Source organism: Plecotus auritus (genome assembly GCF_963455305.1).
Source record: "Plecotus auritus genome assembly, chromosome: 7".
NCBI classification, from domain to species: Eukaryota; Metazoa; Chordata; class Mammalia; order Chiroptera; family Vespertilionidae; genus Plecotus; species Plecotus auritus.
In genome coordinates, this window is record NC_137774.1 from 172,050,377 (window position 1) to 172,338,734 (window position 288,358).

Here is a 288,358-nt window from a genome sequence, read left to right on the forward strand (position 1 = left end):
GAGGTAGGGCGGAGAAACCAGCAGAGGACTGACAGTCCTAGGCAGTCTCTGCCTCTCGCTTGAATATGCTCTCAGTCTTCAAAACGGCAGCGTGATTGTTTCGCATAGTGTGTCTAACATAGCAGAAACACCAAGTGAGTGTGCTTCCGACCCTTCTACTTATAGGGGTCTAGATTTCATGTCCTCCATACATGGATGAAAATCAGTTTCTGTATATAAATTTTAAGCACTGACCATGCTCAGGAATATCTCCAATTATTAGAAGGATTTCCCAAATGCAAATCTCTATTCCACTCCTACCCATCTTAATTTTTTAATGGCTCTTCGCTGCCCACAGGACATTCTTAATGTGGCCTACAAAAGTGTGATTTGGCCCATTTGTTTCATCAGCTTCCTCATTTTACTCTTTGTTTTCTGCCACTCATAGGATGTGAAGCACTTAAAGGTGAGATGCTCTTTACCTCAAGGCCTCTGCATATGCTGTGTCATCATTTCCCCATTCTTCTTGCATCCTGCATCTATTTTTTCCTCAGACTTCAGAACTCAACCATCATATCCCTACGGAATAAACTGCTGAGAGCAATTGACAAGTTATTTCTCATTTCTCAATAACTCAACCTACATTCTTTGGTAGCTATCACATCTGCTACATGGCGGGCTTTATCTGAGGATTTCACTGGGAGGAGGCAGACCTCCTGCCTTGCCCCAGCCCTCCACACTACTTCTAGTGCTGCACTCTCATGATGCTACTTTCACTTTTGAGCACTCATTTCAACTGTAATTAAATATCGTCTGATCATTGTGTACTTTGTGATTGATTTCCCAACTCTCCCTCTAGAACACACAGCTTTATGGCCAAGGGAGGGCCCAGCACAGTTCACTGCTCACAGTAGGCACCTAGCCATTACTTGTCAAATGGTTAAATTTGCAAAAACTAAAAAAACAATGGAAACACTATCAATACCAACTGCTCTACAAGACACCCTGTTAGTATGAAAGAATCCACTGTTTTAAGTCCAGGAAAGGAATGCAGATGGTAGCCTGTGATTCTGCTCTCTCTCCAATGGCCAACTCAACCTCTTCACTTCACTGATTCCTTCCTCTGGTCATGCTGGGCACTTGGTGTCCAGAAAGTCAGTCACCCCACACATTCCTCTCTGACTTCATCATTCCACTGCCCCACTCCTGCTACTCGCATTATACTTGGCTTCTACTTCATGGAGACTCAGAACCTTGATCCTTCCAGTTTTTCTTAATCCAGCTTTTCAATGATACCCTCAGCAAACTCCCAATGCTGGCTCAATGACACATTACTGTTTTGGTTATGCAGCTGAGCCCTATGGAGAAAAATAATACAATCATGCAGTTTGGCATCATCACAATTCTCTACATTGTAGATAGTGAATGACCTTTCTGAACCATAGCCCCGAGCCTATTCTATCCTATTCAAAGCCCTTCCAGACTCTTGAATGTGGCTTTGTAGGCCCTTTACCATTTGCCTTTCTCTCCAGCTTCAATATCCAGCATTTCAATCTCGGTTGTCTCTCTTCCTGCCCAACCATGGCCCCCAATTCTCATTCATTCTCAATCACAATCTGGCTTTCCTCTCATTCTCACTGTAACTCCTTTACCTACAGGTTCCCATTTGCATCCTAAATGGCAGGATCAAGCATTTTTCAGTCTTCATCTCACTGTTGCATTTCACATGTTGCTCTCTATCTCCCTCTTGAAACTAATTCCGTAGATTCTTCCCATACTCCTGTCATCATTTATCCTGTCTTCCCCACAAACTCGTTTTCCTCCCACTACGCCTTAAACGTTGGTAGTCTGCAAGTCCCCCCTTTGGCTCTGTGCTTACTCTACAGCTTACATGCTGATGAGCCAAATGCAGCCTCGGCACCCTGAAAGTGTCATGCTTGTGCACATGCCCACTGTCTGGACATCACCAGAACAGCCTGCCGGCATTCATTATCAACATCTTTAAAATAGAATCTAGTTACCAACGTAGAGAAACCTGAGAGCTATCCCGATGCTTGTTTTCCTTTACATACTTCAAGTCCTGCTATTTTTATTTCCTAAATACATCTGCAGTCTCTTCATCTCTGCTACCATCATCATGCTAGTTCTGACTCTCACCATTTCTGAGACTACTGCATTTGTGTCTTCTCGATACTCTCAAATCCTTTATGTAGCAGCCAGAGTGAGCTTTCATTAATCCCTTGCATAAAGTCCTTCTGTCTACACATTAACATTTAAGTTCTCAAAATTGTATGCTTCTCTCCTTACTTTCTACAGCTTCACTTTTTGATATTGCACCACCCACACCCTGGTTCCTCTATATGGCCTGCACATTCGGAATTCCATTCCCCAACTCCCCACGTAACCAAACAATCGCATGATCCAAATATGCACAAAAGATAATTACAGAGTTTTAAAAATAAGCTCCCGCAGAACATGCTAAGTGATTTTATTTACCAAACTTTATATTACACTTATTTAAAAAACACATGGCTTCAGACTATGTCTTCTGACTTCAAAGTTAATATCCTTTTCACCAATCCCCATTTTAGTCTTTCTACATCAAGCCAAATATTTAAAAAATAGGACACATAAAATATTGCATTTTACCTCTCCATTTATCAAACAGGATAGTAGGCATCTCAAAACCTGAGAATATAAAAGTGGATCTTTTGAAAAGGTATAAAAGAACTACAACATTTAGTCGTTACATTCAGATCTTTCATAGATGACCGAGTAAGGACTTTCCAAATGAAAGCTTCCTAACAAGAGCAACTGATCTGGGAGATAAGATCCTGAGGATGCTCCTGGCTCTGGTACTAAGTAGATGTGTAGTTTGTAGATATCAATTCACCTCTTGGAGCCTCAACTTCACCTTCTTAAAAAGAAGGGTTTGGTACTATGCTGTATGCCTGAAACTAATAAAATATATATATATATATATATATATATATATATATATATATATATATATATATATATAATTTTAAAGGGTTTGGATTAGAAGTGTCACTTAACCTGTAGTCCATGGATTTCCAAGTCAAGTTATACATGGAACTAGGGTGTCAGTGATCATGAATCCTTTGTAATTGTATGTAGTTCTGTGTATGGATTTGTTCAGCTTTTTTTCTTTGAGAGAGAAAGGGGAGAAAGAGAGAGAAACATCAATAGAATCATCCATAGGCTGCCTCCTGCACGCCACCCAATGGGGATCGAGCCCACAACCCAGGCATGTACCCTTGACCAGAATCAAACCTGGGACCCTTCAGTCCATAGGCCGATGGTCTATCCACTGAGCCAAACCAGCGAGGGCCAGATTTTTAAGGAGAGATTTCATTAGATTCTCAAAGAGGTTTGTGAAATTTGGTGGTTAAGACCTTCTGGTTAAGTGGCTTCTCGGCTTCCTCATATGATTCTATAATATACAGGGTGGGAAAAAGTAGGTTTATAGTTGTGAGTATGCAGAACACAGTTTATTCTTGTATTGGTTTCCATACAAAAAAACTGTAAACCTACTTTTGCCCCAACTTGTATTTTTTGATACTACGAAATATGGAGATCCCCTATTGGTTTAGCTTTTATGACAAACATATTATAATTACTTTGTCTGTTCTTTGTTTCAGGATCTAAATCTAATACGGGTAAGCCCTTAATCATAAGCAAGTTACTATCAAGACAAGCTTATACTGCCATGTCTTAGCAGAAGAAAGGCTATTGTCGAGGGTGAATACACTAAAGACTATATGACAAAGTAATAATTAAACAATGAAATAAAGTCACAAATACAAACATAAATGCAAAATTCCACTTTATAAAAAACCTGTAATGCCTATAAACTATAAAATAATTACAGCCTGTAATCCACTTATTTCAAGCAGTTAACAAATTTCTGACCAGATCTTGAATCACAGGGTAACATGTTATTTAAACTTATTTCCTTACTTTAGTTGATCTTCGTCTGCATAGCATTTGCCAACTAAAATTCAAAGGATTAAATGTTTATCACTATCTTTCTGAAAACTGAACCTACCTCACTTCATTAAGTCCGTAATGGTACCTCTGTCCTAGTTACGCAGGCTCAAGCACAATGCATGAGTTTGGAAGAGAGACAACGTCTCTCAAACCTACAATAAATTAATGTAAGAAAAAGGATTACAAACCAGAAAACATCTGTTGTTCCTCTATTTAAAATCAACCATTTTCTTAAGAATCCAGGGACAAAACAATTTAGTTTCTTCATAAAAATTTGCAAAGAATAAAAGGTAATGAAGAAACATATGGATTAAGACCAAAAAAAAAAAAAACATATTGAGAAAATTGAACATTTGAACACTTACTGTTTTTTTGATGTCAAGTATTAATATTTAAAGATGTATTTATAAGTGAAATAATATGGGATTTGTTTCAGAAAAACATGAGGGAGGAGTGTATGGGGCATAGCTCAAATAAGTTTGGTCAGAAGTTCAGAATGATTGAAACTCAGTGACGGATATGTGGTGATTCCATAACAAAAAGCCAAAATAGTTTACAAAATTCTAAACAGGAAAAACATTGTGTGTATACTGTAATTTGAGCAATAAAATAATATTCAATAGAGTCTTACAAAGGAAGGGTGGGTGGTATGCAAAACACATGGGATTTTATGACCCCTTGGTCAATAAACTATGCAAACTTGAATTTGGTTAGTGACCTTTCTATCATACCAAATTTACATTTAACTGTTTCTCAGATAGGACCAATAGGACAAGAAGTGCATTTAGAAAAACCTTCAAATAAATAAATATATAAATGTGTGTAATAATATGCTTTCCATGACAAAAATTAGCTAAGGGATTAAATAAACTTTAGTTTTAAAATGAGCAAGGCAAACAGTGAAAGGTTCAAATAAGTAGGATTTTTGTAGAGTGAAAATTACTGTTAAGCGTTTCAAATTACATTATTTCAAATGGATGACCTGATGGGTTTTATACTTGCAAAAGTAATGTTCCTTCCAGTTTATATCAATATTTCTGAAGATGCAGGCCACTTGGACATCGGAATTGTAACCAGAATGAGTTCCTTGTGCAACTAACAATGGTGTGTATGGAACTAGCTAAGTTTACTTCCTAAATGAGCATAGGATAAATACGCTTGCTCTTTATAAGATCTACATTGCACAAAACATTTTGACTTACCTGTGTTCATGATAGACTATAGTCATCAAAAATTGCCTGTGTGCTTCCGTTACCTGCTAACAATGCAAATACTCAACATTTGAACAGAGTAAGCTATATATTGTCTCTAAAACGTCTTTCTTCCCCTAGAGTTAACTAAACTCTGTTCCTACATTTGTATTTTGGTATGGATTTTCTTAACTACCCATTACTTGTCAAAATAATAAATAAACACTAAACTTTCATATTAATAAAAAGGTACTTGAAAATTTTTATGTAAAATATAACATTTTCTTTTCAATATCAGTCAATAAAGATATGGCTTACTACATCAACAAACTATAGAGTAAGATTGAACTTTGTAAATCTCAAATATACTTGGAAAGTTCAATTTTGTATATCTGACAACAAAAGCCCTAACTTAATTTTGTGTTAAGATCCCAAAACTCTTATTTGAGAAATTTGCTTTCCGAAAACTTTGGTTTGTATATTTAAATGTTAAGTCTTGTGAGTTATATCAACATTTGGCTTATTTATTAACAGCTAAAATATTGTAACTTAGAATATATGGAAAATTCTTAAGCACAGCAATTCATCTGTGAGCATCATCTAGGATACAGCCTAACTACTACTGTGTGCCTCGTTCCTAATGCTCACTCAGAATATATCCCCAAGTAGATATATTTCGAAGATCCTGGTTTCCTTTCAGTAAGGATCATCTCCTTTGCACTTGATATTCGATTAGCTTAGAGTAGTGAGATGTGATTACTCCACCCCCACATTTAAATCACATACAAATTATTGAATCCTTCTGAGCCTCAGTTTTCCTTATCTACAAAATAGGGATAAAATACTTAACCAGCAGAATTTTTGTAAGTAAATGACAGCAGGCATGATTACGTTAGGCTCGTGGCATTCAAAATTGGCTTTTTTACCCACATCTTTATTCTTCAGTATTCTATATGCTGGACTTTATATTCTTATATACTTTTTAACTGGTATTTTACTCTCTCATAAATAAATCTTATTGTCTTCATAAGCCACTTCAAATCTTTTGCTGATAAAACAAATTCCACAGGGGAAAAAACCCAATCTAGTTTTGTCCCACAGAACTCAGTTTAAAAAAATAAATTTTACCACCATGAAATCACTAGAAAGAAATTGAAGCATACAAAGAATAAACTATAGTTTCTTTTTATATCAAAATGTACTCTTGAAAATGTGTTTGGCACAGTGCTAAATCATATATAGTTAATACTAAATATTGCAGGATACAATAAAACCCTGGAGTTAATTGTTTACACCCTCTTATGGGAATGAAAATAATAGATACCAATTATTCAGAAGTCAGCCTATACAAACTATATAAACAATATTTTATGTTTCGCTTTGAAAACCAGTGATATAATAAATTTTACATAAAAGACTGCAAAATAATATAAATGGATTTAAACAGATCTTTACAATAAGAAATTCAAATGGAAACAGACAAGTAACAAAGAGAAGTAAAAAAATTTATTGCAGTATTCGCTCCACCAGATTGCCTGGGGATCCCTTTTCTTGTATTGTTTTCAGGGTGACCTAATACATCAAAATCTACATTTACAAAAACTCCTTCTGCAGATAGGTCATAGATACTGCATGCTTTTTTTTCAACAGAATAAATTATATATCCAGGAGATTCTGCCATTTTACAGCCTGGAAAAAACAATGCTTCCCTGGAAACTGGGCTAAGCTAAAGAAAGCCATCCGCTGCTAGGTTAAACTCCAAGAACACTTTATTAAGAACATTAACAGACTAATTTCCAACATTCACTTGTTTATTTTTTAAACAGAAAGTTTTTCCAAGATATAAACAATTTCTGTTAAACTATAATACAGTGGGAGTAAAAATGAACTGAGAATCTGTTTCTGCTGCACAACAGCGAAGGGAGCTCCCACAAAAATGTTTGCCCAACATTTCCTTCTTTTGTTCCTGCATCCCAGGTTCCATTCTTACTCTTCATAAAACTGATTTTTTTTTTTTTGCCAGAATGTTGATATTTCAAGTTTTTCTGCCTTTTAAAAAAATTCCTGTAAATTTGGCTGCATGTACAAATTCATTAGCTGGAAGTCCCATCCTTGGCGGCATACAGGGATCGTAAAGTCTGAACAACTTTATTAGTCAGCTTATTAGCACTCGTTAGAGCAATTTTTTTGTAAATAATGTCTGACTCTTTAATAGTGTCTACCCAAGGCACCAGTTTGCGGCCATCGCGGCGCTTAGCCTCAGTCCAGGAGCCGCTGTAGGAGCCTGCCATCCACTGAACACTGAAGCCACTGCTGGTTTTCTGTACTACTCTTGCAATTTGTGGTCGATCTTTGTACTTTGGACAGCAAATAGCGATGACATCCATGACGTCAACACTTTCATTCATCTGTGCTGCCAACTCCGTAGAGTCTGAATTTCGTTTTGACCTTCTCAATGACTAAAACATTGGGAGGGGGGAAAAAAGACCAAGTGTTATACAAAATAATTTTAGTGAAATTATTGTTTTTATTGCTTTTAATCCCTTGACGCCGGGAGTTGGGATTTCCCAGCACACTTCCATTGCCGGCAATGAGACGCACCGTGACCGCCAGCGCCAAGGGGTTAACATATACTTGTAAAACCATAAAACTCTTAATTTGTACCCGTGTCTTTACTCTTATTGATATATAAAATTATATATACATATGAACCATAAAGCTACATAAAACTTAGCAACAATAAAAAAGGATAACACACATTAATACAATCCAAATAAAAATTAATAATCCTTTATGCTGAATAAATCTCATTTCTGTTTTTTTTTATTGTCTTTATGTTAAACTTTCTACAAAAGGATGTATAAATGGTTAAGTAGAGAATCTATCTACAAAATGTTTTCTCTTATAAGTATTACATTACTTGGTGTACATTTAAAAGACTGACATATATAAGCACATAAAAATCATTTTACGTAATACGCTGCGAAATACGTTGACTCCTCCTCCGCCTCACCCCTGAAGTGCCTCCTCCTCTATCCTCCCCATCACTTTCATCATCTTCTGTCTCTGCTGCTGCATTATTTTTAGGGCTGCCTCCTCCAAGCAGCGAGGTAATTGCTTTGTTCCGAGCATTTGTGCTAGCTGACACCTCCCCTTCTTCTTCCTCTTCGTCAGGGTCCAGATGTTCCATGAGAAGTTTGAACTATAAAAATAAGGTATTAATTTTGAATTTTAAGTAAATATTTCAAACAAGACAGTCAAATCACGAAATGTTCTTTTCTTTAACATTTTTATTCCCTAAATGGGCCCTATACCCGGAGTTTGGTGTGGGTAAAATATATTTTAACTATTGCCCAAGTCTGGGGCTGGCAAGCATTCTCTGTAAAGAGTCAGAGAGTAGCCCTAACCGGTTTGGCTCAGTGGATAGAGCGTCGGCCTGCGGACTGAAGGGTCCCAGGTTCGATTCCGGTCAAGGGCATGTACCTTGGTTGTGGGCACATCCCCAGTGGGGGGTGTGCGGGAGGCAGCTGGTCGATGTCTCTCTCTCATCCAATGTTTCTAGCTCTCTATCCCTCCCCTTTCCTCTCTGTAAAAAATCAATAAAATATTTTAAAAAAAAGAGAGAGTCAGAGAGTAAATATATCCATCTTTGCAGGCTATATAGTCTCTTTCACAACTATACATACCATCGTAAAAAATTTACTGCAATAAAATTTTCACAGCCATCGTAGTGTGAAAGTAGCTATAGACAATACATAAATGAATGGACATGGCTGTTTCAATAAAACTTTATTTACAAAAACAGGCAGCGGGCCAGATTTGGACCTTAAGTCAGAGGTGGCTGATGCTGGTCCAAGTCATCAAGCAATCAGCTGATTTATTAATAATGATAGACATTTTAAAATTTTCTGCCCCCTTTGTGCTCTGCCAAGTCAAGAGGATACTAGAGGAAGCAAAGGATATTAAATGAGAACTAAAATAATTTTTTACTTTAGAGTATATGAATTACAGTCTATGAATAATATGAAAACTGTTGTGTAGGTTTCATTCTTGGTCAAAAAAATTCATTATTAGTTATGTTTAGCTACCTGCTTTAAGTAGAATAAAGCAAAACCTTTATTTTAAAAAATAGTCTCCAAAAACATTAAACATTTTTATTGTAGTGAAATATACAGAACATAAAATTTACAATTTTAATCATTTTAAAGTGTTCAATTAATGCACTGGCATTAAGTATATTACAATGTTGTGCAACTATTACCACCATTATTTCCAAAACTTTTTCAGCAATAGAAACTCATACTGTATCCATTCAATAACTCCCTACTCTCAGCCCTGGTAAACTCTATTCTATATTTTCAGTCTCTATAAATTTTCCTACTGATGATTTAAAAGCACATTTAATACACACATACTCACATACTTGTTAAGTGGTATAAATAAGAGATACACAGACGTACATATATATACTTCTGTAAGAACACATGCAAAAATAGTGATATTGGCTGCCAGAATAAAGAGGAATAGAATGGCTAAAGAGGGTAGGAGGATGACTTTTCATAATTTTTCTTTTTATAAAATTTACACCATATAATAATCCATTGAATTAAAAAAAAAATACATAAGTAGGCATGGCTTTTTCCTAAAAACTTTCATTTTCACCAAAATAAAATTAGTGGCGAGCTGGTACTTTCTAAGAACAAATAATTAGGATACAGTGTGTGAAATGGGAAAGCAAGCTTATAGAAACTCCTTAAAACCAGACAGAAAAATAATCTTGACAGTTCATGAAGCTTACTTTCAATGTAAAGCATAGCTAACTCACTCCCAAAATGTACTGAAAATAAAAGCCATTATTGCCCTGGTCAGATAGCTATGTTAGCTGGAGTGTTGTCCCGATATACCAAGGTTGTGGGCTCAATCCCCAGTCAGGGCACATACAAGAATCAACAAATGAATGCATAAATAAGTGAAACAACAAATCCATGTTTCTCTTTCTCTTTTTCTCTCTCCCTTCCTCTTTCTAAAAAATAAAAAATAAAAAAAAATGCCTTATCCAGTTTGGTTCAGTGGATAGGGCATTGGCTCTCAGACTGAAGGGTCCCAGGTTCAATTCCAGTCAAGGGTATGTACCTTAGTTGCAGGCTCAATCCCCAGCCCTGGTCAGGGCACATGTGGGAGGCAACTAATCAATGTTTCTCTCTCTGTCTCTCCCTCTCCCTTCCACTCTCTCTGAAAGTCAATGGAAAAAATATCCTTGTGTGAGAATTAACAACAACAACAAAAAATAAATAAAAGCCATTATTGGAAGAAAACACATTTTGGTTTTACTACTCACATCTAGATACTGTTTTACTATACTCCTCTTCACATCTTCAGTGATTTTGGAATTAGCCATATCACTGCGCAGGAAGTCCAGTGTTTGCTTGGGATGAAAATGAACTCCTGTTTTTCGGTTTATCGCTTTATCATATACTTTTGCAGATTCAGATGGAGAATATTTCTGAATTTTACTGTTTGGGAAAATCAAACCATTAACTAAAACATTTTCAGGCATTTACATTTAAATTGCTTCTAGTTAAAGTTTATTTACTAATAAACTTTTTCTCATACAGATTTTAACTGGTGAACTTGTATACAAAGTAAGTATAATTTAAAAAAGGGAAGTAAATATATAAGGGCAAAGATTAAAAAGAATAATATTCTCTTGTTTCTCTCAGTATGTGTCTTGAATAGAGGCATCATTTAAATGACAGCAGTATCGCATGTCTACTTAACACCATGATTGTGATTATATAAGAGTTTTAATATAATTACTCAATACCACCCAACTGGTTTATCTCCTACCTTTTAACCCCCTACCCCCAACTATTTATTCCCTACACAGCAGCAAGAATGATTGTTTACAAACCTGTTTCATATTAACAACCCTGATTAAAAAATCTTTCAACTCCTTAGCACTGCCCGAATACCTTATAAGATTTTAAATTACTTTGCCAATATTTAACATCAAAATACTTGTCATAAAAATCTGGATTATATAGCTTCTTTTGAAAGAGTGGAAGCTGTGGCCACACTGTGCCCACTCTTTTCCGTGGCAACAAGCTGATGAATATCTGAATAATATCTGAGTCCTTTAGATGAAACATGCTCTTTCCAGTTTGCCTCTGACATTATACCAGGTCCACTGAACTCATTTTAGTATCTGTCCTCTATGAACATATGACTTTGTGATTCCTAATGTAAGCTTGCAATGAATGTGGGATATGACCACAATTCCATGGGTACAGGCGGAAAAGAGATACCTACAATGACTAATAGTGAATAAAATTACGGGGCATTCACAATAAATAGTACTTTTCTCTCTCTTACTTTATAGAGTGCATTAAAGACTGTTTGGTTCTGAGGGAAGGTAGGGGAGGGTGGGGGTAAGGGGGAGAAATCAACCAAAGGACTTGTATGCATGCCTATTAGCCTAACCAATGGACACAGACACCGGGGGGTGGGGAGGTGAGGGCATGAGTGGGGGCAATGGTGGGGGGGAATAAAGACATATATGCAATACCTTAATCAATAAAGAAAAAAAAATAAAGACTGTTTGGTTCTGTTAGAACTTAGTCTAGTTGGTCCACATCTATTCTTCATTCATAGGTCTTTAAAAACTTAAATTTGCAATCTATTTTAAGATTAGCGTAATTCTCTAATAAGATCTTTTTAAGGAGCCCTAGCTGGTTTGGCTCAGAGGATGGAGCGTCGGTCTGCGGACTGAAGGGTCCCGGGTTCGATTCCAGCCAAGGGTACATGCCTGGGTTGCGGCTCGATCCCCAGTAGGGGGCATGAAGGAGGCAGTGGATCAATGATTCTCTCTCATCATTGATGTTTCTCTCTCCCTCTCCCTTCCTCTCTGAAATCAATCAAAACATATACATTTTTTTAAAAAAGATCTTTTTAAGGAAATCAACAAAATAAGTCCTTTAATTTATAATGCATTATTACCAAGTAAAGAAATGCATTTTCCTGTTTGATAATAGACTGAACAAATTATGGTTTATTATACAACAAAATACTAGTCATAAAAAGGAGCATTTTTAATATTAAAATAAACATGCAAGCAAAACTGGATTTCATAATTTATGATTTGAACAAAGTTTTTTCTCTCCCTGCTTACGTAACCTTACCTATCAGAAAATCCACAGAGATTCTTCAAATGTTGTTTTAACATCAGAAGCAATAAAATACCCTGGGAAACATTTGCAAACTCAATTAAGGGAGCTGAATTTTCTGGCAAACATTTCATCACCGAATTTATATCATCTTCTGCATCTGAGTCTGAATCTGAATCTACACGTTTCCGTGACTTCCGAGGCCTGGAGACTTCTTCTTCACTCTCGCTTGACTCATTTTCTTTACTAGGTGAAGGTTTTCTCTCTTTCCTTTTGTCTTTTACCATAGACTGAAAAAAAGAAGAAAATTATTCTGTTTTTTAAAAAAACAAAACAAAATACCACTAACAAATACACATATCTGCATTTAACAGCTTCAAAAGGCATCCTCACATTAATATTGTATACACTGAAACCTTCTGCCTTTCAATAATGACTGGAAGTGTAACACTTGGGAGAATTACTAGGTTCCAAGACTAAATACAATCATATATAATCCATTCCTCCAACACCTTCCCCCCAAAAAAAGGACTTCTTCTAAAATATCATTCAGAGGGAGAAACCAAGATGGCGGCATAGGTAAACACCTAAACTGCTGCCTTGCACAACAATTTCAAAACTACAACTAAAAGACAAAATGGACATCATCCAGAACCACAGGAAGGCTGGCTGAGTGGAAATTGTACAAATAGAAGGAAAGAAAAAAGCATACTGAGACTCAGAGGAGCTGCAGGAGGCAGAGGTACTGAGATGAGTGCGCGCGGAGAGGACTGGCAACTGAGTGCGTGGCTGGCTTTCTCAATCAGGAGGGAGACAAAAGCTCCCGACTGTGCTGAACCCCAGTTCCGGGCGAGACTCTGGGGACCCAGACTCATATGGTGTGAAACTGGACTGTCTGGCAGCAGGCAGAACTTGAGGGCGGCTTTCTCTCAGAGGTGCTTGCAGCAATTACCATGGGACACTGAGACACAGGGGCCTATTAGGGCAGGGCTGATGGGAAACCAATGCTGTCTGCTCCGCCCTGAGACTCCGCCCCATCCAAGCTGAGCACAGAGGCTTTTGCAAGTCTTATCTCATAAGGCTGTCTCCAGCACAGAAGTTCTCCCACCATAGACAGAGCTGATCCTCACAGCCAATTGGCCTGGAGGTCAATTCCTCCCAGAGATAACAACAACAATCAAGGCTTAACTACAACAAGACTGTGCACACAGCCCACAAAGGGTGCACCAAGCGTGTCCACCTCAGGTAACTGGGGAGGCTGAGCCACTGGGCCCTATAGGACACCTAGCACACAAAGCCACTCTATCAACTCAGGGAAGCAGCCAAAATGCAGAGACAAAGAAACAGATCACAAATGAAAGAAATGGAGGAAAGCTTTCGACTGGTTATAGAGTTCAAAACTACGGTTATAAGGTTTTTCAAGAATTTTCTAGAAAAGGCCGATAAATTTAGCGAGACCCTTGAGGATATGAAAAAGGACCAACTAGAAATTAAGCATACATTGACTGAAATAAAAAATATTATACAGAAATCTAACAGCAGACTAGAGCAGTGGTCGGCAAACTGTGGCTCATGAGCCACATGTGGTTCGTGAGCTGCGGTTTGCCGCTCTGTTGACTAATGAGTTTGCCGACCACTGGACTAGAGGATCGCAAGAATCAAGTCAAAGATTTGAAATACAAAGAAGCAAAAAACACTCAACCGGAAAAGCAAAAAGAATCCAAAAATGTGAAGATAGTGTAAGGAGCCTCTGGGACAACTTCAAGTGTACCAACATCAGAATTATGGGGGTGCCAGAAGAAGAGAGAGAGCAAGATACTGAAAACCTATTTGAAGAAATAATGACAGAAAACTTCCCCCACCTGGTGAAAGAAATAGACTTACAGTCCAGGAAGTGCACAGAACCCCAAACAAAAGGAATCCAAAGAGGACCACACCAAGACATATCATAATTAAAATGCCAAGAGCAAAAGACAAAGAGAGAATATTAAAAGCAAGAGAAAAACAGTTAGTTACCTACAAGGGAGCACCCATACGACTGTCAGCTGATTTCTCAACAGAAACTATGCAGGCCAGACGGGAATGGCAAGAAATTTTCAAAGTGATGAATAGCAAGAACCTACAACCAAGATTACTCTACCCAGCAAAGCTATCATTCAGAATTGAAGGTCAGATAAAGAGCTTCACAGATAAGAAAAAGCTAAAGGAGTTCATCACCACCAAATCAGTAGTATATGAAAAGCTGAAAGGTATTCTTTAAGAAGAGGAAGAAGAAAAAGGTAAAGATAAAAATTATGAACAACAAATACATATCGATCAACAAGTGAATCTAAAAGTCAAGTGAATAAAAAAATCTGATGAACAGAAAAAAAAAAATAAAAAAAATATCATTCAAAGGTTAATAATTTTCTTATAGGAAAGTAATGAAATAAATTAGTTATAGAAGTATGAATTTGGTATATAAGAGAACCAACATAGATAAAAAGCAGTAATTATAATTTAACTGGGTGAATACAGTAGGCTTGAATGCTCCCAGCTTTTATTAAAGTCTTCCTTTCAAGAATTTTTCCATGCCCTGGCTAGTGTCTCGGTTGGTTGAGCATCGTCCCATGCACCAAGAAGTCGCCAGTTCAATCCTGGTCAGGGTACATTCCCAGGGCTCGATTCCCAGTAGGGAGCATGCAGGAGGCAGCCCATCAATGTTTTTTTTTTTTCTCTCTCCCCATTCCTCTCTCTAAAATCAATAAAAACATATTAAAAAAAAACTTTTCAGCAATAGGCAATTTTTCTTCAATACTTAAATTGTTTCTTTGTACTTTATGGAACTTATCTATTTAAAAAAAGAAAAGTCAGTTGGGTTTAAGAGAGGTGAAATATTAGATTACAAAGCAATTATTCAAAATGCAACTGTTAAATAAAACAGGAGAAACATTTCTAAGTATATGCACAATAGTAAGTGAAGTAAAATACGAACACAATAAAGTTCCTGGGAAATTAACTTTTCCAACTTCAATGTGCATATTAAACACCTAGGGATTTTGTTCAATGTGACTTTGTAAAATGAGATCTACTTGTATCATCAGGTACATAAAAATATTCCAATTAATTTATAAAAAATTTACTAGGTGCTAACTATGTGCCCAGTGCTACAACAAGTGCTTTTATAATTGAACTAATTACACTTCCTCCTAAAAAACCAAGAAAGAGAAGATATAAGGTTTATAACAAACTTAGTAAAGTTTTAGGTACACAATATACCAACTTAATTATGATGCTGGTTTTCAAGAATAAGGAAATCAATAGTATTATACATTTCCCGTGTTTCTTTGTAAGCTATCTATATCTCTTCCAGGGTACTTTTGTGATCTACAGCATTACCAGATTTATAGACTAGCAAGGTACTTTACAATGGGGTTTAAGTGAATATATGAAAGGACACCAAACAATTAAAGTGACAGAAATAAAGGACTGGGATGGATGGCATCAATAGAACAATCCATATATACAGGTAAGTATATGTATTCTACCCAAATGATATGAAATGGAATGGTTTTAGGTGTTTCTTAATAGAAATGAAATGGCAACCCACTTCCTCTCCCCAATTCAAGCACTGCCCAGATTTCAATAAGTTCATTTAGAAAGACTTTATATACCTGTGAAAAGAATAAAAAGAATGAGAAACAAAACAGTGAAAATAGCATGCTGGCACTTCGACACATACACGAAGAATAGCGATGTATGTAACTTACCTCCTTGAATGACTGCAGTAGGTTACTACCAGAAACTGAGAGTGTAATGTCTATGTGATGCATTATAAACAATGGCTCTTCCTGTGTCTGGTATGGAAAACAGGCTAGATTGTCTGCTATATACAAGAGCATATTCACTTCTGTTTTCTGTAAATTAAAAAAAAAAAAAAAGGTACATGTTTAGCGGATAATCTAGAAATCCATCCAAATATTTTCAGAAAAAATATTACATAATACTTTGATCTCAGTTAATGTTTCAGAGAAAGGGGGTGACGGGGGAGGAAGGTAAGAAAAGGAAGAGGGAACAGAAATGGACTTTATAAAATAATCTTATTACCATTTTAAGAGATTTCACGACTTACACCATAGTACTTCAAGAAGGGAAGAGGTGAAATTTTTTAGGGCATCCAAGTGGAATTCCCTTTATATTCTTACTAATGCCCTGGTGCACGGATTCGTGCACATTGAAAGGAAATTAATTAGAAGGTGGCTGGCGGGGGTGGGACTGGGCAAGACAGGCCAGACATGCCCTGGAGGCAACCTCCTGCAGTCCCTCCCCGGCCAGCTGCACCTGGGGCGGTGCCAGGGCTCAAAAGGCATCTGCGGAGTGAGCCGAGTCCCCACTGGCAGGTGGGGTCCCTTGGCCTGGCCTGCAGGGACTGGGCTGATACAAGCTCTCCAACATCCCCCAAGGGGATGCGAGAGGGTGGTTCTCGGGTGATGCACCCCGGAATCGGGCTCCCTCCTCTCTGGTTCCAGGGTGTGCCATCTGAGAAACGCCACTGCCAAGTCACCACAGCTCGGCAGCTCCTGCATTGAGCATCTGCCTCCTGGTGGTCAGTGTGCGTCATACCTACTGACTGGTCAGATGGCTGGATGGTTGCTTAGCCTTTTATATATATAAATAGAGTATATGGGATCTTCATGATAAACCCATACCGCATTATCAAAAATTATATATATATAAATTCATAATTATTTATCATTGTGATTCTAAGTGCTTAACCTATATGGAGAGCAGTTACACACAGTGTCTGCCCTCAATAAGTGGTAATTATAGTACTAATATGTGGGTTAAAAACTCTACACAGTTCATGTACTCATAAAACACCTAGTTTCCTTCATAAATGTAATTTAGAATATCAGAGTCCTTCTGACGGTGCTACCAGTTTCACACAAGAGAAACTGAAGTAGGCACAACTTAAAGAAAAAAATTATGGTTACAACTAGTTGTTTGCTTTAAAAAGAAGTAATAGAGACTTTTAGCATTCATGATCATACAGAATATAAAATGAAAGACATGTTAACATTTAAATTCCTTTAACACATTTACAGCTTTAAAAAAAAAAGATAAAAAACATTCTCTCCTATCCTGTCATCCAAACAACAGAAAACTCAACAGCACAACAAAAATCCCACAGGACAGATGGGATATACTTGCTATTGGTGTTCATGAGACTCTTACTCTATTTTTGGTTTTTAAATATGTATCAACACTTACATGTTAAAATTAGGGAGATGCAGTCATAGAACCCCACCTCACCTATTGGTTTTAATGTTGACATATATATATGTATACACACACACACACACACACACACACACATTTATCCTCCTAAAACGGAAAATGTTCAGGACTACTCTGAATAAACATTTAAAAAGAATTTTGAAATTCTTCAACTTGGGCCATAAAATAAGTCCCATACTGCTCCTTCCTTTCAAAAACCAAATTTCTTAAAAGAATAGTCTTGAGCTGCTCTTTCCAGATCTGCCCTACTGTTTTTAATTAAAAACATGCTTTTGTGCCTCACTGCTTGAGTGTTTCTGTCCACCAAATAGCCCACCCTATCTTTTTACTTCACATTCTCCTGGCCTTCTTAGCAGCATGAACATTCCTATCCACCCTTTCCTTCCTGAAACCTTCCCTTCCGTAGTTTTTCCTCCATGCTCTTTGGCTATTCCTCTTCTATGTTCTTCTCAAACCAACTCCTTCTCAAATTGCTTTTAGCAACAATCCTATTATTTTTTCCAATGCTCAGCACAAAAATATTCCAGTTACCTTTGACTATTCTTTTCATAGTCTTATTTTATTCCTCCCTCACAATGTTTCTTTCCTTTCAGAACATCAGAACAGTTTAACTCATTACCTTGAAAGTGAAGACAATGCTAAAACATGTGTTCCTAAAAAACAAGCAAACGTGTTCCTCACATTACATTTTTTCTTTCCTAATGTCCATTCTTTTCTTTCCTATTGTCGCCATAATAGATTATTACCTCCAATGTGAACACAATGCTAAAATGCTGTTGGACACTTTCACTGTCTATAAGATCTTCCATAAACATGTCTCACGATGAACTTCCTGCTCCAAATAACAACCTACTAATTGTTTCCCACATATTCTTATCTTTGTATCTTTGTGTTTTTACCCTTCCCTTAAATAGTAAATCCATCTAATCTAATCTCCCTAAGTCTTCAGTAATTTGTTCCTCCTCGGACATCCTTTGTTGGAGTTAGTAATAAGAAAGTACTGCAGGGTAAGAGCTGGATTTAGCACTTTACATGCTAAGGTGACAGAACACAAGCCAATGGCACACAGAAGGCAATGAAACCACACAGGAATGGAGTTCAGGTGATAAAGGAATAGAGCAGTATCACTGACACCAACCACCTGCTACTCAGGGTATGCTAACCTTAACTATTATCTATTTTCTTTATTTTGTGTGCTATCTCTCTAACTGGAAGTAAGATCCCTTATTGGCAAGAGCACTGTATCATATCATTTTGGACTCTTAGCACAATATTCCTATTTACTACTTTATGTTCATGTCCTAGTACAATGGCTACCAGACAGCAGGTGTGAATAGATATTTGTGTATAGTGAATGAATAAATAACGAGATAAGTTTAAAGGATAAAATGTTCTCTTTTCTTGGCTTACAGTTCTGGATAATGATACTTGTGCAATAGCCTAAAGGGTCAAGTTATTTTTACAAAAATGTGAGCTCTTCAAGAAGGGAATCTCAACAGCCAAAACCCTAGAATGGTTATTCTAACAATATTGGAATCTGACAGAAACAAGTAAAATTTCACTTATTTATTCATTCATCTATTTATCTATCTAATATAATCTATCTAATCTATCCCCCTAAATGATAGTTTAGTGACACAGTTTATTAAAGCTATGCTTTGCCCTGGCTGATGTAGTTCAGTGGTAGAGTGTCAACCTATGAACCATGAGGTCACGGTTCAGTTCCCACTCAGTGCACATGCCTGGGTTGTGGGCTCGATCCCCAGTAGGGGACATGCAGGAGGCAGCCAATTAATGATTCTCTCATCACTGATGCTTCTATCTCCTCTCCCTCTTCCCTTTCTTTCTGAAATCAATAAAATATATTTAAAGTTATATTTAAAGGAACTGCTATCAAAGTTTATAAGACACTCATTATGAAGACACAATTATACTTTATCCCTCATTGTATTTATTCCCATGCAAAATTTCCTGTTCAATTTTGACTACATACCTTGAATTTAACACAGAAGACTAAAACACACACACATTTAACATGGTCACTATTATTTACTGAAACTGTAATATTTTAAAACTGGTGACTACTTTAGGAATAAAATTTATAAAACACTTATTTTCTTAAAATAATAAGTTTTTGTGCTTACTGCTGTGTCATCAAAGAGGTTGAGTAAAGAAATTAGAAAGGCTCGTCTGTGTTGGCGGTTTCCACGGATCATGGAGTAAAGGTGTGAACACAAAGCACTAGAGGACTCATCTTGTCTGAAACCCCTTACAGGATCTTTCAGGCATGTGTTTATTGCCTGTTGTACCTGGTAAGACATCTTCATACCAGCCACTGCTTTCATCTGAAATCAATAAAAGCCTCATGTTTGTCATGGAAATAAAAAGTAAGATTAAAAATATACTTTAAGCATTGTAGTGTGAGGCTAACTTCATCATTTGGTTTTGTTATATAAATAACAAGATCATAGAATGCAACACTGGAAGAACATTAAATACCATTTATTGAAATCCCCTCATTTTACAGAAGAAAAAGTTAAGACCCAGAAAAGCCATTACTCTCAAGGTCAAACAGTAAGAACCAGAACCCATGCGTGCCAGTGTGCCTGCTGCACTATCACCTCTACCTCTACCTTAAGAGTTCATTTTAAATTAGAATAAACACCTCGGGGTGACAAACTTGGTTGCATGTTTAAGTAAGTACTAAGCAAAATATTTTATTCTAGTAGGAATATGGGCAGGACAGTCACCAAATAAATGATTTACTAAAGAAAGATGTTTAAATTTAGGTTATACAATTTAAAAATACATACATGAATGAATCCAGCATATTTTTTGTCTATTTCCACAAGCTGCTGATCAGCCTTGTTCCGCATAGCAGGTTCTGGGTCTGTACCCATAGCAATTAAATATGGTACACACTGGAAATAAAAATACAGGATTTATAAGATATCACAGTAGCAAAAGCTCTATATGTATCTTTACATATGTTAAAACTCGATGTATATCTGGAATATATGAATTTAGTTTTATAGGCCCTTAAATGGCATGTTTTAGTGTTCTTTTAAAAATGATTATTCTTCCTTAAATTTAGCTTAAAGCAAAAAAGCACTGGAGCATAAGCAAAAATACTGATGTGGTGAAATTTAAACAATTTCAGTGTGAATTTAAGGTGCTTTAAACATAAAACCCCCTGCTCCCACACTAAGAATATCCAATGAAGACTATGATATTCTATATAATAGAAGGCTAATATGCAAATCGACCAAATGGCGGAATGACCGGTCACTATGATGTGCACTGACCACCAGGGGGCATACGCTCAATGCAGGAGCTGCCCCCTGGTGGTCAGTGCGCTCCCACAGGGGAAGCGCCGCTCAGCCAGAAGCTGGGCTCACGGTTGGCGAGCTTAGTGGTGGTGGTGGGAGCCTCTGCCGCCTCCGTGGCAGTCGGACATCCCCGAAGGCTCCTGGACTGCAGTTTTCGTGCATGGGGCCTCTAGTATACTATAAATATGTAATCCAATAATTTGTCAAGCTTGACTGCATTTACTATGTAAAGATAAAATAGGGCAAAAAGTATTGTCTTTTAGTTAAAACTAGGAAAATATAAATGTTTTTCTACAAAGTTGATTTTTAGATATGGCTTCAATGATTGGATAGGTAGTATTTTGCTAATATGCAAATTTATTATACTTCTAAAGTCAAGAAACACCACTTTTGCCCAGCTGATGTGGCTCAGTGGATGAGCGTTAACCTATGAACCAGGAGGTCACAGTTTGATTCCCGGTCAGGGCACATGCTGGGGTTGTGGGCTTGATGCCCAGTGTGGGACATGCAGGAGGTAGCTGATCAATAATTCTCTTTCTCATCACTGATGTTTCTATCTCTCTTTCCCTCTCCCTTCCTCTCTGAAATCAATTAAAAAAAAAAAAAGAAACACCATTAGTAATTAGGTGAATATGAATCAGATAGTGAGGACAGAAAAAAAACAATAAACAGACAAAAAAACAACTTTAAGAAAGGAGAAATGACACTAACTGAAATGAGTGATCTGAATTAAATCCCAAACCAATGAGAAATAAAGTCCATTATAGAATATTATTGGGTAAACTGGCAAAATTTGAAAATAGACTATAAATTAGATAATAATGTATTAATGTTAAATTTCCTGAATTTGATTACTGCATTATGGTTTTCTAAGAGAATATCCTTATTCTTAGAAAATATATACTAAAATGTTTAAAGGTAATAATGAATCATAACATCTGAAACTTACTATCAAATGATTCAGAAAAAATTGTATGTATGAAGAGCAAGAGATAAAGCATATCCTATCTAATAAAAGAGTAATATGCAAATTGACCATCACTCCAACACACAAGATGGCTGCCCCCATGTGGACACAAGATGGCCGCCACAAAATGGCCAGCAGGAGAGGGCAGTTAGGGGTGACCAGGCTGGCAGAGGAGGGAAGTTGGGGTGACCGGGCCTGCAGGGAAGGGCAGTTGGGGGGGACCCAGGCCTGCAGGGGAAAGCAGTTGGGGGGGACCAGGCCTGCAGGGGAGGGCAGTTAGGGGTGACCAGGCCTGCAGGGGAGGGCAATTAGGGGCAAACAGGCTGGCAGGGGAGTGGTTAGGGGGTGATCAGGCTAGCAGGCAGAAGCGGTTAGGGGCAATCAGGAAGGTAAGCAGGGAAGCAGTTGGGAGCCAGCAGTCCTGGATTGTGAGAGGGATGTCCAACTGCCCGTTTAGGCCTGATCCTTTAGGATCGGGCCTAAATGGGCAGTTGGACATCCCTTGAGGGGTCCCAGATTGGAGAGGGTGCAGGCTGGGCTGAGGGACACCCCCCCACCCGTGCATGAATTTCATGCACCGGGCCTCTAGTGTGGCAATAAAAAGCATAACCACCTGAGGCCATTTAAGCATAACCACTTGAGAGCTATAAGTATCTCAAAAATTCTAGTTTCAATATACCACTGTACATTAGGTGATTGTGATGATGATAACCCCGAGTCATGAAACACAGGCTAAGTAATGTTTACCATGTTTCATTAGTGTGCTTTGCCTCAGGACACAGGGAAGAACACAGCATATTTTCATTTAGTATATTTTAGGAAAAGTTCCATGAAAAATAGCCAAAATGAAAATGGTGAAGGATAATGGGCTTTGTTTACCTAATAAATGCACTTCTGTAGCCTATGGCACTACTGAACATGTCAGATGTACACTACTACATCAGCATTAGCTGCCAATCCTCAGTAACACTAATATGTCTTCATTACATCATTTAATCCTCACATCAATGCTTTGAGGTGTGGGGAGATGATGTTACCTCTAATTTACAGATGAAGGAACTGAGCTCAGATTACACGATATACTTCTCTGTGGACAAAAATCCACCCTGTTTAACAGATTACGTTCTTATCCCAGTTAACTCTCTTGACATTTCATGCTGTTGATTCTTTGGGATGAGTCAACTTGGATTAAAACAAATCAATCATCTCTACTTAGAAAATCATTCTGAGTACATGTTCTGCCAATATAAATTGGAAGTTTGTTAATAAACATTATAAATATATGAGTATTTGCAGTAAGGACAACCTAAGAGATGGACTAAAACTTGGAATCAAGAGTATAGGACCAAAAAAAAAAAAAAAAAAAAAAAATCCAACTCCAAATTAACAACTAAGAGGAATAAAGACCTACTTATTATCTCATCACAATGTCATCAAATGACAACAAATCTGGCTCTTTTAATAAGTTCTTCTTTCTAAAACACACTTACCTGAACTGGATGAATAAGACCTTGGTTTAGAGTCAATGCAATGACATTTAGGGCAAAGTGGCGTACACTTGATTGGGTGTGAAAAAACGCCTCAAGCACCTGTTTGAGGTAAAGCTGCATGATGGAACTACTCATCCCTGAGGAAACATCACCCATTTCTTTTAAATCTTCCTGTTTTGCAACTTTCTTCCCTACAAAAGGAAGTAAAAATATTAAGAACATGTACACTAACCTTTACTTAAATATACCAAAGCAGACCACAACCAAAAGCACAAAACGTTAGAGCTAGTGCTCTGGCTCAATGGCTCGTAATTTTTTTTTTTTTTTGGTCTTCGTTAGAGGTCCGTTTGAGAACCTGATAACTACAATCCCTCTCCTCCCTCAAAATGTTAATGTCTACACCTATATTAAATTGTATAATTTTAGGGAGTTTATGAAAACCCTTAAGCCTAGATATGGACTTAAGGACTCCTTCTGAACTGAATTCCTTCATCTAATAGATAAGGAAATTTTGATACCTGGATTAAAAATGAGTCAGAGTATTCTAATTGTAGCCACACTGCAACATTAAAAAATATATTTTCACTTACAGTCTCTATCTGCCTGCTGCATTCGTGTATCCTCTTCTTGTAGGTAGGTCTGGAGGTTTTTTAACACTTGTATTTTTAAATTTACTGAGGAGTTCTTATCAGATAAGATATTATTATATAGATTTTTCACCTCTTGCTCAAACATTAGACTTGGATGCTGAATGAAGGCAAATCCTAAAGAAATGAGAAAAAAATCTTTTGATATAGTCATAGTAAAATTAAATATAACATTTAGTGACAATGTTGATAAATTACATAAAAAACTCCTTATTTCAAAACTTAAAATGACTGGAAGAATATGCTGGTGGCCTTACCTAGAGAAGTATTAGAGCAGGCACTTCTTTCCCCATGAATTAAAAACAAGAAATTGCATTTCAAAGGAGTATTTCACACAAGAGGAAACCTTGAGGAGGGAGCAGGGTCTACTGGCTAGGGGAATAGATTAGGAGTCAGGAGTCTTGGGTTCTATTTCTGGCTCCACCACTGACTTGTAGTGTGACCTTGGGTGTGTCACATAATCTCTCTGTGCCTCAATTCTCCATCTGTAAAATTGGGGACAATAATATTTACCACCCACCTACCTCAAAGGGATGTTTTCAGGATTTAAGAGGTAATGTCTATAAACATATTTTAGATCCCCAGCAGAAAGTACTATTTTGGCATTATTTAAAAAATATATTTAAATATATCCATTTGATGAAACAGAATAATTCAAAATAAAGCTAAAAATATTTTCCATTTACTTCTCATATGGCATTATAATGAAGCCACAAAGCTGAATTCTATAACAAGTTAATATAGTAAATTACTATTATCTATGTTTATTTGTATAAAATAGTAATTTATGTGAGATAAAATGAAGGTCCTTGATGATGGCAAGTATTATTGATACCAAATAACAAACTAAATTCAAAGCAAAGAGTGATCAGATAACTAGCCCAAGGTCACACAGGATAACTATGGCCCAGGCAAGATTTTTTTCATTAACTGGTCTAGAGGTACTATTTTTAAAATGGTACTGCTTATTTAAGTTAGTATTTACAGCCTGGCCAGTGTTGCTCAGTGGGTTGAGCATCCTCCTGGGCAGGGTACATCTCCATTCCCAGTAGGGGGCATGCAGGAGGCAGCTGATTGATGTTTCTATCTCTCCCTTCCTCTCTCTCTCTAAATCCCTGGGTTTCACATCGTGAATTCAACCAACCACAGGTCGAAAACAGTATTTTTGACCTGAGGCTGGGAATCTGTGGATGCGGAGGGCTGACTGTATATAATGCTCTCTGCCAATTCATAAAAGCAACTTGGGCCTCTTTGGATTTTAGTATATGGTGGAGTCCTGGAACCAGTCCCTCAGATACTAAAGGATAACTTAAGTTTTTGGGGAGTCAAAAGATTTTCAAATGTGTGAGAGTGGATGCTCCTAACCCCCATGCTGTTCAAGGGTTAACTGTACTTGTTCTCTGAATCAACTGTAGTACTATTAGTTTTGCCACTTATGTCCAGACTAAATATTCAAAGGTACACATTTGGCTTGAATATAATTTATTGAATATAATAGTATCAATATAATTTCCTAGTAAGTGATATCTGAATTTTTACTATATTTGCTAAATGTAATTTCTGAAAGGGAAGGAGAAATATGATAACAAAATTTAAACTTATTTAAAGAAATCAGTAACTGTTTAATGAGATCTGAGTAACTTAGAATCTTTTATTACATTATTTTAGTTCAAAAGACTAATATAAATGATTGTCCATACATATTAAATTATAAACCTTGTTAATGTTACCAAAATAAAGTTTCAAAGTAAGTTATTAACTTTATTGAGTAATTTTACATGTATTTGCACAAAAAACAAACAATAAAAAACAAAAACCTGGACAGAGTATTTTTCTTGTATTGTTTTAAAGTGCATTCAATCCAGGTACTTTAGTGCTGTCTCTTTCTATTTCTCCTGTATCCCATGACCCATCCAGATAAGCCACAAACCCTAACCTTCTGCAAAGGCATGCATTTGCTATATCAATGTTCCTAAAAAATAATAATATGGGATATACATACAAATTGTTTCAAGTATTTCTGTATGAATAAAAGCCAGTGTAGACTGCCCACTATCTTTACTAGAAATGCCAGGCAAATATAATGATAAAGCTTTGAAAAAAAAAAAAAAAGAAAAAAGAACAATTTTAAAAATATGCAATAGCACAAAATTCTTCGAAATCATCGTTCTGTATCAAAGTGCTTGAATGAATGTTCTTTTTACAAAAATACATTTTTATTGATTTCAGAGAAGGGAGAGGTAGAGAGAGAGAAACATCAATGATGAGAGAGAGTCATTGATCGGCTGCCTCATTGACCTCCCACGCTGGGGATCGAGCCCACAACCTGGGCATGTGCCCTGACCGGGGATTGAATCGTGACCTCCTGGTTCATAGGTCAACGCTCAACCATTGAGCCACACCAGCTGGGCTTGAATGAATGTTCTTATGAAACCCTATAAAGTAGGGGAAGGAGACAGTACTATCATGTCTATTTTATTAATTAGGAAACTGATTAACAGAGATGTTATGTGACTTGCTCAAGGTCACCAGGAAGTCATTGGCTGGCTAGGAATGGAATCCAGGTGTTTTAACTCCCACTTCTATATTCTACACAGCAGATCCTACTATGAATAGAAACATACATAAATAAATGAACAGTTTAGATTCACAATATTTTAAAACTTGCTCAACCTCTCAAACAACTAAAACTATAATGAAATTTAGACTTAACTTACCTAGACCAATGATGGCTTTTGTTTGTACTTCCTCATCTGAATGTTTTGTAAAATACATCAATAGTTCAAGTACTTTATCCTTTATGTTAACCTAAGGGGAAAAATCAGTATTATAAAGAAGGGTAATTTAGATCAGTTTTCAACTATAAAGGAAAAAAAACACCTAATAGCAAACAATGAGAATTTCCACATGCAAACTTGACTAAAGAATAAGTCACCAATAAGTTTATAAATCAGTAAATTTTAGAATAGTGGCATTCAAAATAAAGATCTGTGACAAAGAAACTTGTGCCAGAATGTAAATAATGTACTACTCCCGCACTGAGAATGGGGAAACACTGAAGTCACTGCTGACCTAAACAGTGCACCTACTCTGATAAAGCTGATATAAGCTGTGCTTACTTACCTTATCACAGACCAGTAATAAACAGTTCATGGATCAGCAGTCTGAGGACCATATTTTGAGTAGCACTGTCCAGAGTGCTTATTAAATCAGACTAATGCTGCCTTCATACTGGATCATTTTAGTCATTTTCCGTGGACAGGGTCACATAGTTCTATTTTATTACAATATACTAAGTAATTAATATTAAGATCTTTACCTTACTGTTGCCCTTAAAATCTTCCAGATCAAAATCAAAATGCCGACATAGTGCTCCAACAGTGAAAAGGGATCTAAGAAGTGCTGGTTTGTTTGATAGAAGTGAAGTGTTATTTGGATCTTCTTGGTGCTGAATTTTTAATTTTGAAATGGCACCTAATAAAAGTTAAGTAATATTTATTTATAACAAACCCTTAATTCTTAAATTATTATGTTCAAATAATTATTGCTAATGAACTGTGACTGAATTTTACTAATAGTTCTAAGTATTAAATATGTCTAGGATTATGAGGACACTCCTCAGAGTCTAATAGAATTAATGTAAGAAAAAGATATTTAAATTTTATTTTACACACTGGGCAGAAAACTTACCAACATTTACTTAGAGGAGATACATTTCTTAAGTAATCATATTGGGTTATTAAGAGAATACAAAAGATACTAGAAAATACCATTTCTAATATCACACCTGTTACAATTCCCCAAATACTACCCTTAATCAGATGCATTCAAAGGAGGACATTGCAGAATCTAGCAGAATAATTTTAAAGTCCCGACATTGAACTTACCATAGTATCTATTGAAACAGGCCCATACAAATTTAAAATTTTGTGTCACTTTATTTACAACGGCCCCAAGACAGCTCACACAATGTTGTACTACCTAAAAGATATAGAAAAGATTGCTATTTAGACAAAAGTTAAAGACGAAGGTAAAAACAAAAGATCAAGTTCTCATTTGTGAACTGCGTGCTAACTGATAGAATGCTTACAGTCATGCCATATTTGATGATCAGCTTCATTAGATCTTCTTCAATAGTGGCAAGGAAAGTTTCACTGGGATGCTCCATCAGTGGTACCACCAGTTCTAGGATTTTTGCAACATTGCAGATAACCATGAAATCATTCTGTGTCTAAAAGGATAAAATTAGTACTTTATGAGTATAAAAAATCTAAAAAGAAACTATGTACAGTTCTATCTATTTGGAGGTTGAAGTATTAAATATGTAAAATTTGTTAAAAAAACACACACACAACACAACCCATTTAGAAAAGAGCTTTTTTAAAGTATGAAGGGAAGAGTCTCAGTTTTAGGATCCTGGATTCTAGCTACGCCACTAACTTACCATGTGATCTTTGGGTCACTTAATCACAATGTCACAGTTATTGTTTTTTCCCCTAAAATTTAATACAAGACAATTCTGAACAAAAGTATTTAAATATTAACAGAATTTTACCTAGATTGATACAGGTTTTAACAGTAGTATTTTTCAAAATGGGGCATGTTAACCGAGTAGTTTCTCAATTAGGGGTGAGTTTGTCCCCCAAGGAATATTTGACAATATCTGGAGACATTTTTGGTTATCACAAAAAGGGTACAGGGGGGTACTACTGGCATCCAGTGGATAGGAGATGCTGTCAAACATCCTACAATGCTCAGAACAGTTCTTGACAACAAAAAAATAATCCAGCCCTAAATGTCAATAGAGCTGAGGTTGAGAAGCCCTGTGTTATCCTTTTTATGATTGGATCCTTAATTTATCAACAAAAGCACAGGAACAATAAAATCTTAGATTTAAATGTAAAAAAAAGACCACAGAAAAAAGCGAAAAAAGCATTTATCATATGTAAGGTAGGCTTACAGTAGTTCCCCTTATCTGTGGTTCCCTTTCCATGGTTTCATTTACCTGGGGTCAACTACAACTCAAAAATATTAAATGGAAAATTCCAGAAATAAACAATACGTAAGTTTTAAATAGTGTGCCTTTCTAAGTAGCGTGATGAAATCTTGTGCTGTTCTACTCCATCCTGTCCAAGACATGAATCATTCCTTTGTCCAGCATATTCACGATATTTACATTCCCTGCCTGTTAGTCACTTAGTAGCCATCTTGACTTATCAGATTGACTCTCCCAGGATCAAAGTGCTTGTGTTCAAGTAACGGTTATTTTACTTCATAATGGCCTTAAAGTACAGGAGTAGTGATGCTGGTAACTGTGATATGCCAAAGAGAAGCCATAAAGTGCTTCCTTTAAGTGAGAGGGTATGTATGTATAGGATAAAGCACAGTACACATAAGGTTTGGTACTATCTGCAGTTTCAGACATCCACTGGGGGTCTTAGAACGTATTTTCTGCAAATGTGGGGAACACTGTATGCAAAACTTTGTATTTGCATAAATATAAAAAGTTGTGTAAAATGTTTTCAAAGTAACCCTACTTTCCAAAAAATGCTGTTGCAAATGAGGACTATTTATGCAAATTACATTACAGTCCAGATTCTAGAGGCAACAGACTAGGACTGGTTGGCTGTGCAATATTGGGCAAGTTACTTATATTCTCTAAGCTTTCGTTTCCTTATCTGTAAAACGGACAAGAATGGTATCGACTTCACGAAGTAAATGAAAGAATGTATGTAAAATTCTTCACAGTGCTTGGCATTATGCTCAGTAAATATTAGCTATTATTATCAGCCATAAGATTACATATTAATCCATTTATTTCTGGATGTAATACAAGCCCTAAAAATAGAAGTAGGGTCTCACAAGTATAATATGTTGATTTTATATACTTATCTTCTGCTACTTTCCTCAATTCTTAACATTTCTCAGGACATCCTAAGATTTTCATTTAGAACTTACTAATTTACAGAACAAAAAAATCTGACTATACAGCAAAACAAATTTAGTAGAGAAAACTGTTAAAATTAGCTCCTTAGGAAAACTGAGAAAACAGCAAGTGAAAAACTACATTATAAAGTTTTCAAAGTATTTTAAAATTTAGTGTTTGTAATAAGCCACTTAACTCACCACGTTACCATATAAATTGCTGCATTATTTTACTTAAATTTTCACATTTGATTCTAGGAAAACTTAGTATGTGTAATATTAACTTAAAATAACAGCCTAACATCTGTGACATACTAAATTTCTATATTCAACATATTGGTGTATGGTAAAAATAAATGTTTAAAATAAAATATACTAAAAATGACAAATTAAAAGCAAATTCAGAATCCAAAAGACATTAAATTTCTCAATGATAGAACTCTACCTCATTTAACTTTGCGATCTTAATAATAGTTACAACATTTACTAAGCATATATGGAGTGTTTGGCTTAATGAGAAATGGTGCCTGAACTTAATACATCAGAAAAATGTTTGCAGATAGCTTGCTATAAATATTAGAACAAAAATTTGAGTACATAACACAGATCTGTCAGTTAAAATAACTGTCATCTGTCAGTGAAAATGTGAATGACACTGAATGCTAAAGTTAAAATATTTAGTACACGGTTTCTATAAAGAGAAAAATAGGAAGCTCTATACTTACACTACATTTAGTCGTAAGGTATGGCTGCATAGTCATGGCATGTTTAACCATGAGCTGGGGTCTAATTTTGCTGAATAAGAACAAAGTGGTTATGCAAGCCACCAATCTTCCAGAGTTCACACCTTTATTGTCAGAGTCTGAAAAAACAAACAAGAAATAAGACACTAAAATACGACAAGGCAGTGAAAATTACACAGACTATTATTTAAATTACTCAATATTATCCTCTTAACAGATTCAACACATTCATCAATATAATCATTAACGTTTCTTATGATACTAGACTTCCTGCACTTCATTTTTATCTTTAATATATAGATTACATATATTAAGAATAAAGGACAAAGAGGCTGCACTATAGAAGGCTAATTTTTTCCCTGAGGGGAGGAGGATTTAAGTTAAAAAACAGAATGGAAGTTGGGAAGTTTAGAGATGGGCTTTTGGGAAGAGACAAGATGTTGGTTATATCTAAAAATGGATACAAGTCAATATGGGAAAGAAAGTTAGCAAAGGGAGACAAAACCAATTTAGCTGAGGTGATACTGTGTTTAAAGATACTGGGGGAACAATGAAGCTGTAGTAGAAGAATGTTAAAAGATGGGAGTGAGAAATTAAGAAGTTGGACCAGTGCTACATTAAAAAGGAAAACAAAACACTATTCAGGTGAGAGGAAAATGTTGCTAGTTAGAATGGTTCTTGGATGGCAAATTAGTTTTTAGAGGAGATTAGCAACTTTTTAATATCAAGAGACAACAGTATCACCCTTAAAATCTAGGATAGAGAAAACAGAACAAAAAGAAAAAAAAGGTACACATGGAAAATGAAAAAAAAAAAAAAACATTAAAGAAAAAATACTGCATAAAAATATAAAGGGTTATCAAGTTTCCGTAGGTGCCATAAATGTACCTCTGTAAGAGGCAACTGGCCCCCATATTGGAGAATGACCCCAATATTATTCCTCATTAATGTACATCAGGTGATGCAAGTCATGTTAGTCTTGTGTGCTTTAAGCAATAGATATCAAATCTGACTTTTATAGTTTTCATATAATTATTTATATTTTGATTAACAATTTTAGACATGTCACTGATTAATTTGCTAAATAACACTAATATTTAAGAAAAAATTTAAATTAAAGATATTAATAGCTTACTAGCTCAAGCAAGATTAAGCACGTTTTTATATAACAATTAAAAATAATATTAGGAATATATTACAAATCATTTAAAAACATTTTTATAATAGTTAAACCAATTTCATTTTGAGAGAAAATTTTATAGGATTTAAAATATATCAAACAGTTTTTGAATGAGTGCAATTAGCTAAGTATGTATTAGCCCCCGGACTTCCTTTTATTCCTGCTCAGTATGACATCTAAAATGATATGCTACCGAAAGGTATGTGAAAGAGATGAGGCCCATGCTTTATTGCTCGATAGTCTTAGTCAACCTTAACAATATAATCAAGGCTGCAACATCAAACAAAAAACAGATTTCATTCAAGAGTGAAGTAGTTCAGTATTAGGCTAAGCAGAGCCAGAGGCAAAAATGAGAAATATGCCCAAAGTATTTTAAAATATCTTATAAAATCAACTTAATGACCAATATATAAAATGTCTTACCAGCTAGAGATTCCTCATATTTAAGAATGTGCTCAACTAGGTTATCAACAAGTTGAGTACAAGCTTTCTTCACAGGTTTATATGAGGAATCCTCTTCGGACTTCAACAACTATATATGTATATATATAAAAAAAAAGATCCCAGTATAATTATTCATTAGGCAATAATAATAAAAACGCATTTAATGTGTCCATAATAAGCTTTTCAATTTATTAACAATTTAATACTGAAAATGCAAATAAACAAAAATATAAAACAAATGTTTAAAAAATAACTTATAAACCAGTAATTTATAAATACTTTCAAACAATTTTAGTATGAAGTATTTAAATTGCTGTATGTGGGACCTGAGGTAGGATATGGGAGAAATTAGAAAGGTGACCTTCTTTTAAGAGTACCACTCAATGCTAGTTGAATTATTTTAAAGAATTAGAGTTCCATTCCTCATTATTCCAAGTCCTTTAATGTCTCAAAAATTATATGTGTTAATTACATCATTTATAAATTATAACTATATCTGAATTGCACCTTAAATTTTGGACTTATAAAACATAAGTCTATATTTCTTCTGTGTTATCCTTTGCCAAATTATTAATGAACAATGTTAGAAAAGTGTTATAAGGAAGAGATCAGTCTAACTATAGCCAACCCCACTAAAAACACCCCCCAAAAACCCCATCCCATTCAATCTTTCATAATCATAGCTCAATGCAATGGTAAAGTCATCAGAGGCATATCTATTTTGTTTAATGATTAGCTAATACAATTCTGGGGCTATTAAATCAGTTGAAATGTGTATTTGATCTCTATGAGGAGTTCCAATGCTGTCCAATATAGGTTTCTGCAATGATGGAAATGTTTTATATCTGCGCTGTCCAATATGGATGCCCTGAGCCACATGCAAATACTTAACACTTGAAATGTGGCTAGTATAACTAAGGAATTAAAATTAAATAAAATTGCACATTAATTTAAACGTAAAAAACGTGGCTGATACTGGAAATGCACACATTTACACTTTCACTGCAAGATGCATGGATGATTAAACCAACTAATAGCAATCAGAATAACATAACGCATACACTGCCCCCACCTTAAACTTAAAGAAATAAATCAAAGCAGAAGACTTCAATTTACCCAGTTTCAATTCTGAACAGCAAATTCTCTTTGTCCTACTCCGTAACTTAATTCCTTAAGCAGAGATTAAAATTGCATGCTGGCCTGGTCTTTTTCAGGCAGGAGTAGAAAACAATTCCCTCACCCCTGTTTTTGCTTTTTCTTCTCCAAGACATCAAGTATACACAAAAGTACTAATCATAAATGTTGGTTCATGACACACCATCAATAATGTAGTTGCTGTTTTAATTTACTTATAACAATTCACTGTGAACCCAACTCAGGAATAAGAATAATTCCAATAATTTATATTTCCCAATGTGGTCCTTCCATTATGATATCTTCCTTTTTCACTTTCAAGGTAACCACTATGAGGAATTTGATCATTTCTTTGCTTTAAAAAATGATCTAAGCTGTATACTGTTTATAATCTTGCCTGATTTTTCAACTTTGAAAAAGGCATACGGGATGTAGTTGTCTATATCTTTTTGCCTTTTTCATTCAACATTATGCCACTAACTGCAATCCAGGCTGTCGCATGTAACTGTTATTTGTTTTTACCACTACATAACAAGCCATTGTGTGTCTATACTGCAATTCATTTATCCATTCTTCTGAAGTTAGGATAACTACAATTTTAGTGGTATAATGAACACTCTTTGTCTTTAGGTGCACATATGCAAGATTCTATTGGTTATATGTACCTCACAGCGAAATTGCTGGATCATAGGACACATGAATGCTCAACTTTATGAAATAATGCCGTTTTTAAAAATTGGTTGTAATATGTTCTCAATTAGTAGCAGTGTTTAAGAGATATTTAATTAATTTCTTCTCCAAAATTTACCATCTGACTTCTCAATTTTTGCCAATCATGTGGGTATAAAATGTGGTCCAGATTTGTTATTCCCTGAATTACTAATGAGGTTGAACACCATAAAGGCCGTATGTGCGATTTCCTCTATAAAATGCCTATTCATGACTTTTACTAATTTTTCTGCCAGGACTCTTGCCTTATATTGGTTTGTAGGTGCGGAGTTCATTATATCTTCTTAATAACAACAGTTTCTCAGTTACATATATGTCAAGTATCTTTTCTCAGTTGGTGACTTGTGGTTTTCACTTTTTTTTAAAAAACATATTTTATTAATTTTTTACAGAGAGGAAGGGGAGGGATAGAAAGTTAGAAACATCGATGAGAGAGAAACATCGATCAGCTGCCTCCTGCACACCTCCTACTGGGGATGTGCCCGCAACCAAGGTACATGCCCTTGACCGGAATCGAACCTGGGACCTTTCAGTCCACAGGCCGACGCTCTATCCACTGAGCCAAACTGGTTAGGGCTTCACTTTCTTTAAGAGGTCTTTTGATTCCTAAATGTTCTTCATATTAAGGTAGTAAAATTTATCAACCTCTTTTTAAGGTTAATGGCTTTTGTGACTTAAGAAATCTTTTTCCCCCCAAAATTGAAAAATGTATTCACATACTATTTTCTTAGAAGCTTTAAAAGATTTCCTTTAATCTACATTGCATTGATTGTTGAGGTGAAGTAGGAATCAATTAAAAAAAAAATTCCTTTTAGAAAGCCAGTGGTCCCAGCCCATTTACTGAAAATCCTTTCCACATTAACTGCAGTGCCACTTCTATTTCATAGTAATCACTAGAGGCTCAGTGCACAAAATTCATGCACTTGGGGAGGGGTGTCCCTCAGCCCAGCCTGCACCCTCTCCAATCTGGGACATCCCTCTCACAGTCCGGGACTGTTGGCTCCTAACTGCTCACCTGCCTGCCTGCCTGATTGCCCTTTACCGCTTCTGCCTGCCAGCCTGATCACTCCCTAACCACTCCCCTGCCGGCCTGGTCACTCCCAATTGCCCTCCCCTGCTAGCCTGATCTCGCCCCCAACTGCCCTCCCCTGCCGGCCTGATGGCCCCCAACTGCCCTCCCCTGCTGGCCTGATCTCGCCCCCAACTGCCTTCCCTGCAGGCCTGATCTTGCCCCCAACTGCCCTCATCTGCTGGCCAATTTGGTTCTGATTAGTCGGTTTCTATGCCTGTCAGGGTCAAAATCTCTGCCTCCTAGACAGCCACTGGCTCCTCACAGTTGACCCAGATTTGGTTCAGATTGGTCGGTTTCTATGCCAGTCGGCGTCAAAAGCTTCGCCTCCTAGGCAGCCATTGGCTCCTTACAGTTGACCCAGATTTGGTTCTGATTGGTCCGTTAAGCCAGTCAGTATCTCTGGGCCTATAAACGGAGCCTGATCAGAAAGGCGGGGCTGATCAGCAGCCCTGGTGGAGGCCTGGAGAGAAATGGAGGCACGGCTGCTGACCAGGCCTGGAGCTAACGATAGAGGCAAGTGCTGATCAACAGCTGCCACAGAGGCTACGGATCAGACCCCCCTCAGCAGTCAGTGTTGGGTCACTGTGCCTGCAGCCATAGCAGTCAGCGCTAGGTCGCCACGGCAACCCAGCGCTGACTGCAGGACTGACTTCTGGTTGGTCGAGCCTCCCGGTCATTGTGGATGTGACAGACCCAGGGTTTTTACATATTAGGATAACCTATATATGTGGGGGGTTATTACTGGGCTCTATCTTGTTCCACTGGTTTATTTAGAACCATACAATCTTAAAATAACCTTGGGAGTCTTTCCTACTCTAGAACTTTTGGGAATAGTTTGAGAAGGGTAGGTGTTAGTTCTTCTTTAGTATCATACAATCGTAAGTACTATATCTTTAAAAATTAGTCCTGATGTATGGTAAGGCAAATCAGTATTTGTTCATTTTTCAGAGGCAACAATTATTTACTAGTAGTTCTTTACTTTTCCAAACACATTTTATAATCACCTTGACATGTTTGATGAATATTTTTTGTTCTTGATTTTGATGAGCTCTTTTAACATTCTCCCATTTAGCATAACTTTCATTTTAGGTTTTGCAGTTTATTCTGTCAGATTTTATTCCTAGTTTTTTAGAAGTTATCATTCAAGGGTATTAAATTTTATTTAAAAATGTCCTGGGTCCTCTGAAATGATTACTGAAATATTTATTCTTTAATGTTAAATCACACATACACACTGATGCTAAACCATGAGTATGTAAATATGTATGCTTATGAATATGTATATACACACATCTTACTTTGGATGTATTTACAAGTAAATCGTAGATATCAGTATACCCCCCTTTTCTTTTGAGATAAAATTTACATGAAATGTATAAATCTTGAGTGTACATTTGCTGAGTTTTATTAAATGAATTCACCATTATAATTCAAACTCCAACAAAGATATAGAATAGTAGTTCTCCATCTTTAGCTTATCAGAACCATCTGGAGAAGCTGTTTAAATATGCAATGATGGGCCCCACCTTCCAAGTTACTCATTAACAAAGCCTGGGGTAAAGCCTTAGCACTTGCATTTCTGACAAACCACAGGTAATCTTGATAACTGTTAGAACCACTGACAGACCACTACTATTAACCCAAAAGTTCTCTCATATTTTCTTCCAAGCCAATCCCTGGCCCCTGCAACCATTCTTCTGATTTTTCACAATATAAATTAGTTAGCCTCTGCTAGAACTTCATATAAATAGAATTGGAATATGTCCTCTTCTGTGTAAAGCAAGCATGTCAAACTGGCAGCCCACGGGCCGCATGTGACCCACAATGAATATTTTTGGGGCCCAGCCAACATACCGGTATGTAAGAAACGCCTTAATAAAAATTTCGTAACTTAATTTTTACAATATCCTGTTATACATAATTATTAATAATGAACTACAATGTCACTAATGACTGATTACTAAAATTGTGTTGCATTTATTTCCCTTACGCGCAGGCGCACCATTTCTCTCCACTAATACTAGCAGCGAATATTTTAGCAGCCGATTGCCATGTCATTAGTCTTGGACTGACTTGTTTGGTGTGAGCAACAGGAAATATTTCGCTTTCAGAGAACAAGAAAAATAGGTTTATTTGCATTACGCTTATTAATTTGTGGAGTTATTCAGTGTCTGGTAAGTTAATGTTCAAGAAAAAATATTGATTTTTATTAAAATGTTCTATTATTTTATGTTAACGATTACACATTTATTTCAGCCCTTTGTATTCAGCATGTCTCTATTGAAATAAACCTGTGTTTCTAGTAAAATTGAAGCTTTTGTTTTTTTGCAGCCCACATAAAATTAAACCTTGTTTATTTGGCCCATGTTAGCCTTTAGTTTGACATGCTTGATGTAAAGCTTCCTTTACTCTGCATAAATATTCTTATTGTTCATTTATGTTGCTGTATAAAAAAGGATAAAATAGTGCCATTTGCAACAACATGGATGGACTCTGAGAACGTTATGCTAAGTGAAATAAGTCAGTCAGAAAAAGCTAAGAACCATATTATTTCACTCATATCTATAATAATAAAAGGGTAATGTGCTAATTAGACCAGACGTCCTTCTGGACGACCTTCCAGAAGAAGCTGTGGTGGCAGGGGCCGAGCCCCTTGCCCGTGCATTGGGCCTCTAGTGTGGGATATAAACTGAAACTCATTAACACAAACAGCAGTGTGGTGGTTGCTAGAGGGAAGGGGGTTGAGGGACAAAGGGTCCTAATATAAGGTGACAGGAGAAGATTTGACTTTGGGTGGTGGGCACATGGTGCAATATACAAATCTTGTAACATAGAAACCCACACCTGAAACCTATATGTTCATGTTGACCAATGTCACCCCAATCAATTTAATAAATAAAATTGAAAAAATAATACTATTGATACCACTTAGCAATAAAAAGGAATAAAATATTACTATACTGCCAATATTCTCCTAATTAAGAGAAGAAAAACACAACTTAAGCCAAGTGGACTTCTAATCATACAAGCTGCATGATTCCAATGAAATAAAATTCTACTAAAGGTACAATTATAGTGGCAAAAAGTAGACCAGTAGTTTCCTAGGATCAGAGGGAGGGGATCCATTACAAAGAGGCACAAGGAAGCTTTTAAGGGTGATATTCTATATCTTAATTGTGCTGGAGGGTTACATCAGTGTATATAATTATTAAAATTAAAACTGTATACCTAAAATTAGTGAATATTTTTGCATGTAAATTATGCCTCAATAAAACATTTTGGTTGTTAAAATATCATTAAATACTATTTTATTACTAAAAATATTGCTTAAAATTTAAAAGCTAAAAATTTAAAAGTAAACAGAAGAAATCAACTTCACTAGACAGTAAATTGTTGATATAATCAAACAGAAAAAAGTTATTTCAAGATAGATTTCTAATGATATGCTAAAGATAAAAAGAAATGAAAAAATATCAAGCTATATTCAATAATCTTACGGTTAATATAGTGGGGCAAAGCAAATAAAAATTGTGTTTATTTCCTTGGGAACCAATTTTCACACTTGGAGGAAAGAATAAAATAAAATAAAAAGAATCTCATGATATAAAATTTGAGTTAAAAATATCAATATAGTGGTTGAATATCAACCCATGAACCAGGAGAGCACTGTTCAACTTGTAGTCAGGGCTTGATCCCCAGTGGGGGTTGGGGGTGGGGGAGGCATGAAGGAGGCAGCTGATCTATGATTCTCATCATTGATGTTTCTATCGCTCTCCCTCTCCCTTCCTCTCTCTGAAATCAATAAAATTCATTAAAAAAATCAATATAAATTCTTGATTTCTTTGTTCTTTTTCTAAGAAAACACATATTTTAATAAGGTCCAAAGCTATGATAACCCTTAGCAACAAACAGCCACAGCACCCAGATTATTCCCACTGAAGAGAATTAGAACTCTTTGGAAAAATGACTGATTTCAGATTTGGGGCAGGAAATGTACAAGGTAAGTCTAGGGCATCTTGTAGAGGCAGAAGTTATTCAGGTTACAAAAGAATAGTAAGGTTACATCAAAAGTATATAAGACCAACTTGAAGGGACTAACAATGGGCAAAGATGGGACAATCAGAGCTTCAAAAAGAATTATGACTACAACAAATTAAAATACATCAAAATCATAAAAATCAATTCATACTGATATTAAAAAATGAAAAAACTAACTAGTCATATTTGGAGGATGATATAAAAACTCATTATTGGGAAAACTAAGTAATATAAACTAATCAATCATTTCCCCTGTCTTTCCTGTACAAACTATGTTTACAGTAATAAATAATCAGTACAAAATTCCTCTTTAATATGAAATAAATTAGGAAAAAATCAGTATTTTGTACCTTCTAATGAAAATAATGAATCTAGGTAGCCATCATTTAAAACTAATCCTGAAAAACTTTATAACAGACGCATCAGTAAACTCAGAGATTACTGAAAATGGGACAAATATTATGTGCCTCCTGATGTGATGCAATAATATTCAGCATCACCTATGAAGTATTCTTGTCCCTTACTCTCAAAACTGAACTTTAATATTAAGCCCCTAGATCTAAGAGGTTACAGAAAAAAAAATGGTGAGTAGAGGAATAACTTAAATGACACCAGAAGGAAGAGATCTATGAAATCCAGAAATGTGGGAGTCTACAGAAAAACATATAAGTGGCATGAAAAAAGGTGTGAGGGATCGAATATTATAGATTATGAGATTTAAGAGCCTTATCAATCAAAACAATTGCAAACCAACTGTAAAAATATACTTTTGATACAATTAAGGAAATGTGAACATTGACTAAGTATTAGGTGTTAGGGAATAACTTATTAATATTTATTTTGATATAGATGACAATGAAATTGTGTTTTGAAGTAATTTCTGTTAGAGACAGATACTAAAGCATTTATGAATGAAATGATACAGAGTATGGGAACTGCTTTAAAAGTATTACAGCAAAAAAAAAAAAAGATGGGGAGGGACAGAGATAAAACAAGATTGGGAAAATGCTGGTAATTTTTGAAGCTGGGTGATGGGTACTTCTATGTACTCAAAAATTTCTGAATAAAAAAATTTGTAGGGAGCTAAACATTCCTATTTATGAAGTTTTAAAAGAATATGAATTGTGGCTTAATTCTGCACTACTATAGGAAATCCTACATGTTTTATATCAAATTATGTAAACATATACTTAATGTAATCTGTATATCTACTTATAGCTCTCATGTCTATTATCTAGATTAAAGGGATAAGGAAAAAATAATTATCTGGAAGGGAAGACAGAACTTCAATTACTGATTTAAAACACTTAGTTATAATAAATAATTGGATAATGGATTAAATAGTGGTATTAACCATAACATCCAGTCTAATATACTGAAATAAACTGTCCCTACCAAAAAGGCAAAAACTTAAAAAATAACTGAAAATGTTCTATTACATCATAAAGTCTACAAAGAACTATTAAATTTCATGTTATCTGTTATAAGGAGTCAAAACAACACTCACGTTTTGAAGGAGCTGCTCAAACCAGTCATATCCAGTATCTCTGCATGCTGCAACCTATGGAGGAAAATTAGTGGAAATATCAAAATTATAAATTTACTTACTCTGAATAAAATATTCTTTTATGCTTTAGCCTTAAGTATATAAATGCCTCATCAATGCCCTCAAGTAAAAATTTTATTTTTAAAGTAAACTATTATTTTCAGTAAGTTGATAACTTACCAATGTTAAAGAATTTTATTCTAAAAACTAGAGGCCTGATTCATGAAATTCGTGCAAGAGTAGGCCTTTCTTCTCCCGACTGCCAGCACCAGCTTCCCTCTGGCACCAAGGACCTGGGCTTCCCTCGCAGCCCCGGCTTCATCCAGAAGGTTGTCCGGAAGGACATTTGGTCTAATTAGCATATTACGCTTTTATTATTATAGATATTTTAGAATATATTAAAAATAGTGTAATGTATTGAAATTAAATGTGGTATTACATTTTGAACAATAACTTGAATCACATGTCAGAAAAATGTGTAAGATCTAAAGCAATAAAAGTAGAAATGTTTGCTTCATCTTTTCTTGCTAAATAGCAGATTTAAAGCCATCAGTGAAACAGATAATCATGTAATTGATAATATAAAATTTCTTATGTTCAAAATATGACAAGTATTGTGGGTCAAAAAATATATAGTTTCACAATTAAACATAATGAAACTAATCTTAATTCATGAAAAAGATAGAAATTATTATCTCATTCAGGTTGTATCCTTGGGCTATTGTTGTTATCTATTCATCATTCACTTCTTTCCCGCTTAGGTTTCAATGATTGGAGGAGTTTGAAGGATTTTAGTATTCACGCTTTAAGTCAATGAATGTCAAAATATGGGGCTATGTAGGACCAACAACCTCATCTTAATTGCATCCCTTGAGTATCTCCAGAAATCCTATGTAATAAAAAGCTAATATGCCAATTAGACCAAACAGCAGAACCACTGTCTGGACGACCTTCCAGATGAAGCCGGGGCTGTGAGGGCTGGCTGGGGCTGTAAGGACCAGCCAGGGCTGGGCTTCAAGGGCCAAGCCCCTTGCACAGATTTCGTGCACCAGGCCTCTAGTATAAAATAAGGGAAGTAGTACTGTGTTGAGGTTAACCAAATATCTCAATATTGTCCCTCCTTTTGTAAAATGGGGCAGACCTCAACTAGTTTTGCACCTACAGGGACCATTGCCTTGTTGCTGTCCTTCTTACCACATCAGTGATGTTTAAAATTTTTCTTGTCATTGCTTCCTTGTCATTGTGTGGAGTTGGAGTAAACCAGAGTTTTTGGAATGTTTCATTTACTAATTTCTAGAAGAAAGAAAATTTTCAAACTAAGTAATTATAACAAACATGGCAAAATTCTCAATCACAAATTCTTACTAAAGCCTAACAAAAAGCTATAAATAACTAATCAAAATACAAGTTATTGGGAATTCTTGGTATGAATTTCTCAGTTTTAAAAAAAATCACCAATTTCTCAAAATTATAATTTTTTTAAATTTGGTAAATATTTTTAATGGGTGACAATATGCCCTGCCTAGAATTTTTGCATAGTATACACTTGAATGTTTTAAACAACAACAAAAAATATTTTTACTACCTTTGGGGGAGAAGTTAGTTAAAAAAACAAACAAAAACCAAATATTGGGATAATCACATATATGTAAATTCACTAATAAACTCAGGATAAAATTTTCAACAAACTATTTACTAATTTAGAAAACCAAGCATATGCCATGCAAAAAAATCAAAGTTACTTCAATCTGATAATAAATTTCCTACATATAATGCAATCCCTATAATAACATTAAATATAATTGCTGAATTTGAGAAAGATTACCTTTATTAACACAAGATCTAGAAAAAAGTATGTATTAAAGTAAGTCTTTTCTTGAATTTATAACCTAAAAATACTGACTTGTAAAGTTTTATATACATGGGTGGACAAAAGTAGGTTTACAGTTGTGAGTATGCAAAAGTTTATTCTTGTATTATTATTTATTAATTATTGAATTATTTTCCATACAAACTGCAAACCTGCTTTTGACCACCCCTTATATTTATATCAACAAAAATCTAGATATAATAAGCATTTAAATTATTTAAAAACATTAATGAAAAATATTTAAGTAGTCAATGTTTTATCTTACCTTAATGCCCTCTTCATCATTAACTCTGCGAATCATTTTTACACACATTTCTGTAATTTTTGGAAATGTTGGTTGTTCAATACAGATGTCTCTTAGGATCTTTATTACTCTTTTCCTGACACTGATACCAGTATCCTAAGAACAGAAAGGTATTTTTAAATGTCAAAAAAAATCAGTATTCCTAGATGTATGAAATCTGATAAAATAAAATCCTATATAATAAAATCCTAACATGCAAACTGACTGAACGGTGGAACAATGAGTTGCTATTACGCGCACTACCACCAGGGAGCAGACGCCCAATGCAGAAGCTGCCCCCTGGTGGTCAGTGTGCTCCCATAGGGGGAGCGCTGCTCAGTCAGAAGCTGGGCTCATAGCTGGTGAGCACAGTGGAGGTGGTGGGAGCATCTCCTGCCTCTGCTGCAGGCGGGCGGTAAGGAGCCAGGGGTCCTGAACTGCGAGGGAGTGTCTGCCGGCTTAGGCCCAATCCCTCAGGCAGTCGGACATTACCCCCAGACTGCGAGAGGTCACAGGCCAGGCTGAGGGACCCCTCCAGTGCACAAAATTTCGTGCACCAGGCCTCTAGTTAGAAAATAAATTTTAATAAGCAGAATAGTTACTATATAGTAACATGATAAATATGGTCTACATATTTCTTCTTTATGTGCCTTTTTACTGATGTTACTATAAATATGGGTTATTTTATATTGTCATTATTTTAAAATATGATAACTAATCCATGGAAAAATATTAAATAGTTAGCACTGAACACAATACTAGAGTATAAGCTTGCCAAAATTAAATGAGATAGTTAACATGAAGCTTTCAGAATAGTGCCTGGCACTTCAACAGCATATGAAACACTTTTAGCAAAACTGTCTAATGTAAGTCTAATCAAACCATTGCCGCTATCTTACGGTTTATAGGAAATACAAAAAAAAAAAATAATAAAATAAATTAAATAAAACAATGAGGAATAAGAAGACTGACCTGGTCTGACAAGGTCAGAGGGGAAGTGTGTAAAAGAGTTAGAAAGTAACCTAAAACATGACCACCCAATGCAAGGTATGATCTTTCATTAGATTGTTTATAAAAAATTTTTTTTCATCCAGTATTTGGGACAATTGAAGAATTTGAATATGAACTGGTTATCAGATGATATTTTGTTTGGGTACGATAATGGTTTTTATTAACAAGGGCAGTATCCTTATTTTTTTGAGAGTTAAGCTCAAATATCTATGGCAGAAATAGTAATATGTTTTAATTTAAACTAATTTAGCAAAGAATATAGATGACATATGGTGGTGGATACATCGGTGTTCAATATACTATTTTTCTTTAATGTTACACATTTTCATAATTAAAGAGTTTTAAAAATAAATAGAAAGCATGGAACACTTATTGTGTAAAATTATTTCCATTATGCAGTTTGGCAATTGTGAAAATATTTAGAATAAATTCCTAGGGCAGATACTGTCAGAGTTCATTAGCTTGGAAATCCTACAGGCTTTGCCCTTCACTCTTGAAAACACTAAGGCACTAAAATTCTTCCATTCTTAAATACTTTGTTTCAATCAAAATTGTATGAAAGTTGAAATTATAACTCTCAATCAAACAATATTCTGATATTAGACTAAAGGTGATAAACTGTCATTGTATGTGCCTAATGCATCTCTGTTGAGTTATAAAAGTCAATATGCCTGCAGTGCTTGGTATGTAGATTCCGCAGGTATCTAGTAATTCCAATGGTTCCTCTTATATTCCAGGAAAATTCTTGAAGGCCAGAGAAATCCATGACATACAAGAAAATTCTGTATCTTAGAATAGTATTTAAGTTTGCTCTTAAGACACAAATGACTTTCTGGTCTAACTTGCTTGTCATAATTCAGCTTTAAGAAAACATCATGCAGACACACATAAATAATTAAAAAATATTGTCAGATATCAAAGTTCTGTACTTAGCTCTCATTGAAATAATTCTTCCTGTTTATATGTACACTTATATATACACGTATAATTACACCAGATTCCTAACCAAAATATTTAACTATGCCATGTAATTTCTATCATTTACTCATAATAAACTGACATAATCAAAGGGCAGTAGTAACTAAAAAAAGGAATCCAATTTTGACCAATGATTTCCTTTAGAGTATTGAGCAGACCTCCTCCTGGAATACATCCTTCTTTAGAAAGCTGCTAGAGTTCATAGATTGTGCAACGTAAATATGTAATTGGTATTTACTTTTCTAACTTAACATTAAAAATAATGTGACAATACTAGGAAAACCAAATTATATTCATAAATCATAATAAAAATGACAAAACAACAAACCAATATTCTTTCAATCAGCATATCATAATACTGCTCAGCAAGCTGAGGTCGACAAAGGACAAATCGACCTAGTAATTCTACTGCTGCTTCCCGGACACTAGTGGAGTTATCCATCAATCGCCCGTGAACCCCACGCTGCATATCAAGCTAAAGAAAAACAAAGAAAATATACTTTACATGTAAAGCTAGTATTTTAATTTGAATAGAAAGTTCAAATAAGAATCATGTGTGCTCCTCTTTACCCTTGCTAGGATACTGGGGTCTACAGCAACAACCTCAGATAAACACTTCATGGCTTTTGTTCGAACAGCAATTGCATTTTCCCCAAGAACTCGAAGGATCTGCCAAACAAACATTGACGTTTTCATAAATTTTAGAACATTTAACATTTCAACAAAATATAGCATGCAAACAAACAAAAGATTAAAAATATCATATTTACCTCTAATCTATATAATAAAAGCCTAAGCGACCATTGGAGTGGAACGACCAGAACAACCAGTCGCTATGATGTGCACTGACCACCAAGGGCAGACGCTCAACGCTGGAGCTGCCCCCTGGTAGTCAGTGTGCTCCCACAGGGGGAGCGGCCACTCAGCCAGAAGCCGAGCTCATGGCTGGCAAGTGCAGCGGCAGTGGCGGGAGCCTCTCCCGCCTCTGTGGCAGCGCTAAGGAGCAGCGAGCTGGGTGGTAAGGAGCGAGGGATCCCAGATTGTGAGAGGGATGTCCACCTGCTGGCTTAGACCCGATCCCTGGGGGCTGAAGCTGGCAGGTGGACATTCCCTGGGGGATCCCAGACTGCGAGAGGGGGAAGGCCGGGCTGAGGGACACCCATCCCCCGTGCATGAATTTTGTGCACCAGGCCTCTAGTTTTTATATAAGTGAGTAAAAATCTTTTGTCAACATAGAAACAAATGCTACTTTCATGATCTTTATCTGTTCCCAATAATAAAGAGACATCATATACTACCCCATAAATATCCAGAATTCGATAAATCTATATCATTGTATAAGGAATTCTGGTCCAGTTTACCTGTGTCAAATAAATATCAAAGCTCTGGGCAAACGGCCTCATAGAGGCCAAGTATCGAACAATCAAACAAGCATCATCATAGTCCACAGTATCAGAGTTCATCCTGCAACAAAAAGTTATTAAATTTTAATTTTATTTAATTTCTTGTAAAGTAAGTAAATTAATTTCACAGAGATAAATAAGAAAGTAAAGATGTTTTCACTCTAGATCTTACTTTAATGTGCTGAACTGAGAAGGTGTGGTTTTGATAATGCTTCTAAGAAACTTTTTCCGGTTTTCAGCTCGATGCATAATTTGACCAGTTGTCTCAACTTCCTTTGCGTGATGTGTACCTTCAGATGATTCCTCATCTTTTTGTGATTTCATTGCTTTTTCTGTTTCCAAAGTTGTGTCACGGAACCACTGGGCTATATAGAATTTACGAGAAAACTGAAAAGAAATGAGATAGGAGTTTGATGAAACTGGTACACAATAAGGAATACAAATATTAAGATTTATTTTAAAACAATTTCTATCAAATAAAACCGTATTTTAAGAAAAAAGTTGTAAATGTTTAGAATATCTAAATGATAGAAAAATTATTTCACTTAGTCCCATTATAATGATGTCAAAAAATAATTTGATAAACACAACTGTATTAAATACCACTATCGACTACTTTACCTAAGGACAGTATTACATGAGTCAGTAAAATTAGAAGGATAATGGGTCAACTAAAAAAAGTTTAGAGCAAACAGATAAAATGCTGAAGGCAGAAGACGTTATTTTCAAAATCTCAACTTTAAGAAATAAAGAGCCAGGAAACCAAGATGGCAGCATAGGTAAACACCTGAACTTGCTGCCTTGCATAACCACTTCAAAACTACAACTAAAAGATAAAACGGACATCATCCAGAACCATGGGAAGGCTGGCTGAGTGGAAATTATACAACTAGAAGGAAAGAGAAAAGCACACTGAGGCTCAGAGGAGGTGTGGAAGTGAAGTGTGGAGGTACGGAGGCGCACGTGGGAAGGGGCTGGCAACTGAGTATGCTGTTGTCTTTTTCAAACGGGAGGGAGACACAAGCTCCCCACGGCTCTGAATTCCAGTTTCCAGCGAGACTCTGGGGACCCAGACTCATACGGGGAGAAACTGGACTGTCTGGCATCGGGCTGGAACACAAGGGCGGCTTTCTCTCAGAGGTGCTTGCAGCGATCATTGTTCCTGCATGGTGCCGTGAGGGACACAGAGACCCAGGGGCCTCTTCAGGGCAGGGCTGACGGGCAGCCATTGCTGTTTGCTCCGCCCCGGTGATTCCCTGAGAACCCGCCCCACCCTATTTACAACCCCTTCCAAGCTGTGCGCAGAGGCTTTTGGATATGAATGGCCTGGCCCTTTGCAATCTAAAACCTAACATATTGCAGCTGGGTCAGAGAGCCCCAGAGCTTCCAAAAGAAGGCCCAAGGCTCCACAGCAGCTTGCATTGCTTCACAGCAGGGCCTCATCTGGGCACCTCCAAATCCCAAACAAAGAGGAGGAATCTGCAGATCTCTCTGTAGCTCCTGCTGGGTGGCTTCAGGCAGTGACTGACTTTGCACCTCCTTGGAGATCCAAGGGCCAGTATACCCAGTGGTCAGAGTGAGGCCATCCAGATTACAACTCCTCAGATTCATAAGGGACACACTCAGGGGGCAGACTCAGTGAGCACCAAAGCCCCACTGAAGCAAGTCTTGCCCCATAAGGGTGTTTCCAGCACAGAAGCTCTGGTCCCCACAGCCAATTGGCCTGGAGGTCAATTCCTCCCAGTGATAACAACAACAATCAAGGCTTAACTACAACAAGACTGTGCACACAGCCCACAAAGGGGTGCACCAAGAGTGTCCACCTCAGGTAACTGGGGAGGCTGAGCCACTGGGCCCTATAGGATACTTAGCACACAGAGCCACTCTATCAACACAGGGAAGCAGCCAAAATGTGGAGACAAAGAAAGAGGTCACAAATGAAAGAAATGGAGGAAAGCAAATGACTGGATATAGAGTTCAAAACCACGGTTATAAGGTTTTTCAAGAATCTTCTAGAAACCTCCGAGAAATTTAGTGAGACCCTCAAGGATATGAAAAAGGACCAACTAGAAATTAAGCATACACTGACTGAAAGACAGAGTACTATACAGAGATCCAACAGCAGACTAGAGGATCGCAAGAATCAAGTCAAATATTTGAAATACGAAGAAGCACAAAACACCCAACCGAAAAAGCAAAAAGAAAAAAGAATAAAAAAATATGAAGATAGTGTAAGGAGCCTCTGGGACAACTTCAAGCATACCAACATCCGAATTATGGGGGTGCCAGAAGAAGGGAGAGAGCAAGATATTGAAAACCTATTTGAAGAAATAATGACAGAAAACTTTCCCTACCTGGTGAAAGAAATAGACTTACAAGTCCAGGAAGCGCAGAGAACCCCAAACAAAAGGAATCCAAAGAGGACCACACCAAGACACATCATAATTAAAATGCCAAGAGCAGAAGACAAAGAGAGAATATTAAAAGCAGCAAGAGAAACAGTTACCTATAAGGGAGTAGCCATATGATTGTCAACTGATTTCTCAACAGAAACTATGCAGGCCAGACAAGAGTGGCAAGAAATATTCCAAGTGATGAATAGCAAGACCCTACAACCAAGGTTACTCTACCCAGCAAAGCTATCATTTAGAATTGAAGGTCAGATGAAGAGCTTCACAGATAAGAAAAAGCTAAAAGAGTTCATCACCACCACACCAGTATTCTATGAAATGCTGAAGGGTATTCTTTAAGAAGAGGAAGAAGAAAAAGGTAAAGATAGAAATTATGAACAACAAAGTGACGACAAATACATATCTATCAACAAGTGAATCTAAAAATCAAGTGAATAAAAAATCTCTAGAACAGAATAAACTGGTGAATATAATAGAATCAGGGACATACAAAGGGAATGGACTGACAATTCTCGGGGGGAAGGGGGTGCAGGGGGTGTGGGAAGAGACTGCACAAAAATCGTACACCTATGGATGAGGACAGTGCAGGGGGTAAGGGCAGAGGGTGGGGTGGGAACCGGGTGGAGGGGAGCTATGGGGGGAAAAAAGAGGAACAACTGTAATAATCTGAACAATAAAGATTTATTAAAAAAAAGAGAAATAAACAGCCAATTAATATTTAAATATTTTCATGCTGAGTTATACCTCTAATCTGTTTATTTCAATAATGATTGAAAACCTTCAGTAGTTGGCTAAATAGCTTAGTTATCTCCAATCTCTTTAGATTGCATTTCCCGTCAGTTACAAAAAAAAAAAAATTAAAAGTACCCCAAATTATTCATACTGTACCCTAATAAATTTCACAATAGGAACTATTATATTAATATTTTTGATACTTAATATAACATACACAAAAATAGAATTAAGGATATTAAAAGTAAATCTACACTAACAAAAAAGATGCAAATTGACTACCTTCGCAACGCCCACCAGTCAATTAATTCCATATAATTTGTGTATGCAAATTAACCCAACAAAGATGGAAGGTTAATTTGCATACACAGGCACCAAGTGGCTGGGGTGGGATGCAGGTGTTCGGCACTGCCCCAGTCGCTCTGGGCCAGCATGGGAAGGCAGAAAGGCGGCCCCGGGCCAGAGTGAAAAGGAGGCTCCGGGCCGGAGTGAAGGTGGTGCCAGCTGCCAGGGGAAGGAAGGCCCATTCTTTCACGAATCTTCGTGCATCGGGCCTCTAGTATACATATAAAATTGTAATAGTTTCTTTTTACATGCTAACGGTTTCTTTTTATATGCCATGCCCTTTGTGAGGACCAATGATCTAGCTTAGTCTTAAAGATTTCCAAATACCTCCCATGTCACACAATTTTAGTACAGTAAAAGCTCGACATAATGGACTAATTCGGGTGAAGGCATGTCTATTAAAGCCAAAAGTCCATTATATAATAAAGTAGGTTTTCTGAATGCGTATGTTAAAAATTGACAAATTAGTTTACCTGTTTTTCTTGTGTTGACACTTTTTATGTAATTAAAATTAAGTATGAAAAGTTTAATTTCAGAGAAAAGTTTTCTATATGTAATTTTATTTTTTTAAATGTAGTTTGAATTATTTTAGTGGGCTTTTTTTTTTGTAAGTGTATTTTTATTGATTTCAGAGAGGAAGGGAGAGGGAGAGAGAGATAGAAATATCAATGATGAGAATCAGTGATTGGTTGCCTCCTCCATGCCCCCTACTGGGCATTGAGCCCACAAAACTAGGCATGTGCCCTTGACCGGAATCGAACCCGGGACTCTTTAGTCCACAGGCCCGACACTCTATCCACTGAGCCAAATCAGCTAGGACGGTATTACTGTAATTTTAAATTTATACGGAATAGGTCTAGTAAATGCATACATTCACCAGTCACTCTGAGTAAACAATTGCACACAGCTGAGGTGTGGTTTAGTGCACGTGGTAATATTGGACAGCACGCATTAAAACTGCTGCAGAAAGTCATGCCACAAGGCAACAATGGAACCAATCACCATGCACAATACGGATGATCATGTGCTAATGATTCGCCAAACATTGTTTATGAGCAGTGACTCTTGGATTTAAACATGTAGACGGTAGTTGTAGATATATATTTATTTATGTAGGTGAAATTACTACAGTGTTTCTTTTCAACATATGGCCTATTCCAGCCGCGGGCAAACTACGGCCCGCGGGCCGGATCCGGCTGTTCTATCCGGTTCTCTTGCTCTCCCCTCCGCTCCTTTACTTTGAATTTATATTAGTTCACACAAACACTCCATCCATGCTTTTGTTCCGGCCCTCCGGTCCAGTTTAAGAACCCATTTGGGCCCTCGAGTCAAAAAGTTTGCCCACCTCTGGCCTATCGCTAAAAGTTGTTAAAAATAACAGTGAATTAATAACCTGTTAATCATAAGCAAATATTGGTTAAAAGCATTTTAAAATTAACAGGGTGTTAATTTTCACATATGACATATGGACAGGAAATTTTGTCCATTAAATCTGAAGTTCATTAAATCGAGGTCCACAAAATCAAGGGCTTACTGTACAGTATAATATCTGCACCAGAATTCCATATAAGACAAGTCAATCCATAACCATTCTTTTCTGTTTAGATTATCAACTACCCTTTTGTTTAAAAAATCGACATTCCAGACAATTTCCCCCTTCATATTTCCCAATTTTCTTTCAGACCCAATTTGAATAAGCATGTTGTATTTAAAAAAAAAAAAAAAGCTGAAAGAATCCTACCACTAGTGAAGGATCAGTCTCAGTGTTTTCCTCCAAGTAATCAAGCAATGCTTTTTGCAATTGCTGGATTTCATCTTCTCCTCCTGAAACCTATAAAATAAGCCAAATAAGACAAAAATATTACTAATGTACTTTAATAAATTCCAAAGTTGCCAACACAAATCAGAGGAAAAAATAACAAATAATAAAAAGGAAAATATAAGTATAGCAACTAAATGGAAGAAACAGAATAATACAATTTTTGGAAAATATATTGATAGCTGAAGTTGGCCTTTATTTCTACGAACTTCATCTCATCTTTCTTTGAGAAGCAGCAACGTAGCTGACATAACAATGGTCAGAACAATGTGTTAAATCCTCAGAGGCAGAAAGGTCCTAGCACCGGTTTTCTGTTTGTAAAAATCAACAACTCCAAATTTTTAATCTAATATAGGAAACTGTTATTATCTGTATTATTATGTGTTATATGTTTCTTTGGAGTATTATTTTAAAAAGAACATTCTGGAAGGGAAATATTTTTATTTATAATTAATATAAAATAGTACTTTACTTCATGTAGGATATCTATAATAATAAAAGTGTAATATGCTAATTAGACCAGACAACCAAACGACCTTCTGGACATCATTCTGGATATCCTTCCAGACAAAGCCATGGCAGCGGGGACCAAGATGGTTAGGGGCGATCAGGCAGGCAAGCAGAGGGGTTAGGGGCGATCAGGCAGGCAGGCAGGCAAGTGGTTAGGAGCCAGAGATCCTGGATTGTGAAAGGGTGCATGCCGGGCAGAGGGATACCCCCTTCCCCCGTGCACGAATTTCGTGCACTGGGCCTCTAGCTAAATATAGAGTAGGTGAAGTGTTCATTTGATACGGGAGCAAAAAGGTACTGAATCTTTAGGTCCTATCAAAAATAATAAAGAGAAGAACGTAACTGTGAGTTGACATTCATGTCTATAGTTTATACTGTAGCTTTGTTACATGAAATGCCAAATGTATGGTTCATAATATATCTAAGTAGAAAACAAGGATTAGAATAAGCCATGTTCTAGGAGAGTGGTGAAATGAATAAATTCAGAAACTTGTCATAACACTGTAAACTAGTATACTGCAAACTTCCAAAAAATAATTTGGAAGTATGTCAAGAGCCATACGAATATTTACGAATGACTCCTGTTACCATTGTAACTAGCTAGTTTATTAACAATAGGAAGAGAGCAAAAGGGAGGCCAGGCTATACAGACTATAGAGCATATAGTCATCAGGTCAGCTTCAGCAGGAAGCTGCAACTTTATTTTCCCCAGGGAACCACTGGTCCGTTCCCAGCAAATCACTAAGGAAGGGTCCAGCAAAGGGGAAGATGGACGCATGCTCAGAAGTCTGGCTGATGTAGAGGTGCTTGCCTGTCAGTTTAACCTGGGGAACAAAGATAATTGGCTAGGAGGACAAAGCCATGGAAAGTACACAAAATCCTGAATACTTATTGGTTAAGCTCCTACTTATAACCCTGAGACAAAGAGTTCTCAATTTCTTTTTCCTCTTGCTTTGTTCCTGCTTCTGTCCTCGCTTGCTCTGTGACCTGTGCTAGACTGCCATGCAGCCATAGAAGCTGAATGGCCAACCCACATGCAATGGATTACAGCTGGGAATACAAGCTAAGTGAGCCAGATGCTGGACTGGACTGTGCTTAAATATGGAGCAAAGACTCTGGGCAGTGGCTGTAATTCTAGCCCCAGTGAAGATAAGGCTGGACTTTTTCCATGGTGGAAGGAGATGGGACCTTGGAGGGGAACTCCCTTAATGTTACATCATCAATAAAACTTTCCAGGATACCTCACCCTCCCATGGGGGCCTCAGGAAATTTTTATTCCCGTGGCACTCCAAGAGCTCCACTTCCACCAGCAACAGGTGGGGACAAAGAGAGCAACCCACCGATAACACTACCCTCTAGTGTTACAGTGTACTGTCTACATGGTCATATGAGACAAATAAAAGGTCTAGGTCCACTCTAAGAAATAATGAAAGTCACCTAGTACCTAGATTTTGGTTTCTAAATTACCATTTCCCAATAAAAGGAGCCAGCAGTACTTGGAGAAATGGCTGATTCTAGGGCTGGGAAAGGAAAGTTAAAGATGAGCCTGAAACATCTTGTGCCACAAAGTATGAAAGTCCTCAAAGATAGGAGTATGTCAAAAAAGACAAAAGAGTGAGCTTACAGGGGTTCTTACTGGTCAAATCTTGGACAACTTGAGCATTAAAATAATGATAGCAACAAATTATAACCCAGTAAAAAAAACAGGAATGGTCGTTATGATATTAATGGTAATGTCTTGCTTTTGATAATTGTACTGTGGATAGTTAAGTGAGAGTTTTTGTTTGTAGAAAATATATATCAAGTAGTGATTCTCAAACTTCAGCATTGATTAGTATCAAAAGGAGAATATGTTAAACCACAGATGGCTTGGCCCTACCCCCAGAGTTTCTGATTCAGTAGGTCCAGGGAGAGTTCTGAGAATTTGCATTTTAACAGGTTCCTAGGTGATGTTAATGTTGGTGCTACTTGTTTAAGGATCACACTTTGAAATCCAGTGGTAATGGGGGTGAAATGGTTTAGGGGGAAAAAAATAGTATATACAGATACACATGAAAGTTATTTTGAAAAAGACTGATAAAGCAAATGTTATCAGTTGTCAACAATTAAGGAAGTTGGGTAAAAAGTTTATGGAAGTTCTTTGTAATAATCTTATAATTCTTCTGTGAGTTTAAAATTCTTTCAAAGTACAAAGTATATTAAAAAATTTAGAGGTATTTTTAATGACCAACATGGATAAGGTTATGGACATAAAAAAAAAGAGTAGAAAAAAATGAAAACAGCTGTATGTGGTAGAATTAGAGATCATTTAGCTACCAATTTTTTCAAGTAACTTATACTATTACTATCATCTCATCCATACTTAAAAAAAAGTAAATGTAGTAATAAAATACATTTCCCCCCCCTAAAACAAGAAAGCTCTCTCATATAATAAAATCAAAAGAAGTCTTCTTCACCTTTCCCCACTACATAAAGATACACAACATTCAAAGGTACAAAGCAATTTTTTTTTCTTTTTTTTTCCTCAAACTTTTTATTTTTATTTTTTTTATTAAGGTATTATATGTGTACATATCTTACCATTGCCCCCCCACCCCACTCCCATACATGTCCTCACCCCCCAATGTTTTGCATCTGTTGGTTACTCTTATATGCATGCATATAAGTCCTTCAGTTGATCTCTTATTTCCCCCACCTCTCCCTAACCTTACCGCTGTAATTTGACAGTCTGTTTGATGCTTTACTGCCTCTGTATCTATCTTTTTGTTCATCAGTTTATAATGTTTTTCATTATACCCAAATGAGTGAGATCATGTGGTATTTTTCTTTCATTGACTGGCTTATTTCACTTAGCATAATGTTCTCTAATTCCATCCAGGTGCCTACAAATGGTAGCAATTTGATTGGATGTAAAAAACCATCATCTCAGTAAACTAAAGATTTAAATAAAACTTATGTTAAACCAAACAGAAAATAACATCATACATTCATAACAATAATTTGTAAAAGGAAAGCAAAGTAAGGATTTATGTAAATCATTTCAATGTTCCCGACGTTGTTAACTTTCTCTGGCAGGGCTTTTTGAAAAGCCCACTTTTAGAAGTATTAATCTTATTTTGAACCTACAAAATGAAATGCAACACTGACATAAGAATATGTAAAGAAAGTAGTTAACTATTATTTACTCCCATAATTTTAATCCTTTATCTGAATACCTGTTTTAAAATTCTCTCTATAGATCCTTGATCCATTTTGCTTGTGACGGCATCTTTCCTCAATCGGGCAGCAACAGTTCCAAGGTAATCAAGAGACGCCACTCTTAAAGCCATCTCTGTTGACTTGTTGCTGAATTGATGAACCTATATATATATAAAAAAAGCAATTTTGATATAATTTAACCAGTTTATGGACAGTATATTTTTAATAGCAATTTATCATATAAATTTCAAATCCATGTTGTATTATCTGAAATATAAATTTTTTTTCTTGTGATAGTTTTCCAAAGAGCGATTGCCTTTTGAGTTTCTGGAGTCTGAACGTTAAAAAAAAAAAAAGCCCTGCCAGCATGGCTCAGTGCTTGAGCCTCAATATACCAAGCAGGAGATCACTGTTCGATTCCTAGTCAGGGTACATGCCCTGGTTGTGGCCTTGATCCCCAGTAGGGGGCATGCAGGAGACAGTTGATCAATGATTCTTTCTCATCATTATGTTTCTATCGCTCTCCCTCTCCCTTCCTCTCTGAAATGATTAAAAATATATTTTTAAAAAATTATACTTTAAACTTCCTTAAGAACACCGTCACTTTCTTTAAATGTAGACTCAACTGCTTATTTGTTAAAAATAAAATATTACTAAAATTTCTTAGACTGGAATTCTGATGTCTATGAAACATTATCTTGGTTCCAGAATAGTATTAATGTATTTTCCAGTTCACAGAAAGTAAAGTACCAACAGCTTTGTAACAATTTGTATTGCACAAGTCCAAATGTAGTTTAAAAATAAAAGCAAAAATCACAATATTTCTTTGCATTTCCCTATTGAGTTACATGAAGACTAAAAAGTGTCTTTTTAGAAATATTCTTAAAAATGACAGTTTCATGTTAATCAGTTTCATGCTTTGAATTAACTACAATAACATATGAGTCAGTGTTGAGATGCTTTTAACTAACAATATAAGAGTTCCAAACCAAAAAAAAAAAGTTTCTAAAGTACTATTATCTTAGGTAATGAAATGAAAACACCGAAAGTCACATTTCAGTTTTCTACAAGTACCGACAATATTGTGTACAATTATATGAACATGCAAAAATAGAGATGCAATGGTCATATTTCCTTACACATTTTTAAAGAATTCATCATCTGTGAATCAGAGTATATCCTCATTATGTTGTCTTCTAGTAATCTAATAATCTTTAAATTCTATACTCTTACCAACAGTCTCCCTAACAAACTAAGGAGTAGTTCAGCAGCTGGCCATTCAGGCTTATTGACTGTTGAAAGAAGATCTTGAACAAAATTTTCAAATAGTGGTCTGTAATCTTCTTCACCTTGCTTACTACCACATCTGTTCAGAGATAATGAAAAGACTGTGAATTTAGGAGGCATGTCCACCAATACGAATGAAATTTTGTTAATTTTCTCTTCTTTATATCTAAAGCAAGGTATTAGGACAGTACATGAAAACATGGTTTAAAATAAATCTATTTCTCAAACTTCATTTCCCCCCTACTATAGGGAATTCATTTACTGACTATATTAACATTACTTTCTGGCAAGTATAACACATTTAAAACATGACCACTGTTTTCCTCTCTATGAGTTTACCATAAATTTTTATGAAGGCAAAGTAACCCCTTTCTACAACTTTCCTATTTGATAGAATGCCCCAAAGTGTACTGAAAAAAAATTACAGAATTTCAATCTAGTACTTTCACTTTTGGAACCCAACATATAAGCAAGTTCACAAAATTTTAGATTTTAATATTCCAAGTACTTCATTTTAAAGATCAGGAAATCAAGAGCCAGAGAGATATACAAAAGTTTATGGCAGAAAATTGGATTAATCTTTTACTTAAAATAAACAAACTATTCTCTATACTGGAAAAATAAAAATCAGATTATGTTACCATACTCACTTTTTAAGGAAGATGGAAAGGAAGTTTTGAGCTGTTCGCATGGCTGTTTCATAAGAGTTGGTAATGACAACATCTTGGTCGACCTAGATTGAGAAAAATAAATTTATACGAATATAACCAGCAAATAGCAATTAAGTTGCTAATGCCATGTTATTACTGAATATGTGTAATACATTAAAATACTAAAACACTTAAGTATTTTTTTATATAAAGAGAAACGCTACAATTAGCATTTCAGACATATTTCAATACTTCATAAAAACTAAATGAAAATATTGAGAGTTCATGTTAATTTATTAAAATATGTACGAGTGACAAATGTGGTTAACAAATACAATACTAATTAATTGCATATCATGATCTAGGTCAGAATACAAAAGTGATTGAAAATACAAAAACATTACAAGCTCAAAGTTTATAAAACATGAATAATAATACAAAAGAAAATTTAATTCCTTCATTAGAAGTTTAAAAGCTAGAATATAAATAGTCAATTCACAGTTTTGGAAACCAAAAGGTGAATATTTGAAAAATTCACTATTAGCCAGGAAAATGCAAAATAAAACATGGTATAATTTCACACTGACCCGACTAAGTAAAATCAAAAAGTAAGAATGTAAACTAGAACACTTACTTTGTTGAGCAAGCTGACAAGTTCCAGTAAAGCTATATGTACACTAAGATTTAATATTCTACTTCTAGTATATCTAGAGAAACTCTTGCTCTAAGTTTTGCTATAGTTATGCAATATGTTTAATCAAGTAAAAAAGAATCCAGTATTATTCAGTTATATCTACTAAAACAATGTTGAGTGAAAAAATTAGTTGTAAATATGTCAGTATATTATTATTATTATTATTATTACTATTTGTTGATGTTGTTAATCTTCATCTGAGGATATTTTTCCATTGATTTTTAGGGACAGTGGAAGAGAGAGGGAAAGCCAGAAACATTGATGTGAGAGAAACACATCGACTGGATGCCTTCTGCACGTGCCCTGACCAGGGTCCAGGCCGGGGAGAAGCCTGCAACCAAGATACATGCCCTTGACTGGAACTGAACCCAGGACCTTTTGGTCCACAAGTCAATGCTCTATCCACTGAGTAAAATCAGTTAGGGCCATCAGTATATTATTTATTTAAATAAGAAAAAATTCTGTATCAAATTTATGCAGATCTATATATATAAAAGCCAAGCAACCGGGACAACCGGTTGCTATAACGCGCACTGTGGCCGGCCAACAGACCCGATCGTGGGCGGGGCTGGGCGGCCAACTTCCCGCGGCTCCTCTTGCCAGCCGGCCTGGCCCCAATCAGCCTGGATCGGGGCGGGCTGGTTGGACCCCACCCGTGCATGAATTCATGCACCAGGCCTCTAGTAAATACAAAAATGGACGGAGTAAACACTGTTATGATACAGGTCACAGATGGTAAGAAAGGGAAGACTGAAGAGAGAATAATGGGATTAGGAAAGGACAAAGAAACAAGAGGGACCTAACTTTGTTGATATGCATTTTTCACTTAATTAAAATTTTACACACACACATATATCTGGATATAATGGAATAAAGATATAAAATTATCCCTGTTTTTTTTTAATTTTTCTGAAGCAGTATTATAAAAACTTGGAAAAATTATAAGCATTAGTATGTAAAAGCTACAAACCAAAAGCTTAACTAGTTATGATTTACTTAATAGTGAGGGCATGAATTCATTTTATTTGTGATTTAAATTATGTTTTGTACTAATATAGATATTACATATTATAACATTCAGTTTCACATTCAATATCTCACTTGAGTTTTACAACTTGGTATGATAGGCTTGTTAGGTACTACCATTTCCATTTTATAGCTGAAGAAACAAAACTCAGATTCAAATGATTTGTGTGTTTCATTACTGGTAGATATATCAGTCTACCAGAACTCAAGTCTCCTTAAACCTGGATTAGTGCTCTATTAAGGATCCTAAAAAGCCTAGCCATGAAGCCCTAAATAAGAACTTCAGTTATATAAGATTGGCAGAGAATATATGTGCTTTTTTTAAAAAAATACAAAGTTATAAACCTTATAAAAGATTTCTTACTTTTTTATTTGAGTCCTCTTCTGAATTAGAATCCTTCTCTGATGATGGTAAGTGTACTACACACTGAATTAATTGTAAAACCAGTGCTGTAACCATCTGAATATACATAGGCTCTCCATCCATATCACTACTGTTTAACCTTCAATGGAGAAGAAAATATTTAAATCATTCATACAGAGTATAAAGGGAATTTCATTTTTAATGTAATCTACCATCTGAAAGTTTCAGGATGCTTTTTTTTACCAATACTTCTAAGACATTATCTTTAGTGCTTATAATAGCATCATGTCTAATTATTTTTAATAAATTAGAAAAAATGCTAACTAAATCCCTATACATACTTAATTAAAATAGTCAAAGGAAAATGCAACATTTAATACAAATTTTCATACTCTGTGCTGCACATAAAAAGTTTATAGGGAAAAATATAAAATACTAGAGGCCCAGTGCACAAAATTCATGCACTGGAGGGGAGGGGGTCCCTCAGCCTGGCCTGTGCCCTCTCACAGTCTGGGAGCCTCGCAATTGATCACCCCAAAGTGGTAGGCCCCGCCCACCTGGCTGGGGCTCCGCAATGGATTGTCCCGCAGAGGGAAGCCCCGCCCACCCGCTGCATCCAGCCAGTCGGTGGCCTGGGCCTCCCTCTTTGGGTCAATTGTGGAGTCCCCCAATTGATCGCCCCGCCGGCGGGTGGCCTGAGCCTCCCTCTGCAGGGCGATCACTGGACAATGGCCGGGCCCCCGACCAATTGCACGGCACCCGCCTTGGCTGGCCTGGCGCCAGTCGGTGTCATAGCATGGTTGTCTGGATGGTTGTCCTGCAGTTCAGCTGTTCGGTCGATTTGCATATTATGCTTTTATTATTATGGATTTCTCAAAATGATTTTTCAAATGAGAAAAGTCTTCAAGATTTCAAAATGCCCATGCATTCTGGTATTCATTATTATTAAAATCTGCTCCACAGTCAGCTCTTGATCATCTTATCTTATAGAATATAAAAAATATTCTAAATCTTTTGATCTAAAGATATTATCAAAACATAGGAATTATTTTATATGCTGATAGCTTTTCTAGAGGTTTAATAGACAACAGATGCTTATCAATATACAATTAGTATAAAAAATTAAGGTAAAAATTATTTTACAGAAGACAGCCTTGAAAGCAATCTAATTCTATATACCAGATCAACACATTCAGTTACTCAGGAATATTATAATGATAGTTATGATAATGATTAACTATGACAACAAAGATAAAATGCTGACTATAGCAATTGATAGCATTCCTTAGTTACCCTGTGCTTAGTGATTTAAGAGCATTTAATCTTTATGTCTACTCTCTATATTGCTGTTAGAGCAATCTTTCTGCTCTCTTTTAAAAACAGTATTTAGAGAAACCAAGATGGAGGCATAGGTAAACACCTAAACTGCTGCCTCACACTCAATTTCAAAACTACAACTAAAAGACAAAACGGACATCATCCAGAACCACAGGAAAGCTGGCTGAGTGGAAATTCTACAACTAGAAGGAAAGAGAAAAGCACACTGAGACTCACAGGAGCTGTGGAAGGCAGGGGTACAGAGGCGCACGCGCGGAGGGGGCAGGCAACTGAGTACGCGGTTGGCTTTCTCAATTGGGAGGGAGACAAAAAACCCCGAATGCTCTGAATTCCAATTTCGGGTGAGACTCTGGAGACCCAGACTCATTCAGGGAGAAACTGAACTGTCTGGCAGCGGGCGAAACTCGAGGGCAGCTTTCTCTCAGAGGTGCTTGCAGCGATTACTGAGGGACACTGGGACCCGGGGGCATCTTAGGCAGGGCTGAGAATCAGCCATAGCTGTTTGCTCCGTCCTGTTGATACCCTGAGACCCCCCCCCCAAGCTGTGCACAGAGGCTTTTGCAAGTCTTGTCTCATAAGGGTGTCTCCAGCACAGAAGTTCTCCCACCATAGACAGAGCTGATCCTCACAGCCAATTGGCCTGGAGGTCAATTCCTCCCAGTGATAACCACAATCAAGGCTTAACTACAATAAGACTGTGCACAGAGCCCACAAAGGGGTGCACCAAGCGTGTCCACCTCAGGTAACTGGGGAGGCTGAGCCACTGGGCCCTATAGGATACCTAGCACACAAAGCCACTCTATCAACACAGGGAAGCAGCCAAAATGCGGAGACAAAGAAACAGATCACAAATGAAAGAAATGGAGGAAAGCAAATGACTTGATATAGAGTTCAGAACCACGGTTATAAGGTTACTCAAGAATTTTCTAGAAAAGGCCGATAAATTTAGCGAGACCCTCGAGGATATGAAAAAGGACCAACTAGAAATTAAGCATACACTGACTGAAATAAAAAGTAATATACAAAGATCCAACAGCAGACTAGAGGATCGCAAGAATCAAGTCAAATGAAATATGAAGAAGCAAAAAACACCCAACCGGGAAAGAAAAAGAAAAAAGAATAAAAAAATATGAAGATAGTGTAAGGAGCCTCTGGGACAACTTCAAGCGTACCAACATCCAAATTATGGGGGTGCCAGAAGAAGAGAGAGAGCAAGATATTGAAAACCTATTTGAAGAAATAATGACAGAAAACTTCCCCCACCTGGTGAAAGAAATAGACTTACAAGTCCAGGAAGCCCACAGAACCCCAAACAAAAGGAATCCAAAGAGGACCACACCAAGACACATCATAAAAACAGTATTTAGTAGTTCCTACTATATAAAGGATCAAGTCCAAGTTCCTTATTATGGCTAATAAAATTCTTGAACTGCCTGTGACTCTTTAGAGCCAATTTCCATTTTTTTTCTCACAGACCAATGATTCTCCCGAATCTCCGTACCCCTCCCACCCCCTGACCAGTGATTCTTAACTACGGATGACTTTGCTTCTCAGGGGACATTTGTCATTGTCTGGAGAAAATTTTGGTTCTCAATCATTGGAAGGAGGGGTTTTGCTCTTGCATCTAGTAAGTAGAGGTCAGGGATGCTGCTAAGCATGTTACAAAGACAGCCCCACACAACTAAGTATTATCTGGCTCAGAATGTCACTAGCACCGAGACTGAAAAATCCTGCCACAGATCTTTACACTTGATAATCACTGAACTTCTTTAAATTCTGCAAATGTGCACTGTTATTTCACATATCTAAGCTATTCTTCATGCTATTTTGACAGAACTGCCTTTATTATTTGATCATTAAAATAAAAAAAAATAAGAAAAAAATGATGAAGAATATGTAATGGCTACAATATAATGCAGTTCTTTATTACACTTGGCCTTTGCTATAATTACCTGAAGTTCCTTAAACTCCTCTTGCTGGTTGGTAATCTTGCAAGTGAAGTAAAAATTTCTTCCAAAATTAACTGCCTATGTTTTTCATATCTTGAGAATACCTGTTTAGTAATTATAAGATTCCAAATTAAGTTTGTTATAATTATTTAAAGACAAAACAAAAATGCTACTATAATGTGATAAAAATATAATCTGCCAAAAAAAAATAAAAAAAAATCCCCCCCCCCAAAAAAAATCTGTCATTTAAATTGAAAATGTTGTCAATATCTTTAATAGCAATGACTAGGGTAATCTGCTTAACTTTGCTATCATTAATAATATTCTTACAGAAGTCAGAGTATGGAAAGTAAGATAAGATTCAAATAATTTTAAGCAATTCTGATTTTGTAATAAATATTACAGAATTACTAACGTAAAGATTTTTAAGTATTTAGAAGTGCTTAAAATCTAAGGCACACTAAAAAGACCTTATGTTGAAATGAATCTATGGAAAACCTGAATCTGCATTAATTTTTGCAAGTTTGGATTAAATTATATCAATATTTTCCTGGGGGGATAAACTAAAATACCAATTGATTATACTTACTGCAGTGACTAACTTAATGGCACACAATTGTAGTTCACTGACATTTTCCACAAAAAATGGTGTTATTCCCATTGATGATACCTGCACGCACACATAAAAAAAAGAGTAATCAGTACACATCTCTAGTTGATTTCAGTAACATTCTACCTTACTAAATTCTAAAAACATTCACAAACTTACTGGAAAACACTGAGAGCACATTTATTTTCCCCTCATCAATCAGCATCTAGTTCTTTCTCTGATCCCATTCATCCTCAAACACATTAGCACATTCCTTCCCTCACAGCTACCATTCCTCTCATCTCCACCTTTAGAATTGATGTCACAGAATATGGAAAAACAAAAAGACATTGCTGCCATTCTGGATGAAAATATCCTCACATATTTTAAAGAAAATAATAACTTATCTTTCCAAGAACTTAAGAGTTTAGAATTTATACTACATTTAATCACCTGTCTGCTGCACCAAATATTTCTTTTTAAAATTTCCCTGGAATTTATTTCAATTTAAGATATACTCTGCATGAAAAACTAAAACAATGCTGGTATTATCATCAAGTGAGCAAGGTTATACTGAATTAAAGTAAACCCTCTAGTCTTAAATAATTTGTTCTATAAATATAAAAATGCTTCAAAAAAACTTACCTGAAGAATTGTTGTGTCTGTAAGGAGTTGTATCTCCAGCAATTCTGATAAGCTGCTAACAATGTCACAAACTTTATTATAAAGCATTACTATTACTCTCTGCTTATGGGTAGAACACTTTGCCCGTTTTGCCTTTGAACTTAATAAGCCTCCTAAAAAAAGTCAAAACAAGGAATATATAAACTTTCAATAATTTTTAATAAACAGCAATAAAACTGTTTTCTGAATTAAAAGGACACACTTTTCCCCCTATATAAAAATATAACCTGGTTATTTATTAAGAGAGAAAATTACTCTCTAGCTATTTATTTAGAAAATAAACATTCTTTTAACAATACTGTATGGCACATTTCAGTGGCTGTTAAATTCTTGTTATCTAAAATATTACTTCATTTTTATTTCTATTTTTGTATTGTAAGATAGTAAGATTATATTTCCCTTTAAGTTATCTTGCAATTATTCAATAGGTAACCAAATGTAGGTTATTCATGACCAAGTTTATCCTTTTCTCTTCAACCATATACATGTTAACTAGTTCATTGCTCATTTATAAAGGTTAGAAATAATAGAAAGAATATATATCCTAAATCAATCCATTTTGTAGATAACTAATATTTTGAGAAAAATTAAGAGGAAGTGATAAATGGAACCAGAAGCTAATACTATCTGGGATTTTCCCGACCAGTAGAAATTACTTTATTATACATAAATAGGTGCTAAAGAAATAACGGAACAAGTACTACATTAACTAAAAGCTTTACATTCTAGTCAAATCAAAGGCAGTGTTTATTATAATCTATGTAATCTAATAATTTTATGCCATTTTAAGTCATCGCATTCTGACCCATCCAACATGGTAAAATTATATAACAGGTAATTTTGATATTATACTAAAAACTATCAATATAAAAGGGCAAACCAACCTCCATGAGGATCTAATCTGTAAACAGGATCATACTGAGGATAAAGTGTATTCTGCAAATGAAATTTAGTGTACTGTATAACTCTTTCAATTACATCCTCAATATATACAGCTTTTGGCATATTAGGGGATGTCATAATGTTGATAGTTGTAAGACAGGCATCTGCTGATTTTGTAACTCTCTCCATAATCAGGTCTCTCCATAACCTTTCTTCTTCTTCAGTATCATTATTCTATAAAACAGCAGATTGTTATTAAAGTAGAAATAAACACATTTATACCTTAAAATGTAAGAAAATAAATTATGATATATTTTATTTTAATGGGTGGAAAACATGGTAAGAGTTTTGATCTGTGTATATTCTTTAAAGGACATTTGGAATGAAGTAAAAATCTTGATATTACTTTGTTTCAACATAATATATACTGTTTCCTAATTTCACCACTAGATGATACTCCTATGACAAAGTTATAGTTATCTTCACCTGTGCACTTTATCTAAATATAAGATTTTAGCTAAAGACTATAATTTTATACATATAAAAAAGTTTGTGTTTGGGGTGTAAACATTATGATAGTAAAAAAAAACTTTATAAATTCTGCTGTTGTGAGAACAAAGCAAAAATTAACAATAACAAAAGGTAGAGCCTTATTTAAAAGTTATAAAATGTTACTGACTCAGTCATTTCTAATACCTGTTTTTCAACAACACTGTAATTTTGAAATTGAGATTAAAAGCAATGAGTATGCATTTAACTGAATACAACTTATTTTCTAAAATGGTTAATGCAACAACTGCCTGAAGACCAGATTTTAATTTACATATCAGCAGCCTCCATTACAATTGTGAAGGGGTGGCTTTTAATCTTATAAAATAAAAACCCTCTACCATATCCTTAGTTATGAAATACCAACTTTATATTCAAGAAATACTTTTATATGCATGCTATTCAAAGTTTATACATTGGAAAAGGAATAAGTAAAAGCATATTATATGTAAAGCAGAGAGGGGCTAATTACTAATGCCTAAAAACTTGATTACTTTTTTCTAACTCTTCAGCCTTCTTTCATTTTACTGCTTACATACCTACTTAAAAATAAGATAAAGTAACTTTTCTTTGACATTAAAATTGCTGTTTGAATCAGTTAAGCAGGTTCATCATTCACACCAAACATTAAGACTAAGGTTTTCAGGAATGAAAATAATTTCATTAAGACTAAATCAGCTAGCTCTCTAGAACTCTAGATTCTTGATGATATTTATCATAACTTCTTGCTAAAGTATTTTAAATAAAACTTACAGACCAAAGTTGAAGTATACTGCCATTATAGGTTTCTCTAAACCTTTTGTTTCTATGATTCAAAAACTAATTTAGAGAGGGCATTGGAAAAATATGGATATATTTAATAAGCCATTAATACCACCTGAGATTATAATCCTACATTTTTAATTCTATATACATCAGATCCTGTGGCTTCTGAAAACATCAAGAACATTTCCTTCATGAGATAAAATCCAGTGTATGCATGAAATATACATAGTATGTATTTACATATAAAAATGAAAGTATGTATATCAAAAGTGTTAAGAGTAGCTATTGATGGATGGGAATATGGATCTTTTGTGCTTTTTATGTTTTGGAAAAATTTTAAAATAAATATACTATTTTTAAAATCAGACTTTTAAAAATAAAGAATATTCATTAATTCAAAACCTTCCCCAATTCTTATTTATATCAAACACCTGTAAACATCACTATCTATTCATTAATGAAAGAGACATCAAGACCAATTTGAGTGCACGTATGATTTTGAATATCTGCTACAATGCCAGGAAAGCAAATCTCAGGCAATGGACTTGCACTCATAAATCATTATACCATGTTGCTATTGCTTTTGAGATAAACATCCTAAAAGGTAATAACAGTTCCAGTTAACATTTATTGAGAATTTACAATGTACCAGACACTGTTAAGCACTTTACATGAATTGACTTATTTAATCCTTTCAACAACCATTTGAGCTAGGTATAAATACGGCATATAAGAATTAATGTTTTAGGATACATTAGAAAATCAGCATAAGATTTCTAACTATTTTTTCCAAAGAAGGTCAAGAAAAAGAAGTACTACCTACTACCATTTCATAAATGAAAGGACATTTTAAACACACTCATACACTTACACAAGAAAGAGCATAATGGAAGATTAAAGAACAGTCCTTTAAATTAAATGAATTTACACCTGTCATTTTTATTCTTTTTTATGTCAAAGCTGTGAGTTGACAATATGTAAAATGAATTTCGAATTGCTAAAAGTGCAACTCTAACATCCATGCTAATGAATGTAACTAGTAAATAGTGGTAACAAGCTCAAATTAAATCAATGTTCCTATGAAAAAAATTAATCTTAACAATAGTAAGGGTAAAATTAACAATATAGATCTTAAACTTACATGATTTAACAAAGTGGAAAGCTTTGATCCATCTTGAATATTCTTCTCCAAGATATTTAGGACTTTCACAGTTTTTTCAGTGGAAAGCTAAAATTGCAACATAAACTCTTTTATCCATCACTGGTAAAGTTATAAATTAAAAAATATTCTATACAACTATCCCCTTTAGACTATGTAGTATATAACATTACCACCCTCTTGAAGAACAGAAAACTTTCCAACTTAGATCCTCTACTCAAGTCTGAATTATGTAGAGAATTAATCACTTGTTTTTGAAAGACAGAAGAGCAAATACAGAATGGGCACATGCATGCTTCTAACTCAACTCTTACTATATAGTTAGTAAAGACTAGGTTTGCTGTGATGGTGGGCCCCCTGCTTTTGTGCCAGTGACACTGAACATGCATGTGAAAAACACACAAGATTTCATTTTGTTAATCTGATTATAACATGGCTTCCATACTTTAATGTTATTCCGATTTCTTAAAATCCAAGAAATATTTTCAATAACAGAAGCATAAAATTGTAAATGAGTTACAAATGTAAAATAACACTGCTTTATTTAGTAAAAATCTTTACTCTATTTCCAAAGATTCTCTCTCTATTAAAAAAAAAAAATTAGTAGTCAATTTAGAGATTCTGCCAGGAGGCAACTGTTATATTCTTTCGATTGACTGTCTCTTAGCCTCCTAGCATGCAGCTAGAACTCTCAACCAAATCATTCAGAAGAGTCGAATGGGAGGATCAATCGAGTAACTGACTCAGGTATATTTTCATTATTCATTCTGGAGTATTGCTTTAGATATTTTCATAACAGATTAAATTACTGAGACTTTTGGTAAACCTTTGATGTTTTGAAAATACTCGGCAAATTCACCTTTGAGATTATTAGTTACATGTACTAGTAATTGTGGAATTTATGAATTAAAACCCAAGATTGGCATTGACACCTTAGAAAACTGATGCCATAATGCTATATACAAAATAAATCAATATATCCTCACTGCACACAGCAATATCAATCTAAATAGCACATTAATTCCTAGTTAGCTATGTGATCTCTCTTTATTTTGTTAATCCTCACCCGAGGATATTTTTCCACTGATTCTTAGAGAAAGTGGAAGGGAGGGGGGAGAGACAAACATCAATGTAAGAGAGACCCAACAGTTGGTTGCCTTTTGTACACGCCCTGACTGGGGCTGGGATCGAGCCTGCAACCCAGGTATGTGCCTCTGACCAGAATGGAACACAGGGCCCTTCCGCAGTCTGTGGGCAGATACTCTATCTACTGAGCCAAACCAGCTAGAGCTTGTCTCTCTCTTTAAAAAATCAAACTCATGGGAACTCTTCTGCACTAATGGCGGGAATGTAAATTGGTATAGCCACTATGGAAAACAATAGTGTTCCTCAATATATTAAAAATAGAACATGAACATATGATCTACCAATTATACATCTAAAGAAAGACACTAATTCAGAGATATCTGCACCTCCATGTTCATGGCAGCATTATTTATAGTAGCCAAGGCATGGAAGCAACTGAAGTGTCCAATAATGAATGAAGAAAATGTAGCATGTATGTACAATGGAATATTATTCAGCCACAAAAAAGAAGAAAATCTTGCCATTTGTGACAATTTGGATGGATCTTGAGGGCATTATGCTAAGAGAAGTCAGACAGAGAAAGTCAAAAATTGTATGATCTCATTTATACATGGAACCTAAAAAGCAACAACAAACAACTGAAGTCACAGATACAGAGAACAGACTGATGGTTGTCAGAGATGGGGGGGTGAACAAAGTGGGTGAAGGTGGTCAAGAGGTACTAATTTTCAGTTACAAGATAAAGAATAAGTTCTGGGAATGTAATGTATAGTATGGTTAACACTGTATTGTAAAGCTGACCCCTGAATATCGTAAGTATTAGGGGAACCTATCTGCAGCACAGTCCAAATTTGCGTATAACTTTTGACTGCCCCAAAACTTAACTAGTCAGCCCTTCACATCTGTGAATTCAACAAAGTGGTTGAAAACAGTATTTTCGATCCAAGAGTGGGAATGTACAAATACCATTTTTGATCGAAGGATATGAAACCAGAAGATACCAAGGGCTGACTGTATTTACTGAAAAAAATCTGTTCAAAAGTGGACCTGTGCAGTTCAAACCAGTGTTGTTCAAGATCAACTGTATATATGAAAGTTGCTAAGGAGAACTTCAAAGTTCTCATCACAAGGAAAAAAACAACTGTAACTATGTATGATGATGGATGTTTACTGGATTTATGTTGTGATCATTTTGCAATATATACAAAAATCATGTACACCTGAAACTAATAGAATGTTAAATATCAATTATAACTCAATAAAAACATCAAATTTATTATTTAGAATATAGGCAAGAAATGAATAAAAAATGGTATTTTTTTTTTATTCCATAAAAAATGGAGAGCCTGATTAGGAGGAGAGAGTATTTATTTAGAAATTGTGTTTGCATAGCAATCATGCATAGTTTAGGGGGTGAATGGTGGCTCATGAAGATTACAGGAAGCAATTCCTTGATGCTGTCATTGTTATTTGAAGTTATTATCAATGAAAAAAATATCCTGCTATTCCATGAGACTACTGAGCAACAAAGAGCTCCTAGGAAAGACAAATCACAGAAATTATTTTAAGGCCTAAAGCAGTGGTCGGCAAACTTATTAGTCAACAGAGCCAAATATCAACAGGACAACGATTGAAATTTCTTTTGAGAGCCAAATTTTTTAAACTTAAACTTCTTCTAACGCCACTTCTTCAAAATAGACTCGCCCAGGCCGTGGCATTTTGTGGAAGAGCCACACTTAAGGGGCCAAAGAGCCGCATGTGGCTCACGAGCCGCAGTTTGCCGACCACGGGCCTAAAGCAATGACCCTATGGACCATAGCTTTACTCTTTCACCACTGTTTATGATTAAAGCAAATATCAAAGGAAAACTTAGTGTATTTCTTTATTTAAATAATCCAAATTTTTGAGACAATGAAAAAATAAAAAAGTGAAGAAGTCCAGGCCAATGCCTCTTTCAATGCAGTGATTTTCTTTAGAATATCTGTAGAATAGGTCTTGGATTCAAGTTGTTTTTTAAAGAAAAATTTCAGTTAGATTCTCAGAAAAGCAACCATGAATTTTCTTTGCATTATTATTTACTTTATGTAAACTATGCAATTTACACTGAACACTTTAATTTCAAATATCAGATATTAACTAAATTCATAAATTTTACTTTAGTGAGATACCTTATCCATTATACCCATTGCTTTAATTTTAGCAGATTCACTGCCGAGTTCATTAAGCTGATGTTTTCCTAAGAGCAGTTCCTGAGGAATTTCATCATCATCACCTGAAAAACCAAACCGAACAAATACAGTTTAGGTAACAGAAATAGCTCAAAATAGTAAGCCTAATTTTTAAATAAAATTTTTGAACACCAAACACTCATAAACCAACAACCTAAGAGATCTCTGTAAACCTCGAGCAAACCCTGAATGAAAGAGGATAGTGATTAAAATTAGAGTTCTAAGATGGGAAGAGGAGATAAGTTATCTTTACTACTTTGGATATATCCTCAACCAAGCTTTCTGCCCTAGTAGGCTAACCTGCACAGATTACATCAACAGTCTCCCATGCCTTCTGGCTTCTGTTTAGGTTCGGCCAGTGGGGTGCGCAGTCAGAAGATCAAAGAGAAGGAGAGTGAGTGAGGTCAGGGTATTTGTATCCGCAACTCCTTCCTTGCCAGGTCTCAAGCTGCCCATGTCCTCTGACCAAAAGATTTGAAGGCAGCTCACTGTACAACTTGTTTTCCCCTAGTGAGTAAGTTCTGGTAAATTCTCTTTACCATATTTCTCTGGGTGTAGAGACAGTAACAGTTCCATGACTGTAAATCCTGGATTCTGGAAATATTCTGCCTCCACTTTTGTAATTAGTCTGTTTGTAAATAATTCCTTCTCAAATTTATCCTCATTTGAGAGTGCCCTATCTGTTGGGATCTTAAATATGAAAGAAAAAAGGTTTCTCAACACAAAACTGGAAAGTTTTAGAAATGAAGAACTGATACTCTCAACAACAGGGAGACACATTAATAAAACTCAGGCAAGTAATTCTCACAAAACAAATACGTTCGAAGTAGAGGATAATATACCTTTCATGGCATTTTCAAATAGATAAACACACTGTAAGCAGTATTTTTATAGAAATTTAACAGTTTTAAATAGTTACTAGAGGCCCGTTACATGAAATTAACGGGGGGGGGGGGGGGGGGGCGGGAGGGGGGAGTGTCCCTCAGCCCAGCCTGCACCCTCTCCAATCCAGGACTGCTGGCTCCCAATTGCTCGCCTGCCTGCCTTCCTGATTGTCCCTAACCACTTCTGCCTGCCAGCCAGCCTGATCACCCCCTAACCCAGGGGTGGGCAAACTTTTTGACTCGAGGGTCACAATGGGTTCTTAAACTGGACCGGAGGGCCGGAACAAAAGCATGGATGGAGTGTTTGTGTGAACTAATATAAATTCAAAGTAAAGGAGCGGAGGGGAGAGCAAGAGAACCCTCCGCTCTTTCGGCTCCGCAGGCCGGATAGAACAGCTGAACGGGCCGGATCTGGCCCGCGGGCCGTAGTTTGCCCACGGCTGCCCTAACCACTCCCCTGCCAGCCTGATTAATGCCTAACTGCTCCCCTGCCAGCTTGTTTGCCCCTAACTGCCTTCCCCTGCCGGCCTGGTCACCCCTAACTGCCCTCCCCTGCAGGCTTGATTGCCCCCAACTGCCCTCCCTTGCAGGCCTGGTCCCTCCCAACTGCCGTCCCCTGCTGGCCATCTTGTGTCCACATGGGGGCAGCCATCTTGTGTGTTGGAGTGATGGTCAATTTGCATATTACTCTTTTATTAGATAGGATTATCTTTACATATTATTTTAAAACTAGAGGCCTGGTGCACGAATTCGTGCACTGGTGGGGTCCAGCTGGCCTGCCCCGATGGGGGCTATCGGGGGCAGGCTCGCTGGGGCAAGGGGCCGTTTGCCAGCTGGCCCTGCCCCCGCTTGGGGGCGGGGCAAGGGGCCACAGGTGTTCCGGTTGTTCTGCAGTTTAGTCAATTTGCATATTACCCTTTTATTATATAGGATATATATGACGATACATTATTCTATTGTATTCTAACTGGTTTATTATTCTACTTTCTATATTAGACTATTATTACAGCAGGTCATTGAATAACATCATTTTGTTAATGTTCTTTTTTTATAACATTAATAAGAAAAAAAAATTGATTGCTGGCTGTGTCCACTGTCTGTGTGGAGTTTGCATGTTCTCCCCATACTTATATGGGTTTTCTCTGGGTATAATGGTTTCCTCCCACCTCCCAAGGATGTGCATGTTAGGTTAATTGGCGTGTCTAAATTGTTCCAGTCTGAGTAGCATCCTGTCCAGGTGTGGTCCCGCCTTATGCCCTGAGCTGCTGGGATAGGCTCCAGCCACCCACAACCCCAAATTGGGATAAATAAGTTAGAAAACAATCATCTTGCTTTTTATTAATCTTTCTTAAATGTATGTATAGCTCACATTTATTTCAATGTTTAATATTAAAAGTGTTTTGGGTCTTTATTTTAGAAACTTTGTGATGTTTTTGTGACCAGAAATGTGCCAAAGGATTTTAACTCTTTTACTATTAAATTAGCCTGTGATAAAATTGGTTTCATTATACATTGTTTCACTTGAAGTCACAGTTTCCAAGAACCTCGTAGTTAAAGCCAAGGGCTGGGGCATTTATCTTTATGTCTCTAAAACTAAACATACTATTAACAAACAGTAAGTATTCAATAAATATTAGCTTTTAGGATAAATGATTAGAGGGATTGGTTCCTATTTCTGCATCTTTGCTCATATTAGCTTCCCTCCTTCTATAGGGCCTATTCAAGTCTCATCTGCATAGACTTCCTTAATTACTCTAACTTGTGGTAGCTGCACTCACAGGATACTTAAACACTATTAGTACTTAATTAATTTAATACTTGATTTTTATACTAAAGTTTTCAGTTTCTTGAAAGCACAGACCTTGCCTTTATATCCATTAATGTAACTGGCAGAAAGCTAGACACATAGGTAAATACATATATTTTAAATTGATTTTATATTTAGAGATAAATATATATACTTTAAAATTATTTTACCAAATGCAGTAAAATCCATATCTTCTAAATTATCCAAAATATTTTCTATTGAGGCTGTGAATCTCTTAAAAGTTGAAGAATCCATCATTTCTGCAACACAGGAATAGAAAAAGCTTATTATGTCCACATTCCAATTAGAAAATGGAAGTTGAAGAATATGAATAAAAACAAATGAACTAAAATGTTACCTTCAGGTGTTAGTTTTGGTTCATAAGCTTTCCTCTTCTTCTGTTTTTCTTTTTTCTTCATTTTTCTAGCAACTAAAATGAACAAAAAGTAATACTGAAATGCAGAAATGACAACTAAAAATATTTCTATTTGTGTTTCTATTTTCTTCCATTAATTAAATACTTAAAATCACTGTCAATCCAAACTAAATTATATACTTTTGTCTTGATTAAAAATTAGTTGTTAATTAAGTCTTAGAAATATCAAATATTCTTCAAAGATAAAGCCCTAAATTTAAATTGGCTTATGTAAGAAATCCGTTGACACTGATGAATTACCCTCACTAAGGCTGGGAGGAGGAGAATAATCTTCCATGTCAGTATCAGATGGACTTCGGTTTCGATAACGACCACCACCTGAACTCCTTCTTCCTTCATGAGAGTGGCCACTTCTCCTATGATCCCCAGAGCTTCTTCTGTCACGCTCTTCATATTCCCAAGCTTTATCATCATCTTTTTTATGTCGTTTCCTAGAGGCTAGAAGCAAATCCCCATGACAAATAATTTACCTCATTTAAAAAGACTATTTACATTTGTACTTTACAAATGAACCACATTGGGGATAAGGGGAAATCTACATTGTATGGGACTATGAAATTCTGAGTCATTCTGTTTAACTAGAAATATAAATAAGGGTATAGAAATGATTATCACTTATTTTAGCATTAACTAATTAGAGAAAGGTTTTTACATAAACTCAGTTTGCTAATAAATATAGATATGAACGTTGTGAGAAACCACACTGCTCATTTCAAAGAAGTATTCAGTGTCAGTAAAGACAATATCTAAACTTTAGGATTGATTAAAGCATGTAAAACAATCTTTATCTAGGATTTGGATGAAAAACAGAAACACCTTAAAGCATTTAAATTTTTTATGGGGAGCAAGGTTTGGAGGAAAAGCAAACTTTTGAGGAAGTGTTACAGAATATGGGTAACCGTGTATACAATCAGTTAACAGCCAAGTTAGGCCCACAACTTAGCTATAAAAATTCAATAGACTTTGGTAACCTAACATCACAAGCCTACAGAGATAGAATAAACGTGTATAGTTGTACATACTCATATACATTGAATTCAGTTCTCCAGCAGTACACTTGCTTAAGCCTAAGAAGAAAGCTTTTAAGGTTATGCATGCTACCTAAGCATATTTATCTATGCTAGCTTGAATCCTTTTCCCACCCTTCCAGAAGTTTGAGCATTCTGCTAAAATCACCAGTACTGATAGAAGCTGTTAGGCAGAACTGGCAAACAGATTTTATCAGACACATCATCTCTGATCAACTGGGAATAGCTGGCTAGAGCATTATGTTGAGAATCATTCTGAGCTCTGAGACAGCATCATATTTCAGTAAGAAAGACTGATTAAGAGGCAAGGTGGGGTGGGAAGAGATTAACCAAAGAACTTACATGCATATATGCATAACCTATGGACACAGATAATAGTGTGGTGAAGGCCTGGGGGAGGGGGTGGGGTGGGATGGAAGGGGTCAATGGGGGAAAACAGGGTACATCTGTATTACTTTCAACAATTAAGATAAATTTTAAAAAGAGAGAGAGAAAAAAGACTGATTAGAAGTATCTGTTCACTGACTGCTGAAGGGCAGTGTAAGTGACAAATATTTATCATAACTGCTCTAGGGTATAGCACCACCAAGATATAGAACTAATGTGTCCTACTTGGGATCATACACTGGCTGTTGTAGTAACCATATGTTGACAGTATCTTCTAGTCTGTTGATCTAAATTTGACTCCCCTGCTTTCTTGTAACTGGCTTCTATTCTGACTCCCTATCTATGATCAATACCCAAACAGTACTTAAGACAAAACTCTTGCTTGAGTTCTCTACCTGTACTCGTGTCCTTGTGTGAATAATCAATGTCTATATCCTGGATAATTGTACCATTACATGCCCCCCCCCCCCAGCTATTTCTAATCAAGAATCTAATTTGGTTTCTGGTTCTGGACCCTTCTGTCCAATCTACTGACAGTATGACAGAAAAAGATAATTTTGTTTCCTCTTCTTTGTGGTCATAGGCTTGACAGAGCAAGACGGTTCATTAAAAACGACAAATGTAAATGGATATTCTTAAACTTTCAATGATTTTCTTCATGATTAGGCATAAATTTGACTATAAATTATATAAAAAAGAGGTAGGATTTCCTCCCCTTTTATGACTAAGGTACACCCCCAGTACATTCTTTTAGTGAGGGGCTGCCTTATATATAAATATAGTTAGGTGTGTGTGTAGGTCAGGCAAATAGGTCTTTTATGGCTACCATTCATTAAATGTTTTTTCAACAAGTTCTTGAAATATCTACCAAATCTAAGGAATGACAACTAACTAGTAATATGTTTATATATGACCTCAAATATGACCTACTCAATCTTTTTAAATTTTAATTTCATAAGAAATCTATTTCAAGCTCAATTCTATGAGAAAATGCTTGAAAAATCTTACAGTTGTTAGCAAGTACATACACTATGCTGTATTGGTAGTAATTTTCAGGCACTGGAAAACTTCAGTTAAAATTCACTCCACTTTAGGCCGTTTGGATGAAAACGGGATGGAAATTAGGAAAAAACAACTTCTATGATATAATATGTGTTGCAATAGGCTATCAGGATCCCAATTCATTATGACTAGCCTGTTCTTTCACTGTTTCTCTCATTACCCTGGAAGCAGCGGAGGCTTAGTAGAGGGTGGGGCAAAAGTAGATCTATAATTATGAGTATGCAAAACAGAGTTTATTCTTATATTATTGTTTATTAATTACTATATTATTTTCTATATAAACAACTGCAAACCTACTTTTGCCCCACCCTGTAGAGAGGTACATAAAATGACTTGGGAGTTTTCTATCCTCCCTTTTACATTTTACCTATTTCTCTCTTCAGCTTCTTAAATCTTCCCTCTTCCTTCCCCAGACCTTATATTTGTACTATGACTTCCAAATCTGTGTGGCCTTTCAAAATTCTTCCCCCTCTCCTTTATTTTTTTTTTTTTTTATTAAGGTATTATATGTGTACATATCTTACCATTGCCCCCCCCACCCCACTCCCATACATGCCTCACCCCCCAATGTTTTGCATCCGTTGGTTACTCTTATATACATGCATATAAGTCCTTCAGTTGATCTCTTATTTCCCCCACCTCTCCCTAACCTTACTGCTGTAATTTGATAGTCTGTTTGATGCTTTACTGCCTCTGTATCTATCTTTTTGTTCATCAGTTTATAAATGTTTTTCATTATCACCAAATGAGTGAGATCATGTGGTATTTTTCTTTCATTGACTGGCTTATTTCACTTAGCATAATGTTCTCTAATTCCATCCAGGTGCCTACAAATGGTAGTAATTCCTTCTTTTTTATGGCAGCATAGTATTCCATTGTGTAGATGTACTTCCCCCTCTCCTTTAACTAAACTATTTCCTTAGTTTTAGATTTTTAGGAAACCAATTTGATTGAATTGCAATAAAACTTTATTTCTAAAATTCTCTAAGTAGCATAAGCTTGCTACTTATGTTGATACTACTTCTATATTTTGTATTGCACTATATTTTCATTACTATGTTTTTCTTGTGGTATAATGACAATTTGGTTGTTTGTCAATTATCAGTTAAAATCCTTTTATCACTCAAATCACTGGCCCCAGAGTTGACTTTTATATATTACTTGTACAGAAATAAACCAAGAAAAACAGGAATCTGCTTTAAGATCTCTTGAAAAGCCCAGTGAAATTAAAGATCAGGTTCTCTAACTAATATTAGCTTTCAATATACTTGGGCATAAATATAATGGGATCCAGGGCTTTAAGATGAAGCTATGTGCTCCCCTAAATTGAGACAATAGCTCTCATAATAGAAACAAGGAAAAGAATAATGGAGGCATTGATGACAAACATGAGGCATGTGTGGCTCACTCCCCTATTTTAATTTTATACTTCATGGGCATTTCTGATTATGCTGTCCTTTCTACTTAACTGTGAGGTAGCTTTAGAATTCTCATCAGCTTAATAATGCAGGAAGCCACTCTCAATTAACGGGAACTGAAGTGCTATTTGGAATCAATCTGCAGTTAAGGAACTTTTTTTTAGCTATTCTCTTTAGGAATGAGTGATGTATTGGGGGAGAGAGGAAGAATGAGGAGAGGCATGTATATAAAGGGGAGTGAGTTTCTGAGTCACTAGGTCTCCTTTCTCTTCTCTTTCCAGAGCATATGTTCCCAAATGATAAAAATGTGTGATTATAATAAAAAATATTAACTTTAGCCACTGAAATATAAGGCATGTAAATACATCTCATGATAATACAAATGATAACAATTATACATAATTAAATGTCAGATTAACTTTGCTATAGATTTTATTTCAATTTTAAAACTTTGTTCAGATTTGTTCAGTATTCATAATCTACTACTCATAGCTCAAGAGCTCACAATTTTAAGACGATCAGAGTAAATGAACATTGATTAAAAACTTTGGAGGAGGTGAAGGACTTCCATCAGCAATACACATTTAAAAATGGCAGCATGCATCTGTCCTTCCTGCCCTTGCTTGTCACACCTCAATCTATGGACACTAGGTGAAAAAGGCAGAACACACTGGTGGTCTTCCCACTTCTTTTGGTCATAATGACTAAGTCAGTTGGCACACAAGTGAAGATCTCCCAGTCTCTTTCCACTGAATGCCGTTTAAGTCAAACAAGGTTGCTGACCCCTCTTGGCTAGGCTCAATTCTCTTGCTCCAGAAGAAGGAAGATAGGGATAAAAGAGAAGAACTTTTTCAGTGGACCAGTAGGAAGACAGGCGAGGTATAGCAAGTCTAGTGCAAAGACAGGTGATCACAGTGTTGTAGAGAGGTAGCTGTGTAGTGAAGCAGCCAGCTCTGGAAAACAGTGAAACAAGGGAGGAATTCCAGGACACAGCTGGGCAAAAAGGAGAAGCCAGGTCCAAACCACACACATAATCGGTAATGTGGCTAATCAATTCATAATTTAGTGATAGTATGGTTTAAAATATTTTTTCACCAGGCTATCTCCTACGTGTCCTTTAAGACTCAACTCAAGTGTCACCTCTTCCAGTAAGTGTTTCCTGAACCCCCAGTATGATTTCTGATGCCAATCCAATGTGTTCCCACAGCACCCTGGAGTTACTATTATCACTGTACTACAACTGTTTACATCCCCCCGCCCCCAAAAGAATGAAAGTTCTTCAAAGATGGGCTACATCTTATTTGTATTTTTATTCTTAGTGCTTAGCATATACCATAGTAGGAGCTCAATAAATGTTTGCTAAGTGCATATAGACACATATGTGTTATCTGACTACCAATTATAGACCACTAAAATTTTTTCTTGGTGCCAACTGATCTCATCTTTCACATATATTTTAAGTAAAAAGAAAAAAATCCTGCTATATTAAGAATTAAAATCACTATGCTCTTGCTAACCCAAAAAATTATAAATGAGACAAACACATCAATCTGCTTAATTCTAAAGTAATAATAGTTATGTGATACTTACATTCAAAAGTTCCATCACTATCATTATCTTCATCTGAACTGATTTCAGCATATTTTGGTTTTTCATTAACTGTGCTACGCTTGCGTTTATTCATTTTCACACGTTCACAAAGTGGCATGGTGGATTCAATTTCTGCCAGGAGTTCAGGGGGTAATTCTTTTAACACTGATTGATCTATACTACCTATTAATGAAAGTTAAGAAAAAGAGGTCAATCTGAAGATAAAAGATAAATTTTAACTAAATTACCACAATGAAAATAAAAGCATTCACAAAAATTTTCCAAGTCACTTTTGTATTTTAATAAAACCCACTTATATTTAAAACTAAAATAGTCTTAATCCTAAACTGATAATGCAGTTTTTATACATTATTTCATTATATAACAACTTTAAAAACATGATAATAATAGGTAGCTACATCACTAATTTTTGATATAATGCCCTCTGAAAAATCTTTCTGAAACTAAGAGATCCACTGGCATTATCAAGTATATTTGTAGTAGAGGGTACATGTCACCTTGGTAGTAGCCAGATTTGATTTATACAGATCTGAAGCAGTTATTTTGAAAGTAACGCTACCCCTCAGTATATATAAGAAGAATTGGAGGACACTTATAATGTCATTCTCTTCCTCAATGATCTTGGTGGCTATATATGGTGGGTGGGACAAGCGTTTTATATGCTTTTATCTATCAATGTCTATTTGAGAGGCATGATAATACCTTTAGTATTATGGAGAATTTCCTCAAACAGAAAATACAACATATGCATTTAATTTAAAATAATAGAAACATGAAAAGTAGAATAGAACAAAATATTTTAAAATATAAATGTGTATAACTGAAAATAATTCAAGTCTATTATAAAATAAATTCATATTTTCCCATGAAAGAATAAAGGCAGGATAAATATCAACATAATCCAATAAAAGCTATTAATATAACACTACCTAATTATACACACACATACACAAACACACAAACAGTTGTTAGGAAAAAATTAATTATCATCCTGTTGAAAGCTAAAAAAATAAAAGTAAAAGCAAATCTATTTTTGAGGACATGTTCTTAATGATTGTTAAAGATGACAATTTTAACTTTACTTACCCATGTAAATCTTGAAATACTAGTATAAAAATGATGTCTTGCCTGCTAAATTTTAGTGACTGGGAGCAAAGAGTACCATATTGGTTTATAGCAGGGAATATTAGTAATCATATAATCAATATTAATACTATAACATTCAAATGATAATAGTGCTTATGTAAAGAATAAAAACCAATCATGACAAAAATAAATGGATATGATTAAAACAGCCTCAAAGCCCCAAGAATATACAATACTAATAATTTAAGAATATAAAACAAATTATTATTTTAAATGGAATAATCATTTTTTAAAAAAAAATCCTCACCCGAGGATATTTTTTCCATTGATTTGTAGACAGAATGAAGTAAGGGACGGATAGGGAGAGGGGAAGAGAGAGAGAGAGAGAGAGAAAGAGAGAGAGAGAAACACATTGACTGTTGGCCTCCCACACGCACCCCGACTGGGGCTAGGGATCGAACCTGCAAACAAGATACATGCCCTTGACTGGGAATCAAACCCAAGACCCTTCAGTCTACGAGCTGATGCTCTAACTACTGAGCTAACCATCCAGGGCTACAATATTATTAAAATCAGAAGTCATCAAAAGACTTAAGAAGTCGCAAAGTCACTGATTTGATAACAAAGAATTTTGTTTTGTTTTGAAATGGGAAAACACTCCTGAGATTAAAATAAACCACCCCAGTTAACAAACTCTTTGGAACTAAAGCTTCAGATAATGGAAACCAGTCATGTTCAGAAATAAACCAAGAAAACTCACATAAACATCAATTTTATAAGCCATAATAAACATCTTAGGCAGGCATAATGTAGTTCAGTGACAATTCTTTCAATAACCTACCCATATTACAGAGGAGCAGCATAAATAAATCTTTAACTTCAGTCAGGACCAAAAAAATATTCAGCAGAGCAGGTTATTAATCTGACCCTCTTGTGACCCCTAAGTGAGTTAACATGGTTTGAAGACACATACCTTTTGGTGTTAACGGTCCCTAAATGCAAGTCAACTTCTTTATTTGAAGCCACTGATAGCATTTATGTGACAGAAACAAAAGGAGGCTACATGAAGAGAAACTGAAAGAATATGGGGTTCAACGAGGGCAGGACATTGAATGTTCCTTCCACAGAGAATCGAAGGTTATCTAACCTGATGGCAGAACTCGGGGTACAGAGGAACACAGTGCACTGGAATTAAAATCCACACTGAATGTAGGAACATGGAAGATTGGTACTAAGAGTGTTGAGGTCACAAAACACTGACCTCAGAGGAAGAACTTTGACATGTATATTTTTGCAATTATTTGGAAAAAGCAATAGCAAACTAGGAGAAAGGAGGTATCATTTTCTGGTACCAAGGCTCCTTGGTGGAGTAAAAATGAAGGAGCTGAAATTCCTATATTCTACAACAGATGTTAACAGGGTAATAAAAGGGGGTATGTTTATAAGGAGATGGAGGTCTTAATTAAAAAAAAAAAAGATCAGGTAGATTAACATCTTCTGGAAGAAAAGGATCAGGAAATATATAGTTTACTTTTTTTTTTTATGGTTTAGGATAAATGGAAGTGATGAATAATGAGATAATTTAGTATAAAGTTGCCTTACTTTTGGTAAAGCGGCAGAAACTCCAGGTACTGGCTAGAAGCTAAATAATCTTTGTTCAGAATTACAAAAAACTTTTTAAAAAATTTTTTAATAAAATGAGGAGTAGCAGTTATTCATCTGTGGCAAGGGAAGGGTGATCAAGGACAAATCAATTTACAGCTATTCTCTTTTTGATGCACTCTGAGCGATACTCCTGTAATGAATGCAAAGAATCACTATATAATCACTATATCCTATATCAGTGGTCGGCAAACTCATTAGTCAACAGAGCCAAGTATCAACAGTACAACAACTGAAATTTCTTTTGAGAGCCGAAAACCGACTTCTGTGCATGGGCCACAAAGTTTCAATTGCACTGCACGTGCGCGCCCGCACGTGGTATTTTGTGGAAGAGCCACACTCAAGGGGCCAAAGAGCCGCATGTGGCTCGCAAGCCGCAGTTTGCCGATCACTGTCCTATATAATAAAAGGCTAACGACTGGTCGCTATTATGTGCACTGACCACCATGGGGCTCAACTCAGGAGCTTCCCCCTGGTGGTCAGTGAGGTGCTCCCACAGGGGTAGTGCTGCTCAGCCAGAAGCTGGGTTCAGGACTGGCAAGACAGTGGCGGGAGCCTCTCCCGCCTCTGCTGCAGTGCTAAAGACCGCTTGGGGGATGTCCGCCTGCCAGCTTAGTCCCGCTCCCTGCGAGAGGGTGCAGGCCAGGCTGAGGGACGCCCCCCTGCCAGTGCACGAATGTCATGCACTGGGCCTCTAGTGCTATTATAACCTAAGAACTGGCAAGTTTCCTTTTTAATTTTAGCCAGCAATTTTCAAGTTGTGGGTTGTAACCCCTTAGTAATTTGTGAAATCAGTTTTGTGGGTCTTGACCAATAGTTGTGTTTACAATGAAAGTGAGAATGCCAGTGTTTTATCTGTAGTAAGGGTAGGTATTAATATATTTGTATGTGTGTTATTAGAACATGACATGCATTTTATGTCTTATCTTAGGTCACAATAAAATATTTTGGAGTCCTTTAAGTTTTACAGTTGCCACCTCTCTCAAAATAGGAGAGTCAATTCAGATAGAAAAAGCTCATCTAGGTTAATCTAACCCAATAACATGTAGGCTTAGCCTAATGTTTTTTAAGCTATAAGTTCAATGAAAGATAAATAATTTGAGTAATATACTCAAAATTAATCAAATTGATTTTACTCATTATAAGTTGACAGAATACATTGTATCAGATAACTTTTTATCTATGGCTATAATTCTGATATAAAAGCTGCCAATGTTATGTTTTTGAAGCCTTGAAAAACCTTGGATCACTCAGAAATTACTCTTTCATTGATTTCTAAGGTAAATCTTTCTAAAAAGCCCTGTAACCACCTTTTCTTTTTTTAAACAAGACAACTTCTTGATTCATGATCATTGTTATAAAGCTCCAGTTTTCCAAGATGCTTTATACTGAAACTAGAAGCCCAGTGCACGAAATTCGTGCACTTGGGGAAGGGGGCCCCTCAGCCCGGCCTGCACTCTCTGAGTCCGGGAGCCCTCAGGGGATGTCCGACTGACGGCTTGGGCCCGCTCCAATCGGACATCCTTAGTGCTGCCGTGGAGGTGGGAGAGGCTCCTGCCACCGCTGCTGCACTTGCCAGCCATGAGCCTGGCTTCTGGCTGAGCGATGCTCCTCCTGTGGGAGCACACAGACCATCAGGGGGCAGCTCCTGCGCTAAGTGTCTGCCCCCTGGTGGTCAGTGTGCATCATAGTGACTGGTCGTTCTGCTGGCTCTCTGACATCCCCCCAGGGGTTCTGGATTGCAAGAGGGCACAGGCCAGGCTGAGGGACCTCACTGGTGCACGATCAAGGCCAGGGGAGGATGTGGGAGGTTGGCAAGTGGGGAGGGGCCACGGGAGGGCTCCAGGGCGTGTATGACTTGTCTTGTTAAGTCCTGATCAGCTGGACCTTAGCAGCAAGCTAACATACCAGTCAGAGCATCTGCCCCCTGGTGGTCAGTGCATGTCATAGCGACTGGCTGACTGTCTGCCCCCTGGTGTCAGTGCATGTCACAGCGAGCAGTTGAGTGGCCTTAGCATATCATTATCATATTACGCTTTGATTGGATGAACAGACAACCAATGCCTGGACACTTAGCATATTAGGCTTTTATTATATAGGATACCTTTAGGAGTTAAATGCTACGCATAAGACTGATTGAGACAATATGAAATGATCTACGCTTTGCTTCTGAATTCTACTTTTAATTTGCTGAAATGAATACATTCAGATTTTGCTAACAGTGTAGACCAAGCATGTCAAACTCAAAGGCTAACACGGGCCAAATAAACAAATTTTAAGTTTATGTGGGCCGCAAAAAAACAAAAAGCTTCAATTTTCATAGAAACATAGGTTTATTTCGATAGAGACATGCTGAATACAAGGGCTGAAATAAATGAGTAATCGTTAACATAAAATAATAGAACATTTTAATAAAAATTAATATTTTTTCTTGAACATTAACTTACCAGACACTGAATAACTGCACAAATTAATAAGCGTAACGAAAACAAACCTATTTTTCTTGCTCTACGAAAGAGGAATATTTCCTGTTGTTCACACCAAACAAGTCAGTACAAGATTAACGATGTGGCAATAGGCTGCTAAAATATTCGCTGCTGGTATTAGTGGAGAGAAATGGTGCGCTTGCATTTAAGGCACATAGGTGCGTAAGGGAAATGAATGCAACACGATTATAGAATCAGTCATTAGTGAACGTTGTAGTTTGTTATTAATAATTATGTATAACAGGATATTGTAAAAATTAAGTCACAAAATTTTTATTAAAACATTTCTTACATACTGTTATATTGGCTGGGCAGCAAAAATAATTGTTGTGGGCTGCATGTGGCCCGTAGGCTGCGAGTTTGACATGCTTGGTGTAGACAAAATAACACACAGCAAATAGTGTTCAAACCCTTTAATGTCATTGATACTATGGAAATTTATCCAAAGGACATTTACAGAAAACAAAAAAAAACTCTATGAAGAAAGATGCTTAGATCAGTTTTACCTACGGTAACATCAAAATGTCCAACAACAGGGGAACAGAGTAGGAGAGTACATGACATTAAGAGTAATTATAAACTAAGCTGATAAAGAGATAGTAAATGTAAAGAAAACAGAATGCAAAATGATAGGTATACCATGTTGTATCTATGCATTTGTAACAGGAGTTAAAAGAAATAAATGTAAATGCTATCCTAACTTAAGTGACGAATTTTCCTGCCGTAGCTGTTTGGCTCAGTGGATAGAGTCTCAGCCTGCGGACTGAAGGGTCCCAGGTTCGATTCTAGTCAAGGGAACATGCCTGGGTTGCGGACTCGATCCCCAGTAGGGGATGAGCAGGAGGCAGCTGATCAATGATTCTCTCTCATCACTGATGTTTCTTATCTCTCCCTTCCTCTCTGAAATCAATAAAAATGTTTTAAAAAAAGATGAATTTTCCTAAAGAAATACAAGATAAATTTTAGGAAAACAAGAAAAAGGTCAATGATATTGTGTGAGGGATTAGTGGGTTTTCAACAGAGATGAGGTGGAGTAAGGTGGAAGGAGTGGAAGGAGTGGAGGATGCAGGACAGGAGCAAAGAATTAGGAGCTGGTAGCTAGGAGTAATAATAAGTTTGGGGTAGTTTGAGTAGTCTGCTCTGGACAGATCAAGACATTTTATAGGGAGAACAGGTTAGCTGGAAAATCAGGTAAAGCTTCATATATTAGTCTTTGTGAAAGTTATAGGAGAACAGTATTATGAATTTAACTGTTTTTGAAAAGTTCTAATGTCACTATTAAATACTAACCATATCAAACTTTAGGAACAAATATATAGCTTAAAATACTATTAACTATTTAACATGCTAAGATCATGTAGAAACCAAAAAAGAAAAAAAATAATCAAGAACAAAATTCACCTGTTGATATTTGTTATTTAAGTATTTTAATCAATGTGATCAAGTATTAAATTATACGATAATTAGTCTACTGACTACTATTACATTAGGCTGAATGTGTAGAGATTTTCAGCAACATCTATTTTATAATATTCTAGAAAAACATTTTCTAACAATGTGAGGAATGGTTTATTTTCTGATTACATTCTTAGTACTCATGGCTGTAAAACAATGGTTAATTTTAACTAATCCAGTTTCCATTACTTCCTCCACACTGTACTATAGATTAGCCCAATGTGTAATTTTCCAAACTTACTATGCTTTTTCCTCCTGCCCTTCTATTTAAAAAAAAACAAAAAACTGAAAACACGTGATGCCCAATTCCTTTGTATTCACATAGCACCCTTTTCCTTAGAATATAACACTGTCACTGACCCATACCCTCCATGGGATCATAAACTTGATAAAGTCACAAACTGTGCTGTTTGCAGCATCTAGCAGACTGTATGGCATGTTGAAAAAGTAAAAAATATTTACTGAAATCTTAGTGTAATAATTAGAATTAACTTGTGGCCTTCCAAGAAACTTTTCCAGCTGAAAATTCTTTTTTAAATCCTGAAAGCAGTTCTCAGTTGTTCTATATTGATAATTACAGAAAAGTTTAGCCACAAAATAAAAAGTAAAGATTTCATAATTTACATGTGAGAAGTACAAAATATTTTAAAGGCAATGTAAATCTGTTATATTTATATTTATATTTATATTTATATTTATATTTACATTTAATACTAGAGGTCCGGTGCATGAAAATTCATGCACTGGAGGGGGGGTCCCTCAGCTCAGCCTGCCCCCTCTCACAGTCCAGGAGCACTCAGGGGCGGGAGGTGACCTGGCGATCAGGGGAAGGCGATGCCCCATCACACCTCTGCTGCTGCCACTGCCAGCAGCACAAGCCTCGACCAGCCCTGGTTACCTGAGCCTCAGGTGGGCCTGGGCGGCTGGACAGTTGCCATCTAAGGCTTGCCTGCACCTCAGGCCGGCCCTGGGCAGCTGGGGGGCTGAGGGGACTGGCGCTGCCTTCTTGTGGCTGTGGGTGCCGCTATCTTTGAGGGCGGGACAGTCAATTAGCATATTCCCTCCTTATTGGCTGAGGGTGCCACCATCTCTGAGGGTGAGGCAGTCAATTAGCATATTCTCTCCTTATTGGCTGTGGGTACTGCCATCTTTGCAATGGTGTGAGGGTCAATTAGCATATTCCCTCTTTATTAGATAGAATGTTAGTTATATGTTAATAACTAATATATAGCCCCACTACATATAAATAAGTATGCACAAATATTAAATATCCTGCTAAAGTATTATATTTGGCTAATTTCATACTACATCGATAAATACTAGATAAGAATGAGAAAAGCAAGATTAGATTCGTCTTTTTATACGAACATAATACTTAATGGAGCCCTAGCAGGTTTGGTTTAGTGGCTAGAGCGTTGGCCCGTGGACTGAAGGGTCCTGGGTTTGATTCTGGTCAAGGCCACATATCTTGGTTGCAGGCTCTATCTCAGCCCTGGTCAGGGTACATGAGGGAGGCAACCAATCAACATGTCTCTTTGCCATCGATGTTTTTCTCTCTGTCTCCCAGCCTCTCTTCCACTCTAAAAGTCAATGGAAAAATATCCTCGGGTGAGGATTAACAACACCACCACCAACAACAAAAAGGTTACTTAATGGAAGTGGGAAATGCAAATTTTAGATCTTATTTGCTTCACAATAAACAATCTAGTTATATCAACCTATATAAAACTTTGACTTTATATCTAGGCTCAGCAAACCACAACCTGTGAGATCAAATTTGCCCACCACTTACTTGTCTTTGTACACAAAGTTTTATTAGAACACAGTGACAAGTATTTACACATTGTCTATGTTTGCTTTTGTACTACAATGTCAGTGACAAGTGGCCCATAAAGCCTAAAATATTTGGGTCTTTACAGGAAAATTTTGCTGACTCAATCTATATCATGTCATAATTTATTCAAAATGAAACGAAGTGCCACCCACCTACATATAACTATATACCTTACATAATTATATTCTGTACAGTTCAGGTCATTGCAAATTGGTTTATTTAATGAAGACAAAATACCAAGGTGTTGCTTTATAACAAGTGAAAAAACACTATTACAAATGAAGGCAAAAGAAAAGATTTTAAGAAATACCTGGCTTTAAGTACCACAGTTTTGTTATTAACATAACATTTTCATCAATGTACAGCTAGCAAATCACTATGAGAAAGAACTATAAAAAGAAACATGCTTTCTAGGAAGTCTATTATGTAAATGATAATTTTCTACTTAATATAGAAAGCAGGAATAGGAAGCAGGGATCAAATAATTCTTTCCTTGACAAATATACACAATGAGAAAAAAATAATGGTAGAAGCACAACCTAATTTTATACCTCAAGAAATTAAAAAAAGAACTAAGTCCAAAGTTAGTAGAAGTAAGGAAATAACAAAGATCAGAGCATAAATAAATGAAATAGAATAAAAAAAGAAGAGAAGCCCAGAACCAAGATGGCGGCATAGGTAAACACCTGTACTTGCTGCCTCTCACAACCACATCAAAACTACAACTAAAAGACAAAACAATGATCATCCAAAACCACGGGAAAGCTGGCTGAGTGGAAGTTCTACAACTAGAAGGAAAGAAAAAAGCGCATGGAGACGGATAGGAGGTGCGGAGGTGCCCACGAAACGGGCTGGCAGCTGGGTGCGTCGTTGTTGTTTTCAATCGGGAGGGAGATACAAGCTCTCGATTGCTCTGAATTCCAGTTACGGGCGAGACTCTGGGGACCCAGACTCATACGGGGAGAAACTGGATTGTCTGGCATCAGGCTGGAATATCAGGGCGGCTTTCTCTCAGAGGTGCTCACAGCGATCATTGTGCCTGTGTGTGGACCTCTTGGGTGCTGGGCTGACTAGCAGCCATTGCTGTTTGCTCCACCCTGGTGATTCCCTGAGACCCCACCCAAGCTGTGCGCAGAGGCTTTTGCATATGAATGGCCTGTCCTTTTCCCGCCTAAAACCTGTCAAACTGCAGCTGGGTCAGAGAGCCCCAGAGCTTCCAAAAGAAGGCCCAAGGCACAGCAGCAGCAGCCTGCCTTGCTTCACAGCTGGGCCTTGTCTGGGCACTTCCAAACCTCATACAAAGAAGAGGAATCGGCAGATCTCTCTGTAGCTCCTGCTGGGCGACCCTAGACAGTGGCTGACTTTGCACCTCCTTGGAGATCCAAGAGCCAGTGTACCCAGTGGTCAGAGTGAGACCATACCGGATTACAACTCTTCATATCCATAAGAGACACACTCAAGGGGCAGACTCAGTGAGTACCAAAGCCCCACTGAAGCAAGTCCTGCCCCATAAGGGTGTCTCCTGAACAACAGATCTTCCAGTGTAGACACAGCTGGTCATCACAGCCAATTAGGCCTGGAGGTCAATTCCTCCGAGTGATACCAACAGCAATCAAGGGTTAACTACAACAAGACTGTGCAAACAGCCCACAAAGGGGTGCACCAAGAGCGTACACCTCAGGTGACTGGGAAGGCTGAGCCACTGGGCCATATAGGACACCTACCACACAAGGCCACTCTATAAACTCAAGGAGACTTAGCAGCTACCCAGTACATAGAAACAAACACAGGGAAGCAGCCAAAATGCGGAGACAAAGAAACAGGTCACAAATGAAAGAAATGGAGGAAAGCAAACTACTGGATATAGGGTTCAAAACCACGGTTATAAGGTTACTCAAGAATCTTCTAGAAACCTCTGAGAAATTTAGTGAGACCCTCAAGGATATGAAAAAGGACCAACTAGAAATTAAGCATACACTGACTGAAATAAAAAATATTATACAGAAACCTAACAGCAAACTAGAGGACCGCAAGAATCAAGTCAAAGATTTGAAATACGAAGAAGCAAAAAACACCCAACCGGAAAACAAAAAGAAAAAAGAATCCAAAAATATGAAGATAGTGTAAGGAGCCTCTGGGACAACTTCAAGTGTACCAACATCCGAATTATGGGGGTGCCAGAAGAAGAGAGAGAGCAAGATACTGAAAACCTATTTGAAGAAATAATGGCAGAAAACTTTCCCTACCTGGTGAAAGAAATAGACTTACAAGTCCAGGAAGAGCACAGAACCACATACACGAGGAATCCAAAGAGGACCACACCAAGACACATCATAATTAAAATGCCAAGGGCAAAAGACAAAGAGAGAATATTAAAAGTAGCAAGAGAAAAATAGTTACCTACAAGGGAGGACCCATACGACTATCAGCTGATTTCTCAACAGAAACTATGCAGACCAGACGGGAGTGGCAAGAAATATTCAAAGTGATGAATAGCAAGAACCTACAACCAAGATTACTCTACCCAGCAAAGCTATCATTCAGAATTGAAGGGCAGATAAAGAGCTTCACAGACAAGAAAAAGCTAAAGGAGTTCATCACCACCAAACCAGTATTATATGAAATGCTGAAGGGTATTCTTTAAGAAGAGAAAGAAGAAGAAAAAGGTAAAGATAAAAAATTATGAACAGCAAAGTGATGACAAATACATATCTATCAACAAGTGAATCTAAAAATTAAGTGAATAAAAAATCTCTAGAACAGAATAAACTGGTGAATATAATAGAATCAGGGAAATACAAAGGGAGTGGACTGAATTCTTGGGGGAAGGGAGTGTGGGGAGTGTGGGAAGAGACTGGACAAAAATCTTACACCTATGGATGAGGACAGTGGGGGGGGCAGGGGTAAGGGCATGGGGTGGGGAGGGAACCGGGTGGAGGGGAGTTATGGGGGGAAAAAAGAGGAACATCTGTAATAATCTGAATAAAGATTTATTAAATAAAAAAAAGAACAGAAAAGATTAGTGAACTAATTTGTTTTTAAAAAAAGATAAAATAGAAAGGAGGTAAAAGATCTGTACACTGAAAGCTATAAGACACTGATGAAAGAAACTGAAGACACAAATAAATAGAAAGATACTTCATGCTCATGAATTGAAAGCATTGTTAAAATGTCCATACTACCCAAAGCAATTTATAGATTCCATGCTATCTCAATAAAAATTCAAGGCATTTTTTTCACAGAAATAAACAAACAATCCTAAAATTTGTATAGAATCACAAAATAGCCAAATGGCCAAAGCAATCTTGGGGAGGGGGGTGTAAACAAACCTGGGAGCATCACACTTGATTTCGAACTATATTACAAAGCTGTAGTTATCAACAATATGGTACTGACATAAAAGCAGACACATAGACCAGGATGAGCCCAGAAATAGACCCACATATATATGATCAATTAATTTCCAAAGGAGTCAAGAATATTCAGTGGGGAAAGGATAGTCACTTCAATAAATGGTGTTGGGAGAACTGGACAGCCATATGTAAAAGAATAAAACCACTATCTTATACTACAAACAAAAATCAACTCAAAATAGATTAAAGACTTCAAAGTATGACCTAAAACCATAAAACTCCTAAAAGAAAACATAGGCGGTAAGATACTTGACAATGGTCTTGGCAATGATTTTTTGGATTTGACACCAAAAGCAAAGGCAACAAAAACATTCAGAGAAATGCAAATCAAAACTGTGAGATATCACCTCACACTGTTATAGTGGCTATTATAAAAAAGACAGTAAATAACAAATGTTTGTGAGGATGTGGAAAAAAAGGAACCCCAGTGCACTGTTTGTGGGAATGTAAACTGGTGCAGCCACTATAGAAAGTGGTATGAAGGCTCCACAGAAAAAACTAGGACAAAATAAAACTACCATATGATCAAGTAATTCCACTTCTGAGTATATATCTGAAGAAAACAAAATCACTAAAGAGATACCTGCACCCCCACGGTCATTGCACCATAGCTCAGTGGTTGACCTATGAACCAGGAGGTCACGGTTCGAGTCCTGGTCAGGGCACATGCCCAGATTGTGGGCTTGATCCCCAGTGTGGGGCATGCAGGAGGCAGCCAATCAATGATTCTCTTTCATCACTGATATTTTTCTCTCTCCCTTCCTCTCTGAAATCAATAAAAATATATTAAACAAACAAAAATAGTTGTTAAGAAAACAAATCTTAAAAATTATTGTAATAAGAAAAAAATATAGCTACTAAACATTAACTAAACTTATTTGGTAATCATTTCACAATACACACATATATCAAATAATTATTTTATACACTTTAATAAATGTTACATGTTAATTATATGTCAATAAAACTGAAAATAAATGGTGACAGCAGCAGCTTCAAATATACAATAAATATGAAGTATATATACGTAAAACTGATTTTCAAAAATTATTTTATTAAATTCAATTAAAATGGGATGACTAGTTTTTTATATTAAAAGAAATGGACAGATTTTAGCTCTTACTATAAGATTCATTTTGGTCCTTATAAACTGTATGAAGTAGGAAGAAAATTGGTTTCTTCATTTTAAAAGTGAATGAACCAAGGCTTTTAAAAGGTTATGATTTGTCCAAGGCTCTGATTCTAGTACTACAATTTATATTGGGCTTAATGAAGAATTTTCAAAAGTTAGTACAATAGAAGTCAGAGAATGCTAAATTTTGTGGTTGGCAGAGGGTATCTATTTGACAATTGATCTCTAAACAACACAGGTTTGAATTGTGTGGGTCCACCTGTATGCAATTTTTTTTTCAATGACTGGTGCAATCAATTGACCCACACAGTTCAAACTCGTGTTTTCAAGGGTTAACTCTGTGATTGGGAATCCACATATTGGAGGAAAGACTATAGTTACATGCGAATTTTAGACTGCATGGGACTTGGTACTCCAAATCCCCACTTCGTTCAAAGATCAAATGCGTATTATATCATGATATAGCATATACTATTATGTTATATATACTGCATATTGTATATTATATACCATTACTCTAACACACTGAATTCTCTTATTCTAGAAAGAGCTTGATACAGATATTAAAATAATAAATACCTACTTGATATTATACTATACCACAATATATTATACTATATATTATATATACCAGGATACATTATACTATATAATATTAGTTACTATAGTAATATATTAATAGTATATGATGTTATACTATACTATTTATTATCTTTTTTAAAAAAAATATATCTTATTGATTTTTTACAGAGAGGAAGGGAGAGGGATAGAGAGTTAGAAACATCAATGAGAGAGAAACATCCATCAACTGCCTCCTGCACACCTCCTACTGGGGATGTGCCCGCAACCAAGTTACATGCCCTTGACCAGAATCGAACCTGGGACCTTTCAGTCCGCAGGCCGACGCTATATCCACTGAGCCAAACCGGTTAGGGCGGGATTTATTTGTATGAGGGTCTTGTAGGGTAGGGTTTTCATAACTTTTTCTTAGAAAAGGGAATTCAGTATGTTAGAGTAATGACGATTTCTTCATAAATAGGTTCGCTCAGAATTATTTGCGATCTTCTCACCCCTCAATCATGTCTATTTCAACAGACAGGAAAACTTTATAGAAGTTATGTCCTCAGGCTGGCTTGAGATATGGAATGGAAAGGAGAGAACACCACTAGCAAACTTTAATACTTTTAATTTTTATGAAAAGGTATTTCTACGTAATGAATCTCTTTAAATTAATATTGCCAATTATCTACGAAGCAAATTTTGGACCAAAAAATTTTTGTGAATGGAAATCATGGACAGAAAATTTTAAGAGTACTCTAAAATCACACTCAACAACAGCTAGGTATATATTAAGTCAACTTCTGTAATAAAATATTCTCCAAACACTTCCTAAAGATATCACTGCTGATAAAGTCTTTTTTTCTTAATATTTTATTGATTTTTTACAGAGAGGAAGGGAGAAGGATAGAGAGTTAGAAACATCGATGAGAGAGAAACATCGATCAGCTGCCTCCTGCACACTCCCCACTGGGGATGTGCCCGCAACCAAGGTACATGCCCTTGACCGGAATCAAACCTGAGACCCTTCATTCTGCAGGTGGACCCTCTATCCACTGAGCCAAACCGGTTAGGGCACTGCTGATAAGGTCTTTACAAAACTAAAAGCTTTAGTTTTTCAGAAAAGTATTTTATAAAACTAATCCAATGAACCGAAATAAATTTCCATTACAGTATTAAAGATTCTGAATATTACAATCCTACATACTTTACCAAAAATTCCTCAACTTAGGAATTCATAAACTATGCCAAAAAGTCACTCTCAGAAACAGTACTTTCAAATTTACAGAAGGTTAGAGTCGAAAACATAATCCAACTAGACTGTTCAGTGCTACATAAAAAGCAACTAGTTAATGTATTTTAGTGATCAACATTTGGTAATAATTGCCATAAATGAGGTAAAATAAGTGTCCCTAATAATGACTACAATCATTAGCTAATCAAAGCACTATAATTTAAAGGCTATAATCTCAAGTAACAGGTGGTATGGCATATTTTTTGAAAGTAGTGAGTGCAAGTAATGGAAAACTAGTTATTAGAAGGATGAAAAAAAAATGATTTCCTAGGATATTAAGCTATTTTGAGACACTCTAGAATGTAAAAAATCAAAATCAAGCTGTTAACATATATAATTACTGATACTAAGCTGTTAACACTTTTAAAACATATTAATCAATGATCGTGACAGTCTTAAAGATGTCGTAACTATTTAATTTAGAGTATATTGTACATTAGGGTATATTAGCACAATATTCTTAGTAAAATATTTTAATAATAAAGGTATTTTTGCATTGAACGTATTTTAATAGACAAATATTTTCTAAATGTTAAAGTTTTTACAAAGGTTATGTTGTTTCTCTATCCCTATTCTTCCAATTGGCAAGGAAGAAACTAGGTGATGGTGACAGACTGGGAAGATGACAGAAGCAAGAGAATAGAACTATTACTGAGCCAATCTTGTAACAGTTATAGAGCAAAATAAAGGTAAAGGGTAAATTAAACAGACACGAATATGATTAGGTCTCCTCTGAATCTCAATAAAAACTAGGTAGTTGACAGAGTAAAAGAGTCATTATAAAATTTAGGGAACAGAAAGTTGAAAATTAAGTATATCTTGAACTAGGTTCTACTGACAGAAACATAAAGGACGGAAATACAATTTCAATTTACAAATAAAAACCTTTTCAGAACATGGTGGCAATACAGTCTCTAGTCATTAAGTAGGCACTTAATATGCTGTTATTATACTAGTATATAACATATTTTGCTAGGTACTAAGGATATACACATATCCAAACAGAAATAAAAACAAATGTAACAATATCACTTTACATTTAATAAGTTCACACAAAAGACCAAGTAAGTAATCTACACCACGAGTCATGAATCTATATCGCTACCATTCAAAATTTACCACTAAAGCATATTCAACAAATTTCAAGTTACTCTAAAGAATGAATATTTTATATATGCACATCAGATAAAATACTTAAAGAATGAAATTTTATGGCTCTTCTTTAAAAAAATCCACACAACCTACCAAAAACTCTTGACTTAGGAATTAACCACAAAAGTATCCCAGCACTATTCAGCCTAATTCCTTTACCTAGAAAAACACCAATGTCAAAATAGATGATTTTCTGTGACTCTCCAAAGTAAATCCCAAGTAAAATGTATTACAAAGGGTCAGTAATCTACAACTATGCATGTAATTTTAAAAAATCCTTAATATGAATAACACTGACATGCTAATTTAGCAGCAGAGATCTAAGATAAAACCAAAATTAATTCATTACTAAAAAATAATAGATATGAATTTTAAGGGATAAATAAAGCAAAAATTATCTATATGGGATCTTGAAATGAATCTAAGCACTGAAATAATAGTTTTGATAAAAGGTCCACTTATAATTGCAGATAGATTAATATATGTGTTTATATACACATACATTCACATGCACACACATACTTTACTCACAGGCAGACAGACACTCCTAGATAGCCTACTTACTCACTAAAAGAACATATCTAGTATATATATTTGCGTAAAAGTACATTTAGGAGAAACAAGGATTAGTACTAAAAAGTTCACATTCACAGGCAATGAAATTACATATAAAAACAAGAAATAATACAGCAGTTACTATCTAGGAGGTATATTCATTTGTTGATGTTCAGTTGCAAAGATTCATTGTTAAAACAGAGCTTAGAAAGCAAGGCTAGCATAAGATGACAGATGGCAGGAGAGAAAAAGATGGTCGAGATCAAGGCTGACAAAAGGGTACCACTTTCCATCTGATCTTTCTAAAATTGCTTAAGTATACTCTTTACTACATATACATATATACACCACTCCCAAACTTTCAGTCAAAATTTAAGATGCACTCTTAGAAAATAAAAAATTAATTAAAGCTGAAATATTAATTATTTTTATAGGTCTGATTGCCATAATTTTAAATCTGAAAGTTTTGCCCTGGCCAGTGTGGCTCAGTTGGTTGGAGCGTCGTCCTATGCACAGAAGGGTTAATTCCCTGTCAGGGCACATACCCAGCTTGGGGCACATACGGGCAGCAACTGTTTCTCTCTCTCTCTCTCTCCTCCTCTCTCTAAAAATAAAAACATATCCTCAGGTGAGTATTAAAAAAGAAATCTGAAAATTTCACTAAAATACAAATATTAGTGATTCAAAAACAATCTTTTTCATTTTTGGGGAAAAAAACAACACACAAATAAATTAACAGTGAAAAGTAAATGTTTAATGAAGACCAAGTTAGAATAAAAATAGATTAGTCACAACAAGTTACTTTTTTAAGGGTTCTTAGTAATAACACTATGTTTTAATAAGCTTTTTAAGACAGACAAGGCACAACAGCATTTTACAAAAATAACCATTACACCTCCTATATCTCCTAATACACAACTTTCTGATGATGTAAATGTTCTCTATCTTGCCACATGTGGCTATTAAGGATGTGAATTTTAAATTTAGTTTAAACTAATTTCAATTTAAGCAGACTAATGAAACAGGTGACTACCATAAAGGATAGCAGAGTTCCATTCATATTTGTTTATAAGTATAAATCTAAGTTTTTATTTAATGAATTTCTTTCACAGAATTAGAACTTAAAAATCAAATAAATTTTCCCCTTTATTGCCTTAAGAACTAAATCTCAATCTACTGATATTGCATGGGCTAAATATTAGGTCTTGCCACACAACAGCATCTATCTCTCTATCTATCTATGTATCTACCTACCTACCTATAAAGTAGTATACAAAGGAAAAAGGAACAAAAAATTATATTTTCTGTACAAACTGCCACTCTTTTCAGCACTTAAGACCCCCGTTTTTCCCCCTGGAAAAAATACAACTTACTCAAGTATCTGGAGAATTTAACTCAGCAACCATGCAAAAAACAAAGCAAAACACCTCACAAACTAATTATTTAACCCAACTTGAGATACATTTCATTCCCTCTTACTTTTCCATAGAAAAGAGCTAAACTATATATTTTTTAAACAAAACATTTGTCACTGGCCATCTCTTCTGCAAAAAATAAATAAACTTTTATGTAACTATCTAAACCATATAAATTCAAACTATTCATCAATAATCAATAATTAACTCAGAGATAAGTCCATAAGAAAACAGTATTGAAACACTACAGTCTTTAAACATTTATAACACTGATTTTTGTATACTGTATAGTTCAACTGAGATGTTAGAAAATTCAATTTATTACCTCATTATAGAATGAAATATCTCTACAGTTAACTTGTTAGAAAGTTGTTAAATTATCCATTCTAATAATTCACTTGACTCACAGGCAACTTCCAAAAATACCTAAAATAACTAAATAGCAAAAGAACTTATCTCTGTGTACCAAATAGTAAAAATTATAACTACAGTAAGTAGTTCAAGTAAGACTGGGAGACAAAGAACTTTCACTGAGAACTTTTATCTGTATTACTGAAAAAAAATTTCACTATTATTTTGCATAAATGTTATATTTTCATGTAGTGGTGTTTCAATTTTGGTAAATTTCCATTTTTTTTTTTTATCTTTAGTAACCCTAATATGTAAAGGAAAACTGATTAGAATACAAATGATATCAGTATAATTATTCTTACCTTTATTTGACTTTGATGGTTTATTCTTGATAGGTTTAAGGGAACTTCGTGATTTGTCCTCTCTATCTTTAATAAGTTTCTGAACATCATCCAAAGACAGTTTTTGCAGGACAACTACAGGCTTAGCTCCTTTATTTAGATCTTCAACTAATCCCATTTTTTCTACTTTTTCTTTCTGTTCTCCTTTCATTTCCATTTTCTTTGTCTCCTGAGTAATATTGCCATCTTTATCCCTCTTGATTTTTGGAATGACAAAGTTCTTCAATGCACCAGACCTGCCCCCCAACAAATAACTTGGAAATTCTGCCTTATTATCAGTGTGTGCTTTATTACTGTCTACTTTACTCTTGTTACCCTCTGTCCTTTTGTCATCTTTACTATTTGGTGATTTGAAACCAGGCTTATCAGGTCTTGATTTATTAGAATCTCCTTGTTTAACACGAGGACTGTCAGGCCTTGATTTTTGCTCTCCAGAAGATGGTCTTTCCCTCGAGTCCCCTGATTCATGTCTGTTTTTTCTTTCTAGTTTATCAGGTTTTGAACCATCAGATTTAATGCCATGTTCATTTCTACTGGAGGATCTCAAAGTTTCTGGTCTTCGAACTCTAGACTGATCCCCCCGATGTCGGTCTGATTCACTCCTGTCATCTGATTTTTGTTTACTATCATGGTCACGTCTTAGTGACTCAGAAATTGATCGTCCATCAGGTCTTTGCTTTAAGGCTTCAGCTCGTTCTGATTTTAACCGAGGTGAATCAGATTTAATATCCTGTTTATGTTTAGACACTTCAGGCTTTTTCTCTGTTGATGGCTTTCCAGAATCCCTCCTATTTTCATGCCTATGTTTTGGTGTATCAGGCCGACCTTCACTTTTTTGCTTTGGAGTTTCAGGCCGCCCATCGCCCTTTTGTTTCGGGGTTTCAGGGCGCCCATCACTCCTTTGTTTTGGAGTCTCAGGTCGGCTTTCACCCTTTTGCTTTGGGGTTTCAGGTCTTGACTTTGTTGTTTCTGATCTACCATTATTTTGTTTGTTGTCATTTGGTTTTGTGTCAGATAGTCTATTTTCATTCTGTTTAGGCTCGGCTGTGGTGCTCTCATTTTGTTTGGATTCCGTAGTTCTACTCTCATTCTTTTTAGGTTCTTCTATTTGTGTCTCAATTTTCATTTCTAACTTACTTTCACTTGATTTTGTCTCCACCAATCTATTTTCATTTGGTTTAGATTCGGCCAATCTACTTTCATTTTGTTTTAATTCACTCTTTGAAAGCTCAGGATCAGACTTTTTTTTAGGAGTCTCAGGATGGTTTTCTGGTGTAGATTTAAGATTTCCAATAACATCTTCCTGAAGAACAGAAACAGGTGCATCATTACATTGGTTGATTTCTTCAGGCTTTTTTATGGAGTCTGAATCCTGAGTTACAGAAGCCTGAGAGTCCACTCTTCCTGCCTGATGAAGATCAATGCTAACCATTAATGCTGGCCTTGACCCATTTCCCGTAGAACCCGTCTCCTGAGAAGCTGGTCTATTACCTCCTGTAGCACCCCCAGCCTCCTGTGGGTAAGAATCTTGTTTTCTTTTTTTCAAAGGCTTATCTGAAATTTAAAGATAAATATTCAGTATCAGTAATAGACATATATTCTTATCTTATTAAAAAACCATACGGACTTTGACTATTTTTTAAAGTCACAATGTTTTTAAAAAATGTGATGAATGCAAATATCAATATGCATATATAAAATAGTAGGCACGAATGACATATTTTTAAACCAAGTTTTGAGGAAATATTCATGCTTGCTATACCTCAATAAATGTTAGTGACTATAGCAAAAAAAAAAAAAATTTAATAGCATACTTGTTGAGTATATAAGTAAACCTAAGAATATAAAATAAATGGAACTTAAAATACATTAAATACAAACATATATTTTTGTTTGTATATGTTAAAGATAAACCACATTCTTTATATATCAATAAGGCAACCAGTTATAAATCATGTATTCTCATTTATTATCATTTTAACCATTAACCCAAAACTACAGAGACGTAAATCTGCCAACATATTAAAAAGAAAATGTAAACTTTACAATATGTAGGAAAGTATGGAAAAGAATAAAGCCCAAAATAAAATAGAAACCATGCCACTGTAAAAAACAAATGAGGAGAGTAAGAAAAAAATGTAATAGTTCATTAACCTTTGGTCCAGGATTCAAATTCTTCAAGGTGTCAACAGCACAAATGGAATTTAAAAGCTAATACACAGAAGTATATTTAAAATAAGGTAGCATTATAAGTATAAAAATGAAAGCATATATGGACTTTTTAGATAAATCCTGCCATAAGCAACTTCCACTGAGAAAAAATGGCTGGGCTCTTCAACGTAGGTTTCTAGGGGTCTATAGCTTGGCCTCAGGAAGAAATTATTTACAGTATTCTGAAATGTAAAGACAAAAATACAAACAAACACAAATCCACCACCACAGTAAAATGTCAAAGAAATTTTAACAACTTTGTACTTCTGTGCATGATTAAACCTTAAGAGGCTGCTAGGTCATTTTCTATAAATTAAATCTCTTATTAGTTCTTGGGAATAGTTACATTATAGCACCTTGAGGTTTTCCTGCTATACTATTTACTTGCTGAATTGCCTGGCTATATTTTAAGTCACTTTAAATCATTTTTGCAGGAGAACTTCTAGATTATCTTATATATTCATTAATGTGATATAATATCATTTAAACAAATCAGTATGACAAGGATAAAGTCAAACTGGACACTAAAAAACAGCCCCTTATTGTTAGGGAATTAAGTTCTGAAAAAAAATTTTAATGGCAATACTGCTTTTATACATCAAAGTTCCATCATTTTGTTTTCAAAGTTAGAAGAAATTCATCCAGTTTAAATCTTATCAAATACCAGTAAAATTTACTTCAGATATTTGTTAATAATTTTGTAGAACAAAGTCATTCTGCTTTTTCAGTTATTCAGAAGTCAAATCTACCATCACATATATTCCATTTGCAAAACTACATATGATAATAATAATAATGATAATAAGTATATTATCATTAGACTGTTTTCCCTAGTTAATCTGGTAAAACTTATATGAAGCTTTTTGCATCAATAACTAAAAACAACAATACTCAGAATAATTAATTTATATTTACAGAATTTTATTTTTAAATGTTCTGCCACAAAATAATCTTTATATTTTGCCATAGGGCACAGCAGATAGTTATTACCTCATAAATAGGATGCTTTATCACATTCTACTTAATCCTTAAATGTTTACAATAGGAATCTAGAAATTTAAATTTAAGCCTAGTATAATCTAAATTTTTTTATATTTTTCAAAAAATATGCTTTGTGAAAGTTCTTAAAACTATGACACAGATCTCAGGCATCTGAAGATTTCGCTTAAGAAATCTATAGCTCATGCTTTTATTAATATGAGCAATCTGTCTTTCAGAAAAACATTAAAATACCTTGAAGGCTAAATTTTAAAGAATTACAAAATACTTAAGCCTTTATAGATCATTAACCTATTTAGCAAATAGTTTAATTTCAAAGAAGTTACCATGTTTTAGTTATCTTAAACTATAGATGTTGTAATTATTTATAATAAAAACTCATGAAAGCATTTGCATAAGAGTAATATATTAAGATTGGGAAAGATCTGATAATTTGCTGCACTATGCATAAACTTTGCTAAATAGAAAGTTTTAGTTTTTCAACTATTGAACAGTACATCACCTCTTTTGTAAAACTGTGAAAAATTCCATTACTGCTGCAAGGATTCTTGGACATGTTAAGAACATGCAGGTTCTGATTCAATTGATCTAATTCAGTTCCAACATGAACTTGTTCCTGTAAAGTGGCTCTGAATCTGCATAGGTCACTTTTGTCTGTCTATCCACTTTTATTATCACTCTTCATTACATCATAACCTTCATCTAGTGATGGAAAACCATCCCTATGAAGAATAATTTTAATATTTGGGACACTGATTATTGTTAAGCCCTGTTTAGCATTGGGAACCATAAGATTAGCTATCAGAATGTACATAATCCTGAAGAAAATGCTTAAACCAACACCACTTGTCATCCAGATGCTAATATTCTGAAAATAAGATCCATATTATTATGCTTATAAGAAACAAAGTATAACACTTGCTTAAATCTACTGCACATAACTAAAAGCACTTAAATTAGGAATCACAACAATTATACACATAGTAGCCCATTATGAAAAATGAAAACATGCACTCCCAAACCACAGTACTTTAACAGTGGTTAATTGCCCTATTCATATTCAAAATCCTAGTCTCTTATTTCAAATGACAGTAGGTAGTAATTTACTTCTTATGAGGGTCACAGTGCAAGAATATTGTAATATGATTAAAAAAAAATTAGTATAGCTAGGCCATTCCTTATACTTGCTAACATGGAAAGTGGACCTTGGGAAAAGATGAAATTAGGCAAAGATAAACAGAGACCCCTTTTTGACAAAAGAAAGCAGGAATTTTCAGCACATGAAGGAGATATTAATATCTATGGTAGGTTATTCCAGAAGCAAAGATGAATAGTCTTTAAAATTTAATTTATGTAATTACAGATGTTAATATATGAGTAAAAGACTGAGAAAAGGGTCCTTTAAGAATACTATAAAATATTAAGTTACAGAGAGTTAACCTATCAGTGTATATAAGACTATCCATATAAGAGAGAACAGGACAAAGGGAAATAAATATCCAGCAGCCAGAAAAGTGTCTCCTACGTGTGGAACAGAAGACATGTGTGGTACATTAGGTTCTACCACATACTAAGTGAATATTTATTGAGAGTACTCTATTCCTCTTATCAAATTTCACAATTATCAAATCATATTTCCAATATTACAAGATACAGATTTTTATATTTCTGGTCTATTGAAGTGAATGCTTCTCTCGTAACAAATGAATATAATAGAAACAAGTTCAGAACCTAAAGTAGAGCTCTCAGTAGACCAAAGTAGTTTTTTTTTGATCCTTACCACCACCAATGCAAAAGTTATAAAAAAGTTCTCAATGTCCAACTTTAGAGTATAGTAAATAGCAATTTTATAATTTAGTCCTAAAATGTAGTAGTTACTAGTGATAAATTCATTTCAAGAAGTATTTAATCTCTCAAGGGCTGACTAAAACTAACCACTTCAGAAAATTTTGCTTTTATTTATGATCTCACCTGCAACTGTGGAACAACATATCAAACATTTTACCTTTCCAAAAATCTCAAGATAACTTGCTTATATATAAAACACTATCCCATCACACAACACAGAAACTGAATACAAAATGACATGGTTCAAATCCAAGGTGCTAGGTAGTACCTAAATTTCAAAGGTTTTCAAATAAAGCCAGGAAATAATGGGAACGTGGCTTTCAGAAAGCAAGTTAGAAATGTCAGCACTAATATGAGGTCATCAAAATCAGCAAAACCAATTTGGGAAAACATACATATTAAATTCATCTAAAGCAAATTAAAAATCAGATAGCTCTAATAAACATTTTTTTCCTTTAATCCTATAACACCAGATACCTCTGTAACTCAACTTACAGAGCTCAAAATTCTAAGTCAACTCTGGCTCCTTTAACTTTTTAATTCTATTTGCTATAAGTTAATTAGATAATTAAAAGTAAAATACGTATTACAAAAGCTTTTGAAAGAACAGTATGCTGTTTATTGCTTTTGTTATTCTCCCCCTAAGATAAGTTAATGGTCTAAAATAAGTTTGCTAAAAGTCAATTAGCCCTATTTACTATCCTTATTTTCATTCAAGTTTTATATGTAAAAACTTTGGCTTCAACAAATAGGATTCAATAAAAGTTCAGGAAAGGTAAAACACAACAACCAAAAGTTCACCATTTCCTGTTTTGTTCCTATGAACAATTTTAAAAAATCATTTGAAAGCATATCCAAAAAATACCCATTAAATAAAATGTCATATAAAAGAATTCAGTCCTCAAGAACTAATAATCCTTGGTCAAGAAATTACAATTCTGTTTTTTGCAAAACTGGTCATAGAATTCAGGACTTTGGAGTATGTTAATATTATCAAGAGAAGCTGAATACTACTACTCTCTTCATTTGACATGCATATACTTTTATAAGAGACTATAGGAGATATATTTTGGAACCCCCATAGTATGTTTATTTCCTGAACCCCACACCACTAAACAAAGGGGAAGTACAAGCAAACACTTTTATTTCATCCTTAATATCAATGATTTACTAATTTAAAAAAATCATCCCAGTTCCCTAGTCAATAAAGTGAAAATTTCTAGCATTCTCTTTATTTGCACCGACCTGTGATTTCTATATTTAGAAAACATTATAATACAACAGTTATTACAGTCTATTTTTGCAATAACATTTTAAAAAGCCATCATGATAGGAAATATAATAAAAATCTTCAGTATGTTTCTTAGTATAGGAACACAATTATCTAGAAATAATCCTGTCATATATGAAAAAAATCATATCTAAAAATGAGTTCTTCTCAACATTGTTTTGTTTTATAATTACTGAGAAAATATAACCTTATCTATCTAGAATATTTAACTATAAAAGTAAATCAAAAAGTATGCTTTGGTTTGGGTAATCAGGTATTTATATGCTGACCTGTAAAGACAGCAAATTCATAAATTTTACTACTAATTTCTATCTTTTAAAGTAATCAAGAACTTAATAGGGAGCTTTCATTTGATTATAATTATTTAGTAAGCAGTAAAAAAAGTCCACAAACTCATAGAACATGTGTCTTGAAACTCCATCCTAATATACTAGTCAGACAAAAGGGAACACTTATCTGTAATCACAAACAAAAGATCTTTGATCCTGAAGGTTTGGTATTTAATATTAACTTAAAATTCTTTTCATAATTTTATTAGAAAAAAGTCACATAATGAAGAGATGGTAGAAGTAAAAACCACATAAAACATCTAATCTATAAAAATAAAAGTGTTAATATGCTAATTAGACCAGACAGGACGACCTTCTGGACGACCTTCTGGATAAAGCCCGGGCTGAGCTCCTTGCACGAATTTCATGCATTGGGACTCTAGTTGTATAATAAGCATGCATACAAACTTTTCTTAAGTGACTGATTCAAAGTAATTCTATAGCAGTTAACCTTGTTTAAGCAAATAAAAAAAGGTGACGATACAAACCTATATTAACCTAATTTGTGAAAATTCATGTGATATAGAAATACTAATGTTTACTTTAGTAGACAAGCATTGGTAAAATCACTTGGTACATAATAGGTGATGGATCTGTAATACAGAATTACCAAATCTCAGTTGTTGCAGATAAAAATGAAATTAAGAAGCTAATTTGAGGTACGAGCATTAGTAATAAAAATATGATAGGAGACAAAAAGAATTATAAAATATAATGAGGAAAATAAGAGTAACTTAAAAATACTTTTTTGACATTATAATATTTGCCCAGAGTAAGAAGTGTTAATGAGTTTATTTTACCTTTATCTTGAACTTCTTTTGAAAAGCGCTCCCTTTCAATAGCTGATTCTCTCTCTATTCGCTCAATTTCAGCCCATGCATCCAATTCCACTTCATCATATATAGGTCCCTGTTGTGATACCTGTTGCTGATTCTGTACCACAGAAGTCTGGGGCTGTTTGGTAGCAACTGAAGTGTTCTGTTGTAAAACAGGCACTTGATTTGCTGGAAGGAATGCTGTTTGTTCTTGCTGCGATAAACACTGAGCAGCATTTAGTGGGCAGTTTACATCCTGTGGAGTAATGGGTGTTTTTGAAGTCTGTCCTGGGTACTGCACATTAAAAGGAATATCATTTTCTGAAACATTGCTATTTTCCATACCAGAAAGCATATCCTCTTGCTGATCCATGTCTGAAGACCTTACACGAGAAAGTCTTAATGTAAGTTTAGTAGAGTCCTTGGATGGAGAACTAATGATATCATACATTGCAGCTTTCTCATTCTGGTCTTTTTCATCCTTGCCTAATTTCATTTTCTTTTGCTTCTTTTGTTTTCTTTCTGGAGAATCTAGCAAGATATCTGGTGGAACATCTCGAGGTGATGAACAAGGTAGAGGCTGAGATTGAAGGATTAATGGTGGTCTTGACCCTAGAAAAACAATTCAACAGGCAGGAATGAATAGTTATGCTAATTTTACATTTTCTTATATTGTGATAGAAATAAGTTATAAGAGTGATGCTAGAAAAAATATTAGGAAATTATCTAATCCAAGCTACTTATTTACAAAATACAAAAAGAAAGCCTAAAGACTTGTCTCACTACGGTCTGTTAGCTTGCTGGGAGATGATCCAGGTTTCAATCGAAGTATGGCTATCATTTTCCACACCAGTATTATTTCTAATTTTGTGCCACTACAGTCAATTGAATACTTAACTTGTATAAGAAAATTAAGTGGGGAAAATTACAATTAGTCTTCATCAATTTCACAAACTGTTGGTAAAGTATTGATTCATGCTTTTATGTGGTCTTCTCTATGTCTCTCCACTTAACATCATTCTCTCTTTAGCTTCTTATTAGAAAACTATGCAAGTTTAGCAAATTTCAAGCAAGGCTCAATAAAAATATCTTCAGTCCAGATACCATTAAATTAACAAATGCTATATGATATAAGAGGTTTTAAAATGCTAAACAAATGCAAAACTTTCAGTTAACTAACTGATGAGGGAAAATAGCATCGCTATACTTCAGAAATGAAAGCATAATTATACCTGAATACTGTATACAATATATTTCTTGCCATTAGAATATTTATTAAAGTTTTAAAATCCATAGGAAATTATAAAAATTGGTTAAGATGCAAGTGCTTTATAAAAATAACTGAAACTGAGACTTGTCTTAAATTAAGATTTTACTGTTTAAGTATATAAATATTTCAGTGGTTTCCATGATACATAAATCTGATTTGGGAATCCTGTTAGGGAAAGTAATCAATGGTGTTACCAAAATTGAGTAAGATATTTAAGAAAAAATGTACAGTGAAAGATTAAGTTTAATAATGGAAATCTTGAGAAATGAGAGAGCAGAGAGGGAAGCTGTTTAAGAAAAAAAATCCACGAAAGAAGTAAGAGAAAAACGGTAGGTTCAATGTGAAATAAGGGTTTTTTTGTGGGGTATGTGGCTGGAGTGGGGAGAATAGAGAAAGCTGATGGATAATTTCAAATGTTTAAGTGAGGTAAGAAGTTTGTGATTTGTAAAGATCACTGGATATAAATCTTGTTCTCCAGTTAACCCTTTCAAAATCCAGTGAGAATGATACTGTATATATCTAAAAACACTATCAATAGTTTATAGGGAACAGGCTTATTTTTTTCCTCCCAATAAATGAGAAACAAGAAAATAGTTGTTGGTATTCTGAATTACAATTTTTGAGTTGTTATAATTAACTTGAAATATGAAACACTGACAGAAATTTTAGTTACAATAATACCTTTAGGAGTTCCATCACTTCCAGCAGGGGAGCATACTGACTGTGGAGACCTCAATGGAAAAGAGGCAGCATTCCTCAATGTTGAAGAATCTCCATCCTAAGAATAGAGTATAAAATTTGTATCTTGAATGATAGGAGAAGCTTTATAGAAATCTTAAAGAGAACCAATAAAAGACATAAATTACTGACAGGTAAAGTGTTGGTACCAATTCAAAAGCATAATTCTTCTGCACTTTCCTGTTTTCTTCGTGGTATATCTTAGAAGAATTGAAAGTGTATCCAAAAGAATCAACAGCCTACGCATGGCAATGAATAAGAAAACGGGTATTACTAGTACACTCCACTTTTGTTTGCTATTTCTACAAAAGGAGCTGTGAACACCCTATCAGGCTGTAAATTTCTCGAGAGCAGCATCCACTGTCATCTCTGGTATTACCTTAGATACATGTAACTTTTGTGATAATACCACCAAAACAATAACAAGACAAATTTCCATAATGTGTAATATTTTAATATCATCAAAGTAACATTAAATTCCAAGGAAAAAGTTTTATAAAGGTCTTAGAGGGAAAAAGATCTAAGTACTAATAATCAAGGTTCTTTAAGAGAACATTTTTGTGTGAGCATATATTTAAAAATAAAATTATACTTCTTCATTAAGAACCTAAACCTCTAGACTAGGAGTTGGCAAATGTTTTCTGTAAAGAAACAGATTAATAAATACTTTAGGTTTTTAGGCCACATATAGTTTTTGTCACAATGTGTTTTTTGTTATTGTTATTTTCAAACTTTTAGAAAATGTAAAAAACCATTTTTAGTTTGTGAGTCAGATTACTGGCCAGTTTAACAACCCAGCTCTAGACTAAGCTCTGTGGTTATGTACTGGAGCCATACTGTTCATAGCCAGATTTTCAGACCTAGCATAATCCTTGATATACAGTAGTTATCCTTAAAATTATGGAATTAAAGTACTAGGTTATGAAACAAATATTAGAACTACTTTATTACCTTAATTACAACTAATATATTACATACGTCACTACTTAGCCTGTGCACCATGTGTAGGTAGTCATCACTTGAGCCATGTCTAGGATTATCACCATGATGATTAGCTGAACTGCCAGACAATGGACCAGAAACTTTATTATCATGTATGTTTCTCAAACCACCTGCAACAATGGGACTTGATACCGATGCTGAAATTAATAAGAATAAAAAAAAGCTTTATAAACTGTTAAAATTCTTAGAGGACAATAATTGTTCACAAGAAATATTTTAAACATCCATAAATTACAGAGAATAATATAACAAAGCACTCATGTACTAACTCTTCAGAGCCTGATCAAATCTTAACACTATTACATATAATTCAGATCTACAGACATGCACCTCATAAGGCGGTTTCAATCAACAAAGGACTGCATATATGATGATGGTTCCATAAGATTATATAATAGAGCTGAAAAATTCCTATCACCTAGTGATGTTGTAACATTGTAGCCATCATAATGTTGCAGTGCAAAGCATTACTTATATGTTTGTGGTGATGCTGGTGTAAACAAACTCGTATTTATCGTCTATCCTATATAATAAAAGCCTAATATGCTAAATGTCCAACTGTTTGTTTGACCATTTGACCAGTCGCACTGACCACTGGGGGCAGATGCTCTGACCGGTAGGTTAGCTTGCTGCTGGGTTCTGGTGGATTGGGACTGAGCAAGATGGGCCAGACATGCCTTGGAGCCAACATCCCATGGTCCCTCCCCGGCGGCCGGCCAATCTCCCGCGGTCCCTCCCTGGCCTCTAAAATATTTCTTCTGATTAATTTCCTTTCAATGTGCACGAATCCGTGCACCAGGCCTCTAGTATATATATAAAAGCCGAGTGACTGGAATGATGGAATGACTGGAACGAACAGTCTCTATGATGCACACTGCGGAGGCCAACTGGTCAGATAGGGGCCCCGATTGCCCCCATCCTCCTGCGGCCCCTCCCCCTGGCCAGACCAACCCCTGATCAGCTCCCCCACCCCCATCGGGGGCGGGGCCAGCCAACCTCCTGCATCTCCTCCCCGCCGCTGGCCAGGCTCCCATTGGCTCCCATCGGGGCAGGCTGGCAGGACCCCACCCATGCACAAATTCGTGCATTGGGCCTCTAGGAGCAATAAGCTATACCACGTAGCTTAGGTAAATAGTAGACTACACAATCTAAGCTTGTGTAAATACACTCAATGATGAAATGGCCTAATAGTGCATTTCTCAGAAAGCATCCCCACTGTTAAGTGGCACATAAATGTATTTTTGAAAAGATGCAAAACATTAGATATGGCTGAAGGTCTCCATATATCAGCATATTCTTCTCTATTCCCTTCACCTTCCATCCTAAAGTAACATATTTCAGAGTTCACTCTACCTGTTTCTTTACATCTTTGCTATGAATGTATTCCTGAATAATATCTACATTGCTTTGCACATTATGACTTTACATAAGTGGTATATGTATATATCCTTCTGTAACCTGCTTTTAAGTTCAATATTATTTTGAAATTTATCCAGTTTTATACATGTAGTTTTAAATTCATTCATTTTCAAATAGATATATTCTGAACAATGTACATAATTTATCCATTCTTTATTTTTTTATTTCAGAGAGGAAGGAAGAGGGAGAGAGGGACAGAAACATCAATGATGAGAGAGTATCTTTGATTGGCTGCCTCCTGCATGCCCCCTACTGGGGATTGAGCCCACAACCCGGACACTTGCCCTGGTGGGGAATTGAACCATGACCTCCTGGTTCATGGATTGACACTCAACCACTGAACCATATCAGCCAGGCAATTTATCCATTCGTATGTTAGATGTTTAGACTGCTTTTTGTTGTCATAATGCTGTAATGTATATTCTTGTATATGACTTTTTTTGTTTTTTACAAATGTATCAAGAAGTGCAATTGCTGGATATGTCCATTTAAAAAAATGTTTTTATTGATTTTAGATAGAGAAGAAGGCAGAGAGAGAGAGAGGAGAGGGAGAGGAAGGGAGAGAGAGAGAAATATCAATGTGAGAGAACCATCAATTGGTTGCCTTCCATACACACCCTGAGCAGGGGTGAAACCTGCAACCTGGGCATGTGTTCTGACAGGAATGCAACCCGCAACCTTTAGATGCATGGGATGAAGCTCAACCAACTGAGCCACACCGGCCAGGGCTGGATATGTCCATTTTTAAATCCTACCAAATATTAACAAATAGCTTTCCAAATTACTTATGTCCATTTGTAGTCCACTGGTGGTATATAACAGTTCCTACTGCTCTGTATCATTGCCAACAATTTCTGTCAATCTGTGGATCGGAAATGTCTCTGTCACTTACATCTGCATCCTTGATTAACAGTTAAGCCAAGCATCTTTTCATAGGTGTTGGCCATTCGGAATCCCTCCTTAATACAACATCTTAAAAATATAGTTTCCTACATTTTATTTTTAAAGTTTTACAGTTTTGTTTTTTCACACTTAGGTCTTTAATTCATATAAATTTAGTTTCATGTGTGGTGTGAGATAGGAATCCCAATTTTACTTTTTCCATATGGATAACTGCCTAAGTATCATTTAGTAAAATACCATTCTTTCTCCATTAAGATATAATACAATATGTATTAAGTTCCATTTGTTCATGAGTATGTTCCTAAGCTCTTTATCAAATTCCACTTCGAGATGTTCTGCTCTTCCATGCCTTGACTAATATTACAATAAATCTTGATTTCTACTAGATCAAGCTACATCTCATTCCATTACAAAATTATCTTACCTATTCTTGAATTTTTATTCTTACAAATAAATTTTTAGAGGCAGCTTAAATTGCATAAAAACCCTGCTTGGGATTTTTATTAGTATGGCATTAAATTTATAGATTTGAAAAAAATTCCAATCTTTACCATATTGAGTTCTTCCATCCAGGAAGATGGCATAACTCTTTACTTTCTTAGATTTTCCATCCCCGGTTGGGGAGCATACAGGAGGTAATTGATCAATGTTTCTCTTTCATATCAACACTTCTCTTTCTCTCCCTCCCTTCTCCTCTCTCTTAAAAAAATAAAAATAGAAATAAAATTCAATAAAAATATCCTTAGGTGATTTAGGGGAAAAAAGAAGATAAGGGTTATGAATGACAAGAAAATTACCATGTAGAAACGAAAATTGAATGCAGACTAGATGATACAACAGAACTGTTCTTAATAATTTTAGGGTAAATGATTGCAGTTGGTGTTTATATAGGAGAATTTCCATCTTTTTAGCAGATGTATTTAAAGGCAAAAATTCATAATACCTGTTGCTGAGGGGGTTCATTGTGCTCATCTTTCAAATTTTCTGCAGGGTTAAATTTTTTATAATATAAAATTAAAAAAGTGTTTTAAATGTTACCTTGCATGTACCCTAAATTCCCTTATATATTCGCTTTATTCTGGATTCTTTCCTGTTCCATTTATCTATCCATCTGTTCCTTACCACAATAAATTTTCCTATCTGTAATAATAAAAGCATAATATTCTAGTTAGACTGGACGACCTTCTGGACGACGCCAGGGCTGCGAGGGCCGAGGCAGCCGCTGCAGCTGTGAGGGGTGAGCCCCTTGCACAAATTTCGTGTACTGGGCCTCTAGTTTATATTAATTTTAATATCTGAGTGGGTCTAATCTCTGAGTTCCATTTTTAGTTATTCAAGTGTCTGAGAACTTCCAAGAAACAATACATTACTAAACAGGCCCTTAAACTATATTATTCTTTTGATTTTGTGATTTGAACTTATTTTTCTAAAAAAGCTGGTTTTATCTTGCTAAAAAAAACCCACAAAAACAGTATTGCGAGTAAAAACCAATGTTCCTTCCTACACATACTTATGTGTATGTGGACATTTCCATGGGCAACAAATGTGTCCTATTAATGATACTTAAAATGTTCCTCATACCTATGTGTGCCAGAGTATACTACTTCACAAGTATCAAGAGCCTACATACATACATACTTATGTTCAGTACTCACACTAAATTCTGTAAATTTGAAGATATCTATTCCAAATGTTTGATTTGCCTACTAATTTTTCCTTGAGTTAGTGTATAAAATAGTTTCAACCTAGTATTTGATTACATGACTTTGGAAAATCAGAAGTTGGCTGTTTTGATAGATGACTAAGTTTAAAACTTATAGTTAAAGAGTTAATAAATGAAGAAAGTTTTGACCTCATACACAATAAAAAATAAGAATATACATAGGAACTAATGACTGCAAATGTTAAAAATTTGCTGTTAATTGGGGGGGGGGGCGAAATCACATATCTCTGTTTTATCTTTGCACTTTAAAAAATTTCTCCAAAAAAGTACAAAAAAAATGTATACTAATTAGAAATCACTTAGTAGCCATTTCATACATACTAATGCAATATAACCTTATAAAAAGACATATTATCAACATTTGCCTTTGACAGAGAACTAGTAATCTAATCCCAGAAGTTTTTGCACCTAAGATTATTAATTTTCCTCTTCTTGTACTGTATTTATAGTAAAATTTTCACACTATATACTTTATCAATTAAAATGTAACTTTTCTTTGGCTTAGTGCCATGTAAAAAGGCCATTTATAAAGCAGTTCCTAATTTCATAACTAGATATACTCAGTTGTATTAAAAACCTAACCCAGAGAGTCAAAATGACACTGATCCTTTTATCTTCCAAATGAATTTCCAAATGATAAATGTTAACACATTTTTAAAAAATAATGTAAGCCATGTCCTAAGAAAAATGTTTATTGATAAATAAGTATACAGTATAGTTTAGTTTGTGTTTTAAAAATTATAAAAGAAAGAAATGAATTTGCTTGAAATAACAGGTATTCCCTTTAAATACACAACTGACTTTCTTACCTTGCTGCATCTGTGGATGTGTTGTGTAACTTGAAGGATGGGAATATGGCATGTATCCTGCAGGGCTTTGTGGGGCATATGGACTAGGCACTGGGCTATTTTGTTGTGGCATAAATCTGTTCCCAGAGCTTGTCTGTGGTGGCACAAACCGGCTAAAACCCAAAATCCAAATAAACAATATAAGGAAATAAAATAAACATGCTATTCCTTGAAATTTCACTGTCATACAATTTTACAAACTCTAATTTGTCTAATACAACCTATGCAAACAGAAAAAATTTGAAAAATAGTCAGATATACCAAAATCATTCACAAATCATAATCTAAGAGTTACAATAAATAGTTTGAAAGAAATTGAGATAATTCATTTATTTTACTTGCATAAAAATATCCATCTGTTTAAGGTATATAAAGCCATGCTGCCCAAGTTCAACTCCATAAATTTTCTTATTTATCTAAAACACATTGGTTATTTTAACACATTATTTTGTCTGAATGAAATCAAGTTACTAAAATGATAGCTACTTCAATCAGTATATTACAGCATTTCCACATATAACATTATAAGGCAAATGTTCATATGGGTTAATATTTAAGACTAAGCATTTTAATTTCTTAACTACATACAATTCACCATTACCTAAATGTATATACTGTATATTCACAAGCATATTTAACATAGGAAGACATTATATAAATTACCTGGAGGGGCTATGTGAGATAGTGGTTTGTTGATAATTGGAAGATGCAGGACTACTGTGCATGGAATTCTGAGAACGTTTATATTGAGACATCATCATTCCTAAACAACACACACAAAAATGGTAAACATATTATTTTCTTCTAGAAGTAGCCTTTAAATGATTTAAATCAGTTGTTCTTTCAAAGAGATAAATATCCTTTTACTATACAATTAATCTAAGAACAGAATAAAGTCCCATCATTAGGCTTAGAATTTGAAAAGAAAGTTTAGAAGTCACTCTAGCCCTAGCTGGTTTGATTCAGTGGTTTGGTTCAGTGGATAGAGCGTCGGCCTGCGGACTGAAGGGTCCCAGGTTCAATTCCGGCCAAGGGCACATACTTGGGTTGTGGGCTCGATCCTCAATGTGGGGTGTGCACAAGGCAGCCAATCAATGATTCTCTCATCACTGATGTTTCTCTCTCCCTCTCCCTTCCTTTCTGAAATCAATAAAAAACAAAAACAAAAAACTAATGATATGAAATTTAAAAAAAAGAAGTCACTCTAACCCTTGATCAAATATTACACACTTCCTTCTACAATAGGTCTTTGGGTGGTTTTCTATTAAATGGATTACTTTATTATATACATCTCCCATCCTTAGGAGCTTAATTTCACAACACTATATGTTTCATTATGATTCAGATGTAGGTTTTTAAAAATTTTTTAAGTTATTATTTTTTTATTTCAGACCTAGGTTTTTTAAAGTATTTTATTTAGGGGCCCAATTAGCTGCTGCAATCCATCTGAAAATCTTTTGATGCAGAACAGAATGATCCTATTCTTTTTCCACAATAGTTCTTTGCCACATATTAAGGATTAAATAAATATTTGATTAATGAGAGAAAATGTAGGGGTAGCTTTCAGATTCTCAAATTTCTTTTCAAGCTGGACACTGTTCCTTCAATTGTTACACAAATGTCACTTTGTTATAGGAGATAAGAAAAACTCAATTATTTAGACATTTGAAAATCAAAGATAAAACCTTTCATTAACCCTGAACTTCCTTATGATATGCATAGCCTATCTTTTTGGGAGCTTTGAACATCACATTATATTCCCAAATTTCACTTCCTGTTATTGATGTGAAAAGTGCCTTTCACCAGAAACATGAAAACAGAAGCTATGTGGTCATTTGCCAGGAAGACCACAGAAGGGATTCTAGCCTAAGACAGTGGTTGAATGAAAGGAGGGCTCAAAATCCCCTCAGAGTCTACCCGAGTAATACTGAAGTGTTTCCTTTGTATACAGGCTAAATTCCAACTTTTGAGCTTTCTCTTCCAATTCAAATTCAATACTAAATCACATGTTCCACAGCTTAATAATTTAATTACCTTAATTATTGTTGCTGGATTTTTTTTTTTTAAATAGGGAGGGCAATATTCCATAAGATGGGAATTAGAAAAACAACACCTGAATTAACAGTCATCACTGGGACAAGCTGGAACTAGCTTGAAAGCAACTGTTTTATAAATAAAAGGGACAAATGAAATTCTAATAGTTCTTTCAGATTATCTCAAAGTTCCCAAAAAGTATAAATAAAATGATTTGCATATTATTAAATTTTCTCCATGTGGGACTCATTTACACCTAGCAAGCATCGCCTTTTAATATTCTAAAGCCAACTATCACTTGAAAAATGCTTAGAAAAAAATAACATGCAATTAATTTTTAAATGCCAGTTTATGTTTTAACAAAGTAGGATATGGAGAAACCTAACATACTGTACTAAAAAATAAGTATGCATTAATATAAAACACAAAATGTGACTGAAAGGTAAATCCTGTCTTAGAAGAGTTTTCATTAGTGATTTACTACCCAAATTAAATGTTTAAAAGTATAAGTTACCAAAATGTAGTATAAATAGCCTTGGAAGACTTCCTTTATTCAATCACATATTTACATTATATTGTACTAAATGTTCCTATCCTATTAGTCTTTCTTCCAATTAACAATCTCTCCATATTATCTTTCATTCCAACATTCTTCCAGAGCAAGTATAATTCTAATTTTCCTTTCACAATTCAGATCTGTCTCCTACTACTGCAATCTAGCTTATTAGTTCCAGTGAAGATAGTCTTGTCCTCCTTACCTGCCTTTGATTTGCTACAAGGTGAATTAAAGAGAGGCAATTCTCTTTGAAGAATGGATAGCTAACTATGAGATTGTTTTAAAAACACAGTTCACATACAAATATACAAAATCAACAAAGTAATTACTATTAAAACAAAACAAAACTAGGAGATGGAATGGGGAACTTCACAGAGGTGCTTCCAAATAAATCTGGCAATATTCTTGAATATGATTAATCAATTAAGTAAATTAAATCTTCTTGAGTTGTCTAAACTATTGCCTTCTGACTACTTTAGTCTCAAGAGCCATGCAAGTATTTGGGCTTGACAAATTCAGTAAGCTTCAGACTGGAGCAAGGCTCCTAACTCAAAGTGCACCTGGACTACATAAAAACTGTACCTCTGTGGGACATCATGTTTTTATGATTTTTATAGTATTTATTATAAATAGGTTTTTCCTTAATAATAACTTATCAAAAACCCATTTTTTCATTGCTAAGAAACAGAAGTATAAAACCAAATACTACATAGCCATAAATGTAATCACCATCAACAATGAAACTAATACCTGGTATAATTATTTATACATGTACTGCATGTTGAAAAGCTCTGCAAATATTTTTGTTTGATTAATGACAAGACTTCTTTCATACCAATTATACAATTTTCTAAGAAAAAATTCCTAAAGCTCTTAGATTGAGTAAACTAATACATTCTGAAATTATCTAACAAAATACACTTTAAACTTGGTCTAATTTTCAAGAAATTTAGTTGCATATTAAACTGTAAGAATATTAACATCCATTTAGTTTCTTGGCTGGATTCAAGGTATAAGTGCAGCATTCATAGGTAACAGGCTAGCTTGTTAAAGGAGACACTTCAATTTAAGTATTACATGTTAAACAAGTTCTGATATGGATCCATAAAAAATATACTCCAAAATTCAATTATTATGAACCTCACCACTTTGTACATATTTGTTCTGCATACTTTTCTCCCTGAAAACGTTAGGACTCCTTGCCAGGACAGCCTGCAACAAGACTGGTATGTCGCCTTCTGGATCATCACTGCCAAGATTATCTTTCAACTCTCTGGCATTGAAAAAATAAATATCAAAAATTAAAACAGTGATTGAGTGGTTAAGAATTTCCTATTCTACATTAGTTAGATAGCAATTCACAAAGAAATTCAGAAAGGCTGAGGCAAAAATCAAGAAGAAGAGTTATGGTACAAAAACAAATCACACAAGTATGTCTAACAATTTGATGGATTTTTGAAGATGCTATTCCTGGGAGAAACAGAAGGATAAAAAATGACAAAGGAGGTTTCTTCTAGGACAACCTTTTTTTCCCCTTCCGTTAAAAAAAAAAAAAAAAAGCCCAAAACATACTTTATGAAACTATGAGTTTAAGGATTTTCACATCACTTTCAAAGCAGAAAACAGTCTATTCTAAACTATTCCAAATAGCCCTGGCCGATGTGGCTGTTGGTTAAGCGTCATCCCTTGCACCAAAAGGTTGCTGGTTTGATTCCCAGTCAGGGCACATGCCCAGGTTGCGCGTTCGGTCACCAGTCAGGGTGCGTAGGGGGGGAAAGCAATCGATTGGTGTTTCTCCCTCCCTCCCTTCCTCTCTTTCCAAGATATCAATGAAAACATCAAATAAGTAAGTAAATAAACTATTCAAAATAATAATAAGGTATAGAAGTGACAATTATGTACAGAAGTTGGAATTTGGGGTTGGAATAGACTTTCTCCTTTACATCTGAATATCAGTCATTTTGAGAATGTCTTCTGAATGAAATACTATTGCCACATTAATTGATAAGACCCAGAGATTATCTAATTTTTTCATCTTATATTGTTTTCTCAAAGTCATGAGGAAGAAAAAACCAAAGTAGTGGTTAAGCATATTCACAATTTTCAATAAACCTGAAAGTGAGTAGCAAATTAAATTCATAACTATGTAAGATAAATATACTCAGTATTTTAAATTTTACATTCTGCAAGTCACTGTTCCACTCATTAAATCTAACAAAAACGATTTATAAAGATGGTGTCCAATGGTGAGATTCAATAAATTTCTAAGGGCAATCTTAAAGTAGCTTTCCATAAAATAATGTTTCCCTTTATCTCTTAAAATATTTGGTGAAAAATGTTAAGTATGTACAGGTGTAACAAATGATGTAGTATTTAGACATTGCTAAATTTATCGAATGCCAAAATATTGGTATTATACTTTCTTCTGATTTTTATCAATCATTTCTCAGTTTCTCTAGCAGCAAATTCACATTTAGTATTTCACCTCAGAGCTATCAGTTTTAAACTGGCCCTAAAGTATGTATTGTATCTAATGGCAGAGACCTTTCCACTATCATGTGTCTTATCCTCATTTCTCTAAATAACGAATCTTTAAATCTAAAAATAAAAAAAAATTAAAAGGATGGAAAGATACATGAGTATCACTTGTAGTGGGATAAGGATGAGATTTAACTTTTTATACACTTTTGTGTTGTTAAGATATAATTATGTACTGCTTTTGCAATAAAAAGGAAAATTTAACAAGTATACTTATGTGCAAAATTTTATATATAAGTATATAATTTAAGTTTATATCATTTTTAATAGTCTATTGTGTGAAAACACACACCTTTGTTCAGATTGTACAATAAATCCTTGGGAAAATTAGTCCCTAATTCTGCAGTAGCCTTCCATGGAGTTAGTCTTGAGTTCTTCTTATACTTCCCATGAAAAACTTGTAAGCCTGCTCCAAATAAAGCTAGCAGTACTGTCCCTAGTAAGTGGGAATTCTAACCACTCTAACAATAACGAGAAAAAGGGAGATATCTTCAAGAGCAACTTTAGACCTCTGCACAGATCTATCATGATTGGTATCTCAAGATTATTACAAAGTATTGAAAAGATCTTTAGAGAACTAAATGGGTTAGAACTACTGTCTCAAAGTAACCATAGCCTACTTAAATCTCATTAATATCTCATCACAGAGGCTATTATTTTCTCACGTGGATAGTGTATATTTTAACAATAAACTATATATCTAATTTTTTTAAATAAAAAGCAAAACCAGGATTACTGATTATCTTATTCAGAACAAAACTTTTCATTTTATTTTAGATTGTACTTACATGTGATCTGTTGATACCTGGTTGAGGGTATGGACAAGCTGTGAAACCAAATTATCATCCCTACAGGCCAAAAGGCAATTCACCTCTTCTGCTATTCGTGCATTAAAAAGAAGGCTCTTTGTAGTTGTAGCAGGTAAAGGGGATGGAAGAGGCAGCTGGTTCAGGACTATTTGGAATAAAATCAGATTATTAGAAACTGAGTTACTGAAATAAGTCACTTTAGTGCTTATATATATTTTGGAATTAAAAATGTTATAAATATCGACATGACATTTTTTTTCAATGTGAATATTATTAAAAGACATGCCTCCTTTCCCTCAACAAACCCCAATTAACTCTACATAACTCCTAAAACAGCACTTGGACTATAATAAATTATACTACTCACTGAGGATAAAATTCAGCTCCTTTATATTTGCACTGATTTTTCCTACCTTAAATTTTTATTAACTCACTAAATAAATAAATAAATAAATAGACAAAAGGTAAGGTTAAAACCAACGTCAAAATACTGAGAATCTCATTTATTTTTGCTTATAAGATTTATCAGAATCACTAGTACTCTCACATAAAGAAACCAAATAACAAAACCTTACTCTTCAGCAGACTGACAAGTAACATGCCTCTTAAGGCTTAGCCTTAAGTAAATACAAACATAAATAGTTCACTTTGGCAGAACATTCACAGAACAGGACTCTGGAAGTAGAAGAATATCTAACGTTTTTTGCTTTAAGTTATAAATTCCTAAATAGTTCTCTCCTCTCTGCATTCTATTCTAAAAAGCAAACAAAAGAGCATGAATGGTTTACAGTACTTTGTATGTGGCTTAATTTCTAAGCACCTACATAGTATAGCTATCATGCTGCTCAGCTCCAATTGGTACTAACAAAATTTTTATTAATGAAAACCCAGGAAACAAATTGTTACTTGCTGAGATAATGGGGAGGACAAACAAAAAGAAATCCCTGGTAGTATATTTGATTTTGCACTCAAGTAGATTGTATGAGTTTATGCCTTACCTATAACAAAGTTATAAACTAAACAGTTTTAAAAGTTTTCTTAGCTGAGTTATCCTAAACCCACCTGCTACTTGTTATCTCAGACCTTATCAACTAGCCTGCTACTTTCCTAACCTCAAAGCTATAGTCTGTTATCTCTCTTACCCCTGCTAAAACCAGCTGGAAATTAACAGAAAAATATTATTTGGGGAATACTGAACACAGATAAAAACATTTCTTGAAGTTATTTTCTCATAGCTCCTTTATTATAAAGCCCTAAACGTTGCATAATGCTACACAAAGAAAAGTATGCCAACTTCTCACCTTCTATCCTTCCCTCTCGTTTAATTTTTTTTCTCTTCATTTATTCAGGTAGGATGACATAGGGACTAACTAATATTGTGGGTAGCTTTCTGCACCATTACCCAGAGACAAAGAATTAGAGTTGCCCACCAAAGGAGTAAGTCCCTAAAAAATGTTACACTACGAAAATCTCAAAAGAATGACAATGTTCTTTTAAATTTAACTGTTCAGAGTAAAATAGGCTGTTGATATCTATGACAAACTCCAACAGATAGATACTGAGCATGATATCCAAAATAACCATCACTAAAAATTAGATTGTTGGGATATCAAATTTTCTTTGAAGGGCAGTTCTAGTTACCTTTTTAAAAAGTCTCTATCAGTTCTTACGTGCAAACCAATGCTTCATTTTTTTATTTTTCTTAATGCTTGGTCTCATCAAACAAAAACATAGTACCACTTCCTAATGGGTCCTTAGGATGAAACACAGAGTAAGGTCTTACCTACTAGCAGCTGACTACACTAGTTTTGTTACTTTCGTATGTATGCCAATGAATCAAAGGAAATAATGTTTATCATTCAAAATCTAAAATCTTAAAAAAATTTATTTTGTTACAAATAATTTTTGTTGTAGTCACTCTAAAAATCATTGTTAACACAGAATAGGACATAAATTAGATTAATTAACCAAACTTACGGTCTGTGAGACTTGCAATCCCCGCAAGAGTAGTGATGGGGACATGGGGCATATCCCCATTCATCCTGAAGTTCTGGAATGGTGTTGCCGATAAAAATACTTAGTTCAGGTGCCAGCTGTCATTACTTCCCATTTCCCAAACACTAAAATGAAAAAGATACAATTATTTGTAATATGTCAAATATATTATTATTAGGGAAATGCTTATAAAATATAAATTTTTCTGCTTTTCTTGTTTGTTCAACCTGCATAACAACAACAGCCATAGCTCATGTACTACTTACTGTATGTTAGGCACTGCAAAGTGCTTTGTATATATTAACTTATTTAATCCTCCCAACAAACAAATAAGGTAGGTACTATTATTTTCTGCATTTTACTGAGAAACTTAATTTACAGGGAATTTAAAGTAATTTGTGGAGCAAAGATTAGAACCCAAGCAATCTGTCTCAAGAGTCTCTGTTACCAGCAGACTGTATTACTAGACAAGGATACTAAATTTTGACAAGCACTATAATTCCTTTGCACATCATTAAAATCTAGCTTCAACTCACCTTGCTAGCTATGTCTCTCACTACTTTCCTACATAAACCACCCTCTCCAATCAAGCTGATAAAATTACCTTGAATCCACCTTGTGTTTCCTCATTGTTATTTATTTCATAATATATCTCTCTACCTAGGTAGCGCATTTATACTTTAGTCCAATTCTTATAATTCTTTAAGATCCATGGCAAGTTCCCATTATTTCATGAAACTCCGTACAAATTCAGCCAAAAGCCATTCTACCTTAATCTACTCCAAATTTACAACATTTATTGCCCAACATTCTTTGTAAATAATTATATACTCTTTTGTGATATTTTGTTGAAACATGTCTTGTTTCATTCTTGTATAATTACCTAATGCTCATATCAATCAATCAATCACATAATATACAAACACAGGCAGGACAAAGAAAGACATGTGTTGTTAACATTTTAATATTCATATACAATGACTTAGTTGACAAATATTCAGTTTTTATTATATTACTGTGTGTGTGTATAGACATTTTATAAAATTCCTGAACACCCTTTCCATTATTCTGTTCAATGACCCCCAATTTTTCTCATCTTAATTTCAACATGTGGTTTTTGGAACATTTATCTTTTCTTTAACAATATTTGTGTGAAAACTTCCTTTTTGAAGTATATAAGACATTTTAATAAGTGCACATTTATCAAAGATATTCCTTAATTAAATACAAATAAACTAGTAAGAAATAGAGGTATACTCTACAACAACTAAGACATAGTGCTAAAATGGAAAGCTGAATAGTAATTTTCAGTTTAAAGAGTTCCCTTTTTTAGGGGATTGTCAACTTTAAAACAGTGAAATAACACTACTAACTACCTTTACTCAAACATCTTAATAGAACTTTGCAAGAAGTTTTACTTTCTTTAAGTAGAGGTATACAAGTAGTTAAAATTAAGAATTTTCTTTCTCCTCAAATACTTTTATTATAAATATAAGATAAACTGACAAAAGTTCACAAAATACATATGTGTCGTTTAACAGAGTTTGTACAAAGTAAGCATCCACAGAACCACCGTCCAAAAGGCAACCGATTTCCTTCTAGAGGGAACAGCCACCCTGTCCTTTTGGTAATCATTTCTTTTTTTCCCTTTGTAATTTAATGACTTTTATAAACACACTAGAGGCCCAGTGCACGGAATTCATGCATGGGGGGAGGGGTTTGTGTCCCTCAGCCCAGCCTTTACCCTCTCCAATCTGGAACCCCTCGAGGGATGTCCGACTGCCTGTTTAGGGTCGATCCTGGTGGGATTAGGCCTAAACAGGCAGTCGGACATCCCTCTCACAATCCAGGACTGCTGGCTCCCAACTGCTCGCCTGCCTGCCTGCCTGCCTGATTGCCCCTAACTGCTTCTGCCTGCCAGCCTGATCACCCCCTAACCACTCCCCTGCCAGCCTGATCACCCCCTAACTGCTCCCCTGCCAGCCCAATTGCCCCTAACTGCCCTCCCTTGCAGGCCTGGTCCCTCCCTCCCAACTGCTCTCCCCTGCAGGTCTGGTCACCCCTAACGGCCCTTCCCGGTTGGCCTGTTTGCCTCCAACTGCCCTCTCCTGCAGGCCTGGTCCCCCCCAACTGCCCTCCCCTGCAAGCCTTGTCCCTCCCAACTACCCTCCCCTGCAGGTCTGGTCACCCCTAACTGCCCTCCCCTGTTGGCCTGTTCGCCCCCAACTGCCCTCTCCTGCAGGCCTGGTCCCTCCCAACTGCCCTCCCCTGCAGGCCTGGTCCCCCCCAACTGCCCTCCCCTGCAAGCCTTGTCCCTCCCAACTACCCTCCCCTGCAGGCCTGGTTGCTCCCAACTGCCCTCCCCTAAAGGCCTGGTCACCCCTCACTGTCCTCCCCTGCAGGCCTGATCGCCCCCAACTGCCCTCCCTTGCAGGCCTGATCCCTCCCAACTGCCCTCCCCTGCTGGCCATCTTGTGGCGGCCATCTTGTATCCACATGGGGGTGGCCATCTTCGTGTGTTGGCGTGATGGTCAATTTGCATGTTACCTCTTTATTATATACAATTTTTTTTCCTAGTAGCTGGCCAAGGAAAAAACACTGTTTTCCTTTTATGAATGACTGATATAAAATTTGCTAGTAGAAGCCCACTGAAAAGAAATGGCAAAGGAAATGGTACAGAAAAGAATTCTTGGCTATCCTATATTTGTCCTTTTGTTTCACTGTGGACTTTAATCTTTGAAGTTATTACTTTGATTCTTTAGTCATCACTAAAAAATATTTTATAAACGACATACTTAGCAATTGTGTCATGCACTAATACAAAAAAAAAAAAAAGCAAATAGAAAGAAATCAGAATGTAAATCCTGATTGAGGTCACCAAAACACAACGAATTTTTTCTAAGTAAGGCTAATAAGAAAGTTCCAATTTATGCTTAGTAATTGATGGGGGCAGGAGGATGTTGTAAGAAAATTATGTATAGAACAGCATGAAAAACACCTTGTTGCCACACATGAGTCACTGTTGTACCTGTAAATTGTCATACTGAAGCAGTTAATAACGAGTGACCATGTTTAATTATTTAATTCGGAGGATAGAAACACATAAAAAAAACATATTGAAGAGAGTTCTATTGTGGGCTACCCCACTTTATTCTGTTTTCCTAAATCCCAGGTAACATATAAAGGAGACCCAACCCTAGGCTGCAATTTTTATATTAAAAATGATTTACATAATTAGTTACCACATATAAATTACAAGATTAATAATAAACCTAAACACAAGATTGTGCTTTTCATAGTGACATGATGCATCTGCATACTCCAAGATCAACTCAAAACTGGAAGTGAGGGAGGAAGGCAAACAACAATTCTTATTTGATTTAAAATGCATTAAGTATGGTTGCAAGTCATAGCGACCGGTTGTTCTGCCGTTTGGTTAATTTGCATATTAGGCTTTTATTATATAGGATAACCAGTTTTCTTCTTTGTTCTTAACAATTCGTATCATACATTTTAATACAAACCAACTTTAACAAAAGTTCCCATTACTTAAAAAGATTCCAGCTGATTACTAGGTAAATTGATTTGCAAAGGCCTACAGAGTAATTATATGATGTCTAATCATAACAAAATATACAAAAATACAAGCTGCATCAGGAAAAAATAATCCTGAGCCTTGGATTTGATTTAAATTAAAATCTTTTCTATAGAGAGGTCATACAGGATATTTCCAAGTGCTGCTATGAATTATTTGGGTTCCTATTACATCTCTCACACAAAATATTTTCTCACCTTCTTTTCCACTGAAGAAACAGCCCATCTTCAACCCCTAATAAAGGTTGAGACTATATCTTATACCATAAGACCATTTCCTATGAATGGTATTAGAAATGCAAAATCAGTGAAGATTTTATTTCTAAGTGAGGGTTAGATCTTAAAGAACTGTAACATTTATATACAGACTTAAATTCTGACCATAACATATGTGATGATACATAATTGAATCTGAGATATGAGGAAAACACTTCTATGTAAAATTACTGAATAGTCCACAAGAGGGCACACTTTCAACTAATGTAAAATTTTTAAATTCTTTTTTTTTTTTTTTTTTTTTACTGGTCTATTAAAGGTTGGCCAGATTCTTCTGAATTGTGTTATTCAACATCAATAGAAAGCAACAGATCCTGAGTTTGTAATTTTAAAAATATATATTTTTATTGATTTCAGAGAGGAAGGGAGAGGGAGGGAGAGAATCACTGATCGGCTGCCTCCTGCTCGCCCCACACTGGGGACTGAGCCTGTAAACCCGGGCATGTGCCCTGACCGGGAATCAAACCGTGACCTCCTGATTCATAGGTCGACGCTCAACCACTGAGCCACTACGGCCAGGCTGTCATTTTTGTTGTTGTTGTTTAAACACAGACAGAGAAACTTTTTTGGGATACATATAAAATATAAGGAAAGCCTGAATACACCAAGACTTTTATGTCAATATTAAATTATAAAAATCTATGAAATAGTCTCATCAGCTGATTCTGTTAGCTATTTGGAATTTGGCGGCCCTAAAAATCTTCTCAAGAAACTCTGGCTACTATTAATTTTTGATCCTCATTATGTAACACTGTCCCTAGGAACAATGAATTCTTCAAAACCACTGTGTTGGAGAACAAAGACAATATGTTTCAGATAGTATAGGAAATTCTTTCAGTTCAACAGGTTAAGATAATTAAAGTGCTTAAAAGAGCAATTGAGAAAGAGTACACACAGAAGTTATTTTTTAAAGATCATAATCACTTATGCATAATCTGTATTACTGATCCCCTTTCTGCTTTAATCCATCAAAAATATAATTCCAGCAAATCTCTTCTCTCCTGCATCATTAATTTTCCCTCTTATTGGATCATTTCAATCTGCATATAAACATCTACATGCTGATAACTCACCTAATCCCACAAAAAAAATCAAAAACCTTACACCCTGATCCAAATCAACAATTGCTTAATTTTTCTACTTCCTTTCATAGCAAAATTACTTCAGTTGTCTATATTCACCTCTAATTCTACTTTCTTTTGAAACTACACTCTATGTGTTTTTATTCTCATTCTACTACATGTCTTGCCACGGTTAGTAATGGCATCTATATTTGCTGAATGCCAATGTACAAGCCTCAGTTCTCATCTGATCTGACCTAGCATTCAACACAGTTGATCACCCTCTCCTATTTAAACAATTCCAGAATCACATATTCTCCTAGTGTTTTTCTCATACAACACCGGACACTCCTGAATCCTATTTAGGATCTTTCTCAACTTCCTGTCCTCTGTCACTGATCTCATTCAACCTCGTGATTTTAAAACAGCACCTATGTGATGATGACTCAAAAATTTGTATCCCCTACTTTTACTTCTCCCCTGTACACTAGACTCCTATATCCAAAGATGTCTACTCCACATCTTTACTTTGACAATCTTCCTGTTGACTTTTGAAAGAATGAATTATATGCTTTAGATAAAAATTCTGTATTAGATATGTATTTTGCAAATATTTTATTCCAGTCTTTTTGCTTGTCCTTTCATTTTCTTAATATCTTTTGAAATTTTGATAAAGTTCAGTTATCAATTTGTTCTTTTATGATGGTGGTGGGGTCTATAGAAACTTTCTACTGTGAAGAAAATGTTCTATATCATAAAGTGATACTAGTTACATAAGTGTAGTCTTTTGTCAAACCTGTAAAGCTAAAATTTGTTTTTTCAATATATGTAAATATTACCAAACTCGAAAAAAACCCTGCAAAAGTATTAATGATAATAATTAAGCAGTGATTGGAGAGTGGGTGCAGGCATAGTGAAATAAAAACGACAGCATGTTCCCTAACCAGTCTGGCTCAGTGGATAGAGCGGCGGCCTGCGGACTGAAAGGTCCCGGGTTCGATTCGGTCAAGGGCATGTACCTTGGTTGTGGGCACATCCCCAGTAGGAGGTGTGCAGGAGGCAGCTGATCGATGTTTCTCTCTCATCGATGTTTCTAACTCTCTATCCCTCTCCCTTCCTCTCTGTAAAAAATCAATAAAATATATTAAACAAACAAACAAACAAACAAACAAACGACAGCATGTTGATTACTGTTAAAGCTGGGTCATGGGCATGAAACATTCATTATACTCTTCTGTTTACTTCGCACATACTTAAAACTTTCCATAATAAAGTTTTGTGTTCTTTTTTTTAATAAGGGAACTTTTTTTATTGGGTGTAAAATATTGTCTCATCCTAAGTTCAACATTCACTAAAACTTTCTTTTTTTTCAGATCTATTCCTGCTAACCATATAACCATATATGCCATGGACTGAACTTTCCATGATCCACTTCCCCCAATTCGAATGTTGAAACCTAATCCCCAACGTGATGGTATCTGGAGGTGGAGCCTTTAGTAGGTGATTAGGTCACTAGGCTGGAGCCTTCATGAATGGGATTAATGACCTCATAAGAGAGACTCCAGAGAACTCCTTGCCCCTTCCACAAAGTGAAGACACAGTAAGACAGAGGTCAATCTATGAACCAGGAAGTGGATTCTCAAAGTACTAAATCTGATGGCACCCTGACCTTAGGCTTCCCAGCCTTCAGAACTGTGACAAATATATTTCTGTTGTTTATAAGCTAACCAATCTATTGTATTCTGTTATAGCAAATGAACTAAACACCATGTTTTCCTTAGGCTCTATTTCTGTAATTGGTTAAAAACCCCACAAAAGAATTTAAGAGAACCAAATATCATCATTAAATAATATGGCTAATGAATGTGAAAGAAAATATTGGGATAGCTTTTCAGGGAAGATAAACTTTTCATAAGTCAATTTATACCAATAACAATTTAAACCAACAGCTCCTTACTAAGGAGCTAAATTTCAAAATCATGTTTAAGTAGTTCAATTTACAGGGAAAGAAATAATAAAGAGCCTGGTCAGTGTGGCTCAGAGGTTTCGCATTGACCTGTGAACCAGCAGGTCACGGTTCAATTCCCAGTCAGGACACATGCTCAGGTTGCAGGCTCGATCCCCAGTGTGGGGCGTGCAGGAGGCAGCCCATCAATGATTCTCTCTCATCATTGATGTTTCTTCTCTCTCTCTCTCTCTCTCTCTCTCTCTCTCTCTCTCTCTCTCTCTCTGTCTCTCTCTCTCCTTTCCTCTCTGAAGTCAATATATTTAAAAAAATAGAGAAAAGTGATTTCTGATTCATATTATCGATAATAACCTTTTAAGGACTTAAACTGAACCCCAGCACTATGCCATTTTATAGGATATAAGCATATAAATTAATGATATAGATTAGAATGTATATTTTTCTAAATTAATAAGTTCATGTTTAATGAACTAATCATAAAATACAGGTTTCATAACATCAAATGCCATATCCTTTCTGTATATATAATTAAAAAAGATTACTTAAATTCTGTCATTATCAGTCCATCTTTCATTAGGACACATTGGTTTTTAAATTTTAAGCAGGGTTTCTGATTAACAATGATCACAATTATACAAAATTAAACTTTCTATGAATCACAGATTATTAAAGAGAAAATGTAACAGCAACTACAGCCTGAGGTAGAAGGTAAATGAAAATACAGAATCAAATGACTGTGTGCTATAATAAATCTCCAAGATAATGCTATTAAACAGCAAAAGCACCTGAACTCTTTAATTAAATCTTAAATTCTCTGTTTTCTTTATTTTGTTTCTTCGTTCAGAAAGTCGTGGTTTTCTGTGACCAGAATATATAATAGCTAATTAATTTTAAAAGTACCTAAAAGAAATGATTAAGGATAGAAACTTTATCTCATGTTACAGGGGACTTTTATTGTTGTTTAAGAAATTTAAGTAAAATTGGATGGGATGCAGAAAAGAGGGACATAAAAAGAAAGGTTTCGCAAAGAATGTTTTAACACTATTACTATTACATATAAACATAAAAGCAAACTAGACTTAAGATGGAAATTGAACACTTTCAATTTCAATCAGAATATTGAATTGCCTGGACCTGATGAAGTAGTTTAGCTTATCCTTACCAGTATCTTATAATATTAAGTATGCTTATCACTGGGTGATGAAATTTGTAAGTAACTAATTTCCATTTTCTTGCTTATCTATTTCCTGATTTAAAAAAAAAAAAGTAAATCTTTATCTATTCACCATTATACACTTAGTAGCTAACACCTAGAATAGGATCAGACAGGGAGTGTTGGGTATACAGTGGTTAAAAACACACACATCAGACATGGTAATATTCTCATGGAGTGTAAGAATCCAGCAGGAGTGATATTATGAACAATCACCATGTAACATATAATTACGTATTATGATAAATTTCATAACAATAATAATAAGGGATGATACTTAGCACCTAATATATGCCTGAAATTGTTCTAAGGAATTTACATAATTTCATATTAATTTATATTTTGTTCCTTTAATTCATATTTACAAATTTTAATTCACTTAAACTGTATCCTATTAACAGGTACTACTATTATCTTCATTTTAAGATAAAAACGGAGGCATATAAAAGTTAAGTAACTTGCCCAAGGTCTGATTCCAGAGTTCCTGCTCTTAACATTCTGAATTCCTTGCTATTTTCTAAATGAAAAGAAAAGGGCAATTTGGGAGAGAAAAAAAGGTGATAACTAAGTTTATGTTGGGCGGGGAGGGAGCAATCACAAAATGCCTCATTAGGAAAATTTCATGAGCCAGAGTTAGGCAAAAAGGGAAGAAGACACGGGGGTGGGAATAAGTAGCATTTCAAGTCCTTAAAGAAGGACACAACCTAGCACAAAGTAAAAGATTATGTGGCTGGTACATAATGATGGACTGATACAAGCTTAAGGAGAAAAGGTACATACAAGTTAGAACATAATTAATATGATGAAAAATAGAGAAACAAGAGAAAGAAAGCATGTGAAAGCATGGGTCCCAAAATAATAGACGCATGTGAAAGGAATTTATAACGTCCAGAATCACACAATATCACAGTTGAAAATATCTTAGGAATAAAAAAAAATATCTTAGGAATAAAACAGTTAGACCTTTCTTATGTTACAGACAAGAAAACCAAGACCTAGAGATGTCACATATCTTGAATGAAGTCACAGAATCAATTATCAGCGAATTCTCGATTCAACATTCATCAAGTTCTGCTATTATACTATTTATTCAACAAACATTTATTGAGTACCTATAATGTGCAATGCATTGTTGTGGCTAGAGATATAGCAGTGCACAAAACAGAGGACAATCCCTGTGCCCTCACAGAACTTAGATCAATTAATCCAATTGATTCAATTTTCCATATGAAAAGGTACTTCACTTCATCAGTCTATAGGGAAAACAAATTACAACCACAGTGAGATACCATTACATTAAAATTAAAAATACTAATCATTTCAGCTGTTGGAATGACAGCACGGTAAACAACAAGAACTCTCACATAATGCTGGTAGAGTATTCAAAATTGGTAAAACCATTTTGGATAACTGATATTATCTGCTAAAGGTGATTACCCTATGGCTCTGCAATTTATCTCCTAGGTATATATCCAGTAGAAAATCTAGTGGCTTAAAACAGTAGTCTCTCAACATCCTCCTAGAATTAGTGGGCCAGGCTGGACATATTGGTCTTTTCAAGATGGTAGAGGCACAAAAGTGCAAATACAAATCTGCAAATGCTTCTCAAGCCTTTGGCTATGCCACACCCATTAATTCTAATGGTCAAAGGATACAAGGAGGGACAAAGAACTGGGGCTATCAATCCTATATAATAAAAGGGTAATATGCAAATTGACCCTAACAGCAGAATGACCAGTCGTTATGACGCGCACTGACCACCAGGAGGCAGACGCTCAACGCAGGAGCTGCCCCCTGGTAGTCAGTGCACTTCCACAAGGGGAACACCGCTTAGCCAGGAGCTGCCTCATGGCTGGTCAGAGCAGCGGTGGTGGTGGGAGCCTCTCCTGCCTCCGTGGCAGCGCTAAGGATGTCTGACTAATGGCTTAGGCCCGCTCCCAGTCAGCAGGTGGACATCCCCTGAGGGCTCCAGACTGCAAGAGGGATGTCTGACTGCCAGCTTAGGCCCGATCCCAGCCGGCAGGTGGACATCCCCTGAGGGCTCCCGGACTGTGAGAGGGCACAGGCGGGGCTAAGGGACCACCCCCAAGTGCACAAATTTTTGTGCACCGGGCTTCTAGTGCAACTTATTACACCCACTTAACCCAAGGTTTCTGGAAATGGATGCAGGCATTTTAAAAAAATATATATTTTTATTGATTTCAGAGAAGGAGAGAGAGAGAAAGAGAGAGAGAGAGAGAGGAACATCGATGATAAGAGAAAAATGATTGATCAGCTGCCTCCTGCACATCCCACACTGGGGACCAAGCCCGCAACCTGGGCATGTGTCCTGACTGGGAACTGAACTGTAACCTCCTGGTTCATAGGTTGATACTCAACCACTGCGCGATGCCAGCAGAGCAGAAGCAGGCATTTTAACAAGCCTTATAGGTGATTCTGATGCAATGCCGAAGTTTGAAACCACGGGACTCCACAGATTGCTGGGCTTAGCAGGTAGAGTGTCAGGCCTAGAACCAAAGGGTCCTGGGTTCGATTCCAATCATTACTCTTCATTGACACTACAAACTCTTACAGTACTGATGTGTCAATATGTTTGACATTCAATAATCATTTCCCTTGAAGTACTAGCACCTCAAATAACATTTCTAAAATGAAAATCACCTCCTATAACCTTAAAATTTCTATCACTGTTCCCATTCATTAGTAATCCAAACTTGCAGCCTATGAATTTTTTTTTACATCTGTTATCATCTATAGCAGCTATTTCCAATCTTTTTCATCTCGTGGCACACAAAAAGTAATTACTAAAATTCTGTGGCACAAAAATATATCCTATATAATAAAAGTGTAATATGCAAATCAAATGGCTGAACCAGTTGCTATGATGCACACTAACCACTAGGGGGAGCGCAGCTCAGCCAGAAGCCGGGCTCACGGCTGGTGAGCGCAGCGTTGGCGTGGCGGGAGCCTCTTCCACCTCTGCTGCAGGTGGGCGGTAAGGAGCGCAGGGTCCTGGACTGAAAGAGCCCCGGACTGCGAGAGGGATGTCTGATTGCTGGGAGCCAAGGGGTCCCAGACTGCCAGAGGGTGCAGACCGGGCTGAGGGACCCCCCACCCCAGTGCACGAATCTCGCGCACCGGGCCTCTAGTATATATATATTTTGCTAATCTGACAAAAATAGGTATGTTTTGATACATTCACACTAGACAGCTATTGTGTTGGCTGTTGTCATTTTTTAAATTTGACAATCTAAGGGAAAAGAGGTCAGTGCCCCTGAATAGTCAGATAGTATGGCATGTTTTAAAAATTCTTGTGGCACACTGGTTAAAAATCACTGATCTACATTATTAATCAATTTGTCCTTTCCTATTCTACAGCTCTAATCCTAATTAAAAACTCTCACCATCAAGCACCTGGATTATTGTAATTACCAACTAACTAGTCTTTTTTAAAACTTCAGTACTTCTCTACTTTCAGCTGTCCTTCATACAGGAATGCAATAAATTGTCCTTAAACAATTGTATGACTTACTTCCATAATTAACCTTAATAAAAACAACACCTACAAACTTAATTCCAAAGTCTTTATCCTCACATTCAATCTATTCTTTAATTTACAGTTTCTCTTCAATTATATTTTCCCTTATTCCAACATAAACTCCCCATTGTTGCCCGATTGGTTTTTCCCTGTTCCCAAAACATGCTATCCGCAGATCTTGTGTCAATATATATCCTTGTTCTTTTTCCTTTGTATAATTAAACCAATTCTATCCATCCTTGAAGCTCCACCTCTTCCTTGAAACCTTCCTCTACTATTGTACTTCACAATCTTTTCCTTTAATGAAAACCTGCATTACATGCAACAAGTCAGGATCTGGTCACGTATAGTTATACTGTGTCTAATCATTTCACTGGCACCTTAAGGGCAAAATGTTCTCATTAATTTTTCATTCCCCCATAATTCCTAGCGAAATGATGAGCATATTATTTGTAGATTAAACTCAAATGACAATAGTGGAAACTGCTAGGGAATGTAGTTAAGGCCTTGAGTTAGGCCTTAAGAATCAATCATTAGATGAAAAGAGTTTGAAATCTGGATGCTGAGCAAGTTTATATATTTAAGGTGACACCAGGGAGCATCACAATAACCAAACATAATCAAGTGATCTTAAAAGTACAATTTTCACATGTCCAGCTTATATTAGCAGCCTAATGTTTGTTTTTATTGGAAAGGGAACCACATATAACAGAGACCTAGCAGCTAAACTCTAGGGCTCCACTTCAATGCTCTGATTAAGAAGAGCACAAAAATTAGAGTTAAACTTTTGCACACATTGGTAATTTTAATCGTTGGAAAAAATCTAGAATGAAACCCAAAACAGATGTGAAAAAAGAAAAAACTTATAATATCACTAACTTCTCATCAAACATAAATGCTGTATAGCTGATGTGGGAATAAGGCAAGTTAAATAATAAAATCCAGTTGGTATCTTTTCTGTGCTGAAGTGAATGGAATGGGGTAATTTTCACTACTGATTTATGAAACCAAGCTCTGCTTATTCCATTAAAAATTAAATTCTTTTAAGTTGATATTAAAAACAAACTTTCTACTTTCAGCATGTTATGGCTCCTAAATTTACAAGCCTTTTACTTCCTGAAATCAGATTAAATTCTCATCCTTCTAAGACCAAAGCCAAGAAATAAAAAATGTCTCTACTATCTGATTAGATGCCAGCCAACAGTAGGTGAATAAGTTTTGAATGACCACTATGCAAATGTATCAAATTAAATATTACAATTCCCATAGATACTTTTTACCAAATGGAATCAATGAATTGTGGTAAAAGAAAGCTTAGAGTTACTAGTCTAACTTGTCTATTTTACATAAGAAACAGGAATGCTGCATATTTATGAAGTTTTTGGGGAGCACTAGTGGGAAGAAATATTATTACTATAGCTGATGCAATGGGGAAATTGGGAATTTATAATAACTATGTAATTAGAATAGAATAATAACAGAACTCAATATTAAGTTCTAAAACAACAATTAGCTAGATATAAACTCTAAATACTGACATGGATAACCATGGAAAACACACTAGAACTGACTATAGCATAGCTTAGAAACACAGGATAAACAGAATTAGCAATGTCTAAATATTTAAGATTATTTAGAAAACTAGAGGCACAGTGCACGAAATTTGTGCACGGGGTGGGGGTGTCCCTCAGCCCAGCCTGCACCCTCTTCAATCTGGGACCCCTCAAGGGATGTACGACTGCCCGTTTAGGCCCGATCCCACCGGGGTAGAGCCTAAACGGGCAGTTGGACATCCATCTCACAATCCTAGGACTGCTGGCTCCCAACTGCTCGCCTGCCTGCCTTCCTGATTGCCCCTAACCACTTCTGCCTGCCAGCCTGATCACCCCCTCACCACTCCCCTGCCAGCCTGATTGATCCTAACTGCTCCCCTGCCAGCCTATTTTCCCCTAACTGCCCTCCCCTGCAAGCCTGGTCACCCCTAACTGCCCTCCCCTGCAGTTCTGGTCACCTCTAACTGCCCTCCCCTGCAGGCCTTATCCCCGCCAACTGCTCTCCCCTACAGGCCTGGGTCCCCCCCAATTGCCCTCCCCTACAGGCCTGGTCACCCCTAACTGCCCTCCCTTGCAGGCCCGGTCCCCCCCAACTGCTCTCCCCTGCAGGCCTGGGTTCCCCACAACTGCCCTTCCCTGCAGGCCTGGTTGCCCCAACTTCCCTCCTCTGCCGGCTTGGTCACTCCTAACTGCCCTCCCCTGCAGGCTTGATCACCCCCAACTGCCCTCCCTTGCAGGCCTGGTCCCTCCCAACTGCCCTCCCCTGCTGGCCATCCTGTGGCGGCCATCTTGTGTCCACATGGGGGCAGGATCTTTGACCACATGGGAGCAGCCATCTTGTGTGTTGGAGTGATGGTCAATCTGCATATTACTCTTTTATTAGATAGGATAGAGGCCTGGTGCACGGGTGGGGGCCAGCTGGTTTGCCCTGAAGGGTGTCCCGGATCAGGGTGGGGGTTCCCTTGGGGCGTGGGGTGGCCTGGGCGAGGGGCCTGTGGTGGTTTGCAGGCTGGCCATGCCCCCTGGCGACCCAAGTGGAGGCCCTGGTATCTGGAGTTTATTTATCTTCAAAATTGAAACTTTGTAGCCTGGAGCAGAGCCAAGCCTTCTGCTTGTTCTGTGGTGGCAGCCATTTCTATTGGGATTTATGTATCTTCTATAATTGAAACTTTGTAGCCTTAAGCGAGGCCTGGGCCGGCCAGGGTGTGCGGAAAGCTTGGCTTCCTCCATCGCCGCGGGCAACCCTAACCTCCTGCTCTTTCCAGCTCCGTGGCTGCCGCCATTTCTGTTTGGGTTTATGTATCTTCTATCATTGAAACTTTGTAGCCTTGAGTGGAGGCCTAAGCCGGCAAGGGCAGGCGGAAAGCTTGGCTTCCTCCATTGCCAGGGAAACCCAAGCCTCCCTCCTGCTCTCTGTGGCCATAGCCATCTTGATTGGGTTTATTTGCATATTTGCTCCTGATTGGCTGGTGGGCGTGGCTAGTGGGCGTGGCTAGTGGGTGTAGCAGAGTGATGGTTAATTTGCATATTACTCTTTTATTAGATAGGATATTATTTTTAAAGCTTAGTACTAACTACCATTCTAGAAAAATCTAACTTAACTTTTATTTACTAGTGCTATTATATAATAAAAGCGTAATATGCTAAGCGTCCGGTTGGCCATTCAACCAAAGCGTAATATGCTAATGATGCTAAGGCCGTTCAACCGCTTGCTATGACGTGCACTGTCCACCGGGGGCAGATGCTCTGACGGGTAGGTTAGCTTGCTGCTGGGGTCTGGCAGATTGGGACTGAGCGAGATGGGCTGGACATGCCCTGTGTCCCTCCCCAGCCCCAACTGTGCACCGGTGGAGTCCCTCAGCCTGGACTGAACCCTCTCGCAATCCAGGACCCCTCGAGGGATGTTGAAGAGCCGGTTTCGGCCCGATCCTGCAGGCCAGGCTGAGAGACCCCACTGGTGCACTGGGCTTCTAGTATTGAAATAAAAATTCAACTATAAAAGTAGATTGTGATAAATTGAGATGCATATTGTATCCCTATAGCAACCTCAAAGAAACTGACATAATTGAACGACGCAGCAGGACTAGAGAGAAAATCATCAAGGATGTAAAAGACCTGAACTACATATACTATCAACCAAGTTGACCTAACTTATGTTTATAGAACACCCCACCCAAAGGCTGTTCAGAATTCACATTCCTTTTAAGCACATGTAGGACATTCTCCAGAACTGACCACATGTTGGGCTACAAACAAATCTAAATAAATTTAGAATCATAAAAGGATGTTGCCTGAATAATAGAATAAAATTAAAAATTCATGACAGAAAGAAACATGGGAAAATCCATAGATCAAAAAAGATATTAAATGAAAACACAACATATCAAACTTTATGAAATATAACTATAGCAGCATTTATTGGAAAATATATAAATTTAAATGTCTGTATCAGAAAAAAAGGCTTCAAATCAATAACCTAAGCTTTCATACCTTTAGAAACTAGAAAAAGCAAATTAAATCCAAAACAAGAATAACGATTAGAATGAAAAATGAATGAAATAAAACCCTGAAAAACAAAACAGAAATGTCAATGACTTCATACAGTATTTCTTTAGAAAAAAATAAGTCAACAAAATTGACAACCTTTAGAGAGAAAAACCAAGAAAATGAGAAGAGCATACACAAATTACCAAAATTTGGAATGGAAAGGGAGAAAAATTACTACTGACCCTTCAGAAATTAAGGGAATGTAATTAACAACTTTGACTACGAGGGGGGTGAGGTGGATGAAGGGTATAGGGGGGATAAATGGCGATGGAAAAGAAAAAAATTAAATAAGAAAACCTCCATTATAAAGAAAAAATCCTAGAAAGACATAAACTACCAGAAATGACTACAACAATTAAAAATCTGAGTAAATCTGTAACAAATAAGGACAGTGAAGTACATATAAAAAAATCTTCACACTAAAAAGCCTAGAAATGATGGTTTCACTGATGAAGCTTATCAAATATGTAAGAAACTCATTCTATGATGTCAGTATCACCTTGATATCAAAGGCAGGCAAAGAAGACATAAGAAAACTAAAGATCAATATCCCTCATGAACATAGATATAAAAATCCTTTTTAAAAGATTAGCAAACTGAATGCAATATATAAAACGATTTACGATCAAGAGAGATTTTTTCCTGTGAATGAAAGGTAGGTTTACCGTCCAAAAATCAACTAATCTAAAACACTGTATTCATAGAATAAAGCACAAAAACCACACAATCATTTCAATTGATGCAGAAAAAGCACATGGCAAAATCCAATACCCATTCATTATAAAAATGGTCAAAAAACTAGAAATATAAAGTAACTTCTTCAACTTATTAAAGATCACCTATCAAAGTCTACAGCTAACATAGTTAATGGTGAAGGCTTTCCCTAGAATACCAGAAGAACAAGGACATCCACTCTTACTATTTCTACTGAATGCTGTACTGTAGGTTCTAGCTCAGCCGTGGGCAAACTACGGCCCGCGGGCTGGATCCGGCTGTTCTATCCGGTTCTCTTGCTCTCCCCTCCACTCCTTTACTTTGAATTTATATTAGTTCACACAAACACTCCATCCATGCTTTTGTTCCGGCCCTCCAAGTCCAGTTTAAGAACCCATTGTGGCCCTCGAGTCAAAAAGTTTGCCCACCCCTGTTAGCTGCTAGTGCTGTAATGCAAAAAGTAATAAATTTAAAAAATAAAAGATTAAAATGATATTGCAGGCATTCATATTAAAAGAGAAGTGAAACTGTGTTTATTACCAGATGACATTATCTGTATGTAGAAAATCCTAAGGAACCCCTAAAAAACTACTAGAATAAACAAACGTAGCAAGGTCACTAGATATAAGATCAATACACAAAAAAAGACGACATTTCTATATTCTAGTGAAAATAAAATTAAGACAATTCCACTGAAAATAGCACCATGAAACAATTAGGAAAAACAGTTAAGAAGTATAAAATGTGTAAAATGTTATAAAACATTGCTTCGAGGAAAAAGATACATGGAGAAACATTCCATGTTCATAGACCAGCAGGCTCAATATTGTTAATATAGCATTTTCCCTCAAACTGTTCTATAGATTTAACACAATCTTTTTCAAAACCCCAGCTGTCTTTTTTTAATAGAAACAAGCTGATTCTAATTTTACATGTAAATCAAAGGATCTAGAATACCCAAAACAATTTGAAAAAAACAACAACAAACAAAATGAAAACAAAGTTAGATGACTTACAACCACTTTAAAAACATATTATGAAGCTGCAGTAATTAAGAGAACGTGTTATTACTATAAGACTAGGTGTAAGAATAGATCAATGAAGAGAACTTAGATTCCAGAAATAAATCCTTATATTTATGTTAAATTGAATTTTCACAAAGGATAACAACAAATGGTTTTGGGACAACTGGATATCATAAGCAAAAAAATAAATTTAGATCCTTATACCATACCTAAAAATTAACTCAATGAATCAAAGACTTACATGTATGAGCTAAAACGATAAACCATCTAAAAATATATATAAGAGAAAAATCTTTGTGGTCTTGTGTTAGGCAGAGTTCTTAGATAACAAACATATGAGCCATAAAAGATAAAACTGATAAGCTGGACTTCATTAAAGTTTAAAGCTTTTGTACTTTAAAAAACAGCAACCAGACAATAAAAAGATAAACCACAGACCGGAAGAAAACTATTAGCAAACCCAATATTTGACAACACCCTTAATATTGAGAATATAGATGAACTCTCACAACTGAATAAGACAACAAATCCAATTTTAAAATGGGTAAAAGATTTGCTTTGAATAGACATTTCACTAAAGAAGACATGTGAATGGCTAATAAACATAAAGAAGTGCTCAACACCATTAGACATTAGAAATATGCTAATTAAAACCACAATGAGATACCACAACACACCCACTAAATTGGCTATAATTAAAAAGACAATATCAAGCATTGATGAGAATGTGGAAAAATGGAATCCTATATATATTGCTGGTAGGAAAGTCAAATGGTACAGCCACTTTGGAACATAGTTTGGCAGTTTCTTAAAAAGTTAATTTATTGTAGGTCCTAGCAATTCCATTCTTAGGAACCCACCTAAGAGAAATGAAAACATATGCCCACACAAAAACATGTTCAAGGAAACATTATTCATAGTAATCAAAACTGGAAATGATCAAAGTGTCTTTCAACTAGTGAAAGAATAAATAAAATATGGTGTATCAATATTATGAAATAACATCCAGCAATAAAAAGAAACAAAATACTCATACATGCTGTGCCACAAACCTCAAAAACATTATGCTAAGTGAAAGAAGTTAGATGCAAAAGACTACATAAGTATTCCTTTTAGATGCAAAGTCTCGAAAAATTTATAAAAACAAAAAGTAGATCAGTAGTTGCCCAAGGCAGGGGAAGGGATGTGGGGGCTGACAGCTGACCACAAACAGGGTTGGGGGAAATTTTGGGGGTGATGGAAAAGTTCTAAAATTGGACTGTGATGATGATTGCACAACTCTATAAATTTACTAGTTGAAATATGTGAATGATACCTCAATAAAGTTATGAAAATGCAAGTAGAGGTATTACCCTCCTTTAGGTAGCTATAAACATTTTCCTAGTTCAATATTTTTTCCTTAAAAAGATAATTATACATAATAAACTTATTATACATATTAGTCATATACTAACAATTTCTAGGAATTCAAATACAAATACTATGATTTGGTGGTATTAATTAGCTCCTAAACTGCACTTGACAAAAATTTCTGGTGAGGAATAAGGAAAGCAATCATGAAATGTAAGCAAGCTCACAAAGTCACTTGCATGTTGTTAAACACTATTTCACTTACTCTAGGATGGCAGTTTTTTTTTAATAGAATTACCTTGTTTGAATAGAATTACTGATATATAAGAGTAGGAAGGCATCTTATAAATAATCCCATCCAACAGCAAAAGCTGTCATGAGAGGGAAGTTCATAGCACTACAGGCATACCTCAAAAAACGAGAAAAATCAGCAATAATCTTAACGCTACAACTTAAAGAACTAGAAAGAGAACAACAAGAAAAGCCCAGAATAAATAGAAGGAAGGAAATAATAAAGATTAGAGCAGAAATAAATAACATAGAGACTAAAAAAAAAAAAAAAAAAAAAAAATCAATGAAACCAAGAGCTGGTTCTTTGAAAGGATAAACAAAATTGATAAACCATTAGCCAGACTCATCAAGAAACAAAGATAGAGGACCCAAATAAATAAAATCAGAAACAAAAGTGGAGGAGTAACCACTGACACCACAGAAATACAAAGTATTGTAAGAAAATACTACGAACAACTATATGCCAACAAGCTGGACAATGTGGTGAAATAGACAAATTCCCAGAAAAATATAATCTCCCAAAACTGAATCAGGAAGAATAATAAAACCTGAATAGGCCAATAACAACTGATGAAATAGAAGCAGTAATCAAAAAATTCCCACCAAACAAAACCCCAGGTCCAGATGGCTTCACAGGGGAGTTTTACCAAACATTCAAAGAAGAACTAACACCTATACTCCTCAAAATATTTCAGAAAATCCAAGAGGAAGGAACACTTCCAAACTCTTTTAATGAGGCCAGCATTATCCTAATTCCAAAACCAGGGAAAGACACTATAAAGAAAGAGAATTACAGGCCTGATGTTGAGATGCTAAAATCCTCAACAAAAATATTAGCAAATCACATCCAGCAATATATTAAAAAGATCATACACCATGATCAGGTGGGATTTATTCCAGGGAAGCAAGGCTGGTACAATATCCACAAATCAATAAATGTGATATATCACATAAACAAATTGAAAGACAAAAATCACATGATCATATTGATAGATGCAGAAAAAGCATTCAACAAAATCCAATACCCATCCTATATAATAAAAGCCTAATATGCTAAGTGTCCAGTTGTCCAGTCAACCAATCAAAGCTTAATATGTTAATAATATTCTTAAGCCACTCAACCACTCACTATGACGTGCACTGACCACCGGGGGCAGACGCTCTGACCGGTAGGTTAGCTTGCTGCTGGGGTCCAACTGATTGGGACTGAGCAAGACGGGTGAGACACACCCTGGAGCCCTCCTGCAGTCCCTCCCCGGCTGGCCAACCTCCTGCGGCCTTCCCCAGCCCCAACTGTGCACCGGTGGGGTCCCTCGGTCAGGCTTGATAAACCATTAGCTTGATAAACCATTGCCCTCTTGCAATCTGGGACCCATTGGGGGGTGTCGGAGAGCCAGTTTCGGCCCGATCCCGCAGGCCAGGCCAAGGGACCCCACTGGTGCAGGAATTCGTGCACCAGGCCTCTAGTTTTTGATAAAAACTCTCAGCAAAGTGGGACTAGAGAAAGCATATCTCAACATGATAAGGGCCATATATGACAAACCTATAGCCAACATCATATTCAATGGGCAAAAACTAAAGCCATTTCCCCTAAGAACAGGAACAAGACATGGGTGCCCACTATCACCACTCCTGTTTGACATAGTACTGGAAGTTTGACATATACCAATCAGACAAGAAGAAATAAAAAGCATCCAAATTGGAAAAAAGGAAGTAAAACTGTCATTATTCACATGATATTATACATAGAAATCCCCAAAGACTCTATCAAAAAACTACTAGACTTAATAAATGAATTCAGCAATGTAGCAGGATACAAAATTAACACCCAGAAATCTATGGCTTTTTCACATGCCAATAATGAACTCACAGAAAGAGAAACTAAAAAAACAATCCCATTTACCATTGCAACAAAAAAATTAAGATACCTTGGAATAAACTTAACTAAGGAAGTAAAAGGCTTGTACTCGGAAAACTACAGGACGTTGAAAAAAGAGATAGAGGAAGACATAAACAAATGGAAGAATATACCGTGTTCATGGATTGGTAGAATCAACATCATTAAAATGACCATACTACCCAAAGCAATCTATAGATTCAATGCAATCCCCATTAAGATACCAATGGAATATTTCACAGACCTAGAACAAACTCTCCAAAAATCCATATGGAATAAAAAAAAAAAAAAAGGCCCCAAATAGCCGCAGCAATCCTGAGAAAGAAGAACAAAGTTGGAGGGATCACAATATCAGATATCAAGCAATATTACAAAGCCACTGTTTTCAAAACTGCCTGGTACTGGCACAAGAACAGACATAGACCAATGGAAGAGAACAGAAAACCCAGAAATTGACCCAAGCCATTATGCTCAATTAATATTTAACAAAGGAGACAAGAGTATACAATGGAGTCAAGACAGTCTCTTCAATAAATGGTGTTGGGAAAATTGGACAGATACATGCAAAAAAAAGAAACTAGACCACCAACTTACATCATACACAAAAATAAACTCAAAATGGATAAAGGACTTAAACATAAGACAGGAAACCATAAAAATCTTAGAAGAATCCATAGGCAGCAAAATATCAGACCTATGTTGTAGCAATATCTTTACTGATACAGCTCCTAAGGCAATGGAAACTAAGGAGAAAATAAACAAATGGGACTACATCAAAATAAAAAGCTTCTGCACAACAAAACAAGAAAGTCCACTGCATGGGAGAACATATTTGCCAATGTTATCTCCGATAAGGGCTTAATCTCCAAAATTATAGGGAACTCATACAACTTAACGAAAGGACGATAAACAATCCAATCAAACAAAGGCAAAGGACCTCAATAGACACTTTTCGAAAGAGTACCTACAGAAGGCCAAGAGACATATGAAAACATGCTCAAAGTCCCTAATCATCCGAGAGATGCAAATCAAAACAACAATGCGGTACCATCTCACACCTGTCAGAATGGCTATCATCAACAAATCAACAAATGACAAGTTCTGGTGAGGATGCGGAGAAAAAGGAACCCTCGTGCACTGCTGGTGGGAATGCAGACTGGTGCAGCCACTGTGAAGAACAGTATGGAGTTTCCTCAAAAACTTAAAAATGGAGCTCCCATTTGACCCAGTGATCCCACTTCTAGGAATATATCCCAAGAAATCAGAAACACCAATCAGAAAGGATATATGCACTCCTATGTTGATAGCAGCACAATTTACAATAGCTAAGATTTGGAAACAGCCTAAGTGCCCATTAGCAGATGAGTGGATTAAAAAACTGTGGTACATGTATACAATGAAATACTACATTGCTGTAAAAGAGAAGGAACTCTTACCACTTACAATAGCATGGATGGACCTGGAGAGCATTATGCTAAGTGAAATAAGCCAGTTGGAGAAAGATAAATACCACATGATCTCACTCATTTGTGGAATATAATGAACAACATAAACTGATGAACCAAAATAGAGCCAGAGGAAAAAAAATATTTTAGAATATAATAGAAGTAATCCTGTTATTTGCAGATTTTTAATATTTCCTACAACTTTTGTGATATACTATGTTAGTACAGTTTGGGTAGTATTATATTTAAAATAGTTTTTCTTGAAATATTAATGTTGATTGCATGTAACTTTATTATATTTAAAATCATTTTCTTGAAATATGAATGTTTACTGCATGTAAATAAATAAATATATAAGTAATCCAGTCCAATCCCTTTGTTTTACAGGAGAAATGGAGATAGAATGGATAAAATATCCAAGGGCACACTTTGAAGTTAATTGTAAAGCTTCCCAGTCTCCTGACTTTCCTGCTCTTTCAGTGCACTGACTATAGTTTTATTGAAAGAAGAAAATGGTACAAGATTATAAAAAATAATCACAGCGGAAATGTCAAGGCAACCACTCGGCAGATGATTAATTCTTCATTCTATGAACATGTCTCTTGTAGCCCCAAATTGTTGGTTCCTTTTATACTGTACAAAAAAGAAACTTTAGAGAGCCTTTTACACATTTATTATCACATTTGGTACTCAAACCATCCTCATGAAAAGAATTACCTTATTTAATAATTGAAGAATTGGAGGTTCAAAATAATTAACTTGCCAGTTAGAAAGTTTGTAAATAATATTGCCAGAATTTTAAACACTAAATTTATCTGATTTCAGAGCCCATGCCCATTTTTCCACACTTCCTTGACACCTTAAAGCAATGATTTCCAAAACAATTTTCAATAAATATTGTTGTGCTTACTTACATCTCCAATATATAAAATGTTTATTAGAAAAGTCACAAAATAGACATTTTAAAAGGAAAACTAAAAAGAAAATGTTTAGAGGTTCAATTTTTTTTTTGCATAATGAGCAAAATTATCTTGCACACCCCTGGTGGTCCCACCGTACTGCATCTTTTCCAGTACACACACACCAATTTGGAAACCACTATTCTAGATACTACTCCGGAATTGAACACCATCCTTCTTTGAAATTTCATTCTGTTCTTGACACCTAACAGCTTTAATTCATGTATTCCTAATTCTATTAAGAACTGACACATAAAGACATGACTTCCTTCAATCTAAAAAACAAACGAAGCAGTACTGCCCTGGGAAGAAGGGAAGAGGGTGATATACAAGTAAAAAAGAAAAAGAACAGCGAATTAAAAAAAAGAAAATTCAGAATCCACTGTCACAATGCTATCTAACCAACTGTTGTTTTTATTTAAAAAATATTTTTATTGATTTTTTACAAGGAGAGGGAGAGAGAGAAACACCGATGTGAGAGTGAAACATAGATCAGCTGCCTCCTGCATGCCTCCCACTAGGGATGGAGCCCGCTACCCAGGCATGTGCCCTGATCAAGAATCGAACCAGCAACCTTTGGGTGCACATGATGATGTCCAAACAACTGAGCCACACTGGCCCAACCAATTGTTTTTTTAAATTTACTTGAGGCATACCACCTATTAAAATGGCCAAAATCCAGAACCTGGAAATACCAAATGTTGGTGAGGATGTGAAACAACAGGACCTCTTATTCAACGCTGGGAGGAATGCAAAATGGTAGACACTTTGGAAGACAGTTTGGTGATTCCTAGAAAACTAAACATACTCTTACCATTCAATTCCGCAATCACACTACGTGGTATTTACCCAAAGGAGTCGAAAACATGTCTATACAAAAACTTGAACATGGATGTTATAACAGCTTTATTCATAATCGCCAAACCTTGGAAGCAACCAAGATGTCCTTCCAGAGGTGAAAGGATAAACTATGATATATTCAGACAATGAATTATTATTCAATGCTGAGAAGAAATGAGCTATCAAGCCATAAAAATACATGGAGGAATCTTAAAATGCACATTACTAAGTGAAAGAACCCAATCTGAAGGAGCTACATACGATCTGATTCCAAACGTAAGATATTCTAAGGCAAAATTATGGAGTAAATATAAAGATCAGTAGTTGCCAGGGGTGGAGAGAGGGAGGAGAGATGAACAGGCAGAGCACAGAAAATTTTTAGGGCAGTGAAAATATTCTGCATGCTATGATAATAATATATATGTCATCACACATTCATCTCAACCTACAACACCAAGAGTAAATCCTAAGGTAAATTATGTACTTTGAGTGATTATTACATGTCAAAATAGGTTCATCCCTGGTAAAAAAAAAAAATGTACCATTCTGTTGAGTGATGTTGATAATAAGGGAGGTTACACATGTGTGGGGAGTGGGGGTATATGACAAATATTTGTACCTCATCTCAACTTTGTCATAAACTTAAAACTGCTCTATAAGAGTCTTAAAAGACTGCGTGATTTAACAACCAAATATGGGAATTAAAAATGACATTACATTGGTGAATGTGAGGGGAATAGAGATCAAATAATACAAATGTAATGCACATATGTTTATTAATTATGCAAGACAAGTAACTCATTTTTAGGCTCTTTTCTTTATATGCAAAATGGAGATAATTTCTACAACCTTGTATGGTCACTGAATTTTAGAGACAATGTCCACAAAACATCTTGCACATATGGGCTATTAGTGATGGACAGAAGTTCAGTAAGGACAGCTTTAAAATACTTACTTTCTACACTAATAAAAGAGAAATATGCAAACTGACAGTACCTCCGTGACACCTACCAGCCAATCAGGAGTGAGTATGCAAATTAACCCAACCAAGACGGTGGGTTAATTTGCATACGCAGGTGCAGAGTGAAGACTGAAGACAAGTGAAGACTGAAGAGGCTTGGCTTCTCCCCTGCGGCTGGAGCGGAGAAGCCTCGAGGCTTGGTTTCTCCGCTGTGGCCGGAGCGAAGGCCTGGGTCCCAGGTGCCGGAGGAAAACTGGTGCTGGCAGCCAGGGGAAGGAAGGCCTATTGCACGAATCTTCATGCAACGGGCCTCTAATTATTATCAGAAAAAAAAAAAACCCATCAAATAATGTGTAAGACTACAAAATAGCTATAAAATGATAAAGAGTTACAAGGCAACCAGATTAATTTTCTCTAAAGTGTAACTAACATAATATGCTGTAATTATTGTCACATTCATTTAACTAGTAATTCCCAGGAAGGTACCATGCTACCAAAAGAAAGGCATAAAGTGAAAGAAGCATTTTAAGGCTAAACTCAATTGTAGTGTAAGTTAATTTTAAATACTATAATAGATGATTATAGAAGTGGCTCTTTTTTAATTGACAAATGTTAAATCTTCAAGAAAAAGTATAGTTAACTAAAACAGCTTAAAATCCAAATAATTTTTATCAAAAGAATAAACTCTCATCTATAAAACTTAGAAATAAAAAATCAGCAAAGATGCACTTAAAAAATGTTCAAAAGTGATAAGATGTTTGTGGATTAAGTGAGGTGAGATGTTTATTCTCATGGTCAGGAAGGTAAGGCCAAGTACTGAAGTAACTGAGTCATCAATGAATTAAATTTAGGAATGGGTATGAGAATCAGAAGAAAATATTCATAAATGTTACCTAGCAAAATGAGCAAAAGCAGGAGATTAAGACAAATTTATGACCTAGAAATTAGAGTATGGAATACTGCACTCCTATTCTATTTGAATAGAAGAAGAAAAAAAAAGCAGAGAATTTGGGTGAAACATAGGAAAAAAGCAGAGAATTTGGGTGAAACAGGATACAAAAGTTATGTACTTTCTCTTAGCTCAGCCTCAAGCAGAAATCACCTTCAAACAACATGGAATACTGGCAAGAACAGAGGCTTTAATTCCATCACTTACTAGTGAGTGACTTTGGGTTATTTACTTAAGTCTCTTTAAAAGTTTCCTCAAATATAAAGTGAGGATAATAATACCTAACCCACAGTTATTTTAAAGATCAAATAAAATAATGTATATAAAATCAATGTAGGAGACATCAATAAACAAATATTATTAATAGGTTTGAGATGTACCATGACATAGTAGAAATTAGTGTTTTAAAATATTAATATCAAGTGACAAATACATATCTATCAAGTGAATCTAAAAATCAAATGAATAAAAAACACAATGAAGAGAACACACTGGTGAATATAATAGAATCAGGGGCATGGAAAGGGAGCAGACTGACAATTCTCTGGGGGAAGGGGTTGTGGGGGTTGCGGGAAGAGATTGGACAAAGAGCTTACACCTATGGATGAGGTCAGTGTGGAGGGGGAGGCCTGGAGTGGGGTGGGAACCGGGTGGAGGGGAGCTATGGGGGGGGAAAAGAGGAACATCTGTAATAATCTGAACAATCAAGATTTAAAAAAATAAATAAAATAAAATATTAATACCAGGCGCTGGCCAGGTGGCTCAGTTGGTTGGAGCGTCGTCCATCCCATACATCAAAAGGTGGTGAATTTGATTCCCCATCAAAGTATGTAAGATGCAACCAACTGATGTTTCTCTCCCCCTTCTCAAAACAATAAGCATATATCCTCAAGTGAGAATTAATATATATGTATGTGTTTACATTAATATCAGTACTATTGGTAAACAGTACCATTCTTTGAATACTTTTTAGATGCCAGAAATTTGCTAGTTTATTTTTTATTTAAATAAAACTTGACAATGATTTTTTTTTAATGTTTTTATTCTTATCAGAGAGAAGGGAGAGAGAGAGATAGGAACACTGATGAGAGAGAAACATCAATTGGCTGCCTCCTGGATGCCCATTACTGGAGATGGAGCCGACAACCCGGGCATGTGCTCTGACTGGGAATCGAACCAGCGACCTCCTATGGCATGGGATTACACTCAGCCAACTGAGCCACACGCCCAGCTCATTTGCTACTTTATATAAATTTTAACCTTCACTAGATTCTTACCAGATAAATATTAACTTAAATAATTGCTTAGTAACGTTATAAAACATTTTTCTTTAAAAAATGCAATTATTGTCTCTTAACCTGATATATTACTTAAAATATATAAAATTACATTAAAAAAGATACCAGACTAGAAGTATGCAGTCAAATAAAAAAGCCTTTGGCAGAGGGCCCAGGCAATATCACAGAAAACTGAAGCAAAATGAAAACATCTGGTGTGGGGATGGAGAATGAAAACCTTGAAAGGGACTATGAGAGATAAGCGTCTAAGAAAAAAAATCTATTGATTAGCTAGACTAGTGATGCTCTGTTATTGTTGATAATAACAGCAGCTAATGCCTGCTCTGTACGTTACTAGCTGCTTTATATTCATGTTACCATTTAATTTTCATAGCAATCTTGCAACATAGGTATTATTCATTTATCAAAAATTTATTGATTCAGATGTGAGCATACTACATAGAGTATATACAGATGCTGTATTATAAGTTGCACACCTGAAATTTATAATGTCATTAACCAACTAGAGGCTCGATGCACAGACTTCATGCAAGAGTAGGCCTTCCTTCCCAAGGTTGCCGGTACCGGCTTAACCTCTGGCACCTGGGACCTGGGCTTCCCTCGAGCCGCCGCCAAGCACCCGGGACCTGGGTTGACTTCTCTTGGGCACCCGCAGGCACCTGGCACCCGGAATGGCTTCCCTCTGGCCCTGGCTTCGTCAGGAAGGACGTCCGGAATGATGTCTGGAATGATGTCTGGTCTAATTAGCATATCACCCTTTTATTATTATAGACTAGAGGCCTGATGCACGAAAATTGGTGCAAGAATAGGCCTTCCTTCCCCAGGCTGCCGGCACTGGCTTCCCTCTGGTACCCGGGACCCAGGCTTCCCTCCTCTGGCTGCCGGCAGGCACCCGGGACCCGGGTTGGCTTCCCCAGGGCCGCCTGCAGGTACGTTGGACCTGGGCTGGCTTCCCTCTGGCCCCAGCTTCATCAGGAAGGACACCCGGAATGATGTCCAGTCTAATTAGTATATTATTCTTTTATTATTAACTAGAGGCCCGGTGCACGAAATTTGTGCATGGGGGTGTGTGTGTCCTTCAGCCCAGCCTGCACCCTCTCCAATCTGGGACCCCTGGAGGGATGTCCGACTGCCCATTTAGGTCCGATCCTAAAATCCAGGACTGCTGGCTCCCAAATGCTCACCTGCCTGCCTTCCTGACTGCCCCTAACCACTTCTGCCTGCCAGCCTGATCACCCCCTAACCACTCCCCTGCCAGCCTGATTGATGCCTAACTGCTCCCCTGCCAGCCTGTTTGCCCCCAACTGCTCTCCCCTGCAGGCCTGGGTTCCCCACAACTGCCCTTCCCTGCAGGCCCGGTCACCCCCAACTTCCCTCCTCTGCTGGCCTGGTCACCCCTAACTGCCCTCCCCTGCAGGCTTGATTGCCCTCACCTGCCCTCCCTTGCAGGCCTGGTCCCTCCCAACTGCCCTCCCCTGTTGGTCATCTTGTGGCGGCCATCTTGTGATCACATGGGGGCAGGATCTTTGACCACATAAGGGCAGCCATCTTGTGTGTTGGAGTGATAGTCAATTTGCATATTACTCTTTTATTACATAGGCTAGAGGCCTGGTGCATGGGGGGGGCCAGCTGGTTTGCCCTGAAGCGTGTCCCGGATCAGGGTGGGGGTTCCCTTGGGGCGTGGGGCGGCCTGGGCGAGGGGCCTATGGTGGTTTGCAGGCTGGCCACGCCCCCACGTGACCCAAGCGGAGGCCCTGGTATCTGGGATTTATTTATCTTCTACAATTGAAACTTTGTAGCCTGGAGCGGAGCCAAGCCTCCTGCTTGATCTGTGGTTGCCACCATTTTTGTTGGGATTTATTTATCTTCTATAATTGAAACTTTGTAGTCTTGAGTGGAGGCCTGGGCCTGCCAGGGTGTGTGGAAAGCTTGGCTTCCTCCATTGCCGGGGAAACCCAAGCCTCCTGCTCCCTCCGTGGCTGCAGCTATCTTGGAGTTAATTTACACACTCGCTCCTGATTGGCTGGTGGGCGTGGCTTGTGTGTGTGTAGCGGAGTGATGGTTAATTTGCATATTACTTTTTTATTAGATAGGATAGATGTGAAAAAATTTATTGGGTACCTAATAGGTGCCAGACACTGTAAATACAACTATATACAAGATGAGGATCTCCCTGCCCTAACCAGTTTGCAGACTATTATAGAAACTGAACCTTTTTTCAAAGGGGTTAAGCAATTTGCCTGAATTCACACAGCTAAGAAGGGACAGAGTGAAGATATGGACTCAAATCTAAAACTCATGCTCTAACCACTAAACTCACCGCCTCACAAAATCTATAGGAAATTACATAATATTTCCTCAAGAAACATAAAAACACAATCATAGGACTTAAACATGTTAATGATTTACTTTAATTTAATAATATTTGTGCTAACTGCAGTTGCAACACTTAACATGTTGATTAAAAATTCCAATTAGTTCAGGAGAACTAATGTTAACAGCTATAGTGATAGAGTTCTATATCAGATGATCTAGCTTAATCACTTAGACAATCATTAACGAATCAAAAATCCTAAAGGATCTTTGTGGAACGCACAAATGTGAACAAATCATAACAATGCCATCTATAGGACAATTAGTAGAATGCAGACAACTAACATGGAACTTGCAAACAATTCTGAATCACCTTCATTAGGAATTTATAGAATGGAAATTAATAATCACTAAAACACTCAAAATCAGATCTTCCCCTACACATTATAAGGCTAGAAATTGGCAGGACTCAATTTGTAAGTGTTAGATACTACTATAGTTAACATTTTTTACAAATAGTAGTGAACACTTTCACAACTAGTGATCAGTGTTAACTGGGTCTTATCACTTAATATATATCACTGCAGGCCTGTAGTCAAGCCAAACAGTTGGTATCAAATACTGACTTTAGAGAAAACCAAAACAGGGTAAGACTAAATACTAAGTTATAAGTAACTTTTGTGCCTGTAGGAAAAGCTTCTTCTGGATATGGAATTTTATAGGTAATAAAATTATTTATTAAAAGTATTTATCAGAATACCTAAGCTGTAAAGTAATATAATAAAATATCGTATGTTTCAGATCACAGAAAAAAATTAATATGAGGGAAATTGGTCGATTTCTGAAAAGAAGCTTGATAAGTAGATTCAATAAAAACTATCAAGAAAAATGAATTATTACCCTAGTTATCAAATTAAGAGACAGCAAGAAAGATAATACCCTCAACTTACTCATGAAGAGAACAGTAAAATTTCTACCTCAGAAAATAGCATCACTGGCCCACAAAGCCAGCTTTAAATGGTTCAGTTACAGCAAATCTTTTCTTTAAAATGTATTTTTCTTTAATTCTGTCTATAGAGATATTACAGGAAAGTTACCCAGAAGTACTTAAAGGTGGTGGAAAAGAAAGCTGTAGTTCAAACCTACAAACATACTGACTGTCTTATCATCACTCACACTTTAAAATTCCCTTTTATCACAGGTAAGGTAAGGAAGGGCAAATCAATTTCCAAGGGTTTGCTTTTTGACATTTCTTTTACCCTCTCAACAAAATTGCCATAGTACATAAAATTATCAAGTTTAGACATAACAATCCTATCAGATAAATTAGGTAATAAATATATAGGTTTAAACCAACTTCACAGATGCTGTTACCTGCCAAACTTCATAAAATAAATAGAAAAGTCGAATCCAAAAATTTCTGGAGTAAAACCTAATATATTACTTATATTAAATACTAGTTTTATATTATTGCGTAGTAGTCTAAAATACCATAGTCAAAAAGCCATGGTGATACCAGAGAAATTAGAAGTGTGCTTGATACTTCCCCCAGTCTAGGCTATAACATAGCTAATGGCCAAGGGAAAATCAAACTTGTTTGGTTTTACACGTAGCTCTCATGGATTCAAAAATTTCTAAGAATATATCCATCCCCAAATTCGAAAACCTCAAAATGAGATTTATAACCTGAACTGTGAATAGCATGATTTCCTTTATTCAAAAATCAAACAGGTAAGTTTAGGGTAAGAGGCAAGAGTTCAGAAATTATAATAAAGACCCAATGTCTAAGAAATGGGTCAAAATCCAAGGTCATTATATAAAAAACAAGGGGGTACAAAATGGGTAGTAATAGAAAGTGGTTATACATACAGGTTGGGGCAAAAGTAAGTTTACAGTTGTTTGTATGGAAAAAAAATAGAATCTCTATATATAAAAGGCTAATATGCAAAGTGTCTCATCAGGAGTTCGACCAGGAGTTTGATCGCTCACTATGACGTGCACTGACCACCAGAGGCGGCACAGAATGAAGGAAGGCCCCAGCTGGCAGCCGGAAGGCCCTGATCGGCCCTGGTAACCAGACAGGCCTAGGGACCCTACTAGTAAATAATACAAAAATAAACTATAAACCTACTCTTTTTTGCCCCAACCTGCATTTAAAGAACCACAACTGCATTTAAAAATGAATCATTTCTTGTTTTTCTTTATTAATTAACTAGAGGCCCAGTGCACGAAATTCGTGCACTGGTAGGGTCCCCAGTGGCTGCCAGCCGCCAGGGCCTCCCTCCCTTCCCCCAGCTGGCCCTGCCACCTGGTTGAACTCCCGGAAGAAATCACAATCGAGGGGACAATTTGCATACTATGCTTTTATTATATAGGATTATAATTTATCAAAGCAATATAAAATTAAACAAAAGGTTTTTAAGCATTAAACAATTCTGTACTGGTCACATTCGTTTTGGAAACCTGGTATTTTCATTAGTATAGCTTTACAAACCATAGAATTTTACTCTGTGGTAAACTAGTTGCCCTTCACCTGAAATCCTGGCTACTGTTTTTGTGAGGCTACAAAATTGGGAAAGAAGTGACAATAAAGATTTATCCTGATAAAATTCCCAAATCCTAATTCATCACTTTTGATTCTGACGTGGGAAAACAAAGAAAATGATCCTCGGTAGAAGAATGAGTATTTTCATGAAATGGTAAGGAAGAAGGCAGGCACAGTATTATAAAATTGTCAAGATTGTTCTAAGGAAAGAGAGAACTTTTTACTCTGCTTTGGTGTGACTATTACAACAGGATGAATGGTTCTAATGGTAATTTTGCTTGTTTTAAAATTTTAGGCTAGATTTTTAAATCTGATTCCATTTTCGCAATAGTATTCAAACTAGAAGCAATATGTATTTAGGGAAATGAGTTTCTCTCGGTAGGTTTGAAGGGGTAGGAAGGCATTAAAAATTAGCTAAAAGAATTAAAGTGTATTATTTAGTGTTCAGGAAAGAATCAGATAATCTGAAAGTTTTTAAAAGGTGAATTAAACCTGATCAATATTAAAATGTAATTTATAGATCCTGAATGTCAAGATCAAAATAAAAAGAGCAAAAGATAATTTCAAAGCAAAGCAAAAACCTAGAATGGAGAACAAAGTGACTATGGTAGCATTTAGAGAAGATGTTGGGTAATACAGCTCTCTATTTCTGAGTCTAGGTATCACTTACACATCTTCAAAGTTTGATTATAACATTATTGTTAAACCTAATGATTAAATACTATGACAAACTTTTTCCAAAGGTGCTAAAAATGATTCAAAGTGCTTTAAAATGAGAGAAAAAGCTCAACCTGAAAAAAAAAAAGTATAAGTAACAAAAAGAGATGTCAAGTCCCAGACACGGATTAAAGATGCCAGTGAATAAATAGCTACAAGTAACAAAGAACATAATACAGTCATGTACCATGTAACGACAGGGACTATGTTCTGAGAAATGTGGCGATGTCGTTGTTATGCCAACATCATAGAGGGTATTTAACATACACCTAGATGGTATAGCCTACTACACACCTAGGTTACATGGTAAACCACCATCACATATATCGTCCATCATTGACTGAAATGCTGTTATATGGAACACGATTGTATGCTGTAAACATTTTTCATAATAGATATGAAATAGTCTTGTAATTACTAGTTGAGAATCTTGTTTCTTGTTTAATGTGTTCTTTATCATAAAGAAGAATTATCAGTCAATAAATCCCAAGTTTAATCTAATAAAAAATTAAAGCAGCATCTCTAAACTTATACAGTCAAGTGTGAAAAGTTCAGAGTCAAATATGTCCTAAAACAATTTGCTCACTACTCATTCAAGGTCTACTTGCATGATTCTACCACATCTGAGTATCATCTGTGTACCATTATTTATTTAATGCTTTTCTTTAAAATGACTATGTTGAAATGCTTGGAAAAAACTGATAGGATGTTTACTAACTGCCATCAATTTATGCCTTCCTATTCTTTGAAAACATTTGCATTTGTGCCACTTGAGAAGCCTTTTTTTTTTTTTTTAAATATATTTTATTGATTTTTTACAGAGAGGAAGGGCAAGGGATAGAGAGTTAGAAACATCGATGAGAGAGAAACATCGATCAGCCGCCTCCTGCACACCCCCTACTGTGGATGTGCCCGCAACCAAGGTACATGCCCTTGACCGGAATCGAACCTGGGACCCTTCAGTCCACAGGCTGACGGTCTATCCACTGAGCCAAACTGGTTTCGGCAGCCTTTTCTTTTTTTAAACTTCTTTTTAACCATGAAATCAGGGGCACAATGTGCAACCCCATCTAATAAAGAGGGAATATGCTAATTGACCATCACTCCGTCACAGAGATGGCTACACCCACAGCTGAGGCCAAGTTCCCATAAGGAGCCTTAACTGAGGCTACGTACTCCCCTGCCCCCGTGGGGCTTGACAGGGGACCTCAGGCCGTGTCCCCCACCCAGCAGGGCTTGACAGGGGAGCTCAGGCCATGCCCCCCAACTGGCAGGGCTTGACTGGGGACCTCAAGGTGCGCTTCCCGTCCTGGTGCTGGGCTAGGGGACCTCGGGCTGCTCTCCCCGCCCCAGCACCAGGCTGGGGGACCTCAGGCTACACACCCCACTAGGTGGGGCTTGACTGGGGACCTCAGGCCATGTCCTCCCACCCAGCAGGGCTTGACAGGGGACCTCAGGCCGCGCCTCCCACCAGGTGGGGCTTGACAGGGGGCTTCAGGCCGCGCCCCCCACCCGGCAGGGCTTGACAGGGGACCTCAAGGTGCTTCCCGTCCTGGTGCTGGGCTAGGGGACCTCAGGCTGCTCCCCCTGCCCCAGCACCAGGCCTGCGGACCTCAGGCTGCACCCCCCACCTGGTGGGGCTTGACAGGGGACCTCAGGCCATGCCCCTACCCAGCAGGGCTTGACAGGGGACCTCAAGGTGCACCCCCAGTGCTGGGTCGGGGGAACTCAGGCCGCGCCCCCGCCCAGCGGGGCTTGACAGGGGATCTCAGGCCGTGTCCCCCACCTGGCAGGGCTTGATGGAGGACCTCAAGGTACGCCCCCCGCCCCGGTCTGGGCTGGAGGACCTCAGGCCACGCCCCCCGTCCTGGCACCGGGCCAGGGGACTGAAGCTACGCCCCCTGCCTGGCAGGGCTTGACTGGCCGGGTCTGGATCTAGCCCAATGCGGGGGGGGGGGGGGGGGGGGGGGCGGGGGGAGAGGCAGCCGGGTCTGGATCTCACGCGATTTTGCCCACAATTTTTAGACCTTTTAATGACACACTGGTATTAAATAAACACCCTGGAATTTCCAGTATCAAAATGAAGAGAGAACTTTGAAAATACAAGTCATCTTCTACCTTATGAGAAAAACAAATTCAAACATCTAAATGAACTTGTAATGAAGAAAACTTCCAGAAGGCAATTATCTACTTTTATTAGAAACTTCCAATTTGGATAAAGTGTAACTAGAAAAGAAATTTCACTAACTTTCCTTTTATTTAGGAAAAAGGTGGTTTAGGAGGAGGAGGGAAGAAACGAAGAAATATTACCACAAATGAAATGACAGTGACAATTCATTTGCAACAACTGAGTACAGTCATTCCACATATATTTTCCCATTGGAGATAATGACAAGGTAAAGAAATGGATAACAGATGCATGTCCTTTTAGTCTGTGTGCTAGCAATAACAATAAATGATAATATATTATTTCATTGTCTTATAAACTAAAAGACGGATCTCCTTAGGGAATCTGATACAAATGCAAGGAATTTCTGTTGTGTTCAATCAGCCTTACTTCTGCAAAAGATAAAGGCAACTCTGGATATTCTTTGGTATGTTACCACATATTACTATGTGATAGGTTTTATATCATTCTTTACATATCAAAACAAAGGTTGGAAACAACTTAAGAGTGGTTGAAGAAGTGGCTATTTTTGTAAAATATCTTTTATTGATTTCAGAGAGGAAGGGAGAGATAGAAACATCAATGATAAGAGAATCATTGATCGGCTGCCTCCTGCACGCACCTTACTGGGGATTGAGCCAGCAACCTGGGCATGTGACCTGACTGGGAACTGAACTGTGACCTCCTAGTTCATAGGTCGACGCTGAACCACTGAGCCATATTCTTTGGACTATAACTGACCAAAATTTAAAGAAAGTTACTGAGCTAATAAACTGTTTCAAGCTAGTAAACCTTTATGCATTAATAAATGTTAATTCTCTTTGATTTTAAAGTTATGATAGAGCTGCAGTGTGTTTTGGTAAAGGTATTAGTATTATTTTTAGAACAAAATTCCCATCAAGAATTACTGGGACAAAAAGACTGTATTGAACCTGTACTGATATCAGAACTCATCCAATAAGAACTTTTGGCCTAAAATTTTTCTAATTTGATAAAAACAAGAATGTACAAAGAGGTAGTACAGGGATCAAGTCAAGTGAGGAGTCTAGTTAACTGATTTTGTCTATAATAGATGTAGAACAAACATCCTAAGATTAAGTATTCAAAATGAAGTTTTCTATTGTCTACAAATCTATCTAAAATATTAGAAATTATTTTCAAGCCATACCTCAGAAATAGAAATGATTCTAAAGTTTATATAGGTTAAATTAATCTATGTAGGTATTTCAAATGTGTTGAAGATAAGCAAAACATTTTGGATATTTGTTCAGAAATACATTAGAATTTTTATCTCTGAGAAATGTCAACCTAAATGCCAAAGAATAAGAGAGTAATTATAAACAGGATTATATACAAGTGATTGATAGATTATACTCTGAAAAACACTAACAAATGCTATTTTAAATAATGTAAACTTTAAAAAGAAAAATTAAAACTTCCTGAGGAAAACCCCTTTTTAAAAAACTCAAGGGTTTTAGGTTAAACTAGAATTTGAAAGTAGTTATCATTAAAGTTAAAATAGCAAAGCAAAATCTCAAACTCCACAAGCTCTCCAAATAACATACTAACTGAGCAAATTACTAAACTTCCCTCAAATTCAGTTTACATTTACTATATAGTCTTGAAGGTGATAAATAAAAATGGGTTATGTGAGAAATAGTTAATGTAAAAATAATAATCCACTTCCCAGCACCAAAAACATTAAAAATTTTCCCTACAATTTTTAACAAGTAGAATGATGGCAACAATGGTTATTATCCACTAGAGGCCCAGTGCATGAAATTCATGCACAGGGAGAGTCTAGGCTTGACTGGCGATCAGGGCCGATTGGGCCTGCCTGCTGCTGGCCGGGGCCTTCCTTCGTCCGCGCCTCCCCCTGGTGGTCAGCGCACATCATAGTGAGCGATCGAACTCCAGTTCTCCCAAACTCACGAGAGGACACTTTGCATATTAGCCTTTTATCATATACTAGGGGCCAGTGCACAAATTGGTGCAAATTGAAAGGAATTGTGGGCCATGAGGCTGCGGTAGGCACTGGGGCGGGTCTCAGCCCATCCTCCGCACCCCCGCCCAGCCCTTCCTGCCATGGCCCCTGGTCCCCTGTCTGCCAGCAGCCCCACTCCCGCCGTTGCCGTCCCCCATGCGCTGATGGCGCCGGCCCTGCTCGCACACGCTGACGGCGTGGAGCAATTGGGGCTGGCGCCAGCAATGGGTGTGAGCAGGGCCGACGCCATCAGCAGTTGGGAGCAGCAGCTGCTGCCCCAATCGCCCCTCAGGAACAGGGGGAGGTGGAGAAGCCTTCAGGGGCGATTGGGGCTGGCAGCCACCGCTTGCACCTGCTGATGGTGCCAAACGATCAGGACCGGTGCTGGGCACCAGCAGCGGGTGTGAGCAGTGCTCGGGAGCCGGAACTGGGTGTGAGCACCAGGCTGAACTGCAGCACACGGGAGCAAAGAATTTTCAGTAACCACCAGAGGCTTGCCCCAATGACAGCAACCGGCGCCCCGCCTTGGTCTGGCACCCCGCTCACCTGCTCCACCATCCCACCGCAGCTGACGCCCGCCATGTTCCATGCACGCCCCTGGTGTCAGTGCATGTCATAGCGACCGGTTGTTCAGTTATTCCACCGTTCGGTCTATTTGCATATTAGCCTTTTATTATATGTATACTAATAAAAGCCTAGGTGGCATCTTGTCCTCATGTCATCACAAGATGGCTGCCCCCATGTCGTCACAATATGGCCACCCCCATGTCGTCACAAGATGGCCACCACAAGATGGTCACCCCCATATCGTCACAAGATGGCTGCCCCCACATCGCCACTAGATGGCCACCACAAGATGGCTGCCACAAGATGTCCAGCAAGGGAGGGAAGTTAGGGGAGACCAGGAAGGCAGGGGAAGGCAGTTGGGGGTGACCGGGCCGGCAGGGGAGGGCAGTTAGGGGGTCACTGAGCCAGCAGGGGAGGGAAGTTAGGGGTGAGATCAGGCCAGCAGGGGAGGGCAGTTGGCAGTAACCAGGCCGGCAGGGGAGGGCAGTTGGGGACGAGATCAGGCTGGCAGGGGAGGGCAGTTGGGGGCGAGATCAGGCCGGCAGGGGAGGGCAGTTGGGGGCGAGATCAGGCCGGCAGGGGAGGGCAGTTGGGGGCGAGATCAGGTCGGCAGGGGAGGGCAGTTGGGGGCAACCAGGCTGGCAGGGGAGGACAGTTGGGGGTGAGATCAGGCCGGCAGGGAAGAGCAGTTGGGGGCGAGTTCAAGCCAGCAGGGGAGGGCAGTTGGGGGTGATCAGGCAGGCAGAGGCAGTTGGGGGTGAGATCAGGCTGGCAGGGGATAGCAGTTAGGGGCGAGGTCAGGCCAGCAGGGGAGGTCAGTTAGGGGCAATCAGGCAGGCAGGCAGAGGGGTTAGGGGCAATCAGGCAGGCAGGCAGAGGCAGTTAGGGGCGATCAAGCAGGCAGGCAAGTGAGCGGTTAGGAGCCAGCAGTCCCAGATTGCGAGAGGGATGTCCGACTGCCAGTTTAAACATTCCCCAAGGGGTCCCCGATTGGAGAGGGTTCAGGCTGGGCTGAGGGAAACGCCCCCTCCGTGCATGAATTTCGTGTACCAGACCACTAGTAGGATAATAAAAGCCCAATATGCTAAGTGTCCAGTCATCAAGTCGGCCATTCAACCAAAGTGTAATATGCTAATGATATGCTAAGGCTGCTCAACCGCCCGCTATGATAAGCACTGACCACCAGGGGGCAGACAGTCGACTGGCCGACCAGTCGCTATGACATACACTGACCACCAGGAGGCAGACGCTCCAACCGGTAGGTTAGCTTGCTGTTGCGGTCCGGCTGATTGGGACTGAGACCGGCTGGACACACCTTAAAGCCCTCCTGCAGTCCTTCCCCAGCTGGCCAACCTCCTACGTCCCTCCCTGGACCCAACCATGCACCGGTGCGGTCCCTCGGCCTGGCCTGTGCCCTCTGGCAATCAGGAACCCCTCAGGGGATGTTGGAGAGCCGGTTTCGGCCCGACGGTGGAACGACCGGTCACTATGATGTGCACTGATCACCAGGGGGCAGACGCTCAATGCAGGGGCTGCCCCCTGGTGGTCAGTGCTCTCCCACTGGAGGAGCACCGCTCAGCCAGAAGCCGGGCTCACGGCTGGCGAGCACGGTGGTGGTGGCAGTGCTAAGGATGCCCGACTGCCAGCTGAGGCCCGCTCCCCGCACTCCCCATGGGGAGCGGGCCTCAGCTGGCATTTGGACATCTCCCGGGGGCTCCTGGACTGTGAGAGGGCGCAGGCTAGGCTGAGGCCCCCCCCCCCACGTGCACAAATTTCGTGCACCAGGCCTCTAGTATATATAGAAGATAGGTTTAAAAACGACATACCCTCAGTATTTCTTGAGATGAACTACAAAATATGACAGACATTTATTTTTCACCAAATATCCATGGGCTCTCACATGTCCCAGACCCTTGCCAAAAGGGTCACGGGTTCCGGTTAACGGGCTATGAGTGAAAATTACTTGTGTATCATTTTATGGCTGAAATATCTGAGAGCCAATGAACACCCTCCAGCTCTTTATTTCCCTGTAGTGGTCACTGTGGAGATCTAAAGTTCCAGTGATGTACACACTGTCAGAAACTCCATCAGTCTGGCTTCTTGACCTATGAGGTAGGACAGATCTCTTCCCTGACAAACTGTTGGATAGGTAATGTGAGCAAAAATAAATTTTGGTTGTGGTAAGACTGTATTGTTAACCAACCTTATTATAATACAGTATTATTAATAATACTAAATCATAATTCTGGTCTATTTACTCAGTAAGCTTTGTTTCAAAGAGAACTCCATAGTTGATTTACTGTCTATTTCCCATAATCAGTGGAGAAAAGCACAAATATGTAATAAATACAACCTTATTCAACTTTAAATATTCAACCGAACTGAAAAATTTATTAAGAAAACTAGACACTTTTATAAAAATCCATTTTCACATAACTAAAAGCTCTAATACAAAGCCACATTTCTTTTATACCTTATTTTTGTTTTATTCCTTTCTCTCTATACATATACACTTTTTGTATGTTGAACCACTTTAGTTGCAATACAACACTTTATCCTAAAAAAGGGCATTCTCCCACATAATAACCTTAATAACGTTCTCTAAAGGGGCAATCCAGGATCATGCAATCAACTCATTAAGGTTCACGTTGTTTGTATTTGGTTACCATGTCTCTTTTAGTCTTTTTTAACCTAGAACAGTTCCTTAACCTATGTTTGAATTGCTTTTTTCCCTCATGATTAGATTCAGGTTAAAAAAGATTGTTTTATAATTTATAAAAATTAAAGGAAGTAAACCATAACGAATCTTGGCTAGTGGGGATATCACAGAAATCACTGAAAAAAGGAATGGATTTTTAAAAATCTATACTACACAAGGCAAATATTAACCACTCTTACTTTGGACATGCATGCTGATGACTTCAGTCCTGACCTCTTCCTTGGCCTCTCTCCTGAGGCTTATATAACCAAACAATTGCTGGACATCTTCAACAGGCTATCCTACAGACAATTCAAACTTAACATTCTCAAAACTCATCTCAGCCACAAAACTTAATGCTACTCTCCTTTCTCCCACATTCCTTCTCTAACTTAAGTATGAGCACTTCATCCAAACTCTAAAGCTTAGTCCAGACACTTAACTCTGCCTTACCCTACATTAAATAAGAACCAAAAAAAGACATCAATTTAATCTGTATTTCTTAAACCCATTCACTTCTACCCTAATATACTGCCTCTGTTCTAGAACTTTAGGATTTTTTTTTTTTCTTTACTAGGCTTTTGCAAATAGCCTATTTGGGTCCCATCTTCCAGTTTTACTGTCTTTAGATCTAGCTTCCTCATTGTATCAGACTAAGGTATTTAAAACATAAACTTGACCAAATGACTCACCTCCTAAAATCCTTCAATGGCTCCCCTTTAAGAACAGAATAAAGTTAAAACATTACCTACAAGGATTTACAAAGTTGACTGCCTATCTACGTCTCATCACTTCTTGCACTTGATGCTTTTTTTAGACACATTGCTTTGCCAACTTTGGTCACCAGATACCATCTTTATAATTTTTGCCTTCTTCCTATGGGGCAAGACATTTCATGGAGGTAGAAGAACAATGACATCTGAAGTTCATTAAAGTTTTCCCAAGTAAATTTAACAAATAATATGATCAGGAAATATTTGGTTAGCTTCTACACTTTATGCAAGGAGTTGTATTAAGTATTGTGAGAGATACAAGAAAAGTTACATGCATCCTGCTCTAGGAAGTTTCCAGTTTGGGGGGGGGGGGGAAGAGAGACAGAGAGAGAGAGAGAGAGAGAGAGAGAGAGAGAGAGAGAGAGAGAGATTGATTGATTAAAGGCATAGATATAATTAAAGTAAGTAGAAAAGCACAAGGGTCATAAACAAGAATCCAAGGAAGTTCAGAGAAAAGAGAAATTATTTCTAAATGGGAAAGGCTGGAAAGAAATCCAGGAAGATTTCCTAGAGGAGGTGTCAGCTGGCAGCCTTGAAGAATATGAAAGGTTTGGGCATGAGTATGAAAGACAAGCATAGTTACTGCCAAGTCACTTTGCCAAGGCAACTACTTGAAATTAATTTCTGCTCCAACACAGTGAGGAATATGACACATTCCCTTTAGTAACAATGGCTCATTAAAACTGATTCTCAAAGGGAGAATTGGTAATAAATGGGATACCATCTCAGAATCCGATGAGTATTGTTTGGTAAAATCCCTCAAAGTGCTTTGCTGTCTTTGCTACTTCCTCGAAATGGGAACCATGCTCTCAAGTAGACACCTGCCCAATTTCTTGCAAGCTTCTCCAGATTCCAATAACATTCATACAATACTAGTCTTAGACACAGATCAAATAACAAAATCTTTTTTCCTTCTTAGTTAGCTGAGAATTTCTCAAAGGAAAGATGAATGACACCAAAAGAATAAAGTAAACCAAGAACTTATAGACATTAAAAGAGCAGGCATGCTTTTCATTAAAGAAATTCTAATCCTAAAATACAACTCACCATGCATGCTCTTCCCATAAATATATCCAATTTAAATCCTGACTATAATAATATTCTCCCCTCCTGGAAGAGTTTATTTTTAACTAGAGGCCTGATGCACACAATTCGTGCAAGAGTAGGCCTTCCTTCCCATGGCTGCCGGCACCAGCTTCCCTCTGGCATCTGGGACGTGGGTTTCCCTCCAGCTGCCGGCAGGCACCTGGGACTTGGGCTTCCCTTGCAACCCCGGCTTCGTCCGGAACGTTGTCCGGTCTAATTAGCATATTACGCTTTTATTATTATAGACTAGAGCAGTGATTGGTTTGCCGCTCTGTTGACCAATGAGTTTGCCAACCACTGGACTAGAGGCCCGGTGCACAAAAATTCGTGCACTGGGTGTGTGTGGGGGGGGGTCCCTCAGCCCAGCCTGCCCCTCTCACAGTCCGGGAGCCCTCAGAGGATGTCCTACTGACGGCTTAGGCCTGCTCCCCTCGCCCTAAGCCAGGGGTGGGCAAACTTTTTGACTCGAGGGCCACAATGGGTTCTTAAACTGGACCGGAGGGCCGGAACAAAAGCATGGATGGAGTGTTTGTGTGAACTAATATAAATTCAAAGTAAAGGAGCGGAGGGGAGAGCAAGAGAACCCTCCGCTCTTTCGGCTCCGCGGGCCGGATAGAACAGCCGAACGGGCCAGATCCGGCCCGCGCGCCGTAGTTTGCCCACGGCTGCCCTAAGCTGCAGTCTGACCTTCCTCTGCGGGAGGCGACCGGGCCGATCAGGGGAAGGCGCCACCCCCATCACCCCACTGCTGCTGCCACTGCTGGCCCCAGCCCTCCTCAGCCCTCGCAGCCACTGCAGCTTTGTCCAGAAGGATGTCCGGAAGACGACTGGTCTATTTGGTCTAATTAGCATATTGCCCTTTTATTAGTATAGATAGAGTCAAGTAGTACAAATAGCAAAAGTAACATTTTTATTGGGGTATACAGTCCACAGCTGGGAATACATAGTACAAAACTGCTTTTACAATTACATGTACGGTAATAACACTAATTCTATCATATGCTTAAAAGACATTGTTTAGCATGGAAATGGAATGGGCTGAAGCTGAAAGATGGCCAGTTTCATAGGCTACTATAATAATTCAAGCATAAAGTAATGAGGATGAACTACAATAAAAACACTATCAAAGGAATATATGAAAAAGATGTTTTCCAGGTTAGACCCAACAACTGAAGTGAAGAAGACACGGGAAAAAAGAGAGAAATAGTCAAAACATGACAAATTTTGGCCTGGGGTGCCCATGAAAATAGTGCTGCTTATTATTCTATTAGTTACTAGATCTTTTCCAAAGACTTTTTGTATAGAGATTCAAGAGGAAGAGAGGAAGACTTTTCTATTAAGTGTAACTGGGTTGTCTAAAGGAGGATAAGTGGTAAATGATGGAGGAATGAACTGTGTTCTAGAAGTATTATTGTCTTTTTCCCAACCTTTTAAAATATAGGTCCTTGTTTTTCATATATTTAAGCGGTATAAAAAACCATCTTCCATGTCTCACACATGTACAGAGGCATGCACATACATATTTTTATTGCAAAACTGGGATCATACTAATCATACTGTTCTAATTTGCTTTTTTCCTTTAATGATATAGTTTAACAATTTATCCAGCTTATACAGTCCTACTTTTTTTTTTTTAAAGGTATAATGTATGTACCATAAACTATTTAACCACTATTTATATTCTCTTATCTAGGTGGTTTTTTTGCTTTGTTATTGTTGTTGTTGGTTAGTTGTTGTTTTTTTTTAACTTATATTAATTTATAGTTTGTTATTACTAACTAGAGGCCCAGTGCATAAAATTCATGCACGCGGAGGGGAAGGGGGTCGCTCAGCCTGGCCTGCACCCTCTCCAATCTGGGACCCCTCAGGGGATGTCTGACTGCCTCTCGCAATCTGGGACCGCTGGCTCCTAATCGCTCGCCTGCCTGCCTGATCGCCCCTAACTGCTCCCCAACTGGCTTGATCACCCCTAACTGCTTCCTTGCTGGCCTGATCGCCCCTGACCGCCTCTGCCTTACCACGCACTCAGGACCCAGGATTCCCTCCTCCAGTCGGTCGCAGGCACCTGGGACCCGGGCTTCCCTCCCTCTGGCCAGCCGCTGGCACCCGGGACCATGGGGTGGGTGGCTTGTCCCTCTCCCGGGCCACAGGCTCAGGCACAGCCGTTGGCACCTGGGACCACGGGGCAGGCAGCTTGTCCCTCTCCCAGGCCGCAGGTGCAGGCGCAGCCACTGGCTCCTGGGACCATGGGGCATGTGGCTTGTCCCTCTCCCGGGCTGCAGGTGCAGACGCAGCCACTGGTGCCTGGGACCGTGGGGCAGGCGGCTTGTCCCTCTTCTAGGCTGCAGCCCTAGCCGCTGGTGCCCAGGACCGCAGGGGCAGGCAGCTTGTCCCTCTCCTGGTCCACAGCCTGGCTGGTCCCCATTCCTCTCTCACGAGCTCATTTGTGCCTGGCTGGTCCCTTCACCTCTCTCCCCAGTGTTGAGTATCTGAGCCTTTACGGTGTGAGAGGCGGGGTGTGAGGGTGTGACAACCATTTGCATATTATCTCTTTATTATATAGGATGATACTGCAAATGCACATCCTAAAATAGAAGTTTTTATAGCCACCAAGATTTCTATAGGCTAGATTCCTTGAAGTGGGGTTAATGAGAAACGGGCATGTGCATTTTAAATTTTGGAGACAGTAGTGCAAATTACCCTCCAGAATGACTGTAGCAAGTATTCTCCTGCATTTCTCTAAGCCATCAATTGTTGGAATGAAAAAAAACAAAAACAAAAAAAACCAGACCAAATCCCTCCCATTTGTTTCCCTAATACACTAAACACTAATATTTTTAAAAGAGCTAACTGGCATTCTTTTAGAGCCTAAACCAATGAATGCTTAATGAAAGGTAGTACTCTTTCATCATGACACGCAGAAAACTGAGGGCATTTCTGGTATTCATAATACCCGAGGTTGAAACTGGCAAGTGGTACACTAAACCACTGAGTAGTCCAGCACGATGAATATCTTGCCCAAAATGTCAATAGCACTCATCCACCTCTGATTGGGAAATACGGAAGTAGACAATTGGGGTATGCTGCTCAGCTTCAATTTCAAGAAGTCTGTAAAGACAGTTATCAAGGTTCAAGTGGGGACACACTAACTATTTCAGGATGGGATATGCTCTGTGAAGTATTTGCAATAGTACATGTTTCTTTTCCTTTACCTCCTTTCCTTAGATAGGCAAGGCTTCAAGTTTCTAAAGAACCTGCATCTAATTAACTTACCTCTGTAATTCTCTGCTTAAATTTTTTACTATAGTGGCTCTTTGATAGTTTTTTTTTTTTTTTTTTTGCTCTCCAAATTTTAATGTACATGTGTTGGCAGTGGCTGTGCTATTTTTAAAAAATCTTTATTATTAGAAGTATTACATATGTCCCCTTCCTCCCCTCCCCCTGCCCGCATTGACCCCTTCCAGTACCTCCCCACCCCAGGCCTTCACCACCCTATTGTCTTGTCCATGGGTTATGCATATATGCATACCCCAAATTCTTTGGTTGATGTCTTCCCACCCACCCACTCCTGCCTTCCCTCTGAGATTCAACAATCTGTTCCATGCTTCAGTGTCTCTGGATCTATTTTGTTCATCAGTTTATTTTGTTCATTAGATTCCAATGAGTGAGATTATGTGATGCTTGTCTTTCTCTGACTGGCTTATTTTGCTTATTAGCATAATACTCTTCATGTCCCTCCATGCTGTCTCAAAGGGTAAGAGATCTTGAATGCAACCTTGGACACTGAAAAGAAATTAAAACCAGAATTTACAGATTATTTTCTAAAAGATGTCCAAAGGTCTTCAGTCATTTTTGAAGTAATATCTTTCATACCTTTTTATTTCTTAAATCATAACTTACTTATGGTTCTAATGCTATGTTCCCTATATTGTACCTGGACAATAATTGTACCACATACAAGGTTAGCTCAATAAATTTTGAACAAAAAAGATTGGCTTTAATATTAGAAGATTTAAAAGAAAATATCAATGAAGACTGATTTCTGATTTCTACAAGATGTAGCCTGAAGAGGGACAAAAACAAATAAAACCTAAACATCAATAATACATAAAATGTGGTTCTCTTACCTCATAGCAAGAGGACTACCATATGTAAAGTTAATTTAGACATTATTTATTTACTAGAGACCTGGTGCACAGATTCATGCGCATTGAAAGGAAATTAATTAGAAGGTGGCCAGCGGGGCGGAACTGAGATGGGCCAGACACACCCTGGAGCCAACCTCCCACGGTCCCTCCTTGGCCGGCTGCACCTGGGGCAGTGCTGGGGCTTGAAGGGTGTCAGCGGAGTGAGCAGGGTCCCTTCGACAGGTGGGGTCCCTTGGCCTGGCCTGCGGGGATTGGGCCAAAACCGGCAGTCTGACATCCCCTGAGGAGTCCCTGAGTGTTGAGAGGGCACTCTACAAAGTTGCTGTCACTCGGCAGCTCCTGTGTTGCGCGTCTGCCCCCTGGTGGTCATTGCATGTCATAGCTACTGGCCAGTCAGCCAGTTGGTTGGCCAGCTGGTCGCTTAGCCTTTTATATATATTTTGTTGAAAAAGATGGTCTGTCAAACCTTGGAGGGAAGGTAGGGGAGGGTGGGGGTAAGGGGGAGAGATCAATCAAAGAACTTGTATGCATGCATATGGGGCTAACCAATAGACACAGACAACAGGGGGTGAGGGCATGAGTGGGGGAGGATGGGGGGGGTAATGGGGGAATAAGGACACATATGTAATACCTTAATCAATAAAGAAATTTAAAAAAAAAGAAAAAGATGGTCTGCAAGGTTAAATAATTTTAAAGCAAATACTAAAGTATTCTGTAATCTCATCTCTTTACACTCAAAATAGGACTTGCATTTCAAAAAATAATTTCCGCCCTAGCTAGGGTGGCTCTGCGGTTAGAGTATAGGACTGAACACCAAAGAGTCGCAGGTTCACTTCTCTCGGTCAAGGGCACGTATCTGGGTTGCAGGTTCAATCCCCAGCCCAACTTGGGGCACGTGTGGAAGGCAACCAATCAATGTCTCTCTTTTGCATTGATGTTTCTCTCTCTCCCCCCACTCCACCTCCCTGAACTCCTCCCTCCTTCCTTCCTTTCACTCTCTCTAAAAATCAATGGAAAAAATGTCCTGGTGAAGATTAAAAAATAAAGTCTTTGAGCATTTTACATAGTGGCTATTGAAGTGCACATATTTTTGTATTTTATTGCAATTACATTAAATATAATCTTTGTGTTAATCATATTGCCTTTCAAAAAATTGCATAATGCCACCAAAAAAATGAATATATTGGTTTTGCTGTGTCTTGTCAGCATTGGAAATTAGCTTGAAAGCACTTCTTTTGAGGAAAGGGAGTTATGCACTTGGCTACCTATCAAAGTTGTTTTAGATTTAAAAATATTTTTCAACTGTTCATTTTTAACTTATACTTTCATTTGAGTAAATTATTCTTTTTTCATCTTTCTACTGAAATCTTGATGATTTTCCTATGAATTGTCAAGTATTTATTTAACTATTTCCTTTCAGACTTGTTCTTCGGAGGCATTTTTGAGAAGTCTAAGGCTCTTTTTCTTTTTATCGTAAAGGTAATATGTGCACATTATAAATATTTTAGACTGCAGATAAAAGGAGAAAGTACCTATAATCCTGTCACCCTAATGCAGTGGTCGGCAAACTCATTAGTCAACAGAGCGGCAAACCGCGGCTTGTGAGCTGCATGTGGCTCGCGAGCCGCGGTTTGCCAACCACTGCCCTAATGTAACCACAATATATTTCGACATATTTTCTTAAGGTCTTTTCTGAGCAAATGCATTTTAGTTTCAGTCATATTGCCCCCCCAATATTTTGTTTTCTTTCTTTAAGCTGGGAGAATCCTATATAATAAAGGGGCAATATGCAAATTGACCATCACTCCATCACAAAGTTGGCTGCACCCACAGCTGAGGCCAAGTTCCCATAAGGAGCCTTAACGAGCAATCAGCAGGGACCTGAGGTTTTGCTCTCCCCGAACTGGCAGGGCTTGACAGGGGACCTCAAGGTGCACCTCCAGTGCTGGGTCGGGGTAACTCAGGCCGCGCCCCCACCCAGCAGGGCTTGACGGGGGACCTGAGGCTGCGCCCCCTCCCGGTGCTGGGCTGGGGGACCTGAGGCTGCACCTCCCCCTCCCCCGCCTGGTGGGGCTTGACTGGGGACCTCAGGCCATGCCCCCACCCAGCAGGGCTTGACAAGGGATCTCAGGCCGTGTCCCCCACCCGGCGGGGCTTGACGGAGGACCTCAAGGCACGCCCCTCCGCCCCCGGTCTGGGCCGGGGGACCTCAGGCCAAGCCCCCCCGTCCTGGCACCAGGCCAGGGGACCTGAAGCTACGCCCCCTGCCTGGCAGGGCTTGACAAGGGTGGGACTGGCCGGGTCTGGATCTAGCCCAATTGGGGGTAGAGGGGCGGCCGGGTCTGGATCTCACGTGATTTTGGGTCCTGTGGTGAGCCCCAGACTCTGACAGGAGGAAGGTTTTCATATACATTTTACTAATTTTCTTTCATCCTGACACTTCTATTATAGAGAAAGGGCAAATAGCAATATTAAATTATTTCCTCTAATTAATCCCCTTTTAACGTGCATGATTTCGTGTACCGGGCCACTAGTGCATATCATAAAACACTTTAACTTTCAGAAGTGTTTAGACAAAGCTATAAATATTACTTTAATTTCAGGTAGCTACCTAATTTTATTTTTTCTTCTTATCACTTACCTGAATTTTTCAGAATAAACATATATTACACTTCGCAGAGGTGTTGTGAGGGTTAAAAGAGAAAAAGTATATGGGACTCAACTAACAAAATATCTTGCAATTATAATACAAGAACAGAATAAAGTTCTTTTTGAATAAAAACATCACAACAACTAAAGTCTATCTAGGCAACTTAGTATTCTAGAACCTTGCTACTTTAAACATGGAGCACAGACCAGGAATATCACACTATCTGGGAGTCTGTTAGAAATAAAGAACTCTCAGACCCTACTCCAGATCTACCAAATCACACTCTGATTTTAAAAAGATGTTCCGTGAGCAGTGCTGCTTAAACTTGGTTATATACTTTAATCACCTGGAAAGTTTTAAACAAGTACTTATACCCTGGGTGCCATCTCTGGAAATACTGACTGTCAGGACTGGGAATCAAGATTTTAAAAGTCACTCTACAGACGAATTTAATATGTAGCACACTTTGAAAACCACTGCTTCAGAATGCAGAATGTGCAATCCACATCGCACCAGTAACCACCATGCAAAGAAATATAGCATTTTTAGTACTACTTTGAAACTCATTCATATTTCTTGTGGATCCGTTTTCCCATACCAAGGTAGTGTTTATCAAGCTATCATTTCTTCAAAGAACATGAGGGTTAAGGTTCTAGGAAATATTCAAAATCAAGCACACTTCAATTTTGTGCCTTGTTCTCCAATACTCAGAGTTAGAAGTCACTAAGTATTAATTGTACTGTCTACTGAAGATTTAGTGACAAAGAGAACTACATTTTGACAAAATAAAAACACAAGTTGCAACAAGTCAATTGTGTTATTTTTTTCTGTAAATCAACAATTTTAAGCCACTAACAGTAAGTAAAATAAAATCTGTTCAGGTAACTATTTAAAAAAAAAAAAGAAGAAGTGAGAGAACATAGGGTCTGAGACTATATTAAAAGAAAGATTCACTAGGAGGGCAACTTAAGCTTCTAAGATAATTTTAAGACCACTGATGAAGCTACAGTCTTGTAGTGTATGCTGGCATCCTTCTGTACTGTGAGCCAGGGGTGGTGAGACTTGAACACTTAAGCCCTAAATCACTTTACCAGTATAAACAGCTTTCCCATTTGAGCAAAACCTGGGACTAAATGGAGCAGAATCAGGTAAAACCTTGGTTCCTTCATAGCTCACTTTGCCAAAGAAGTCATTTACTAAATAACTTTTTAAGTTGTTAGTGGAGGAGTCAAAGTAGACAGCATACTAAAAACTTTGGAGCCACTAAGAAGACTTTACATAGTATATGTTACATATATTATGGTACTGATTATATGTATTTAACTTGCAGAAATAGATTATTAGTAGGATTTATTTTAGGGTTGCTCTGTTTCACTGATTTACCTATTATGATATATTGTATAGTGATGTAGCTACTGTAGTTTGGTAATGTTTTAACATATAGTAAGGCATGTCTGTTTTCCCCTCCCCATTTAACTAACAGTTTCCAGAATTTTCTTATTTATTTAAGAAACAAAGCAAAACACTATACAAGCATTATTTCTAGTTTCCCCAACATTTCAATGAAATTTTGATTAAAAACAAATTAGACTGCCCAGCTGGCATGGCTCAGTGGTTGAGCATCAACCTATGAACCAGGAGGTCATGGCTGGATTCCTGGTCAGGGCATATGCCCAGGTTTCGGGCTCCATCATCAGCAGGGGACATGCAGGAGGCAGCCGATCAATGATTCTCTCATCATTTATGTTTCTAGCTCTCTCTCCCTCTCCCTTCCTCTCTGAACCAATAAAATATAGTAAAATATGTATTAGACTAATAAGTAATTTAGATATAGGCATATTCAAAATAGTTTCTCTATTTGCCTTTCTCAAAGATTAAAGTTTTCTTTATGTCACACACTTTTCTCATTAAGATTAAGAAAAAGGCATTAAAAAAAAAAACAACCCTGCCCTTTTCACACATAAAAAAAACACACACAAAATTAAAGAAGGTATTCTATTGTCAAGTCCAACCCTGACCTTATAAGCAAACTGTAGGCTTTTCTGCTCAATTACTCATTATTATTGAGTCCTAAATCTTCAAACAAGAATCTTCCATTAGTCAATCTCCCTCAAACAGGAAAAAACTTTTATATCAGAACCAACACAGAAGTGTATAGCAAGAGGTGAATTTATTCCATTGAGACACACTTTGTAGTAATATTTTTTCTTAACAGATATTCAAATTCACTCCTTATAACTTTTTCCAGCTAACTCCTGATAAACTACATACTTCTGTTCTTGACTGACAATTTTGGGGAAATTTACCCTTTATGAATTAAAAGTGTGCAAAACAAAACAAACAAGAAGCCTCAACTTGCTCCCTGATCTAACATTTGTTGAATTTTTTACTTCTGCAATACTCAAATCCTTATACTAATCCCAGAGGGCATTGTGGTAGGCAGCCTCTAAGATGTCCCCCATTGCTGCCATCCTCCTACTACTTACGCCTGGTATAGTCAATCCTTTCCTCCTGAATGTGGGATGGAGCTAGTGGTCTGCTTCTAACGAAGAGAATACGGCAAAAGTGATGGCATGTTACTTCTAACGTTAAGTCACTTCTGAGCTTACTGCTTCTGTCAGGAGTACCCACTCACTCAATCTAAGGAAAGTCAGCCGCCATGTGCTAACAGTGAAGCCCTTATGACCAGAAACTGAAGACTCCACCAACAACCAGTGAGAGCCTGTAGCCCACCAACGGCCAAGTGAGAAAGCTTAGAAGCAAATCCTTTGCTAATGAGCCTTGTGATGACTGCAGCCCCCACTGATACCTTTATTGTAGAAAGACTGTAGCCTCAAGACACCCTGAGCTTAGCAGGCACCCAGGAATTGAGATTAAAATGTTTACTCTTTTAAGCTGCTAAATTTTTGAGTAACTTGTTATATAGCAATAGATAATGCAGTATTTGAAAATAATTTCTAAGCATCATTTAATTTACAGGACAGTAAAATATGTTCCAAGACCCCCAGTAGATACCTGAAATTGCAGATAGTACCAAGCCCTATATATACTATGTTTTTTCTTATATATATACTAGAGGCCCGATACACGAAATTCGTACAAAAGCAGGCCTTCCTTCCCCAGGCTGCTGGCACCGGCTTCCCTCGGGAACCAGGTTTCCCTCTGGCTGCCAGCAGGCACTCGGGACCCAGGCTTCCCTCTGGCCGTGAGCAGGCACCCGGGACCCGGGCTTCCCTTGCAGCCTGGGCTTCGTCCGGAAGGTTGTCTGGAAGGACGTCCAGAAGGATGTCAGGTCTAATTAACATATTACGCTTTTATTATTATAGATATACTAGAGGCCTGGTGCACAAATTCATGCATAGGTGGGGTCCCTTGGCCTGACCAGCGATGGGGCCGATCGGGGTGTCTTGCCCAGTCCCGATCGGGGCCACGGGAGGTTGGCCAACTGCAGGAGGTTGGCTGTGGGAGTGCACTGACCACCAGGGGGCAGCTCCTGCATTGAGCGTCTGTCCCTGGTGGCCAGTGTGCGTCATAGTGACTGGTCAACTGGTCATTCTGGTCATTTGGTCTTAATGGTCACTTAGACTTATATATATGCAGGTGTACATATTTATGATAAAGTTTAATTTATAAAGTAGACACAGTAAGAGATGGACAATAACTAATAAAATGGAACAATTATAACAATATACTGTAATACAAGTTACATGAATATGGTATCTCTTAAAATACCGTATTGTTCTATACTCACTCTTCTTGTGATGATGAAAGATGATAAATGCCTATGAAATATGAAGTGAGGTGAATGCTATAGGTATTGTGACGCAGCATTTGGTTACTATTGACTTTCTGAAAGAAAGAGGGTCAAAACTAGCATATATTTCTTTTCCTTCTTCACAATTTCATGGATAGAAGATTCATTTTTACCATAAATCTTAGCTGCCTTGGCATACAGTTCTTTTATTTCTTTATTAAGAACTTTTAACTTTTCACTTAAAGCAAGCAAGCGCTTTTACAACTTTTTTATGTCATATCTAAATTGTCAGCATCACTAGTCTTGAGCTTCAAGGCCATATTTTAAGTAAACTATTGGAGAATAGTATGCACATCATGGAAAAGCTGGTCAAAGGGTGAATTCATGTCCAGTGCTGGACAGCACAAGATTTTATCATGTTACCCAGAACAGTGTACAATTTAAAACTTTTAAATTATTTATTTCTGGAATTTTCTATGTAATATTTTAGGACTGCTGTTGATCATATGTAACTGAAACCACAGAAAGCAAAACCATGGATAAAGAAGGAGGGGGAGAGAGCTGCTGTATATTAATAATTTAATGAAATTCCTTTGAGCACAAACAAATATTGTAGCACTATCCTATTTACCACTAAGCACTCCTATTCATCTTATCTATATTGAACCTCATAAACAATCCCAAGTGGTAGGAGAAGATAAAATTCTAACTTATACCCTGTATTTAAGGATCTTAGAATTTAATCTAAAATACTCCTCTTTATAACTTGAATTCTTAAATATTGTTCTTTTCGAGACATTTGACTTGTCTATGATACATCATTTGTTAATTTTTACCCTCCTTTCTTAAAAAAATTTTCACCAAAGAATAGGTATGTAAGAAAACTTAAAAAAAAAAAAAGAAGAAACAAGTAGCAATCTTAATATGCCATAGTATCTCCTTGATTATTAATACTATTGAAAGAAAGTAGCCTAGCGGAGTGATCTGTCATAATCTAAGGAGTAGCTTAAAAACACAAAGCAAATGACAATAATTAAGGGAGGACAATACTGAACCAGAAGTGCCTCAACACTCACAAGTCTCTTTTTAGCTTGTTTGTATGAATTCATTAAGCTCAAAGATTTAATGAGCACCTAAAGTGCCAGAAACTGTACTAAATGTTGCGTTTAATTGAGATGAATAAGACACGCATGCCACTGCTCCCTCTCTTGACCTATCAAGGATTCCCAAGCTAGGGGAAGGAGATAATTACCATATGATACCTATATAATAAAAGCCTAAGCAACCGTTATGGCGGAATGACCAGAACGACCGGTCGCTATGATGTGCACTGACTACCAAGGGGCAGACACTCAACGCAGGAGCTTCCCCCTGGTGGTCAGTGCGCTCCCACAGAAAGAGCGCTGCTCAGCTGGAAGCCGGGCTGGCGAGCGCAGTGGAGGTGGTGGGAGCCTCTCCCGCCTCCGCAGCAGCGCTAAGGAGCAGTGAGCAGGCGGGCGGTAAGGAGCGAGGGGGTCCCAGACTGCGAGATGGCACAGGCCGGGCTGAGGGATGTCCCCTGCCCCCCGTGCATGAGTTTCATGGGGGGGCCTCTAGTAGGTATTATAGTAAAGATTGGGTATTATAATAAAGACTAAAGGGGAAAAAGTGGGAGAATAGACGAGAACAACAAATCCTGCCTAAATGAGATAAAAAGGCATCATAGAAAATATGGAATTTTGTTGAACCTTGAAGACTGAATAGGAACTAGCCAGGTGCCCTGCAAGATATAGGGAAAATAGTAGTCCATTCAATGAGAAAAGAATAGTCTTTTCTTTTTCATTTTATTGATTTCAGAAAGGAAGGGAGAGAGAGATGGAAACATCAATGATGAGAGAGAATCATTTATCAACTGCCTCCTGCACGCCCCCCACACTGGGGATTGAGCCCGCAACCCTGGCATGTGCCCCAACTGTGACCTCTTGGTTCATAGGTCAATACTCAACCACTGAGCCACGCTGGCTGGGCAAAAGAATAAATAATCTTCTCAACAAATGGTGATGGCACAACTGGAGAGTCACATGTGGAAGAATGAAATTAAATCCCTCTCTCAAACCATATGTAAAAAAGTAACCTGAAATGGATCAGAGACTTAAATGTAAGAGCTAAAACTAGATAAAGATGTAAATGTCATGACCTTGGATTAGGCAATGGTTTCTTAAACATGACATCAAAAGCAAAAGTAACCCCAGGTGCTAAGGGAGCTGGGCAGGGGGCCTGGCCCCCGATCAATCGCCCCACAGATGGTGACCAGCAGCCAGCAGGCCCTGATCGCCCGATCGGGGGCCAGGCCCCAGGCTGGGATGGGGAACTGGGGGGTGGGTGGCGGCGACCAACCTCCCGCGGCACCCGAGTTGGGGAGGGCTACGACCTCTCGCCGGGGCAGGGGTGATGGGGACGAAGGTATGGTGAGAATGTGGGGTGTCCGCTGAGCTCGCTCTCACTCCCCTTGCTATCCTCCCCCAGGACGCCAGGGCTCACACGCCAGGGAAGCCCCTATGCTCAGGTGCCAGGCGCCACAAGAAGCCTGCCCCGCACCTACATGGCCTCTTCTGGATGCGCCGGGCCGCGCCGCTGGGACCACAGGGGCCAGTTGGGCTCCCCGTGGGTTCGCACAGGAGCCGGTCTGCGAGGTCGGCTGGGAGAGAGCACAATGCCCACCTGGCTTCTGTGCTGCACCACTGGGCAGCCCAGAGACCACTGCGCCCTAGCCCATGGTGTCTGTCGGCGCCCACCACATATCTGCGTGGGGACTTGGGCACTGTGACTCAGGCGGAGGGGGCATGCAGAGGCCCGAGGGCCCAGGTGCTGCCCAGGGCCCAGAGGTCAGCTGGGACCTGCCCTTCCACGCCAGACGCTCTTGCTTCAATCACCCTCCAGGCCTAGGGACTGCACCCATGCACAAATTTCGTGCACTGGACCGCTAGTATATAAATAATCAATAAACACATGAAAAGATGTTCAATATCAGTAGTCATTAGAGAAATGCAAATCAAAGCCACAATGAGATACTGGACACCCATTAGTATGACTACACTCTGCTGACAACACATAGTGGTGAGGATGTGGAGAAACTGTAAATTTCAAACACTGTTAATGGAAATGTAAAAATCATGTAGCCTCTTGGGAAAACAGTTTGGCAGTTCCTCAAAGAGTTAAACTTAAGCATATGACCTAGAATTTTCACTCCTATGTATGGAGGAACTGAAAACATATGCCCACACTGAAATTTGTGCACAAATGTTTACAGCAGCATTATTCACAACAGCCAAAAGGTGAAAACAACCCAAATGTCCATAACTGGCACAGGTTAGGTGCAATGTGGTATATCTATACAATGGGCTATTATTTGGCCGTGGAAAGGAATGAAGTACTGATACATACTGTAACATGGATAACCAAGTGAAAGAAGCCAGATACAAAAGTCCACACTGTATAATGCTCCTTACACGAAGAAAAAAAAAAGCCTTTGCAACAGAAGGTGGATTAGTGATTGCCCTGGGCTTGGGGAATAATGGGGAGTAATGGTTTATGAGCCTGGGGTTCCTTTTTTGGGTGATGAAAATGTTCTATAAGCAAAAAACACAAAAAATCTTGACAGAAAGAAGATAGGATTGGATACATGGAGAAAAGAGAAGGTAAAGGTTTGATTAAAAGGTGTGAAGCAAGAAAATACAAAATGAGTTGCCAAAATATAGTGGGTATATTTGTATATACTATATATACAATGTGTATATGTATGTGCTGTAATATATAACAATACAGTACAACATCTTTGGTGCAATAATTAACTTTAGGTAGTAGAGATGCGTTAAATCAAGCTCCTTGTATAAAGTTATTATTTGATATGGGGTATATAGTCAAGTTATGTTATAAAGAAATACATATAGTTCAGTTGAACTGATTTGATTACTTTTTCTTTACTTCTTATAAAATAGCTTTCTTTGTAATAATTCATTATAAATTCACAAATTAGATTTTAATTTACAAATATACTTGACAAGGATATCTTTTTCATCAAATACCATTAGAAAGGTGGCTGCCAACTGAAAAAAAATAACATATTTTCTGAGGACTTAGACTCTAACTATACAGTATAATTCTAAGGATTTTACATGTTACTCTTAAGCAATGTGTATCCTAAATATATAAGATAATGCAATTTGACTTTTGAGTAAACTTTTTAAACATAAGTCATCCTTAGGAACAGATCAGTCAGATCCTAATTTTTTATTTTACCCCAAGTACTGTCGCAAATTGGTATTTGATTATTTTAACTTCAATTTTCTCAATTCTTTTGCCCAATTCATTTATAGTATCTGCTACTCTAACTTCTTTCCTCAAATCTTTATGTCCTCTTCAGTATCCAGCAACTACCCTCCATTCTTCAGAACTCAACACATCGTTCCATTCTATCTCTATCTTTTTTCTTTTTTTAGCATTCAAAAAATATTTTTATTGATTTCAGAGAGGGAGAGATAGAAACATCAATGATGAGAATCAGGGATCACCTGCCTCCTGCACGCCCACTACTGGGATCAAGCCTGCAACCTGGGCATGTGCCCTGACCAGTTATTGAACCTTGACCACCTGGTTCATGAGTCAACAATGAACCACTGAGCCATGCCCGCCAGGCATCCATCTCTATTTTTAATTCTAATTCACTAACAACTCCACTCACAGTGGTTCCTTGTGCCTTTATGCCTCATAGATGATTGTTTTATGGAATAGAAAAAAGAGAGGAATCTTTTAGCCAGCATATAAAATGTGGGAAAAGGGTTGAAAAAAGGTCCGAGCATTGAATGCCTAGACTTCACTGCTAAGCACATAGTAGTCATTCAATGAACTCTTATGGAATGATTAAAAAGCCCAAGAAACTAGCTAAAACAGAAACTTATAAACTGACCTTACATCTCTAGAAAAGCACAGTAGTTTGAAAAATTTCCTTAGGTGATTACAATGTGCCACCTCTCTAACCAACAAACAAAAACAAACAAAAAAAAAGCTACATTTGTTTAGATGTACTTAGATCCTACCTAGGAAAGCACTAATTTTCATTTGGACATTATGACACTTGATCAATTATTTTTGATAAATTGATTTGATTCCTTTATAATATCGGGCACATGAGACTTTTGAAAACTACTGCCATTTCTAATTTAATTATTCTAATAGTAAACCTTTATATCATGCTATCTAATATCAAACTATACTACAAGGCTATAATAACCAAAACAGTGTATTACTGGCATAAAAACAGACACATAGATCAATTAACAGAATAGAGAGCCCCAAAATAAACCCATGCCTATATGGCCAATTAACATATGACAATGGAGACAAGAACATACAATGGAGTAAAGATGATCTACTCAACACATGGTGTTGGGAGAACTGGACATGCAAAAAAATTTTTTTAACTAGACCACCTTCTTACATCATATGCAAGAATAAACTAAAAAAAGTATTAAAGACTTAAATGTAAGACTCAAAACCATAAAACTCCCACAAGAAAACATGGGTAGTAAAATCTCTGATATTTCTCTTAGCAATATTTTTTCTGATATATTTTCTCAGGCAAGGGAAACAAAAGAAAAAATAGACAAATGTGACTACATCAAACTGAAAAGGTTTTGCACAGCAAAGGATACCATTAACTAACCAAAAAGACATCCCACTGATTAAAAGAACTTATTTGCCAATGATACATCTGATAATGGGTTAATATCCAAAATTTATAAATATCTCATACAACTCAAACCAAAAAATAAGCAGACTAATTAAAAAGTGGGCAAAGGACCTGAGTAGACATTTCTCCTAAAAGGACTTACAGATGGCCAACAGACATATGAAAAGATGCTTAAAATCACTAATCATCAGAAAAATGCAAATCAAAACCATAATGAGATATCACCTGATACCTGTCAGAATTGGCTATCATCAATAAATCAACAAACAGCAAATACTGACAGAGATGTGAAGAAAAGGGAAACCTGTTCATGGGAATTCAGATTGGTGCAGCCACTATGGAAAACAGTAGGGAGGTTCCTAAATTTAAAATGGAACTGCCTTATGAGCCAGCAATTCCACTTCTGGGTATCCTAATATATAAAAAGCCAGGGGCCGTCACAACTGAAACAACCGGATGGACGACTGAACAGCAGGCTGTATGGGGCAACAACACCGGCAGGGGGGTTAGTGAGGGACGACCAAACAACTGAACAGGAGGCTGTGTGGGCAACCAGGCCAGCAGGAGGGTTAGTGAGGGATGACCAAACGACTGAACAGCAGGCTGTGTGGGGTGACAAGGCCGGCAGGGGGGGTTGGTAGTTGGGGGCGACCAGACTGGTGGGGGGGGGCAGTTGGGGGCAACCAGGCCAGCGGAGGCAGTTGGGGGCAACCAGGCTGGGTAGAGGGGAAGCAGTAAGGGGCGACCAGGCCAGCGGGGGGCAGTTGGGGGCAACCAGGCCGGCAGGGGGGGGGGCAGTTGGGGGCGACCAGGCCAGCAGGGGGGGTGATCAGGCTGGGGGGGGCAGTTAGGGGCGATCAGGCAGGCAGGTGAGCAGTTAGGAGTCAGCGGTCCCGGATTGTGAGAGGGATGTCCCAGATTGGAGATGGTGCAGGCTGGGCTGAGGGGACCCCCCCCCCCATGCACAAATTTCATGCACCGGGCCTCTAGTATATATATAAAAAATCTAAAACACTAATTTGAAAGAGTACATGCACCTGTATGTTCATTGCAGCATTATTCACAAGGGTCAAGATATGGAAGCAACCCAAGGGTCCATCAATAGATGAGTGGATAGCTCTGCCAATGTGGCTCAGTTGGTTGGAATTTTGTTCTGTATTCTGGAACGTTTCGGGTTTGATCCCCAGTTGAGGCATGTATGTAAGGCAACCAATTGATGTTCTCTCTCACATCGATGTATCTGTCTCTCTGTCTCCCTCCCTCCCTCTCTCTCAAATCAATAAGCATATCCTGGGGTGAGGACTAAAAAGAAAAAGTAGATGAGTGTATTAAAAAGTTGTGGTACATATAAACAATAGAATATTACTCAGCCATAAAAAATAACGAAATCTTATTATTTGTGATAGCGTGGAGGGAACTAGAGGGTATTATGCTAAATAATATAAGTAGTCAGAGAAAGATAAATACCATATGATTTTACATATATGTGGAATCTAAAGAACAATATAAACAAAAAACAGAAACACACTTAAAGATACAGAGAACAGATTGATGGTTACCAGAGAGGGGGTTTGGGGAACTGAGGGGAAAAGGAGAAGAAACTGAGAAGTACAAATTGGTAGCTACAAAATAGTTACAGGCACATAAAGTACAGCACAGGTAATAGAGTCAATAACGTTGTAATAATTATGTATGGTGCCAGATGGGTACTTGAAACACCAGAGAGATCTCTTTGTAAAGTATGACTATCTAACCACTATGATATACATCTGAAACTAATACAAAATAATACTGAATATGAACTGTAAATGAAAAATAAAATTTAAAATAATTTTAAAGTTAAAAGTAGACTTTTAGTTATATTTGTAAAGATAATCCATTATGAGCAAAGTAACAGTTCTCACTACAAGATCGATGTTTATGAATTTCATAGAAAACCAAGGAAGCAGTCTTCAGATTAAGCTGGACAAACAAATACACTAAGAAGGCCCTGGAAGAGCCCTGTACAATAAAAACTAGAATAAACTTCTTATTCTAAGGAAGAAACACTGTAAGGTTATACAAAGCCATGAGCAATGACTTCCAAATTCACAAACAAGTAATACTGTTACAACATATCTGGCTCTTGCCATTAAAAGCTTATGCATGCCTAACAACTGAATGGTATCATATTTCACTGCATTTCTTTCTTTAGTTTTTTTATCTGAAAGAAAACTGAAAATGTTATTGACGTGAACTTATTTTCACAGAATAGGAAAGTCGATTCAAAAGCCCTTCCTTTACCTAACCCGGCTACATTCCTGTTTTCTTCTCCTCAGACTCTGCTCCCGAACACTTACGCACACAATACTGAAATGAATGTCCACATCCATGAAATGTAGTACCCTAAAAGTAAGGTATGGAAAGATCAAGGCTGAGTTCAAACTGTTTTCGCTGATAAAACAGGCAGCAAGTCAGAAGCCCTCGATTTTAGATATAATGGAAATGTATACAGAAGACAGTCAGTCCCATTTAGGTTATAAAGCATGAATGTTACTGAAGATTACACTTTATTTTTAAATACCAGAACCCAAGTATATGAGCAAAAGTATCTTATCACTAAATACATCTTTTATAATTACCTCTAAATATTTCTTAAGATGCCAGACATTATTTCATCTGACAAATTTATGTACATGCCCACACTCAGAATCAAAATAGCAGAAGGAGAATGGGTTCAATTGATATTCAGGGAGAGGTTATGAATGTCAGAACTGGTGAACAACTGGACTGGCAGTACACTAAAGGAGAAGGGTAAAGCATCATTACCAAGTGTCTAGTTTAGGCAACTGAGCTGATGGTGGAAACATTAACCTATTTCACATAGTTGTAAGAATAGTTTTCTTTCTTTTGGAGTGGACAGGGGTTTAAGAGTAGGGAAGAACTTAAGGATGAGTTCAGATTTATATACTTTCAAATTTATAGTATTTATGGAACATCAGGAGGTACCTAGTAGACAGTTGGGCCCGTCTCAGAAAAGAAATATATTTTGGAGATAGATTTATGAGTCATCAGCATACAGGTAGTAAGCATGTAAAAAGTCATGTGAATAGGTGAGATGAATAGGAAGAGAAACAGAACGAAGGTTGAAAAACCACCTCGGGAATATCAATATTTAAGGGGCAGGCAAAGGGAAGAATGGCAAGAGTGTGCAATGAAAAGCCAAATACACAGAGGAAGAACAAGAAGAGACTGATATATCCCTGAACCCAAGGGAGAAAGCTGTTTCAAAAGGAAGCTAGTGGGTGGAGGAGGGGTAGTCAAAGAAACTGTCAAGAAAAGGACCCTTTTCTCATGATCTGCCCTACCCTAGAGAGCACTGCTTCTGCTTCTCTAACTTTAAGCATGAGTCATGACTGTTATTCATTGTAACCTATGTTCTATTTTTAGTACAAACAACAAACATTAAACTTAAAGCAAAATGTAAATGCAATTTTTGGTGAGTTACTATTGTACTATCCTTCATTTCTTGTTCCAGTTTCTATGTGCTATATGTTCAAAGTAGATAATGCTACCTATTTTAATTATGATGAAACAGAGGACAATGTCTATCTTACCTGCTCTGTAGAACATCTAACAGAATTAACTAATATATAAATAAATGCCACTTAATAATAATGTCAATTACAATAATTTTAGGAGGGGTAAAAATAAGTAGAATTGTGTCCAAAAATAAAGCAGCCACAAGATCTGAGAGAAATATCTAAAGCTGTTCTAAGTATTTTTGACAGCGCTGTACCAAAGTTAAAGTGCATATTACATTCAATTTCAAAATTCAGTCACTAATAAACTACTAATACATTCAACGACATGGCTGAATCTCAAAACCCTTGTTCTAAGTGAAACAAACCTGACACAGAAGCCTACACAGTGTATGATTCCATTTATATGACATTCTAGAAAAGACAAAACTGCCAGGGGCTGGAATGAGGTGTATGAAACTGATTACAAAAGAACATAAGGGAATTTTTGGGGTGATGGAAGTATTTCATGTCTTGATTGTGGTGGTGGTGGTGGTGGTGGTGGTGGTGGTGGTGGTGGTGGTGGTGGTGGTGGTTGTAAGACTGTATATGTTTGTCAAAACTCATCAAATTGTAAACCTAAAACAGTGAACTTTACTGTGTAAATATCTCAAATAAGCCTTACTTAAATTAAAAATAAAATTAAGTCATTATATCACTATTTTAGTTGAAAAGCATTTTTAATGTACTGTAATGTATTTCTCATTATAGTTAACTTATCTGCAGTATTTATGCAGTATTATACATAATTAGATTAGCAAAGAAAATGAAAACTATAATAAATCAATCTTAAGCTTAAAACAAGAAAGTAGACACCTTCCCTCTTGCAATAAACCCCAGTAGCTTACTCCCAATTCTATTGCCCAAAATAATACAATCCTTACCAACAGCTAAAGAAGGAACTCTGTTTTGATCTTTTCTTTGATTTATTTTTATGTACAAGTATATGTATGTATTGTTAAGGATGTATGCAAACAAAGTGTTTTTACCCAAAAAGAAGCCTCAAGGATATAATCTCTATCCAAGAAAATTATTTTGAAATTAACACAAAAATATACTTACCCTCAGAAATCTTAGATTTAGAAATATATTAAAGAAATATCATATAGTACAATTCCAATTAATCAATTCAACAAAAATGTACTGAATAACTACAACACAGGACAAGCACTACGATGGTGTTACAGACACAAAGATGAAAATAATATATATACTACAGGACTGGTGGTTGAGTATGGTTGACAAAGGAATAATTTATTTCATTAAGAGATACAAGTAGCCCTAACTGGTTTGGCTCAGTGGATAGAGCGTCGGCCTGCCGACTGAAGGGTCCCAGGTTCGATTCCAGTCAAGGGCATGTACCTTGGTTGTGGGCACATCCCCAGTAGGGGGTGTGCAGGAAGCAGCTGATAGATGTTTCTCTCTCATTGATGTTTCTAACTCTCTATCCCTCTTCCTTCCTCTCTGTAAAAAAATCAATAAAATATATATATTAAAAAAAGAGAGAGAGAGATACAAGTAGACACACTGACAAATACTATGAAATCAACTAACCACGGAAACTTTCACACAAAAAGGCCATGTTTTCTCTTCCTCCTTAAAAAAAATTTCTGGTCCTTGACTTTTGAAAAGTAACATATGTTTACGGAAGAAAGTAGGAATGCTATACAAATATGTATTTTCACAGTTTATGTCAGTGCTTTTTTACTAGTAACATTTTGAACTTATGAAGATCTCAGAATTTGAGGCCTTTCAAACTGCTCTATGTTTTATCAAGGGAAGTAATACTATATTGGAAAAAACAAATCTATGCATAAGGGAATCCACTCAGTTCAAACCTGTGTTGTTCAAGGATCAACGGTGATATGTTATAGGACCATGCACATTAACACCACCACCTATATTCACGGTGCTATGTAAAAATTTGCTTAGGAGAAAAAGATTCAAGAACATTGGAAGAGAAAGGAAGACATGAAAAGGGAAAGAGAAAAGGGTAAAAAGTTTAGTAAAATTAAATAAAAAGCATATGTCATATATGTCTTTCAAGGTAACTTGAAGGTAGGTTATGGCATAAATACTGGATTCCTAATTCTTGTCTCAAAACAGAAAGAATGATAACAATAGCTTTTAGGTCATTACATTTCAACTTTCAACCTTACAGTTTTGTTAGGCATAGGCAGAGCCCTGGGGGGAAAACATTAAGTCATGTGCATCAATTTTTAAAGAATAGTATTGAAAAGAGCCGGGGGGAGGGGAAGTTAAGCCCAATCTACACTCATGTAAAAATTCCACTTGGTCATTACCAAGGAAAAACTAAATTACATATAGCTTTTACTCAGATAATTAATTTTTCTAGGTGGAAATTGGCAACCCACAATCCTATCAGATAAAGATAACTAAAAGTGCTTTTAAAATCCTGAAACAGTTGCCAAATAGCACTACTGAGAAAACTCAGTGATGTATTGTCTTGCTAAGTTTAATTTCAAAGACATTTTGGTTTTGCAAATAAAAATATTAAACACATGCAGTCATAAAAATTAATATTTTTACAGTAAACTATTGCTTGAGTTTTACAATTCATTATTGTTTCAAGCACTGTTCGTTTTTAAGGGATCTAGAATAACTATTTAAAAAAACAACGGTATTCATATCAGACAAGTACACATTTCATCAGCACAAGACTAAAGGACTGAGAAGTGTAACTGACCCAAATATGTTAAATCTAACAAAAAGAAATCCAGTATTCCAAAATAATGTCAGAACACCCGAGTTTCTCAGAAGATGTAAAAAATTATTTTAATAAGTTAATTAATGTTGCTAATTCTATATTTCTATATACTGAAAAAGTTTTTATATTCTGCTAAAGGGTAAATATATGCCATGGAACACTTTAAGAGATTAGTATATTCACATTAAATGATATGTACAATGGCAAAACAACTTAACTACATAAATTATGTTGCAAATTTAATATACTTTTGGGGATATTTTTTAATGCTGAAAATTTTTATAGAAAATAATGATATTATGACAACAAAGTGGCTTTTCTACATTTTCAAAAGCTATCTATTCCAGATACAGCATGCATATACAAGGTAAGGCAAAAGAAGGTTTATAGGTGGGAGTAAGCAAAAGAGAGTTTATAATTATTGTATTATTTTCTACATAAACTATAAACCCACTTTTGCTCCACCCAGTATTTAAAAATCAATGCCCTATTTAAACATTTTGTATATTATACTTGGTGTAAAATAACAAGGTAATTTTTAAAAAGACTATCAAATAATATATTGACTATAGCTGATCCTCTATTTAAAATATCCTCAGGATCTCTTTATCGGCCACACAAGAAAAATAGTCTCACATCTCTATAGCCAAGCCTAACCTTTTTACTTAAAAAAATATATATATATTATAAATCTTAAGGAGACAGTGTGGCAAAATGGAAAGAAGTTTTAGAATTAGAAATATTTGGGTTGGAATCTTATCTCTAACACTTGCTAGCTTTGCAACCCTGGACAAGTTTCTTGAACATGATGAGCCTCAGTTTCCTTGTCTGTAAGACAAGAACACTGTCACTCACCTCACTGGGTGGTTCAAATCGCAATACACAGCGTAGTGGTTAAGGTTGATGCGCGAAGCATTAACTCTGGAGTCCTTTTCTCCACTTTCTTCCACAGCTGTGTGACCTTGGACTAGTTGCTTAATCATTCTATACCTCAGTTTTCTCATGTATCTTGGGATAATAAACACAACCAAACTCATATTATACCTTAAAGAATTGAGAAAATCCATTTAAATCTCCTGGTATAGTTTCTGCTACATGGAAATCACTTAATACAAATGTAAAAGCACTTAATATAGAGCCCAACACAAAAAATACCTTACTAAATCTTAGTTTTCCTAAACTAAGTTCTAAATTACTTTTTACTGTCTCTAAAACTCAAATCCACCCTGAAGATAAAGATTTACTAGTAAGGATAAGAAAAAAAACTATCTCAAAGACTCTCAAAATATTCGCTGAAGGAATCCCCATAAGGTTGAATGTAATGGCAACAACTTGGAATAAGTGTACAACTTTTAAAGTTGATAACTTTGAAGGGATCAGATTCTTGGGTTATATAAATAATGGAACTTAAAAAATTATGTCATACTAATTTATAGATTCATCTACTATACTACAATTGGTCATAAACATTTCTATGAATGAAATAACTCACTAAAGATGAATTTTCCCTTTCTAAAAATAGATGCTTTGACAATTTCAACTATAAAAAAACCTAACACTAAAAAGATCACAGATTGCTTAACAACTCACATTTAAAATAGATAGTAAAGATTTGCTGATAGTAAACATTATATATATATATAACGTATAGTCAGAATTCTATTTTAGTTCTTTGCCTGAAGTAAACAATTTCCTTGACAACATTATTGAATCAAATGAGCAACCAAAGGATATTATTAAGATTTTACTAAAACTAGAAATAAGGAGTCCTAAATCCTTAAGAACACACATAAATGAGATCCATCATTTACTAATTATAAGACAATGGGCAATTTTCCAACGTTTCCACCATCCGTTTCTTCGTCTGTAAATTATGGGTGGTAACTATTTATAATTCATGAGCTTTTTAGAGGCATTAAATAAGATAATATAATGGGGACATATTTAACACAATTCCTAATAAATAATAGGCCCTCAAAATCTTATCTAGCTGGCAATGCTAGATAAAACAAAAATAATCTCTACTAATAATAACACTTTGGGAATAAAAGACAATTAAAAAACAAAATTGTTTTTAAATCAACTGTAAACAATAAAATTCCACTCTAGTAATTTAAAAAATAGTGTAAAAATAAAACTTGCAGGATTCATTATGTACTGTTTACTACAAACACAGCTAATCCACTTACATTTCTTAGGAGGGACATCTATAAACTAGAGGCCCCCTGCCTGGCCTGCGCCCTCTCACAATCCAGGACCTCTCGGGGGATGTCGGACTGCTGGTTTTGGCCCGATTCCCACAGAACAGGCCAAGGCACCACACCAGTGCTCGAATCCATGCTCCGGGCCTCTAGTATGCATATAAGATCTTTGGTTAATCTCTTCCTGCCCTCCCCCTCCCCCCTGAGAATCATCAGTCTGTTCCATGTTCCCATGCCTGTGTGTTGAGCATCTGCCCCCTGGTGGTCAGTGCACATCATAGCTACCGGTTGAATGGCCGAAGGAACGGTCCCTTAGGCGTTTATATATAGAGATATATAAATAAACTCAATCACACAAGGTCAGGATTTCTGATGTAAAAGTACTATTTTCATGGTGGGGAGGGGGGGGGACCAAAAGACAGGTATACCTCTCTAAAAGAAGATAAGCACCTTGGACTCAAGATAATTGAAAAAGTCGCCCTAGCCAGTTTTGCTCAGTGGATAGAGCGTCACCCTGTGAACTGAAAGTTCCCGGGTTAGATTCCAGTCAAGGGTTGCAAGCTCGATCCCCAGTGTGGGGTGTACCGGAGGCAGCCGATCAATGATTCTCTCTCATCATTGATGTTTCTATCTCTCTCTCCTCTTCTCTGAAATCAATAAAAAAAAAAAATTGAAAAAGTCAAAAATGGTATCAGTGTCAGCACTGAGCAATACATGACACCATAACCAGAGCTCAGATATTTCTTAAAGCAACATTAACAAAAAACTATTAAGAGTCAGGGAATCTCTTGTTGTCCCACTGACTCACTACATGAATCTATACCAAACACGGGGCCTTCTGATGTCAAGTTTTTCATCAGAAAAATGGAAATCATGCTGGTCACTTCTTTCACAGGGAAATTAGAATATTTATAAAGGAATTCAGTCACTTTGAAAAAGGACCAATTTAAAAATACAAAGACAACTGCTAAAAATAGAGAAAACTCTACTTTAAAAGTGTATTTTTAAATGACTTTCAAAGGCTAGATGAGCTCATAAATAACTACCAAAGTCAACTTAGTATGCTCAAGATATTAAAATAAACATCTTCAACTAAATAGTTAATTATCAGACTTCTATAAAGTTCCTAGTCAGTAATTTCCTATTCGTTTTATGGCAAATAAATGTGACAAACAGAACTGAAGTGACATTTCTCTAAAAGGGATTTTTATTTACTTCAGTCTTTCCAATCACTTCATATGGAGCTGAATAAAATTTCAGAATTACATACAAATTATGCTTTTCCTAATAAGCAATGGGGTGGGGAAAGTTAAATGAAATTATATAAAACTCAAACTTTTTAGTTTTTATTTACTTATATTATTAATTTTTACATCTTATTTTTAGAAAGTAAAAATACCACATTATATGTCAAAACATAACACAGGCAGGTTCAAATGTTCTCGCAGTTTAATGACGAATTGGTACTGAAAAAAATTAAATATGAAATTAGGAAGCCTTAAAAAAATACATGTTTGAGCTGGATAGTCCAACCCCAAATAAAGAAAATTTCATGTGAGAATTGGTATGGCTTTGCTCAAATATTTTTGATATTTAGTAATTTTTACTATGCAGAAAACTAAAACTATATTTATCACCATACTGAAAACTTTCTTTTCCTCCCCAAAGAGAATCTCAAATAGTCTGTCTTTCTTCAAATATAATTTTTTTCTTCTTAAAGGACAGTATTTTAGTGATCACTAGCATAGGTTTAAAATGCTTTTAAATAACTAGTAAACAAATGTTGAATGGCTTTAAAAGGAAGCATCCTATATACTCTTCTCAAAACACTAACAATTATTTAATATTCCATTTTAATTTTATTTACTAGATTTTCATTATTTATGTGAAAACTGATTTCAATTATTATAAGTTATTGTTAATTCTGCAGACTAAAGAGAAACAGTAAACCATAATGCTGAAATTTCCTTTAGGCATATTAGGAAATATTTCTCCAAATAATATAACTAGCATTACAAGATTACTGGAACACTATGGTTGCCTCCTTTCACTGAATTAAAAAAAAATGGAAATATAGGATTAACCACTGGTGACGTCCCAACCAATACAGAGGAAGCACAGCAGGCTATTCATAATCTCCAGGGAAACACAAATTATTCATTCCAACTAAGTTATCAAAAATTTAAAGTTCCAGCTTAGTTTTTATTCAAGTTTTATGTCTTCTCCATTAAAAATAACCTGATCAGTTAACCAAATAAAAAATATTTTCAATTTACTTGAAAGAAATGTTTATGCTATTTTAATAAAAGCTATCACACAATCTGTATTAGAGATTGCTAACTATATACAATTGGGAAAACAAGCCCTGATAAGAATTAATTCACTTTAATTCCAAAGCCACTAGAAGAAAAAAAAGTCACATAAAGAGATACCTTACACAGAAACATCTGTGTAAGAAAGCTCCCTTTAGGTATAAAACTCCAAAAGTTCCTTCTGTTGATGAAAACTACGCAAGGAGAACTCCTTCCCAATATGTTCATTCCTTGGCATGTCTCCGTATTTTATTTACATAAAAGTTGTAAAGACAATTACAGGTTCATACAAGGGCCTTTTAAACATTTATACCGAAGCCCTTATCTGCCTCCCCAACCCAAACCCTCTGCTTCAGACATGAAGTGTTTCTCCTCTCTGTGTTCTCTGCCCCTCGCAGGCCCCCATTCACATGCCCCCCACCCAGTGCAGGCCTGAGGCCCCGCAGCAAACAGTGTCTAACAGGAGCAGGCAGCACAAAGACAGGAATGGGAGATTAGTGGGAGGGAGGGAGGCCGGCACTGGGGCTCAGCAGGAGCTTCAGGCTTTTTAAAATTCAAACTGCTCCCTGACCAATACAAATCACGGACACGCCACTGACTACTACACGGATTTATAGCATTAAAAACACGCCTAGTACGTGACAGCTATATTAACTTCACTCTTTTTAACATTTTTCCACACGTTTGCAGTAAATGTGGCACAACTTATTTTAAGCAGAATGCTAAACTCAAAAATAACCTTCAGAAAAGTTACTCGTCCTACAATGACAATTTAACAAGACACACAAAATTCGAACCAATGTAGCATCCACTAGTAAAACAAGAGACTTTGTTGATCAGTGCTGCTTCATTTTAACCAATGAAAATTTCCCTACAGAGAATATGATACAAAGTCTCAAAAAGCGTCTCACCCAGGTACATTTATTTTTCTATGCAATGTGGAACATAAACTTTCCCGTTGCTTGTCTTTCCTTTCTACCAAGCTTATGCCTCCAGAAACAAGCTCAAAACACTCAATTTACACTTGAACTAGCTTTTAAGACAGAACTTCTGTTTGACTCCAGCATTTACAGATACACATTTGACCTATTAAAATGACACCTCTCTCATTACCCAGTCAAACATCCTGGGCACAAACAGCCAATGACAATCCTGGGACCTCGACAAGATCTGCCTTGACATGAAAGGATGGCACCTTCTACCTTTTTAAAAAAACAAAACAAAAAAAAAACACCAAAAAACCTCCCAGGGATTTTAAGCCTAATTAATTTGTATACTTTGAAAGAAAATTGGTTTCACCTGTGTGTCTCAGCGCTCTTCTTCAGAACATTCAAAACCCCTTTTATACTTCTCCTCGGTGAGATCAGGAAGTACCTAAGTATTTCACGTACAGTCGTTGGAAACCGTCCTTATATAACACACACAAATGCAAAGTGGCCGGGGAAACCTGTCAAGTACTTTTATTCGTGTCTTTGAATAAAGTCCATGTGCAACAGACACTGTCAAACAACAACCTAAGAGCTCTTTGGGGCGGGGGGGCGGGCAGGGGGGTACAGGCAGCGTCTACCACACTATGGTTTTCTGTATTAAATATTCGTGCGAACCACTGAATTCTTTGAAAAAAAAAAAAAAAGAAAGAAAATGAGTCTTTCTTAACTTTCCAACGTCCAAACAAGTTTTACCCAGGGCAGGAATTACCACAGGCTCCGTGTCGGAGTATTTACATTTGTCTCACTAACTGAAACTACTTCCTCCCTTCATGGGGTCACAGGGGGAAGAAGGGGGGTTGTTTGTTTCACTGGGACGTTCCCCACTCCCGGACCAGGAAAGTTGTAAATATGGGGACGCCCAGGGCACCCTCGCCGCTAGTGGTATTGTTTCCGCCTCCTCACTGGCCAGGGCTCGTCTCCCGGGCGAGGCCTGTCACCGAGCGGCGGCAGCCCCGCGCAGCCCGCAGCGCTCCTAATCCCCGAGCTCAAGTAGATTCCGCTGGCCCGCGGCCTGCGCTCTCCGCCGGGCCTACGCCTCCCCGGCCGCCCGGCAGGACCGTCCCCGCCACCGGAGCCGGCCGGAGAGGGGACGAACCGCCGCCGAGCAGGGCGGCAGCCACCCGAGAGGAGCGAACTCCAGACTCGCCGCGGAGGGGACCTGGGCCGCCAAGGAAGCGCGGGGAGGGGAGCGCCGAGGAGAGACGCTGGGACCTGGCGCCGCCGCCGCCGCCGAAATAAAGAGCAGGAATTTACCTGGGCGAATCGGCGTCGGAATCCGGGGAGGCCGAGGCCGCGGCGGCGAGAGACTATAATCCGGGCCGGGAGGGGGGGTGGCTACGGCTCCTCTTCCGTCTCCTCAGTGCGGGGAACATGTAGAGCCGGGGGGAGACCAGCCGAGAAGACAAATCGCTGCTTCTTCTTCCTCCTCCTCCTCCTTCTCCCACATAGAAACACTCACAAACACCCGGCCGGGGCCCGAGCTACCGGGGGGGCATCGCCGCCGGCCCGGGAATAATCCTCCTGTCGGCGGGGGCGTCCCTCCCTGCGGCTTGGTGGTGTCGGGTGAGTCGGTACCGACGGAGGGAGGGGGGGGAGGGCGGGGGGGAAGGAGCCCTGTGTGTGTCTCTCTCTCGTTCCGTCTCTCCCTCTCAGAACAAAATGCCGACCGGAAGTGCAGCTGCAGGAATGACTCCCTCCACCGGCGCCAAACACTAACAACCACCCCCTCTTCCCCACTCCACTTCCGCCACCGCCGCCGCCGCCACTTCGGCTCGCGTCCTCGGCCGCGCCGCGCCGTTCCGCACCGCTCCCCGGGTCCGGCCGGGCCGGCAGCGACGCGGCGGCTCTCCTGCGCGTCCTGCTCCGCCTCAGGGCGGCTGTGGATGTTGCCTTTGACGGCCGATCCTGCGCAGCGGCGTCTTCGCTGCGGCGCGGGCGGGCCGGCTCGCCAGGGTCTGGATTTTCCTGGAGGCCGAGCGGAGCGGGGTCCGGCTTCGCTGGTGGTCGTGTGCGTGGGGGGCGCTCCGGCCCGGCCCGGCTCGCAGGCCGCACTCGCTGCCCCGGCAGGTCGTCATTGGCTTTAGGGAGCCGAGCTGGGGGCGGCCATGTAGAGGACGCCCGCGATTCGACGGCGACGGTGCATTTTTTTCAATGGTCTTCCTGCAGCCTGGTGGATGGATGTATCGTACACCTTCTCTCCTTAGGGGAGGCCGGACGTTACGCCCGTTTCTGCATTATTTCTGCGGAGTCAGAACGTCACCCGTGGAGGTGAAGAAGATTCCCAGCTGGATCGAATTGGAATCGTGTCTGCGATGCATTTATTTCTGGAAATATGCGGTCTTTTCTGAATCTCCTTTTTGTTGGCGGTGGTTTTGATTCTTCCCTAACTGTCGGGATAAAGACCTGTAGGCGACGCTGTTGGAGCGAGCGGCTGGCCCGCGGCGGCCCGGAGCGCGCGGGTCCGCGCCCCCCTCGAGTGTGGGTGGAGCCGAGCGCGCCGGAGTCGCCCGCCGCGACCCCGGCCACCGGGCCACCGGGCGACCGCGGGCCCCGGGTGAGCCTGGGGCCAGCCGGTTTCAGACCTCGCTTCATTGGAAACAGCGAGGTCCCGGGCCAGGCTGGAGTACAAATGTGATGAGAGCACCGGGCTTCGGGTAGTCTCTTAGAACCCGTGAAGTATCCGATCGTTCCGCGGTTCTTTTAAGTTTACTTGTGTAAATTAGAAGGGGGCTGTTCTCCAGGTAAAGAGTGCAAGTAGGTAAGCGAATTTTACTAAACGGGGCGGTACTTGTTATATGTTCACGAACTTAGTTTTCATGATAACGTTCATTGTAAATGGGAAATTTTGCCTACAGGTTACTCCTTTTGCCTTAAAAATAAAAAAAAAGAAAGAAAAAGAAAATCACTGGAGGGACTAGATCAGATCTCGTCCCCGAGACCCTCCCATGGCTTTGCACCTAGCGGAGAGGAAGAGCCCAGCCGCGGGGTCCCGGCCGGCGGACCTCCGTCTCCGCCAGGCTTTCCCCCGGCGTCCGCGGAGCTGGCGCCCTCGCCTGCAGGTGTTCGCTCTAATGGCACCTCCCGGCTTCCGCGGCCCCCTGTTAAGCTGCGAGTTCCCTGTTCCCCTCCCCCATTTCACCCTTCTGGCATTCTCCTGATCATGCAGGTTTATCATCTGTTTTCCCCAATAGAGCTTAAGCTCCCCGAGGATAAAAGGTTTTGTTTTCCTCCGCCGGTGTTTGTAGAGGAAATATGGCTAGAATCATGGCGGACACACACAGATGCTTAGTATTTGGTTAATGAATGAATGAGGCATGACTGCCTTGCTCCCCCCACCCCCACCCCCACCCCCAATTTCTGAACTTTGTTCCTTAATGTATAATTATATGTACTTAAATGCTACAGATAACTTTATGAAAGATAGGTGGAAACTGAAAAAAAAAATAAGGAAAAATGCAAGTTTATTACAGAGTTCTAGAAAAAGGCACTTTCCCTCCAACACCAGAAGCCCACAAACGAGCGAAAAAAAATTTTTTTTCAGGTTTCTGTAAATGGGCTTGCTAGAGAGGACAGTGGATGGAGCGCATGATCATACACTGGGCCAATTAGCTTTGCTCTCTTCCTGAATCACAAGGTGTGTCGTTCCTTCTGTCTGCCCCCCTTTTTTTTTTCTTGCAAAATACATGCTATTTTCACTAAAATAAAGTCTGTTTGAATCGGTTGGCTTAGCTCAAATACAGCACTACTGGAAAAGTTCATTCAGCAAGTATTTAATGGGCACAAAATGAGTGCCAGTCACAGTGATTCAAAAGGTGTGTGCTTCTAGGCCTTATATAAAGGAGCACATATGGCTACCCTGGTTACTACTCAATTATGCTGTCAAGCAAAGCAAATGCTAGTGAGATTTATTTTTTACAGTTTCCTTCAGAAGAAAAGGTTCAGTGAAAGCCGAGGTCAGGATTAGTGTGGATATTTTAATTCACCTTTTAGCTTGCTGTTCATGTACATTTACTTTATGAAAGCGCTAGGGGTGCCAATAAATTAATTGATAATTTTTGAAAACTATGAAACAAATTTGAGAATTTTTACTTTCTAGTGGCTGGAAAAACCAACGACCTTTTAAATTAAAATAAGTAAGTATACCAGCAAACTAGAACCTGCAATAAGCCCTTGGCTGTGATATAACAATCATATTTCATTTATGGAATTTTTGGACAAGAAAAGACAGTCTTGATAGTTATTTTATAACCATTAATACATTTAATTAGACATTGTTTCATAAATTCAACAGCCTGTTAATTATAAGTTTACCCAGATTAATCTTTAAGAATAGCTTTAAGTCTTATACAGATGTCTTTTTCACTCAGTTTAAAATACTAAAATTTCAATTTGCTTAAGGAAACACAATTATCTTCCTATATACTTTTTTAAATGTTCCTGGTAAACTAATAATTTTGCAGGTCCAGGTAACCAGAGTCTTGACATTATTGTAGCATTTACTTTTAAATTTTAGGAATCTTGGTTTTCAGTTTCTTCCCTCATTTACTTATCAGAGACTTCCTAGGTGCTTATTAGCTTTATGACCAACACCTGCTACACATTAGTGACTGAAAACGACAAGCTCTCTCTGCCTTTAAAGGTTTTAAGTTGTACATAGTTTATACCAATTTTTTCCAGATCATGCAATTAAAGACATTGTTTCAATGCGTATCAGAATATTTCTCTATTAAATCAATGTGTTTTACTTGCCTAAATTTAAGTATCCAAGTTGAGATCTTGTGTAGAATCTATTAATTTAATCTTAGTGTTTTCTTGATTTCATTGTCTTGTTTCTTGGTTTTGGGGGGGGGGTGTTGCTTAATAATTGTTTTCCTCAACGTTATCCATTTATTCTGCTCTTACATTTTTGAAACTTTTTCTCAAATCAGTTGATTTATGGTGGTCTTTTATCCTTGATTTATTCATTCTTAATTTGTAGGGCAGCCCAATCAACCTTTAATCTGATTTGATATTACCCCCATTCTTTAAGTACTGAATTATAGTACTCATTTTATTTGCCAGAGTGGGGATAGTCCCATATGTATTCTTGATCAATAAATTGCAGAAGATTTAATAAAATATTTTAAGTGGATTTTAAGTATTAACTATTGAATGTAGTCAGCTTGGTATAATTGACAAATTATAAATTATTTTTATTGATAATACTTATCATTAAGAGAAATACAATTTGTCAAAAAATGATAGAAATTAAAAATTTTAGAAAACAATTTTCTTCTCACTATTTTATGCTAACCAGTTCTATCTTTTATTAGTGATAAAAATAACTTATAAGAACAAAATTTTAAAATATAGTAAAAGAAGTAAAGGACATGTATGTAGTGTTTTATTTTATATTTAGGATAATTAAGTTACTTATTTCAAGAAACTTTGAAGAGTTAATTATAGATGTTGATTTGAGGGTGAGCTACAAAAGTATCAAACAATTTAACAGTCTGGAAATAAGTTCTGCAAATTTTTAAATGAAATACCTTAATCAAATTTGTGATAGTATTTATGAAGTATATTCAACATATTTTATCCATCTTTGTTAACATGATAGAAATGGATGTCCTTCAAGAACAAGCTTTGTCCTTTCATTAATCCTTACCTCTAAATTTATAGATTTTATTATCCATGCCATCCATTTATAATCCTATGACTTTCCTATATTAGTGTTTACATTTTTGCATGTCTATGCCTTATGTTCTTAAATCAAAGGGACCAGTTATGTGTTATACTACATTACAAGCTTCAATGTGCATTGGATAGGGTAGGGCCCTCAGAAAAAGGCATTTCTGAAATATAATTTCAATATATAATTATTCATTAAATCTTCATGAAAGTCTAATTTTAATGGAACCTACACATATGCTGAATGTGAAACAGAGAATTAAATTATACATGTATTTTAGTACTAAACTAATCTGGAACAACATTGATTTTTAAATGTTTTTATCTATGAAAGAAGAATACAAAATCCATTAAAAACATCTAAAATGGGTATGATAGGAGTGCTTATGATGCTCATTTCAAAGCATCTCCTCTAGAACAGCGTTTTAAAACTGGGTCATGTACCACTATGGGTCATGAAATAAGTACAGTGGGTAGTAACCAGCATTTTTTATTTGATATATAGACAAGAATAGAAAATCTAAGAGTCTATTTTTAAATGAACGTTTCATTTATGTGTGTGCATGTGTTAGGTTACCTTGTAAAGTATAGAGTTGGGCAAAAGTAGGTGTCCAGTGCCATGTGACATTCTTTTGAGTTAATAAAGCGATTGTAATAATCATAGCCTGCCCATCGTCTTTGCATACAAACAACTGTAAACCTACTTTTCCTCACCCCTGTATATTTCGTAGTATGGATTATAGGCTGAAAAAAAGTGGTGGTGTTTTTTTTTTGTTTTTTTTAATCTACAGTTTAGTTTTTCTTTTACTTCCTCCCTTAGAAAAGAAAAAAGAATACTAGAAAGTTCTGATTGCCTGTGAAATAGTGAGGAATTTTAGAGATTTGATAATTGATTTCAGAAAGATGATCTTAAGGTAAAGGGTAGGTAAACTGCAAAAATGTCAAATATTGAAGTTGTGAGGAGGAATTATTTTCCTAGTGGAGCTAAATTTGTTGTGTTTAGATTTATGACTGTTTTCTTATTGATCTGTTGTAGCACATCTCATTTCAAATGCCCAATACAGAATAATAAATATAAGGCAAAGAATATATTTGTTTCTGTCTATTTCTTTCCACCTGTTCAGTCTTAAAACAGGTATTTATTAACTAGTCATTTGAGTGCAAAGCAAACTGCTACCTTCACAGAGGAATTGTTATAAGAACAGTTTACTCCCTGAAAATGACTGAAACTTCTCCCTTCAAAAAATAACAAATTTTCAATAAGGTTTTTCTCTCTAGCCAAAGTAAATAATCATTTCTTAAAGTAAATAGTTAACTTTCATTTCCCATCCAACTCATTCACATATTTAAATAAGTACTTAAAGTTGAGTACAGAATTTAAAAGGGGGAAATTAGTGTATAGAAAAAGAAGAAAATAGTGTATAGAGTTTGAAAGGAAGGCAATATACTATATAAGTGGGATGAAATATATCTACCAAACAGAAAATAAGATAAGGAGTATATTATACTGAAATGTTTTAATAAAAGTTAGACATTTCAATAAAATTTAAACATTTCATTATGTATTTCAGTATAGGTTTCACTATTGTAACGTTGGCAAGTCTATTGAAGAGCAAGTCTGTTTTTCCCCCCAGACATATAACGCCACCAGCTCCCTTTCAATTATAGATATTTAAGACCTAGTTTGGTTAAAACCATAGCAACACACAACATTTTCTAGGGAACTAAAATAAGAATCTAGGTAAATTCCTGAACCAAAGCTTAGACCCAAATATTATACCAATGTAACACATACCCATTGAAGTAAGAAAAATTATATTACTTAACCACCAGAGGGTGCCAAGTCAGTCCCGAAAGGTAGGAATACAAAGGAAGACCACATGACTTCCTGTTTTGAGTTTGGCTGTTTTGGCTGCTGTCCTCTGAGTTTAGTTTACCAAAAAAGCCAACTGGAAGTATAGAAAGGCCAACAATGTATGTCAGATGTGGATAGGGTGGCAATTTTAACTGTAAAAATTACCTGGCAGGAAAGAAATTCTTCTGTTTAATGACAGCCCAGAGGGAGAGTATTTGGCATGAAAGAGAATTCTTTAAAACCAAATGTTAAAAATTGAATAAATAAGTAGTGAGACTTACATGGATCAGAGCAAAGCAATGATACGATTACCAACCATTAGGCAGAAGAAATTCAAGTACAAATGTGCAAGTGGAAATGTTTCAATATTATCTAAGATGGAAAACCATACAAAACAATATCTTAGAGCCATGATGAATTACTAGCCAATTATAACAGTGAAACATTTCTTCATTTCAGTTTTATTTAAGCTGAAATTAGACTCTAAATAGGCACATTTTAAAAGTACAAAGTTGACACAAATAAGTAGATTGACCTATTAAATTGCTCTGCAATTTGACAATCTAAGAAGTGTAAATATTAACAGAAATGATTATAGTGAAATAATGAGATTTTTCACTTAAAAATAGAAAATAGAATTGTTCTCACTCCCCTTTATTAACAAAAATACCTATTTTGTGACAGGTGTTTGGAGGAATATAGTGGCTAAATGATTACTGTCAGCTTATTTAGTATCTTTTAAAACTTCCATTAGTAAGGGGGCAATAGCTTTGCCATGAACCATTTCCTTATGATAAGCATAATAACAGGTTAACTCTTATAAAAGTCCAATAAAAACCATTAACTTTGTCACCAAAGTCAAAATTTTAGAGCTTATTGAATATGTAGTATAATTTTTTGTTTTATCCACTTTTTATTTAATAAGTTTGTAATGATAAACTCAAAACCAAACAAAGGAAGGAAAGAAAAGAGCTCGTTACCTTGTCGTATTTCAGAGTAGGGAATGATGATATTAGGAAAAGCACCAAGAAATGACTTTCAGTGAACAAAATCAGGAAATCTCAAAGATTTTTGCTCTCCCTAAAAAAATTAAATCAAAATTTTAGTCAGGAACTTATACCCACACATGAATACTGTTTTTAACAATGCTCTTTAGATGTTTAAAATATTTTTTATTTCCTTTTTGAAAAAACAGCACCAAAACCCAAACTACATTAGTAGTCATGATTCTAATTCACAGCTTCTTTCTGTCTTACACTCTTGAATTATCTTATTTTTCTAAAGCACCCCTCTGATGTAGCTTTCTTGGTATTATTGCCTTCTTCCTAATTCTACCATCAACATTCATTAGCTTTCTCCAATATATTCGGATGATTACTCATGATCATACGCAGGCAAACTGTAATTTTTGGTTGGTGGAAGGGGAAATAGCTTACATTATGAATTTAGACGATCTATAGTAGAACTTGATAATACTTCATGTATGCTAAAGTATTTTTAATTTGAAGAACTTACTGTGCATCGTATATGCTTTCTGTAAAAGTTTTTTTAAATCTTACATTAAATCTTTTGGGCTTTAATTCTACCTATAATATTGCTGTAAAAACATCATAGTTGTGAAATCTGGCTCTTTAAAAAAAAATACTGCACTGAAAACTGGTTTGAAGCTATTCTGTCTACGATGTAACTTACATTTAATATTTTGTGATGTAAGTATGACCTCTGAATAAATGAGTCTGATTTTCTATATTTTTAGGAATACTATTGTATTCTAAGAGTATCAGAAGACAGTGTGCTTCTTAAAGTAATTTTGAATTTATATCCAAAGTTGGGGGATGAATTTTTCTTATGAATGCATAACATTTTTATTATTGTTTACTGTAGATCTTTCATTCAACAAGCCTGTGCCCAGCACCTATGTGCTGGAAACAATGAATACAAATGACTAACCTTGTCTCTTTCCTCATGTAACTTACAGCGTAGAGGAAGAATAGATGAAATAAATTTAAAACAGTAAGATAAATGACTGTGAGTTGCATCAAAAGTGCTATGAAAGTACCAAAGATACCCGGAGGTTTTGAGAAAAGCTTCATGGAAGAGGTGAGATCTGAACATTAGTGGATGATAAATACTTTTCCAGGCAGAGGAAGACAGGAAGGAAGGAAATCAACCAATCCAAAGAGGGAAATGGATATGTAAAAATATATATAGGTTCATAAGAACGTTCCTGTATTTCATGATGCAAAAATTGCTTTGGTTAAAGTGCAGATTAGGTAAGGGGCTGGAATCTACTACTCCTGTCAAGTGAGGGGTTTAGATTTAAACCCCACACTTGATAGGTAAAGAATTTTACACCAGGATAATATGAAATTTGCATTTTAGAATAACTGCAAGTTAACATTCTTAAAATGTACAAATGTATTACAAATTAGAAAGGAAAAGAACAGTTAGTGACATTGTGGGGAACATACAATTTAGAAATAAGTATCTAGCTGAGTATTCATACTCTTTGATACAATACTATCTTATCTGGACTCTTGGTGAGGCTATATTACTTTTAGATTTCAATTAAAACAGAAAGAAGCCTAGGTAACTAAATGAAAGAAAGATGGAATGTGAGGAGAGGCTTGGAGAAATGTGAATCAATAAGAAAGCTAATGGTTTAAGTCACACATGAGGGCTTGTCTGTGGGAACGGGGCTGGAGAGGAGGAGGTAGATTTAAAACTGTAGAACTGAGGATGTCTTGCACCAATGAATATGTAAAATAAGAAAGTGGGGGAGTGGAGAGCTCAAGCATTACTGACCATTCAGGTTTAGGTCTCTAGGTGAACTCTGGTGTCATTAAAAGACAAAGTAAGCTGAAAGCAGAGAGGAGTAAGAGTAAATTTAGTCTGGGATAAATTAAATTTGAGTTGCCTATTAGACTCCCACTTAGAAATAGCCAGTAGACTGTTAAAAATATGTGTGGATACTCAGGAGACAATGCTAAAGGCATGAGAGACATCTTCATAAAAGTGATCATTTGAAGCCACAGATTTGAATCTAGAGAGAATTTATAAAACAGGAATGAGCCAAAGAATTATAAGAACCATTAAGGAAAAAGCAAGCTTCCAAAGATTGGTATGGTATTATAAACTAATACTTTCTCTCTAAAATATTTGAAAAGAACTCTTTATAAGTTATTTAGTTAAATATTGTAACAGATGTTTGACTCTAAAATCAATACCCTATAAAATCTTATCCTATCTAATCCTGGAAGATATTCAATTACTGTGTCTTTTACATTTTACCTGAAAATGGGAGAGCAGAATAGAGGTTGATTTCTGAAGAGAATAGAAAAGGTTAATGATATTTTAAGCAGCAAATTCTTCTTAACATTATATAATGCTTACAACTCAGATCTAGAAAGTTTAGTTACAGCTTCCAAACTTTCTCAGTTTTTCCTGACTGTGCTAGCCCTAAGTTGCCACTCCAATCCAGTGCATACTTCTAACTATTCTTGCTGCTTCATTTATTTTTTTATTTTTAAATATATTTTTTACAGAGAGGAAGGGAGAGAGATAGAGAGTTAGAAACATCGATGAGAGAGAAACATCAATCAGCTGCCTCCTGCACACCCCCTACTGAGGATGTGCCCGCAACCAAGGTACATGCCCTTGACTGGAATCGAACCTGGGACCCTTGAGTCCACAGGCCAACGCTCTATCCACTGAGCCAAACCGGTTAGGGCGCTGCTTCATTTAAATCATTCCTTCTTAATCCTTGTTTCTCCTACTAATATCCCTCTCATAATAGCTATCCAGTACTGGTTTCCCCTGTCCCCACATATTTTGATTCCTTTAAGTCAAGGATAATATCACAGTCTTCATCTATATATACTAATAAGAGAGAAATATGGTAATTGTCACTCTGTGACACCCACAGCCAATCAGGAGGGAATATACAAATTAGCGGGACAAAGATGGTGGCGGCCACACAGCCAGCTGGAGCGGGCGGGAGGCTTGGGTCACCCTGGCTGGCCGCCGAAGAAGGGGCCTGCTCTGTGGCAGCCACAGAGCAGGCTGGAGTGAGCGGGAGACTTGGGTCACTGGGGGCGACCCAAGCTTCCCGCCCGCTCTGGCCGGCCACTGAAGGAGGGGCCTGTGGGCAGTGGCCACGGTGCCAGCCTGAGCGCACAGGAGGCTTGGGTCGCCTGGGTCGGCCACTGAGGGAGGGGCCTGCAAACGACCCTCAGCCCCTCACCCAGGCTGGCCATGCCCCCATGGGGTGAGGGTCCCCGCTGGCGGGCGTGGCCAGCCTGCAAACAGCCCTCAGCCCCTTACCCAGGCTGGTCACGCCCCCCCAGTGGGGATCCTCACCCCATAGGGGCGTGGCTGGCCTGCAAACTGGCCCCATCCCCTCGCCCAGGCCGGCACCGTCCCCAGTGGGGACCCCCACCTCAATGGGGGCATGGCTGGCCTGCAAACCACCACAGGCCCCTCACCCAGGCCCCCCCACCCCCCCTAAGGGAACCCCCACCCTGATCCAGACACCCTTCAGGGCAAACCAGCTGGCCCCCTCTCATGCACCAGACCTCTATCTATACTAATAAAAGGGTAATATGCTAATTAGACTGGGACACCTTCCAGGAGACCTTCTGGACATTCTTTTGCACAAAGCCATGATGGCAGGGCCGAGGTAGAGGAAGTTAGGGGCCAAGAAGGGAGGGCCGTTGTGGGTGATCAGGCTGGCAGGGGGGGCCAGTTGAGGGTGAGCAGGCCATCAGTTGGGGGCAATCAGGCCGGTGGGGGGGGGGCAGTTGGAGGTGAGCAGGCCGGCAGGGAGGGCAGGTGGGGGCGAGCAGGTCAGCGGGGGGGCAGTTGGGGTGAGCAGGCTGGCAGGCAGAGTGGTTAGGGGCAATCAGGCAGGCAGGCAGGTGAGTGGTTAGGAGCCAGCAGTCCCGGATTGCGAGAGGGATGTCCGACCGCTGGTTTAGGCCCCATCCCTGTGGGACATCCCCCGAGGGATCCCAGATTGGAGAGGGTGCAGGCCGGGCTGAGGGACACCCCCCCCCCCGTGCATGGATTTCGTGCACCGGGCCACTAGTATAATAATAAAAGCGTAATATGCTAATTAAATCGGATGTCCTTCCTTCTGGACAAAGCTGCAGCAGGCGGGGGCCAAGGCCGAGGTGACAGAGGCCCCCGGCCGTGGTGGCAGGCGGGAGCTGGGGCCAAGGCCCTTGAACGAATTTTGTGCATCAGGACTCTAGTCTAGTAATAAGACAGAAACTAGTATAACAGAGTGGAAATGAATGTTATGCAAAACATATATTCCAGAGACATCCATGTTTTTCAGTAGTGAACCACAATCAGAAATCCATATGTCTGTGGGTCACATACATTTTAATCATAACAATAATAGAATTATAGTCTATTAACTATTGAAAAGTATTTAGTATTATACTGTCCAAATATTCTAATGAGCTTTATTAACATAAAATTGTCACTAGTCTTCAATAAATTTTGAAAAATCAATGAGAATATTATTATACAACAGGCCAAATTTTGCTCAAAAACCAAGGGCTGTTCAACAAATGGTACTGGGATAACTTGCAAAAGACGGAAACGAATGAAGTTGGACCCTTACTCCATACCATATGCAAATTTAACTCAAAATCGATCAATGACCTAAATGTAACAGCAAAAACTTAAAACTTTTGGAGGAAAACATAGGGGAAATTTTTATTTCCTTGGATTTGGCAAAGGATTTTTAAATATGACATGACACCAAAAGCATGAGTAACCAAAAAAATAAATAAATTGGATTCCAAAATTAAAAATTCTGTGCTTCAAAGGACATGAAAGAAAATTTAAAAAAATCCACACATAATGGGAAAAAATATTTGCAAACCGTATCTAGAATATATAAAGATCTCATAACGCAATAATAAAATAATGAATAACCTAATTTAAGAATGGACAAAAGATCCGAATAGATATTTCTCCAAAGAACAAATACAAATGGCCACTAAGCAGCTAAAAAGGTGCTCGGCATCATTAGTCACCCGGGAATGCAAATCCAAATCACAGTGGGCTACCACTTCAAACCAGTAGGATGGCGAGAATAAAAAGTCAGATAACAAGTATTAGCAAAGATGTGGAGATACTGGAACCCTTGTCATACACAGCTGGTGGGAATGTAAAATAGTGCAGCCACTTCGGGAAACAGGCAGTTCCTCAAGTGATTCAACAGCTACTTACTCCTAGGATACACCCAAGAGAAATGAAAACATGCCCACACAGAGATTTGTACACAAGTTTTATGGTAACATTAGTCAGAATCCGCAAAAGGTGGCAACAACCTTAATGTTCACCAACTAAAAAATGTGTAAACAAAATGTGGTATATCCATACAATGATACATGTATTATTTGGCCATAAAAAGGAATGAAATAGAATTACTTGTTGCAAATGAATGAATCCTGAAATCATTAGGCTAACTCACCTACAAAAGATCACATGCTGTGTGATTCCATTCACATGAAAATCCAGATAGGGAAATCCAGAGACATAAAGTAAACTAGCAGTTGCTTAAAGCTGCTGGTGTGTGTGGGGCGCGGGGGTGGGGGTGGGGGGGTACGGTGAGGGGGGAGGAGAGGGGGAGGGAGGTAGTGGATGGAAGGGGTGATAGCTAAAGGGTAGAAGGTTTCTTTTCTGCAGTGATGAAAATGTTCTAAAATTGACTGTGATGATGGTTGCACATATCTGTGAATATATTAAAAACCATTTAATTGTGATACGCAGCGGGGGCTCGCCCCAACCGCCTCCGCCCCTGCCTCTACTTTTTGATCTATCCCCAGAGCTTTGCCTTGGGGTCAGTCGCTGCGGTCTTGTGGCTTGGCCCGCCCCGCGTGGCAGCGATATGGAGGAATTCGACTCCGAAGACATCTCCTCCTCAGAGGAGGACGAGGACTACGTGCCTTCTGGTGGAGAGTATAGTGAAGATGATGTAAATGAATTAGTGAAGGAAGATGAAGTGGATGGTGAAGAGCAAACACAGAAAACCAAAGGGAAAAAAAGAAAGGCTCAGAGCATTCCTGCCAGGAAGAGAAAACAAGGTGGCCTCGCATTAGAAGAAGAGGAAGAGGAGGGTGTCAGTGGGGAATCTGGAGGAAGCAGCAATGAAGAGGAAGACACAGCTGTAGAGCAAGAAGAAGGCACGAGATCTGAGAATGCAAGGAAAAAGAAGGAGGATGAACTGTGGGCCAGCTTCCTCAACGATGTGGGACCAAAATCAAAAGTGACCTCGACTCCACAAGTTAAAAAAAGAGAAGAGACTGAAGAGACTAGTTCAAATAAACTGATGGTCAAAGCAGAAGAGCTAGAGAAACCTAAAGAAACAGAAAAAGTTAAAATCACCAAGGTGTTTGATTTTGCTGGTGAAGAAGTCAGGGTGACTAAGGAAGTGGCTGCTACATTGAGAGAGGCCAAATCCTTCTTCAAGCAAAATGAGAAAGAAAAACCACAGACTAATGTCTCTTCAACTCTGGCGTCACTCCCTGCTGGGTCAGGATTAAAAAGATCAAGTGGAATGAGCAGCCTTTTGGGAAAAATTGGAGCCAAGAAGCAGAAGATGAGCACCCTAGAGAAGTCCAAATTGGATTGGGAGAGCTTCAAGGAGGAAGAGGGCATTGGTGAAGAACTAGCCATCCACAATCGAGGAAAGGAAGGGTACATTGAACGGAAAGCTTTTCTAGACCGAGTGGATCACAGGCAGTTTGAAATTGAGCGAGATCTCAGGCTGAGCAAAATGAAACCCTGATGGTGTGGGGGGACATTGGTAGCGGCTTAATCCTGTTTACAATGTGAGCTTCTTGTGGGTCTGTGAAATGTCTCTAGTGTTTTTCCTCGACTGTTTCCCAGCAAGACCTTTATTTTCTACTTTGAATTTCTGTCTTTGTATCTTCATCTCACATGGTTTCATTCATTTTTACTTTTAAAAGTTTGTTCTTAAATAAAAATTGGTCCTATAAAAAAAAAACAAACCATTTAATTGTACACTTTACATGGGTGAATTCCATGGTATATGAATTCTATCTCAATAAAGCTATTAAATAAAAAAATAAAACAAGGACTGTATATAGACAGGGCACATCTCAATTTCCACTCCAGTTTTACACTACTGAAAGCGGCTCTCAGGTTCAACTTCCATTGTTTCAGGAATATACATTGACAGAGTTGGAAGGCTCATATGTTACAAGAACTTGGCCACCAAGCCAGAAAGTTCAGAATAGTAATGTGTGATGTGTATATTCGTTCTCAAATCCTAGGGATACTATGGATTCTTGGTGGGAATAGTTTGCTCTCACTTCAATCAGTTCCTCTTTAAGTGGAACCATGTTAGCAAGGCAGATGTTTTAAAAATTCAAATACATTCCTCTAAAGTCAGCTGCAGAAACTTAAAAGCATAACTCATGCTAATGCAAATTTGTGAGTTTCTTTAGAAATCCTGACTTTATTTCTGCCAAATAGCTCAGCAGTTCCTTAAACACTATGATTCCATTTAACACAAGGCAATTCTGATATTGGACATGAATACACATTCCAAGTAACATTTACTGACTCCCCATGTTCTGATTTGAATATTAATAACTATAGTTCCGTTACCAACTCATCAGTTCTTTTATTTTTTCCTCTGCAGTCTCAAGTTCAGTATATTCAGATATCTTGCTTGTAACACCAAACAGAAAATATAATCATGTTAGCTATTTGAGTTTCATTATGGACTGAATGTTTGTGTCCTCTCCCCAAATTCATATGTTGAAGCCCTAACCACCAATACGATGGTATTAGAAGATAGGGTCTTTAAGAGGTAGTTAGGTTTAGATGAGGTCCTGAGGGTAAAACCCCTATGAAGGGGTTAGTGCTTTTATAAGACGAGGAAGAGGCACCAGAGCTTCCTCTCTCTCCACGTGAGGATACTGCAAGAACCTGACCATCTGCAAGCCAGAGAGCATTGACCAAGAACCAAATCTGCTAGCACCATGTCTTGAACTTCTCAACATCCAGAAGTGTGAGAAATAAATGTCTGTTTTTTAATCCAACTAGTCTATGGTATCTATATATATAAATAAAAGGCTAATATGCAAAGTCTCCCCACGGGAGTTCGACCAGGAGTTCTATTGCTCGCTATGACGTGCGTGGACCACCAGGGGGTGGCGTGGAATGAAGGAAGGCCCCAGCTGGCAGCCAGAAGGCCCTGATTGTTGGCCAGGCCTAGGGACCCTACCAGTGCACAAATTTCATGCACCGGGCCTCTAGTCTACACTAATAAAAGAGAAATGTGCAAATTGACTGTACCTCCATGATGCCTACCAGCCAATCAGGAGTGAGTAGGCAAATTAACCCAACAAGGATGGCGGGTTAATTTGCATACACAGGCGTGGAGCGGCTGGGGCGGGGCAGCTGCTTGCGCGCGTGCCGGCGCCAAGTGGCCTGCGTCCTGGGTCAGGCGTCCTTGGGAGCCAGGCCACTCTGAGCCTGTAGGCCTGCGTGTAGGCCTGGAAAGGCTGGGGTCCTGGAACGACCCCCCGGCCACTCCGGGCCTATGTACGTAGGCACAAAGCAGCCGGGGGCGGGGTGGGAACATTCCCGAGACTCAGGCACTCCAAGCCGGCGCAAGCGGCTGGGGGCAGGGTAGGAACGTCCCCTGCAGTGAGCGAGCAGACAGCAGGGCCCTGCTTGCCCCTGGCCGTGGCAGTGAGGGCCAAGCAGTCCCCCGCAGGGCCCCCACAGAGAGCAGACACCAGGGCCTGCGATGGCGTCAAGCAGGCAGGTCTGCAGAGAGCAGAGAACCATGGGGAGCAGGCCTAAGCCGTCAGTAGGAAATCCCCTGAGGGCTCCCAGATTGGAGAGGGTACAGGTCGGGCTGAGGGTCCCCCCATCCCCGGTTCACGAATTTAATGCACCAGGCCCCTAGTTTTGTTATAACAGCCCAAGATGACCAAGACAGGCTCAAGCAAAGTTGGGTCCCTTTAATTACCACAAGTTTTAGATCTGAAGTAGCATCAGTGTAACTCTCTTCAACAAGTTTCCACAATCTAGTCCTTTCATTGCATTAAAATAAACTAAATTGGTTGCATTTAGAATAGCACAATGACAACAATAACACAAAACTTAAAACTTAACAAGAAATGTGTAGAATCTATATAAAACTTTATACTTAGAGCTATATAAAATCTGGAAGAAGAGAATTGTTCTCAATTTAAGGTATTCTTTTTGAAGAACTTGAAAAAATTATTCTAAAATTCATATGGAATAATAAATAGATGAAATAGGCTAATAGATGGCAAGAAACATTTTAAATAAGAAGAGTTATGGGTGGAGGGAACTTGTCTCTCTTGGATTAATGATCAAATACGATCTAAATTCTAAATAGAAAATGTGTCTTAGTGACATAAGCTAAGCAGACTTTTATAATACTAGTAAGTGATAAATCAGAAACTTTCTTCATCTATTTCTTAGTAGTTTGTGCAGGCCTTAGCACATATATATTAATACTAGAGGCCTGGTGCATGAAAATTCATGCACTGGAGTGGGGGGGGGGGGGGTCCCTCAGCCCAACCTGCCCCCTCTCACAGTCTGGGAGCCCTCAGGGGCAGGAGGCGACCTGGCGATCAGGGGAAGACAATGCCTCCATCACACTTCTGCTGCTGCCACTGCCGGCAGTGCAAGCCTCGGTCGGCCCTGGTTACCTGAGCCTTGGGCAGCCCTGAGTGGCTGGGCAGCTGCCATCTGAGGCTTGCCTGTGCCTCAGGCGTTGGCTGGGTAGCCGCCATCCAAGGCTTGCCTGTGCCTTGGTCCGGCCCTGGGCGGCTGGGCAGCTGCCATCCGAGGCTTGCCTGCGCCTCGGGCTGGCCCTGGGCGGCTGGGGGCTGAGGGGACTGGGGGACTCAGGAGGCAGGCGCGTGGAGCGGCCAGACCCGCCTGGAGGTGAGCCGGCCATGCTGCGCGCCTGCCGCCCCTGTGGGGCTGAGGGGACTGGGTGCTGCTATCTTGTGGCTGTGGGCTCTGCCATCTTTGAGAGTGTGGCAGTCAATTAGCATATTCCCTTCTTATTGGCTGTGGGTGCCACCATATTTGTGAGGGTGTGACGGTAAATTAGCATATTCCCTCTTTATTAGATAGGATATTCTTAATGTATCCTACTCTTTTTGAAAAAATATATCTTTCCCCCCAGCTACTCTTAGTTTCAGCAGCAACACAGTGCTTGGCTAGGGCACTCTATAAATGTTTATTGAATGAATGATACCCAAATGATCATATTTTAATTAAAAATTAAGAAATTCTGTTTTTTTTCCTCCTCATACACTATTAGGGCAAGAAATACACTATACCTTGGAATAAAATCTAAGGAGAAAACCCATAGGCTGTAGATTGGATGGGACTTACTAAATCACACATTTTGGCAAATTACTTTTTGTCAACAGGCTGACAATATTGTCTGTATGAAATCTATTTTAACATGAATTAATTAGACTGAGTCACTATATTACTATTTCCCAAATTATTTCATAGAACATTAGTTCTGCAAAATGATCCATAAATAAAGAATGCTTTGGTCATATTCCACTCTTGAAGATTTATCATGCATATCAACATATTGAATGTTCTGAAAATTTCTCAATAAAGACACCTGTTAAATTTTGTTTAACTCAACATTTTTGATCATGAAATCCTTTTATCATATAACCCTTATTAATATCTTTAATATTAAAGTATTCTGTGGGAAACCACATTATCTAATTTCCAAATTGAACTTTATAAGTGTGCAAATGTTTTGGGCATGGAGTGAATAGACGTCCAAGACTTACTTTCTAACTAAACCAAATAGGCCCTCATGGTCCAAACAGGCCCAAATCTCTTTACGTATCTTTAAAGGTTATGGGTTTTGTTATATAAATGTTTGTTATATAAGTTAACACAATTAACATTTACCTTTATCTTTTCAATACTTTTGACAATTTAAATCTTAAGTTTTAAAAGAAGCTGTGCAAATGTAAGTAATTTATTCCGGTAAAATAAAAAAATTTGAAGTGGCAGTATTTATATGGAAGAAGAATACAATATTGCAAGAATGGGTCCATTTTTAGCCTATTTTCATAAACTGAAAGCAAATATTACATCCTAAAATGTTATATTTTTAAGTCTAAACTTTGCCGTTAGTAATTTGAAATTTTTATGTGAAATAGAGAATTTCATCAAGCACATACCTTAAGAATTTAGATTTAAGTAAGTAGTTCCTAGAACTTGGAATAATCACTTAATTCTTTTTTTTTTTAATTGTTGAGAATCACTTAATTCTTATAAATAAGTCACTTAACTCTCTAAACCTCTGTTCCCTCATATAAAATTAGAAATTATAGTTTGGCTAACTAATACAACTAAGGTTAAGAAGTGAAGGTGATAATACTTGCAAAGTTTTAGCACAATGTCTGGCACATAAGCAGTAATCATTTGTGATTACTGGAATAGCTCAAGTTATAATTCTAACTCTGGTATTAGGCAGATTACCCAAAATAACCCATTGTTTGTCTTTTGAAAATATTATCTTGCTTATAGGACTGATGTAAATAATTTGCAATGAATAAAAACAATTTTTATTTTTATTGATTCAGAGAGGAAGAGAGAGAGAGAAACATCAATGATGAGAGGGAATCATTGATTGGCTGCTTCCTGCACGCCCCCTACTGGGGACCAAGCCTGCAACTCGGTCATGTGCCCTTGACCGGAATCGAACCTGGACCCTTGAGTCCACAGGCCGACGTGCTATATATACACTGAGCCAAACCAGCTAGGGCTAAAAACAATATTTTAAAAAATCCTTAGCTACCACTGGAGAATTTAAAAAATACTTTCCCTCTTTAATTTCTCTCCTCCTCCTCCAAAAAATAAAAATGACCAGTTAACTTTTCACAGATTTCTTTGGAAACTTTTCATGTCACCAAAATTATAAACCAAGAAATATCCTTTGCTTTATTAAAAAATGAATATGCTGTGACTCAGGTACTGTAAGCTCATACCAATTTCACTAATGAATAAACTATTTGAAAATGACTGGTTCAAGCCATAGACAATTTATGGAAAAGGCAAAAATAAGCTGTGCTTTTTTATTCTTCTTCTTCCTCATCATCCTCCTCCTCCTCCTTCTCCTCTCCTCCTCCTCCTCCTCAATTCACTATCACACGACCTAAAAGCCAGGCTATATACAGCCACTTACCCCCAAGTTATCCCAGAAGAGCACTTGTACTGCAGCATAGCTGGTTATTGTTTATTAAATGCTTTAGAAAAAAAAAAAGATAACTACTATTCTTAAGACTTCAGTTCGTTTAAAGGAAAGGATTAAAGAATACTTTTCACCCACCAGGCGTGGCTCAGAGGCTGAGCATCTACCTATGAACCAGGAGGTCACGGTCAGGGCACATGCGCGGGTTGAGGGCTCCATCCCCAGTAGGGGACGAGCAGGAGGCAGCGGATCCATGATTCTCTCTCATCAGTGATGTTTCCATCTCTGTCTCCCTCTCCCTTCCTCAATAAAATTATATTTTTTAAAAATACTTTTCACATCTTCGATTCTGTTTTGGTTAAAAGCAAAAGACAAAATGGTGACATCATTTTATACTCTAGTGGGAAGGCAGCCTGGACCCCAATGTCTACATTTTCGTTGTGGCTCTACCCCACACCAGCGATGGGACCATTGAAAAGGGATCTTTCCGGTTAAGTTGTCTCGATTAGAATGAGGAAGACAAGCTAAGTGACTGCCGACGGCCTTCCCTCGGAGGCCCTGGGTCCTGTGGACAAAGCCTGGATGGGGGAGTCCGATCGGGGCTCCCATCCTTACACTACCGTTTCTACTGGTCTGCATCTTCCAGCTAATCGACTTCCCCAGATGAAATTCATGTTGTCTGTGTGTGTGTGGTGTGTGTGTGTCTGTGTGTGTCTGTTTGGGGTGTGTGTGTGTGTGTGTGTGTTTGGGGTGTGTGTGTGTGGTGTGTGTATGTCTGTGTGTGTCTGTTTGGGGTGTGTGTGTCTGTTTGGGGTGTGTGTGTTTGGTGTGTGTGTTTGTGTGTGTGTTTGGGGTGTGTGTATGTGTGTGTGTGGTGTGTGTGTGTGTTTGGGGTTTCTGGAGTGTGTGTGTGTTTGTGTGTGTGTTTGGGGTGTATGTGTTTTGTGTGTGTGTGTGTGTTTGGTGTGTGTGTGTGTTTGGTGTGTGTGTGTGTGTTTGGGGTGTGTGTGTGTTTGTGTGTTTGAGGTGTATGTGTTTGTTGTGTGTGTGTGTATGTTTGGTGTGTGTGTGTGTGTTTGGGGTGTGTGTGTGTTTGGGGTGTGTGTGTGTTTGTGTGTGTTTGGGGTGTGTGTGTGTTTGGGGTGTGTATGTGTGTGGGGTGTGTATGTGTGTGGGTGTTTGGGGTGTGTGTGTATGTGTGTGGGTGTGTGGGGGTGTGTGTCTGTGTGTTTGGGGGGTGTGTGTTTGTGTACGTGTGTGTGTTTGGTGTGTGTGTGTGTTTGGGGTGTGTGTTTGGGGTGTGTGTGTTTGTGGTGTGTGTGTGTGTTTGGTGTGTATGTGTGTGTGTTTGGAGTGTGTATGTGTGTCTGTGTTTGGGGTGTGTGTATGTGTGTGGGTGTTTGGGGTGTGTGTGTTTGGGGTGTGTATGTGTGTTTGGGGTGTGTGTGTTTGTGTATGTGTGTGTGTTTGAGGTGTGTGTTTGGGGTGTGTGTGTTTGTGTGTGTGTGTTTTGGGTGTGTGTGTCTGTGTATGTGTATTTGTGTTTGGGGTGTGTGTGTGTTTGGGGTGTGTGTGTATGTGTGTGTGTTTGGGGTGTGTGTGTATGTGTTTGGTGTGTGTGTTTGGGTATGTGTGTGTGTTTGGGGTGTGTGTTTGTGTATGTGTGTGTGTGTTTGGGGGGTATGTCTGTGTATGTGTGTGTGTGTTTGGGGTGTGTGTGTTTGTGTTTGGGGTGTGTGTGTGTGTTTGGGGTGTGTGTGTTTGTGTATGTGTGTGTGTGTGTTTGGTGTGTGTGTGTGTTTGGTGTGTGTGTTTGGTGTATGTGTGTGTATGTGTGTGTGTTTGGGGTGTGTGTGTTTGTGTGTGTTTTGTGTGTGTGTTTGTGTATGTGTGTGTGTGTTTGGGGGGTATGTTTGTGTATGTGTGTGTGTGGGGGGGGTGTGTGTGTGTTTGGGGTGTGTTTGTGTGTTTGGTGTGTGTATGTGTATGTTTGGGGTGTGTGTGTGTGTGTGTTTGGGGTGTGTGTTTGTGTTTGGGGTGTGTGTGTATGTGTGTGTGTGTTTGGGGTGTGTGTTTGTGTATGTGTGTGTGTTTGGGGGGGTGTTTGTGTGTGTTTGGTGTGTGATGTGTGTGTGTGTGTGTTTGGGGTGTGGTGTTTGTGTGTGTTTGGTGTGTGTGTGTGTGTTTGGGGTGTGGTGTTTGTGTGTGTTTGGTGTGTGTGTGTTTGGGGTGTGTGTGTGTGTGTTCGGTGTGTGTTTGTGTATGTGTGTGCGTGTTTGGGGTGTGGTGTTTGTGTGTGTTTGTTGTGTGTGTGTGTGTGTTTGTTGTGTGTGTGGGGTGTGTGTGTGTCTGTTTGGGGTGTGTGTGTGTATGTTTGGGGTGTGTGTGTTTGGGGTGTGTGTGTGTGTTTGTGTGTGTTTGGTGTGTGTGTGTGTGTGTGTGTTTGGTGTGTGTGTGTGTGTTTGGTGTGTGTGTGTTTGTGTGTTTTTGGTGTGTGTGTGTGTGTTTTCGGTGAGAAGTCAACGAGTTAAAGCAGGTAAAGCCCCAGGTAGGTGCACCGGGAGGAGCTGATCAAAGTTAGCATCTCCTCGTCAGGCTCTCTCTCGTTTCTTGCAGAAACCTCGACTTTTTCTGTGGACCGGCTTCCGCTAGTACCCCAAACTCTGGGCACGTGGCTATGTTTCCTATTTATTTTAAACATGAAAAGGCATGAACATCCAATCACAGGTAATGACACATTCAGTGACTAGCCTTCGTGGAGAATAATATTCACGTGAAGCCAGGGCTGCGCTGGGGAGCCCGAGGCGTGGGGGGTCCCTCCTCCTCCCGCGCACACCCCTGCCCAGGAGTCTAAACGCTCCGGGGGTGACGTTTAAATGCAGCCCTGCGTCCAGTCGGTGCGCACGTCCCACCGGCCCCCCAGCCCGACCTTCGCACACCTGAGGGAGGGCGGGGTCCAGACCTGAGCGCTGCCACGGGCTGCGGATAGTTTGGGGGGAACTCGTGCAGCGGGGCGGGCGAGTGCTCGCACTTCTGCAAGCGCACACCGCAGCGGGCCTCGGGTTATAGGGGATGATTACCGCGTTCGGAACCGCGAGGAGAAAACTGTGCAGCCCTTACCTGGGCGGGAAGCCTCGGACCAAACCATTCCTCCCGGCGCGTCCCTCTGGGAGCGAGAGAGAGGATACCAGCTCCTAATGTTTACCTCAGATTCGCGTATTGGGTGGCCCACGAGTGTCGGCCGTCATTTATTCTATCGATTGCATTGGTAGTAACGGAGTTCTGTGCTGACACAGGGGGCTAACTAAGTTATATATCTCAGGAGACCCCCCCGCCGCTCTGAAGAAATGGAAGCGCCCGCCGGGCGTCCCTGTGGTCCACGCGCAGCTCAGCCCAGTCGGGCCGGGGGGGCTCCGCGCGGCGCGCGGGCTGCGGGCGGCGGGGCGCTGGGCTGTGGGGGTGGCCCTGACTCTACCAGCTATGTCATTCTGCACCTCCATTCGTGCATTTAGCCGATTAGAAACAATAGCAGGACCTCTTGTGGGCTGGGTGCTCTGTGTGCCCAGCACTGTGCGGAGGATGCTCTCTGGCTTCATCACTGAGCCCTCCCAAGCGGAGACGAGCCGTCCTGCGGTAGGTGCTGTAGCATCCCCGCTTCCCAGGGAGGAGGCTGGCGGGACGAGGTGAAGCGAGTGGCAGAACCCGAGCCCTCTGGCTGCGACTCCTACGATCTTAAAACAGCTGGACTCTGCCTCCTCCCACGGGAGCACGAAACAGAAGAGAAGCAGCAATGCCGGCGCTCAGGCCACCCACCAGCGTGACCACACGCACCTGCGCTGGAACCAGGCCGGAGCGGCGATGGCCTTTAGCCCTCGAGTCGCTCGCTCGCTCGCTCATCGCTGTCAGGGCCAGAAAGAGAAGCTAGCCAAGGGCTGAACACGATGGGGGAACTAATGAGACGCTCCTAACGACGACGATGAATCTCAGCCTTACAATCTGTCGTGGGCCAAATGCAATGCTTTCCATACGTGCTCTCCCGCGCGCCTTAAAACCCGTGAGATAATTGCTGCTGTTTCCTCCGTGACACAGGGAAGGAAATGGAGCCTCGGAGAGGTTACCTGCCTAGAGGAAGGGGCACCCAGCGAGGGAGGAACAGAACTGAGCATTTCATTGAGATTGCCTCCAAAGGCCGAGCTCTTAACCAGTTCATGACACTGTAGAAGGCCGGCAGGGATGGCAACTTGCAAATCTATGTGCTCCACGTCCTCCACTCCCCACCCCCCACCCCCAACCCCGTGATTTGGGCACATGGGAGTAAATATGACAACTGAGCAAGGCCTGTGGATCTGAATCCCAGGAATTTCTCAAATATAGCTTCTATTTGCTTGCTAGTGTATGAACAGATTGTGGGGAATTCATGAATGACTGGGTTGATGAGCTCCTTGAAGACTCCTGAACTCAGCCGGGCAAAATGCACCAAGACTTTCCCAAGCACATCTCTCTAGAAAATTAACAGTTGTGGACATAAATGTGCAACTCATTTACTTTGGTCTTCCTCTTAAACATTTTTGTTTTCTGGAAAAAATTCCTCCTCTTTTCCTCAGGCCAAGGAATGATTCAATGGTTCAAGTAGATTGGGGGGGGGGGGGGGGAGAAATAAAGCACATTAATAATTTTGAAAAGATACATAACCCTCCTCTCCCCAGTTAATTTGGAAACTCTCAATAGTCTTTTACTCTTCTATTTTACGTTTGAAGGCAAAACTCTGTGGTTGCAACTGTAGGCTCACAAGCCAAATTCAACCCTAAAGATGTGTTACTGTTGGCTCACACAGTGTTTAAAAATTGTTTTGAGCCAACATTTAGAAATTAGGAGCTTTTGCATAAACATCCCGTTTTCTAGCTTCCCTTAAAATAGTGAAAGACTTATCCACATTCAGTGATGTTTTCACTGGGCTAGATTTTAGAGGGTCTTTGCTCTTTCCATTTTGATATCGTCAATGACCATCTCTTTCATGTAATAGCTATATCTGTCCTCATCTGGGGCCCTAGAGATGGCAACCTCCATATCTCATCACTCTGCCCTTTGCCCCCCACTATTCTCTAGGGCCCAGGTTGTCTCTTCCTTTTTCAGATGCTATCTATACAGGCCTTCTTCAGCTCCTGGGTCTTCTAAAGACTCAGGTGGGTCAAGACAATGGAGAAGAGCTGGTTAAGTCATTCAAGTTTTTGTAAATCTCAGGGGCAACCCAACCAAATTCCTTGATTGCCATGTGTTTTAGGGGACTTTTTGGCCAATGATCTGGGGAAATTCCTTTTCCTTGTTAGATCTGTGGAAACCATAGGTCATTTTATAAACCAGTGAGTGAAGGTTTCAGGTTTCAGTCGGAATTATTTTTCAGCGAAGTCTCTTTATTGTCTTCAAAGTAATATTAATACAGAAGGAAATATTACTTATACTAGTTACACAGTCCTGGTGAAGTCTCTTTCCTTTTACAACTGAACTATTTCAAGGATCCAAACAGGAATTAGAGACCCTATACTCTCGTTCCCACCCCAACCACCTTGCCTAGGGGAGGCAGAAAGGAGACATGTCGAGGTGGAACCCCGGACCCACAAACTGGTTGTTGCTTCCTTCCTGAGGGCCTTTGATTAATAGTTTTGCTTGATTCTCATGTGGAGCTCTGGGAAGCAGCTTCCATCAGAGATTTTTTCTCTCAGAGATGACTTGGTATAGGCAAAAATTTGTATTTCTTTGTTATTACTTATGTAAATAATTGTAATAGAAGGTGGAAGCCTTATTGGACCATGTTCTAGTGAAAGTTTAGAAGTTCCTATGTTCACTGTCGAGGAAACACCGTAACATGGCAAGTGGCCAAGAAAGCCCCAGGTGATCCATTTCCTCAGGATCATTTAGGGGGTCTCAGGCATGCCGTCTCAGAGTCTCCTTCACCTCTAAACCGCCTCTATTAAACATAGATGACCTTACCAGGGGTGGGCAAACTTTTTGAGTCGAGGGCCACAATGGGTTCTTAAACTGGACCGGAGGGCCGGAACAAAAGCATGGATGGAGTGTTTGTGTGAACTAATATAAATTCAAAGTAAAGGAGCGGAGGGGAGAGCAAGAGAACCGGATAGAACAGCCGGATCCGGCCCGCGGGCCGTAGTTTGACCACGGCTGCCTTAAGTCTTTGGCTCTCAATCGTTAATGAGGAGCTTGTTACAATACACATTCCTGGATCCCACCTTCGGAGACTCCAGTTTGGCTAGTTCTAGGATGGGGCTGAGGACTCTGCATTTTTAACTCGCCTGCAGGTTATCCTGACAGGTGATCTGCGTGTACGCGTCGGAATATCACTGCGTAAGGGCCTCTTTCATCTCGGCTTTAAAGTTATGCTAAGGCTATAACTATTTAATATACTTTCCTGAAAACACGTTCTACTGTTGATGGTGGGGTTTGGGAGGAGATTGAATACTTTAAAACTTGGCACATCACAATGCTGGGAAAAGGGTACTTAACATGGGGACTTTACAGGTCCTTAATTCTTGATACTTTCATAAAGCTTCCTTTATGGTAATAAAATCTTGTCAGAGATGAGAATAGGTACACAGCGTAAGAGAGGGGGCAACATAGAAGATGAAACATTTCTCTTTAAAAGAGCTGTTATTAAAAGGCTTTAGATAATGCTTGAAGTTAAGTGGAACAGGCAAAGTATCATCTTTTAATTTTCAGAAAATTGGCTGAGAAGATTTTCTGCCTCAAGTAGCAGAACACCCAACCATTAATCACATGATCCCTGAAGACATTAAAACAAGAAGCCTGAAGACGGGGGATTCCAGATACGGAGCTCAAAGATCCAGGCTCACTCTTCTCTGCCCTGCCAGGATGTTGTCCGATAGTTCCAGACCTACCACCTCGTGGTCGCGAGATGGCTGCATCTTCAAGCGTTCAAGGAGAAATGAAATCTTACTTTGAACAAAATCCTATTCAAAAGTGCACCTAGCCGACTTCCCCTCATATCTCATTGATCAGAAGTAGCCAGAAGCCCTGGCTGGTTTGGCTCCGTGGATAGAGCGTCCGCCTGCGGGCTGAAGGGTCCCAGGTTCGATTCCCAGTCAAGGGCACATGCCCTGATATGGCCTCCATTCCCAATAGGGGGCGTGCGGGAGGCCGCAGATCAATGATTCTCTCTCATCATTGATGTTTCAATCTCTCCCTCTCCCTTCCTCTCTGAAATCAATAAAATAAATAAATAAATAAATAAATAAATAAATAAATAAATAAAAAAAGAAGAAGAAGTAGCCAGAACTAGGTCACACCAAACGTTCACAAAGAATAATGAGACGACACTCTTGGTTTATAGCAACTGTGGTTCATACCCTGGTCTGTAGAGAGGATCCACTGTCTCTGAAAATGCTGCTGTAGAAAACACTGAAGGTCCTTTAAATTGATATAAAAACCACACACACACACACACACACACACACACACACACACACACACACAAACAACTGGGAAAATGACAATAGATAGGCAACCAATCATATCTGCCCTGATTTTGAAAGTATCCTTTAGGCCTTCGTGGTTGCAGAATCCTCGAAATGCATTGAAAGTAGGGTGATAGGATGGGAAGGAGAGGTGATGATCAGAATTGCTCCTAGGCTGGTGGTTGGTGGGGTAGGATGGGAGTGGGTGTGTGGGAGATGACCTGGAGAAACAGCTGGCTTTCTTTTTGATATATATTTTTAAATATATTTTTATTGATTTCAGAGAGGAAGGAAGAGAGAGAGATAGAAACATCAGTGATGCGAGAGAACCATTGATTGGCTGCCTCCTGCACACCCCCCCACTGGAGACGGAGCCCACAACCTGGGCATGTGCCCTAACCAGGAATCAAACCTAGATCTTCTGGTTCATAGGTCGACACTCAACCACTGAGCCACGCAGGCCTGGCTCTTTTTGATATTTTGACTAGTCATGCCTGAGTGGAGATGCCTTGATAAGAACTAGAAGTATGTGGAAAGCTTGCCACAAGGAATAATAAAAGAAAAATGACAGCCAGCTTGTAACATCTTCTGTAAGCTAATAACCTTTGGTTATTTCCAGAACCTACCTGTAGGGTTCCTTATTGCAATAATTTAGTATCTTACCACCTGCTATTTAATATAAAATGAAGTATTATTTCAGCTTCTTACGGCTCCCATGTAAGACTATGGTGAATAGCACTGTATAGGGTTTTCTTTTATCTTCAACTTTGGAGCTCACACAAGATACTTAGAAAAAGAAATGTCAGCCATATATGTAATTCATTTGTTTGCTTTATGCTTTGCTTTGTTCCAAAAATACTTGAAGTGGCTTGAAAGAATCCACCTAATACATACAGATAAGAATAAATGGAAATGCCTAAGGAGGATAAAGTTACTGTTATATGTAATGCACAAATGATGAAAATGAATTTAATAATTTCTGAGACTAATGTTAAACTTTCAAGGACTATTATTTCAAAATTAAAATCTAAATTATTGTAATCGGGAAGGCTTTGTTTCAACCAAAGAAATTGGTTTCTTTTGTAATGTCATTTCAGAACAATAAGCTTGAACATTAATGTATATGTCAATACACTTAATGGTTATTTAAATTTTTAATTTTATAAAAATTGAATTTCTATTTCAGAAATAGTTTATATTTAATAGCTATTGTAATTTTAAACGTTTAAAGGCTCTATTGATTATGAGTCTTTTAACATTATTGAAGAAATAGGTATTGATTCATCTGATGCTGTAATATTTCGATAGATATATGTTAACATTTTATGAGGAAGTTTAATTTTATTTAAGTAAATTGAAAATTGCTGTTGTTTCAAAATAATTAGTACAATACAATGCTCTTCAACTTTGATACCTGTTTTTAACAATATCATTCTTTCTAGAAATATGAAAGAAACAGACAACAGTGTATAATATTGTCTTTTTACCACATTTGCTTCTCGCTATAGATTTATATTTTTTTCTTCATTTTAAAAGTTAGTTGCTAGCTTCCTGATACTTCAGCATGTATCCCTCAAAAACAAGGACATCCTACATAATAACAATCCAATGATTGTACTTCATAAAATTAACATTAATCCATTATTATTATCTAACTAGAGGCTTGGTGCACGAAATTCGTGCACTGGGGAGGGTGTCCCTCAGCCCAGCCTGCACCCTCTCCAATCTGGGATCCCTTGGGGGATGTCCGACTGTAGATTTAGGCCCGATCCCTGCAGTCGGACATCCCTCTCACAATCTGGGACCGCTGGCTCCTAACCACTCGCATGCCTGCCTGATTGCCCCCTAACTGCTCCCTTGCCAGCCTGATTGACACCTAACTGCTCCTCTGCCGGCCTGATTGCCCCCAACTACCCTCCCCTGCTGGCCTGATCACCCCCAAGGCTTTTATTAGTACAGATATGACCCTTCACAGAAAATTTTACTAACCCTGCTTTACAATAAGGGCTTGACGATTGAATCATTGGGACCAGACATCAAGATTTCCTTTCTTTGAATAGTGGAGGGAAAAATTATCTTGTCTTTAAGTTGCCCTGAAATTAAAATGAGATAATGACTTAGAAAAATATAAAAGCACCATATAAAGACAACTGTCTTTTTCATGTACTGAAAAGACAATAAAGTGGTAAAATGAAAAACACTATTTTTATTCTCCCCCTTCCTTCCTTTACAGCCTTTATTTAAACTTTGAAATTTATAAAAATTTCACTCCAATTTTCACTTCTTTACATTCAATATTATTTTGTATTGGTTTCAGGTTTTATATTAGTTACAGAATAGTGGTTAGACAATCATATACTTTACAAAGTGTTCCCCGATATTTCCAGTACCCACCTGGCATCATACCATCATTACAACACTATTGACTATATTCCCTATTTAAGTGACGATGGGTTTACAGGTTCCTTCCAGTCTTTCTTTTGTGGTGTTCGCCTCTCCTTTTCTTTCTCACTTCTTCCCTCATTTCCCTTATATAGTATCTCAATTGGCCATCAAAGCTCAGTGAAGGCACTGGGACACGCCGGTTAGCACTGGGAGCTTCTCTGAATCACATCAGTCAGTCCAGTACCCTGCAGTGTGGCACCCCTCCACTGAGGTGGCACCGCCCCTCAACCCCCGCCTCAGGGCTGTGGGTCCTTGCCTCTCTGCCCCGGTGTCCTTCCATGCCCCTTGATCCCTGGCCAGGCCCACTCGCATCTTGGGGCCACTGCAGAACCTCTCTGTCTGCAGGCGAGGCAGATCCCTGCCCTCCGGTCCCCTGCCCCAGCCCGAGCCCCCTCTGGTGCACCCCGCCTCGCCAGGTTTTTGCCTTTGATCTATGGCATTGGTGACAGCACACTCCTAGCAAGTCTGGTACCCGAGGGTCACAGGGTCAGTTCTTTGCCCAGAATGTTAGAGGTTGCAGTAGCATTTGCAGATGTCGCCCAGAGCCTGCTGGCAAAGGCAGCGCCTGTGTGGGGTGTCCTCAGAGGGATGGTGAGGCGCTGCTTGGCACCCCTTGGAACGCCCCCTCCTGGCCAGCCGCTTTGCCAAAGCTGTGGCACTCGCCCTGGAGCCACACCTTAGGCAACCCCGCAGTCGGGCCTCGTGCCTCTTCTTCCACATTCGGTCTTCATCCACCCCTCTCTCCTGCAGTGCTTGGGCTCCAGGCCCAAAAGAAAAGAACCAAGACCAAGAAGGACAAAGCCCAAAGGAAGTGAGTCATGAACCCCCACATCCCATTCTCTGGATTTCCTCCCGCACCTCCTCTCTGTGTCACATCTTGAAGGGCACCCTGTGGCCCAGCCACATGGCCACCGGGAGGCCTGGTAGAGTCGGTCTCCACGAAGCTGTGAATCTGTGGCCAGAGGCCCTGTCTGGGTCTCAGCAACCCCATGCCTGCGATGTTCCCAGGGCCCCATGGGAGTGGCTAGGTGGCCGGCCATGCCTCCCCTGGGCTGCGATGTTCCCAGGGCCCCGCAGGTGTGGCTAGGTAGACCGCTGCCCCTCCCGGGGCCTGCCATGGACCCGGACCCCACAGGTGGTGTCTGGCACTGCCCACCCGACCTCCCAGGGCCCCGATGGACTGGTACCTTGCTAGCGGTGTCTGGCGCTGCCCGCCAGGCCACCCCCGGCCCTGATGGACCTGGACCCCCAGGGGCAGGCCATGGCACTGCCCGCTGGGCCTGCATATGCAAATTTACTCACCATCTTTGATGGGTTAATTTGCATACTCACTCTGATTGGCTGGTGGGCGTGGCTTGGCATAGCAGAGTGATGGTTAATTTGCATGTTTCTCTTTTATTAGTGTAGATATGTAGTCTATTTTCAAATTACCTCAATTGTCCCAATAATATCCTATGTAAATCGTATTAAACTCTGCTCCAAAACCCAGTCACAGATCCTGCCTTGCATCTAGTTGTCAAGTCTCTTCAGTCTCCTTTAATCTAGAACAGTGGTTCTCAACCTTTCTAATGCTGCGACCCTTTAATACAGTTCCTGATGTTGTGGTGACCCCCAACCATAAAATTATTTTCGTTGCTACCTTCGTAACTGTAATTTTGCTACTGTTATGAATCGTAATGTAAATATCTGTGTTTTCCGATGGTCTTAGGCTCTACAACCTGTGGACAGGTTGAGAACTGCTGCTGTAGAGCCTAAGACCATCGGAAAACACAGATATTTACATTACGATTCATAACAGTAGCAAAATTACAGTTATGAAGTAGCAATGAAAATAATTTTATGGTTGGGGGTTACCACAACATGAGGAACTGTATTAAAGGGTCGCGGCATTAGAAAGGTTGAGAACCACTGATTCTAGAACCTTCCCTTGCCTCTTCTGCCTTTCATGAGATTGATCTCATAGATGCATCCAGACCAGAAGTTTTGTAGATTGTTCCTCAGTTTGGATTACTATAATCTTTTCTCTTGTGACAAGATTCACATTAAGCATTTTTTTGTGAGAGATGACGTTAAGATTAATTTGAACAGGTAATAGATTTTCTTTTTTTTATATATGTTTTTATTGATTTCAGAGAGAGGAAGGGAGAGGGAGAGAGAGATAGAAATATCAATGATGAGAGAGAATCATTGATCGGCTGCCTCCTGCACACCCCCTACTGGGGATCGAGCCTGGAAGCCAGTCATGTGCCCTAACTGGGTATCAAACTGAGACCTCCTGCTTCATAGGCCGACACTCAACCACTGAGTCAAACCACCTGGGCTAGATTTTCTTAATAAATTATTACCATAACTATGTTTCACTTCACTAATTTACATGTACATTTTAAATATGTATTTTCTTTGCTGATAATGCAATTTAACTCAAAGCTGCTACATGAGGTAAAATGTACTGTACTATTTGTCATGAAAGAGAAATCCTTTGCAGATTAGCAGATTTCATGTTTTCTTTTCTGCTTAAACAGCAGAAATTTATTTAGTCACCATCCTGGGGGCTAGAACCCAAGATCAAGATGTGGGTGGGGTTGGTTTCATTCTGAGGCCTCTCTCCTTGGCTTGTAGTTGACCATCATCTTACAATGTCTTCATGTGATTTTTTTTCCCCTGTGAGATCTCATATTTTCACAGGCAAATTTTAAAATTAAGAATGATGCAACCTAAGATGTGTGAATAATTGGTTTACAATATGCATTTTTTGTGTACAAGACAAATAACCACACTATATTATTTTTATGTGGGTGATAATTTGGTTCTAGCGCCCTGGTTGGTGTGGCTCCGTTGTTTGGGCGTTGCCCTGTGCACCAGAAGGTTGCTGGTTTGATTCCTGGTCAGGGCACAAGCCTGGGTTTTGAGCTGGATCCCTGATGGGTGGGGGAAGTGCAGGAAGCAACAGATCGATGTTGTGCTCTCACACAGATTTTTTTCTCTCCCTTCCTCTCCCTCTAAAAATCAATAAACAAACAAACAAAAAAGTTCTAGTAATGTGAACCCTTTACAGTAAGTCTTGAGTCTTTGCTACACAGTGGAATAAAACTAACAAGGTCTTGGTGAGAAATGCCAAATTGTTAATTATAGAACAGGAAATAGAGAAAAATCTCCTGAAATACTGCAGCTCTAGTTTACAATATTTATTTACAATTTTTTAATGCTCGCTTTACTGTAATAATGGCTGCTGTTTTCTGAGTATGCACCAGATCTTTTATGTGTTAGCGCCTGTAATTAGCACAACAAGCTTAGGGGGAAGATAAAATTGTTAACATTTTTTTAGATTGAAAACAAAGCAGGTTTTAGCCATTATAAATACTGAATCCCTTTGGTTTTACCCATCTCCAAAACTGCTATATTCTTTAGGTTAGGGTTAAGGATAAAAAAAAAAAATTTTAAGTGAAAAAAAAAGTTTTAAATTAAAAATTGTATATTTTATTTCCATGATGCTGTAGTGTATTCTAAACTCAAGGCATCAAGGCAGTGTGTGTGTGTGTGTGTGTGTTTGTGTGTGTGCTATTCCTATTAAAAAAACTTAAATTTACATCTTTGTGCCTTAGCTGGTTTGGCTCAGTGGATTGAGTGTCAGCCCATGGACTGAGGGTCTCGGTTTCGATTCCGGTCAAGGGCAACTACCTCCATTGCAGGCAGTCTTAATCCCCAGTCAGGGCAATGTATCTCCCTCACGTCAATGTTTCTCTCTCTCTGTCTCTCCCCCTCCCTTCCATTCTCTCTAAAAAGCAATGGGAAAATATCCTCCAGTGAGGATTAACAAAACAAAACAAAATTTTACATCTTTGTAAAATTACTTTTTTGCTGTTTTCTTCTGGGAAAGTCTTTTATGTAGACAGAGCTCTGATAGAGCTTCTTGTTTATCATTTTAACCTATCTAATAAAAGAGTAATATGCAAATTAACCATCACTCCGCTACACCCACAAGCCACGCCCACTAGCCACGCTCACTAGCCAATCAGGAGTGACTATGCAAATTAACCCCAACCAAGATGGCTTCGACCACAGAGAAAGCAGGAGGAAGGCTTGGGTTTCCCCGGCGATGGAAGAAGCCAAGCTTTCCGCACACCCTGGCCGGCCCAGGCCTCCGCTTAAGGCTACAAAGTTTCAATTATAGAAGATACATAAATCCCAACAGAAATGGCTGCCGCCATGGAGCGAGCAGAAGACGTGGCTCCACTCCAGGCTACAAAGTTTCAATTGTAGAAGATAAATAAACCCCAGATACCAGGGCCTCCGCTTGGGTCACCGGGGGGCGTGGCTGGCCTGCAAACCACCACAGGCCCCTCACCCAGGCCACCACATGCCCCAAGGGAACCCCCACCCTGATCTGGGACACCCTTCAGGACAAACCAGCTGGCCCCCACCCATGCACCAGGCCTCTATCCTATCTAATAAAAGAGTAATATGCAGATTGACCATCACTCCAACACACAAGATGGCTGCCCCCATGTGGTCAAAGATGGCTGCCCCCATGTGGACACAAGATGGCTGCCACAAAATGGCCAGCAGGGGAGGGCAGTTGGGAGGGACCAGGCCTGCAGGGGAGGGCAGTTAGGGGTGACAAGGCCGGCAGAGGAGGGAACTTGGGGGCAAACAGGCCGGCAGGGGAGCAGTTAGACATCAATCAGGCTGGCAGGGGAGTGGTTAGGGGGTGATCACGCTGGCAGGCAGAAGCGGTTAGGGGCAATCAGGAAGGCAGGCAGGCGAGCAGTTGGGAGCCAGCAGTCCTGGATTGTGAGAGGGATGTCTTACTGCCCGTTTAAACCTGATCCCACCAGGATCGGGCCTAAAGGGCAGTCGGGCATCCCTCGAGGGGTCCCAGATTGGAGAGGGTGCAGGTTGGGCTGAGGGACACCCCCCCACCCCCATGCATGAATTTTGTGCACCGGGCCTCTAGTTATTTTAATAAAAAGTATTAATTTGGTGTAACATAAACAGTTATGCCAACAGCCAAGATGGCTAAGAAAGAAAGCTGCTGTTTACATTCTCTTTCTTAACAAGTGTTATGTTTGCTTTGGCTAAATTTCTTCTTTGGCAAATTACCATTTTTTGTTACTTTTTTTTTCATTGGGGTGATGTGTAAGTGTGAAGGACTGAAGACAATTTTAACTTATGTTAAGTCAAATTCTGAAATGAATGTTATGGTTAACTATCATTTTTCTTTGGTTTATTTTATAAATATCTTCAAAATAAACTATGTTTAAATTCACAGAATTAAAGTAAGCATTGAAGGCATACAGTGACGATCCATACAGTAAACTCACTTATTATTATGGCTTAGTTGTCAAAATGCCTTTATAATCAGAATGATGCTTATTTCAGGTCTTCTCCCAGCAGCTGGTTTTAATTGCTGCATGATCTTCTACACCTGGTGTGATAGAACAACCAGGTTTCTAGAATGAAACAATTGAGTGTGTGAACACATTTGCTCAAATATTACCACTAAAAGAAGTTGTCTCCAAATGTCTGGCTAAGTAATCCGATGGGTAGGTCTGGCGAGAAAAGGACTTCTGGACATCAGCACATGCCTGAGGCACCCCAGAAAACCAGGGTGTAACATGGCATGCAAGGGCTCTGATTCAGCTCACTTATTTAATTCCATGATTTAAAACTGTGATAAGAGGCAGGCAAAATGCGGTGTCAAATTCAAAACAAAGTGTGGCGATCTGCCTAGTTTTCAACTTGGTGCTCACCGATGAAAACACTTTTCCACAAGTAAGACTGATGAGCAGATGGTGCTAATAAGGCCAATTAAGTGCTAAGCTTCTGGAAATGTTTTTGCTGAGTGACATCTTCAGACTGGTTTCTGCTAACATACATCTTAAGCCATGTGTTTCTAAGGTGCAATAGTATTAATAGTTATGGTCACTGGAATGTTTGCTTTCGAGAATACGGACTCAGACAAAACTAATAACAGCCCTTTGCCCCAGTTCCAAAGACACTATGTGAAGTTGAGTGGTGAGAGTCTAACCTTTTTTGGGACTCTGGGGGGCTCAGTCTAGGTCGCCAGTTTCCAGTAACTGGTACATGAAGAGATTTTCTCTAATCTGCAATGAAAAGTGAACATACTAAAAAACAAAAACAAAAAAGTAATGGATTTCAGAGCAGAGGGTGCTTTTCCCCTTTCCTTTTAACTTTTTACTTTCTTATTTTTACAAAATATATGTTTATTGATTTCAGAGAGGAAACGAGAGGGAGAGAGAGATGGAAACATCAATGATGAGAATCACTGATTGGCTGCCTCCTGCACACCCCACCCTGGGAGTCGAGCTCACAGCCTGGGCATGTGTCCTGACCAGGAATTGAGTCATGATCTCCTGGTTCACAGGTCAACACTCAACCTCTGAGCCATGCCAGTTGAGCTACTTTCTTATTTTTTATTTTGGTAATTTGGAAGTTATTGATCCTATTCTTTTATTGATTTCTATCTACATAATGTGTTTTATTTGGATCACAGGTAAATAGAATTAAATTAATCATAATACATTATCATCATTGATCCATAAATGATTCTTCTATATTTTACTTTTTATTTTTAAAATTTATTTTTATTTACCACTCCTCCCCCTAAAGAAAGGTACAGTGAATAGTCACCCAAACCAAAAACCAAAATACTACCAATAATTTCCATCTACCTATACATTCTTCCCATCTCCCTGCCTGTCTCCTTCCCTCATATATATACTAGAGGCCCAGTGCACGAATTCTTGCACCAGTGGGGTCCCTCGGCCTGGCCTGTGGGATCGGGCCAAAACCCACTCTCCGACATCCCCCAAGGGATGACCTCTGGCAATCAACGCCCTGGATTGCCAGAGGTCATAGGCCAGGCCAAGAGACCCCACCAGTGCACAATCGGGCCGGGAAGGATGCGGGAAGGCTCCAGGGAGTGTCTGGCCTGTCTTGCTCAGTCCCAATCGGCCGGGCCCCAGCAGCAAACTAATCTACTGGTCGGAGCATCTGCCCTCTGGTGGTCAGTGCTCGTCATAGTGAGCGGTTGAGCGGCCTTAGCATACCATTAGCATATTATGCTTTGATTGGTTGACCAGATGACCAGATGACTGGACAATTGGCATATTAGGCTTTTGTTATATAGGATGTCACCTTCTCCCTGTATGTGTGTAACTCTAAATTTCTCCTTTTTATAAGGACACCACCATATTGGATTAGGGCCCACCCTAATTACCTCATTTTGACTTGATTACATCTGTAAAGACTATCTCCAAATAAGGTCATAGTCTGAGGTACTGGAGGTTAGGACTTCAACATATAAATTTGGGGGGGACACAATTCGACCCATAACAATAGAGAGTTTACTTCTTTATTTATGACTATCAAGTTAACAGTGAAGCACTTGAAAAAGTTCAAGGAAGACTTGGTTCAAGTCCTTTCCCAAAAAGGAAAGTGACTGAAGAGAAAAGAAAGGAGTAATGGGAAAAAAGAAATGTAATAGAAATTTAATAAATTAACATTTATAATTTTTGCCTGCCCAGATTTTTTTTCTCCTTCTTTTGGTAATATTGCTTTGATTTTGCTCCAGGCGTGGTTACTATGGGGGCCGAAACATTCTACTAAGCCAGTTATTTTCAACCTTTTTCCTCTGGAACACATAAACTAATTACTACAATTCTGCAGCACCCCAAAAAATATAGTTTTTGCCGATCTGATCGGACAAAAAAGAAAAATAGTATAACTGGCTCATTCACACTGGACAGCTATTGTTGTGTTAGTTGTTATTTTTTAATTTGACAATCTAAGGGAAACGAGATCAGTGCCCCTGACTAAATAGTCAGGTATTACATGTTTTAAAAGTTCTTAGGGTACACCAGTGTGTCTGCTGTGGCACACCGGTTGAAAATCACTGTTCTACACTGAGTTATTGGAGTAGGGATGACTACATGACCTAACATGGGCCAATCTTAACATCTGACTGAGAATGTTACTTAGGACTTCCGTTGGAGGTCTTACAAGAGTGGTATGCTCTGTCTCCTGGAGTTGCCGGTGGCCAACTTTGACACTCTTGAGGAGAATCTAAGTCAACATGGGCAAAGTAGGACTGAAAGATGGAGAGAGGAAAAAGGAGGACACCATCACCTTGAGTTCTTAGATTTACTTATGCATAAAGCTCAGCCTTGAACTGCCTAGTTACATGAGCTGATAAATTTCCTTTTTGGTTTAGGTTGGGGTCCTGTTATTAACAAATGCTCGTTCATTTTTTGAAGGAAGGTTATAGGAAGTAGGCAATTACAGAAGTGAAATAATTTGTCGTATGCTTCAATGAGCGCAAAGTAACAGAACACTTCTAAGTCTTCCTAAAATGAGCTAACAAATTGTCTCCTTTTTTTCTTTCATTGCGTTCTTACTAGGTAAGGGCCTCACTTTTCTACCCCCCTTTTTTTTTATTGTTTACTGTGTGTTTTCATATACTTATAATCAAGTATATCAAACTTGCTAAGAGACTATATCTTAATTATTATAACTACTAAAGAGAAATGGTAATTGTGTGATGTGTAGAGGTGCTAATTATCACTACAATGACAATCATTGTAAATTTATAAATGTATCTAATTAGCATGTTGTATACCTTAAATTTACAAAATGTTATATGTTACATTTCAAATATAATTCAATTATAAAAAGTGGTTGAAGGGAGGAAATAAGACAAAAATACATAATATGTTTTAAAATGAAAGCCTGTACATTGTGCATTCGTTCACCAACTCTTCAGTGGAGCCAAGTTCTTTCCTTTGAGTTTTGAAAATACTAATTGTATTTCTGAAAAAAAATTTTGGCATAAATCACATTCTCATTTATATCATTTTTAATTGTATAGTTTCCACTTCATAATATGGAGAAAGACTATAAAGACATTGCTGAGCATTCTGAGTGCAGAATCTTTCTGGATTTTCACAATTAAAGAAGTTTTTTTATAATTGCCTCACCTGCATATAATTTGATTATTTTTTAGCAACTCACCTTTTAAGCATCTGTAAGCATTTGACTTGTTTTCACAGAATCAAAGCCTAACTTATTTGCACTCATATTTCTAATTCTGTGTCATATGTAATTGAATTATATAATTATAATAATGAGTACAACTGGTATCAACAGACTTGGGGATAAAAACTGAATCTTAATTACCGTAAAATTCAAATGTAGAAGCAGAAGTTCCTGGTTTCCTAGCCTTGAGCTTTCAGAGCCTTGTAGCCACAGTTCTTATGTTTTACGTTTAGAAAATTCATTTGAAGCACTTCAATATTATACTCGATGTATTTTATATAAAAAAGTAAAGTCAAAAGAAAATAGTGTAATCAGAAAAACAACGAAGTATGGCAGTCATTTTAAAGTAAAATGGCACAGAATAAGATAACAAAGCAACACGCTAGAAAGCTTTACTTGAGTTATAATTATGAAAGAAACTAACATTACCTTAGTGATATATTAACCCCATCAGCATCTTAAAATGGTTTATATGACCTCAGGAGAAATAATAATCCTTATTTAAGACCTCAAATGACTAATTCTAAATATAGAAATACTAACCTCTCTTATTGCAAAAGCAATGGCTGTATCACTGTGCATATTTTAATCGAGGAGTAAAAGCAAGGACATGCTGCTTCTGTGGTTCGTCAATTCCTCCACTTTAGTTGCACACCCTTTGGCCCCTCATCACTAGCACAAACAGTGGTCCTCAATTCCATGGCCATTCCAGTCCAGAGTAACTGAGCCTTAAGCAGCCTTTCTTGATTAGTATAATATAATTCCATCAAAGAGTAGAGAAAACAAAAAGCTGGCTTCTTCTGGAGAGGGGAACCAGGGACCGAGGTCAGGGGTGGAGGAGACTTATGTTTCCCTCGATACCTTTCATATTGCTAAAATTTTAAACTATGAGTGTGTACAATGTTTTTTAAAAATTAAGTATAGTTTGCGTCTAACAGGAGCCATCCATCAATCTTCCCTAAAACTTAGGAGAAGACACAGCAACGTCCTGACCCTGGAAAAAGACACAAGCACAGAAATCATTTCGCCTGATGATGTTATTTTCTCCAAGAATGTTCAGCAGCTTGAATAAAGATGGAGAAAATGGAGGACTTTGGGGGCAAGGAGAGCAGTAAAGATAGGAGGGAGTGGAGTGTGTGGTCCTGATTGGGGAGAGGGTGGGGTCATTGCACTGGAGGTTTGGGTGGGGTGAAGAGTTTATGCAGCGGGGCCAGCGGCAGTAATGTGAGGGCATACTTGCTGGTCATCAGGAAGTTAGATTCTTGAAGAAAGGATTTATTAGCTACGACAGGTCCAGGCACTGACAGCTGAGGTAGGGTAAAAGGTAGCATGATTTTGATATTTTAATATGAGTACTATAAAATTGGGTCTTGTTTCATGTCTCATTATGCTCATAATATTCTCAGTGATTTCAAAAAACATGGCACATTTCATAATATAGGTGGTGACAATGAAAGAAATCATTATCATTTTCCCTCAGGAGCTTTTGCAAAGGAATTTCAGATTTTTTCTATAAATTTTATCTGCAAAAGATGCCATGACATCTTGCTGATCAATAGTGACCAAGCCGGATATTTGCAGGACAGTTATGACAAAAGACGATGGCTGTTTCACAGTAAGGATGAATAATGGAGAAGATAAACGATAACTCTGACAGATAACTCAGTTAAGAGGGAAATTGGAAAGTATTTAAAGATCCCGACTCATACCAGTAGGCCATTCTATGGGATTACATCTAAAATAATAAACTAAATAGATGATTTCCTTGAGTCACAGGACATTTTTTTCTTGGTGACTAGAGACCTATGACATTTTGGAAAATAGATGAAGGGTTTTATTAACAGAGGCTTTCTTCTAATACTGTAGCAAATGTTGTGGTAGCAAAGTAATCTATCAAAGTAGTTCTTCAGCTCCTACTGTGTACCTAGACCATAGAATGGGTGCTGTTTGAGGAGCTATAAAATTTCTGATCTCAAATACTTTTGGGTCGACTGGAGAGATGTGGAATAGCGGACTATTCTTCACAACAATGATGGAAATAAAACAAGAGAGTAATCATTGATGAATTGCAAGGTAAAGCATAGACGTGGTATAGAAGTTCAGAGAAGGCGAGCCAGGGTAGGCGAAGGCAGGCTCACTGGAAGTTATTGTCAGCTGGATTTGAAATGAGAAGATCTGGATTAGACTCTGGTGCTGTCATTGACTACTCGACCTGAACACAGTTATTTAACTTGCCTCTGCCTTTTAATTTGTAAAGAATGATAACACCTACCTTGTGGTCGTGTGAGGAGTGTGTCTGTCCTTGTCCTGTTGCCCTCAGACCGATGGCTTGCCCTTTCTGTTGCACGGTTGAGTGGCAGTGGCAAGCTGCTACGTTTCCCAGGGCTATGGGCTGAACTGTGTCCTGCCAATCTCACATATTGAAGCTCCTCAACTCCCAAGAAGACTATGTCTGGACAGAGGGCCTTTAGGAGGTAATTAAGGTTAAATGAAGTCATAAGGGGGGGGGCCCTATTCCAATAGAATTGTGGATTTATAAAAAGAAGAGAGAGCCCTAACCGGTTTGGTTCAGTGGGTAGAGCGTCGGCCTGCGAACTGAAGGGTCCCAGGTTCGATTCCGGTCAAGGGCATGTACCTTGGTTGCGGGCACATCCCCATTAGGGGGTGTGCAGGAGGCAGCTGATCGATGTTTCTCTCTCATGGATGTTTCTAACTCTCTCTCCCTCTCCCTTTCTCTCTGTAAAAAATCAACAAAAAATATATTTAAAAAATAAAAATAAAAAAAAAAGAAGAGAGAGAAAGATCTCTCTGCCTCCCCTCCAGGTGAGGACACAGCAAGAAGGCAGCCAGGTTCACCTTCCGACTTTGAGCTGCCTTCAAAAATATTTAGCTTGTGACTGAGAAAAGAGATAGTTCTATGGAATTCTATTTAGGACGAACAACATGAGCGACAGTTCGTGGGTGAGAGATATGAGACTCTAGGAGTATCTTGTTGACTTCTCTGCTTGTTTTAACCAAACCAGAATTTGTAATATGCCTTACAGTTTCAGGCAAAATTGTTTTTAAGTTAAACAGAGTTGGAATCTTACAGCGTTTACTCTGTGTAGTTAGTTAATCATGTTGGTGTTCCCTGAAGCCTACTTTAAATTATAGCATAATTTAGCATTCAAAGCAGAGCAGCAGGGATCTTCACATGAAATATGTTAAAAACTAGATTTATAAGCAGCATGCTTCCTCCATGCCCTGGAGGTGATGCCACCAGCTTACTCTAAAAGCAGGCCAGGAAGAAGTCACAGTAAACAGAAAAGGAGGGCTCTCTCTGGAAACTGTCCTCTTTGTAATTTGCAGGAGATTTATTTGTGAAACTCAGAGTATCTAATAGATCTTAACTACCAGACATAACAGTTTTTGTGTGTTGGTTTGCCTTGCTACTAGGTATGTCCTGCCCAGAAGAATCTTGCTACTGAGATGAACACCATTCCTGTGTTGACCAATTGGTAACATTCTAAAACAGGCTGCAAAGTGGGTGCTTTTAAAAATGTTTACTGTGAAATATAACCAAGAAAGGACTTGGATGGCCCTGACTGGTTTGGCTCAGTGGATAGAGCGTCGGCCTGTGGACTGAAAGGTCCCAGGTTCGATTCCGGTCTAGGACATGTAACTTAGTTGCGGGCACATCCCCTGTGGGAGGTGTGCAGGAGGCAGCTGATCGATGTTTCTCTCTCATTGATGTTTCTGACTCTCTATCCTTATCCCTTCCTCTCTGTAAAAAATCAATAAAGTATATATTTTAAAAAAAAAGAAAGAAAGAACTTGGATGAAAATGTGGAATTTACTGCCAGAGGAAAGTCCCACTTATAAAGTTATAAAAGATATTGGTCAACTTCACTAATATCTGGAATTTGGCTGAACGGTGTTGCTTTCAAAACAAAGTGTATTTTCTGGAAGCAATATTTGCGTGTGGTATGGAGGGTTTTAGCTGATTTCATAAATCCATTGGTTGTTAAAGGGCAACATATATCTTGATGACCTTTTTTATTACTGTCAGTCATGTACCTTTAAATATCTTCAATTATATAATTTGAGCTGGCACTGACCTTAGCGATCATATAGCCCATGTGAGAAAACACAAGAGTTTCTCCCCACTCCAAACATTAGGTGATATTAAAGCGACAGTACTAATAATCATTTCCATGTTACCAGAGGAATTGCTGTCCCAACTATTCTTGGAGAGTAGACTGTTTTTCAAGCTTCCTTATTGTTAAGGTCAAGTGTATCATTTTGCCACATTCTACTGGGAAGACTAATTTCTAGAAGCCATTTGAATAGGACATGTGGGTGCAGTTGCCATATCTTCCCCAGGAATAGTATTCACAGTGTGATTATTAGAGATTCCTCAGACTTCATACCTATGACCTGACAATAGCTTTTTGTCAAAAAAGCAATGACTCCTTTTTAGTATTGGGTGTGTGTTAAACAATACACTTGACCAATAATGTTACAGCTAAACAGTCTAGAAAAAGTCATGACATATTTTCTTGGGTGTGACCTTTTTTGATGGATGGGTGGCTTACATAAGTCAAGGTTATTGCTTTCTCCAAAATTAACAACTGTGTCCCTGCATATTGTGTTTTAATATACCGCCTTTAACAATTGGTAGCATTATTTATTTAGGACCAAAGGCTATCTAGGTGTGGAAAACACTTTGTACTTTTCAGTCTCTGTACCTTTGCTAATCCTTCTCCTCCTGTAGTGAATGCCACCTGTTGTCCTCTTGTATCTGTTGAGATCATATCTATCCTTTAAAGCCCATGTAAAATGCACTCATATCTCATATAGTGCTTTTCATTATAGCACTATATGTTCTTAGACATACTTATCTTAGCTTTATTTTATTTTTTATAATATGTTTTTATTGATTTCAGAGAGGAAGGGAGAGGGAGAGAGATAGAAACATCAATGATGAGAGAGAATCATTGATCAGCTGCCTCCTGCACATCCCCTACTGGGGATGGAGCCCAAAACCCTGGCATGTGCCCTTGACCGGAATCGAACCGGGACCCTACAGTCTGAAGGCCGACGCTCTATCCACTGAGTCAAACCAGCTAGGGCTATATTAGACAGCTTTAAAAATGAAAGCTACACATTAATATTTAGAGTAAAGAAGAGTTGAGAACAGCCTGAAAGGAAGCCAACCAGGTACAGGCACATCAGCATGAAGTACATTGAAAAGACCAATCAATAATAAGAATTTGATGATACCTGCACTTGGAGTATACCTTTTAAAAATATATTTTTATTGATTTCAGAGAGATAAAGGTAGAGGAAGAAAAGGATAGAAACATCAATGATGAGAGAAGGATAGAAACATCGCTGATTGGCTGCCTCCTGCATGCCCCCTCCTGGGATTGAACCTGCAACCCGAACATGTGCCCTCACTAGGAATTGAACCATGACCTCCTGTTCAATCACTGAACCACACTGTTGTATTTTTTAAGGAGGGCATGGCTTCCTATGAAATCTTAGGAGCCTGTGCAAGTGGTTCTTCAAATGCAGCTTTTCATATCTGCCACAGATGTTTCAAACTTCACTGAACATACTGTCGTAAGGGACACATATGAGCCCAGACCAACTGGAGAGCTTCTCTTTCAGCTCCTTGCAAAGCAGGCTACCTTGAGGATCCCTTAGTAAAGGGATGGGAACCATGAACTTAAATGTGGTATGTATTGTCTCCATATCCCAGGAGGTCCATTAGGCATTTCTTGGTGGGAAGGGGTCCAAAGCCCAGCATCTTTTCCTTCACTTTTCTGAGTAGATATTCTGAGAAATTCCACCAACTGGATTTCCAGAATCTTCACTGAAGTAGCAGGTCCTTGACTTTATCTGCCTCATGTGTACCTTACTAATGCATCCTAGATTCTTTCAAACCCTTTTGTTTTCATTTATATATACACAGATATTACACATTTATTTACTCCTCACCCAGCTGCTCTTCATTTTTTTCTCACTATAAAACATATAATGGTGGCTTAACCAGTTCTGACATCTCCACTCTCAACTCCCACCCACAGAGTCTCCTTTGAATGGGATGAAAGAGAGATATTTTGGAATGAGAATACACAAGATGATAACAAGCATCCTTTTTGAAGCTCAGTTAAACCAGATGCAAAAAGAATTTGTTATTAGGCATAATGGGTGTGGTTTGTCTTTTTTTGTATAGATTGAGGAATTTGCAGGTGGGCCTAACTACTAGATTCTTCTATTTCTGAGCCAGATGTGCTCACAAATAGAAGTGGCATACATTACTGAGTGGATGTTTGCATGATAAATTCCTCCCTCATTAAAAGCCCAGGATTAGAATACTCAAAGCAGTATCCTCTTTTTCCATTCGCCAGGCACAACCAGGTCACGTGAGTATTTATCCTTCAATGGATAATTTCCAGGGGAACTAAATTTTTTCATAGCTCTTCTGGTTTTATGTCTTTGTCTCCAAGCCTAGTTATTTCCAAATCTATCCATATGTGAATTTAAATGCTTCTGAATGCTTAGCTCTTTGAAAATAATGGAAAAATAAAGGAACATTCAATAAAATGCGTATGTCTTGTGGGGAAAAATCTAGTTAAATAAAACTGAAGCATATGTCTGCAGATTTCCTTTTAATGCAGGAAAAAAAGTAATCGTAGGGCTCAATGGAGACTCTTAGAAAGTGGTCCTTTAAAGGTTATAGGAAAAAATATTTCATCTTGTAGATGGCACAACTGAGGTCCATAAGGACTCAAGATAGCTGGGGTGAGAATTGCAAGGTGGTTTCCTTTGTCTCTCCAGGGAACCAGAGAATTAATACTGAATCATTGATAGTAATTAAATCTTAAAATCAAGGCAAGAGTTGTACAATGGCCTATCACCCAGGCATAAAAAGGAACATCTTATCTGAAAAAACAAAGACACTAACTTAGGAGATATATGCACCTCCATGTTCATCACAAAATTGTTTACAAAAGCCAAGATATGGAAACAACCTAAGTGTCCATTGATGGGTGGCTGGTTAAATAAATTGTAGTATATACACAATGGAATGTTAGTCATAACTAGAATAAAATCTTGCCATTTGGATCAACATGGATGGATCTCGAGGGCATTGTGTTATGTGACATAAGCCAGATAAAGACAAATACTGTATGATCTCTCTTACATGTGGAATCTAAACACAAAACAAAAGGAAAACCAAGATTATAAGTAAAAAGAACAAAGTGGTGGTTTCCAGAGGCAGGGGGTTGGGGGTGGGATAAATGGGTGAAGTATGTTTAAAGGTTAAAAAGGAAAAAAATGGGAAGAAAAAAAGAAATGCATTTGAGAAATATCACCTTGATTGTAGAGAATGTGGGAGAGCCAGGGAAATGAAAGCTACTGCTATAAACAGTAAAAAGAAGGAATCAAGGACTGATAGGTGTGACAACATGGATAGAACTTGAAACATAATGTTAAATGAAATAATCCAGACACAAAAGGCCACATATTATATGATTCCATTTATATGAAATGTCCAGAATAGGCAGAAACAGAAAGTAGATTAGTGGTTACCGAGGCTAGAGGAGGGGACTAGGGTCTGGTTACTAATGGGAATGGAGCTGGTTTTTGTGGTGACAGATGTGTTCTGGGATTAGATACTGGTGATGGTTGCACAATTCTGTGGATATACTAAACATCACTGAGTTTACACTTTTAAAGAAGGCATTTTTTGAAAGGTGATGTATATATAGGTATATAGGTAGGTATAGCAAAACAAATCAAAAGAATTTTGCCTAACAGATAATTTCTTAAACTTTTTATAAGATGTAGCAATTCCCCAAGCTTTTGAAGGATAACATTACAGGTAGCTTCTTCTGATGTTTATGTAATTGATATGATGGATAGTCTAACAAAAACAAAAGAACAGATATCAACCACATGAACATATACAAGCACATGAATTTGTGCTTAATTCATGTAATGATTGAGAGATAAAAATCTTCTGACATTAAAACGTTAGGGAGAAGGAATTGGCCCTGCTTAATTATAATTTGAATTATAAAGGCCTTGGCAAACATTAGCAATTGTGATCCTCAAAAAAGTAGATTCTCCTTTGTTTGTGATAAGTGCTATTCAACATAATGGACACCTGCTGGTGTCTTTCAGAGCATTCATAAGTAGTTTATGGCAACTGGAGAAAGTCTTTTATTATAAGAAAAATTAAATATCTGAAGTAAGTAAGCAGATCTTTTGTTATAGCTATATAGTCCTCATCATACATCATGTTTATAAATATTTAAACTGAATTGAGGCAATTTTCAAGCTTTTTTGTTTGTTTAAAGAAAATCAAGTAATATAGTAGGTTTGGCAGATATTGCAGTACCTACCCTTGATCAATTTCCTCCTTTTTTCTTACAAATAAGACCCTGATTATGTTTGGAAGGGTGTTGTGGGGCTGAATTGTGTCCCTTAAAAATTCTCAAGTTGAAGTCCTAACCCCCAATACTTCACAATGTAACTGTGTTTGGAGATAGAATAATTAAAGAGGCAATTAAGGTTAAATGAGGTCACTAGGGTGGGCCCTAGTCCAATATGACTGGTGTCCTTAGAAGAGGAAATGTGAACACAGATACACACGAAGGAAAGACCATGCGAAGACATAGTGAGAGGATTGTCACCTACAAACCAAGGGGAGACCTCAGAAGACACCAATCTTGCAGACACCTTGATCTCAGACTTCTAGCTTCCAGAGCTGTGAGGAAATGAAGTCCAGTTGTTTAAGCGCCCCCAGACTGTGGTCCTTTGTTATGGCAGTCCTAGCAAACTAACATAAGGTGTTAACAAATGTGTGTGTGTGTGTGTGTGTGTGTGTGTGTGTGTGTGTGTGTGTTTCAGTTTCCTTGCACCCACAGTTTTCATGCCTCAACATTCTGGTCAAGGAGACACAGAAGTAGAAGTTCCTTGGGGGACCATCTCTACAACTCTCTGACGGAGGTCAGAATTAGCTACCATGTGCCTTGTCCTATTTGTCCTTCCTTTTCTTCCTGCCTGGAAGAGGAGTAGGAATCAGACAATAGAATAGCCAGCCCAAGACCATGAAGCAACAGCCAAGGACAGTGAAATGGGAAGACGGTGACCTGGGACCTGATGGCAACAGAGAGTCACTCTACCAACCCAGAACCATCTAGCTCACATTCCTTATAAGTAAAACAAAACCCTTAATTTGTTTAGCCACTGATTTTTTTTTTCCTTGAGAGTTTCCAAAGGTTATCGCTGAATGTAATCCCTAAATAATACCAGAGAAATTTAATATATATCTTTTTTAACCTGTTCTATGTTAGGGTATAGTTGAAAGATCGAGTGGGAAGCCATACAGAACATGAAATTTCTTCACTTCCAACCATCTGGTTGAAGCAGGCAATAGTATGTACAGATATACTTAGTATTCAAGAAAATGTCAAAAGAACCATAATGTGGTAGCCAGCACATTGAGATATAAAGAAGTCTTCCCCTGTGATTACTGGAGTAGGTTTCAGAGTAGCAGCATGGCATTCCTTTGCTTGTAAATTATATGCAGGCTACCCAGGTACCTGAGCTGTAACTTATTAGCCTGTGTGGTTTGTGCACCAGTTATAGGTCTGCAAACTGTTACCAATTAGCAGGGAGATAAGGAACTCGTTGCCTAACGTCAATGAACCACATCACTAAGCACAGTTTAGTTCAATGCCCCCGCTCCTCCCCGGTGGCAAGACTTCTCGATGAAGAAAGGAAGCAGAAGGTTGGTTTATATTCTGGTGCCACCTCCTTGTCTCGATGCAGATTGGCACTATGAGTAGCACTGAGACAGACAACTCAACTAAATCCTTGTGGGAGATATGACTGTCCCTGGTCTGCCCTCTGTAACGTTCTAGCCTGTGAGTTCAATTAAAATCCTATTTATATTAGGTGTAGGCTGTAATGACTTTGAGCCCCAACTATCTGTGTAAGAACTTGGCCATGCTTCTTAGCCCCTAGAAACTTGTCTCGTATTTGTTCGGGGAAAATTCACCCATGTTCTTTCACTTTGGTCTGCTGGTCAAGTCTTCCCAGCATGGCCACTGCTGCTGATATGCTCACTGACAGAAGCGAGTGGCTCTATTGTTTAGGATACATTGGGCTGCAAGTAACAGAATACCCCCTGAGTAATATCGTTAGTAATGAAGATACTTGATTTTCTCACATAACAAGGTCTGGAAGAAAGCAATTCTAGGTTTGAAATGGGCTCGACAGTTATCTGTAGCTCAAGCTCTTTGCACCTTTCAACTGTGCCATCCTCTGTGTTGGCTTTTTGTCCTTGTCTGAGTCACCTAGGGGCCAACTGAAGCAGAAAAAGTGGGGCACAGATGTCACCCCTCCACCACCACATACACCAGAAGATTTCCTGTTACATCTCATTGGTCAGAACTGGGTGTCAGGACAGGATGGATACAACTGGCTTAGACAGTAAGGATTCATCCCCTGGGGCTCTACTCTTTGAAACCCCAAGTTAGATGAGTTCTGTTGTGTGCTTCCCAGCAAGCTTTATTTGCCAGGGCTACTCCCAAAGCCACCTTTCTAGGAGGGCCAGTCCAGTGCTGATGCTGGTAAAGCTGCTCCACCCAGCCCCCCGGGCTGTACCTGCCCACCACACAGACATTACCACCTGTTAATGGTAGCTGTGGCCCCTCGCCCTTACAGCCAGTCTCAAAGACCTTTTCTTTTCTTCTTCAGATATTGTTCCCAATGTTTGTCAGTACACCGCCCAGGTAGGTTTTGCAGAACAAAGAAAAGTGTGTGCAGCTCTCTACTTGTTGAACAACTCCAAACTTTGAAATGGCAATTCTTGTTTCCAAGCACCTTGTCAAGGTTTCAAAAGTCTTAGGCTCACGTTCCAGCCAGTAATCAGGCACTGATTCTGTCCATGCACTCCTCCCAGCAGTTACTGAGGTTGGGGGTCGGGGAGGGGGAGAAGGGGGGAGGGGGCGGGGGAAGGGGAGGGGGTAGCTGCTCTCCAGTGATTGGCCTAGGAATGGGATCTCAGCCCTGAGAGGGTGGTAGCAGGTTTACTTCCTCTTCATCACCTACATAGTAATCCTTGTAATTAAATAATACAAAGGAGTGTATGATACGCATAAAGACAATTGATACAGTGTGAGTGTGTGTGTGTGTGTGTGTGTGTGTGTGTGTGTGTATCAGCATAAGCTGGAAGACTTTAAAGAAAAAGTAGAGCTAGAACTATGGTTAGATTTTGGTCAGCGTAGAGCAAAAAAGGGGTAGGCATTCCTGGGGGAGGGGTGTTTAATATTTTTTTTTAAATAAATCTTTATTCAGATTATTACAATTATTTCTCCTTTTTCCCCCCATAGCTCCCCTCCACCCATTTCCCACCCCACCTTCTGCCCTTACCTCCCCCCCACTGTCCTCATCCATAGGTGTATGATTTTTGTCCATTCTCTTCATGAACCCCCCATTCCCCTTTCCCCCTGAGAATTATCAGTCCACTCCCTTTCTATGCCCCTGATTCTATTATATTCACCAGATTATTCTGTTCCTCAGGTTTTTAATTCACTTGATTTTTAGGTTCACTTGTTGATAGATATGTATTTGTTGTTCATAATTTTTATCTTTACTTTTTTCTTCTTCCTCTTCTTTAAGAATACCTTTCAGCATTTCATATAATACTGGTTTGGTGGTGATGAACTCCTTCAGCTTTTTCTTGTCTGTGAAACTCTTTATCTGCCCTTCAATTCTGAATGATAGCTTTGCTGGCTAGAGTAATCTTGGTTGTAGGTTCTTGCTATTCATCACATTGAAGATTTCTTGCCACTCCCGTCTGGCCTGCATAGTTTCTGTTGAGAAATCAGCTGACAGTCGTATGGGTGCTCCCTTGTAGGTAACTAACTGTTTTTCTCTTGCTGCTTTTAATATCCTCTCTTTGTCTTTTGCTCTTGGCATTTTAATTATGATGTGTCTTGGTGTGGTCCTCTTTGGATTCCTTTTGTTTGGGGTTCTGTGCACTTCCTGGACTTGTAAGTCTATTTCTTTCACCAGGTGGGGGAAGTTTTCGGTCATTATTTCTTCAAATAGGTTTTCAGTATCTTGCTCTCTCTCTTCTTCTGGCACCCCCATAATTCTGATGTTGGTATGTTTGAAGTTGTCCCAGAGTCTTCTTACATTATCTTCAACTTTTTGAATTTTTTTTTTTGCTTTTTCTGTTGAGTGTTTTTTGCTTCTTTGTATTTCAATTCTTTGACTTGATTCTTGTGTTCCTCTATTCTGTTTCTGGGTCTCTGTATAATATTTTTTATTTCAGTCAGTGTATGTTTAATTTCTAGTTGGTCCTTTTTCATATCTTCGAGGGTCTCATTATATTTATCGGCCTTTTCTAGGATATTCTTAAAAAGTCTTATAACCGTGGTTTTGAATTCTATATCCAGTCGTTTGTTTTCCTCCATTTCTTTCGTTTGTGATCTGATTCTTTGACCCCGCATTTTCACTGATTCCCTGAGTTGGTAAGGTAGATATTTGTGCTAGGTTTCCAATATGGCCCAGTGGGTCTGCTTCCCCAGTTAACCTGAGGTGGACACTCTTGGTGCACCCCTTTGTGGACTGTGTGTACAGCCTTGTTGTAATTAAGTCTTTATTGTTGTTGGTATCACTGGGAAGAATTGACCTCCGGGCCAGTTGGCTGTAAGGATCAGCTGTGTCTATGCTGGGAGAAGTTCGGTGCTGGAGACAGCCTTATAGGATTAGACTTGCCAAATTGCAATAGCCTCTGTGCTCAGCTTGGATGGGGTGGAGTCTCAGTCTTGGCTTCCTGTCAGCCTTGCCCTTGCGCGCATGTGCGCTTTCAGTCCTCCGCCTTCCCCAGCTCGAGTCTCCACCTGAGAGTCCAGACTCCCCCCACAAGAGCGTGGGTCCCCAGGGGCTCGCCTGGAACTGGGGTTCACTGCAGACAGAACTGGGGCTCAGTGCCGTCAGGAGCCTCTGACTCCCTTCCACTAGGGAAAGCCCGTGGCAACCTCCGCAGCCTTTGTGCGCACTGGCACGCGCGTGCGCTTTCAGTCCTCCGCCTTCCCCGGCTCCCGAGTCTCCGCCCGAGAGTCCAGACTCCCCCCACAAGAGCGTGGGTCCCCAGGGGCTCGCCTGGAACTGGGGTTCACTGCAGTCAGAACTGGGGCTCAGTGCAGTCAGAATCCTCTGACTCCCTTCCACTAGGGAAAGCCTGTGGCAACCTCCGCAGCCTTTGTGCGCACTGGCCCGCGTGCGCCTTCAGACTTCTGCCTTTCCCAGCTCGAGTCTCCGCCCGAGAGTCCAGACTCCCCCCGTAAGAGCGTGGGTCCCCAGGGGTTCGCCCGGAACTGGGGTTCAGTGCAGTCAGAACTGGGGTTCAGTGCGGTCGAGGCTTCCTTCCCCCTTCCGCCAGAAAAAGTCAGCCAGGCTCTCAGCCGCCCTTCCTCTCTGCGCGCACAAAGCCCCTTTGCCGTACCTCCAATTCTCTGTGAGCTTTTCTCTTTCCTTCTAGTTGTAGAATTTTCACTCAGCCAGCTTTCCTGTGGTTCTGGATGGTGTCCGTTCTGTCTTTTAGTTGTAGTTTTGAAATTGTTGTGCGAGGCAGCAGTTTAGGTGTTTACCTGTGCCGCCATCTTGGTTTCTCTCCAGGGGTGTTTAATATTAATATGGCTCCAGGTAGGTACAAACAGGAGACACGGATAGACAGGTAAGGGCTGGTCAGTGGTGCGAGTATAAACCCATGACTACCCTGTCTCTATTATTCTAAGATTATTGCTATTGTTCTATTATTACTCTCTCTTTTCTGTTTATTGTGGGACGCATGGTTATTATGATGGGCTTCTTAGGACTAACTGGAGCTACACACATTTAGCCATTTCTTCTCTTCTACTCAGTTCCTACATGAAAGCTTGATCTTGACCTAGCTGCTTCTAAAACAACAATTCTGAATTCAAATGAGTAGCAATCAGAAGTTTTGCAAGATCTGCATTCTTTCGCATTATTCTTCACACCAGTAAAAGAAAATGGGGATATAACGTGAACTCTCTTGAACTTTCTTCAACTGATATAAGTGCCTCCTATAAATAGGGAGGTTTTAGCACCTCTGGTCTTCTCCATGCACATATTCTGAATATAATCTTCTAAATGTACTAAAAGTATTATTGTATTTATTTAGCACCAATTTTATGCATCTCTTCCTTTTCATTTAGAGAATAAAAATATGTCGATTATTATATGCATGAGAGCCAGTTTTCCATCTTTTTATTCTCTTTGTCAAGCACATTTGACAATATGCATGGAGACATGCAATCCTTATCTTTGGATGGAAGGCAGTTTCTGGCTTCTACTGGCTGGAGAAAATTTAGAAAATTGGATTTCATGTGTCAGCAAAACCGATTGTTCCTGAAAGCATTTGAAGAACCAGCGAGGGTGGGTTGGGGGTGGATTCAGACAAATGGGACGGGATATGTGGATCCTGAAACAGGGCTTGAGAAATGTTCCTCGTTCACATAAGACCAAATGTGTATTTACTGAAAACAACACATGGATAGGATGGGGAGCTAGGACTTGCTTTGTTAAGTTAAAGCTTGGGAAATATTGTAATTGAAGATCCACCTGGTGTATTCAAAGCAGATTACAAAGCCTGCTGAGCAGACTGATTTCTCCCCTCTGGAGATCAGCTAGTTTGTATCTATGAACATAGTTGCGTTGGCTCAATGGCACCCAAATCAAACCACAGCGTGGTCTCACCTGTGATGTTTATCTAATTCTCTCTCTCTCTCTCTCCCTCTCTCTCTCTCTCTCTCACTCTAAGTTTTCATGGTTTTCTTGGTAGGTTGAATAATGGCCCCAAATATATTCGTATTCTGATTCCTGACATCCTTGAGTGTCACCTTACATGGCAAAAGAAACTTAGTGATTAATTAAAAGGTCTTGAGATACAGAGATTAAACGGAATTAGCCAGATGAACCCTAAATGCAAATGTTCTTCCAAGAAGGGAGCAGAGGGAGATTTGACACACACTGACGGCAGGGTGACCATGGAGGCAGAGATTGTAATGATGCAGCTACAAGCCAAGGAGCGCTGGCAGCTACCAGAACCTGGAAGAGTCAAGGGTTAGATCCACCCTTAGAGCATCTGAAGGGAGCTCGCGCCTGCTGACACCTTGATTTTGGTCCAGTGAAACAGATTTTGGAGTTCTTGCCTCCAGAACTGTGGGACAGTAAATTCCTGTTGTGTTACGCCACCAAGTTTATAGTAATTTGTCACACGAGCAAAAGGAAATGAATACAGGTGTATAGTAATGTGGCGTCTGTGATATCAGAATTTAAGGCAAAAACCCTATATCTATACACCGACTGCTGCAAATCACCTCAGAATGTACTACATTGGAGAACTATGTAGCAGATTGTCCCCAGCACCTGGAACAGTGCCGTTTCTTCCGCTGAAATGCCAGGTGAAGTAGCTGCCGTGTATTTAGGCGCTACGCTGTAGCAAAAACATTGATCTCTAAACATTAGATTCCTCCCCGAGGTACCTGGGAACCAAGGCCCCCTGAGGAGACTGCAGCTTCCCGGGTCCCCCTCACTCCCCATCCACGCATGTGCTCTTTGCCTGGGACAACGGGCGGACCTGCTCATGGGATTCAACTTGACCTTCTTCCTCTCCCAAGTCAGGATGGTTGGATTTACTTAAGGTAAGAATAGCTAAGTTGTACATAGACTCACTACGTACCAGATGCTTTTCTAATTGCTTATATTAATCATTTAAAGCCGGAAGCTGAGGTGCAGAGAGATCCATACCTTGACTAAGGTGTGTTTTTTTTTTATATGTAGAAAAAAAAGTTAAACAACCTTCCAAGAAAAAGATGAAAGATACCCAAAAACCCCAACTTTCTGTCCCATAAAGCTTCCTTGGGGGGCCGCTAGTAAAGATGTGGGCCCCGATTTCAGAACCTGTAGATGCAAGTGCCTCTCCCGGGAGGGAGCTTTCCGCTGGCTTCCCGTGGTCTTCCCCATCCACCCACTTTCCATGCAGCTTGAAATAAAAATAATTGCTCTGACACCTTTCTCTCCTTTGCTTTTTTTTAAAAAAAAATATATTTTATTGATATTTTACAGAGAGGAAGGGAAAGGAATAGAGAGCTAGAAACATCGATGAGAGAGGAACATCGATCAGCTGCCTCCTGCACACCCCCCACTGGGGATGTGCCCGCAACCAAGGTACATGCCCTTGACCGGAATCGAACCCGGGACCCTTCAGTCCGCAGGCCGACGCTCTATCCACTGAGCAAAACCGGTTTCGGCTCTCCTTTGCTCTTAACTTGAAGACATTCTTCTATTTTTTTAAACATCTACTTGCACGTTCAGCCCGATGCTGTTAGATTAATACATACTTGATTCACTGGCTCTCGTTCCAGCCACCTCTGTGGCTATCAAGGCTAATTGATTCTGGGCTCCCTTTACTTTGAGCTCATTTCTCCAAATTGCCTATGTTAATTTGCCTTTCATATCATGCATTTGACATCATTGTTCCCCCTTTCTAACCACAGAACATTTTCTTGGGTTCAGTAACAGTGCTGCAATTTTGCACAGTTTGCGGTAACTCCTGTCCTCGAAAGCATCGGCAACAGCCGAGGGCGTCCACAGAGCTTTGCCTCTCCCAGTGAAATGCCAGACCCCGGCACACCCCCCCCCCCCCCCCGGCTTCTTCAGCACCTCTGAGTGACCGCGTGGTGACCCGCACGGTTGACAGCCTCCCTGTGATTCAGAGAGATTGAGAGAATGGGTGGGGCAGCCAATTTGGTCACGAGGCACACAGGGTAGGTCCAGGAATGATTCCGTAGTTTTAAAATCACCTGCATCATTACTGCACACCCTGCTAGGGTCACCGATTGTTTTAAAAATAGAGTCTTCTTTTTCTGGCTTTAAAAAATATATATATATATTTATTGATTTCAGAGAGAAAGGGAGAGGGAGAGAGAGATAGCAACATCAATGATGAGAGAGAATCATTGATCGGCTGCCTCCTGCACGCCCCACACCTGAGATCCGGCCTGCAACCCAGGCATGTGCCCCCACCGGGAATCGAACCGTGACCTCCTGGTTCATAGGTCGATGCTCAACCACTGAGCCACACCGGCCGGGCTTCTTCTGGCTTTTTATCCAGTCCCCCTGGCAGTCGATAGCGGTACTGTCCCTCTTTTTACCAGCTCTTTTCTGAGAGGTTTCTCCCTTTCTTGGCCTGAGCAGGGAGCTGGCCTTCTCCTGGGGCACGGATTCCCCTGCAGCCCCACTGGGTTATTTCCCACTCCCCGCATGCCTGGGTTTGGGAAAGAAGGTGTGGTTCCTGATTCCCTCCCCAGCTCCTGATTGGACCCATCCCATCGCCTGACTCCTCCAAGTGCTGGCCGCTGACGGCTCACAACTTCTTTTTTTTTTAAATATACCTTTCATTGACTTTTCACAGAGAGGAAGGGAGAGGGATAGAGAGTCAGAAACATCGATGAGAGAGAAACATCCATCAGCCGCCTCCTGCACACCCCCCACTGGGGATGTGCCCGCAACCAAGGCACATGCCCCTGACTGGAATCGAACCCGGGACCCTTGAGTCTGCAGGCCGACGCTCTATCCACTGAGCCAAACCGGCCAGGGCACAGCTTCTTCTTTTAAGAGAATTGCCCTATGTCCCTGGGTCCCAAAGTGTGGTCCCTGGGCCAGCAGACCTGCTCATTTGCTAAAATGCGAAATCTCAGGCCCCACTCCTGACCTACTGGGCCATCCGGGGTGGCCGCCCTGGGCAGGTCACGGAGGGATTTCATGGGGGCACATTCCTTTACTGACCCTCTTCCACAAGGATCCCTGCCTCAGGCTCTGCTCCTCGAGAACCTGACCTAAAGCAATGGGACTTCCACCTTCTGGCTAAACACCTGTTCCTTTGAGGTCTGTGCCATTCGCGACACCGTCTTCTCTCTGACCCTGTCACGATATGGTGCCGGCTGTATTAAACTAGCTGGACCCGGCGGGAGGCACTCAGGAAATCCCTTAATTGTTTTTCTACCAACTGACTTTAAACGCCTGCAGCTGTGTTGCCCTGGCCCCTCCCCTGATGGTATCACGGACTCCCAGAGCTTTTCTGGTCACTTGTGGTTAAGAGGGCAGTCTCATTGGGGGATGGCGGTGGGGGGAGGGGAAGGTGGTATTAAAAAGTCCCATCACTATTTACATCTCTTTCAATTCAAAGCTTCCTCTCTCCCCGTCCTGGGATTGATCTGGGATTCTGCAGGAAGGCATCCAGAGGAGATGAGAGGTCTTTTCTGGTCCTATAGGGCCCCTCTTTGCTGCCTCTGGCCCACGAGGGCGGGCACAGGAGGCTTAGAGAAGGCTGCTGAACCTCGAACCTCTCAGTGGCATTGTAGCTGTACAGTTCTTGGCTGTGGGGCTGTTCTGTGCACTAGAGAATGCTCAGCCATGTCCCTGGGGAGAGGGGTCCCATTGCCTTGGGTTGAGGAACCCTGGATCAGAAGGCTAGGGGCTGGTGAATGCTTCTAGAGGCCACACACAGCGCCTTGGCCCGTGGCCCCCACTGTTCACAACACAGCTGTCTGCTCTCTTCCAGAGTACCAAGAACACATCTCAGACCAGCAGCCGCCTTTTAAAGAATTTACCTGATTAGGTCAGGGTCACCCAGGATAATCGTCCCTTTGATGAAGTCAACAGATCCGAGGGGACTTCAACCACATCTTCAAAAACCCCTTTTGTAATATAATGTAATACAGTCCTGGGGGGATACGTCATTATATCTACATGTCTCACCCACACTCAGAGGGAGATTATACAGGGTATGCGCCATGGAGGGGGCGGTGTCATCTTGGAATTCTGACAATTGCAAGCGTTGTAGAGCTACTGGGCCAAGGGAGCCCCTCTTTTGGTTTGAGGGTAGTGACCACCAACCTCCTTTCTTCCCTGAAAAGGTGACGGGAAATCCCGTGATGCTCTTCCCCAGAAGGACAACTTTCTTTAAATAATTTCTCAATGACAAATGCTTTCTTCTTTCTTTTATAGCCTAGAGATGGATCGTAGATTAAGTACTTTGTTCCCCTCGCCTCTTAGCAAGTACTAGATATGGGTGTCTGATACCACCTCTCTTTGAATCTGTAAACATTTATAACCCGTTATCTGTGGGTCAGGATCTCAGTTGAGATTCTCAGACAACAGGAAACACCATCTAACATCCTGTTAAATGATCACCTTCTGACCTCCTGATCATGACACTCGTCAGAACCTATGCCATCTGGCTCACAGTCTCCCTCTCCTCTCCAGTTAGTTGCTGGTGAATTGAGTCCCCCGGGGGGATAGATGGCTGCCACCACAACTTCACAACCTCCAAACCCGGTGGGCCCTTGGCACTGCCTGAACTCTGGTCCCCGATTCTCTGGTCTGTTCACTTTCCCACTGCCCACAGTGGCTGTCCCAGGCCTTCACGGTCCTCACACCTCCAAGGTCCCCTTTCTTACACAGCACCCTTGAGTATCTAATGTATGCGAGGCCATACAGTACAGTGCTGGGGATCCAAAGATGTATGAGACTAGTCCCTTCCCTGAGGATCTCACAGGCCAGTGGGGAAGACTGACACATAAAGAGCTAATTACAACACAAGATGGAGAGGGCTGTGGCCGGGATCTATGCACAGGACATATCCGAACTTAGGGAACCTTTTTAAACGGGTTTCAGTTGATTATGTTTTGCTCAAAACTGTTTTCTTAAATCTGATTGCCCAGTTTTGAATGACTCTTCTCAAAGACCGACCAGTTCATATTATTCTCAATAAGACTAGTTTTCCTAGAGCCAGCAGGGAACCTGGTAATTTGGGGGTTTTTTGTTTGTTTTTATATATAATCATTGGAGAATTAGGGAAGACTTCCAGAAGGGGTGATTTCTGAGCTGTTTTCACAGTCGAATAGGATTGGGTGAAATGACGTGTTTTATTGCTACATGAGACCATTTTCCTTCAGTGTGTGTACACCAGCCCTGTACCCCTCTACACGCTGCGGGAGAGCTGGGCGGTTCTTCCACAGCAAACAATGGTTTCCAAGGCTCGATGGCTCCCATGTGATTTCTGACTTTTGCTCCGTTGGGAAATCCAATCCCATGGCCTGTGCATGAGGCCTCTCACAGACCCCTTCAGGTCCTCTCTCTCGGCACAGTCTGATTTCAGGTGCAAACTGACAGTAGCTCACCGGCTCATGCACACACCGCTCACTGCCAGCCCCGGGATTCCTTGTTGATTTCACCCACAGAGGGCGAGACACAGTGATCCACTCTCCCCTTTTTCACTCCACGCTGAGATGCAGTTGATGTGACATGATGGGGCCAAAGTCCTGCAGTCAAGAGCCGTTAGTGGTGGCCAGTTCCCTAACGCAGCCTTGTTCTCCTTCCTCCCCCGCCCCCCGTCCCTTTCCCCAGCTCCCGCTCTGTGGGGTTGTGCCTCCTAGTAAAAGAGCTTCACCCAGCCCGTAGGCTCTGCTGCTGAGGAGCCCAGACCAACAAAGTATGCACGTTTAGTTCGGAACTGGTTCAATGAGGGGCTCTGAGGTCAGAGACATGAGGCTTCAATCCCAACAAGGGAGTTACTTAACCTCTTCCTGCCTCAGTGCTATGGTCTGTGAGGAGTGGAGTCAGGCCTACTGCAGGGTGCTGTGATAAGTATTACGTGAGATTTAGGCAGCACCAGACACATCACACACACACACACAACTGTCAGCTATTGTTACTCTTTTGTACCCGCGCCACGCTGGAGCAGAGTAAATGGTCCTGAATGTGAAGGTGGTGACGATGGTGCCTTCATTTAAGCAGCACCTGATCCTTTTCCGAGGGCCTCACGTTATGACATTCAGTCTTTGTCAACCCTGCGAGTTAGAGGGACAATGAACCTTGACTGAGCACCTGCTTCTGGACACCTTTGTCTGTAGAGTGCGGACAGTTTGATGAGAAGATAGGCAAGGTACAAAATATGACTTCCACATGCAGTGGCTCTCCTGGGTGAGGCCGAGGGAGGGGCAGATCCAGGGAACCCAGGTTTCCTCGGGGCTCCTCCCTCTTGTTGATTTCTACTGCTCACCATTCTTGGGGGTGGGGGTGGGTAGGGGTCCCAAATGGTGTCCAATATACTGAGCTGCCCACGAAGGTCATCTGATCAGGACAGGGTAGCATTGCTCTCAGAACTCCCTCAAAGTGGAGGGGGAATTTCCAGTTATACCTCTGCCCAAAGATAGAGTACTTAAATTAGGAAAAGAAATCATTGTACAGAGGGTTCGTGGAAGGTCTCTGGCTTCCATTCCTAAGTGGAGCTAAGTAACAAGAACTCCTGGGAGGTATCAAAGGGAAATTCCTGTAGTGTTGATTTGTTCGGTTTTGGCATGTCCTTGCTTTTGGAATTTCCCCAATGTAAACTTTTAAGTCATTTTCTATTTGAAGAATTCTGTCATTGCACACGTTTGGCTTCTCCAACTGGTGCTTTCCTCAGATGAAACATTCAGTAAGATATAACTAAAGAAAATAAACACTTGACTGGAATTATTATAATGTGTTGTAATGAAAGAGCAGGTTTTAAAAATAGTGCATATTCAAACTCAAGTTTCCTAAAGTAGCTTTTCTGAGATAACAAAGCATCGTTTGCAGAGTAGTGACTGAAGATACACTGACTGGCTCTGGCTTTTTTTTGTTTGTTTGTTTAATGTGGAATAATTCTATATACTTCAGGGCCTAATTTGCTTCACTTAGTGTAATTGTCAGTTATTTGGATGGAAAATAGCATGGTAGTAATTTTAATTTATTTTGCTTGATATAGTCAAAATTCACACAGTGGAGAAAAAAGGAGGTCAGACTACGATCTGACAACGTTTTATTTTTCATATTTTGCTATAATTACTAACATGGAGCAAAGAGCCCAACTAAATTAAAAATAAAATACATGGTTGACATTTCTTCTCATAGAAAGAAAAATGTGAAGTCCAGTATAATTACAGAGAATAAAAAAAAGACTTCTTGTTTGGTTAATCTTTGTATTTTCTCTGAAGAAATAACACATTTGATGAAAACCTTTGTAAATAAGTTTAAGTTGACCCTGTCTCAGTCAAAACTATTTCTTAAATCTGATTGCCCAGTTTTGAATTACTCTTTTCAAAGACCAATCAGCTCATATTATTCTCAACAAGACGGCTTTTCCTAATGCCAGCAGGGAACCTGGCAGCTTTTTGTTTGTTTTCTGTAGGTAACAAGTGCTTCCTTCTGTTCAAAATGGCTCTCAGAGTTCTGCGAGGGGATTGGTGGCCCATCAGCCTGCTATCCTATATGATAAAAGCCCAGCGACCAAACGGCAGAACGACCAAAACGACCGGAACGACCGTGGCCCCTCAACCCGGCTGGCCCCGCCCCTGATTGGCCCCCATCGGGGTGGGCTGGCTGGACCCCACCAGTGCACGAATTGGTGCACCAGGCCTCTAGTTAATAAAATAAGCTCAGTGGTTGAGCATCGACCTTTGAACGAGGAGGTCACGGTTCCATTCCTGGTCAGGCCATATGCCCAGGTTGGAGGCTCCATCCCCAGTGTGGGGTGTGCAGGAGGCAGCTGATCAATGATTCTCTCTCATCATTGATGTTTCTATCTCTCTCTCCCTCTCCTTTCCTCTCTGAAGGTAATTTAAAAATATATTTAAAAATATTAAGCTCAGCCCTAACCGGTTTGGCTCAGTGGATAGAGCGCCAGCCTGTGGACTGAAGGGTCCCAGGTTCGATTCCGGTCAAGGGCATGTACCTTGGCTGCGGGCACGTCCCCAGTGGGGGGTGTGCAAGAGGCAGCTGATCGATGTTTCTCTCTCATCGATGTTTCTAGCTCTCTATCCCTCTCTCTTCCTCTCTGTAAAAAAATCAATAAAATATTTTTTAAAAAATAAGCTCAGAATTGTTTATGGTAAGAACAGATCTTGCAGAACCCATATACTGTGTGGCCCTGGTGCTTGGGAACTTGTTTCTCTCTGAAAGGGAATTGTCTTAGATGTTGGAGAGTCCCTGCCTGGGCAGCTTCAGGCCTCTCAGAATCTGGGGCTGGGGTTGAGTTAGGACTGATATGCAGACAAAAAAGGCCACCAACTCTGACCTGAGGAGTGTGTATATATATGTGATAATCTCAGGTCTTTCATCTGCAAAATGGAGGCAATTCTGTCTGCTTCTTTGGGGTTTTGAGGGGGGTTTAAATGAGGCATTTTTTTGAAAAGGTGCTTTCACATATTTTTAAGATGGGAGTGGCAGAAAAAATGGGACTTGATCAAATGGGGATTATGTTAGTGGTCTCTGTGCTCTGTACATATTTATTCAGTGCCTTGCTTTTCTGTAAAACGGGGATAATGATGTTGACCTACTTCAAAAGGCTGATGAGAAGAACAGCTAATTACTGTTGGTAAAACACTTTGAAAACATTAAGTGCTATCTATGAAAATGCTAAATAATAACTTCCTGATGCTGCTGAAAGGATTAATTAGGGAATGTTTGCTTGAACCTTGAGCCTCTAATGAAAGGTGTTTCTCCTGTTGCTATTTCTGTGTTAACTATTATTTTGTGCTATAATTTAGGAGATAGCAAGTGTCACGTTTGTCTGGTTTTTAACTATTTCCAGATGGAATTTTGATAATGTTTTGAGAGATCAAATGGATTTCATGTTAAGCATCCTGTCCAATGTCATCGAACTAAACTGACCTTTGCTTATCCCATGCTGTCATTCATAACTTCCTAGATGTTCTCTTCAAGCCTTTTTTTCATGGTCTGTTTGATATTTGGTGATACATTTAGAATTCTCGAACTCGGCCTCTAGTTTGCTGACCACTTTATTCACCAATTGCAAAAAAAAATTATTGATTAAGAAGATCTTGAAAATAATTTAATCTTCCTTTAAAAACACTACTAAGAATTAGAATTTGCTTAAAAATAAAAGTTGTGCCCTAATCGGTTTGGCTCCGTAGATAGAGCATCGGCCTGCGAACTCAAGGGTCCCAGGTTCAATTCTGGTCAAGGGCATGTACCGTGGTTATGGGCACATCCCCAGTAGGGAGTGTGCAGGAAGCAGCTGATCAATGTCTCACTCTCATTGATGGTTCTGGCTCTCTATCCCTCTCCCTTCCTCTCTGTAAAAAATCAATAAAATATATTTAAAAAATAAATAAAAGTTGTCACTTCCATTTCCCATGCTTAAATGCCTAGATATGCAGGCTAACGCTCCTGGTTTATTAATTTTCTTGGTGGCAAAATTGCTTGCTTTAGAAGTTTAGAATATCCTTGTCCCAAAAGGGAATCTAATGACATTTCATTGTCACTTCTTTCTAATAGACATAATTGCTCCAAGTCATTTTGCAGTTTTCCAATATATTGTGAGTAATAGCTGTGTCAGTCGAAAAAACCTAGATGATTTCAGAAGGTAAAGAATTCATTTAAAGCAGGGCTGGGGAACATCCGACCCTTGGGCCGGTTAAGGCCCAAGGAATCATTTGGTCTGGCCCTGCCAAGGCGTTAGGGGTGAGTTAATGAAATATCTGACCAAATACAGCAGGCTCATTTTTAAGTTGATAATTTTATATGACCTGTGAATGATGTCATAAATATCCAAATGGCCCTTGGCAGGAAAAAGGTCCCGCCCCTCCCGCCCCCGACAAAGGCTATTGGACAGCTCACAGAATCTGCTAGGAAGCTGCAGGCCTCGAAGACTGCCCAAATCGTGCTACCGAGCGCCTCCCCTGGACACCAGATCCTACAGCGCGCACTGCTCACACCCGTGGCATTGGTGCCACCAGGGGCTGGTACCATAACTGCTGTCATTGTCACTCTGGAAAATCATGTTGCTGCTGCCACACGCATCTCTACAATACATCTGGGCAGGCCTTTCTCTTTTAATTAAAGTCTGAAGGGGATGCATCTAATGAATGGAGTCCCAGGAAGGCTGAGAAACCCAGGGGCTGGCATCTCCAAGGTATACAGCGGGGAAACGCATCAGCAGTGGAGATGGGGCTGGGGAGGGGCGCTCTTCAAACACGGCAAAGAAGTTCAGACGCTGGGTGGCTAGAAAGAGTGACAAATGTCCCAGGCACAACAAAATAGAACTAAGGCCTCTAAATATGCGCAGTTGACTCCTCCTACTTCCTCCTGGGATAAATGTTTAGATGTTTCACATTGTAAAGATTTCTCTTCTTTATTTTTTCTGCTTATAAGAATTAAACTCTGATTGGGATAAAAAAAAATTCCATTATGAACCTCAATGCTTTCTAATGAACGTCCTCACAGATTTTTTCCCCCTACACGTTTTCCATAAAAGATTTCTTTTAATAGAGCATTATTTAGAAAATAATGATCAGAAAAGCCAGTTGGGAGGAACCATAGACATTATCCATTGTCATTTGTGTTTGTTGCTTATTCCATTGGTTTGTATCAGCAAAAGATAGCAATGGGTGCCATGCTTTGCCAGAATTTTAAGCAGCTCCAGGTTAGCTGATTGCATCACTGTGGTTTTAACTCCCTCAGGCTTTTTCTCTAAATCTAATTACCTATTTTATGGTTCTCAACATCGCTGATGATGAAAGCTTTCTTCTTTTCTTTTCTTTTTCCCCTGGAAACCCCATGCCTGGGTCTACCAAAGCCATGACAACATCTTGGTGACTTTTGCAAACCAATAATGCTATTTGTAAAGTTTACCAACACCCCCTGAGGCCATGACTTCAAATTTCAGTTTCCAGAGTTCTGAAACAGATTTTGAATTCTTTCAATGTCAAGATTCTCAACATTTTAAAATAAATGGTAGCAGACAAAGCCTCTGTGTGGACTGCCACCAAAAGTAGATTTCTCTCTTCCAGTTTGGGTATTTGCTGCTTATATCTCCTGGAAGTTTTGGGAAGAAATTTTGGTTTTGGTTTAATGTCATGGTGGAGGCAAAGAAAGCTTTCAGAATGTAGACACTGGAGATGCCAACTGCTTCCTAATGATTTATTATTCATCAGCATTTGACAACTCATCTTTACCCTAGAGCAGCCGTGGGCAAACTACGGCCCGCGGGCCGGATCTGGCTGTTTTATCCGGTTCTCTTGCTCTCCCCTCCGCTCCTTTACTTTGAATTTATATTAGTTCACACAAACACTCCATCCATGCTTTTGTTCCAGTCCTCCGGTCCAGTTTAAGAACCCATTGTGGCCCTCGAGTCAAAAAGTTTGCCCACCCCTGCCTAGAGTATGTATTCGATAGGCTCTGCCAACCTCTCATCATGAAACAAGTGTAACTTGTAAAACGGAAAAGGCTAATTTGGTTGGAGGTGTAAATATTAGGTATTTTTCCACAATTGCTGCGGTAGCTGTGTCTTTCCCTCCTTTACCTGTATCTCAAGGAGATGCCACTGAATGGCCTGTGATGGCTCCAATTTATTCTGTCCAGTTCTCAAAGCTCCCTCACTGGGCACCTAAGCCTGTGAGTTGTGCATCGTGAGCGCCGGTGAGGAGCAGAAGAGAGACCTCCCTCACCTCCCGGTGGGCTAAGGCCAACAAAACCTTTCCGTGAGAACAAAAACACATGGATTTTAAAAATTGTAAAGATCCTTCCAAGCACGGAGAGATGAAGGATGCTCCACTCCTGCTGCTCACCGACACTCGCGATGCACAACTCCCATAACTCAGTGCCTCGTTAGGGAGCTTTGAGAACTTGACGGAATCCACTGGAGCCAGCACAGGCCATTCTGCGAAGCTTCCGTTTGAGGATGTTCCGCTTGCAGATCAATGTCTCCGGAAACAGCTCTGAAAAAAGTTATAATCTGTGATCTATGAGGGTACGGTGGCCCAGGAGCCTTAATGGGCATGTGGAAGGCTAGCGGGTTATTCTGACCAGGATGTTTTAGCAGGGTACGTGAAAGAAAGCTCTGCTGGGCCCCTCCGGGATCCTACAACCCATTGTGTTCAACCCGGGCCGTGGATCCATGGTGGATATGTGTATAATTAATATTTTAAAAGACAGCAAATGGACTGTAGGTTATTAGTACTACATTTTATTTTTGGAACAGATCCATGCTTGTTTGGATTAAAACACCAAGTCTTCTCTTTCCAGGAGAATACGTTATATCCAGCTATTGATTTAATAAATATTGATCGCCTACTATGTGTGAGGCGCTATGTTAGAATATTCTCTCTCTGTATGTATCTGTACGAATGTATATAGAGAGGATATAAAAACTGAGTTATTCCCCCTTGTATCATCTCCTGGATTATTATCTCACACAGTTATTTAGTTCTCGTTTTGGGTTTTGGCTCTCCAGCCGTCTCTGAGCTTCTCTGGGTTGGACTGTAGAGCAAGCTCTGCCTTCGCCCAACTCATCCCCCCTGAGCAGTGATTAGCAGAGGATGTCTGCTAAGCATCAAAGAGGTAGGTACAGGATTCCATTTCTTCACAAACCGTACCTTTTCCGCGAATTTGGAAGGTAATGTGTTGGCACTCCAGGGCACTGTTGGAAAGGCTTGGAGAAAGGCATCGATGTTGCACAAACGTTCGTGTGCCTGAAGTTGCTTAGGGATCTTGCTCAAGAGTAGCCTGAGACGCAGTAAACCTGGGCAGGGCCTGAGATTCTGCCTGTAACAGGCTCCCACGTGACGCCGGGCCGCTGGTCCCCGACCCACACTGGCCAGGGCAAGGTTTTAGGTAATGGCCGTATCAGAGAGCAGTCTGATAACCGTAGAAGAAGCAGTCAGAGCGCCCACCCTCCCCCCAGCCCTGACCTCCCCCGACCCCTCACCCCCACCCCCCACCCCTCACCCCTACCCCCCACCCCCGACCCCAAACCAGTCAGCCTGTGATCGCGCCTGGCCGGCCTGAGAGCCGTTTGCAGGGCCCTCGAGGACTGGCCCCCTTTCCCGGCCTGAGTCCCCGCCTCGGAGCCGGGGTGGAGCGCAGCGGCCAGGTGAGCGCCACCGCGGGCGGAAGACGCGACCCACGTGGGACGTCTCCAACCGCTCCCCCTGGGGACCGGGCGGACCGGTTTTACCTGTCCTGGTCCCGAGGAGGCTGCGGGCCGACGCTAGACAATCGGAGGAGGGGGCGTCCTCCCCGGCCTCCCTCCCTCCCGCCCGCCCTTCGGCAGCTTCCTGCCTGCCCGCCCCGAGCCGCGGAGAGCCAGGGCCCGCGCAGCAGCTGGCCGGGCGCCGGCTCCAGCGCCGCGCGCGAAACTGTTCAACTCAAAACACAAACCCCCGCCCCCGACACGTTTAAGAAACGCCGCCGTCGGAAGGCTGCGGGACGAAAACAGACGCACCGGGCGGCGGGGAGGGGAGCGATGGGCCCGGCCGCGGCGGGAAGAGCTCGGGCTGCACCCGCGAGGCCAGCGCGCGCCGTGGGCGTGTGTTGCGGTTCATGACAGTCCCCGCCGGAGTGGGGGCGAGAGCAGCCCGGGGGGGGCCGTCTCAAGCGGCACGTTCCACCCGCAGCGAACTGCTGCCTCCTCCCCGGCGGGGAGGGATCCCCCGCAGCACCGGGCAGGAGTGGCGGGGAGGCTGCCTGCGCGCGGGGTGCGCCCCGCAACGCCACACGCGGCCAGGCCCTCCCCCTCCGCTGATGGTGCGGCTCAGAAGGGAGGGGCGCAGGGCCCGTGCCAGGCGCCGGGGCGGCAGAGGCCCGCGGTCTGTCGGCTTCTCCAGGGGCGCGCTGGGGCCGGGCTGGAGGGCGCACGTTTCAGTTTCCTGGTTTTCCCTAGCGTCCCAGCAGCTCCCCGAGTGGAGTGGGGTGCTCCCGGGAGCTCCCTGAGTGATGGTGGGGTGCCCCTGGGAGATCCCTGGGTGGAGTAGGGTGCACCTGGGAGCTCCCCGAGTGATGGTGGGGTGCCCCTAGGAGCTCCGCGAGTGATGGTGGGGTGCCCCTAGGAGCTCCCCGAGTGATGGTGGGGTGATCCTGGGAGCTCCCCGAGTGGAGTGGGGGGCACCTGGGAGCTTCCCGAGTGATGGTGGGTGTTCCTGGGAGCTCCCCGAGTGATGGTGGGGTGATCCTGGGAGCTCCCTGAGTGATGGTGGGTGTTCCTGGGAGCTCCCCGAGTGATGGTGGGGTGCCCCTGGGAGCTCCCTGAGTGATGGTGGGGTGATCCTGGGAGCTCCCTGAGTGATGGTGGGTGTTCCTGGGAGCTCCCCGAGTGATGGTGGGGTGCCCCTGGGAGCTCCCTGAGTGATGGTGGGGTGATCCTGGGAGCTCCCTGAGTGGAGGTGGGGTCATCCTGGGAGCTCCCTGAGTGATGGTGGGGTGCCCTTGGGAGCTCCCCGAGTGGTGGTGGGTGTTCCTGGGAGATCCCTGGGTGGAGGTGGGGTGCCCCTGGGAGCTCCCTGAGTGATGGTGGGGTGATCCTGGGAGCTCCCCGAGTGATGGTGGGGTCATCCTGGGAGCTCCCCGAGTGGAGGTGGGGTGCCCCTGGGAGATCCCCGAGTGATGGTGGGTGTTCCTGGGAGCTCCCAAGTGGAGGTGTGCTGCGGGCCACCCTGTTTCCTCTTTGGACGGGCAGGATGACGTGGGGTGGATGGTTCAGAAGGAACCAGGACAGCGTGAGAGGGTGCGGGAGGGGGAAAGCACGTGGCCTTACAGATGCGATGACCTGGCTCCAGACCCCGTCTCTGCCCCCAATTCAAAGTGAGGGTGGGCAAATAGATGCTTCTCTGAGCCACGTCCGGCTCCTCCTACCGCACAAGGTCGTGTCGGGCTAACACTTTGTGGGACTGACAGACTTAGGGGACTCTTCTGAACACCCAGTCCTCACAACAACCTTGAGAAAGAAGTTCTACCTTTTAAATGGCCATTTCACAGATGGGAAAGCTGAGTCCTAGACGTGTTAGTGAATGTGCCGAGGCAGGGCTAGGATTGCAGACAAGGTGTCCAGCTCCAAAACCCATCCTCTCCCCAGGGCGCGGAACTGCCTGTTCAGCGATAATGTGTGTGTCAAGTACCTGGGAAATGGCAGGGTGGGAGTTATTATTGTTTCCATTACCACAGGCACATAAACATCAAACTGATCCTAGCTCAGATGTAATGGACTCGTTATTGATTTACAAGGCAAATGGCAGAGCGGGTGAGGGTCCAGGTGCTTATGGGAAATCCATCCAAGGCCGCTGGACAGGGATGGGGAAGAGGAATGTGGGTTCCCAGCTACAAGCCCATCACTGTGTCCACAGCCTACACACAGACCAAGACCCTCAAAAAACAATTTGGCCAAGTCACAGGGACAGGATGGCACGAGCCTGTGGGTCTATCCGGAAGTCTCCTGTCGCCGACCAGGTGCGTATCACTCCCGTTAACAGCACAAAAAACACCAAGCTGTTGGTTTTCCTGGCTTTTTGGAAAACACGCTTTTCACAGTGCTTTTCGGGCCTCTTAAGAGTGAAATTCTTGGAATTGGCTCAAAAAACTGCAGTCCAAAGCCGCGCCGCGCACTTGAAGCTGCCAGTTGAGCACAGACGCCTGCGTGGAGGTACGGGGAGAGCTTCGGGCTGAAAGCACTCGGGAACGATGGTTTAAAAGGACGCTGCTGATGGAAGTGGGGCAAAGATTGGAATGAGATAGGCAGAGGGGGGAGCGTCAGGCACATGAGCATACGCAGGGCATGGGCATATTACAGGATGACAGTAAATGAGACGATGAACTTATCTTCTGGAGTGGAGGGCTTGTGTAGGGGTGTTCATTCATTCATTCATTTCCAATTTTCCCCAGGATGTTGAGGGAGGAGTGGACTATGACACTTGAAGGGGCCAGGCCGTGGAAGGCCTTGCCTGCTAGGTTGTACAATTAAGATGTTCCTCGGCGGCGGCAGGGAGCCCTGGTAAGTTGTGAAGCAGAGGTAGATTCCTGAGGAAAGCAATGTTTAGGAAGGTCAGTCAGAGAGTAGGGTGTGTAGACGGATGGGTAGAAGGAGAGCCTGGAGGGAGGGCAACCTGTGGGGAGATGCTTTCAGTGGTCCAGATCACAGTGGCTGGAGGAGATGTCACGGCAACTGGCCTCAGAAGAGGGGATGCATGCCAGGGTCACAGCAGAGCAAGAACAAAGGGCCTTGGTGATCATAGAGAGGGAGGATAAAAAATTCCTGGAAGTTTGGTGATGACAATAATAGAAGTCAGAAATGAGTTCCATTGGAGTTTTTCTGTGTTTTGTTTAAGATGTTGGCAGGTCATCCAGGTGGCACACGTCCAGGAAGCGTCTGGAAGTGGAGCTGGAATGTGAGCAAGGTCACGCTGGATAAGTAGACTTGGACGTCCTCAGAGGAGAGGTGGTGGCTGAAATCCTCTTGCCTTTCAGGATCGGCCCTGTTTGAATGCCCGCGCTGAGGGGTTCCTAGCAGCATCCCTCATCCCTCTTTTTCTCATTCCGTGTCTCCTTTTGCATGCCTTGTTAGGGGCTGATTGTGCCTCCCCAAAATTCGTATGTTGATGCTCTATCCCCCGGTACCTTTAAAGGTGACTGTCTTGGGGAATAAGGCCTTTAAAGAGGCCATTAAGGTTAACTTGGGTCATTGGGGTGAGCCCTACTCCAATAGGACTGGTGTTCTTCTAAAAGGAGGAGCTTAGACAAAGACACACAAAGGAAGACCATGTGAAGACACGGGGCGAAGAGGCCATCGATGAGCCAAGGAGCACGGCCTCTGAAGAAACCAGCCCTGCAGACACCCGGATCTGCCTTCTAGCCTCCAGAACTGTGAGAAAATACCGTGCTGTTGCTTAAGCCACCCAGCCCGTGGTGCTTTGTTGTGGCAGCCCTAGCAGACTCACCCACTCCTCCAGGGCCAGTGTCCTTGTCGCATCCTCCCACCTGAGCCGAGGGCACGCCATGCTACCACTGCATCCCCTGCTTACACCTCCCAGGCCTGTGCCCCAGCCCCTCCTCCTCTGGATATGTCGTGGGTGGTATCGAGTAGTTCTCAGAGAGATGGTTCCTGTGAACTGAGAATAAGGCTGTTCTTCCCTGATAACAGCGCTCTGCGTCAGGAGCCTCCCAGGGCGGGGACACCGGTGGGAGAGGGGGTTGGTCAAAGGCGCCTTTCTGAGCGTCCAGCCCACAGCTGTTCGCGGACTGCTTGGCCGCCTCTGGCAAAGGATCCCTGCACACGCCTTCCTCTGGAAGCATGCTCAGAAGGAAGCGTGTCCTTCCTCCTTAGCAAGACAGAACACGAAGATTTGACTGCACTTATAATTCATGCGGTGGTGTGTGTGTGTGTGTGTGTGCGCGCGTGTGTGTGTGTGTGTGTGTGTGTGTGTGTGTGTGTGTTCCATTTAGTCATGATTCTAAATCTCAGTCAGACCCTGTTTTTCTTAACACAAAGTACAGGAGGCTAAGGACCAAGCCAGCAGGGAATGTAGCCCTCGGGGGAAACGGACGGATATATTCGCACGCCCCCCTACAAAGAGCTTATCTACAAAAGGGTAGAATAGCTAGTGTCCAGAAAGTTCCTGTTGGTTCAACCGGATAGATTCCAAGTCCTGCCTTACAGACTTGGGTGAGAGGGACCGTGACTCGGGGACTGCTGTGTTCATTAGGGCTGGCCTTTACGGCGGATTGGGGCCGTGATCATGAGGAAGGTGCTGATGAACTGTTCTTCGTCTTCGCAGAGGACAGAATGTGAGCAAGTTGGGCTGAAGGCGTAGCCAAGTCTTGTCAGAAATTGGGAGCCTGCTTCCAAGGCCACTTTAAGGTCTGACTAGGTTGTGCTCTTGCTCCCTCCTCTGGGCTCCCGTGGTACTACCCTGAATTTCCCACAGCTGTTCCACAATTGACTACACACCAAGGAGTTGTTTATGTGCCTGTTCCTACCAATAGGCTGCGATCTCCCCAAGGACATGGCTCCTGTCTCATCTGTCTTTGTCCCTCTGCCTCAGCCTCTCGTTGGCACTGGGTGAGCCCTCAGTGAATGGGGACTGACTCTTTGCCCTTTGAAACTCTTTGTCCTGGAGACTCTGTGTGTGTGTGTGTGTGAGAGAGAAAGAGAGAGAGAGAGAGAGAGAGAGAGAGGGAGAGGGAGAGGGAGAGGGAGAGGGAGAGGGAGAGGGAGAGGGAGAGGGAGAGGGAGAGGGAGAGGGAGAGGGAGAGGGAGAGGGAGAGGGAGAGGGAGAGGGAGAGGGAGAGGGAGAGGGAGAGGGAGAGGGAGAGGGAGAGGGAGAGGGAGAGGGAGAGGGAGAGGGAGAGGGAGAGGGAGAGGGAGAGGGAGAGGGAGAGGGAGAGGGAGAGGGAGAGGGAGAGGGAGAGGGAGAGGGAGAGGGAGAGGATAAGTTAATGCCTTTTGGAAATGACTCGAAGGTTTGTTACTTTGGATATCAAATAAATGTGTGACTAGTGTAGTTGAGTATCTAGCACATGTTAATGTTGAGACATAATTGTTGACTGACTGACGAACAGAGGGCTGGGAAACACACATATTTGCTAGAGGGAGACATGTGGCTCCATCTCTAGACATTTTTTAAGGAAATGAAAGAGAAACTTCTGAGATGGGGTGTGGGCAGCCTGCTGAATGCAGATTTTCTCCAGACTTAAAGGGCGATTGGCTCCATGGAGCTGTGGTACTAGAGTCAGTACCGCTGCCATACGGACTCACTCCATGCAGCGGGTGCTTTGTGTTTGATTTGCACACACTTCTTGAGAGGCATCTTATTTCTCCCCATTTCACAGACGGGGAACTGAGGATCAGAGAGATCGTGTCTTCATTTAGTCAGCCATGTTTGTTACATTCATGCTACGTGCCAAACACTGTGTTGGGCTCTGGGATACAACGACGACACGTAGTCCTTGCCCTCACGGGGCTTACAATCTAGCACCAACGAGCAACAATGAGGTAAGAGAAATGGCTTAACAGGGTGCTGCTGAAGGCTATAGCAGGAGGGTGCCCCTTCGGCGCTTACAGCAGAGTGAGATACCGGGGAGCAAACAGCCCATTACAATGGGCGTGATTGTAAGTGTCCAGAGTGTAAGCACCAGGTGTTCTGTGAACACATGGGAGACAGGAAGTGACATCCAGCTGAGACCTGAAAGGTGATGAGGAGCTGGTGGGGGAAGGGAAGGGAAAGTGTTTCCAGTGAACAGAGTATGCAAAGGCTAGAGGTTAGAGCTAGCATAATTCTGGCTAGACCATGGGTTTTGAGTGAGAAACGAGGCTAGAGAGGTAAGTAGGAGTCAGATCCTAAGGGTTATATAAAAAGCTTGGACTTGAACTCGGTGGCTTGAACAAAGCAGGAGCAGGTTAGGTACTTCTCTGGTTCCATGACCAGAAAGTGGTTCAGTCTAACCCTAAAGCTCATCGTGTGGCCATTGACCCCCATTGCCGGGAAACAGTCTACTAACTGGGGGGAGGAAAGGTGGAGACTCGCTTGTGCTTTTCTACCCATCACCTCCCTGCAGGCCCAGCCCCCACGGGTTTTTCCGTTTCAGTTTCCCTGGGCAGCAGCCCCAAAGAGGGCGTGTCACCCAGGAGCAGGTGGCAGGTGCTGGCACCAAGGAGCTGTTCTGTGACTGCCTCCTGACTGCTTTCCACCCTCTTCCTGGAGTTGACATTTCTGTCCACTACACACCTCTGCAAGACACAACTCGGCTGCCTCCAGGTGCTGGGGAAGCTGCTGGAGCCTTTTACTATCTCCCTGAAACGAGAAGAAAAGCAACCGGGGTCCCACCTTGACAGAGGAGCAGGTGTTGGGTGGGGAGAAGGTGCTGTGTTCTCTTCGCTGCCATCTCTGTTCTGCTGAGTGGCTTCAGGGTGCATATGCTCGCGTGCTGTTTTGCATTGTTTTCCTGAATGTCTTCTCCCTGGAGGGCTGCCCTCGAGCCAATGTTTAACTCGTTCTGCACGCTATTATTTCATAGCGTGGAACCCCAAAACGTTACGATGCTTTCACGGTAAACAAAACGTTTCAATAACTGCTCAAGAAAGTGGGAAAACAAGGTTGTTTTCTCCATCTTTCCATATTCAGCAGGATGGCTGTCTTTGTTCATTTATGTCCGTTTGTTTAGGGCAGTGGGTGAGGGTGCAGTGTGTCCCAGACCGAGTTCAAACCCTGACACTAACACTTGCTAACTGGGTGACCTTGGGCAAATCACTTAACACTCTGGGCTCCCCTTTCCTTATCTGTAGCAAAGAGATAATAGGAGAACCTGTCTCCCAGCGTGATGACGAGGATTGATTGGCTTCATTAAAAGGATGTCTGGCACATAGTAGTTCCTTCGTAAGTGTCAAGCTCCTGTTCATATTCACAATACAGCCTGCATCTTGTTGTTGTGGAGATTCTAGTCCTCAGCTCCAAATAGGCTTGTAGGAAAGGCTTTGCAGAGCGAGGCAGCGCTGACTGCACCCCGAACCCCTCTCCATGTGAAGTCCATCAGCATACAAGGAGATGATTATGGGATGAGGCTCTCCTGAGGACGGAAGGAAGGAGGTACAGCTCTGTGGTGGTTTCTGAGAGCGTTCAGAAGCATTGCAAACAAAATAACGTCCTGTATGTTAATACATGTGGCGCCCATCCTTCCCAACAGCCTCCTGGGGCAGCGCAGAGCACACGGCTCCGTGACAGATGATTGTGTTCAATGTGGACATGTGCATCCTCTGAGTGAAATTCCAATCTTTTCCGAGTCACGGAGGAAAGCGCTTTTGGTGTGTGCCCCTCTGACGACACGGCCGGCCTTCTCTTAAACTCAGGTGAACGCCTGTTGCTTTGAACAAGTTTGTATTGTAGGTCAGTTCATTCTTCAGCTCTGTATATGTAAGTGACTTTTAGTTTTTCCTGCGACAGTGACTGGAGGGAGAGGCTGCCCTTCAGTGCTGCTGACCGAGGCTGTGATAAACAAGTTCGGCTGTCTGCACTGCCTGGGAATGTGCAGGTGACCGCGGAGACAGCCATGGAGGGACAAGAACGGGCATATGGTCCTTATTGGCACAGCGTCCCAAAGTAATTAAAAAATGTCTTAAAATGCAGAACTCCCCCAAAATGTAACGTATATCACGGTAGATGTCACATTAGCATTTTCTGCCTCTCTTGAACAATGCCATAATCTCATTAATCTGCAGAAGGAACCGACTGCATGGACTCCAACCAGTTGGCTGGACATATGTTGCATATTGGACTGGCCATTTGGCTGGATCTCATTAACGTGGAGAAATTGAATTTTATTTTGGGCACTGAACTCAAATCTGGGCCTGCTTATTACTTTTTGAGCTCCCTTTTTAAAGTGATAGGTTTGTAAGTGCCAAAAATTCAGTACCAACTTGAAATGTTTTTTTTTTTTAAACAAAAAGCCTATAAAGTAACTCTACAGATGAAAGGGACACATATTGGAAATGGAGACATAAGGCTGGCTTCAGATCATTGGGACATTAATAGCAGCATTCACAATATTATACATTAGAACTGTCAAATCCACAGGATCTTGCTCACTTTGGGGTAACTTAGTTGATTGACACGATTTATTTTGCATGGTATTGTAGACTATTAAGCCTTTCAACACGATGCTTTGCTTTAAAAGTCTTTATTAACAAGTTTGAAAATTTTTAAATCTTCTAAATATTTTTGAAAGCAAATGAATGTCTACAGTTTGCCTGCATGGATATCCCCACTGTCTTAGTCAGTTTGGGCTGCTATCACAGAATACCGTGAGACTAGGTGGCTTAAACAACAGAATTTTATTTCTCACAGTTCTGGAGGCTGGGAGTCCAAGATCAAGGAGCCAGCTGACTTGGTGTCTGGTTAGAACCCTCTTCCTGACCTGCCTTCTCACTGTGTCCTCCGCTGGCAGAGGGAGAGAGAGATCATCTCTCCTGTGGTGTCTTTTCTTATTAGGGCACTCATCTCATTTATGAAGACTCCACCCTCAAGGCCTACTCACTTCCCAAAGGCCCCACCTCCACATCCCATCACATTGGGGATGAAGGCTTCAACAGATGGCTTTTGGAGGATGCATTATCCATTCATATCACCCACTAGTATTTCCTGAGTATTTGGTATGGGGTTAGCGCATCATACTAAGCATTGTAAGAATATAAATTTGCATGTGACACTAAGGTATTTGTGGTTAGACCAAGTTCAAAACTATCTCGAATCCTGGGTGGGGTATGGCATCTTCCAAAGGGTACAATGGGGACTCAGAAGAGGGCAGGATCGCGTCTGGGTGTGCTTTTTGGGCCGGGGAAGTGGATTTGGAGTCAGGAAGACCTTCATAGCGGAGGGAGTGTTTGAAAAGGTGGTGGTGGGATTCTGACAGGCAGAGGTGGGCGTAGGAAGGTGGCTTGAATTCTCAGGGGTGAAGGGAGGGAGATGGGAAGTCACAGGAACATCTGTGAAGGGGAACCCCGGAGGATGTTTGGAAAGGCGATGTTGGGGACCATCTGGTGGAGAGGACTCAATGGCAGATCAAGGAGTGTGGTGGTCAGTGGGAGGCTACTGAGCGTTTTTGAGCAAGGGAATGACAGCAACTGGACCAGCTCTTTTTCATAAATTTTTTTATTAGTGACTGTTTTTTATTATTATTCTTTATTGTTTAAAGCATTACATATGTCTGGACCAGTTCTTTAGGATGAGTCATAAGGCAGTGTGTGGTGCATGGGACAGACTGGCGAGAACATGGGTTAGGAGACAGTGATGACGTTCTCAGCTGAGGAAGGGCAGCGAAAACAGAGGGGATGCTTCGCCAGAGTTACTTTGGAAACAGAATCCATGGGATGTGGGCGCTGGCTGATGCAGCAGGGACCCCCAAGGGGGACCCCCAAGTTACCATTTTAAACAGTAGCCAGCATGACATATCTGTAGGCAGGCCAGTCACCATGATGTATTCTGGCTGATAGGATGCTCAGTAGACAGACGTTTGCTCTGTTAGCGATGCCTCCTCAGCAGCTAAGTCGTTCATTCCCTGAGACTAAGGCAAGCTGTGTGTGGAGCAGGACGGATGGGGGTGAGGTGCCCTGTTTTAAGCTGCCCAGCACGGCACCCCAGAGGTTACACATTCTTGTTAGCTTGTTAGAAAGATGAGATAACCTGCCAGGGGGACCGGAAGTTAAAACTGTCCCTAGGACTCAACAATGCCGCCCACATTCTGCCGTGACAAGCCTTAATGTTTTCACAAGATCTTGACACTGACGTTTAAAACCAGGTTTGCAAAAATTTCTGCCGAGATGGTGGATGGGGTGAAGAAATGGGTTTGTAGGAGGTTTAAGTTCGGCAGTTCCAGTAGGCCTGCAGTATCTACATGGAATTTTAGAATCAGAGGGTGCTGCCAGCTGGGCACATGCTGGCCTGTGATGGGTGCTTATGTCGGTGGAAAAAGATGTTTCCCTTTTGAGCGACACCCTAAATCCAGAGTTCAGATAGAGCAGGCCTCACTCTTAGGAGAGAGAGAGTAGACCTTTGATTTCATTCATCTCTCTTTTTGTGCAGTAGAATTTTCTGAATGGAAATGAGACCCCTGAGACTCTTGGCATAGAAATGGTAAATTGGAAATCTCTTCATGAAGACTTCTCTGCATTTAATTAAGTGACATTCTCTGGGGAGCCAGCAGTGTACAGAGTAATAAACCCATCGCACGGGACGGCTAAGTGTGTGGACTTCAGTCCAAAGTGGTTAGTCACAAGAAGATTCCAGTGGTCTATAAAAATATCCAAAAATGACTATATTTAAAGACATATTTGCTAACAATTTTTTGTCTTGGTATGGTGACTGAGCGAGGCAAACGCGAATTTAAATAGATTTCCCGAGTTCAAATGAAAGTATCAAATCAGTGTGAATCTTTGGGGGTTTTTCTTACTGTTGGGGCGAGGCTGCTTTCTGTCCCGCGATGGGGAAAGGCTGGGCCAGCTTCTACATGGTGCTCCCCAACTCAGGACTAATGACTGGCTGGAGAGAGTCGGCAGGCAGGGAAACCTGTTCCCAGCCCCGCGGAAGCTCTAGGGATTTCCCTGGGAACTCCGATCCTTTGGGGCCAGGAACAGCTTATGGTGGGCAGGGGAGTTTAATGTGTCACAAGACCTTGGAATTTAACTTTGTACTCTGGGTCCTTACAGACATGCCCACTTCCTTGCAGGGGAATCTCGGTCAATTATAGGGTAGCAAAGAGGTGTGTGTGTGTGTGTGTGTGTGTGTGTGTGTGTGTGTGTGTGTGTGTGTAAGTGTAAGTAGCACGTTTTCATGAGATGTGATACAATTCCAGTTCACATTTTGTGGGGTGAAGTGATTACAATAAACAACGGAGATGTAGCTTGTTTTGAGGCTGCGCGTGTCTTCTTTAAAGGGTCCTGTATCCTTCCTGTGAGAGGTATATCTCTGTAGTGACAGCTTGAAAAATCTCGGCAGGTTTTTTTTAAGAACTGCCTTGGTACATTCCCTCCCCAGTGAAAGAAAGAGGAATGCATGAGCTCATTTTGTAGATGATGAAACCTAATTAACTGAGGCATTAAGTTAGCTCACCCCCCGAGGGACGTTTGTGGCAGGAAGAGCTTGGCTTGGTGGCTCTGGGGTGAGATCTGGATCCAGGTGCTGGCTTTCCCCTCCCTGCGTGAATCACCGTGGGCAGGTCTTTGAGGTGCCTGAGCCTCAGTTACCTTGTATGTAAAATGAGGATATAATAGATGAGAGAAGGTATGTAGGGGCCTAGAACTGTGGCTCGAACCGAATTGGTCATCATTAGCAGTATCATTAATAACAAATCTGCCCTAAATTCCCACGCTTGCCTGGAATCTCACCGCCAATGGTAAGGGTGAGAGGCCGAGGCAGGGATGTGTGGCTGCTGATTTGGGACACAAGCTATAACTTCTAGCCTCAGTCTTCTCTTATTCCAGTCTCCTTCTAACTCAGTGCACTTTCAATTCTCTTTTACTGCCCCTGGATCAGCGTAGCCTGCGCTGATATGCTTGGACCTAACGGGCAATTGCTGCTTCTTAGACAAAAGCCTCATTTGGAGACCTGTATAATGTTGAGCCAGAGAGCAGTAAGGGCCTTGAAGGCCCGGCTGGGTTTGAATCTTGGTTTTACATCCTATGGTGTGAGGCGGTCTAGCCCCGGGAGCCGGCACAGCACGGTGATTTCAGGCTTGAGTGCCGGGGTAAGATAGTGTATGTTGAAATACTTACTCCCTAAATCAATTACACAATCTCCCTGAGCCTCAGTTTCTTCATCTGTAAAATGGGGTTCATACAAATATAGACAGAGGCAAAGAAGCATCGAACAGACTGTCAAACTACAGCGGGAAGGCAGGGGAGGGTTGGGGGGTGGGTAAGAGATCAACAGAAGGACTTGTACCCATGCATATAAGCACAACCAACAGACACAAGACACTGGGTGGAGGGGGGGTGGTGAGGGCAAGTGCCAGGTGGTAGGGGAGGCCTGGGGGATGTCAATGGGGCTGGGGGGAAGGAGACATATGTACTACTATTTGTAATACCTTAAACAATAAAAAAAAAATGGAACTAATGAAAAATAAAATAAAATGTGGTTCATAATAATCTTTACCTCATAGGATTAATATGAGGACTAAATGGTATTACATTAAGCACTCAGCTTGGACTTATAGTCAACTAGAGGCCCGGTGCACGAATTCGTGCACCAGTGGGGTCCCTCGGCCTGCCCTGCAGGATAGGGCCGAAACCAGCTCTCCGACATCCCCTGAGGGGTCCTGGATTGTGATAGGGTGCAGGCCAGGCCAAGGGACCCCACCAGTGTACAACTGGGGCCAGGGAGGGACATGGGAAGTTGGCCAGCCAGGGAGGGACCGCGGGAGGGCTCCAGGGCATGTCTGGCCCATCTCGCTCAGTCCCGATCAGCCAGACCCCAGCAGCAAGCTAACCAACTGGTTGACTGTCTGCCCCCTGGTGGTCATAGCGAGCAGTTGAGCGGCCTTAGCATATCATTAGCATATTACACTTCGATTGGTTGAACGGCCGACTAGACAGCAGGACACTTAGCATATTAGGCTTTTATTATCTAATAAAAGAGTAATATGCAAATTGACCGTCACTCCAACACACAAGATGGCCGTCCCCATGTGGTCAAAGATGGCTGCCCCCATATGGACACAAGATGGCCACCACAAGATGGCCAGCAGGGGAGGGCAGTTGGGAGGGACCAGGTCTGCAAGGGAGGGCAGTTGGGGCAATCAGGCCTGCAGGGGAGGGCAGTTAGGGGTGACTGGGCCAGCAGAGGAGGGCAGTTGGGGGGAACCAGGCCTGCAAGGGAGGACAGTTAGGGGCAACCAGGTCGGCAGGGGAGGGCAGTTAGGGGCAATCGGGCTGGCAGGGGAGCAGTTAGGCGTCAATCAGGCTGGCAGGAGAGTGGTTAGGGGGCAATCAGGCAGGCAGGCAGGCAGGCGAGTGGTTGGGAGCCAGCAATCCTGGATTGTAGGGTCCCAGATTGGAGAGGGTGCAGGCTGGGCTGAGGGACACCCCCTGCCCCCCGCACGAATTTCATGCACTGTTATGACTGTTACAATATGACCCTGGGTAAGTTACTTAACCTCTCAGGGACTCAGTTTTTTTTACCATAAAATTGAATAGTTATATGTGTCTGATAAAGATGAGAAGAATAGATGTAGAAATGTACATAAAGAACATGATGCATAGTGGATTCTTGATGAAGGGAGCTATTTGGCTATGTCCGCAAGTTAGTCTTCACGAAGGAGAACCCTCACTGGCTCAGGGCCTTCTGTGGCCAACTTCATGCCTTTCATGTGCTGCCCAAGTTGAACCACGTTCCCCACAGAATTGACATCGTTCCAGAGTGGATTCTGTCCCAGGTATCATGGGGCAACCCCTCCCTGCCTGGACAGGGCCTACGCAATTGCTCTGTACCACATACCTCCCAGGGCCCCAGTGGTGGCCTGGCCCACGAGGCCGCTGTGTTTGAGTTCTGTAGGTCAACAAACAAACATTTGAAATGAAATAAGCATGTTAGTCATGGCAGGTTCAGGTTGCTGTGATTAGCATCTGTCTGGTCCGCTGTAGGGCAGCCGGCCTGTGCTTCCTTCAGCCCGTGCAGCCAGAAAACACTGGCCCCCGGGCCCGAGGGCGCTGAACGCACTTGATGCTGATGCATCAGGACAGGTGCTGGCAAAGGCCTCTTCCTGTGGTGGTGGCTGCGGAAAGCATGGGACCTGCAATTCTTCAGGCTAAAGAGAGTTTACTGAGCCAGCGACTAGGCTTGTAGGCTCGGCATTGGGAACATAAATATGGGCTGAGGACACAGTCTGTGATTGCAAGGGAAGTGTTGTGGGCGCTGGGCCAGGGATGGAAACACACAGGCCAGGAAGCACACAAAGATCACATTTTTCTCACTGGCTCCTGGGCGGAAGGCACTTCAGGTGCAGGCAGTCCTTGGGGTCTCGCTGGGGAGGGGTGGCTCATCCAGGGGTGACTACCAGCTTACCTGGGAGTGTCCTGGTTCCCCTCGGTTCCTCTCCCTGCACAGGTCTAGCTCTTCTCCCTGCTCAGAAACTCTGAGCTACCTGGACCCCAGCTGGGCCTCCCTTTCTTGGAAATTTAGCAAGGCTTAGGCGGAATTACAGTTTCTGCGTGTCATTACCCTGCAATCTGCCAAATCAGTGCTGCATTTAATTATAATGACAAGGACAATAATGATGAGGATAGCCATACATTGCTTAGGTAAAGTTCTTTGATTTTTCACAGCAAATTATATTTTTATTTAATTTTCCCCCAGAAGCTGCTACATAGGCATATTCATCTTCTTCACCAGTATATGTTGAGTATCAACATGTTTATCAGCCTCAGAGGTGCAGAGAAGCATAATATATGGTGCCCACCTACCCACCCTCCACCCTCCAACCACATGAGCTTTGTCAGCCACCCTGCGACCTGCTGGTGCGTGACCTTTGGCATGTTATTTAAGTCAGTTTTCATGTTTCATGTAGGAATACTATTAGTACTCCTTTCCTCGGATCTTGATTTGCATGAATCCCACATACAATCCTAGTCAATGTCAGCACTCAATTAGCTACCCAGAATGTGCCAGGGACTGTATTATAAGCATGTCTCCTATACCTCACCACGGTTCTGCTCCCACTTTACAGGTGAAGAAACTGAGGTCTAGAGACAGTCTTTAAAAGATATATTTATTTATCAATTGATTGGGGTGACATTGGTCAACATGAACAGATAGGTTTCAGGTGTGGGTTTCCATGTTACAAGCTCTGTATATTGCACCATGTGCCCACCACCCAAAGTCAAATCTTCTCCTGTCACCTTATATTAGGACCCCCTTCTCCCTAGAGACAGTCTTAAAGTCACAGAGCTATTATGTGGAAACACTGGTATTCAAACCCAGATCTTGTCTAGTCACTGCACTGGAGCTTATTACTGTAGATGTGAAACCCAAAGGTGTGGTACAAACGGCGAGAACAAGAGGGACCCAGACAAACGAGCCCAAGAGATGTGTGCCCAGTTATTCTGACTGTATTCCTGGAGTCACCCCATTTTTAATTGTATGCATTTCTACATTTAATAAGAAAACACTTAAATATACTGTTCCGAAATAAGTTGTGTGTCTATCACTGTTTGCATGGAGTTAGACATTTTGCTCTCAGTCAATGCTAGAGTGAGTTATTTGTATTCAACGTTTTGCTTAAATAAAAGGAGGCATTTGTTGAAAGGGGGGCCTTCGGGTGACTTTGTGACTCAATTTGGCACCAGTGCCCTCTGCTGGTAACATTGGAAATCATTTACGTTTTACCGAGTGGACGAATTCAAGAGGAAAAAGAAGCTTGAATTTACCCTGGCATTGTTACTGTTTTTCATAAAATATTTTATAAAGGTCCAAAAACTGTAAGAAAGAGGTGACGCAAACATTGGCTGCGTTTGCCTTTAGCAGTTTTGAGCAGAAAATATTTTGAAATCAATTTCACGTTATGTGAATTAATGTCAAGCAGCTACTGCTCAAAGATGTTTACTTGCTGCCTTTGACACCGAGTTCTCTCAGAGAATGTTGCCTTGGCATAAACCCGGTATTGATTTACGTACTTTTCTCCACGAAATGCACTTAAAAGCAGCAGGAGAAAAAGGCACCCCTGCTGGGGTTCCCCGGGGATTGTGTGGGGTCATCGCTCCACAGCCCCTGGTTGGAGGTTGGATAGCCACCCTCCCCAGATGCGCAGGGATCCAAGGGCAGAGTTGAAAGTCAGCTGTGTGTTTCCGAGGAGACAACGCTGCTTCTGTGAAGGGGATATGTGAGCAGGTGCTGCGGGCCAGCCACCGTGTCAGGCGCTTCACATCCCGTTTAATCTCTGAGCCAACCCTTTGAGGTCTGACTGTAGCCTCATTTTCTTTTTCTTTTTCTTTTTTTAAAAATATATTTTATTGATATTTTACAGAGAGGAAGGGAGAGGGATAGAGAGCTAGAAACATCGATGAGAGAGAAACATCGATCAGCTGCCTCCTGCACACCTCCCACTGGGTATGTGCCCGCAACCAAGGTACATGCCCTTGACCGGAATCGAACCCGGGACCCTTCAGTCCGCAGGCCGACGCTCTATCCACTGAGCCAAACCGGTTTCGGCTGTAGCCTCATTTTCTATAAGAAAGGGACACGCAGAACTTGAGTGACTTGCCACCCAGCTGTTTAGAGGTGGGCCCAGGACCCTGGCCTCTCGGCTTATGGCTTTGCCGTCTTCCCGTGGAGGATTCCCAGTGCTGGGCCGGGTTCACATGCAGCTCAAATCCCACACCGCACCTGTGAACTTGGCCGTGCGTCCTAGCCCCGCGGGGGAGAGTAGCAGCGGGCGCGTGTGTTTGTGTAAATAGTCTTGGCTGACACGTGGCAGTGTCACCTCTACAGAACCATAGGCAGCAGAGAGCCCTGCCCCTGCTGATGAGCTAAGATGAGAAACACCTGACCTGTGCTAATCACGGGGAGATTGGCACAAAGCCACACCTTCCAGCTGGCAGAGCGCCTTTAAGCACAGCAGCCACCTCCGTGGCACAGGTTAGCATGCCCAAAGGGGACGGGGCCTCAAGAAACCAGGCCCAACGCAAACCTGCCTCTCACCCAGTACCCGCCTTGGCCCCTGACTTTGCCTCCCCTGGGCTAGCCCTGTCCCTGAGAACTGATATAAGTGGGTGCTTTCTGGATTAATGACGTCAACTCCCGGTGGCAATTCTGCCTCCTTTTCTTGGAAAAAGTACTTTGCAAAAATATTTACAATCCTAACCTCCCTCCCTGATACAATGTTGGCAGGAGACGGTTTGGAAGGCAAGGGGGCAGTGGCTGTTTTGCAGATTCTGAATTTATCCTATGTGGGGAACAGATAGCTCAGAAATATCAGCTCTTGCCCAGCTGGTGCGGTTTAGTGGTTGAGCGTCAACGCATGAACCAGGAGGTCACGGTAGATTCCCGGTCAGGACACATGCTCGGGTTTTGGGCTCAATCCCCAGTGTGGGGCGTGCAGGAGGCAGCTGATCAATGATTCTCTCTCATCATTGATGTTTCTCTCTCTCCCTTGCTCTCTGAAATCAATAAAATAAAATAAAAAAGAACCCTGATCTCTTAACAGAATATCTGATGCTGCTAAGGCCGTAGTGTAAACGTAGGAGTTGCTGGGTAACCCCTCACTCAGGGGCAGCCCCCCACTCTGATTGCACTTCCTCTGGGCCGCAGAGGTGGGGACCTGAAGCATATCGGACAGCCTGGCTTCCAAGTAGCAGAGGAACTAGAGCGCTGGGGAACCCCGGAGTGACTCTCACCCATGCCGCCCCATGCCGCCTGCCGTGGCGGAAGAGGAGGGCTCTGAGGCTGCAGGAACCCCGCCTGCTGGCGCGCATGCTCATTTGCCAGGTCATCTCCCATTTAGCACTCCACTAAGTGCACTCACACATACTCACCAACGACACCGCTCAGACTGCAAAGGCGGTCCGTTGTCTTGAGCGCTTTATTTTTTGGGTTTGTGTATTTTAAGTCTCCAGAATCCATTAGGCGGTCCAGCCCCGTGGCAGTTCTGGTTCTTCCCAGACATGCCTTGGTCCCCCCACTCCCTACTCAGTTCCTTTTACCTCTTTTTCTTTTAAAATTCCCCTCCTCTCCCCCTGAGCTCCCATTCCACCTGTATTGTTCTTTTTGCTCCCTCATTATGCTGTGTCCTTGACCTCCTTCCTCTCCTCTCCCTTTCATTGGTCCCATGTGGACTCCCCTGCTACATTTCAGGAGGTCAGAAGTTGCCCTCCAAGCACCAGGGGCACCACGGTCTATTCAGTGGCAAGGGCTGCTCCCTCCTGGCTTGGCAGATGGCACTGCCCAGAGTCTCCCTGCGGAGGCCAACCCATCTGACCCAGATAACGCCACCAGTTAAAACAATGCTGGCCCAGGGCCCACGGGACTCACCAGTCACTCCGCTGTATTGGAAAGTAAAACTGATTTGGCAGCCACATTAGATTGTAATCAGCTCAAATCTCCCCTTCTGGCTTCTCTGAGCATAATGTGTCCCCGGGAGCAACCAAGGGGAGAAAACCACTTCTCCCAGCTTTCTGCACTTCTAGGCTCTTGGCTCAAATGAAAGACTTACTCTGTTAGAGCAGAGAAGGACTCATTGGCCACCATGCCTATCACCGTAAGCAGCTTTCGAATTTGTTTGGAAGCCAGTAGGGAATTCCAGGATAGCACCTACCATCTCAAGAGTGTAGTTTCAGGGTACAGATTGGATAGGCCAATGGATGCTGGGCCAAGGAGCTTGGCCTGCATTCCGACGATAGTCATAACAGCTATTTCTTACTGTGAGCTTATTAAATACCAGACCCCGTTCTATATCAGTTCATTTAATCCTCATAGGAATCCTGTGAAATATGTACTATATCACCCCCTTTTCAGGAGGAGGACACTGAGGCACAGAGAGGCTAAGTGACTGGCCCAAAGTTACAGAGCGAAGGCGTGGCAGAATCGGAATTGGAGCCCAGGCAGACTGGTTCCAGAATCCGTGCTCTTAATAGCTCCCTATACCACAATCGGGGGTAACAGGGAGCTCCAGAAGGTGGGTACGTAAGCACAACTTAAAGACAATGGTGCTCAGGCAGAGACAGTTGGAAGGAGAGAGAGGGAGAGAGAGAGAGAGAGAGAGAGAGAGAGAGAGAGAGAGAGAGAGAGAGAGATGGGTGAATGAAGGAGTCCAGTAAGAGTCTCTTATAAGAAATCCTGGCATGCAAATATAAAAGCCTGAATTAGGCTGGACACAGTAAATATGGAAAGCTGTAGACCGGAGGGACGATGTGGAGAACTTATTGGAACTAATTTGGAACTCAGAGGTAGAAGCATGGCCTGGAATGTTCATCCTTGAGAGAAGGGTGGGGCCATGGCCAGAAGTAGAGGTGGCAGGAGGGCCTCTGATTTGTGTTGATCAGGGTTCCAAGGTGCAGAGATCAAACCTCCTCCCACCTCCCATATCTATCCCTCAAAGGAGGAACGCTGCGAAGGTTAGGTACACCCGGGGGAACCTGTGAGCTAGAGGGTGAGGCTCTTCCTGGGAGAAGTGAAGACATTGTAAACAGAACCACTCTGTATGCCCTGTGTGCCTCAGGATCATGGAAAGTCAGGTTCCAGGCACCACCTGAGTATGCCCCAGCCCCTTCCAAGTCCTGGTGGGTGGGACCAGGGAAAAGAAGCATGGGGGTCGGGGGGGTGGGCGGGGTAGCTCAGGGGAAGCACGTACTCCCATTTTCACACATCCCCATATTTCCTCTCTGGTGGGAAGATGTGAGTCAAGGACATGGTGAGGTCAGGGAGAAATGAGCCAAGCAATGGTCTATCCAGCCTGCCCTTATTCTAGGCTGGGTACGAAGGGGCTAGGAATTTGGGGCCCAAACTCCAAGCTGTGCTGAAGACTATGTGTTTGCCCTCGAACGATGTCCTCCTTTTAATCCAGAGCAGAAGTCATCAATGGGGTGGGATTTAAGGATTCAGAATCTGCCTTAATCAGCCATGATATTGATCTGTCTTTCATGTAATCAGATTTAAATTCCTCTTTATAGTTCTTTTATGTTCTAACCTACTTCTGTCTTCTCATTTCAATAAGATACTCAGTGATAAATATCCTTAAAATATTTGGTGCAAAGAGCTAAAAGAAATTATAAAAATAAAGACATTCTCCCCCATTTTCCAAAGTATTGTGGTGTCTGATAAAATGATGATATCTGAAGCCCTGATTTTAAGAAGCTCTCACTGACAATAAACAAAGAAAAACCAAGGGCTGTGTGAATGTTAATAATTTGGAAATGTAGGTGGAGGTATCCTTATTCTTGAATAACACATGTTCGCACTTCATCATTTTAAATAACAAAGTAATTTTTTTCTTTTGTAATTTCAACAGCAGATATCCTAGGGTAAGAGACCAAGATCTGGATCTATGTGAATAGGATTTTTTTATTTCACCACTGAATTCAAATCGTGTTTTCCCAGCGTGAAAACAGATGGCAGAGACTTTATTTGTGGTCAAAGGTGTTATGTTGAGAGTGAACCTTTCTTCAACAGGCAGGTTTGAATGAATTTGGGAAGTGATTTCAGATATAATGTGTCTCCTAGAACCTGATTCATGGCAGGTGCTCTTGTTAACAAAATTATACACTCAAACCCAGTGAATCAGAGGAGCTAATTTTCCTTCTGGCAAATCACAATTGTTTTAAATTTATTTTTATTTTTTTTGCCATTGACTACATACCTGGATATTAGGATTGTCTTGGAAAACTCAGTCTGTGAGTCAGAGTTTGCATGTATCTCATATCTCAGCTGAAGAATGTTTTCTGACCAGATTTTCAAGGCCTCAGTGTATTAAAAGAAATTATTTGGGGGAGATAACCCAATCCTGGTTTGCTGTTAACTTTACTCGCTTATAAATTATAATTTTGATATCTCCAGCGATGCAAAGTTTCAAAAGAATATTGTCCCGAGAGGCTGTTTCAAACCATAAATTACTGTGCAAATGGAAGAGGATAGTGTTAGTATTACAATACACAGCTTTGTTACCAAGCCAAATTTCTTTTACATTCCCAGTGGAAATCAGGCAACTAGATGAATCTTCCCTGACTCCAGAGTATTTGTTGGATAACTGTGGTTTTGGAAACAACACAGGATACCTGCAAGAAAATTATGAGGCCATACACTAGGGGCGGGCAAACTTTTTGACTCGAGGGCCACAATGGGTTCTTAAACTGGACTGGAGGGCCGGAACAAAAGCATGGATGGAGTGTTTGTGTGAACTAATATAAATTCAAAGTAAAGGAGCGGAGGCAAGAGCAAGAGAACCGGATAGAATAGCCGGATCTGGCCCGCGGGCCGTAGTTTGCCCAAGGCTGCCATACACAGATGTGGGAAAAGAACTGAAAGGCATACCTGTTTGCAGTGACTTAACTGTCCTTGTCTACTCTTGGGTCAAGTTCATTTTCTCATCAGTGAACTTCTTAGATTGTAATTCCTTGATGTTTCTTCTCTTCTCAGTTTCTTTTCACCCCCACCAGTTCATGGACTCAAATGTACAGAATGAAGGAGGATTAGTGACACAGAGCCAGCACTGGGCCGAGAGCTCTGAACTGGACAAGGCAGAGGTGGGGTGCCCCCAAAAAATCTGCTTGGCCACTTAGGACCACGTAGGTCCCCATAGACAGAGGATATCAGACTTTATTGTGATGAGAATTTCTTGGTTAACAATTACTTTGTATAAAACAAACAAACAATCCGCTGGTGGACTCAGTGGTTGAGTGTCAGCCTATGAATCAGGAGGTCACTGTTTGATTCCTGGTCAGGGCACACGCCCAGGCTATGGGCTTGATCCCCGGTGGAGGGTGTGCAGGAGGCAGCCGATCAATGATTCTCTCTCATCATGCCGTTTCTATCTTTCTTTCTCCCTCTCCCTTCCTCTGTGAAAGCAATAAAAATATATTTAAAAACCACACAAACAAAGAAATTCTGAAACATTAAGTCTGAGAGGGAGCCTATGAATCAATATTCTTAATCATTTCAGGGAATTCTGATGCAGCTGGTTGAGGACCACAGTTTGAGAGACATTGCGTGGAGTCCTACCTTCCATAGGTGGTACGCCTTTTAGGTGGCATCTCAACTCAAGTCATCTCATTGGCATAGGTCTTGCTCATGTTCCTGGTACATACACATGGTTGCCTGTGGCCTGGGCATTCATCTTTGCTTCAGTGACCATCAGCTCTAGTGTCTTCACGGAGGAAGAACAACCCACGACTACTTTCCTTTGCAGGGAGCTGTGGGCATGGCCAGTACCTAACGCTTCATTGTGTATTAGGACAGGAAGGAAATGTAATTATTCAATATACCATCCAGATGCCATGTCCATAATAATAAAAGCAAATATATATTGTCCAGACTCTTTTTTTTTAAAATCCTCACCCGAGGATATTTTTCCATTGATTTTTAGAGAGAGTAGAAGAGAGAGGGAAAGACGGGGAGATATGCATTGGTTGCTTTCTGCACGAGCCCCAACCAGGGCCTGGGCCAGGAAGGAGTCTGCAACTGAGGTACGTGTCCTTGACCAGAATCAAACCGGGGACCCTTTGGCCCTCAGGCCGATGCTCTACCCACTGAGCCAAGCTGGCTATGGCCAGACATTTTTTTTCCAAAGCATTTGATTGGCATTCATACATTTAACCCTCAAAAACAACTTTTTTGGTAGTAGATGCTATTATTATCTTTATTTTACAGATTAACAAATTGAGGCATAGAACTTGCCCAACTATTTGTACATGGTGGATCCACAATTCAAACGTACACAGTTTAGCTCTGAAGCCACTATTCTTTATGATTGTGTCGGCCTCACAACAGAGGATCGTTGTGTGTATGTGTGTGTGTGGTTGAGGATGTTATAGGGAGCAGAATGCAGGGCAAAACCTAGTTGGGTAAGGCAAGAATGTGCAGAAGCCTCCATTGGTGTGTATTGGTGGGGAGAGTTGGAAGACAGTGACAGACAGATGTCACAAAGCAACAAGCCACAGCTGTCTTGCCCGGGGGCCAGAGGGGATTCCAGCAAGAGATTTTTGAAGGGTTTTTCTTACTTCTTCCCCGACCTCTTAAAAAGGAGTAGAAATGGCACCTAATGATTCCTTTTAAAATAAGGCCATATTAAACACCTTCCTTTGGAACCTTAAACCTCCATCCTAGCCAATACCCCCTGGGGCCTAGCATCGTTTGACAGACAAGCCTTGAGAATGCAGGATTAGTCAGGAAATTTAGACTGGAGTGTGTGTAAGGAGAGAAGGTGGAGGGTGGTTATGTGTGCATTGCCGAAGAACATGAAGTCTGCCATGGGAACGAGAGAAGGGAAGACCCGCTACCCCCAAGCTCTGAGGGCCCAAGTCCAAAGCAGCCACTCAGCTGTAATCCAGTCTCCACTAAAGCCTGAGGCAATTACTCCAGAAATTCGGGAGGAAGGGGAGCTATTGAATTACTAGAACAATTATCTCCATTTCCTTTCTTTCCTTTTCTTTGTTTGCAGAGACAGATCTGGGTGGGGGCTGCCTCCTACATCCTTAACTTTTTGAGAAAAGCACAGTCATCATTGAAATATCCTTTTGGGGGCACAGATGGGTCTTGTCAAGGTTTTCTTGGTGCTTCTGAAATGGAAGCTTTCCCCTTTAAGTAGCTACTCTTCTCTTTCAATCGGAGGCTTGGGAAGTCACAGGGAACACCTGCCTTGAAAAGAAAATGACCATTTAGATGTACTGCCAAGTCACAATCGATTTTGTTTAGGTCAGGAGTGCCTTCTCCCAGTGCCTACTCCAGGCAGGGGGGTGGACAAGATGATCATTGCTTTCCCCAGTTCTGAGCAGGCTGGTGGTCTGTGCAAAGGGTGGGTACGCTGTGTGAACTGGGTATTTACACACCCCAAAGCAATAGGTCTTGGTGCTGAGAGCAGAATTTTGAAAGAGGCGTGTATTTCTCTGGGACAGTTGTTCCGCTGACAACACTCACAAAGATGTTCTCTGTTTCAGGCAAAGCGATTACTCCAGAGACCTTAGGAGTCTCAAGACAACTGGCTGCAAGCTGAGAAGGGGGATAGCTTGGCGAAGACAGACGGTTCGCCCCACTGGGACTCTTTTCTAAGGCACATGACTGACTTCAGGCAAGAGGCCATGAAAGTGTGTCTGCTCTTAAGAGAGTCAACGCTCTGTTTTCTGAAGTGAATGGGGGAAAAGGGGTGTTTTGGTTCCCTATATCAGTTTCCAGAAATGAGTCTATTGTACAAAGTACTTCAATCTACAATGCTACCTAATATAATTTACTGTTACTCAGATGATTCAGAAGACCCTCTGGGATCAAGACAACATTTTCCGCTGCAGCTGTGTGGAGGGGCCACTTCCCAGCGATGTCTAGTAATGAGTCAGAAAAATCAGAAGTAATGTCCCTTTCTGTTATATTCTTCTAATCTGAGCCAATCCTTCACTCAATTGGAATTTCCAGTTTACCTATGACTGACAAGGGATTGTCCAGGTATGTGGGGCGTGTAAGGGAGTGTAAGCAGTGAACATTGGTTGTAAACAAAGGGACTCTTCATGGGTTCTTTGTCAGAGCTTAAGACGAGAACTCAGGATTGGGGGTTTGTGATGGGTTTGGTAGATTTGCCCCCTCATGTCCACCCACCTCCCTTCTAACATACCTCCCTGCACGGTAGTGCCTGGAGAGCCAGACACCACCTTTCCCAGACTCCCCTGCCCGTGGGGCTCCGAATGGGATTGAAGTTCAGCCATCATGTTGCTCTGGTGCAAGGTCCAGAAGGCAGAATGAGGCAGAGGCCATGCTTTTGCTGCTGCTTTTTCCTTTAAAAGTTCGGTGGTGGAGGAATTTGCATTTTCTGTGGCAGCATTAACAGAAGTCTGTGGGTTTCCAGGTCACAGGAGCCCATTCTGCAGGTGAGGATGAAAGCACGTCTGCTTCTGTGTGGAGCCAGCTTCCTGTCCACGAGGGACACCGCACGGTGGCTTCCTGACGGTGGGGATCCTCTCTTGTTTAAGAGGTGGCCATCTCCTAGTCTGGGGAGTCCTCTCAGGGACTCTGAGCTTTTCAATACCCTGTAATAAAGCCTTTCATGCTCCAATTTGCTTGGATGGCTTATGTTCCCTGCAGGTGAACCCCGTCCATGACTGTGGTTGGTACCAGCAGGATTACAGGCACCAGACTAAAGACGTCAGAAACTGGGTTTGTTTTTTCTGACTTGACTGGGTGTGAAAGGAGCAATGATTCTGTTAGCATCAGCATAGGGAATACTGGCAGTGTATGACATGGCGTGGTAATTAGTTCCTTAAAATACTGGTCCCTGGGAATACAAGGACTGCGGAGTTGGGTGGCTGTGTCCACCTACACTGGAGCACTTAAAGAAAGAAAATTATATGCTCAAGATTTTAAAGTTACCCTGCATGAGGCAAGACCAGAGGACTAAGATCCTATGAATTCTAGAGGAATCATTGATATAATATAGCTGTAGGGCTGATACCGTCTATATTCAAATGTGATCGGATCCTGTGGGTTGATGGTTAAAAAATAATCTGAACTCACAGGATCACTAGGTCTCTTGCGCCAAAGTCTGGGTATTAATTGAGATCTGAGAATTGGAGCCATTTAGGTGGGTTTAATTGAACCTGAGTACCAAGATCTTCAAAACTCCATTAACCTCTGTTCCCAATGGAAGCATCTCCTCCTCCCCGGCCTGATGGGACTGGTCCAGCCTCGCCTAGAGACTCTGTAATGACCTTGCTGAGGTAGTTTCCTTGCAAAGAGATGCCAGCTTTCCTCCTGCCCCCATTTCCCACTCAGTGTTGTAGATTTAACTAGAGTCAACCACCAGCATGTCCCCAGAAGGACAAGCACAATATCTATTTTATGAAGCAAAGATTTACACACCCAAGGAATGGCAAGATTTTGCTCATTTATGTCAGCAAAACCTCTAGGAAATAGTTGTGGGGATGGATTATGAGAATCTAGGCCAGACAAGAAGAAATATAATTTTAAATCTGGCTTAACTGATTATTGTGGGTGTATTTTCCAACCATTCTGAATTGATTGTTCTAGAGCAGTGGTCGGCAAACTCATTAGTCAACAGAGCCAAATATCAGCAGGACAACGATTGACATTTCTTTTGAGAGCCAAATTTTTTAAACTTAAACTTCTTCTAACGCCACTTCTTCAAAATAGACTCACCCAGGCCGTGGTATTTTGTGGAAGAGCCACACTCAAGGGGCCAAAGAGCCGCATGTGGCTCGCGAGCCGCGGTTTGCCGACCACGGACGTAGTGGATGCAGCTGAAATGGGTCTGACTGCTGGCCTTGCTGATTAGATAGAAATGAACTTACTGGTGGCCTGTGTGGAATGAAAGCGAGGCGTCAGAGATCCATGGTGTGACGTAGGGCAGTGGTCGGCAAACTGCGGCTCGCGAGCCACATGTGGCTCGCAAGCTGCGGTTTGCCGCTCTGTTGACTAATGAGTTTGCCGACCACTGACGTAGGGGGAAGAGTCTAAGCGCTTAGGAGAAAGGACTATTAGGGTAGACATTTCACATGCGACCCAGGAACTCACTAAGTAACTCACTCTTTATTCACCAAGGCCTTGAGAAACAAAATTAGGAGAAATACACCCTTGAAAAGTATTGCAGTGGAGTCCTCTGTAAGTCGGGAGTGACAGTGAAAGATGCTGCTATTGAAATGAACATTTTAAAATATACACTGAGTGGCCAGATTATGATGATCTCTGAACGCATAATAATCTGGCCACTCAGTGTATATCCTATATAATAAAAGGCTAATATGCAAATTGTCCCCTCAACCAGGAGTTCGATCAGCAGGCAGGCCGGCCAACCGCCCATGACCCCTCCCCCTGGCCAGGCTGGCCAGACCTCACCCATGCACAAATTCATGCACCGGGCCTCTAATATATATATTATGATCTCTACGTTCAGAGATCATAATAATCTGGCCACTCAGTGTATATTTTTATTGATTTCAGAGAGGAAGGGAGAGAGAGAGAGATAGAAACATCAACGATGAGAATCATTGATTAACTGCCTCCTGCATGCTCCCCTCCACCATCCCCCCTACTCTGGGATCGAGCCTACAACCCAGGCATGTGCTCTGACCCAGAATCTAACCATGACCTCCTGCCCTAGCTGGTTTGGCTCAGTGGATAGAGCGTCAGCCTGCAGACTGAAGGGTCCTGGGTTCAATTCTGGTCAAGGGCATATGCCTGGGTTGCAGGCTTGATCCCCAGTAAGGGGTGAGCAGGAGGCAACCAATCAATGATTCTCATCATTGATGTTTCTATCTCTCTCTCCCTCTCCCTTCCTCTCTGAAATCAATAAAAATATATTAAAAACACACATACACACAAAAACCCCTTGACCTCCTGGTTCACAGGTCCAACGCTCAACCATTGAGCCATGCTAGCTGGGCTGAAATGAACATTTTGATTGCACTGGGTCTGTTGAGATCCTGGAGGGCGGCGGACAAGGGGCAATACTTAAACCTCGGAAGCATGGTGGAAGCAGCTTCTAGCCCAGAGCCTGAGTGGAATCTGATTTTCGCTGGCAGTTAATTTATCATGAGGTTTCTAGGAATGACTAGGTGTCCATTCTATCAGAATCCAGCTTGATCTATATAACCAAAAATACTGTAGACCCGAAAGCATAAGCCCAAACAAAGTCACAATGGTGAAAAGTCAAAGGCCTTCACTCAGTTGCCAGTTATAAACCTAGAGCCATTGAATAAAGGGGACACCAGAACCCTGGATCCTCTCAAGACAACGTAGTGTAAATCTTTCTCCTAGTCTTCAAAGAAACCTGTAACTCTTTAATAACTTAACTCTGCCGTGGGAAAAGAGAACCACCCAGACTTTAGAGGGCTTATTGGATTCTAGCTGTCATTAACATTAATCCCCGAAGACTCACAATACCACCGTGGTTCTCTAGAGGTGACAAATGGCATGTGGGTCTGAGTTGGCCTCTCAGTGGTCCCAGTGGGTCTGTGAAGCCCTCTGGTAATTATATTCCTTACTTGTAATTGCATAGTCAGAGTAGATGTTTCAGCGACTGCAGAATTGCCACATTGGCTTTGTGGAGTAAAGGCTATTAACTGTGAAGGGTCAGGTGGAAGCTGGAACCCTATCAAAATAGCAAACCAAAACAATACTGCACCCCGAGGAATCACAAAGATCGCTGCCATCAGAGAAGGCTTTTAAAAAGTGTAGGGAATATGATTCTTCTCGTATCGACATTTAACTCATCTACTTGGCCTCTACAGAACCACCGTGGGTCTTGGGGAATGACAGCGGATTACTGTCAACTTAATCAGATGGCAACTCCAATGGTATTTGCTATTTCACACGTCAAATTAAGACAGTCCCTAGCACCTGGTATGGACCTATAAATTGGACAAATACTTTTTTAAAATGTTAGTACAGGGTACCAGAAAGAGTCGTCTTTTGCCTCACAGAGACAGCAGCATTCTTTCCCTTTCCTTACCTAGGGGCTATGCCATCTCTCAGATTCTCAGTCATATTTTGATTGTCAGGGATGTTGATCATCACAGCATGCTGCAGAACATCGTACTGGTCCACCATATTGACGACAGCATTAGGTGGGGCCTGGTGAAAAAGAAGTCAGGTGTTCTTTGTAAGATGCAGGCATGAGAGAGGATATTTTAAAAATCATAGAAATATGAGTCTGTCACCT

General features: G+C 39.6%; 2 protein-coding genes across 4 annotated transcripts; one reads left to right on the forward strand and one right to left on the reverse strand.

Annotated features, from left to right (window-relative positions):
* Positions 1-6,344: 6,344 nt before the first annotated feature.
* NIPBL (NIPBL cohesin loading factor) lies at positions 6,345-194,304 on the reverse strand. 3 transcript variants are annotated; one of them, XM_080677539.1, is made up of 47 exons: positions 193,081-194,304; positions 121,412-121,554; positions 119,414-119,579; positions 117,233-117,360; positions 114,161-114,260; positions 113,459-113,610; positions 108,581-108,741; positions 107,546-107,642; positions 105,580-106,206; positions 98,063-99,655; positions 79,287-79,469; positions 74,042-74,239; positions 73,724-73,795; positions 73,536-73,625; positions 70,615-70,718; positions 67,343-67,429; positions 64,890-65,121; positions 63,967-64,118; positions 63,322-63,402; positions 62,736-62,836; positions 59,446-59,584; positions 57,362-57,444; positions 56,658-56,790; positions 55,442-55,585; positions 51,639-51,728; positions 46,582-46,796; positions 46,368-46,470; positions 45,577-45,675; positions 45,335-45,481; positions 43,000-43,134; positions 42,059-42,157; positions 40,826-40,879; positions 32,325-32,433; positions 30,704-30,840; positions 28,144-28,284; positions 27,941-28,034; positions 27,373-27,527; positions 26,771-26,861; positions 23,997-24,170; positions 23,407-23,597; positions 20,434-20,541; positions 19,765-19,965; positions 16,093-16,239; positions 12,359-12,633; positions 10,519-10,693; positions 8,194-8,382; positions 6,345-7,639 (listed from the first exon to the last, which is right to left on the reverse strand). In XM_080677539.1, exons 2-47 carry the CDS (start codon positions 121,473-121,475, stop codon positions 7,274-7,276), a joined length of 8,382 nt encoding a protein of 2,793 aa, XP_080533665.1. In that variant the 5' UTR covers positions 121,476-121,554; positions 193,081-194,304; the 3' UTR covers positions 6,345-7,273. The 3 variants fall into 3 exon arrangements, with proteins under 3 accessions (XP_080533665.1, XP_080533667.1, XP_080533666.1); XM_080677540.1 differs by having other exon boundaries at positions 6,351-7,639; positions 8,153-8,382; XM_080677541.1 differs by lacking the exons at positions 108,581-108,741; positions 113,459-113,610; positions 114,161-114,260; ... (2 more) ...; positions 121,412-121,554; positions 193,081-194,304 and adding an exon at positions 107,735-107,798.
* An 11,846-nt stretch (positions 194,305-206,150) lies between these two features.
* On the forward strand, positions 206,151-207,365 carry LOC308253603 (craniofacial development protein 1). Its single transcript, XM_080679224.1, has one exon. The coding sequence runs from the start codon at positions 206,256-206,258 to the stop codon at positions 207,153-207,155; it is 900 nt and encodes a 299-aa protein (XP_080535350.1). The 5' UTR covers positions 206,151-206,255; the 3' UTR covers positions 207,156-207,365.
* The last annotated feature ends 80,993 nt before the right edge of the window (positions 207,366-288,358 follow it).

Coding starts and splice junctions, on each gene's coding strand:
- NIPBL (XM_080677539.1), bottom strand. CDS start 121,475: ATGAATGGGGATATGCCCCATGTCCCCATCACTACTCTTGCGGGGATT. Junction 119,580..121,411: donor GATTGCAAGTCTCACAGACC/GTAAGTTTGGTT, acceptor TATTCCAAATAG/TCCTGAACCAGCTGCCTCTT. Junction 45,676..46,367: donor TTGATATTTATTTGACACAG/GTAAACTGGACC, acceptor TTTGTTTGGCAG/ATCCTTCGAGTTCTTGGGGA.
- LOC308253603 (XM_080679224.1), top strand. CDS start 206,256: ATGGAGGAATTCGACTCCGAAGACATCTCCTCCTCAGAGGAGGACGAG.